General features: G+C 39.6%; 4 protein-coding genes across 10 annotated transcripts; 1 reads left to right on the forward strand and 3 right to left on the reverse strand.

The window, feature by feature from the left end:
• The first annotated feature begins 11,269 nt into the window (after nucleotides 1-11,269).
• amph (amphiphysin) lies at nucleotides 11,270-125,716 on the forward strand. 4 transcript variants are annotated; one of them, XM_003222273.4, is made up of 22 exons: nucleotides 11,270-11,424; nucleotides 69,140-69,220; nucleotides 71,418-71,472; nucleotides 80,630-80,724; nucleotides 84,506-84,601; nucleotides 86,225-86,332; nucleotides 88,553-88,638; nucleotides 89,195-89,270; nucleotides 90,366-90,448; nucleotides 92,937-93,078; nucleotides 97,925-98,053; nucleotides 99,688-99,795; nucleotides 104,364-104,387; nucleotides 108,761-108,784; nucleotides 111,289-111,321; nucleotides 113,463-113,513; nucleotides 114,095-114,229; nucleotides 117,922-117,978; nucleotides 119,201-119,353; nucleotides 120,218-120,475; nucleotides 123,210-123,308; nucleotides 124,318-125,716. In XM_003222273.4, the coding sequence occupies exons 1-22, from the start codon at nucleotides 11,356-11,358 to the stop codon at nucleotides 124,423-124,425; spliced, it is 2,070 nt and encodes a 689-aa protein (XP_003222321.2). In that variant the 5' UTR covers nucleotides 11,270-11,355; the 3' UTR covers nucleotides 124,426-125,716. The 4 variants fall into 4 exon arrangements, with proteins under 4 accessions (XP_003222321.2, XP_062813700.1, XP_008111064.1 ...); XM_062957630.1 differs by having other exon boundaries at nucleotides 119,207-119,353; XM_008112857.3 differs by lacking the exon at nucleotides 114,095-114,229.
• Nucleotides 125,717-127,758: 2,042 nt separating this feature from the next.
• stard3nl (STARD3 N-terminal like) lies at nucleotides 127,759-151,771 on the reverse strand. Of its 4 annotated transcripts, XM_003222332.4 has the most exons (9): nucleotides 151,579-151,770; nucleotides 143,337-143,633; nucleotides 137,957-138,034; nucleotides 133,942-134,019; nucleotides 133,085-133,138; nucleotides 132,864-132,981; nucleotides 132,537-132,635; nucleotides 128,737-128,806; nucleotides 127,759-128,251 (listed from the first exon to the last, which is right to left on the reverse strand). In XM_003222332.4, exons 2-8 carry the CDS (start codon nucleotides 143,559-143,561, stop codon nucleotides 128,754-128,756), a joined length of 705 nt encoding a protein of 234 aa, XP_003222380.1. In that variant the 5' UTR covers nucleotides 143,562-143,633; nucleotides 151,579-151,770; the 3' UTR covers nucleotides 127,759-128,251; nucleotides 128,737-128,753. The 4 variants fall into 4 exon arrangements, with proteins under 4 accessions (XP_003222380.1, XP_062813704.1, XP_062813703.1 ...); XM_062957634.1 differs by lacking the exon at nucleotides 133,942-134,019 and having other exon boundaries at nucleotides 151,579-151,771; XM_062957633.1 differs by lacking the exon at nucleotides 133,085-133,138 and having other exon boundaries at nucleotides 151,579-151,771.
• A 10,210-nt stretch (nucleotides 151,772-161,981) lies between these two features.
• On the reverse strand, nucleotides 161,982-174,565 carry LOC134299860 (uncharacterized). Its single transcript, XM_062983798.1, has 3 exons — nucleotides 173,522-174,565; nucleotides 168,004-168,113; nucleotides 161,982-165,300 (listed from the first exon to the last, which is right to left on the reverse strand). Exon 3 carries the CDS (start codon nucleotides 164,329-164,331, stop codon nucleotides 163,363-163,365), a length of 969 nt encoding a protein of 322 aa, XP_062839868.1. The 5' UTR covers nucleotides 164,332-165,300; nucleotides 168,004-168,113; nucleotides 173,522-174,565; the 3' UTR covers nucleotides 161,982-163,362.
• A 26,365-nt stretch (nucleotides 174,566-200,930) lies between these two features.
• On the reverse strand, nucleotides 200,931-220,309 carry epdr1 (ependymin related 1). The gene is made up of 3 exons (XM_003222272.4): nucleotides 219,953-220,309; nucleotides 210,362-210,570; nucleotides 200,931-206,860 (listed from the first exon to the last, which is right to left on the reverse strand). Exons 1-3 carry the CDS (start codon nucleotides 220,186-220,188, stop codon nucleotides 206,670-206,672), a joined length of 636 nt encoding a protein of 211 aa, XP_003222320.2. The 5' UTR covers nucleotides 220,189-220,309; the 3' UTR covers nucleotides 200,931-206,669.
• Between the last annotated feature and the right edge of the window lie 12,981 nt (nucleotides 220,310-233,290).

A 233,290-nucleotide genomic window follows, 5' to 3' on the forward strand; every position in this document is an offset into this window, starting at 1 on the left:
CCTAGAAATTCCAAAACAGTTCTTCTCTCAGGTAAAAAGAAAAGTTATTTTTTATTTATATGATAACTCTCAGCCAGTATGACCAGGTGTTAGACAAGCTGGCTGAGGTTTTCCGAAAGTTATATAGTATGAAGTAATCACTTTTCAAAGGAAATGATGATGAGTATTTCTATCCCGCTTCTTCTCTCCTAAAGGAGACTCAAAGTGGCTTTGGTTTTCACCTTAGTATTGTGCCAGTAGTACTGGCTACTGGTGACAACCAAATGGATCTACCTTTTCTTTTGCTTGCTTTTTCCAACAGTAACCACACCAGTGCCTTTGAAAATCATATGAACAGCACTTCTGCATCATTAGCTGCCAGCATTAGTATTAAGAAGCATGTGCCTCAGACCTTTGGAGGTTTCACTTAAAACTCTCTTAAGGCTGGCTTCCTCAACCCGAATCCTTGTGCATATTGTGGACTGCAATTCCCATCATCCTTGAACACTGGTTGGGAGTTATGGGAGGACCAGCATTCCTAGTTCTTTGCCTTTCTTGTTTCCATGCCTTATTTAAGCCCTTTCCTAACTTGTAGTAACAAAAAACAACTTGCTTGCTGATTTAGCTCCAAAAATCCAAAATGTATATTTAGGTGCATTGAGTTATCGCTTAATTCTCAGGAATTATGTCCCAGTATATTAGTCAAAAGGCATGTGCTTAATTAACCCTTGGATGATTCAAAAGTTGACAGTATTACACGGTCCAAACAACAATGCTAATCATCTCCATACATTAACAAAGGGTAATTATTTGTGGATCTATTTGATAAGGAGATAGGTACCACTAGACATAGTTCAAAAGACGTGACAGCAAGAAAACAGGTGAACAGAGAAAGCTTTAAAGAGGCTGAAGATATTTGCTCTCTTTTGAAAATACATTGGATGGTTGTGTACCTGTGGGCATATAGCTGCTAGAGATACTGTAGTTCATTGGGGAGAACATGCAAGAAGATCCCAGATTGGATCCTTGGTGTCCTCAGTTTACAGTATTGTATGAAAGATGTAATACAGTGATCTCTGCCTGTGACCCTAGAGAGCGGCAGCATTTATAGAAGATGATATTGACACTTAGATGAATAAATTATCTGCTCAGGTATAAGAGCATCCTATGATAAAACATGTGTAAAAATGAGTTCTTAAGATGGCCTGTCAGCCGCAAACAATAGGTTGGATCACGTTTTAGTCATACAGTAGAGTCTCAGTTATCCAACATTTGCTTATCCAACATTCTGGATTATCCAATGCATTTTGTAGTCAATGTTTTCAATACATCGTGATATTTTGGTGCTAAATTCGTAAATACAGTAATTACTACATAGCTTTACTGTATATTGAACTACTTTTTCTGTCAAATTTGTTGTATAACATGTTTTGGTGTTTAATTTGTAAAATCATAACCTAATTTGATGTTTAATAGACTTTTCCTTGATCCCTCCTTATTATCCAACATATTCGCTTATCCAACATTCTGCTGGCCCGTTTATGTTGGATAAGTGAGACTCTACTCTATTAAAATCCATGTGAACTCCAGCTGTATCTGGATCTAATGCAGTATAAGTTGAGTGCATTAGCAAGCAAACCATAGGCAGATTATACAACACATTATATTCATGAGGGGCATAAACATCTCCCTCCAAAATCAGCATATGTATATTTCCTGCATTATCTGCTGCTTAGTTTTTCTATTCATATGAGCTGGATAGCTATCAAATAACATTTGTATTCAGGAAGACTCTGATGTTCTCTATTTCTTCATCATGCTACTGTATTTAAGCATTTTAGTTAAATGCCTACAGTCTTTTCTTCATGTTTTTTCAGTTTGTAATAGCTACATGGATGTGCTATAGTACAAAATACCCTAACCACCCTAGTATTAAACAGCTGTGTCATACAATATAATACCATCTTAGTGGAATAAAAGATAACCACAGAGATAAAAATGAATCTGGTGGGTTTTAATTATATCTAACCACATAGTATCCTAAGCCTTTCACTATTAAAGTATTTCTTTCTGGCACATATATTTGTACTCTCATCTGGATTACATAATCCCAGATGTTAATGTATTGTTTCATGAACCCATTTGTCCTGTCCGAACTCACAGACTGGTCTATACAGTAATATCCTCAAAACCTTGTAAAAACATCCTTTATCCTTGCTTCCAAATCTGTATGATTGCAGTAATATCTTTTTCCATAGCATCTGCATGTCCTCTGTCACAGAACTATATAGTGAAACATTTATTAAAATTTTCCATGCCTTGATGTTACCGAATTCTTGTAAATGTGATTTTTCTTTCTGTAAATGAATGTAAGGCATAAGTGAATACATGGCTCACCCTTCTACAAGTATGATACTATTTTGATGTGTAATATCCCAGTATTTATGTCTATCTGTATATCCCCTTACCCAGTGTTGAGAGTACTGTACAGATGAATGGATTCAAGGGCAGAGATTTGCAGAGCTTATTTAGGTTTCTTCAGTCAGGTGATCAAGAATGTTAGGCAAGCTTCCCCAACACTGAGCTCTATTTTCACATTAGGGCCCTTCCACACATCCATATAACCCAGAATATCAAGGGACCAAAGAAAACTTGGCCACCCCTGTTCTGTACTTATCTCAGTGTTACCATACATTGACCTTCTGTCAGAGACTGAGACCACATCCCTTTACATCTGTACCTGGGAATAAGTGTAATTCAGATCAACAGGATTTATCTTGGATTAATATGCACAGTGTCCATTCTGATTGCATCCACTCTTCCCTCTTATTAAACTCAAATTATAAATATTTTAACTTTAGGCAAATCCAGATTTATGTCAGATAAAGAGACTGACTCCCATCCTTCTCTACATACATATAATAGTTAACTTTAATGGGATTTTAAAGGAATCTCAGTTAAGGAGAATTTAATCTGTTTTCAATGTTTAATAGTATAGATATTTAATTTTCACTTGGCAGGAGATAAACTCTAAGATGTAGCTGTCTAATTTTCAAATCTGACAAATCTGGTTTTTATATACTTTTTTTCAAACATCTGCTTGACAGATGCAACAATAAAACCACAAATCCATTTGAACTTAGGGAGGAAAGGCTGAGATGCCCATCTCTCCATGCCACCAAGCAAAATAGTAGACAGGAAAGGCAGGACATATACTCAACTGATCGAAAATTCTTGCTATGTTCAATATTGCAACCTACTAACCGAATTGCATCGAATGCAATATTTATAGTCATAATTTTGGCATCTAAACATGGGCCATCAGTCTGAGTGGCTGAACCATCCGTTCTGTGTGGAAAGCTTTAATTACCCACAGATAGACTGAAACCAGTTTAGTTTATTCAGGTTTGTTGTAAAGCGCTAACTTTGAGATTAATGAATTTAGAGTTGACTAGTATAAAGAAACTGCACTTTATAAAATCAACCAGAAAAAACGGTTTAGCTTCAATATATACACCTCATTAGATCAAAAAGTAGATTTCGTTCAGCAAATGTTGATGATTTTGATATATTGACACCATTACATCTTATCAGAAGGAAATTGTCTCCAACTAAAAATGGCTAATGCTTCCTTGTGACCTATGATGTAGGCATTTTCAATAGTGACCCCTTTGTTGTTTTTGTTGTCCAATTGAGTTTGATTTATGGTGGCTCTCTGAATGAGATCTACAACAGGCTTCTCAACTCTTACAGAATCAAGGGTTGGTTTCCTTGATTGAGTCCATCCATCTGTAATGTACTCTTTTCTTATGCTTATATCTTATAAAACATTATTGCCATTTCTAGTGAATCATGTCTTTTCATGATATGGCCTAAATACAACAATCTCAGTTTATTCAATATGTTTTTTGGGAAGGTTTCAGGCTTGATTCGCTCTTAGTACTGTTTACGTATTTGTCTTTTTAGAAGTCCACAATATCTGTGCAACCAGAAAGCAATACCAAATGAGTTGGTTTTCTTCCTATCTATCAGCTTTCTTCACTGTCCGGCTTTCACAGCTATACATAGAAATGGGGGAAATGACTGCATGAACAACAATGCTAAGTAATACTCAGTTATATAACTTGACACTTCATAGCTGCTCTTCCAAGACCAAGACTTCTGATTTCTTGACTGCAGTTTCCATTCAGGCACCTCCTTCCTGGTTGCACAGGTGTTCTTTCTGGTATCACAATTGAGCTCTGCGGCTGTTTGGCAGTTAGGGTGACATAATAACATGGCGGTCCAGTAGGGCCAGTAGGGCCTTGGACTGGTTGGACTGGCTAGACTCCAACCTACCAAACAATTTGGATGTGCTAATATACTATGGTGGATTTTGGTTTATTTGACTACCTTGCAAACTCAAAACAAAATTTGAGTCACTTTTTCCAGATAAAAATTAACTGTTATCATTTGATCCATGCATTTAAATCTATGTTTTTGGTTCAGTTAATTGAATAATAATTCAATTTTGGGGCAGGGAGCCCTATCTCCTCAATGTTGGACACAACAAAACGAGAAGCCATGAGTTTAAATTTCAACCCAGGCAGGGGTTTTGCAACATAACTTTAACCAAACCATGCTATCCCAGGCTTAGTTCCTGCATATTTACATATAGATGCCTGTGTTTATGCGTATCTACCACCACCACAAGCATAGTTGGTAGCGACATAAGAGAAGGCCTTCTTTGTGGTTGCCCCTGGGCTCTGGAGCTCGCTTCTCAGGGAGGCCAGAATGGCCTCTTCCTGTTGCCCTTCCAATGGCAGGCTAAACCCTTTTTATTTAAACTTCTTTTAAAACAAAGTTTGAAAAGTCTGCCTTGGAGTAGTGAATTAGTTTTTAAAAACTTTGAATGTATTTGTTTTAATTGAATTGGTTTGTCTTAATACATAAGTTTAATTTAATTTTAATATTTATCTTTTGTACTTTTTAAAATGTTTTGTTTTTTAAATGTGAACTGCTTTTGGTCTCAATTATTAAAAAAGCAGAATCATCACCATCATCATTTACCTGTGTTGTACAGATGTTAAGTATTATTATTTGCAGAGATTGGAGATACATGACTGGACCTTATACTTGTTTTAAATGCTTGTTATACTGACCATTTCAGTTTTTCATTCACAACAAGCTAAATGGAAAACTAGCAGAGATGTATGTTTAAAGGGAGGATCTCAAAGAGGCAGAATTTTTAGAATTCGATAAAACGCAATATTTATTTATTTACAGTATTTATATTCCGCTCTTCTCACCCCGAAGGGGACTCAGGGCGGATCACATTATAACACACATAGGGCAAACATTCAATGCCCATAAACACATCAAACAGAGACTGAGAGACACACGCAGAGGCAAGTTAACCTTCTTCTGAGGGGATGTTCGATTCTGGCCACAGGGGGGAGCAGCTGCTTCATCATCCACACTGACGGCACTTCCTCATTCCAGGTCGTAAATTAGTTAATCTTGCCTCCCCACTTTATAAGTGGTACCTTATCTCCTACTTGATAGATGCAACTATCTTTCGGGTTGCTAGGTCAGCAACGAGCAGGGGCTATTTTTTATTTTTAATTGACGGGTGCTCACCCCGCCACGGGCTGGCCTCGAACTCGTGACCTCATGGTCAGAGTGATTTAAGGCAGCTGCTCAACAGCTGCGCCACAGCCCGGCCCCGGGCTGTGGATATAAAAGCTGATTTTATTCTAGCAATAGGATATAAAAGCTGATTTTATTCTAATCGCTCTTAGCTTTTGCTATGTTGTTTTGCTATGTTGTTTTGGTAATGATGCCAGTGATCAGTTGTTTTGCTCCATTTGCTCTACTCAGGGTGTCTCTCAGGACTAATAAATCATTTGTAGCATCACATTCCATCCATGATTAAAGTTTCAATACAGCTATAAAATTCTGTAAGCTATCAGCCTTACATATTATAATGAAATATCAGCTGTTCATAGCACTGAATCACCCCAAAAAGGATTCTTCTTTGGATATATGAGCTTATGGGATTAACAGGACTTGTCATACCTTTGGACTATGATAACTGTACATGTCCTGGTCAGCCAAAAAGGAAAAAAAAGAAGAAAAAAAGAAATCATAGTTGGCCAGATAAAGAATATTGCGTAAATTTATAATGCACCTGATTATAAAAATGAAGATAGCTGTTCTCAAATTATCCTCTTTTATGTCCCTTAAGGGATATAAAACATCAGGCTCATTCAGTACTGTTCTGACCACAGTTTGCTTGCATCAACTCTTTAAAAATTCATCCTAGCCATCTGTTCACATTGCATCACTTTGATTGGGTCATCTTACATCATTTGATACTCACTATAACCTCTTCATTCCCCTCTCCCAACTTTTCACTTCCCCTCCTGAGTTAACAAAACAAAGTGCAATACTATAATACCAACTTAGAAATGTCCTCACTGGAGATAAGTAAAAGTTCTTAGAAAGGTACCATGCAAAAGACTGTGATTGGCTGTAACAATGAAAGCCTCATTTGAAGTTTCTTAACTAACTACAGAAAGTAGAAAACAGCACAGAATAACAGAAAAAATATATTACCTGCTGCAAAAATCATGGTTTCTTCTTTGATCCACATGTAAGTTATCATGGCACTTTCCTTAATACCTTTGTCAAATGACACAGTTAAGAAGTAAATTGATATCAAGGAAGATTTACTAGAAAGAATCCACATGTGCCCCTACTTTGGTCTGCAACTGGACTCAAGCACAGACATAACAAACAAAGCAGCCTTATTGTTCTACATCAATTATGAGGACAAGATAAATATGTTCAAAGATTCCTGTTCATCTCACGGACATGCACTATGGCAGAAGACATATTTAACAGCTTAAATGAGGCATGAACAATGTTTGAAAGCTTATTGGACTTGTGGCATGGATTTTAAAAACTCATGCCATTAACAACGTGATACCATTGCTGCACTCATAAGGAAGATGCCGGAAAAACTAAAACAGACTTTAAATAAAACAATCAAAATTGCAAATTTTATAAAAAAACAAAACACAGAATTCAAGATACTTTGAGCAGTTTTGTAAATATAACTGTAACAAAATTCAAAAATGTTTCTGTTCCTGATTTGCAAGTGACATTTCCTGTGTAATTGTGCGGTACTTATTTTGAAAGTAGTTGTTATACTCCAGAAATTTCATTTTTGTGGCTGCCACAAACTATGTTGAAATGGCTGAGACTCTATGAGATATTCATTGAAAAACTATAACAAAATGTGTTGCAGGATGTCCCACAAAAACAAAGTTCTTGCAATTTAACAAACTTTTCCCATGTTTTTATGATTGAACCAATTAGGAAATGACATTTGTAACCCAGTAACAAACATTGTGTTACAGGGACAATGAACACCACAAACTTTTATTACACTGTGAAATGCATTGGTTATCACTAGGTAAATCTTTGTCTCATTTTTGGGAATTGAGAGTTGAAATTAGATTATTCCTCATGAAGCAGCGATTTTATTTCAGTAATCATGGGACAGATTTTTCTTGGTTAGCAAAATCAGCATACCTGTTAGACATGTTTATTCATTTAAACATGCTCAGCTGAAACCTTTAAGGAGAAGAGCTTTTCAAGTTGAAGACAGGGTTAAAACGGTGGCATCATTCCTTGTTAAACCAAAACTATGAGATATTTACAAACCTTACAAATTTTCTTGGTTCCACTAAGAGTTGTCTGTGGAGGACACAACATTAGAAAAAAGGTCAACATAGTTTCCATGAATATTTTCTTGCTCTTGGTGCAAGGAAAAACTGGATTAGAGATCAATTTTCAGTTAATCTTTATGAAGTAGATGGGTACCATTACAGCAGCAGAGCAAGACAGACACACAGAAATATCCATAGGTGGTGCTCTGAGATTGCAGTTCAAGAACAGTCCTTTCCAAATGTCTAGCCTCGCTCACAAGCGAATTTCCAGAATGATCAAAAAGAGCTATTAACGTATTGATGCCTTTCATAACATACATGTGTAAAAAAATTACCTCCTCTTTTTATCTTTAAAATTGTTGGGTAGAACTGATATAAAAGCCCTACAGTATCACCCAGGTAGAACCCAAAAATAGGATGAGTCCTGAAATTAAGCAGGAAGACAGGCAATAATTTTGGCCAAAGGATCAATTAAGCATTGCTTTCAGTCCAACTTACAACACTGGGCAAGATAGATAAAGTTTATTTCAAACCTCAATATTTTATACAACTTTGGAATTACATAAACAACAGCAAAGTCTGTGTGAGGGATATCTAATGCCTACATGGTAATCCTTATCTGAGGTCTATGTGACTAGTACAAAATGTACTAAGAATTTTCTTGTTGATCAGGTTGTTTCTCAGGGTACGGAACCATATATAACCATAGCATCTGGCTGTTAGCCCTGGGCACATAGTACTGTAGTTACAGCATTTCTAGCATTGCACATATTGCAGAGCTCAGCAAACAATGCAGGCCATGGGGAGATGAGAAGCTATTGTCAAGATGACCAGACGCAGATCAGCATACAGCTTAATCTTTGATTCTTATTTTATGACAACAAGATAAATATAGATGTGATTTGGAAAACATAGAGTCAGAACTCAGCATACAAGTTTCAGCTTTTAAGCGTTCTGCAGTGAAACTTGTAAGTGAAATGTAGCACCAGCATTCTCATTAATTAATTAGTTAATTAAGTACCAAACAATTTATGGTTCACTGTTCTGGCGTCATTATTATTGTTATTATTTTCAATGTGTATGGAAGCACTCCAATAAAAATATTATAATAGGAAGATGTGCATGTACCTATTTTTCCCTTCTCCCCAAACTTGAAGATTCTTGATGAGCAACTTTAAATGAATATTTGATGCACTTCAGAATTTTAAATGTTGAGTTAAGTCTTGGTCCGTGACAACAAAAACATTTTAAGGGTGGCCCTGGTAAAGAAACTGTTGTGAATCACTGGTCTTCGATGTCAATTAATTTGTCAGTGACATGCTGGATCAGCACCTTGGACAGCGACCATGCTTTTCCTGAAAAGCTCTCTCTGCTCATGTATTCACTATCCTTTATTTTCATTTTTAAAATAGATACAAACATGGCCATATACATCGGTTGTCAAACTCCTTCTCTTTTGACAACATAAAGGAAACAAAGTTTAGATATGTCTCCTCAAAATGAATAAAATAGATAAGAAATTGAACTTTTGGAGGAAACATGATTGCTATGCATAGTTGAATTCTTTCCATGTTTCATGCTATCATTCTGTATATCTGCTTTAACATGGGGTTTGTTGTGCTTCCTTGTAGAGCAGTGCTTCCCAACCTTTGGTCTCCCAAATGTTTTGGACTTCAGCCCCTACAATTCCTAATAGCTAGTATGCTGGTTGGGATTTCTGGGAGTTGAGGTCCAACACAATTGGAGGGCCAAAGGTTGAGAACCACTGTTTCAGAGCCTTGGCATTCCTCTGGCTACGCATTGGCTTCCCTTAGTTCGAAGATGAGTCAAAGGATAGCCAAGGGACAAACAGTTCTCAAAAATGTTTTATCCATCTGCTGTGCTGCAGTTACAATACAAAAGGTACCTTTCCCAAAATCTGTTTGGGAGAGAGAAATCAGTTCTGCTGAAAACAGGAAGTCTGAAATCTATGCCTAAGAAGGGAAATTCACTCTTGAAAGAATTATCATGGGGATAAGGTGTCTCCACTGAAGTCCTTGTTTTCACAAGAAGACATATTTTTCAAAACCCAGTTATCACAGGGACAGAAAGCTGAGATCTATTGAATAGGGACACAGATGGCAAAACAAACACCACAAGGATATTAACTTTTCCCTATGTCATCCAAAGTTTATACACACACACATACACATGGCTGGAGTTCCACTTACAAAATGTACCTGGTTTGACTTACATACAAATTCACCATTTCAAACCTACAGAACCTGTCTTGACAAAACCTGGGGGACTGCCTCTGTGTGTGTGTGTGTGTGTGCATGATGTGTGTGTAGACAGATAGATAGACAGACAGATATGACTTTCTCTATGTGTGTGTGTAGATAGATAGATGGAACGAACCAATGGTTAAGCTATTCGGCTAGAAATGGAAAAGAAAAGCAAAGGATCATATATTTTGGCACATGGTAGCTTTGCATGAAGCCCAAAGGAATGGATCAAAGTAGGATAGGATAGGATAGGATGGATAGATAGAGACAATCACAGACAGATTTTCAAGCTATGGAGAGTTGAATCCCTGGATGTGGAGAGCCAATTAGTTTTTGGGCAAAGTACAAGGTATTGGTTTTGACTTTTAAAGCCCTACATGGTTTGGGTCCAGGTTACCTAAAGGATTGCCTTCTCCTATACAATTTGCCCCACACACTTCAATCTTCTGGGGGGCGTCTGCTCCAACCAGCGAGAACCAGACCCAGAGGACCTTTTCATCAGCTGTCCCAAGACTTCCAGTAGAGCTCCAACAGCTAAATGAGCTAAATTTTAAAGCCGTGTAAAGACCTATCTCTTCCAGTAGGCCTACCCAGACAGTCTTTAAACACGAATTTCAAGTGTCCCTTGCTAGATCTCGGGTTTTGTGTATTTTGATATGTATTTGGTACTTCATTTTTGTCTACTTCATTTTTGTCTCTTGAGTGCATTATATGAAACAAGTAGTTTCATGAGAGAGTACCTTTTTGGGCACTGAAAAAACATTCTAAAGCTCTGCTGTTTTTATGCACTGGCAAATCTTTGTTTTCCTGACAGATAGGAGACTGCTGGTTATTTAGTCTAACAACTGAAACAGTTGCCTAGCATAATTATATTTGGTTGTATATTACAATAAGTGATTCTACTCTAAAGCATTTCTTGGCTCTTCTCTGAAAGGTTATGTTCTCTAATAGAGAGTCAGTTTATCCCAGATTATCTGACAGTGGAGACTAAGGGCCTTTCCACACAGCCATAGATCCCAAAATATCAAGGCAGAAAATCCCACATTATCTAAGTGTGGATTCATATAACCCAGTTCAAAGCATATACTGTGGGATTTTCTGCCTTGATATTCTGGGTTATATGACTGTGTGCAAGACCCCTAAATCCAGCCTGAAGATTGGGTTCCTCTGTACTGTAGGATGGATTTGCTGCTGAGTATGAGGATCCTCATCACTATGGGTTTGTTGCTCCATGCAGGGAGCGCGCGCGCTGCCCGCGTGCCCCTCTGAGGCCCCGCCCCTCCTCCTCTTGGCCCCGCCCTTCCCCCTCCTCCTTTTCGGCTTCTCTCGCCTGTCTTTCCCTCGCCGTCTCCTCCGCTCGCTTCGCTCCTTCGGCGGCCTCCCTGGAACCAGCCGCCATGGCCGACATGAAGACGGGCATCTTCGCCAAAAACGTCCAAAAGAGGCTGAACAGGGCACAGGAAAAGGTAAAGGCGGGCCGGGGCCTGCGAGCAACCCCCTTTCCCCTCAGTATGGAATAGTAATCCCTCCCCCCTCCCCGTGTCATTTTCCTCTCAGGCAGAGTGAGTGCGCGCGACTGCCTGTTTGCGGGTCCCGTGCGCGCGCGCATCCTCATACCTTGCAACGAGAGGAAGGGGGAGCTGTTTGAGGCTTCTGAAGCAGAGCCAGGCGCGAGGAAGCGGGGCTGACCTTGCACCGCGTCCACAAGAGCAAAGGGGGATGCAATGCCTTTCTTTTTAAAGGGGCCGTCTCCCCAGCCCAAAAGGAGGAGGGAGAACTGCGGAAGGCTCTTCCTCGTCGTGGTTTCCTTCCTTCCTTCCCCCTTCCCTCCATCCTTTCGCTTGGCACGTTGCCTTCCCCTGCCCGTGTTGTTATATAACCGTATCCCCTTGTCCCATTTAGTCCTGAGGCTCCTTTCCATGGAGTGGCGCAAGGGCAGCACCTCCTGCCTGCGCTTTCCGCCTCACAACAACATACTGCTTGCCAGGAGGCAAAGGGAATAAGGCTGTCACTTGATTTTTTATTCTAAGGCAGGCATGGACAAACTTGGGCCCTCCAGGTGTTTTGGACTTCAATTCCCACCATTCCCAATAGCCTCAGGCCCCTTCCTTTTTCCCCTCAGCCGCTGAGGCTGTTAGGAATGGTGGGAGTTGAAGTCCAAAACATCTGGAGGGCCCAAGTTTGCCCATGCCTGTTCTAAGGGCCCTTCCACACAGTCCTATATCCCAGAATATCAAGGCAGAAAATCCCACAATAGCTGCTTTGATCTGAGTCCACACTGCCATACATATGCATGATACTTCACTTCTGCAGAAAAAATGGAATGCAAAGATACAAAATGGGGGACACCTGGCTCGACAGCAGTACGCGTGAAAAAGACCTTGGAGTCCTCGTGGACAACAAGTTAAACATGAGCCTACAATGTGATGCGGGTGCTAAAAAAGCCAACGGGATTCTGGCCTGCATAAATAGGGGTATAGCATCTAGATCCAGGGAAGTCATGCTACCCCTCTATTTTGCCTTTGTCAGACCACACCTGGAATACTGTGTCCAATTCTGGGCCCTGCAATTGAAGGGAGATGTTGACAAGCTGGAAAGCGTCCAGAAGAGGGCAACTAAAATGATCAAGGGTCTGGAGAACAAGCCCTATGAGGAGCGGCTTAAAGAACTGGGCATGTTTCGCCTGCAGAAGAGAAGGCTGAGAGGAGACATGATAGCCATGTACAAATATGTGAAGAGAAGTCATAGGGAGGAGGGAACAAGCTTGTTTTCTGCTGCCCCGGAGACTAGGACGTGGAACAACGGCTTCAAAATACAGGAAAGGAGATTCCACCTGAACATCAGGAAGAACTTCCTCACTGTGGGGGCTGTTCGGCCGTGGAACTCTCTGCCCCGGACTGTGGTGGAGGCTCCTTCTTTGGAGGCTTTTAAGCAGAGGCTGGATGGCCACCTGTCAGGGGTGCTTTGAATGCGATTTCCTGCTTCTTAGCGGGGGGTTAGACTGGATGGCCCATGAGGTCTCTTCCAACTCTACTATTCTATGATTCTAAATATCCTAATTCAATGCAGATATTGTGGGATTTCCTGCCTTGATATTCTGGGTTATATGGCTGTGTGGGATGCCCAGGGTTGGTCTTTTGTAATGATCAGTGTTAGAAGGAGTCATTGTTTGGTTGTGGATGTTATGAGTGGTCTCATTAGAAATGGGTGGACTACAACTCCCGCCATCCTCAGCCAATCCCCCTCTGTCTGTACAGTTGGTCATGATGAGTGCATATACCACGTTTGCTCCCGATCCATCGTCAGTGGGGTTCACAGTGTTCTCTTGATTTGAGTGGACTACAACTCCCATTATCCTCAGTCAGCCGCCCTCTGTATGTGCACTTAGTCATGATGGGTATGCGTGCCAAGTTTGCTCCCGATCCATCGTCAGTGGGGGTCACAGTGTTCTCTGATTTTGGGTGGACTACAACTCCCATCATCCTCAGTCAGTCACCCTCTATATGTGCAGTTAGTCATGATGGGTATGTGTGCCAAGTTTGCTCCTGATCCATTGTGAGTGGGTTTCAAAACGTTTTCTGATTTTGGGTGGACTACAACTCTCATCACCCTCAGTCAATCCAGTACTGTATGTACAGTTGATCATGATGTGTATGTGTGCCAGGTTTGCTCCCAATCAATCATCACTGGGGTTCACAGTGTTCTCTTGATTTGGGTGGACTACAACTTCCATAATCTGCTATCAATTTCCCCCACAAACTCCGCCAGTATTTAAAATTGGCCATGATGGTTATGTGTGCCACGTTTGCTTCAGATCCATCCTCATTGGTCATGACACAACTGTCTGGATGTGAGAGGCATCCTGGAAAATACCTAAATGCATACATACCATATTTACTTGAGTCGAACGCTCACCTTTTTTGGCTAAATTGCATCGTTAAAATCGAGGCATGCATTAGAATTGCACACCTAAACCTGTCTGCATTGTTGGGCAAGAGATCCCAGATGTGGACAGAGGAAGGAGAGCCAGCGGTGGCCATGAAAAGGCTGATGGGAAGCTCATGGAGGCCATGGAAAGGCTGGTAAGGAGGCCAAATGGAAAGGCACAGCTTCCCACCAGCCTTTTCGCGGCGACCCACTGTCCCACATTACATTTAACATCAAATGTATTTATTTATTTTGTTATGCATACATCATTACATTTGATGGTACATTGTACTGAGTAAATCAACGGGATACACACACACACCCTTTAAATATATAGATAGATAGTTCAGAGCCTATATAATGTATGCACCAGCCTCACATAACTCAAATCAGAATGCTTTTGCAGAGTTATTTTTTCTTAAAGATAAGGTATAATTGAAAATTTGTTTTACTATTTTTTAATTAAAATAGTAGTACAACATACATTTTAGTTGCATATAGTAATAATATCAGAATTTCTATTATCTTTTCAAACTACTCAAAGGTCATTCATATTTTTAACATATTGACTAATGTTTACTAGGGCCCATGCCATTGGGCCAGTTGGTGCCCAGGCCAGTTCGCCATTGGCCAACACACATGCACACACGCTCTGGTAAGGGTTATATTCACATGCTTTGCTCACTGTTGGCCATGGATCTCATTTTTATAATTCAAGAATGCCTCTGACTTAGATTCACATGAAGTTAAGCATAGCTTGGGACATCAGATAGGCATTGAGTACATGCCCTGGCATGTGGATTTGGGAGGCTCAATGGACCCTAAAACTAGAATGAGTAAACATCTTCCCAGCTTCTTTGTGCTCTAGGGTGAAGGTCAGTGCTATCAGAAGTGGACTTTGCTACTCCCAGGGCCTCTGCAAACCTTTTCAGTGATCCCTTGGTATCCGCTAGTGTTCCAGGACACCTGAGGAGACCAAAAATCTGTGGATGCTCAAATTGTATGTGATGTCCCTTATATAAAATGGCAAAATCAAAGTTTGTGTCTTGGATTTTGGGGAGAATATTTTCAAGCTATGGATGGGGGAATCTATGGCTATAGAATCCATGGATATGGAGAACTGGCTACTTAGTTATTGTGCTATGATTCTCCTTTTGCTACCATAGCAACATCCTATGGGATCCTGGGATTGAACTTTAAGGGGGAGGGCATTTGAAGTTCTCAGATAGTGAGCTCTGATGTTTCCTCAAACTACAAACCCTAGAATTCCATAGGATGCATCCTTTGCTGTTAGAGGGATGGTAGTACCCTATTAGTGGACCTTGACCTCCTGCTATATCGAGCAGGCCTTGCCAAAATATGTCTACTCAGTGAATGCACACTTAAGTCATAGCTTTTGTAATGGCATCACTGGAGCAGGTTCTTGTGAGGGGTTTGCCCTAATTATTTTTCCTCCCCACCCCCTGCTCATCCTGTACCATCTGTCTGTAAACACATTCAAGACCAAGGATTTTCTCAGCCCCAGTTTTCAGTAACTTAGGAGGAGAAACAGCCTCTTTGGAGGCCTTGCTTATACACAGAAGCAGCCATGTTACCTCCTTGGTTGCCTATAATAGAAAAGGTAGATTGTGACTGTAATTCTTGATCTATTCAGAGAAAGAAAGATTTGCTCCTCCCTTGGCTCCCGGCTCTATGCATGCACACTTTCCACACTATAAGAGGATTGTGTTTCTTTTAATATCCACCCAAGCTCATCATGAACTAATGTGATCTTCCTCACTGTGTCCATTTAGAGAACTGAGCAGTGAATTGGTAAGAATGGCCTTCAGGAAATCACTTCTGTCAGCCATCTAGAATGGCTACCTTGTCCCCTGACAGCGGCCTTTGCCAGCTCACTCATGAGCAGTGGTTAAGTATTCAGAAATACATTTAAAAATATTCAGTAGAACATTGAAGGTCCTTGGTGGATGAAAGGTGAGTCTTCCAGCAATTCTATGTGTTGCTACTTCAAGGAACTTCTTCAAGGAAGTAACTCAGAAGCAAAAACAGCAGATGAAGGAAGAAATAGAGAGACTAGGATGAGAAAAGTCTTCAAATTGTATCTAGGAGGAGGCTATGAAACATCCTCTACATGTTACTAGATTATAGTTCCCATTAGTAGTAGCTAATACAGCCATTAGTGATGGATGATAGGAGTGGCAGTTCAACAGCATTTGCGGCTTCACACATTTTATGCAGCTGGTGTAGATTTTATTTATTTTGTATCAGAAAGCATTGCATGAATTAGTATAAAACTGATAAAAATAGAGGGAGCACAAGTGGCTAAATATCTTTTGACCAAATATGGGCAACAGCGATCGCATTGTCTGTAGCCTCAAACAACTCTTCCTCTGTACATGAGGCAGGACATTGTGGACAACCATACAGATGCAGAGTTGTCTGTTCCACAGGCACACAAAGTGGAGGATTCTTTTAGGTAGTGCCATTTTGCCAGGTCGTCTTTTGATCTGCCCACTTCACATCTGAGTCTGTTCAGGGACTTCCAGGTTGCTCATTCTTGGTTTGCCCCTAGAGGCAGACCCTTGTGGGAGACCATCCAATTGGGATTTCCTGGTTTAGCTGCCTAGAGGGATACTCGTGCTGTTGCTAGGGGAAGGTTAAGAGGATTGTTGGTTCTCATGAAGCTTTTCCTTGATTTGAGTCTACTGGGAGGAAGCTGATAGCCATGCAGTGTGTGGCTTTCACAGAGTTCAACCTTATTTCCCTCACAGTTGGCAGCAACTTCCTGTCACACATCAGTCTTCAAGGAAGCTCTTTCCATGTCCCCCAGCTGGTGTAGATTGATCACATTCTTAATGTTTGTAAAAACATAATATAATAACATTGTTTCTTTCCTGAAAGGACAGAACAGGACTAAAAAAACCGTTCTCAGGTTCCCAGAACTTACCAGCTGGATTCTGGGGACCCTTCCACACAGCTGAATAAAATTCCACATTATCTGCTTTGAACTGGAACTGGGTTATCTGGGTCCATTCTTGGTTTGCCCCTGCAGGAGGGTTTGCAAAGGAGACTAGGATCATAGGGCCCTTCCACACAGCCACATAACCCAGAATATCAAGGCAGAAAATCCCACAATATCTGCTTTGAACTGGGTTATCTGAGGCCCCTTGCACACAGCTGAATAAAATCCCACATTATCTGCTTTGAACTGGAATATATGGCAGTGTGGACTCAAATAACCCAGTTCAAATCAGATATTGTGGGATTTTCTGCCTTGATATTCTGGGTTATATGGCTATGTAGAAGGGCCCTGGAATCTAGGTTCTGCATTTGGCTCTGTGCTTAGCACATATCTTACTGTTTTAGTACCACAAAATAAAGGGCTCAGGAAACTGCAAATTCAGAAATCCTTTCCCAGCCCCATAGTCCTTTCAAAGATGTTGAGATTATTTCTGAGTTGAGTGCTCTGAATCTGTACTTGTGGGTTTCACAAGGTAATCCCCTTTAACTGTCAGTAAATCTCTTATGCCAATCCATTTCATATTTGATATTTGCAGCACTTTTGTCCCCAAAACATTTTAAGGCATTGATAACCCATTAAACAAAGAAAACTCAGGTGCTTGGTAGCTGCCTGTGTATTTATAAAATCTATAGGGTTGCTGACAATAAAATACAGATGTAAATTTATGGGCATAACATAAACCTAAATGAGTTTAAAATACATTTGCCTAAAATAGATCATTAAAAATAGTGGGGGTATTCGAAAGATTAAAACCAAATTCAGTAGCACATCTGCCTTGAAACCAGGAGCCAGTGTCCTAAATCTAGTTGCTAGATAGTTGCTGTCAGAGTACAGCTGACAGCCGGTGTATTTTGGATGTTGTACTAGGACTCTGGAGATTTGGGTTCAAATTCCAAGTCAGCCATGGAAACTGGGTAAGCCTGGGAAAATCACACCCTCTCAGTCTTGGGAAGGTAATAGCAAATCCTCTGATCAGACCTTGCCAAGGAAATTGTGTGACAGGATCACTATAAATCAAAAAGGATAACACCAATAAGAGTAGAGTCATGGAATCAATGTTAACCTGAGAAGTCAACACGTCTATAAATTATTTTTGATTCAGTGTTATCTAGCGGGGGCTAATAATTGCATTTAAGTCAATACTTTTTATTTGTCCATGGTAATTTTCCAACATTTGGAAGCTTTACAAACCTCTGGTCCTAGATTGAGTTCTCACCATTTCCATGTAGGGCTTAAAAAGCCCTTCAGTGACTGCTGCCAGTCTGTGTACATTGTGTTGAGATAAATGGTCCTGTGGCCTCTGACTTGACTTCCATTTCTCCTTCAAAGACATCTATGCATTCTTTGCAAACTGTTGTACCGCTTTTATGTGTTTGTGTCTTATTTGCCTGATAGTTCTGTCTGCCCCATGACAAATACCTGAAAAGTTGGTTATATTTAACCTAGACAAGATAAGATGAAGGAAAACATAGTAAGTGGGGTTTTTTTTTTGCAATAGTTGATAAATTGTCAAGAAAAGTCAGAGTTGCTCCCTTTTTTTTCCAGGTGACAGGGCTAGAATAAATAGATAGAAATAGTATGAAAACATAGTTCCTATGAACAATGCTATTGGCAGGAATTGTTCAACAATGGAATAGACTTACTCAAGAGTTTTTGTTTTTTTATTTAGGTTCTGTTTGCAGTTAATGCAGTTGGTTGTCTCAAATCACTTCCAAAGTAAATAATTCAAAAATGTTTATTTTTCAAACCTCCTAATAACCTTTATAGAATTTTAAAGCCATCTATCCATTGATTACTCAATGAAATACAGTAGTGAGCTTACATTCTCAATAATTTCAACTTTACATGTGGATGTACATGTGTATTTTCACAAATGTACATCTGATCAAACTGATTATTCTATCAATTTACTTGGAAGCTGGTATTACTGTGTTTACACAGTTAGATATGTTTATGCAGAAATACCAGTAAATCCTTTTCATTTTCACCAGGTTTACTCCCACTTTTATGTGGGCAAGATTACTTGTATGCTGTCTTTCATCCCACAAATGTGTACCCAGATTGGTTCACAGTACCCAGAAGATAAAAAAACAACAACCACAACAACTGCTACAGCAGAAAAGGTGCCTTTTGGAACATAATGAGTTGGGTCCAGGCTAAATGAGTTGCATTTAGCTCCCATTGAAATCAACAGAACCAAATGTGAGGATCTGTCAGTTGATTCTTCCCAAAGTTCCAGACATTGGCAGTATATTTGTGTCTGTTGTATACAATTGTATCTTTCTGTATTGGAAACTTGCCAGGGAACAACAGTCAATGGCTCAGAATCCAACACCAGTCCAGAGACTATCACTTTAAGTAGCACTTCCATAAGCCATTTTAAGTCCATATTTGGGCATAAAATTGGACACATTTAATACAAATGGCACAAACAGATAATCTGGGATCAGATCTTGGGATATAGGGGCAGTGTGGAAGGGGCTGGAGTCATTACTCCTGTCCAAAGGCTAAATGATGTTGTTCTTTGACTACAAGGGATGACCTTTCACAGCAGCCACCACGAAATAATTCTCACCTCTGAATACAGGTGCTGGTGGCTAGATATTTCTTAGGAATGGACCTTAGTCACTAAATGTTTCCAACTTTCACAAAATGCACCTTCTTGTGTCAAAGCAATGATACCAGGGAAAGGCAGGAAGTATTTTTCTTCTATTCATATGCATCAGAATTTTGCAACCCATGTGTCTTTTGGAGAGGTCCGGTGCGACCCTTGGGTTCAACCATGACCCCGGTACCTCCCAAAAACTGGCTATAAAATGTAATTTGAAAAAATGCTTACTTTGTTTGATGCTCTTCAACAGCAAAGTAAGATATGTTGAGTCATCTACAAGGGTGAGCCAAAGACCATGTTTAGCTCTGTTCTTCAGTGCACACATGTAGCATCTATTATATCTGGCTGTGCTAAGTTCTATTAATAGTGGCAAAGTGGTCTCTTCCCAAGTTGTGCTTATAAATAGTACTTTTAGGTCATAAGCAGTGCCAGCTCAAATCATACTTGATGCCCTTCAATTTAGCAGGAGTAAGATGTTTCTGGAAGAGGCTATGATGCTACCATCATCTCCCTCCTCTCTCCTACAGGACATAGTAGTTTTTTAAGTGTTTAAGTGTATAAACTGATCCCTGGAGAAACTATATCACACAGCAGAAAAAAATGTTGCATTGTGGATAGAAAATTGAACATAACCAATATTCAAAACTAAGTCAACCTATACCCTGCTGTCCCTGCTACTGACAGCAGGGTATGATTTGTACTAACCTAGTGGAGATTCAATTGAAATCAATAGGATTGTTGGCCTTCTGTTTGCTGGAGATCAGATATTTGGAAAAAACATTTCCTTACTCTTCATTTGGCTCTTATTCTTTCTTTCTTTCCTCTTTTTTGATCTCTTACGGGAAAGCTTAAGGGTATTCTTTTAATTATTGTGCATAATATTTTTTAAAAATAAAAATTAAGCAGTACAAATTTGCCAATGGAAATGGAATCAGAAAAGCCATTTTAAAAATGTAAACACATTGCAATTATTTTTGTATTTTATATAATTTAAATCTAAAACACTGCTTATTACTATCAGCTGATTTGTATATCATACCAAACCATAGTTTAGGATTAGAGAAAGGCTTACACATTTTCCCCATCCTCCCTGACAAAGACATGAGAAATATTTTGAAAGCTTTCCCGCTTTAACCTCAGCTTGCTGTATAATATTACACCAACAAGCTGTGATTAATTCTAAATATAGAATGTTAATATGAATGTTAATACAGGTCGAGCATCCCTTATCTAGAATTCCAAAAAATTCTATAATAATCCACATGAGATAGTGACACCTTTGCTTTCTGATAGTTCATTGTACACACAAACTTCGTTTAATGCACAGAATTATTAAAATAACATGTATAAAATCAAGGTATGTGTGTAAGTTGTATGTGGAATGTTTAAACTTAGGTCCCATCTCTAAGGTATATGCTGGTATTCCAAAATCTGAGGGGAAAGCCCAATATACAAAATACTTCTGGTCCCAAGCATTTTGGATAAGAGTTCAGCTTTTATTTTAAAGAATGGGTAGGGAAGGTACAAGCCATGGGCCACATGTAGTCTCTACTATTTTGCAGTTCCTTAGGAGACCTCCTCCAAAACAGGTAGACTGCCCCATTTTGAATGTGTGGCCCAAAGTACCTCCAAAATGTTAAAGCACTGTAGATACACAGCAGTTTGCCCACTAATCTCCTCCTAATTCTCTTACCCCCAAAATGATTAATTAGCTAAACAGAAACCCACAGGGACATGTTTCTGAGTCAGGTGAAATGTGATCCTGTGGTCTTTCCCAGAGGCATGGCTGCAAAATATTGGTCTCTATCCTTACTACTGTTGTCTATCCACATTTTAATGGGAAAATCCAAATTTTTAGTGTGAAAGAAAGTGATACGTTGTAAACACATTCTGTGCAACTTATATGTGAGCTGATAGCAGCTTTAAATATGTTTTATCAGAGAAGGCAGCAGCAGGCCTGTAGCGAGGGGGTGGTTTTAGGGGTTCAACCCCCCCCCCCCGAAATTTTTCAGGTTATAAAAAAAACCTGGTTTACTCATGAATTTTAACTGGTTAACCAAATCCCCATGCTAAGTCTATGAGATGCAAAACATTAAGAGTCCCTCCAGGCACTATTTCAAGCAGATATTGACAGGTTTGTAGCGGGGAGAGGTGTGTGCTAGGGGTTCAACCCCCCCCCCCGAAATTTTCAAAACCCCTCCCGAAATTTTTTTCTGGCTACGGCCCTGGGCAGCAGCATATGGTAAATCCAACAGCATCCTGATCTGACTGTGAGACATAAAGCTTATCCAGTGTACTTCGGTAAAAGGCTTCTACATTGGGGTCCTTCTCTAAGCTAATACTAAGAATTTTTATTTGTGTTATTATGTATGCTTGGTTGTGTGAATTTCCCCCTTATATGTGCAGGGATAGTATTTGCATGCATCTTGGGAGTGGCCCTCCAGGTGTGTAAGGGATGCCTCATCATTCCTTACTATTGACCATGATGGCAAAGTGTTCTGGGAGTCAAAAGTCTCAAAAGTTCTGGAGAGTCAAAGGTTCCACATCTCTGATACATCAGAATATTTCTGGGCAATGTCTCTGAATTGCTTTGAAGGGCTGATTTGTTTTCAGAAACTGTTCTAGTTATTAGATCAGGGTTAGAACTGAACTTCAGCAAGTCTCTTTTAATATAATTGATAGCAGGGATCAGATATATCTGTCAAATGTTACCCAGACGGTTCAGATCCAGGCTATTTGGCTGACTGCATCCTCTTGTATGAACCTGCCCGGGCCATTAGATCTTCAGGAGAGGCCCTTCTCTTGATCTCACCTCCATCTCAAGCTCAGTGGTGGGAACGAGAGAGCTGGCCTTCTCGGTGGATGCCTTTCGACTTTGGAACTTCCTGCCCAGGGAAGCCAGAACAGTCTCCTCCCTGCTGTCCTTCTGGTGGCAGGCTAAAACCTTTTTTATTCATACAGGCGTTATTCAATCTATGGATGTAATCTGAATTGTTTTTAATACTAATGATGTTTAATGCTGTTTTAATATTTGTTTATTATTTGTATATTTTAAATTGTATTGTGATTCTTTTAATTTTAGCCGCTTTGACCCTCCTTATGGGGAGAAAAAGCGGAATATAAATAAATACAATAATAATAGTAATAATGATTATGATGATGATGTTAACTGCACCTGTGTTTCACATGAATAAGACAACTACTCCTTAAAATGAATGGGTGAATGGTTCAGTTCTGGTTGTAATTATATTAGCTCATACTTTCTCCTAATTATCTTATTTGTGCCTCTTACCTTCCTTTGTCACCAAACTGAATTCTCTTCTTTTGCAAATTAAGAAATTAAATGTCTCATTTTCTAACAGCATCCCCTTTTGTTTTGCAGTTGTGGTGCTACAACAAAGCTACCTTTCTTGTATCATCTATCTGTGAGCTTCTGGCGTATAGTACTGTAGGGTCTAGTGATTCAGCCCTTGTGCTAAAAATAGCACTTCTTTTTACATAGGAATATATACAGTGAGAAAAGGCTTCAACGTTGTGTACAAACATGCTGCATAGCTCTGTAAACTGTATTTGGATGCAATCCATAGAATGAGGTGTGGAGGTAGGACAAAGTGCATGTTTGATATGCATAATGTGGACATTTACCGTTTGCTTGAAAACCTCAGGTTTGTGGACTCTTTTTTATTTTACTGAAATCTCATGATCCTTCTGATGCAAAACACCTAGAATACTCAACCCAATTATGAGTTTGATTATCAGAAGTGAACAAAGGTTATAGTCTCTGTATTTGTATTCCAATCTTCAAGCTTCTTCCTCAAACTTCTTCCATTTCAGCAGATTGGTTTTGGGTGGAGGAGGGTAACTTTGTTTTCTTTTTGTTGTACATTTAGAGTAAAACATGAAAGCTCCATTCCCTAGTGAGGACAACATACCAGCTGTGTGCACTGGCAAAGCCAAAGAGTGTTGGAGCTTGCAGAACTAGAGAACTTTTAAATCTCTTCCCACCACAGTAACTTTCTCTCTTTTTCATTCCCCCTCTCTGTCATCCCACTCCACCATCTTTTTGTGGGTCACGTGAGGACTAGATGCAAAATGGTTACAAAGTACATATGATGTAAAAGCAAGACAGAATAGGTAAAATGACATTCTTCTCAAATTAGGACATTTAATTTCAATTAGGAAATATTTATATAGCCTTCTTAAAGTGCTGTTAACATGAAAGGAGGGAAGGGGGTTACATAGCTAATAATCATAGGGAAGGCATTGAATTTGAAGTGCTTTATATCAAATTGAAATTAAAATGGATCAGAAAAACAAAACCTTCAATGAACTCCTTTAACACCTGCCTAGCTGCTGCTTTTCCTCCATGTCTTATCTAGCTGAAATATTTTAGCAGCATTGACATTAGGGGAGATGATGAAGGAAGGCTAGCGAAACACAGACTTAAGGCTTATTTTATTATTATCATTAATTATTATTGTTAATTTATAATCTCCCCAAAATGAGACTCAAGGCAGTTAACAACATATCTTAAACAATACAGATCATAAACTGTACAAAAATGATGAAACATACGGATATGAGTATAAAGCTACCTAAAAATAAATTAAACTATCAGGTTAAGACATTAAATATTAAAAACATTACAATTCATTAAAGCATTGTACAGATCATAAAGCATAACAAAACACAGCACATAATTAAAAGACTACCTAATTCCATTTCAAATAGTCTAAGAGCACGATAATGCTTATGGAAGGAGCGCAAGGACCTCCTTAGGGAAGGAGCTTCAAAGTCTGGGAGCCACCAAGAAGGTCCTCTTTCTTGTGCCCACCAAATGTCTTAAGATTTGGCCATCAAAATGAAAGTCTTAAGAAAACTGGAGGATAGTGAAAGAAAAAACCATTCCTGGATGCATTTTTGAAGAATACTTCAAGTAGTCTTTAAAAGATTTAAAATGTTTTTGCTCGCTTATCCACAGCTTAGAATTATAGAATCATAGAGTTGGAAAAGACCACAAGGACCATCTAGTCCCAGCCCATGTGCAGGAACACATGATCAAAGCACTCCCGACATCAACCTCTGCTTTAAAATCTCTAGGGAAGGAGACATCACCTCACTCTGAGGTAGCATATACCACTGTCTGAAAGCTCTTTCCATACAGAAATTCTTCCTAATATTTAAGTGGAATCTCTTTTCCTGCAATTTGAATCCATTGTTTCGTGTCCTGGTCTCCAGAGCAGCAGAAAACAAGCTTTCCCCTCCTTAATGTGACATCCTTTCAAATATTTAATCATAGCTATCATGTCCTCTCTCAACTTTCCTTTCTCCAAGCTAAACCCACCCAGCTCCCTGAGCTGCTCCTCATAGGGCTTGGCTTCTAAACCTTTGATCATAACACTGTTAACTCATGTTCAGCTTGTGGTCTACAAAGACGCCTAGATTTCTTTCACATGGACTGTTTTCAAGCCAGGTGTCACCCATCCTATATCTGAGCAGTACATTTTTATTGTCCAAGTGCAGTGCCATACTTTCTCTCTGTTGAAATTCATTTTGTAAATTTTGACACAGCTCTCTAATTTGTTATGGTCATTTTGAATTCTGATCCTGTCCTCTGGGGTATTGATTATTCCTTCCAATTTGGTGTCATCTGCACATTTGATAAGTGTGCCTTCTATTCTTTCTCAAAATTGAGAAAGATGTTGAATAGTACTGCCACCTCATTGGTCACTTCTCTCCAAAATGAAGAGTTGCTTCATTTCACATGTACCTGTGGTTGCTGTTTCTATACATATATACCATATGTACTCAAAGATAAGCCGAGTTGTTCAGCCCTTTTATGAGCTGAAAAAGCCTCCCTCAGCTTATAATGGGGTCAAGGCTGGGCAGCGGAGCCTGGAGGCCATTGCTTGCAATATATGATATATTTATCTTACCCTCCCTTATCAGTGTGTTTTCTTTTCCAAAGCCCCAAAAGCAAGGGAATGTTTTGAAAAGGGAAATGAGGGGGAAAGAAGCCCTTGCAAGTAAGGAAAAAGAAAAAATACATATCCATTAATCTTATGAAAGCCTTTTCCCCTGAAATATTTCTTAATCTCACCTACAGATATACCGTATAGGCATTTCCCCCTGCAAGCCTTTGCAATCCCTATACATCTGTATCTGTCTATATATATTAATTTTAGATATGAATTTTCCTCACATATGTTTGCAAGTCTTTGCAAATCCTATATACAGATAGATATCTAGAGATTTCCATGTCTCTGCAAATCCTATATAGATATACCAAATATACTCAAAGATAAGCTGAGTTTTTCAGCCCTTTTTTGACCCGAAAAAGCCTCCCTTTGCTTATAATGGGTTCAAGGTCGGGCAGAGGAGCCTGGAGGCCATTGCTTGCAATATACGATATATTTCTCTCTCCTCTTTTTTTCTTATCAGGAGTGTCTCTTGTCTCCCTTAACAGTGTGTTTACTTTTCCAGTCAAAAGGGAGGGAAGGAGGGAAAGGAGATATAGTTCATGTCCTCTTTGTTTGTATGGTTCTCTTTCAATCCCACCCAATTTCCTGGCTTTTTTGTGTGTATCTATGTACGTATTAATTTTATATGTGCATTTTTGTTCCCTTAGAAGTGTTCACTGGCCTTTGCAAGCCCTATAAATCTATAAATATGTTTCTATATATACATGTTTCTTCTGAAATCTTTGCAAACCATATATATCCATTAATTTTATAAAAGCATTTTCCTCTGAAATATCTATTAATCTCTGCTACAGATATATAGGCATTTCCCCCTGAAAGCCTTTGCAATCCCTATGTACCTATATATTTATATCTAACTACATTAATTTTATATGTGAATTTTCTCCTCATATGTTTGTAGGTCTTTGCAAATCCTATATACAGTAGAGTCTCACTTATCCAACACTCGCTTATCCAACGTTCTGGATTATCCAACGCATTTTTGTAGTCAATGTTTTCAATACATCGTGATATCTTGGTGCTAAATTTGTAAATAAAGTAATTACTACGTAGCATTACTGCATATTGAACTACTTTTTCTGTCAAATTTGTTGTATAACATGATGTTTTGGTGCTTAATTTGTAAAATCATAACCTAATTTGATGTTTAATAGGCTTTTCCTTAATGCCTCCTTATTATCCAACATATTCGCTTATCCAACATTCTGCCAGCCCGTTTATGTTGGATAAGTGAGACTCTACTGTACATATAGATACAGTAGAGTCCCGCTTATCCGATTTCCGCTTATCCGACGTACCGTATTATCCGACGCAAGTCAGCTCAGTGGTTGCTCTAGCACAGCAGGCCTCTCCCATCGGAGCATCCAGCCTGCACTGCCGCGTCTCGCCCTTCCTGGCAAAATGCAGCGGGCTTCTCCACTCGTCGGGAAGGGCGGGAGGACCTCTGCATGTTGCTGATACTCAATCAGCTGCTCTGCTCGCTGGGGGGAGCGGGGGGCCTTCTGCATGTTGCTGCTTAGAGAAACTTCTCTAAGCAGCAACACTTTCGGCTTCACCAGTCGCCAGGAGGAGTGGAAGGCTGTCTGCATGTTGCTGCCTAGCAACACGCAGTCAGCTGCTCCACTCCCCGGGAGGCGCAGGGGGGGGGGGATCTGCATGTTACTGCATAGAGAAACTTCTCTAAGCAGCAACACTTTCGGATTTTCCAGTCGCTGGGAGCGGAGGGCTCCCTGCATGTTACTGCATAGAGAAACTTCTCTAAACAGCAACACCAGTCGCTGGGAGGAGTGGAAGGCCATCTGCATGTTGTTGCCAAGCAACACGCAGCCAGCTACTCCACTCGCCAGGAGGAGGAGGAGGAGGGGGGCGGGGGGGAGCTCTGCATGTTACTGCATAGAGAAACTTCTCTAAGCAGCAACACTTAGTCGGCTGCTCCATTTGCCAGGCGCTGAATAGGAAATGATGAGAGCCCTGAATGAGCTACAAAACATTCTTGCATTCATCTTATAGGAAGGGATGGCTGTTTTCACTCTAGTGTTCACATAATATTGCTTCTTTCCCTTTTAGAGAAATAATACCTGTCCTTTATTTTGGTTTATGGTCAGGCATTCATATCCTAAGCACTCAAGTACTCCAGGGCAGTGGGAAAGCAGATGAGATTAAAACTACAGTATGCTCACAAAGTAGGACTGAACCTGAAGAAAAACTGTTGAGTTAATGCTGCTTTATTTCTCCATATCTGACTCCTTACACTTCCAGAGGCCCTATTTATTGAACTGCTTTTTCTGTGGATTTGTTATAAAACATGATGTTTTGGTGCTAAATTAATAAATACAGTAATTACTACATAACATTACCATGTATTGAACTGCTTTTTCTGAGGATTTGTTGTCTAACATGATGTTTTGGTGCTTAATTTGTAAAATCATAATGTAATTTGATGTTTAATAGGCTTTTATTTAACCCCTCCTTATTATCCAACATATTCGCTTATCCAACGTTCTGCCGGCCCGTTTACGTTGGATAAGTGAGACTCTACTGTATCAGAGATTTCCATCTGCCTGTATATCTGTATCTATATGTAAACATTATTTTTATATATGAATTTTCCCCTCACATGTTTGCAAGTCTTTGCAAATCCTATACAGATATAATTATCTATATATAGAGAGATGTCTAGGTAGATATATATGAATATAGATATATAGGTCTTACAAATATTACAGGGGGACATGCACACACGAATATATATATAGACATATCTAAATAGATATGAATATAGATATATAGGGCTTTCAAATATTGCAGGAGGGAAATGCACACATAGAGAGAGAGGATTTGCAAACGTTTCAGGGGGAAATGCATATGTGAAATTAGTATATATAATTATAGATCTATATCTAGCTCTGCATTGTTTATATAGGCATTTAATGTTTGCCTGTTACTATGTTGGAAGCTGGCCCGAGTTCCAATGGGGAGATAGGGCGAGATACAAATGAAAATTTATTGTTATTACTATTATAAAGTTATTGTTGATACCATATGGTTTTTGTTGATCCTGCCTTCGTGACTGTATTTCCTCCTATGAACCTGCACAATCTCTTAGTTTGTCGGGGGAGGCTGTCCTCTTGCTTCCACAAGCGCGGCTGGTGTGGAGAAGGGAGAGGGCCTTCTCTGTGGTGGCCCCCCGCTCTGGAACTTGCTCCCCAGGGAGATTAGGCAAGCCCGCACCCTGGTAGCATTCAGGAAGAGCCTAAAAACTTGGCTCTTCCAACAGACTTTCAGAGAATGAACTCCCCATCACCATGGTAGACCTTATATCTGTGATCATTTCCTCATCTATTGCACTTTATCTTGTCCTATCAGTTTGTTTACAGTCACAGGATCCTCCCCTCCCAAGTTCCTTTCTCATTGACGGTTGCATTCAATCAACTACCTTGTGTTATAATATTCACTCGTTGCACTTTGGCCAGTTTGTTTTTTATTCCTTTTACTTGGGTGCTAAATCCATGTTTTAAATATGCTTATTATTTTGTTCTTTTGTTATGTGTAGAGTGTTGAATTTAATAGCTGTGTCTGTATTGTTTAATGTTTTTATTTGGTTTCCTGTTTTTTTCCGGGCTTGGCCCCATGTAAGCGACCCCAAGTCCTTTCGGGGAGATGGAGGCGGGGTATAAAAGTAAATTATTATTATTATTATTATTATTATTATTATTATTATTATTATTACTTTTCCACTTACAGAACTAGTTTAATGTTTTTCTTTGAAATACTGTTCAAAAACATTTAACCTCCTGATGCCTCAGTTAATGTAATTTTATTGGTATCTATTTTTATTTTGAAATTTACCAGTAGCTACTGCATTTCCCACCCTTGGCTTATACTCGAGTCAATAAGTTTTCCCAGTTTTTTTGTGGTAAAATTAGGTGCCTCGGCTTATATTCGGGTTGGCTTATATTCGAGTATATATGGTAAGTCAACTTTATGTAAATGTTGAAGGCAGCCTTGGGAGCTAAAATTATGGATTTTGATATGACCCATGGATAAATTCAGGATCTCTCTGCAGAGATGAGAAAGCAACAATCACACCAGAGCGGAGCACCCACTCCTGGCTGTCAATGCTATTTCCCTGACCAGGCATTCAAAAAGTCCAGAAGTTGTACCAAGAGGAAGAGAGTAGAGGGCAGGGCTATAGCCAAAGGGGAGGGGGGGGGGGTTAGGGTTCAACCCCCTCCCCCCATTTTTTCAGATTTTAAAAAAATGAATTTTAACTGGTTAACCAAATACTCATGAATTTTAACTGGTTAACCAAATCCTCATGAGGCTCCATTGAAGTGTATCTGTCTTGAGTGTCCACTGAAGTTTATCAATAGAGCCTGATTTCTAAATTATTTTTGCGTTATGGAACTACTCTTCATGATTCACATGATTCACACACACACACACACCCCGAATCTTTTTTCTGGCTATGGCCCTGGTAGAGGCGGTTGGTACTTCTTTGGATTTCATCTTACTACTGGGGGAAAGCGAGGAAAATCATCTTTTTTGCATGGCATTTTGTTTCTCTCCATCTAAAAAGAAAATACTAAACCCATCACACGTGCTCACCTTCTCCCGTTTGTATTGTAATAATCCATTTGTTTTGCCATCACACAGAATAATGTAGACTCCTCCCACCTTTTCTCCCTCTTTTATTTCTTTCTTTTTTGAGGAAAACTTCACAATTCCAGAAGTCCTATATCTCTTATATCCATTCCTTCAAAAATAAAACTTTCTGAACAGCTAATTAGCTCAAATTTGACATTAAGTTGCTTCAGTATTAAAAGGAATGTTTTAAAGCAATTGCTGCTCCTTCTTTGAGTCCTAAGAGTAATGGCAAAAACTGGAGCATTGAGTGGCATGTAAATATCACCCACACAAAACCATCACTAAACAGAAAGAAGACGGAAAAATAAAATAATTCTCATCCCACTTTAAATTTATCACTTTAGCCTATTTTATGTGTAGGGAGCCAGCTGGAGTCGATTCCTACTGTCATTAAAATCTGTGAGTTTCCAAACACTTTAGAAATGGGCTCAAACGATAAACCTATGGAATGATCTTGCATTGTCTGATGGGCTCCAGGGGGCTCTGTGTTTTAGAAGAAGATTCCTCTTTAAAATGTGGTGATAATTTAAAAAACAATTTGTACCTTTAATTCCATCTTACTTATATACTTATCTTGACTGTATGAATATATTAAATTCCATTATTAAAGAACAAGACATTTTGATAACGATTGATGTCAAATTGTTACATATAAGTATATCAAGTCTTGGGAAAATTGCCTGGTCTTGGGGGAAAAAAATGGCAGACATCCACCCACATCTTTATTGAATTCATTGGCTGAGCTGGCACTATACAAAAGTATTTCAAGTCTCATAATATTGGCAAATTAAAGCAGTTGCCATGTGAAGCCCATGGTACTAAAAAGATCATATATGTGTGTGTGTGATAGATGTCTTTCTGATTAGGAGTCTCTTCAAAACTTTTTGAGTAGCTGACTTCAGTAAACAACATCCAGCTTGACATTTGTTGTCACTGTAACAAAATCCACTTTTTGGATGTAACAGTTGGAGTAGGAACTAGCTTATATACCTTGATCTATTGAATAAAACCCTTTTGACTGAAACATTTATTTAAGATTTGACAACTCACATCCTAAATCTTTAAGAAATGATCTATTCTACAATCAGATCCTAAGCATTAAAAGAAAGTGTACAAACAAGCAGAATTCCTTTCAGAAATCTAGGCTACAGAACTGCTAACTGCAGCAAAGGGACTGTCCAGAGAGAGCTATCAGTAGCAGCTTCAATAAGTCTGCAGATATGACACACTGATCTTTTTTTAAGAGAAAGGGTATTCAATAAAAGAATGCATAGTAACCTGACATTGAAACCTGAAGACTACAGAGAAGTATTACAAAATACTGATACAATTTGTAGGATACACACAAGTGTCAAGAAAACCCTCTCATTACTTACAAAGGAACTTGCAGGATTTGTAGTGGTAAGAAATTATTTCAGCGTAGATCAGCACATGCATCTCAATATCCTGTCAAAGCCACATCTTGGTGGGACTTTGCTTATAGTGAATAAATGTCCAGAATAGCAGGGCTTGGGAATTATAGTAATAAAAAGTCAGATACAGTTTTTGTAATGGCTACTAGTCTCATGCATTTGTATGGAATTTCTACCCATTTCTATTTGTTCCATTCGTATGGCCCCGTTTCCGTCCACTGCTTCCGGAAATGAGCTTTTCCACCCAAGGTCCAAAAAATCCAAAGTGCCAGGGCCTGTAGGTCCTGTCAGCCAGAAGCTACATCTGAGCATCGAGCTCTTAGTTGTAGGCCCTGCCTGCCGGGCCTACAAGCATCGAGCATTCATGGGTAGGCATTTGAGGCCCGTAGGCCCAGCTCGCAAGACCTACAGTCAAGTGCCAAGCGCTCGATTCTCATAGGCCCAGCAGGCAGGGCCTACAGCCGAGCGCTTGACTGTAGGCCCTGCCAGCCAGGGTTTAGAGCCAAGTGCCGAAAATCAGCCGTTCCTTCTTTTTCCGTTTTGCTGCTCCTTTTGTTCTAGAGGGGGTTGTACCTTTCCATGGCATCCAAATGAACAGAACAGTACAAAAAGAAGAAAGAATCAGATGAAACGGTATTCGGGCCCAACTCTAATGGCTATTATGTTGTTTGTGTTCCCTGCTGTCATTGTAACAAATTCTACATAAAAAACCTATTTAGAGCCTTGGAGATTTCTGTAACAGAATATTTTTGTAAAATGTGTCATTTGTGTGCGCCTTCAAGTTGTTTGTGACTTATAGTGACCGTATGGTGAATATCATATTAATTTCCTGGCAAGATTTCTTCAGAAGAGGTTTCCCTTCCTCTGAAGCTGGGGGAGTCTGAGTTGTCTAAGCTTACACAATTTGCTTCCATCTCTGAGCAAGGGTTTGAAACCTGGTTTCTCAAAGTCCAATCCTTCAACCGTTACATAAAGCTAGTTATTACATGAGTAATATTAGAATATTACTCATCGATTGAGCACTTCATAGAGCATAATCATTTTTCAAAAGATCTACATTTCTAGGTGCACATATATACAAACATCCCAAATTGCAAGACTGCTGCAATTGGAAATGGATAGGATAATGAGAGTTAATATTGTAGTCACCCATGGATTGAATGTAGGCCTGGATTTTAGCCATTTACTGTAGAGTTGCAGCTTCCCTAAGCTCCCTTCTTGCAGCAAATTCTTATGGTTGAGATAACCTTCAAAAACACAGTTGTTGACAAGTATAAGTTTTAGAGACAACTTTTAAAAGAGTATCTAAAGGTTTTCAATTGTTTTGTAATGTTTATTTATATCTTTATGATTTCATCTAGTTTAATACATGGTTTCTTTACTGACCTACGTTACATGCATAGTTTTGTAATTCTTTTGTCTGTTGCTTTCTTACAATGTTTGTTTCATATGTTATTTTTCCCTTTCACTTTTGTGGGGCTATTTTGAGAAATAAAATATTTTTTTTTGGAATCCTGAGACCCTGTTTCTCTTTTCCATTGGGTTCACTGCATGGTTCCAGTATCTTCTGTTTTTCCCCTGCAGCATGCATGTGGTATGTGGTGTTTTTGTTACTGATTTAGGCATATAAAGATCAACAGCAGCCTTTTAAATTGGGCTTTAGACAAACAATGATAATTTATGCAGTGTCCTGTGTTCAGTTTATTTGGTTTTCATAAGCAAATTAACTGTCTATTTTGTATCACTCAAGAGTGTCTGAACTGTCTTCAAAAGCTGCAGCACTTAGAATGCATGATAGCAACCGAGTCTTAACACAAAAGCTTGAATCACTGGGGAAAGGTCTGCATTTTCCGATTGTTATTTTTGTGCGCTTTCATGTTGTTGCTGACTTATCATAGCCATGGGGTATCCTATCACAGGGTTTACTTGCCAAGATTTGTTCAGATGGGTTTGCCATTGCCTTCCTGTTACACAGTGGGTCTTAGCAGGGATTTGAACCCTGGTCTTCTGAAGCCCAACATTCAAACGTTGACACTACATTAGTGCTCCAGACGACAACACCACAGCTTCCCCAGAGTCATAGTGACCAGAGTTGCCAAAGCAGACAGAAAACAGTCATTTCCATTTCTGTTGAGCATGCCAGTGCCAGAAGCACAACCAAACTCTACACATCATTCTTCAGAACTGTCCAATCCAGACTACACAACTCCATCTAAATCAGCAGTTTTCTTATTTACTATCTTGTCAGGACTTGGCTCCATCTTGATTGACTTCATCCATCCCAAAAATGCCTCCAGACGTCTAGGATATGGTGACAGAAAGAAGGGATGGAGCTGCAGTCACTTGCCTCTTGGTGGCATCTAGCCCAAACATCTGAATAATTTCATCCAGCATTTTATTTGTGGTATAGGGTACTATGTCATCTCAGCTGATCTTTGCACCTGTAGGGCTATAAGTTTAATATCAAAAGAAGGATTTACCCCCCCCCCCAATATTAGCAAGAAATGTAATTTTTAGAAAATGTTTCTGGGCTATATAAACTACCTGCAATTTTTTATTGGGTTCTTTGATTTGTAGTGGCTCTAGTTAAACAGTACGTATTCAAAATTTTCCCCCATGACCTTTGTTTTTCTTATTGATTTAATCAAACACAGTGAGTCACATTTCTACCTTTGGCTCATCAGCATTTCTATATTTTGCTGATGCTACCAGCTACTCAATATATTGTGTTTCGGAAAGCGAAGAGAACCTGTCTCTCCATTGTATATTATTGCAGTGACGTGGCCAAGCCAAGTATTCTGCTAAAATATTTACAGAGATGGCATGCAGATCCACTCGCTTCAGCCTTTGCCTTGCTGTTCCCCAACCAGACACCCACGCACACGTCCAAAGGGCTTAATACATCTGCTTCAAGCTGACTGTCGCCGTTTCATTTAATCATCCTAATTTTTCTTCCCTTACAGCCTGCAGTATTCATGTGGTTTGATGGCTTTATGATGGAAGGTTTTCTGCATTATTTAGTTCAATTATATCTGATTCACCATCACAATCAATCAGTGCAGAAACTAAGTCTAATCATTCAGCGAACTTTTGTTATCAATGTTTCCTTCTATAATGATCTTGTACAAAATTAATAAATGGCAAGAACCACAACCAAATGCAGCGCTCTAGATTTGCATGCAAAAGGTCATGTTAACTGGGAGAGTCTTCCAAGAAGCTTTCAGCTTCAGTCCTGAACATCTCAGGGTCAAAAGCATCCTGTAGCAATTGTCACATAATATCTTTGCCTTTTGAGAATCAAAAGAGCTGCTGCCGGTCAGAGTAGATAGTACAGGGCTAGATGGTCAAACAGTTTCTGCAAGCACAGACCACTTCTCTGCTTCTAACAAAGCAGTTACGTAAGTATTGCAGAGGCTGAGTCATCTGCTTCTCACTATTCCATCATGGGGAGCTCTGCAAGTGTTGTTAGACTGCTATTTTCCGATATCTAGAATTTCAAGAGCAAGCAAACAGTTTTAGCTTCTACTGTGTTAATGTGCCATATTACGTCTTGTCCATCAATATCTGGAGTGAAATATGATTTATGTATATCCCTTGGTGTTGACCAGTATACATACATGGAACTTGTGTCTCACTGAACCTCTGGCATTGGGAGTATCCTGCAGGAAGAGGCACCCCTTGATTTGCTTTCTTTGAGCACTATTTCACCTTAGAGCAGGGCTTTCCAAACTTTTCATCTTGGTGACATGTTTTTTAGACATACATCCTTCTGCTACACATTAATTCGATTTTACTAGCAAACTCTCTTATAAGAGTTTCAAAAATAGTTTAATACTATATATACATACATACATACACACACACACACACATATCCTGTTTCCCCAAAAATAAGACATCCCCGAAAAATAAGACCTAGTAGAAGTTTTGCTGAATTGCTAAATATAAGGCCTCCCCCGAAAGTAAAACCTAGCAAAGTTTTTGTTTGGAAGCATGTCCAGCGCCTGCCAAACAGAACACCAGAGCATTCAGGATTGGTAAATGTACATACCAGTTGTACATGGAAATAATGGTAGTAACAAGAAATTCTTGATAGGATTCACAGTTTGTCTGGTTATGCTGGTTTGTGATGACAACTACTGTACAGTATATAATAAATGTTCATTTTTTTGTTCAACAATAAATGTGAATTCTTCTTCATGGAAAAATAAGACATCCCCTGAAAATAAGACCTAGCACATCTTTGGGAGCAAAAATTAATATAAGACACTGTCTTATTTTTGGGAAAACACGGTAATGTCTGTGTGTGTTTCATATTATCTTTACTATATAAAGGAGATTTGGAAATGTTTCCTTTACTCTTCGTATGTGCTACACTTGATTCTTCTGTAGTTTCTTCTATAGCTGCTCTGTGTGGTTCATCACAAACATTATTGTCAGCAGATTTTTTTTCTGAATTAGAAACTTTTCCATTTTATTGGTAATAATTACTGCAACTCAATCAAAGAATTATGCAAATGATAAAAGTTATAATAGTACTACACTTGAACAACACCAGCATTCCACTTTTGTAGGGATTAAACAGGCTGGGTGGCATCTGTCAGGAGGGCTTTGATGGTTCCTGCCTGGTTGAAGAGGTTGGGCTGGATGACCTACGGGGTTATGCTGTCTTTTGGGAAGCTAGCTTCTTCCTCCTCCCCTCCCCCCACATACTTTGGGACCAACACAGGAGAATGACAAGGAGAAGAAGGAGGATGGCCAACATGGGGCTATCTGCTGCTCCCGCTGGTGCCCCCTTCTTTTCCCTCTTCCTGGGCTGGCCAGCACGGGACCTCAGGCCGTCCCTGCTGCCACTGTTGCTCCTGCTGGGGTGGCCAGCGCATGCCTTGTTTTGTGGGGGCAGGGGGGAACATTTTTATGTGACACACTGGCAGACAACATCCAACATACCATATTGGAATCATTCAATCCAACATTTCCTCCTACCTCTTTTGTAAGCTGGGAAAGAAAACAGCACTGATCTGGGGGAAAATCATTCTAATTAGTAGTTATTTATTGAATTTATTTGTTTATTGTTTCAATCATACCTTTTTCCTAATATAGAAGCTAATAATAAATATAAAACAATGCAAAAACCACTAAACAATACATGTTACAGGGCCAGTTTAGCACAGTGATGTATAGGCTAGCTACAGAGCTTCAAAACATTGAGTTTGGGATGACAGCTTCTATATTCTCCCAAACAGAATGGCCTGCTGGCTTAGGGATTCTGAGAGTTCTAGTTCCACAACATTACGTTCTGGATAGAGATCCCCCAGTGTATTTATTTATTTACAACATTTCTACCCTGTCTTTCTCAACCCCAGAGGGGACTCAAGACAGTTCAACTCTTAGCTCCCATTTGGATTCACTGGGTGATATTAGGCAAGTCTTACATTATTTTTCAGCATGTACACACATGCATGTGTACCCACTGTCTGATACCAGGAAGCTATGGCCTCATCAGACAGACAAAATTTCCCATCCTATGACAGTTCGATCTCACTTCAGGCACAGAGCCCACCGAATCCCATAACGCAACATCAAACTACTTCCAGAAGGGCTCTGTGCCTGAAGTGAGGTCAAACTGTCATAAGAGGCAGCACCGGTAACACAGGAGGTTTCCTGTGTTGCATAGACAACAACGGGAGAAAGCCAGGTGGCAACGCTTCCCCCTGTGGGATAAGGTATGGGCAACGTGATGTGTAGGGTGCCACTTACAATCCATGGTGAATTCCCCTCTATCGCCCAGATTGGTGATCTCAATTTGATGAGGATCCTAGTGGGTTCTCTGACCTCAGTTCAGTCTCAGATATACTTTATATTGTTATGAGAATTACCAGAATCCTTTGGGTTCCCGAGGAAAATGCTGTGGAATGATAGTATTCCAGCATGTTCTTCGTTTATATTACTTCTGAAATTGGCCTTCTGCTGTTAGTGGTAATGACCTTGGAGGCATCTATAGACAATGCCAACTCTTTGGCTTAGAAATGGGGATGAGCATCAACCCCCAGAGTCAGACATGATTAGACTTAATGTCAGGGGAAAACCTTTACCTACCTTTACCTAACCATTTTCTCCCTTTTATGTGATTGTTCTGGTTAATTCATCTTTTAGAAGCACTTAAAAATCCTGAAAGGAGGCACTCTAAATACAGTTGAACCATTTCAAATTCATATATATTTCTTGAAATCCAATAAAAATAATCATAACTATCATCATTTTCCTTCTATATGATTTTAAACATCTTTTCCTAATAAAGAAGCCAGTGAAGCCTAGCATAATTTATTTTGTGCGTTGGAATCGGCCCAATAAAGGCAACACCATTTGTGGATTTTGGATTTTGTTATATTTTGCTGCATGGACAACTTGGTTGCCCTGAATACATTTCTCCTGGATTTCAAGATATCAGATTTAGCCACAACAGTGGAATCTTAAACATGACAGAACCAAAGGACTGGAACTTAAATCTTTGAGGCTTTATACCTCCTACAAAGATTGGACTACAGTTTGGGACTACAATTTATCAAGTTCTACTTATATAGCACCAATTTTTCCAGCTGTAACAGTACAGAGATTCCTTGAGAAATTCAGCGTCCTCTTAAAAAACATTGCTTACATTTGGTTTCACACAGGACAGGGACATCTGGGTCTCAACATAAAATACTTTTCTCTTTTTAATGGAATTGAGATTTTATTACATGTCTTTTATTGTGCTTTATCCCTAGTTCTCACATGGCTGATAAGGGAAGTGGCTTCTTCCTGTATTAAAATCCATTAAATCCATTTTAATTAACAATATCTCATGCCCCTTCTATGCTGGCACAAAATGCAGACCCAATCTGATGGCCTAGATGCTGGATTTGGCTCACATGGAGTCCTGTCAGGGACTATCCAGTCAAGCAGAACATGGTTTGGCATGGCTCAACATTCACTCTAGGGCTCCCCCTCCCCCTGTGTTTTGGCTGCCCCTCCATCGACATGGCATTGCTCTGACTGGCTGATATCCCTCAGAGTGTGGAGAACAAAGTAGGTTTCATGTCATGTTGTAGCTGGGGACCGTCATTTCGTGTTGCCTGTCTGCCTGAGCCCAAGGATTGTGGGGTGGCAATGAAGACACTTAGACACTCATCACATTGACTTGGGCATGGGGGAGATTCACCAACCCTCTTGGCGAATCCACAGGGCAGCAGGGTAATTGAATGTTTGCCTTTATGTGTGCAATGTGATCCGCCCTGAGTCCCCTTCGGGGTGAGAAGGACGGAATATAAATGCTGTAAATAAATAAATAAATCCCAGTGCCCCGTGCCCCAACTTGCCTGCAGTTACACTTTTTCATTATATATGGGGAAGCATTGCCATGTGACTTCCCCCTGCGCTGGTCCCGTTATTCCCTGTCTCTCATGTTCTGGGCATAGTGGAGCATGCTTGTTCCACAGTTTATTGATGGAGCATTGCTTGAAGTTAGTGTGTGTCGTGTTCTGGGATGTGTGAGGCTCTGTGGATCAACTGCAAGAGTTCTATGATGCTTGTGAAGACATGTATGATGAAGTCTTTAGTGAATACTGGTTCCTTGGTCAGGATTCAGTCTTTCTCCCAAGTTAGCTTAACCTAAAGCAAGGCTGCATTAAGGTGGCCTTTTCTTGGATTAACCTGGATGAGCCCTGTGTAGCATGCAACCTCTGCGGGGCTGATCCACTTTATACTAACCTAAGTGGTCAGTGTAGATGAGCCCTCAAACAGAATATAGGCTGCTGACTCCAGCATCATCTCCATTTTTGTCGTTTATCATTTTTTGACATCACTGCATGATGAAGAAGCAAGTGAAGTTTCAAAAGCCTGATTAATGCATTTTATACTTTGGAATTGTCTCAATCAAAGCATTTCTGCTTCTGAATCTGAAATTTTCTTATATGCATATATTTCTATGCTTGATGGTTTTCCTAATATTGAATTTAGAATATTTATTTAAATACTATTTTGCATATGCTCAGAGCATATTACACTTCCTATATTGGTTTTTAATATAGAAGTGGGAGTTAATTTAAGCTTTGCAGTATATTCTGAATGAATATTTAGGAAATTATGGCTATAATTCTTCTGGTAATATGCATGCAAATAACTCAGGGTTACCTGCATGAATATATTTTTCTGGTTGGAACTCAAGCCTCTTGTGCTCCTTCTGATCTAATCCCTAGTTTTTACATGTAATTTCTGCCTCTGGTCCTACATTTTCTGTCAAAGAAGTTATGCCTAAGAGCATATCTATGTCTCCTGTATATTTGTACTTTTGTCTTAAATAACTTGAAGGCACCAGATTCTCTCAAATTTGGAAGGTAAGCAGGGTCAGCCTTGGTTAGTAATTGAATAGGAGACAACCAATAAATACCAGGTGCTGAAGACCATATTTCAGAGGAAGAAATTGGCAAAACCACCTGAGTAGTTTTTGTCTAAGACAATCATAGACTCACCATAGCTAAATCAGCAACTTGAAGGCACATGTGCTTACATGCAACATTTTATTTGTAATTTAAAAAACAATGGTTAATAAATTAAATAAAAAGTTATGTTCTTTCAATTAAAAATTAACCTTCAGCAGAATGTGGGAAATAGTGTTGTCGAAGGCTTTCATGGCCTTCGTGGGATCACAGGGTTGTTGTATGTCTTTCGGGCTGTGTGGCCATGTTCCAGAAGTATTCTCTCCTGACATTTCGCCCACATCTATGGCAGGCATCCTCAGAGGTTGTGAGGTGTGGATACATCTATGGCAGGCATCCACACCTCACAACCTCTGAGGATGCCTGCCATAGATGTGGGCGAAACGTCAGGAGAGAATACTTCTGGAACATGGCCACACAGTCCGAAAGACATACAACAACCCTGTGGGAAATTACTTATTTGAACTACAACTCATTGAATCCACCAGCCCAACTCTGGTTTAAATGCATGCCATGAAGAGGTTTCTTACCTGATTATTGCAACTCATACTACTGTTCAAAGCACAATGCCATTCGGAGTATCCATCGTATAGTTGCAACTGTGCACCTTAGCACACGTGTTTCAGAAAGTTATAATGTTACATTATGAAATCCCCATTAAGTCATGGAAACCACTAGGTTATGGCAAATCACACTCCTCCTCAGAGATGAGCAAAAGCAACCTGCCTCTGAACAAATCTACCAAGAAAGCCCTATAATAGGATTGCCTTAGGGTCACCAAAAGTAAGAAATAACTTGAAGGCACACAACAATTCTGCACATTTTTTTCTATTTGCTTATAAACAACATATTCAATGTAAAACTCCAAAGCAGTTTTCTATACAACAGAAGAAACAGTAGAGATAATAAAATGGCTGAATCCTGCAGATACAATTCCAAAAATTGATCTTTATAATATAAATACATCTCAATTATCATGAGAGTGTGTGTGAAATAATCCTGTATTAGAAAAGAAATCCTAGCATTTTCATTTTATATTTTTATACAATTTCTACTGGAGGGCTGTTTATTCTTCTCAAGGGAGGAGGACATAGCAGAAATCACTCAACCAGAGTCAATCCAAATGATCAAACCATAGTACCAGAAGTAATGTCACTGCCCTGGAATGCCTGTGGGAGATTATCTTCTAGTTCTGTTTTAGTATGCTTAAAATGCTGTTGGAGATCTAGATAGGTGGCCTTCAAATGGAAGTGAGGATGAGGGATATGAATAATTCTTTTGGAGGGCTTGCTGATACAAGGAGATTCAAACATTTTGATTGCTACTTTTGAGTAGAGAGAGAAATGTCCTAGTTGGAGGCCAGGAACAAAGTGTGCTGAATCCCCTGAAGGCAGCAGCCATGGGAAGAAGGTTTCACTAGGGACAGCCCAAATCACCAAATGTTGTAATAGGAATTTGCCGCTGAAACCCAGCAATTGGACTGCAATATACTTACTTACTTCCTTATAAGGAGAGAAATTAGATTATCGTGAACATAGAATAGGGCATTCTTGTAAGGGGATTCATTTTGGGGTATCTTTCTCTGAGAAAGTTAAACTGGTCCCTTCCTTTATTCAGTTTAAACCAAGGGTTGGCAAAGTGTGTTCCACAGGCCATATATGGCCCCTGAACCTCATTTTGGTGACCCCTGAAATTCCCTTCCAATCTCCCAAAATACTTTAAATACTACATGTAAAACAGCCATGATTTAAGGATGTTTTTCACCACCAAATAATACAGAAGCCCCTTCACAACACTCCCAAATTCCTCTATTTTTGTCGGAGTGCTTTTCAAAATTGTGACATTGTTGGAATTCAACTCTACACTGCCCAAGTCTGCAGTCTTCAATGAGGAGTAGTTAGCTTTCGAATAGGTTGAGTGAAATCCCTCCCCCCCCCAACTCTTGAATGACAATTGGAATGAATCTATTTCTTCTCTCCTCACTGTTTCTGTTCTCATTCTGATTGGTTGTATAGAATTGATACTTTGCAGGTGCATGCCTTTGTCCTTGACTTCTACTATTACATCTTAGTATGTACTGTGAGTTTTGAGATCTCTCTCTGCTTGTGTGTCAGGAGAGATGTGTGCTTGGAGATGTTTCCCTCTCTTTTGAACCCTAGAGAGATGGAGTTAGAGTAGCTCAGACCCAGTTATTTGCCATTAAGAAATGTAGTTACTATTTTTGTAAATAAACCTTTTGTAATCATAAAGATTGAACTCTGCATGTTTGCTTCCTAGGCTCTAAATTCTTTACAGCCACATGGCACTTCACACTCTGCTTGCTGTGAGCTGAATGTTCGACTATAAGTATCCTGCTTATGTATTTTTGAATGCTGTGCTGTTTTTGGATAGTTTTCCCTAACACAAAATCCTAACAGACATGACATGTATTCCAGTTAATATTGTGTGAAGGACACAAAAATAGAGAGATTAAGTAGTGTCCTGGGGTGCAATCTATATGGTCTCTCTAGTTCTCATGCAGTTGACAATCCGTCATCTGTTCTGCAAAGCTTTTTACCATCTTTAATGTATTACCTGGGAATCAGATTCACAGCTCCTGCATCAAGAATAGATCAATATATATTAGTGTATGATGCTCCATCTACACTGCTATATAATCCAGTTTCTAGTCCCAGATTATCTGATCTGAACTGGATAATATGGCACTGTAGACTAATATAATTCCATTCAAAGCAGATAATCTGGGACAGGATACTGGATTATATGGCAGTGTAGATCCTTGAACCATTAAACTGCACCTTTAATGGTTAACACCTAATGGTTCTAAACTCACTTACCTGTGGTAAATAGGATCGTATAGAATGATGCTGTAAAGATCCATGAAGGTGTATCATTTTTTCTAGTAAGAATAAGAAGGGAGTAGCACACATGTGAAATGATCATAATCAGTTATAAAATAAAGGTCAGTCAAGCTTTTTCTCTCTTTTCTTCCTTTCTGACCTGCATAGAAGGATGTCTCTCCAACTGAGTTACTCATTGATACCCTGCTGTGGAATTGATATGAAAGAAAGAGTTAAAATGGCTGTAGAGTTGTTTAGATGGAATGGGCTCATGTGGACAAGGCAGCATCTTTTAGTGCAAATGGAGTAGCAACTTGCTGCGGTTGCCTTCATGAATATGACAGATTTGGAGAATCAGTTATTCCCCTCCATTCAGGCAATAAGATATCCAGGGGAAAATAAAATGAACTTCTTTGTTCCAGAGATGGGGAACTGATTACTTACACCCACATGGATTAGTTTGACAATAAAAATATTTCTCATGTCACTAATGTGAAGGAATACATTCTGTGGAAGGGACACAGAAAAAAGTTTATATCAACAATAGTTTATTATTTATCATTTTCACTGTATTTGAGTTTATAAATGTTCAGTGTTCTTTATAAGTATTATTATAATAAGTTAAGTTTACAGAAACCACTAACAATGTCATCTGCATGTTTATTTAGAAGCAAGCCCTGATGGCCTAAGTGAAATCTATCCCCAGGGAAATGTTTGCAGGATTTCAGCCTAACAGTGCAATCTAGTGTGTTTTTCTGCAGAAGCTTACCTTTGAGGCTGATGTTGTAGGTTTTATTCTGTGTTAGTTGTCACATTAATTCCCTGCTCTTTGAAGGTACTTGGTTTCCTGTCGGGTTGCCAGGTCCCTAAGCACTGTGGAAATCTCAAGGAATTGCTTTCCTCAAGGTTTTCAATCAGGAAGACTCTGCCTAGAGCCAGCAAAAGGGGGGGGGGGTTGCAGTTGCGGAGGGGGGGGTCACTTTATGAAGACAAAGGTTTAAAGCCATGGCACCATTTCTGCCCTTTTTCAATTCCAGCCAGGGCCGGCCCCACCATAAAGGCCATTGACGCCGCCGCCTCGGGCGCAGGTCCCGGGGGGCGCCGTCAGGCTGGGAGGGAGGCGGGGCACCGCTCTGACGGTGCCCCGCCGCCCGACCAGTGTGCCCTGGCCTTGCGGCTCCCTCTTTCGCCGCCCGGGGAGGGGAGGAGGGATCGCCTCCTCCCCTCCCCGGGCGGCGAAGCCTGCTTCTTTCGCCGCCCGGGGAGGGGAGGAGGCGATCCCCCCTTCCCTCCCCGGGCGGCGAAGCCTGCTTCTTTCGCCACCCGGGGAGGGGAGGAGGCGATCCCCCCTCCCCTCCCCGGGCGGCGAAGCCTGCTTCTTTCGCCGCCCGGGGAGGGGAGGAGGCGATCCCCCCTCCCCTCCCCGGGCGGCGAAGCCTGCTTCTTTCGCCGCCCGGGGAGGGGAGGAGGCGATCCCCCCTCCCCTCCCCGGGCGGCGAAGCCTGGTTCTTTCGCCGCCCGGGGAGGGGAGGAGGCGATCCCCCCTCCCCTCCCCGGGCGGCGAAGCCTGGTTCTTTCGCCGCCCGGGGAGGGGAGGAGGCGATCCCCCCTCCCCTCCCCGGGCGGTGAAGCCTCCCTCTTTCCAACCCTGGCCGCGCCTCCCACGCTGCGTGGGAGGCGGGGCCAGGGCGAATAGCATGGGAGGCGGGGCCAACCCTGGCCCCGCCTTCCACCCAGCGTGCCCTGGCCCCGCCTCCCACGCAGCGCGGGAGGCGGGGCCAGGGCACGCTGGTTGGGAGGCGGGGCCAGGGCGCAGGAGGCGGGGCCAGCGGGGGGCGCTTTTCAGCGCCCCCGCTTAATATTTAAATTTATCTCCGACCGGCCCTGATTCCAGCTGGCACCAGGCTCACTGACTCCATCTACCATGCCACTGTGACATCACAATAAGCCAGTCGTTTCTGACTCATGGACCAGTCCACGCCAGAGCTCCCTGTCGGCCGTCACTGCCCCCAGTTCCCTCAAGGTCAAGCCAGTCACTTCAAGGATACTATCCATCCATCTCGCCCTTGGTCGGCCTCTCTCCCTTTTTCCTTCTCTTTTCCCCAGCATCATGATTTTTTCCAAGCTTTCCTGTCTTCTCATGATGTGGCCAAATAAAGCCATTCCTATAATATCACAATGGTCTAAGAGTTTGGTTCTGAAACCTCAGGGAATGGGATGATCTGGACTTGGGAACCTACTGTTTTGGGAGTGGGAAGTGCATTGGGGCCTTTCCTTTCTGTGATCTTTTGTCTTTGAAGAGTGGAAATCTGGCATGACTACCGTGTTTCCCCGAAAATAAGACAGTGTCTTATATTAATTTTTGCTCCCAAAGATGCTCTAGGTCTTATTTTCAGGTGATGTCTTATTTTTCCATGAAGAAGAATTCACATTTATTGTTGAACAAAAAAATGAACATTTATTATGTACTGTACAGTACTTGTCATCATAAACCAGCATAACCAGACAAACTGTGAATCCTATAAAGAATTTCTTGTTACTACCAATATTTCCATGCACAACACTTTATGGTACGTACATTTACTGATCCTGTATGTTCTGGTGTTCTGTTCGGCGGGCATGCTTCCAAACAAAAACTTTCCTAGGTCTTACTTTCGGGGCAGGCCTTATATTTAGCAATTCAGCAAAACCTCTACTAGGTCTTATTTTCTGGGGATGTCTTATTTTAGGGGAAACAGGGTATAAACCCAAGAAATAGGCATATTGAAATAGTGAGTAAATATTGTTCTTTTTCCATATTAATGAGAACATAAGCAGGACTATAGTTGCCAAATTTGTATTTCACAATTCAGACATCATTTGATTTGCAGAAAATGTTCTCATATATTCCGACATATAGTTTAAAATTCTATTTAAATACTAAGTGATATCAGCACAACTCAAGTTGAGCACTTTCAGTTATTTTGTTTCATTGATTTTTAACCGGCCTTAAAGTATATCTGCCTTCAAGATCGTGGGCAACATAGTAAGTATTAAATGTAACAGTACCCAAATTCCAGATTATTGAAAGAATAAAATCCTAGGAACATTAAAACAACTTTGAAATTAACATGAAGAAAGGGGCAGAATCTGGTGATAGCCTTAAAATAGCATTTTAAAAATAAAATTAGCAGCAGTAGATAAATCAGTCATTGAAAGAATACCATTCAATTATACAAATGTAGGCAAGAAAATCTATAAATGGTGAAGTTCTGTATTTGAATTTACTAGTTGTTTCTATGAGTGTAAGAATCGTGCATGATACCTTTTATAAACATTTCATCTGTTGGAAGGAATTCTAGCAATAGTTGCTGCAGTGAGCAAGCCCAAATATTGTATTGTGCAGTCCTTCTTCTCAAGGCAATACCTTAGATGGTTAAAATCAGATATTCAGACCAACTAGATACCTGTAGCGGTGAAGGAATCAATTTGTTGCTCAGCGTCTCTAATAACGAAGACAGCTAGGTGATACTAGAAAAATAAATTTTTGAAAAATATGCAGAGGATACTATCTTCCTGAAAATGGATATCTGACAAAACACCGATCTTAAATAAATAGCATGAAATTGCATTTTGTAATTCACAGGCTCATTTGGCTAATCTATGCTTAACAGTTTCATATCTTTTGTAATCCTCATCCTTGTAAAACAATTTTAACCAACATAAATTTACCAGTATTTCAATGGGAAGTTTGGGCCTGCTTTTGGCTGATGAAATAGTCAAGTTAATTAGTATTGTTGTTGTTGTGTGTCTTCAAGTTGTTTTAGACTTAGGATGACCCTAAATCTAAGTTTAGGGTGGGTAAATGACCTTGGGGGGCCACATCCAGCCCATAAGCTCTAGCTTGGAAACTCTGCATTAGACAATGCCAGTTCTCATAGCCTGGGGCCATGCTGGCTGAGAATTCTGGAGATTATAAAATTGAACAGTAACCTTTCCATGCTCTTTCTGATAGGCATGAGATGGTATGAAAAAAAAGAGAAATTAGGAAATACAGTAGAGTCTCACTTATCCAAGACTCACTTATTCAAGGTTTTGGATTATCCAAGGCATTTTTGTAGTCAATGTTTTCAATATATCGTGATATTTTGGTGCTAAATTCGTAAATACAGTAATTACAACATAACATTACTGCGTATTGAACTACTTTTTCTGTCAAATTTGTTGTATAACTTGATGTTTGGGTGCTTAATTTGTAAAATCATAACCTAATTTGATGTTTAATAGGCTTTTCCTTAATCCCTCCTATTATCTAAGATATTCGCTTATCCAAGGTTCTGCTAGCCCGTTTAGCTTGGATAAGTGAGACTCTACTGTAGTTTTATTTTGCTGGCTAACATGGATTTTGAATCAAGTTGCATGTGTATATGGAAACATATATCACATTATCTACATTGTAAATAGTTGTATGCAAGGATTTATTCCATCCATGTGATACAAATGGTCCAGTACAGGGGTCCCCAAACTAAGGCCCGGGGGCCGGATGCGGCCCTCCGAGGTCATTTACCTGGCCCCCGCCCTCAGTTTTATAATATAATATATTGTATATACATATAATATTGATAATAATATTATAATGTAATACAATATAACACTAATAATAATAATACCATATAATAATATTAATTATATGTTCTATATTACATGTAATATTACTAATAATATTACTGTATAGCGGTATAGTTCAATATAGTAATATATAATGCAAATATTGTGCTATGCTAATAATATAATATATTGTATGTACATATAATTTGTAAGCCACTCTGAGTCCCCTTTGGGGTCAGAAGGGTGTGATACAAATATAGTAAATAAATGCAGTAAATAAATAAATAATAAATGAATAAATTTTAGACTTAGGCTCACTCAAAGTCTGAAATGACTTGAAGGCACACAACAACAACAACAACAACAACAACAACAACAACAACAACAACAATCCTAATTAACTTGACTATCTCATTGGCTAGAAGCAGGACCACACTTTCCATTGAAATCCTGATAAATGTATGTTGGTTAAAATTGTTTTTATTTTTAAATTTGCACTACAAATAAGACATGTGCAGTGTGCATCGGAATTTGTTTGTATTTTTTTTTTCAAATGATAATCCGGCCCCTCAACAGTCTGAAGGATTGTGGACCGGCCCTCAGCTTAAAAAGTTTGAGGACCCCTGGTCCAGTACATATTAAAATCAAATAGATTACAAAATTAAATATACAGGGCACCGAATAGATTTAACAAATTGTACATACAAAGCATGTCTAACATAGTGATTGTATAAAAAATACTGAATAACAAAAGTTTATATTAGAGTATAGTTTGTTTGCCCTTAAGCTTTGTAGTTTTTAAACAAAGGCTGTGAACTGTTAATGAGAGCTCATCCAAGTATTGTGTAGACCTTTGAAGAATGTGAATTGGTGCTGATTAATAATTAGTGATCATCAAGGTGAGCACATTTATCTTAGTGATTTATAGAAGTCCTTGAAAGCATAACCAACATATTCCTATACAAGGTAGTAGAAGCTTCAAAATAATTTCCAGACATGTGACTAAGATCAAAAGTGAAGAAATCCTCAACATGTTATGGATCAGCTAACATCTTTCAAAGCCTGACATCTAGCACATAACCAGCCATGCATGAAGCTAAAGGAATTTTTTCACCAGAAAAAAATCATTATTTTCCCCCATGGAGTAGATTCATATAGTGCTTTGCTTCGTATTCTGTCAAGACATACACTTGTACTGTTCAGCATTTCAGATAATGGTCTGGAATTGTCTTAGTTCTTGCAATGTTGGGGGCTTAAAGAGAAGATGGATGGCTATCTGCTAGGAGTGTGTATTCTTCGTGGGAGGGGTTTGGACCCAACTCTATTATTTTTATTTCAAGGAGAGTTAAACAACCACCCGAGGTGGTTGATACTCCATTCACCTGAGTCTGGCAATATTGAATAAAAGTTTAACTGTCAGTACATGGAAAGGGAGAGGATGTCTTCTTGTTCTTTATCACCAAAAGGTTATGGACTGAAGAAGCACTTTTTTTTTTGATAAATAGAAGAAAAAAATCAATGGAGCTAATTGTAAAACCCTTTTGACTCCTATTCATTATATTTGGAAACCTGCTTATTTTGTAGTTTTGACATAATATATTCACTGGTGGTATCATATTTCTCTGATACAGGTAGATAGATACTATCAATAGATATATCAAGATTTTTTTTAAACCCCCACAAAATCAAAAGTAAACTAAGGGTTCTTCTGAATGCTTGGATATTGCTGTGTATGAAGGAAATTCCTTCAATATAATTTAGAGCTGTTAACTCACAACAGTTTATCAGCCAGAGAGATAGTTAAAATGTCAGTCTACCGTTTATCATCTGCAATAAGTGGGAGTGACTGTTTGACACAAATAGAGTTTGACAATCACAGAATTTAATGCATATTTTAGTGTCTGTCTATGTGGTTCAATTATCAACCTTTGCTTGACCTAGATAGACTTTATAGAGGAAATCCATAGACGAATTTGCCTCATGGGTAACATTTTTTTTAAACATTTGTTAAAGAGTTAAAGGATACACCAGTGGTTTCTAATGCTGTGATCCTTTAATACTGTTCCCATGTTATGGTGACCCTCAAACATAACATTATTTTCATTGCTACTTCATAACTGTAATCTTGCTACTGTTATGAATTGTGATGTAAATATCTGATATGCAGGATGTATTTTCATTCACTGGACCAAAATTGGCACAAATACCCAATACACCAGCATTCACTGGTGGAGTTTGGAGAAAATGGACCATGACATTTGTAGTTGCTGGGATTTAGGGTTCACCTACAGTCAAAGAGCCCCTTGAACCCCACCAACTATAGAATTAGGCCAAACTTCCCATACAGAACCCCCATGACTAACAAAAAATATTGGAGGAACTTGGGAGGAATTAACAGTGATTTAGGAGAGATGTATTTCACTTAAATCCGGAGAGCACTGTGCATCCAAACAACAATGGATCTGGACCAAATTTTGCACAAATACCTGATACACCGAAACTTCAATACTAGTGGGGTTGGGGGACATTGATTTCATCATTTGGTAGTTGTAGTTGCAGGGATTTATAGTTAAATTACAAACAAAGAGCACTCTGAACCCAGCCCACAATGGATCTGCACCAAACTTGGCACACCACCTACATGACCAACATTGAATACTGGTGGGGTTGGTGGGGGTTGTTTTTGAATTCTGCAAGTTGTAGTTCACTAACACTTAGAGCACTTTGTAGCAAACTAGTGATGGAACTAGTAAACTTGCAACACTTCGGCGAACCACTGAAACCTGGTTGAGAAACACTGGGATACAGGGACAATGCCCTGCCACAGACCCAGATGCCAGCTCTGTTCCCACATCTACTCTGGGAGGAATATTACAAGGGCCAATGACATCGTCCACAACATCAGAGGTGCATTTACTTGCTCTTCCTCCGATGTGGCATGTGCAGGCCTAAACCAGCATAGAATATTTTAAGGTGCTCCCCCGCACCCCGCATTCATTATATGCTTCAAGAGACTGGCATGGATACTTCTTTGGAAACTATTAATGCAACCATCACCATGTATCATCATCATCATAATCTGTAATTAATTCCATGCTTAATAAATAGCACAGTACAATCCATATAGTAGTACAAAAATGGTTAGGAGCAGGCTTCAAAGTGAATTGTGATATTATACTAAATTTATATGATGGCTGATGTTTGCTTTCCTCTTGAAGCTAGAGAAAACAATGGGCCTGTTTTTAAATTCTGAAGTTTTCAAAGTTACTTGTTAATATATATAATCAAATTACTCTGTTTTAATTTAGTTTTCATTTAACTATTATTAAATGCATTAACATCTAAGCTAGGCATGATCCTAAATCCCTTTCCAAGTATATCAATAACACTATGTACTAAAATTTGGAAAAGAAATTCCTTGTTTGAAAGTGTCATTTTCTGTTTAATTGTGCAGTACTTACGTTGAAAATAGTTGTTATACTCCAGAAACTTTGTTTTGGTGGCTGTCACAAACTATGTTGAATTGGTTGAGATTTGATGAGATATTCATTGAGAAACTATAGCAAAATGTTCTGCAGAATGTAAAGGTTTTTGCAGTTTTAACTGTTTCAATGACATTTATAACCTAGGAACAAAAACTGTGTTACATAGTGTAATCTAGGGTTGAGTTAGGAGGAAAGTGTTTAAGCTCATATTTACAGATCTAATGCTTTATTCATGCATGCTGATTACAGTCAGCCCTCCAAATTTGCTAGCGCTAGTGCTTCAGAAATCTTGCAAAAGTAAAAAAAATCACATATAAAAATGCTATTTTCTCAAGCTGAGAAAACAACTCTAGGAACATCTACAGTAGGCTCTCCAGCATAACTCTGTGGTCAACTCTGGTCACTGGAAGTTGAGTATAGAATCACACTGTAGGACCTAGAGATTCTCAGAGAGGTGTTCTTTTTAGGAATCTCTAGGTCCTCCAGCATAGTCTGTGGTAACTCTCTGGTGAAGCTGATCATAAAACCACATTGGAGAACCTACGGATTCCTAGAAGGAACATTTTAATCAAATCCTTGATTAATCAAATCAGCAAAAGAAAAACCCAGTAATGGGGAGGGCTAGATATATCTTATTGGTGTGTGATTTAAGAGAGCAGAGAAAGAGAATAGATGAGCCAAGGGAGAACAAATGTCACAGGTAGGAATTTCATTGCCCCCCCCCCCCCCAAAGTATGAGCAGAGATGGTGTGCATATGTCAACCTTTTCCAAACCCACCATATTAAATAGGTATCATGGGACAAAAAACCCAAGAAGAGTTCAGGATAGCTGAGTGATTTTACTGTATTTCTGAAAATTGGCAAAATTTGCCACCCTTAGGATACAATCATTGTGTATAGTGTATTACGTACACTTTTTTTAACTAAATGAATTAGTTCGGTGTAACCTCTATCCTTGAATAAACCTGCGTGAGTAACCTATATTAAAAGCTCAAACTTGAGTTTAATGGGATTGCATATCCGTAGTGCATGAGTTTTCTTATCTCTGGCATCAGATTAATCTCTTCATTTTTATATAATTTTAAATTGTCCCCCTTTGAAGAAGCAGAAATTTTCTCCTGTGTTTAGCACTGATAGTTTGAATTTCATAAAGTAGTAATGCAGCAGAATCTTGGCAGACCTCCCAGCATTTGGTTTAGGTATGGCTGCAATAATAATTAGAAGCAGAGGCAGACCTTTGCACTCAGCAGGGAGGCAGGGAAGTGACAATGGACAGAGAGCAGGATCTTGACTTTGTGACAAGACGTTTATCCTGAGAAGCTATGATAACCATGATAAGAGCACTCCCGGCAAAGATAAAAATGTTATTCTTCTTTGTGGTCTCTGTGAATTGCACAAATGGGTTATCCTGTAGTTGTGCAGAGCACACTTGGAACCTTCTAGAGCTTTAATGGTATATTTTTGGCAGTATCCCCCTACTTTGCAAGTAATCTTCCATGTTTTCTTTCCAGTTGATTTCCAAGAATTAAAACACTTGATTTCATCATGATTTTAACCGTGACAGTTTTTTCCAACATCATATGTATTTGAGCTGTATATTTCTGGGAATTTGAAAGATCAACATTTGTCTCATATTTCCAACATTTGCTAGAGCTGCCTTTGTACATACAGTATTAGAAAGTCTCTCTGGCATGAAGTACCACCTATACCTCATCATTCACACACACATATGTCAGATCATATTTAATAACAACTTCTATATTTTTGCAATCAGGTGACCATCCCCTGAATATGATAGATTTTCAAATTCTGGTTTAACAGTTAGAAATCCAAATAAGCCTTTATTCATCTTAAACCACTCCGTGATTTGTCTATAGGCAAACCATTGTATTGCAAAACCCTCTGTTGGTAATTGCTCTCTTGTCTTTAACCTATATTGGTCATCTAGTATTAACAAGTCTTTGTACATCAACCATTTTCCAGAGGAAATTAGATCGACTCCACCCTCATGACATTTAGGAAAGGGGTGAAGACTTTCCTCTTCAAGCAGCTTTTAACTGAAGCCAGGCACTTTGTGGACATTGAAACATGGAAATTTTAGACTGTTTTATCTTTAATGTTTAAACTATGGGCAGTTTTAAGTATAATTGAAGATTATTCAAGGGTTTTAATTAATGGTTTTAATATTTCTATATACATTTTTAAAAATGTTGTGAGCTGCATTGGATCTATTCTGGAGAAAAGTGGCATAGAATCTCCGAAATAAATAAACAAACACATTTTTCTTCCCCAAAAAATTATCTTCTTAACAAAGCTTCATGTGGAGAACACCATAGTGATATTGTTTAATGAACTTTTCATATATTTATTTAATACTTGCAATAGTGATCTCCTTATGAAATGATTGTTAAAGTTTAAATCAACTTTTTTTGGAATACCAAAATAAGAATATATCCCAAATGTTAGGGTGATTGCCCTAGGTATAATTGTGTTAGTTGTTGTACTTTAGTTTTATACTAGCGTCTTTATACCTGTGTTGCCTGGGTGTCAAAAAGAGTCACTGGCTGCCTGTTTTCTCCTTTCTCCAGGTCTGAGAAGGCCTATCAATATCGCCATGGCAGTGCTCTGGCAAGATAGGCAGGTTCTCTTTGTTGCTCTTTCATTCCTTCCTCTGTTTTCTTAATACACCTCCCCTCCCCTCCCTTCTCCCTTCTCCCCTTGCTTTCCCTCATGTACCTCCCCCCCCTTTCTGTTGAGAGATGCAGACTGGTAAGTAGGATGAGCCTTTGGTTAGGAGAGGAACGCCTCCGATTGTGGTTGTGACTCATGTGCTCTCCTTTTGTGACTGGATTTCAGCTCCCATCATTTTCTATAATTTCTCCTCCTTAATCTCTCCAGTATTTAGAGTTTAATAATGAAGGATATGGCTACCAAGTTTGATCCACTTCTATCGTTGGTGGCCAGCTTTCTGGATGCAGGTGGACCAAAATTGCCCTCATCCTCTGCCAGTTTCTCCATAGGGGGCTATTCTGGCCTCCCTTGGAAGGGAGTTTCAGAGTCTAGAAGTAGCCACTGGGAAAGCCTCTCTTGCATCCCCAACTGTCATGGCTCTGACATTGATGGGACTGAGAAAAGGGCTTCCCCATATAATTTCAGGGTCCTAGCATGCTCACACAGGCAGCTGCAGTCTGCCAGATAGCTTGGACATGAGCCATATAGGGCTTTATAGGTCATAGCCAGCATTTTGAATTGTGCCCAGAAACAAATTAGCAGGCAGTAAAGCTGTTGCAGCAGGGGACATGTATGGTTGCTGTAGCTTGCCTTGTTCACTTTCTGGTCGCCTCTCTTTGTCCTAGCAGAAGATTTCCAACACACTTCAAAGACAGATTCGTATATAGTATATCACAGTAGTCCAAATAGGTAACTCAGACATGACCAGTGTGGCCAGATCTTGTATTTCAAGGGATGGGTGTAGTTAGATATGCAAAAGCACTCCTGAGCCTCCAAGTTCAAACGTGAGTCAAGGAATAATGTTGATGATGGTGATGATGATAATAATAATAATAATAATTTTATTTCTTATCTACCTCTCCTCATGGCTCAAGGCGGGTTACAAAACAATTAATGTACATAAGCAAAGCAAAAACACTACAAATACATACACTAAAACATACCTCCATTAAAGTTACACACCAAAACGTACCTCTACAAAATAAATACTAAACACACACAAGACTGAGATCAAACAAAGGACACTTAAAATTCATGTTTAAAGACTATTTGGATAGGCCTGCCAGAAAAGATAGGTTCTTTACATGGTTTTTAAATTCCAACATCTCATTTAGCTGTCAGAGCTCTTCTGGCAGGTCATTCCACAGTCTTGGGGTGGCCAATGAAAAGATAATCTGGGTGATGGTGGCAAGCTGAGTTCTGGGTGATTGGAGTAGCCGTCCCCAAAAAGACCGAAGTGTATGGGGTGGGTTGTAGGGGAGAAGGCAGTCTTTGAGGTAACCTGGACCCAAACCATGTAGGGGTTTATATAGGTCAAAACCAACACCTTGTTCTTTGCCCAGAAACTAATTGGCAGCCAGTGGAGTGACTTTAAGTTAGGGGTGATATGCTCACTCCTAGATGTTGCTGTAACCAATCTGGCTGCTATATTTTGAACCAGCTGGAGTTTCTGAACTTGGTACAAGGGTAACCCAATGTAAAGTACATTGCAGAAGTCCAGCCTTGAGATTACTACTGCATGCATTGCCATGTTCAGGTCTTCCAAATCTAGGAACGGGTGCAGCTGGCATACCAGCCAAAGCTGATAGTAAGCAGTCCTGACCATCGCATCTACCTGAGCTGACATTTGGAGAGACAGATCCAGGAGTACTTCCAAGCTGCAAGCACAGTCTTTCACATCCAGAACTGGTTGACACACTTCTATCACCAGGTGAGAACCTTTAATGGCAAGCACCTCTGCTTTGTCTGGATTCAGTTTCAATTTTCCTCATCCAACCCATTACCTGATCCAGACATTCATTCAGAGGAGACACACTATCCTTGAGTACATCTAAACCATGAACCTATTTCTTCAGAGGAAGTATAATGCCATCTGGCACAGGCTGAATCCTTGTTTCCTTATTCAAATGTCTTTTGCCACTTGTTCCAGGGAGATATTAAAAACATTGAATCATAGAGTTGAAAGAGACCACATGAGCCATTCAGTCCAACCCCCTGCCATGCAAGAAAAGCACAATCAAAGTACCACCAACAGGTGGCCATCCAGTCTCTTTTTAAAAGCCTCCAGAGAAGAAGCTTCAACCATATGAGTTCTTAATGTTCAGGTGGAATCTCCTTTGATGTAATTTGAACCTATTGCGTGGAGTCCTATTTTCCAGGACTTATGAAGCAGATTTCAGTACACCATAATTTAATGGTCAGGGAGCATTGGTTAAAACCTGTCCTAAGACTAATTTCAGCAGAATTAAATGTTTGCATATTGCAGTACTTGCTTTAAAACTGTTCTGAATTTCAGTTGCAACATATCAGTTAATTTAGAAGTTTGTTTGTAAATAAATCTATGTTTGGACTGTGTCCTGTCAGATTGCAGCTGATTGAATATTACGTAGAAGCCTAAGTATCAGATAGCAGAGTTAGCCTTCTGCCTGAAATCTAGCTTTCTTGTAAAGATTGGTGACATCTGAGCTGAAACCATCTGAAGTGGTACAGCACAGAGTCAGATAAATTGTCTACAGTTAAGAAGAGTACAAACCTTTATATGATTTTAAGTTTAAATAGTGCAAGTTAAGCTACCAGTATTAATCTCAGATTGAGCAATATCAGTATTATCAGTATCCTGTCTTCTATATTCTTTCCAGAAGAGCTTTATCTTGTATCTTCCCAAGTAATCCATGTTGTTGAGCTTTTCCTATTAGTTAGATGCTATCTGCCTCTTTCTCTGAGCAGATGCACAGAATTCAACAGAAAGCTGGAAGCAGTTAATACCTTTGATATCCTCTGGGGTTTAGTTTGAGGATGTCCCATTGATACTGAAATCTGTGGATGTTCAAGTTCCATTATCTATAATGGAGGAATAAGATAGTGTCCCCTACAGAAAATGGAAAAATCAAGATTTGCTTTTGGGACTGAGGGGTTTATTTTCAAACGTTTGATGGTTGAATCTGTGCAATTGGAGAACCAGCTGTATGTATATGACACAGTAACAAGGATCAAAATGGTCCAGGTTTACCACCCTGAAGAGATGTGTATTTGTTTGTGGGAGAGGGTAGCCTTCTGATTTAACATTGTGCCATATTGTGCTTCAGGGTGGGCAGTGATGGTAACACTGTTTTTGTAATTAGCACATATTGTTCAGTTGGTTAGTTATGGAATAAAAAAAGTAAGTCTTCCAAATCCTTCACTGGCATCTGTGCATTTTGACATTTTACTGTTGAATGCAGATTTCTCCTTTTCCTGATAATGAATGTGAACTGAATGTTTGTTAGCAATCATTAGATGGATTCACTAGCAATTAGTTTGTTAATGAAATGCTGACAGTATTCACAGTTGTTTGGATGACCTGATCGACCAGATGGCTTAATTAAAGCAGTGTTCTGCATATTACCATCTTTAAGGATCTCTAAAGAGGTTACATTTGCTGCTGACCCTATTCCTCCCACACCCAACTGAGCACATGTAATGGGGACAGGAGTGGCCTGCACTTGATTATCTGATATTACAAAATTAAAGTCTCTGAGTTGAATTAATTTCTGGCATTAGCATGGACTTTTGTTATAAGCTAATGTAAGTTAATAGACAGTCAAAGGAAAATAAGTGCACAGCAAAGCTGAGTTCAGGAGCCCTGTGGTTTTGTATAATTTAACATACTGAAGTTGCTTATTAATAAAGATTAATGGATGTGAGTAAATTATTTGGAAAGTGCCCAGGCACTGTGTGGACAACCTTAGACAACAATATTACTTTGCTTTCTGAAGGCTTTAGTCCAATCCTATCATCCCCAGGTATTGCCTGGAAGCATTCCTCTGTGAAACCTACAGGCACTATGGCCCCTTGGTAGAGATAATAGCGAATGAGATGCAGCAAGTTCTCATTTTCCTCACCAAAATAGCAAAAACAAAACCTGATATTTTATATGACTCATTAAGATACTACATAAAATTATTCTCATCAACTTGGGCACACAGTGTTTTCTTCTCATGGAAAGTTGTTTCATCCAGTTTTTTCTCCATTCATATGATTTGTTTCAAGAGCACCATTGATCATTTCAGAATAGTATAAGAACTGCCCATAACTCCAGCTAGGTATGCCTATAAGGTAAAGGTAAAGGATTTCCCCTGGTATTAAGTCAAGTAGTTGTGTATAACTCTGGGGGGTGGTGCTCATCACCATTTCTAAGCAGAAGAGCTGGCGTTGTCCGTAGACGCCTCCTAGGTCATGTGGCCAGCATGACTGCATGGAGCACCATTACCTTTCCGCTGGAGCGGTACCTATTGATCTACTCACATGTGCATGTTTTTGAACTTCTAGGTTGGCAGAAGCTGGGGCTAAAAGAAGAAGCTCACCCCATTTCCCAGATGTAAACTGCTGACCTTTTGGTCAGCAAGTTCAGCAGTCAGTGGTTTAATCTTCTGTGCCACCAGGGGCTCCAAAGTGTGCCTATATGCTTTGAAAATTTTACTTCGCTGCATTTTTTTCACTAATACCACGGTGGTAGGCAATTTGTTTTTGATTTTGATTTGTTTTAGTCATAGCTGGACAAAATTTAGTCCAGATGTCATGCCCTTCATACACATCAGATTTTTTAAAGTGGCATCACAGTTCACCACTGGAATTCAGTTGTGTGATAGTGCAATGGGATAATCAATAACATAGTCCATTTAGTCTTTTTGCCAGTGCCAATAGTCAATATCATAGTGATTATATTAAAGTCAGTATATATAGTTTAAAAGTGCATTAATTGTAAATGCAACAAAGTGAATAATGTGTGAGCAGAGTTTATTTGCTAATAATGAGTGGGAATATTTCATTGACTTCAGTAATATTTAATCAAAGGTTAATTTTGATTATTTTCAGGTAATGTTAATCTCTTTTATGATATTTAGTTAATTTTTGAGAGCCAGTGTAGTGTAATGGTTTGAGCATTGGACTATGACTCTGGAGACCAGAGTTTGGAACCCCCACTTGGCCATGGAAACCCACCGGATAACTTTAGGCAAGTCACACTCTCTCAACCTCAGAGGTAGCAAAGGTAAACCCCCTCTGAATAAAATTTTACCAAGAAACCCCTGTGACAGGGTTGTCTTAGACCCCTTCAACACTGCCCTATATTCCAGGATCTGATCCTAGATTATCTATTATTTTTTTTATCTGTTTATCCCAGGTTATCTGGCAGTGGAGACTCATATAATCCATTTTAAAGCAGATAATCTGGGATCAGATCCTGGGATATAAGGCAGCGAAGAAGGGGCCCTAGAGTCATCATAAGTTGGAAGCAATTTGAAGGTTCACAACAACAACAACCCAACATTTTTATATATTCTTAATTTTAAAACAGCTTAAAAGTACTTGGCCAGTCTAAAATAAGGCTCTGGCTACATGGTAGTTGTCTACACCTGATTTAAGTGAAAGTTTCTTCTTTCCCTTTGTACAAAGAAAAATAACATGTCACCAAGGAGTTTTGGTCTGTCAAATTTGTATTCCAGGCAGACATGAGTGGGAGGACTGCTATACAAAAAATGTGTAGCTGAGTTCAGTACATCTCACAATCTCCTTATAAAACTGTCAGTGAGTTTGACTTGAGGGTAGCAGAACTGCAAATATGAAAAGAAAACCTGGAGAGCAAATAAATAAATGAATGTAGCAGGAATGTGATTCCATCCCCTGTGGGCAACATCGAAAGGCCCTCACATCTCTGGAAGATATTAGTAATATTCCACATTGCTCAGCAATGCATTCCTGCTGAACAGTGCAGAATACATTCAAAGCTTGGAAAAGTAGTTTTTTGGGCCAATTTTGCAAGTAACACATGGATTTGAAGTTTCAAAACAGAACTTTTCCATGCTCAGACTGCTTCTCCCAGTTCAGGCAGCAGAGAAGACTTCCACAACAGAATAGTGACAACATGGAAGGACAAACATTACTGGTATTAAAGAATAAGTTTTAGGATGAGTTGTTCACCACCCACTGCCAAAGATTTTTTTTTTTTTGAGATGAAGAAGTGAGATGCAAAACAATTTATTTCCTAATGGTAAAATGTGGATTTTCAGACAATAGAGAGTATATGTGTCCCCCTGGGGGAGAAGAGCGGTATATAAATTAAATAAATAAATAAATAATATAGTAGAGTCTCACTTATCCAACACTCGCTTATCCAACGTTCTGGATTATCCAATGCATTTTTGTAATCAATGATTTCAAAACATCGTGATATTTTGGTGCTAAATTCGTAAATACAGTAATTACTACATAGCATTACTGTGTATTGAACTACCTTTTCCATCAAATTTGTTGTATAACATGATGTTTTGGTGCTTAATTTGTAAAATCATAACCTAATTTGATGCTTAATAGGCTTTTCCTTAATCCCTCCTTATTATCCAACATATTCGCTTATCCAACATTCTGCCGGCCCGTTTATGTTGGATAAGTGAGACTCTACTGTATAACGATTTCTCTGTTCATAGCCTAAGCCACCATGCATTGAAGCTTTTCTGCTGCATGATACTCTCCCAGTCATCTATATATATATAAATGATCTGACCGTTTTTCCCTTAACATAAACAACAAAACTACTGGAGCAAATAACACCAAATTTGGCAACAAAAGACATAGTCATCCGGTCTGTGTTTTTACAACAAAAACACCATAAAAATACTATGTGGAAATGACAGAAAAAACCCAAAAATGCAATAATGCATTCTGTGCATGCACGGAGCAGCCGCCCCAATGGCGCTTTCAACATAATTAGGATAATAAATATCATATATATATATATATACACACACACACACACACACACACACACACACACACACACACATATACTACGGTATAATAATATAGGACAATATAAACTCTAATATCAGCACAGTAAATAAACAGCAACACTCTGGAAACAGGGAAATTCCAGAAAGAAAACAAACACAGCCAGCTAACACCTCCCAATAAAGGAATCACTCAGGGAGGAATCAGCCAGGCTTTGAAACTACAAGGCCACTAAAGGCTAAACAAAGTGACTAATTACAGCATTCATTCTTCCCTCCAACAGACAAGAGATCATCCTCCCATGCTAGATATTATTCCACAGGTATATAAACCACACTTACCGGCCTGTTTCTTACCTAGGTAAATCCATTGACAGTGAAAAAAACCTGGCTCCCACCATAAAACATATCTAAAACCAGAACAGTAAATACAGAACTACAATCTGAAAATAGGAGAATTCTAGACAAGAAACAAGCAGCCAAGCTAACACCATGCAACAAAGGAATCCCCAGGGAAGAATCCGCCAGGCCTTTAGGCTACAAGGCCATTAAATCCTACTCAACCTGACCAATTTACTATGCCACAACACACTGACACTTCCAAGGTATGACCTCCAATCCAAAAAAAAAAAAACCTAAACAAATACACAGCAATGAATAGCCTTGCAGCTTCAAAGCCTGCCTACTTCTAATTACTTTATTTTCCATGCCACAGCAAAGCGTGGCCGGGCAAAGCTAGTTCTTATTATAAATGGTAATGATTGGCAAAAGACTAGCAGGGCATAACCTTAAAAACTGTGGTATAAGCACCAAGAACTGGGAATCTCTGGCACCCAAGCATTCTAACTGGGCATCAGTGTTTACCAATGGTGGTATAGATTTTGAAGAGGCACAAATAAGGGGTGAAAGTCCTAAGTAGTTTACAATAATCTGTATTGTTCCATTATCCAGGTGGAGGTCACCAGGGGACACTAGAGACTCAGGGGACTCAGAGCGGCTTACAAATAATATTTACATACAGTGTATTATATCAATTTCACCTCACAACACTAGCACTATATACCAGCATATTGCACCACACCACTATACTGTAATATTACCAGTAATATTACATGTAATAAATAATATATTATTAATATTATTATATTGTATTATTATTAGTATTATATTACATTACATTATAATATTATTATCAATATTACATGTATATACAATCAGGCATGTAGCGAGGGGGGGGGGTTAGGGGTTCAACCCCACCCCCCCGAAATTTTCAAAACCCCTCCCGAAATTTTTTTCTGGCTACGGCCCTGTATACAATATATTATTTATTATTGTAAATCATATTGTATATCATATACAATATTATATATATTTATACATACACACACACCACACACACATCTACAATACTATATTATTAGCATAGCATGTTACTGGGGGAAGGACCTCCAGCTGACAGCACAGAAGACAAGATGGAAATGTCTTCCCAGCTTCCCCTCTTCGCCCTAGAGTGTCAGTTGGTGATGAGGGAAGGGGCAATAGATATGTTTTTAATTGGCAACTAAAAGACATGGGGTGGGGAAAGACCAGATCCCCAAGAAGGGAATTCTAGCAATTGGGATGCTGCCATTTAAAAAGTCCTGTCACTTTTGTGAACTTATCTGTGAATTGAGCCCTGTGGCTCCCTGAAGACTGATGTTGTTATAGTAAGAATCTGACTTTGGTGCCTTCCTAGGGATGAAGTTATTGTTTTGCTGCATTTATTACTCTGAATTTTGTTTCATTTTGGGGAAGAAAATTCAAAGCCCACTTTATATACTGAACCTTTTGAAGAACTGAACTGGACTGATACACATTTGGAAACACCCAGTTTGGAGGGAAGCAGGGACAACTGTGAATTAGATTTCATGGTGAGGATTAGGTTGCCATGGGGTTCTTCACCCACTTTCAGAATCTCTCTTAGGGTATACATCCTTGTGTAGTGTCAAATGAACAATATGGAAAGCAATCCAACCCCCTTTGTGGAGTTGCTGGTTGACCAGGAATTTGCAGCTTAATGGGCAGTGTAAGCAAAATGATCTTACTGCATCAGCTTATTTTCTCCCATATATCTGTGTGACTCTGTACATATATAAAGCCAAAGAAAGAAAAACAAGGTTGCCCAAATAGTATAAAAATAAAGAACCGGTATGTAAAAGTACATAGAGGTTGCATAATATTAATAAAGAAATGCATTGAATTAACTTCCATCTCATTCCTGCCAAGGTCCTATCATTAGGTAAAGTGAAGAGGTTGCAATGTGTTGTCGAAGTCTTTCATGGCCGGGATCACAGGGTTGTTGTATGTCTTTCGGGCTGTGTGGCCATGTTCCAGAAGTATTTTCTCCTGAAGTTTCGCCCACATCTATGGCAGGCATCCTCAGAGGTTGTGAGGTATGGAACATGGCCAAACAGCCCGAAAGACATACAACAACCCTGAAGAGGTTGCCTCCGATAGCTGGTTCAAGGTGCTGTGAAAGGGCAACAAATAGTTATTTCTGTACTGTATCAAAATAAGCTGTTATACAAGAGGAATACAAATTGGTTAAAATTGGTAATGAATGAGAGTTTTATGGATTTCACAAAGGGCCCTTCCCACTTTCCCTTTTATAATTTTGATTACTGGCCTTGTACTTCTTTTGTCTGCTGCCACTGCTTCCCCTCTCTGCAAGGGCTGGAAAGGAAAATTTTCTGCTCTTGGGATCTTGTAATGATGCATAGGTTGCCAAAAATGTTCTACAACAATCAAACCAAGGCTGGAGGTGGGCTTGAAATATTTTATGTTAAGCAATGTGTATAACCCTTTTAAAAGTAGAATTGCATCTCCTGGAAACTTCTGGGAGAGCCAATTTCACCTCCTTTAAATGTGTCAGAAAAAGAACAACTCAGGGAATCTGAAACCCTCAGATTTCTGGAAGCTTCTCACCTTAGTTCTTTGTATAAGAAACTTTTATTGAGACTCAGAATATAAAAAGTCAAAAACTAGATAAAACCAAAAGCCCTATAATCATTTGAGTTGATCTGATGTGGACGTGTTTGCATTGGCAATCTGTAGTGTCACTCTTTCCTATGCTGCCAAACAGAGCCGTCCTGAGGTAATTTTCCTTAGTAGGCAAAGGTACTTTTTGGTGTGCCCCCTCACCCCTGTGCAGGGGTGAGGCCACGCGGCACAGGAGGTGGGGCCACGCGGTGCGGGAGGCGGGGCCATGTGGCGTGGGAGGTGGGGCCGCCACCCACGGGAAGGCCTGGAAAGGAGGAGGAGGCGGGGGGTGGCGCCATCTTCCCGGGGCCTTGACGGCACCCACCGGATAATGGCGTCACAGGCAAATATTTCCCTCGCCTAGCGGTTGGACTGGGCCTGCTGCCAAACTAATGTGAGAACCCTGAAACCTTCCTTATGTATTGTAGGCTCATGTTGGAATTTGTTGCTAATTGAGCTGAAATTTTGTTGCCTGTCATTTATTGCCTCTGACCTTGGTTCCCACATTGACAAGAAAGGGAATGACATCAATCTGTATGGATATCCCTCCGATGGTTCCCAAACTTTGGTCCTGCAGATGTTTTGAACTTTACTCCCAGAAGCCCTATCTGACATGACTGTCAGGAATTCTGGGAGCTGAAGTCCCAAACATCTGGAAGATCAAAGTTGGGTAAACAACTAGAGCATCTCAAGTGACAAAAGAAATAACATTTAAGACAAAATGTAAGCCTATGTCTCTAACATTATCAATTTTCTTATGTATGATTTTTAACATCTTTTAACAAGACAGTGAAACTTCAAAATGTTGCACAATGTATTTTTTTACATATTAGTTGGCTAATAAAGTTACTCCTTGTTTTGTAGATTTTATTGTGTATTTCAAATTTTTGCTTCCTAATTACTGTTGAAAATTTCTGAGATTTGAAGCACCTAGTCTGTTCAAGATTTCTTTTGTTACCCAGGTGATAACTCTGTTTTCACCAAGGTGATATAAACAAGGCTGAAACCTAATGGACCCATGATTTATTTTTATATGTTGTGTAAACTGTATAGATAATACCATCTGAACAATTTCAGCTTGTTCCAAAGATCTATTGTAGCAGTCACACTGTGCTCTTGTGTCTGCAGCTCTTGTTCAGCCAAGGGAGGAGATCTCAATAACATTTGGCATAATGGAGTAGACTGTGAACCAATATGGCTTATTGTATTGATTGTGACACGTTTGGCTATTACTTTCTAGTCTATTGGGAGCTGTTTTGATACAAACATTCTCTGAAGATGAATTATGTCAGTCCTGTTTGTGCTTTCTCTTCATGATTTATGCCTTTTCTCAACCAACCAGTACTTTTCTTTGTTATAATGTTTCATTATCTTCTTGATCCTTCTGTGTCAGTAAGCATATCTTCTGCCTATTTTAAGTATTTAAGCATTCTCCTTTTATCTTTTAGTGTCTCTTAAAACCATTAGAAGGGAGAGAGCCAAAGCTTTGAACAAAATTTCAAGAAAGTGCTGAATGAGAAAACACAAGTGAATTTTGCTGAGTAAGAATGTAATTCCCCTTGGTTTGTTAGCAAGTGTAACTGTTGGTTGTTTCTGGATTCAATGTAGTCACATAGAATATGTATGTATGTATGTTCAATTATTTATTTCTTTATTTATTTCAATTATTTATACCCCGCCCTTCTCACCCGAGGGGACTCAGGGCAGCTTACAAGTGGCAATTGATGCTGTTACACTGTTATACAATGAACTAAAATGTTAAAACAGTTAAAACAGTCATAAAATACAATATACAAAGTTTAAAACAATGCAAAGTGCTTATGCCATTCATCCACCAGACCTTATACAAGAGCCGTAATTCAGACTGCGTCGAAGCCAACACATGCTTATTCTTCAAATGCCTGCGTACATAGCCAGGTCTTCAGTTTTTTTCTGAACCCCAGAAGGGATGGGGCCTGCCGAATGTCACTGGGGAGGGAGTTTCACAGCCAGAGAGCCACCACCGAGAAGGCCCTGTCTCTCGTCCCCACCGGCCGTGCCTGTGAGCGGGTGGGACCGAGAGCAGGGCCTCTCCAGATGATCTTAAGGTTCTCATGGGCTCATAGGGGAAGATACGTTCGGACAGGTAAATTGGACCAGAACCGTTTAGGGCTTTGTAGGCCAAGACCAGGACTTTGAATTGGGCTTGGTAGCATATCGGCAACCAGTGGAGCTGGCTTAACAAGGGAGTAGTACCATGAATGCGGATGGAATAGTACGCTCCCTGTATGCTGCCCCAGTTGACAATCTGGCTGCCGCCGGTTGTACTAATTGGAGCTTCCGGGCCATCTTCAAAGGCAGCCACACGAAGAGCACGTTGCAGTAATCCAACCGGGATGTGACCAGAGTGTGGACCACCTGGCCCAGCTAGGATGGGCAGGGGTCTAGGATGCATGTGGTAGCCCTCACCTCTCCAAGCACCTTGTCCACATCCCCGAGTTCAACCAATTGAAAATAACCCATCAAAATGGGACAAGCAGATGCTCATGTTACATCCCCGGAGACTGCCGTTAATATGGTGTCAAAGCCAGAGCGGATCAGAGCAACTTTGTCTGCAAAAAACCGAGCAAATGCTTCACAGTGGGCTGCCGAGCTGTCAGGGATCCCATCTTGAGAGATGGGATTTAACAAACCTCTGACAACTCGAAACAGCTCCGCCGGACGGTTTTTTGCAGATGCAATATTAGCTGCGAAGAAAGCATTCTTTGCAGCATCTGTTGCCGCGGCATATGTCCTTAGGTAGGAACACAGCCGTGTTTGGTCCGATTCGTTCTGCTTCGAATACCACACACATTATCATTTTTTGTGTAAAAGTGTAAACGTTCTGATACCTGTTTACTGGTATTTGAATCCTTGATGGAGTATATTGATTTGGATTTGTAATTTTATGTCTGTTTTTAATAGAACTGTTTTGGTTCTATCTTATGATGTTGTTTATTATGTTTGTAGAGGTGGCCCTAGGTAATTTCGCCTTGTAGGCGAACCTAGTGGCCGCGCCCCCCCCAAATTGCGCCCCCCCCAAGGACCCGCAAATACCTTTGTCGGCGGCGGCAGTGGCGGCGGGGACCATCGGCTTCCTCCTCACCGAATGCAGAAGGCCTCAACTAAGGCCTAGCTCTTCTCGCGAGGTCTCGTGAGGACTTGCGAGACCTCACGAGAAGAGCTAGGCCTCAGTCGAGGCCTTCTGCATTCAGCGAGGAGGGAGCTGATGGTCCCCACCACCGCCGTGCGGTGCCCCCAGGGACAATGCGCCACAAGCGGGCGCTTACATTGGCCTCTATGTTGGGCCGGCTCTGTATGTTTGCTATGTTCAGCTTGTATGGTGGTTTTTTGTTTTTTGTTTTTGTTTTATTTTTACAATTTAATGTTTTTTATGTTCATGTTGGAAACCGCCCTGAGGCCTCTCGAGATGGAGTGGTATATAAATAAAGATGATGATGGTGATGATGATGATTATTATTATTATGCTTTCTCATACTGAAAAATTACAATAAAAAGAACCAACCTTTGCTTTAAAATTATTGGAAAGTTATTCATAACATAACTATGGCTCTTCCTAGTAATGTCTAATAGACAAACCAATTATAAAAGGGTATATTTATTTACAGGCATGGGGAAGTGGGAAAGAGTATAAACAATAAGCCAAATGGTCTTGAGAGCCCTTCAGTAATAGATACCATAAGAGATCAAAATCACTAGAATTTCATATGTACCAAAAGCACTGACATCACAGCAGGTCTCAGAATAAAGTACCAGAAAAATCAAAGGAATAAAGAAATAAAAAGCCTAGCTGTACCTCAGTTGAACCCAATTAACCAGTGAGGCACAAAGTAGTCTGAATATTCAGGCATCTTGTCACCTAAGCGGTTCATGTCTGATCTAAGATGAAATGGTTCTCTAACTAAGAATCAGGCCCTTTGAAGATTATTGAAAACCTCACAACATAGGACAATGCAGGTGTTTAAAGTATTATAATTTGGGGGCAGCCATGAGAAGAGCATACGGATTTGGGTTATTAAAATCCTATAATGCCTATTGACAAAGAAAGGGCAAGGAGAGGGGATTGTATGATTGTTCTTACTCTACTTGTTCTTGTAGACTATGACTCCCTGTGTATTGGAAAATGTGCTGCAGCCAGAACCTGTGGGAAAATATCACCTTTTGTGTCCTGCCCTATTCTCTTTCATTCTTACCCGTTTCAAAAAAAGCGAGTTCTCCCAGACTGCTTGCAATCACATTAGCCGGTTGCCGCCACCTTCCCCTTAATCTCATTAGACTTTAGAAGGGCATCTGTGTTACCCATGTAGCTGAGTCAGTAATCATCCCTGAGCCTGTTGGGGGTGTGACAGGCATGTTTATCTCAAAACTGTGTATACATTTTTAAGCAAACAGATGACAGTCTTAACAAAAATACATATTTTACATTTATATGATGTGGAAAGAAATGTCCTTTAAATGGCACCTGCTGTTATTCTCATTAAATGTTGAACAGCCGTCTGTGATATTTTAAGGCCAGAAATGTTTAAATGTCTTGTCTTCTACCTTTTCATGCTGATAGTTCTCCCAGGAGTCCGTTTTTAAAAGTTTCACTGTGTATATTTGGTTGTTTTGTTATCCTCTCCTCTCTTCTGTTTTCCTTCTCTTAAAAATCTAAACGAAGAGGAAACAGAAATGGTACTACTGGTGAGACCTGTTGTAGGCCAGGGTAAGACAAGACTTGTGAGTCATGACTTACTTGCCAGAGATCCGTGATATAAGATCCTCTTATAATGGAAAAGTAGGGCAGAATCAACTAGAAGGCTTTGATGTTGTACTATACATATGAAATGCATTTCATCACCAAAAAGCTAGGGAAATTTCATCACCAAAAACCTTTTGGAATTATAACTTCCAGAATTCTAATTTCCATGCTCCACTCTCAGTGAGTTCTTATGGCTCCTGAAGAATAACGGTATCCCTATGCTTGTACAAAGGTTGTCATAGGGTGCATCTACATTGCAGAATTAATGCAGTTTGAAACCACTGTAACTGCCATGGCTCAATGCTATGAAAGTGTAGGAGTTGTAGTTTTATGAAATCTTTAGCTTTCTCAGCAAAATAGGGCTGGTGCCTCACCAAACCTACAAATCTTATGATTCCACATAATTGAGCCATGGTAGTCAAACTGCATTAATTATGCAGTGCAGATGCATCCATAGTCATTTGATCTTTTCTGGGAAAAGATGTGTATATGCATTCTTGCTGTTTTATTTTTTAATATATTTATACCCTACCTTTTACTATAGGAATTCTAGAAATGTATAGATAAAACAATATACATTTTTGTCAATTTTATATTTGATTTCTACTGATAAATCATTTTCATGCTATTTTGTGTATCTTGAAACGACTATTACATTCTATTGAATCTGTAGCCCTTTGTAGAGAATCTGTAAGGTTTGAATTTCAAACATTAATCCCATGGGTATGTATCTAAGGGCAGTTTTACATTCTAGCACACACTGCCGCTAAAGGGTAAGAAAAGTAGTGTTATAAGAAAAAAAATGAACAGAGGTAGTGGATGAATGGCATGTGTTTCAGTTAGATTTAGGATGGTTTGCCCAAGTAACACTGTCCTCTTTCCTACCTTTTTTCTTTTATAGGTACTTCAGAAATTAGGTAAAGCTGATGAAACAAAGGATGAACAATTTGAAGAGTATGTTCAAAATTTCAAACGGCAAGAGGTACATTCTTTTGACTTTGCAGATATCTGACTTTAAGCATTTTAGATGTGTCTACAGGTAGTCTTGTAGAACAGTAGATAAAACTGCTCTTGGGGTAAATTACATGCTTAGAAGATGTGGAATAAATGTGTGGAGATTTCAATTTCTTTAGCTCTTCAGCTTCAGAGGACGAGGATCATTCCATGGGAAGGGAAAAGCACTGTGACTGTGTTTCCTGCCAAGCATTCAGAAAGCCCTTTCACCATTCTACTCAGAGAATATAATGGTTCTTTATTTATAAAAATTAAGGTACAGTATTAACTCTCATCAAAGGAAGGAAACATCATCTTGCAAACAGTGAGATCTTAGTCCAGGGTCCTCAAACATTTGAAGCAGATAGCTATTCATGATCCCCCAGACTATAGTTTGAAAAAAAACTTGAACTAATTATTTGCACACTGCACATATCTTCTTTGTAGTGAAAAACTGAAAGAACAACACAATATTTAAAATGAGGAACAATTTGAACCAACATAAACTTATCGGTATTTCAGTGGGAAGTGTAGGCCTGCTTTTGGCTGATGAGATAGCCAAGTTAATTGTTGTTGTATGCCTTCAAGTCATTTCAGATGTAGGAGAACTGTAAATCTAATGTTTAGGGTGGGGATGGGTAAGTGACCTTGGAGGACTACATCTGGCCCACGGGTCTTAGTTTGGGGACCCCTGTCTTAGTCCATCCCAGGAGTACCTAAAAGAAGCACTGACCTCCTCTACTTTCTCAACACTTCTCAAAGAGTCACTACTGCTGTCATTTTCTTTCCCAAGCATTCAAAAAGAGGTGTCTTGATAGAGAGAGAGAACAGAGTTGGTGATTTCAGATTCTCCGGGGATGGAATGAGTTTTCATCTTTCGTCATTCTACTCAGAGAACAGGCTGGTTCCTGACCTGTGGGTAAATTGACTCAGAATTTTTTTTGGTGGGGAGGAGTCTAGGTTTTGACTAAAATTTCTAGACATAGAATGTGAATGTTTTTAAATATACTTTCTGTTTGTGTCTTTGTTCTAAATCGAATGAGACCCTCTTTTGTGTCTGACTTCAGCTCACATTTCAGAGATATGCTTCATGTGTATATATGTATGCTTCCTATTATCTAAGCTTTTCCAATAAGCACCCAATGAATCATCTACTGTAGTCCCCTTTCTAGCAAACAGAAATGCAAAACCACAATGCTATCAATAAGACACTTGAGATTTGTCTAAATCTTAACATGTGGAACTTGTGATCCAATAATCTCCTCTTGCTCCGCACAAAAAATACAGCAAGTGCAGTCCGGGCAAGATCCATGCAACACCTTCCTTAGCATTTAGTTCCGGGACTTAACACACCTTCTTGTCTCTGACTGGTGATGAGAGGAAACTGCAAAAAAAAAAAATCCTTACCCCTGTTGTAAGAGGAAGAACTAAGTACCATAAAGCCACATGGTTGCATTACCAACATTTTTTTACTATGCATAGGTAAGGTTTAGAAGCCATGTTGCCAGTGCTACTTGATGAATTCAAATGCTGATTCATCACAGATATTCATTCATACAGAAAGTATGCTGGCTCATCTTGAATAAAACTATTATATCACTTAAAATATATTTCTGGAGTAGAGATTCCCAATCTGTGCTCCAGAAGTTTTGGGGTTCAGCTCCCACAATTCCTAACAGCTAGTAAACTGGTTGAGATTTTTGGGAGCTGAAATTCAAAACACCTGGAGTTTGAGAAACACTGTTCTAGAGTAACAGGCTTGTCAGCAAGGAAATGCAATAACTGTCCTTTCTTTCACTGCTTCAGTCCTTTCCTGAAACAGCTTGTGATAGTCATGGGAGGCTATTTCGGGAGAAAGGGGGCTTGCAATGTGTGTAAAACCTGCTTGTCAAGCTGGCTGTTTTACTTGTAGTTTAAGAGTTACAAGGTCTTGCCTTGCTGGCTAAGGACCATATCTCATGCTTTATATGCATGGCATCCAAAATCAATTCCCTATGACCCACTGGATGTATAAGAACCTAACCTTAGACCAGGTTAGAGCCTGACTTAGTGCAATATATGTCTATATCTATATGATTGAATTATGGTGTACAAATATGGAAACTGAATACTTCTCTCTGGCAGATCCATGTTTGTTCTGCTGTGTTGCATGTATTATATAATTTCCCTTCTGTTTTGTATTTCAGGCAGAAGGTTCCAGGCTCCAAAAAGAACTCAGAGGATATTTAGCTGCAATCAAAGGTAACTCCAAGCAAATTACAAATCTCATTTTCTTTCTTGCCCCTCATTTTCTTTGTAGATATTGCTGAAGATTATTAAGGTCTGCTTAATTTGTTTTCAGATAGTTTTGTTTCCCCCTAGATGAGTAAACATAGAGAATGTATTGGCTATGAGGACTGACAAGTGGAGAACCAGTGTTCTTATTAAAAAGGAGCTGTTCAGTAAGAACACCCAAATATGAAGTGGTGGGATCTAGTCTCTCCCTTCTGAGCTATAGAGGCTTTGTAGCTCAGAGAGGAGAGGCATGCGGGTGGGGGAACTTGTCCACCTGCTTCTCCCCTCCCCAACTATGGTTTGAGCATTCAACTACACCCTCAGAGATAGAAAGCCCTTTGAAAAAAGCCCCCTTTGAGGGGAGTTTTTTTCACTGCATAATAGTCATCACTGCATAATAGTCACACCCTCTTTCATCCTCCCAAAAAAAGTGAGGGGGGGAGTATGACTATTATATGGTGAAATAGGATAATTGTCGTAGTGGCTTTAAGGTACCCTCCCTCAAGTCAGAGAAAAAAATACTTTTCAATGCCAGTTGTTAGAAAATACGATCTATAGAGACATTGTACTTGTGATTAATCCCTGTGAGAAGCCAATTGTGAATGATAAAGATTTTAAATCTGATTCAGTGGGCTTTTCATGTTCACAGGAGGATAATTACCTATCAGACCCAGACCAGGGAAGTTGCTAGAGTGTTAATCAGGAAATCCAGATTCTAGTCTTAAGGTGCATCTATATCATATAATTAATTCTGTTTGACACCACTTTAATTGCCATGGTTCAATGCTGTGGAATTCTCGCAGTTGTACTTCGACAAAGCCTTAGCCTTCTTTGGTGAAGAGCTCAGTTGCTTCACCAAACAGGAAATCCCATGATTCCATTGCACTGAGCTATAGAAATAAAAGGTACTGTCAAACTGCATTAATTCTACAGTGTAGATGCAGCCCTAATGACACAAGGGAGAGAGAGAGAGAGAGAGTGCGCAAGGAAACAGGTACTAAATGGTGATTTTAGGGTATCTGAGCAGTTTTGCTGAACTACAGATCTTACATAATATCTGATCATTTACTCTTGTTTGCAGTCTGATCTACTTAAAAGAGTTGTTGTACAAGGAAGAATAGTATGTGTTTCCCCTCATAAGCTCATATGAGAAAGAACCACATAGAAATGTAACACATCAATAAATAGAGATATCATGGTATTAGTAATGGACACAACTCAGAATTTCAATTTTTATACTTTCTAGTGAAGATTAATGAGGTATATTGTTCAGTGAGAAGAGATTGGAACATTTAGATTTTTGAATTACCACTCTCTGAATCACTTACCAGGATCCTTGCTGGCCGTGGTGGTTGCTACATTCTTGGGACTGCAATCACAGAAGCCAAATTTCTAACTTCTGGCTATATGACAAATCCATTTTTAAAACCATGCTTTAACAGATATCCTAATCTGGTTCCATGAATATGTGTGACAGAGATGTACAAATTATTTTCAGACTTCAATTATCAAGGAATAAAATAGGATTTAAATAGACTATAAAGATTAAAATATTGCTTGCAACCCAGCTCGTTATTCCTTGTCCGAGTTCTGAGACATGCTGGATTCTCATCGTTGTTAGCCCTCATTTTTGTTGAGAGAGAGCTGTGGTTGTACATGTAGTTTGTCTTGCCTACAGCACAGGTTGGTTTTAAAACAAATGTTAATAGTAATGTCTGACAATCCACAATCTCAAGAGAAGTAAAACTTCTAGACATATTGAACTCATACGGAAAAGAAGACTGTTTTTTACTTCTTCTTCTTGAGAAAAATGGAAATTAGTGATAAATAGAAATATATCAATCTAAACCCCTCTCCGCCTACAGATGCAGGAAGTTACAACTACTCTGTCTCTAGTTTAACTTTGTTCCAGCATAATGTCTGTGTCTGTGGGTTGGAGGTAGTTGGCATTTGGCCAAATTCAGCTCCTCCCTCCTTTCTCCTCCCGGTGGCTCTTTTGGTACAGCAATTGTGTTGGCAGATCCCAATGCTGGCAGATGGTGGAAGGAGGCTCAGAAGGGAGTTATACCAGCATAAGGGCAGTTCATTAAATCAAAGCCTCTATCTTACACACAGCCCCATATTATGTTGTTCCTGAACTGATGAGGGAGTAAATCATTGTCTGAAAATGAGAGAATGTCTTGAGAATGCTTTGTTGGATTTTTGTCTTTGTTCTATAAAGCTTCTTATTTTTCCACTGCAGGGTAAACAGTCCCCTCGGGTAAGAAAGGCAGGATAGAAGTGATGTAAATAAAATAAACAGTCAATGAGAAAAAATAGGGAAAATATTTTCCCCATTCTTCCCCCAGATCATTATGTCTATAGTTTTGGTTTCCCAAATATGTCTGTGCTTGTACCAGAGAACAGTGTTCCCTCACTTATTGAGGGGGTTAAGTTCCAGGACCATCCGCAATAAGCGAAAATCCGCAAAGTAGGGACGCTATATTTATTTTAATATTTATACATTATTTTAGTAGTTATACACTATTTTAAGTCTTTATCAACCAATCGTTTGTTGATAAATCACCTCCTTCTCCTCCCGTTGCTGCTTGGGCTCCTTTTCTCTCCCTTTGGCTTCTCCTTCCTCCCTTCCTTAGGCTGTAAATTGTAATTTTTTAATTATTTATAATAGTCTTTTAGAGTTTATTGAAAAACCGCGAAACAGCGAATCCGCAAAAAGTGAACTGCGAAGTAGTGAGGGAACACTGTAATATCTGTGGCAACTGGTTTGTTGTAAAACTGCAATTCATGAAAAAGGGTATAGCAGCAGCTCAAAGGCTAAAGAGAGGATTGGATAAACAGAAGAAGTACCAAGCAGCGAGAAGACAATAATCTCAAATGAACAACTAGGAGGGATGTCCGATGGGCTTAGGTGTTTGCATGGGAAAATAAAATGAACTGGAACTCTTAGCAAAACGAAACAGTTATGATGTAATAGGCATTACTGAAATCTGATGGGATGGATCCTGTAATAGGAATGTAGTAATAGAGGGGCTGTGGTGCAGGCTGGTTAGTAGCCAGCTGCAATAAATCACTATGACTAAAAGGTCATGAGTTCAAAGCCAGTCTGTGTTGGAGTGAGCACCCGACCATTGAAATAAAAAATAGCCCTGCTCATTGTTGACCTAAGCAACCTGAAAGATAGTTGCATCTATCAAATAGGAAATTTAGGTACCACTTATGTGGGGAGGCTAATTTAATTAATTTACGACACCATAAAAATCGTCCAGCAGCATTTGGACTTGTGTCACAGTGAATGATGAAACAGCTGCTCCCCCTGTGGCCGGAATCGAGCATACCCTCAGGAAGTTGGAAGCTGGAGAAGGTTAAATTGCCTATGTGTCTCTGTCTCTATGTTCATATGGCATTGAATGTTTGTCTTGTATGTGTACACTGTGATCCACCCTGAGTCCCCTTTGAGGTGAGAAGGGCAGAATATAAATACTGTAAATAAATAAATTCAAAAAATTCAGGAATATAGTCAAAACAGAGATGGGGTGGAGTAGCATTATATGTCAAAGATATTTACACCTGTAAAGAAATGCAGGACTTCAATCTTGGCAACCAGGTTAAGAACACAGCATAGATAAGCATTAAGGGAATGAGAACTGAGTTGTGTAGTTGTGCAGGTCTACTACAGACCTCCAAGCCAGGCTAAAGATCTGGATGAAGCCTTCCTTGAACAGATGACCAACCATAAAGAAAAAAGAAATATAACAGTAATGGGAGATTTCAACTATTATAATATTTGTTGGAAAACAAACTTTCAAGAGTACAAAGTCCAACAAATTCCTTATTTGCATTGCAGACAATTTTATTGTCCAGAAGGTGGAAGAGACAACAAGGAGATCAGGTACTCTGGATATGATCCTATCCAACACTGAGGACCTGGTCAATGGAGTGGAAGTGATGGGATCCTTAGGTGGGAGTGATCATGTTATCCTGGAGTTTGTGATACAGAAGAAAGGGGAAACTAAGAGAAGTCAGATATGCATTCAAAACTTTAGGAGAGTTCACTTCAGGAATGTAGGAAAATACAGAGTGTGATCCCATGGATAGGAATACTAAAAGAGAAGGGAGTTAATGATGGATGGGAGTTTTTAAAAGTGAGATACTGAAGTCACAATTGCAAACAGTGTCAACATGGAGAAAAAATATCAGAGAAGTCTAAAGAAACCAGAGTGGCTGTCCAGAGAACTTTCAGCTAAGCTAAAATTGTAAAAAGACATGTACAAGAAATGGAAGGGGGGGGGGGGAATCAACAAAGAGGAATTCAAATGAGTAGGGAACATATGTAGGTAAAAAGTCAAAAAGGCTATAGCAGAAAATGAGCTCAGACTTACCAGACATTATTAAAAACAATAAAAGGGGTTTTGTTGGTTATGTCAGTTGAAAGGACAAGAAAACGACAGGGCCTCTGCATGGAGAAGGTGTTGAAATGCTAACGGGATATGGAAAAGGCAAAACAGATGAGGCAGTAGGGGAAATGCAACCTAAAACAGGCAAAGAAGTGGTCAAGGAATACCTAACTACTATAAACAAATTTAGGTTTCCAGAGTCAGGAGAAGTCTCAGCAGACTGGAGGAGGGCGAATGTTGCCCCCATCTTCAAGAAGGGGGGAGAAAAAGAACCCAAACTATTACCGTCCAGTCAGCCTGACATCAGTACCAAGAAAAATTCTGGACCAGATCACTAAGGAGATAGTCTGTAATCACTTAGAAAAGAATGCTGTGATCACTTAAAGTCAACATGGATTTCTCAAAAATAAGCAATGCCAGACTACTCTCTTTTTTGATAGAGTTACAAGTTTAGTAGATGCAAGAAATGTGGATGTAGCATATCTTGATTGCAGTAAGGCATTTGACAAGGTCCCTCATGATATTCTTGCAAACAAACTAGGAAAATGTAAGCTAGGCAATGCTACTGTTCGGTGGATTTGTAATTGGTTAAGTGACTGAACCCAAAAGGTGCTCACCAATGGTTCCTCTTCATCCTGGAAAGAAGTGACTAGTGGAGGACTGCAGGGTTTGGTCCTGAGTCCAATATGGTTCGTCATCTTTATTCATGACTTGGATGAAGGTTTAGAGGTCATGCTTACAAAGTTTGCAAAAAACACCAAATTGGAAGAGATAGCTAATACTCCAGTAGACAGGATCAGAATTCAAAATGACTTTAACAGATTAGAGAACTAGGCCAAAGCTAACAAAATGAATTTCAACAAGGACAAATGTAAGATACTACACTACAGAAAGAAAATGAAATGCACAAATACAGGATGGGTGACACCTGGCTTAAAAACAGTACATGTGAAAAAGATCTTGGAGTCTTAGTAGACAACAAGTTGAACATGAGCCAGCAATATGATGCAGCAGCTAAAAAAAATCAATTGAATTTTGGGCTGCATCAGAAGGAGCATAGTGTCAGGATCAAGGGAAGTAATGGTACCTCTCTATTCTACTTTGGTCAGACCTCACCTGGACCTCACATGTGTCCAATTCTGGGCACCACAATTCAAGACAGATATTGACAAGTGGGAACGTGTTTGGAGAAGGGTGACTAAAATGATCAAATGTCTGGAAGCCATGCCAAATGAGGAGCGACTTGAAAAGCTGGGCCTGCAGAAGAGATGGTTGAGAGGTATATTTAAATAGACATGATAGCTATATTTAAATATGTGAAAGGGTGTCATAAGGAAGAGGAAGCAGGCTTGTTTTCTGCTGCTCTGGAGACTAGAACTCAGAGCGATGGGTTCAAATTACAGGAAAGTTGATTCCACTTGACTGTGATAGTGGGACTCTCTGCCTCGGAGTGTGGTAGAAGCTCCTCCTTTGGAGGATTTTAAAAAGTGGCTGGATAGCTATCTGTCAGGGGTACTGTCAAGAGTCAGACGCCAGTTAACATACAAAACAAAGTTTATTCCGAAGATAAGCCAAAAAATAACATAAACACAGGAAATATCCTTGAAACACTTCACTTTTCAGTGTTTCGAGAGTAGATTGGACAATAATAACTCAAAAACGAGCCACGCTAATTTCCCATGCTGGCATTCAATAAAAAACTAAATAACGCTTCAATTCAGCTTTGGAAAACAAATAGAGTTAATTGCTGGAAAATAAACAAACTAGGAAAGCAGTAAAGCTGCTTCCACGGTGCAGATAAGCTGAGAGCCTCAAAGGGATGATGAATAGCCGTCGTCAAAAGAATCCAAGGTCACGTCAGGAGGCAGCAGAAATTCGAAAGACAAACCAATAGTCAGAAGCCGGGAGTAGCCATCAGTCAGAGGGCGTAGACAGAAGCCAGGTCAAATTCAATCCAAAGTCCGAAGAGGGTGCAGTCATCCAAAACAGGTCCACGATAAGACACAGCGGGAGCCAAGCTAGATGATATCAGCAGATTCAAATCACAGTCCAAGTCCAGTCTTCATGGAAACACAGAGATCCCAATGGCGCCTCAGCAACACCTTGCCACACGCAAAGTGCAGTGGCCAAACATTCCCATTTTATTCCCCTTCCTCCTGGGTGACCAAACACTCACACCCAAACACCAGGTGTCCCAAATCTACTCAGAGTCTGAACTCCACACAGCTAGAGCTCGTGGATCTGGAGTACCTAGCAATTCGTCGGAGTCCCAATCATCCTGCCCACACTTAGCCTCATGAACACTTAAAGAACCATCCTCCCTTCTCCAAGCATCCCAATTGGGATCAGCTCCTGCAGAAACCCCAGGTTCAGAAGTATCCATAAGCCCCAAATCCCCAGACATCTCCGGTGGCTGTGCCCATTCAGTGCCCGCTTCCCCAGCCACCACCTGTTCCTCAGCATCCATCTCCCCATCTGAATCTTCCTCAGAAGATCCCCCATATAGCTCTCTAAGTCGCTTCCTGCGCAACTCCTCCAGTGAACCCTCATCATGAGGGTTTTTTCTTCCTCTTCGAATTCCATCACCATCAACCATAATCCCCGAAGGCGCAGTCACAACAGGTACTTTGTGCTTTTCCCGCATGGTTGGAGGTTGGACTGAATGTGATCCATATGATCTCTTTCAACTGTTTGATTATATGGTTCTATGACTGGATGGTCAGCCCAAGAGAAACACCACCAGTTTCCAGAAGCATGCTGTTTGAACTGTGTGTTTGTACCAATAAATGCCAATCCATTTGTTCATTATAGGGAAATGTAAAGCCGCTTGGTTGTGAACAGAGACAAGTTTTTAAATATATAAATCAAACAATACTTTGGTGAATTCTTGTATTTTTAAATATTTAAAAACGTAACTACTGTGGAACCTTGGAATAAAGGAGTTGGTTAGTACAATTTATAGTTATTTTTCTTCATGACTGAGCTGACTTTTTCTTCTGGTGCAAAATCTATCGAAATGCACTCAGTGTTGTTGATTTAATAGTCAGTGTGCTCTAGGGCTGAATTGTTCTTGCTCAGAATACATCAGGTGTGAATAGCAGAGCTTTTATATCTAGGATTTTGAGCAGCTGAGTAGACCCACTTTAATATAGTTATGCTCAGACATGTTTTCTCATACTTTTTGTTACCATTTTGCCCTAATGATTTGCAGTAAAGTGAAAAATTGGTCCTCTTCATGGAAGAAGGTATAATAAAAGCCATTGATGTGTAGTGTGCTCTGTTTCTACTACAACAATTCCATACTATGTTTTCTTTAGCTAACTATAGTAGTGGCAAAGATATAGAGCCAGTATGGTAGACTTTTCATTGTGTATACTGCATTGCTCTCTTTTTACACAGGTATTATCCTTATTTCTAAATGTGCATTTGTGCACATGCAGATGTTATCCAAGTCTCTTTTGTTCCGATGATATATTTCTTCTTTTTAACAACACATTATTTCTTTTAAAAACAAAAAGACATGTGAAATTTCTGTTAAACATTTATGTTTGAAATTATTTATTAATGTTAGACTTATAATGGCTATGAGTTCTCTTTGTCATATAATGTCTAATGTGTTTCCTTATTTACTTACATTATATATTAATTTTTGAAAGTGTTTATATTCTATTTGTTGGGGTATCTGAGCTGTTAGGCCCCAAAATAACCCTTGGTTAGGGTTATTCCACCAAAATATAGCAGAACATCAGTTCATAACCAGCAGTAACTTACATGTGGTGAGCAGAAATAGCCTTTATCCTTTTAGGATGGCTAAGGATTGTAGAGTCAATTTCAGGTTTCAAAGTTTTCCTCTGTTAAAATGAAATACAATCTGGTCTCTAACTACCTCTTTGATTACTAGAAACTTGACACAAGCAAAGGCTTGAGCACTGCAGGGGTGAACCCAACACTATTTTCATCTTTAAAGGGGCTCCCAGATCTCCTTATAGTCTAAATGCCAGCTTGTGGGGGATGAGGAGGAAAGCAAGTGTTCCTCATCCCACCTCTGTTTCCTTCAGGTGCATCTTTCCTGTAGAATGAATGAAGCTTGACATCACTTTAATTACCCTAGTTCAATGCTATTAAATCATGGGGGCTGTAGTTTTACAAGGTGTTTAGCCTTCTCTGCCAAAGAATGCTGCTGCTTCGCCAAACTACAAATTTGCCTAGCATTGAATCATGGCAATTAAAGCTGTGGCAGATCTGAAGGAAAAGAAATGGGGAAAAGATCCAGGCACAGAGCAGTGAAAAGTAGTGAGGGAAAATTGAAACAGGGAGCAATGGAAATTAATGGGAAGAGATCAAAGCAGGGAGCAAAGGAAAGGGATGGAGAGAGATTGAAGCAGGGACCAATGGAAGGGATGGGGAGAGATATAACCACACAGCATTAAGATTTCGTGGCAGGGTGGGAGAGGAGAGGCCCATTTGTAATTATAAGTGGTACATAAGTCAAGTGTTCTTAACTCAGGGACTGCCTGTAGTGATTATTCTGATGGAATGGCTGAGGGAGGGCCAAAGGCATCTAATCCCATCAGAGATGGTAGGACAACCCTGCTCTTAACCTTCTGCTGTCCAGCCTTCTGAAATGATGACTTCACAAATTATGGTTGTAAAATTCACTGTAATGGTAATTCATTTGTGACAGAATCAATTGTCAACAATGGCCTCTTTGTATTCCAACATTCTAGGCATGCAGGATGCGTCAAAGAAGCTTACAGAGTCTCTACATGAGGTATATGAGCCTGAGTGGTATGGCCGAGAAGATGTAAAAATGGTTGGAGAGGTAAGATTTTTAAAAAATTTAAGTCACTATACTACTAATCTCACTCTCTTGTGACTAACAAATATATAAAGAACTAGGACAAATGCATAACGGTAACTGAAATAAAAAAGGTTGTTCTGTATCTTCAGAATTAACTGTTCAAAGCAAACTTCCTCTTCCAGCTCATGAAAAGCCCATGAATTTCCACATAAGGAAATTCAGGAGCCAAGAAACTACAACTTGAAAAAAGTTACTTTTTTGCATTATAATTATCAGAAACTCATGCCTATTCCAAGAATTTTTTTTTAAAAAAAAATGCAATTATAAGAACCAATTAAAATCAATTAAGTTAACAATTGATTTGACCTTTCCTTAAAGCAAAATGGAATAACTTAGTTAAATTGATTTTTTAAACTTGATATTATTAAATTGGGTTTTCAGTATTAACCTAATTGCTAAATTATGAGACGAATTAAGTTATCGAATAATCCATTAAATTAAAGACTATGCTAAACAAATTATACATTTCACAGCTTGTTCTCTAATTAGTTCAGATGAATATAGGGATCCTTGCTTATTCTTGTTCCTGATTATACTATGATAGTTTAATTAATTCCAAGATTTAATCGATTTAAACAAGCACATATTCGAGGCAGTTTTGAAGGATCTTCATTGTACCCAAGTGGTCTTCTGGCATTCCTCACCAGGCATTACATAGGAACTCCACATCTATCCCAGAAAACTGAAGTTTGAAACTCTTATTTAGAAGAATTTTGGTGGGATCCATATGGAAATCAGTAAAATGAAGAAAAGGGGAGGATAAGAAAATGAGATTATAAAGAACAGAGAAAGGAAAAGGAAAAGAAGTGGGTTTGCTAGGGTTTATTTGAAATCCATGCTGATGTTTTCTCTTCTCCTAAACTCAGGGCAGGGATAAAGGCAGGTGAGAACTTATTGAAATCACAAGTGTCATTTTTCATCTTCAATCTTGATTTCACTGCAGTTGTTTAACTTAAATGGCACTTAAAACATAAGCTTTATAGAGAAAAAGTTTGTACTTCATTATCCAATGTATAATAATTGAGGGGTTTGAACATTTTCAAAATCCCCACCCTTTTGGGCCCAGGGAAAGAAAAGGAACAAAGCTCACAACTTCTGAGGATGCCTGCCATAGATGTGGGCGAAACGTCAGGAGAGAATACTTCTGGAACATGGCTATACAGCTCGGAAAACACACAACAACCCTGTGATTCTGGCCATGAAAGCCTTCGACAACACATTGAACAAAGCTTATTGGCTGCTTGTAGATAAAGTGGTCCTCTGTCATGTGACTGGAATATAAAGGGAGTGAAGTGAAATGGCTGTTACTAGATGACATGTGTATACGTATGTCACCTTTCCCAATGACATCACAAAGGGCAGCAGCCAATCAATTGATATCGCAGATGGACAACAGCCTTTGTGGTACAGACAGAAAGAAGGGCAGATGGACAGACAGACATACGTTTATAGATATAGATAGATATATAGATATACTTGGGGTCACGCAAAAAGTTCTCAAGCAGAAAGAGGTCATGAGCAGAAAAATTTAAACAGCTGTGCTGTAGGCTATATTTCAGAGGAAGGAAATATAAGCTCCCTCTGAATATTCCTTGCCTGCGAAAACCTTGTGAAATCCATAAGGTCACCATAAGTCAACAGACAAATTGAAGGCACATACACACAAACACATATCGTGCCTTACTCCAAGATGCAGAATGGCAATGCACAGTTCTTACCCACCTGTTTCATATTTACAAAAATATGTTGAGGTAGATTAAGTTGTTAGGGAGTGAATGTGCCTAAAATCACTGCATGAATGTCATGGCTGAGTGGGGATTTAGACTTGGCTTTTTCCTGTGCTTATTTCTAGTTTACAGGCAAACTGAGGGCACTAATACTGCCTTTAGGGATCCACCACACTCCATATTACCAGTTTTACTTTCCATAATCCCTGAGCGGAGAAGGCACATGTATTTATAATTTCTGAAGTGACTTAAAGAATGGCCTTGCATTGGAGCATCATCTGTGAATTTCAATTTAATTGGAAATGTAGTTTTAATCTGGTGTGACACAGTCCAATTGTGTCTTCTGCATCATTGCAGCAGCCCCTGCTATGAAGGTTTGAAGGCAAAAGAGTGTCAGTGAGCATTTCCAAAGGAGTTCACAAAGGACTGTGCAACAGCTTATGTTGACAATAGCCTTGTTTATCTAGTGAAGTAGTAGGAGCTCAAATCCAAATTCACAGTGACAAATGGAAAATTCAACTTCCTTGGTAAAATAAAATACTGTTCCAAATTAGAGTGTTTGATCTTAGATCTCTTATACTGATGATAAAATTCCCTATAATAGCATATACCATTTACTTTAATATATATATATATGCCTTTCCAGAAAGTGGGAAGGAGAGAAGTGTGTGCACAAATATGTGCATATGCAAAATTTGCTTTTGCATGGAGCCTTTGGAAAAAGAAGAGATCTGCTTCATGTTATGAAAAAATAATTTCTGTAGATCAGAAATATCTAATACCTCTTCACCAAGGGCTGCATCAGCCTTTTGGTTGCCGGTCCGGTTATAATTATAAGACTGTATAAATGTAACTATGTTGCCCTGGCATTGAAAGCCTTGTGGGCCACATAAAATGACATGGAGGGCTGGATTTAGCCAGTGGGCCTTGTGTTTGAAATGTGTGTTCTAGATGAAGTCTGGATTGGATTGTGGAATCTAGAATGCAGAGCAGTTTGGAAAGGGACCTGGCAAGGAAACTCCTTACTTTGAAGCTCATGTGTTGAGAGTGTGGGGAATGGTTTGGGAGACTGCACTAGTTTTGCACAAAGTCCCCAAGCTCAATTCCTTGCCATTCTAGAGGCTTTGGGCATATAGGCAATACCTACTCTTAATCCAGAAATGATTCCACACCACATTACTGGCCATTATCTTGCTTATTATTGGTGCAGAAAATCTAGAATTTGCTGGAATTTTGTTGATCCTGGGCCCACTCAATCATCTTAAACTGGAACAATTGGAGTATAATTTCCAGTTCAAATTATAATTCATCTGAACAGCAAGTATGCCCAAGCATTCAACCCTTTTCGTGAGTTGAAAAATTTTAGGGTGGTGGTGGTGGTGGAGGGGGGGGGGGTAGATGGATAGATGAGGATTATTCCAATTATGGTTAAATGCAGTGAATATTAAGGTCTGTGCTTAGCTAGAGAGATGACAAACCCTGGGGGATTCTTACTGCTGCTGTCATTATGTTAATTTTAAGTAGCAATAACCAGATTATTACCTATAAAGCCCTATACGCTTTGGGTCCAACCTATCTTTGAGACCGCATCTCTTTCTGTGAGCCTGGGCTTTGAGATCAACAGGTGAAGCCCTTCTCTTGGATCAGCCTTCAATTGGATTTTAAATTCTGGATCTCTTCCGGCAGGTCATTCCACAGTTGTGGGGAGGCTGGTGAAAAGGTCCTCTGGATGATGATCAAATTACACTAAATTCTTTCAAATCAAAGGGCTAAATCCAATTTCGCAATACTAGAGTGGACCTATTTAGTCAACAGGACTTGTTAAGTCACTGCTTATATAAGTCCTGTTAATTCAATATGTTTACACGGGTCCCATATGATCAAAAATTGTTTTGCATATTTTTGTCAAAAAAAATCCTTACTTCCAAGTAAATATGGCTGTTTTGAGTAATGGTTTTAATTGTATTGTTTTTAATCTACATTGTCAGTTTACTTTCTCTTATTTTTCTTCTTAGAAATGTGATGTGCTTTGGGAAGATTTCCATCAAAAGTTGGTAGATGGATCATTATTGACCTTGGATACATATCTGGGACAGTTTCCTGATATAAAGGTACCACAGTGTCTCAGTATATATTAGCATATATTGTTGACAATAGAAACAGAAATACTGTACATGAGAGAGCAGAGTATCATGCACATACACCCTGATGTGTATCACATGTATGCATATCCATAAGTATGCTTTTGTTCAATTGCTGTCCTTCTTCCATGTTGGAAAATGTAGAAGGAAAGCTCTAAATTTCTCTCTCTGTGGACTCCCGCTAAATAGCGCACAATTATCTTTTGGTCCATAAATGCCATGCCATTTATCACCTGATCTATAAAATCATTTCAAAAACATGATCCAGATCAAACATGGAGCCATCTGGCATTTTTGTATTGTTATTGTCATTGTTTTGAATTTTAGTCTCACTGCTTCTGGCACATCAAAATCTGCATTACATCTAGATTCATTGGTACAGAATGATTCTTCTTTAATGTAGAATATTATAAGTAGGAGTTATCTTGAGTAGCACTATTTTAAGTTTCTCATGTTTTAAAAGTTTTCTGGAAGGGCTTTCTTGGAGCGAAAATGGGTACTAGAAGACAGATGTTTCAGATATTTGACCTACTGGGATTGTTTTCAAACATTGGTCAGCCAAGCCAAATCAGGATTGCCCTGAATAGCTATGTCAGCTCTGGCCAATGTGTTCCCCTGGCGTACAGACTGGTGTACATGGATTTTTAGTTTAGTTTGGTTGGGTTACTGACCTTTCTTGTAAACTCTTCTATTTGAACCCCGATCTTGTTCAGATGTAGAAAACATTCCTAGTTAAATTTATTTATTTATTTATTTATTTATTTGCGACATTTATATACCGCCCTTCTCACCCCGAATGTCTTTTCCTGTCTGCTGAAATTTTGCAGCTGCTGTCTTTCAGTTCACGTTCTGACTTTTTTGTTTTGTTTTCTTTTATGCTCTTTATATTTTTATGTAACTTGTTATAATTATTTTTTTCTATCAAAAGAAATGATGTCAGTTATATTACTGCTAAAACTACTAATAATATTGTAAGAGAAGCCAACTTGAAAGCACACAAGAACAAAAAAATCATCTTCATAAAAAATTACAAAGCAAAATCTTGAAATGCTCTGCTGAAATTAAATCTTGATACATGCAAGACAGGTCATGGGTCATTTTAATAAGAGGCCCATTGGGAACTGTGGCAGCCTACTTTATTAATTAACCAAACTACAAACACATGTGAACATTAGAATTTAATTATTCTTGCTCCAGTGCTGAAGATACTGTTAGGATTTTCCCAATTATACATAGCATAGAATTATCTGATTTTTGTCTCTTAAGAATAGTTTCAAAGTTGTTATTTAAAAAAAATATTATCATGTATTCAGTGAATCTGTTATGAAATGTAGAAACCTAGCCTTTCAAATATTAATGAAAGAAAGGAATGTGGGGTTTGAAACTCTTATTTAATAATGAGTCTCTATTTAAAAAAAAAAGAATTAAAGCTAATGAGGTTTTATTAGACAATTCCTAATAGTTCAGTGGTAGGAGAAAAGGAATATAGGTAGAAATATTTTAAAGAAAAATAATTCCAGAACCTTAAAAGCTATACTAAATTTGAATGCACAAGAAGAACTGTGCGTTTGATTTTGGTCTCACTATTTTCAGAATCGTATTGCAAAGCGGAGCAGGAAACTGGTGGACTATGACAGTGCAAGGCATCACTTGGAAGCTTTGCAGAGTTCAAAAAGAAAAGACGAAGGCAGAATTACCAAGGTAAGGTGTTTTTTGAGATTATGATCATCTTTGGAATTGCTGGGTATGGGTGAAATTATACTCTATCCAGTGCTTGTTGTAGCTACTTTTTTATTATTGTCTTCCTGCAATAAAAACATCACTCTGTGAAGGGTGTAGTACATATAATATATATTATATGGCAAGTATGATCTGAGATTTGCATAGAGTTTATCTGAAGACAGGTCTTTAATGGACTTCCTTAGAAGATGGGAATGTTAGTGTTCCTATCTGACCTTCGTGATTTTCTTTTCTTTTACAGGAATCTAGTTCTGACCTTGATCCAGTTTAAACAGGGGTGGGCAAAGTGTGGCCTCTGGGACCCAGATCAGTTCCTTCAACCCGCCCCCCCTTCCAATTTTTTTAAATTGATGCATAATTTTTCAGATTGTGTGTAGCAAGCCTTTATTTATATCAAAACATACAGGCATTCCCCCAGTTACGAACAAGATAGGTTCTGTAGATTTGTTCTTAAGTTGAATTTGTCTGTAAGTCAGAACAGGTACATTTTGTAAGTGTAACTCCAGCAAATCACACACACACACACACACATATATATATATGGTGTGCAGTTCGGTTAGACCCCGTGCCATTTTCGATGTTCGGATCCCCCCCCCCCCCCCGATCTATTTTTCAGTTTGGCAGCTGAAAGATCTGAGAAGATCGACCCATTGGCAGCAATGGGGAACTTATGGGGCTCCCCTTTCCATCATTTTAAGGCATCAGTCTTAAGAAACCATTGCTTCTGGGATCAATAAGACCTGAGTTGAGGCATCAGGCTTAAGAAACTACTGTTTCTGGCATTCTTTCATTTAATCTCCTTCAGCTAGATCTGAGTTAAGGCATCAGGTTTAAGAAACCACTGTTTCTGGTGTTCTTTTCTTTAGTCTCCTTCAGTTAAGGCATCAGGATTAAGAAACCATTGTTCATGGCGTCCTTTCCTTTAATCTCCTTCAGCTAGATTTGAGTTAAGGCATCAGACTTAAGAAACTACTTTTTCTGGGATCCTTTCCTCTAATATTCTTCACCTAGACTTGGGGAGGAATTGAATTCTCCCTGTGGGGACTCAAGGGTGTCAGGCTATCCTCTCCCTTTAACAAACCACCCCAATATTTAAACAAACACCCCCCCCCCCAAATGTCCTTTCACAGCCCATAAATAAAATTGCAAAGGAAAATATTGGAATTGATTCCAAAAAGCAAGATCCTAAGAGCAACAAAGGCACTGAGATAGAACATGGAGCACTTGAGCAGCTTTCTTTTGGTTGGCTCAGGCAGGCAGCAGGGCTCACAACCCCACAGGAAAACCCGTGCATGTGTAGCACCAGCTGCCTCCCTCTCTGCACTCCACCTGCACTCCAATGTAGCTGAAAGAAATTAAAGGCAACAATTTTTGGCTGGTCAAAAGAGCTGAAAGAACCGGAGCCCATTTTGAAAAATATATAACATAGGGAAGGATTAACAGTCCTGCAGTTTTTGTTTTGCTATCTTTGCCCCTGTTCAGAAGATTTCATCTCACTTTCTGTCTCAGTGATAATTGAATTTTGAAAAATTTGGCTTGTTGTGGAAACAAGGAATGGTGATAAAGCTTTAGTAGAGACACCTTTTCCCCATGATTCCTTTTCCAGGAGTGAATTTCCCTTCTAAGGGGTAGATTTCTTTCACTTCATATTGTCTCATCCTTGTTCCTAACTATGAGTCGTTTGTAAGTCAGATGTTTGTAATTCAGGGACTGCGTGAACCCCACAACCCACGAACACCTAGAACTATACAGTACTATACAATACCTCAAATGCCCCTGATTTGTGTAAATGTGTAAAATATCCACTAAGTGGCATGCAACACCATTTTTATGACCCCAACATTGAGCTAAGTGGCTGGGACTACAATCGCCCCTCAGTTCTTCACTGCTGCCACTCTGTATGACAGCTCACAGGTGTACTCACAACTAAAAGGCTTAGTAAAAAGATTTCCATTAGCAACCTTTTTGTGTTTGTGAGATCATTTTTGTGATAAACATTATCTATGTGTACACTGCAATCCCAACAACAGTTGGAACCTGAGTGACAGTAATTAATGAAAGAACCAGCTCTGTCTTCATACTTCCTAGCTAGACTTGAGAAAATTTATCTGAAAAGACCCACCTGAAATCATATGTTCCTGCAGTTTCTAAAGAAGTGTTTGTCTGTCTGTTGTGTTCTAGGCCGAAGAAGAGTTTCAGAAAGCACAGAAAGTATTTGAAGATTTTAATACTGATTTGCAGGAAGAGCTGCCATCTTTATGGTCAAGGTAAATGCAGTGATGTACTTCACATTTTCACAGTGCCTTGAAATGTTAGTATGTCTTAACAATGAGAGTTATGTTACTGAGATATACCACATATAATCCCAAAATAAAATGGCTCAAGATTTTGGGAACCAAAAGGTGCCCCTCTAAAATCCAGTACCACATTCATGTAGGACTTAAGATTCTTAGACGCCGACTTGCAGAATATGGATTATGAAGTCACAGGAGCAAATCTTGAATTTGCGTGGTCAAGTTATTGCCATGTATTTTGTCATACAATCATTTGTCGTGTACATGGAGTAGTTGTGATGGGTGTGTTTAAAGAGGAGAGACCTCTCTTTGCAGAGGGTGGGTCTATTGTTAGTTGTATTTTATGTCTGCAACATTCCTTTTTACATTTCTAGAATTAACACAGTGCATGTACTTAAATGCAGAATAATTTCCCATGAACAACATATGGGAAAATAATAGCTTGTTTAATTTTTTAAAGGAAAATCATGTTTCATTTTTGCCTTTCTTTTCACAACATTTTCATTTCTGCCTTGTTATTCCTACTTAGGCGAGTTGGCTTTTATGTGACCACATTCAAAAATATTTCTAGCCTTGAAGCCAAATTTCACAAAGAAATCACTTTGGTGAGTAAAAGTAAAGTTGGGGTGGGTGGGGGATAGCTGGAAGTTTTGAACTAAGTTTTTTTAAAAATCCAGATACAAAAATGTAAACATTGTAGTTTTGTCTGATATATTCCCTTTCCCTTATCAAAATGCTAATTTCTCGCTATACAGTACTTAACTCTACTGAATGAAACTACAGGCAATCACCATCCCTGAGCAAATTGGATTCTGAGGTTTTAGCAAGACTTTCTGTTGAGGAATCATTTCAATTCAGTAAAATTATTGTGAGTTTTTTTTTATGCCTAAGATTGAATCAACACCTTGGTTGCAATAGTAAGCATTAGGGGTGTGCAATTCCAGTGAACCCCATGCCATTTTTTACTGTCCAGATTTTGCTGCTCTCCTTTCCATTTTTTGGGAGCTTCCCGAATTTGGGAGGGCAAAATACCGTTTTCGATCCGGCAGCCCAAAAATCCATTTTCGCTCAGGGAAGATTCGGCCCATTGGCAGCAATAGGGAAACTCCTGATGTTCCCCTTTTTGTCATTTTTAAGACTATCGGGATAAAAAACTGCCCCCCCCCCCCACAAACGTTTCCGATTTTTTTCCCAAGCCTTCCTGTCTCTAGGTAGGATACAGATGGACAATCTGGGTTTATGCACGTCTTTGTGCACAGGCTGTACATACGGAGCAGACTTGGGGTACATCTACACTAATCATTTGTCAGTGTAGATGTGGATCATCTATATGCTGGAGGGGGCTAATCTGGAATAACCTGGCAACCTTGCCCCAAGTTAACTAAAGTGGGGGAAATCCTAAATCCTGGGGCAGGAACAGGATAAAACTGTTCTGACAACTATTCTAAATGCCACATCCCACCTGTGATTCTAAAACACAATCCATTTTGAGCGATGTTTATATTGGGGAGGGGAGTGAAGAATTGAAGAAATACAGTATTACATATGGAACTTTACAGATTTTGTGTGATATGTTTGATTGTGATAATATGCCATTTTAAAAAGAGTGGTTCTTCTGGGTCCCATTATGGTGGGAAATTGTGATTTAAATATGTGTTTCCTCTCCAATGACATTATTAAGATATCTTTTTGATCCCCAGCTATGCCACAAACTTTATGAGGTGATGACAAAACTTGGAGAGCAGCACGCTGACAAGGCCTTCACCATTCTTGGAGCCCCTAGGTAAACCATTGCTTATTATACTGCATATTACTACAAATCCTACGCCACCAATGATAGGGTCTACAGTTTTGATCTTGGATTAAATGGCATTTTATGAGCATGTATCTGAAATAATTTTATCCCCTTATCCTTAACCAGAGCAGCAATGAAAAGTCTAAGAGAAGTGTATGCTGAAAGGTAGATAAGAAGGCATGTTTGAGAAAGTTCTTTAAATGTGTCTTTTAAAAACATTTAAAAATAATTATTGATATAAGAACTTATACAGTTAATACCGATATGCAATGTATCACATATAAATAACCCCACAAGATACATAGAATTAGCACAAGAAGAAGTGCAGAGAACATAACATCCTTCAACATCACCCAGACTACAGTATTTAACTGTTAGGAAGTCAATCTTGCCATACGTTACTGTGTGAAACCTATGGACATATGTAATTATTTTATATATAATAAATTTTTCATGCAAGTACATAGCTTTTGCATAAGGGCTAGAGACAAGTGTCTGTTTTACCATATTTTATGCAGACTCTCAGATTTTGTGTCTTCTCTCAAATATAGTATCTGTAGTGAAATAGAACAGAAGGGAAAGAATGTGTTAATGTCTCCTTCTTTATTTCTTTAAAAAATATATTTCTACAGAAAGAGGTGGTGAGTGAACATTAAGATGTCTCCTAATTTTAAAATAGTTGTTTTGTTTTAGTGTTGAACATGATTGAGGTCTACTCAATCATGTCTTTCTTTTAGTTCTCCATATGATGCTGAAGCCCAAGTCTCATATTTTGGTGTAGAATGCTTAATAGACACAAATCTTTTCAAAATACACTGCTGTTTTTTATTTGAATCATAGACCTCAGCTGTTCTTAGACAGCAAAGTGATTCCTAGATGCTGAATTTCCCACAATATTTGTTTAGAAAATAAATCAAGTCTGTGGATTTTGTCCAATGTTTTTAGTAGGTTCTATTGTTGAAGAAATTATTCTTTTACTATGTATATGATAGCAGTGAGATACATATTGTAAGTATACATGATGACTAAGGCAAACATAACAGAAAAAGATGTGAATGGACACACAAACACTAATAATAATTAACTAGCTTATGTACCCGGCGATGTCCGGGTTTGGTGTTTGTAATGATAAATATTAGAAATAATAATTGTTGGGTTTTGGGATTTATAAATGGTCTGATCAGAAACACATATGGCTCTCTGGATGTAGGACACACACGAGACTTTTGATGTGAGTAGACTACAGCTCTCATCGTCCTCCCTTGAATCCCTCCTAAAACCTTGCCAGTATTTTAAATTGGATCATGATGGTTATGTGTGCCGTCATCAGTGTGGTTCATAGTACTCTCTGGATGTGGGTGAACTACAACTTCTATAATTCTGGGTCAATTCCCCCAAACCCTGTCAGTATTTAAAGTTGGTCTTGATGGGTATGTGTGCCAACTTTGATCCAGATACATCGTCAGTGGAGTCCATAGATGTGGCTGGACTACAACTCCCAGTATCCTGTATAAATACCCCCAAACCCAACCAGTATTTTAAGATGGTCATGATGATGTATGTGCACCAAGTTTGGTCCAAATCTATCATCGGTGGGGTTCACAATGCTTTCTAGATCTCAGAACCATCTTGGAAAATACATATAAACATAGATACATAGATAGATACAAACATATATACACATTTTCACTTAGATAGATAGATAGATAGATAGATAGATAGATAGATAGATAGATAATTTAAAATCACGATGCTGGGGAAAATGGAAGGAAAAAGAAAGAGAGGCCGACCAAGGGCATGATGGGTGGACGGTATCCTTGCAGTGACTGGCTTGGCCTTGAAGGAACTGGGGGTGGCGACGGCAGACAGGGAGCTCTGACATGGGCTGGTCCATGAGGTCACGAAGAGTCGGAGACGACTAAACGACTGAGCAGCAGCAAAATCATGTTAATTAAGGAAATGAATAAAACTCAGAAATGCATGGAGTTAAATACTGTCAGTCACTTCAGTGTGATTGTATCTCATGAAAAGTGGGGGAAAGTTATCTTATTGGGTAATTCATAAAATTCACCTGGGGATGCTGATGCTCTACATTTTAAATGTAAACCAAGCAAGCATTTTATAAATCTCTTTGCTTAACTAACAAGGATACAGCCATGTGAAACAAGGTATGATTTGTATTAGGATTACTTTATATACAGCACTGTGTCTTTAAGGGAAAAAATATGATTGAAAAGATTATAAGATGGTCCAGAAAATTGAATCTTTATCATTTAAAGAACAAAATTGCTATCAAATAAATATTTGGTCACCAGGATTTAATCTGTCCTGCATAAAACATAAATGCATCATCCATCGTTGGAAATCTAGAAACATTGAAATGTTGTGGATGACCCATGTGGATGCTGAAAAGCAATTTGATATAGGAAAGCCACTGTTTTATGTATTATAAAATGATGTTTTCCCATTTCACTAGTGACTCCGGTCCACTCCGCATTGCAAAAACTCCATCTCCACCTGACGAGGAATCACCTCCACTGAGTCCAGAAGCGAGTCCGAATCATACACTGGCAGCACCAGCCTCTCCAGCACCAGCACGGCCTAAATCCCCCTCACAGGTAAGACAAGCAGAATTAGGGGAAAATTATGGGATATCCGTGTTACAATTTGAGTTTTGGTTTAGGTTATTTTTGATATAAAGTAGAGATACAGTTCCTGAAGTATGTCTTATGTGAAGGGCTTCCATAAGACGTATCTTGATTTTTATAAAATATATCTAGGAAATAAAAGACTGCAGGAGGACTAGAACACCTTAAGATAAAACCTCACCTGGATGCTGGTAACCCACCCTGGCCCTGCAGACTGCTATAAATTATTTTATAATTTTTATGCATTTTAGTTGTTTAGATTTTATTATGGTGTAAATGTGTCTGATTAGAATTATTATGTTTTATTTAATTACTTATTTATTTTTGGCTAATTGTTATAAGTTTTTACTGAACTTGTTTTATGTATTGTCTCGATTTGGTTTGTTTCATTATTATGACACTGAATGTTTGCTACTTCTGTTCAGAAACGGCAGAGTCCCTTAGGGGAGATAGGGTGGGTTATAAATAAAGATGATGATGATGATGATGATGATTTATTACCACCTTTCTTATAGGAAACATTAATTTTGTATTAGAAAAAGCTTCTGTTTGTAAATGCAAATACTTTTAAATTACAATTTTAGATAATAAATTATAGTTTCATGTGCTCTTCCAGTATCTAAATCATTCATATTTCAGGATTAGAATGACAAATATTCACTATCCATCATCATTCAGTAGGCTTGTGCATGGATCTGTTTTAGCCGTTTTCCTTCGACCAATCTGGCTTCTTCAGCTTGGTTGGATGGCCGCAACAGCACAGGCCCAGCCATCATGGTTTCCCGTCCATAATGGGATCATGTGGCAGTCAATCATGGGTCCTCCTCCCCTTTTCAAGAGCATGTGACATGCAAAGGTGCTGCCATGTGCTCCTCCTCGCATGAGGTTTCCCTGTGAGCCCTGCCTATTGAAGTAGAAGAACGCAGTGACATGTCTTACGCAAGCTGTGTCTGCTTCCTTAACCCCGTTGCTGAAACCCAGGCTCCCTTGAAGAGAAAAAAGGAAAAGGCCCCAGCATGGATGCTTCATTGACATCTTTGCTGAAACCCAGGCTTCCTTGAAGGGAAGAAAGGAAAGGGTCCCAGGAATGGAAAGGGGAGTCTCATAAGTTCCCCGTTGCCACCAATGTGCCAGATCTAGTTGTATTTTTCGGCTGCGGAACTAAAATGGCTATCCGGCTACCTGCCCTTTTTTGGGAGGCGTGCAGAAATGGATATGGGAGTCTACTGGTATCCAGCCAGCTGAAATGGATTGAGGTTCAGCCAAAATGCACAAGCCTATCATTCAGCAATCATATTTATTCATGTGTATTTCAGCTCCAAGTTAAACATATGATTGAATTTATGCTTAGCTTATGTTACTGGATATGTCTGTGCATTTCTACCTCCTCTTTTCTCTCTTTTTCTTTTCTCTCTTTTAGTTATATTTTAAAAAGACAATTAAATAATCTTCATTCTAAAAAAACCCTTAGACTTGAAATCTCAAATTGTGTAATGTTACATCGAAAACCTTGGTGTTCACTAGAGAATGCCCTCTTCAAATTGTAAAGATTAAATATGGTTCCATTTCAAACAAAGCTATTCACAGGCAAATCAAAATGCAAATGCAAAAGGAGGAAACCATTTAGAAGCTGCTGTGATTAACAAGGCTGCAGCTGCTTGAAACAACCTATCTCTTCATTTGGAGGAATTCACATGTAATTAGTGTCATTTAAGCAGTCATCTGTCTATCCAAAGTTTGCACCATACTTTTTTCTCTTCATAAAATATATACGATCGAGGTTGTTTGGTCAAGACTGGTAGAACAGAAATGAATCTGAAACAGGCTTTGCAGTACAGTACAAGGACTTGCACATGGATGACTTTTTCAACTAGAAACAGGATTTAGTTGCTAATAAATGTATAAGTCATCATGTTTCCCAAGGATCAAAATTGTGCAATACATCATTTTGGTGTAAAACTAATTATTCTTCATCCAAGGCTGGATTGAACTGGATTATATAGCACTTCAGTGCAGTTCAAACTGCATTATATGCCAGTGTAGAAGGGGCCTATGACTCTGTTTTTTCTGACATCCAAATTAGCTTAAAATGTATATACTATGTCAAATGGTCTCTTGCTCCACCACTTCCTTCTCTGGCCTCCTCTCTCTTTCTTCTCTGCCCCCAAAACTGCCAACCACAGTCAAATGGACAGGCATACAACTCAGGATTAAAAGGCAGAATACAAACTGAACACATTTTGAATATGTTTTCAGTTCCAGAAGTGAACTGAATTTGCAGTCCTTTTGCACAAAAGTACAATCTTGCTTGACCCAAGCTTTCTTCATTTCAGCACCTTAATTTACGTGGAAAAGGACATTTGGCTACTAGTGAACAGATAAGGATCAGAAACTCTTGCTAATCTATTGTAAATCACCCAGTGATCTGCCAGTAAACCCCCTGCCCACAATAATAATATAGTAGTAGTAGTAGTAGTAGTAGTAGTATTAATAATAATACTGATAATAGTAATTTATTTCCCGCCACTCCTTGCTGATCAATGTGGGATACAACATGATTAAAACAGTGAGATAAAACAAAACACTATTAAAATACATGTAACAAATATACACAGGTAAAATACAGATTAAAATTGCTAGGTACAATTTTCCAGAGTCAGCACCACCGAAAAAAGAAGGAAGAATCAAGGATGCAGGGCAGTTGTGCTGCTGGAAGCTAGAAGATGTGAAGAGGAAAAGAAGGGTGGAGCTTATCAGTGCGGTTCTGGAATTATAAATACTAGTTTTAAAGCAACACTTTTTCACCATCAAGCACCATTCAACAACTTTATTCCTTTTCAAAATAAAGGACTCTTTTAGCCCTCTTACGATTACTATGGTAAAATCTCTGACAACCGAATTAAAGGCTGCCAGCTGCATCTGGCATCATTCCAAGCCCTGGATTTACCATGGCTATTTTTATCCCTTTGATATAAAAAGAATATAATTTCTTTTCCTGCAGGGTAAATGTGATTTGATTTCTTTTGTCATGGGCTCTCTGTTAGCCTGTATGAAATGTGTTGGCACAGCATGCCCCTTGCAGCTGGAGAGATAGTGGCTTGAGTGATGGCAGGCGGACAACGTGTATAATTATTTTTGATCCTGCAACAAATCTGGAGTGTGCAAAATATTCTATTAGTATATTTGTATCAAATGTTGCCATTCTTAGTCTTTAATTAGTTATTCTTCTACAGTCAAGAGGGTTGCCATCCTTCAATGCTGATGTTTTTATAGAATTTTATCTCATAGACATTATCTTGTTCAGAAATACCTTAGTTTGCTAATAAGATAACTAAGCTGGAAAAATCTTCAGAGGGGCAGATTTGAAAATGCCCTGTTGTGTATGGAAGGTCTCCTTCCATGAACAGAGGATGATTTAATTCAGCAGGAGATTTCTCAAACAAAAAGGCAAAGGCAATATTCCCCAATTCCCTATAAAGTGCATTTTACCACTGTTTGAAGGCATATCAGAGTTCCCACAATGCGCTGCCTCATGCACAGAGGAAGAACTTTTAAAGCTGCAGACAATGTGGTCGCTGTTGCCTGTTTTTGGTCTAAAACTATTTAGCAGCTTGTGATCCCCTTATTTTATAATTTAAAACTTATCTATTTAATCAATGCGTTTGACACGAAATCAATAAAAAGAGTTTGAGGATAAATTTTCTGGGAGTTTCCAGGGGGAGAATTGAGAGGAAATGGCTTATTTTCATTTGTGGGAAGTTGGGAACTGAAGATCTAGTTCTCTAAGCAGAATTATGATCACATCTCTCTGATCCACTGGAACATGTTTTATTGCCATAGTGATAAGAATGTGAATAGATTTTTTTTATTTTTAAAAGCTACATATATTAATTCACATGTATATTAAAATTAATGATATAAAATATTCATATTTTCTTTTGGCATTGAAAAGAAAGGTTATCTTGACATATCAAGAAACCCTGTTGAGAAAAAGGTCAACTGGAACTTTTGAACAAATAATGTTCAAAAATTATACACACACACAGATACATAAATACTATTTTTTTCTCCAAAACATTATTATAAAAACCTGTTTTTATAATAAAGCATAAAATGTAAAAAGCATTGAAGAACTCAAAATTCCACATAGAAGGAAGAAAAAAAATGGAAATTCTTTATTCTTGCATGTAAGAACAAAATAAGATAAAAATTTAAATTTCTATTAAAAAGAGACCTTGTTCCTCTACAGCAGTGGTTCTCAACCTGTGGGTCCTCAGGTTTTTGGTCTACAACTCCCAGAAATCCCAGCCAGTTTACCAGCTGCTAGGATTTCTGGGAGTTGAAGGCCGAAATATCTGGGGACCCACAGGTTGAGAACCACTGCTCTACAGAGTAGTGGCCTGGTTTATGGCATTTCCCCCTTGCATTCAATTCACAAGAACAGAACTTTCCTAGCTCCTCTTTTTTCTGCAGTAGATACAGTAGCCTTGGGACTGAGGTGGGAAATGGGAAAATCCTTTCATCTGAAATGAAATAGATTTCATATCTGCTCCCTCCCTCCTTACTTCCTTCCATCCATTCATCCACATCTTCATTGTTTTTCAGTGCACTAGGACAATATTTGGCCTTAATTAGGGTATACCTATAAACATAATTGAGGATAACTAATTTCAATCCCATTGATGTCATGTTGCCTCATTTAGAATGCTGAAATTCCTAGGTGTCCCAGCCATCGGGGGGGGGGGGGGGGGAGGGGTAGCACTTTCCCAAATCAATTCTTCTCATAATATACTTGCATGCACTTTTCTTTGTTTAGCTGAGGAAAGGGCCTCCTGTCCCACCGCTTCCAAAACTCACACCAACGAAAGACCTGCAGCAGGAGAATATTATTAGCTTGTTTGATGACAACTTTGTTCCAGAAATAAATGTGACAACTCCTTCACAGGTAAGTCAAGGGCTGACTCAGCCTTCTATTATTTGGTTCCCTTTGGGTGCCCTCTATCATCCCCACTAACACAGCCAAGGTTGGGGAGATGATGGACATTGTCTAAGAAGAGGGCCAGGTAAGGAAAGGCTGGAAGGCGTTATAGACTTCAGTTTCTAATGCAATCAGTTGGTTTAACTACAGGTCCTTCCATTTGTTTCCAGTGGTGTTATAGGGAAATTCTCGTATATGCTATTAGTGTATGCTAGATGGTGAATCTGTACTATGACACTTCCTTAACTTTTTGTCTGAGCAAGAATTTGAGCCTATGGCAAGATTGTCAGAAACCGACATGACTCCTGTAGCCTCATCATTAGTCATATGGTGAAATTGCCAATGGATATGGGGAAAGGGCCACATGGTGAAACTGCTAATTAATATTAAACATTTACCATTGAGCAGTTGCCAAATTTGTATTGAGAAAAATAAAATATAGAGATTTATAGAAAATATATTCAGCATAGTGTAATATGCTAATATACTTCTGTTCTCTGAGTAAAATCAAAGGCTGCTATTCTTACAGAGGGACTTTTGATCCACCGAAAACTGAAAACCGAAAAGAGATTCTACCTAAACATTAGGAAGAACTTCCTGACTGTCAGAGCAATTCAACATGCTACCATGAAGTGTGTTGGAGTCTCCTGTGGAGGTTTTAAAGCAGAGACTAGATGGCCATCTGTCAGGAGTGTTTGATTGGATGTTCCTGCATGGCAGGGGGTTGGATGGCCCATTCATCATTGGCTATGCATCTTAGGTAGCTTGATTTCCCAGCTCTGCAACATCTGGAAGGCTACAATATTCCCAACCCTAGTCTAAATAGGGAGAATTGGGGGAAATCATCTGCCTCTGCCTTAAATTAGGAGCGAGTGGTAGTGGATTAAAGACTTATGTGAAGTGAATGGCAGCATTGGATACTACTTTAGATTGGTATCTCGTTATTTTTATCTGTGATGCAGGAGCGGCCCTAGGTTTTTTCAGTATGTACGCAAACCTAGGGCCGCAGTGCCCCTCCCCCCCCCCCCCCCCCCGAAATTACGCCGCACGCAAACTTACCACCGGCGGCGGCAACCATTGGGTCGCTCGCAGCGGAACAAGGAAGTACTTGCTATTCTTGCGAGATTTCGTGAAATCTCATGAGAATAGCAAGTACTTCCTTGTTCTGCGGCAAGCGACCCAATGGTTGCCGCCGCCGCTTCGAGAGCGCCCAGCAAGGCCTGTGCCCGAAGCGGTGGCTTCATGGGCCTCCATTAAGAACCGGCCCTGCTGTGATGTACATTGTGCGTAAGCCTTAGTTCCCTGAAGGCACAGGATCCCATTTGAACTTGAAACCTAAACAGCATCAGTGCTGTCTAGTATTTGGAATATGAGGTGCTGTAGGAACTGGCACTATTTAATGTTTGTTACTTAAGAAAAATTCTAGGAAATTAATGGGATGCTATAAGTCAGCAGGCAACATGAAGGCATTTTGCTTTGATATTGTACAATGAAAGGTTAACTTGAATGCAGCAAACTGAGAAATTTGAAAAAAAGATATTTATGATTTTTCAAAGTGATCGTAAAATATTGTGTTTTTTTTTGTTTTGTTTTTTTGACAGAATGAAATTCTCGAAACTAAAAAAGAAGAGTCTTTGTTAGATTTGGACTTTGATCCTTTTCGACCTGATGCTGCACCGACTGTGGCAGCCCCTTCACCAATGTCTCAGGTACTTTTCGGGATTTTCAAAAATATGTAGTACACTAGATATGCCATAATCAATGCTGTGTTATGACACCATTTGACTGAAGCACAAAAAAGTATGAAAATTTAAAAACTCGGGTTTAATACATTTTGTAAGAAAAGCATGTTTTGGCATTGATTACAGTAACTTGCATATATGTGGTCAGTGTCTTCTGAAGTACTTAGATTCAAGTAAGAGTGAAGTCCAAGATGGGACTTCTGGAAGTTGACCATAGTGTTATGTTGGAGGCATAGAGAGAACTTTTCACATTGTCCATCTGAACCTTTTTGTGGCATGCCTTGGCCAAAACCCCAGGATATTGTTCATTTCAGATAAGAAAAATAGGGTTCCAAAATGTATTATACAAAGTATCCTGGAATGGATACCGATATGTGGATCTACTCTATTGCCCTTGAATATCCTTCATGTTATGAAGAACATAGTAGGTGTTTCATGCACGGAATAGGCCAAAAGTCACAGAGGTGTCTCATGTTTTAATAACGTTTGGAAAAATTTTTAAAGGATTTTTCATGTAATGTAATTTTATTTCCTATAATAATACACACTCAGTCCCCAAGTTACAAACATCTGACTTATATAGTTACAAATGAGGATGAGACAACAGGAAGTGGGAGGAAATTGCCCCTTGGAAGGGAAATTCACTCCTGAAAGAGTTATCATGAGAAAAGGTGTCTCAAGTCAACTGAAGCTTTATGACCAATCTTTGTTTCCACGACAACCCAACATTTTAAAATTCAGTTGTCACAGGAACAGAAAGTGAGGTGAAAACTTCTGAATGGGCACAGACACCAAACCAACGTTACCCTGTACTGTATATGACTATGTTGTTGTAAATTAAAAACAAAAAATAAAAGAGTTATTAAATATTGAAACCCTTTTGTGACTTTTGGTCCACGTTGTAGTTCTAGGTATGAATAACACTCAAGCAGGAGTTATAGCTCAGTCTCTTCAACAATGTGTTCTGAGTCATTTCCTGGTAGTTGTTGTTTTGCTCTCTTTCATTCCTGTATGTCACTAATAGTACATCTACACTGAAAAAATAAACTAGTTTGACATGATTTTAACTGCCATGGTTCAATGCCATGGAACCCTGAGATTTGGAGCTTGGAAATGCACCCGCAGTCTTCAGCAGAGAAAGCTAAAGACCTTGTTAAACTACAGCTCTCATGACTCCTTAGCCAGTTAAAGAGATGTCCAGCTGTATTAATTTTTAAAGTGTCAAACTCAAGGCCCGCAGGCCAAACCCAACCTGCCAGTTCATTTTATGTGGCCCACAAAGCCTAAACATTAGGGTTGTCCAAAATTTTGGAATGATTCGTAATTCGGAATGATTTCGGATTGTTCTCGCTTTTTGAACCGAGTATTGAGACGTTTTCCCTGGGGGCAACTGGCAATGTAATTTGAACCATCGTTGGCCCATTCTTTAATGGTGTCTTAATGTTTTGTTAAATTCCCCCCCCATTTTTTTATATTTTTTAAAAATATATATTTTTAATTTTTTTGTTTCTGCAACCTAACTTGAATGGGCGCCTAGCGCAGCCTAAAATGGCTGCCGCTCCCTGGCCAATCAGAGACTTCCACGATGGCTGGAAAAGGTGGGGGCTAGCGTCCTCCGCGTCCACGTGGAAGATCTCTATAAAAAACCCCTCCCTAACCCAGGCAAGCCATTCTGGGCTGGGTTACAAGCGGAGAGGGTGGTTCGGGCTGCGCTAGATCAAGCCGCCTGCATTGAGGGGAGAGAGGACGAAGTGTTCTGGCTGTTGGGTCTGGGTTAGGGCTGGCTCAATATTGTGTGTATTTTTTGGGAAATTGGCTTGGAGCTTGTGGGATCTTGCAGAGTCCTTGCTGAGGCTTTAGGCAATTTTTATTTTTAAAAGGACGTGGGCGCCAAGGCATTGCTTTCCTGACGCTCCGTTTCTAAAGACCTCTGCCTTTTATTTTATTTCAGCAATCAGCCGTTCTTTTTAAACCTTAAAGGGTACACTCACTGGAAGTAGTAGTTTCCAAAGGACGTGTGCATTCCTGCCAAGGCATTGCTTCCCTCACCCTCCGTTTCTAATCCCAAGCCTTGGGCTGAGTTTTATTTTTGCAATCACAAAGTCAGACATTGATTTGATTCAATAGAGGGTCCACAGCAATTTATAGTTTCCAAAGGACGTGGCACTCCTGCCAAGGCATTGCTTCCCTCACCCTCCGTTTCTAATCCCAAGCCTTGGGCTGAGTTTTATTTTTGCAATCACAAAGTCAGACATTGATTTGATTCAATAGAGGGTCCACAGCAATTTATAGTTTCCAAAGGACGTGGCACTCCTGCCAAGGCATTGCTTCCCTCACCCTCCGTTTCTAATCCCAAGCCTTGGGCTGAGTTTTATTTTTGCAATCACAAAGTCAGACATTGATTTGATTCAATAGAGGGTCCACAGCAATTTATAGTTTCCAAAGGACGTGGCACTCCTGCCAAGGCATTGCTTCCCTCACCCTCCATTTCTAATCCCAAGCCTTGGGCTGAGTTTTATTTTTGCAATCACAAAGTCAGACATTGATTTGATTCAATAGAGGGTCCACAGCAATTTATAGTTTCCAAAGGACGTGGCACTCCTGCCAAGGCATTGCTTCCCTCACCCTCCGTTTCTAATCCCAAGCCTTGGGCTGAGTTTTATTTTTGCAATCACAAAGTCAGACATTGATTTGATTCAATAGAGGGTCCACAGCAATTTATAGTTTCCAAAGGACGTGGCACTCCTGCCAAGGCATTGCTTCCCTCACCCTCCATTTCTAATCCCAAGCCTTGGGCTGAGTTTTATTTTTGCAATCACAAAGTCAGACATTGATTTGATTCAATAGAGGATCCACAGCAATTTATAGTTTCCAAAGGACATTGCCAATCCTGTCAAGGCATTGCATGGCGTGTGCTGCGTTTCTAATCCAAAGTCCTCAGCCAGAGTTTCATTTTTGCCATCACAAGGTCAGCCAGTGGCACCATTGATCAAAAGATTCAAAGGTAATTTATAGTTTCCAAAGGACAGTGGCACTCCTGCCAAGGCATTGCTTGGCGTGTGCTGCGTTTCTAATCCAAAGTCTACACAAGTAGAAGAGGGACTTTTACAGTGATAAGAACCCAATTGAACAGGAAATAAGACTCAAACCAGGAACAGGTTTCTTCAAATATTGAAAAATAGTGTATTATAAAAAGTTATGAAAATTCGCCAAAAATCATAGGAGAAAGGAAACGTTCTGCAATTTGTTGAGCAAAGAGTGTTGAATGTGATCTCCCACTGTACCAAATTTGATGAGGATAGCTCAAGAAATGAGGGCGGGAGAGCCCTGTAAAAGTCCCCCCCCCCCGGTTTCCTTTTTTTTTTTTGGCGATTGCGGATGCGCGTCCGCCATTTTAGAAACATTAAGAATCATTACGAATTTTCGGAAATATCCGAAATTTTTGGGTGAAAAATTCAGAAATACTTTCTATATCGAAGCGCTGGCACCCCCTACTTTAGAAACGAGAATTGAAACATTTTTTCCATCGATCGGACAAGCCTACTAAACATACTGACCACAGGGAAATGTAAACATTTTTAAAGCTGAATTTGAATAGTTGTGCTTGCGTTTTGTTTTGTCTTTGTTATTTTCAGAACACGATCAATGGATGAAGATGGTGTGTGATATGGTGTCTCTGGTTATTTAACAATATGTTAAGGAGTAGTTACATTATACAGTCTCACAATTACAAACGGCTTTTTGAAGGCAGCCATAAGGCTGATGTGGTCTGTGGGGAAAATGAGTTTGACACCGTTGGTTTCTCTTCCTGCTTGCTCTCTTGACCTTCCTCCTTAGTTCCAGATATGTTAATTCAGTAGGCTTCCTAATGACCTCAACAGTGTCATCTGAACAATGCAGAGAAGAATATTGAAGGCTACTGTATTTTTCCATCGTACAAAGTGATGAACAGTAGTTTGGGGCTGCCTCTTTCAAATCTTAGATCGTACCAGTTGGGTGCTGATCATTTCATTGAATTCTGTGTTGTTTGTAAAGTGGCTATAAGTTTAATATAGTCTCAATTGTGTGGCATTGAAGTCCTTGAATGGGAAAAAGGTGCATTACCCTTGACACTCTAGCTTAGCAAGAAAAGATAGACCAGGTGATAACCCCAGAAAAAGTATTCCTGTGCGAACACTTTAATATATTGGTCCATACTTCCAAAATATAGTAGGTGAAAGAGCGCTGAGTACTGCTGTTATAATCAGTTTTCCTGAACTGTTCCTGGTCATTTCCATCAGGCATATGAAGGTGAACATCACAGAGGATTTTTCCTTAAGAATAGAGTGTCTGTTTTTATAGTGTTTTGAGCATCACAGATCAAGCAAATAGAGATTTATGAAATAGTCTATACACTGTCTCAGCCTATAAAATAATGTTAAACCATGCTTTGCTGAGCACACATGAATAATCACACTGTTTGATTATGCTTTACAGCACATAAAAGAGTGTACAAATGAGGTTTTCAACCCTATCCTTCTTTCCTCTCTGCTCAGACGCTACCATGGGATTTATGGACGGTAAGGTGTCTTGACCTTTGCATGCTGCCTTGTTTTATTTTCTATAGTATCATTAATATCATAGATGCTCTACAAAATAGCTTAAGGGGAAAAGTTCAGTTCCTTCAGACTAGGCTGAAAGCCCCCAAAAGCTTTCAGTCTAGATTTTACCAATGGAGGGAGGAAGAAGCAAGAGAAACACAAAGACTGGGGGCAAATATAATTCTGGGTTTTGTACAGAATAAAGACTGGGATGTTTTCTGTGTGTATATTTTTGCAATAAGCTTTGAAATCCCATCACATAAGCATTGCTCTATTATATTTTGAGTTTGACAAGTCATAACAGGTATTTACTGGCAAATGTGAGACATCAGTATGCATTCCACACTATTCCATTAATTTCAGTATTCCATTTCATTAATATTTTTGAATGCTTTTAATTAGCTTTGTTTTCATAGAGACTTGCATTGGTAAAATGATAACTGGGAATCCTGTTTTCAAATTTTAATTTGCAGATTTTACAGTATAAACATTGACATTGGTTATTGTCAAATTGCTTATTTATAAGGATATTAAAACACTATTTAAAAAAGGTAAAGGAACAATGCAAATGCATTGAATTAGGTATAATTGGGTTAATGTGTTTCATTAGCCTTGGTATCCCAATTTTCCAGAATGGACTTTCAGAATAACTCAATCCATTTTTAGCCATATATCCAGCATGCCCTCTGTAACACCTGTTGGAGCTAGCTTTATAATAGGCACCCCGCAAAGTCTTTGAGGGTGTCTCAAGGTCTGATCAAACTGGCAGAGAAGATAAATAGGCATTGAATGACTCAAGGACAAAAATAGACTAGGAATGAGTATCAGTTGTCTCTGGAGAATGAAGATAACACCTGTGAACAGCAGGAGTAATAAAAAAAATGATGGCCAAGAGAAGGAAAAATGCAGGATTGTGGCCAAATTCAGACAGGAGGCAAGTCTTCTGGTAGGTGTCATTAGAGATATCAAGACAGTCAGTTGATTACCTAAGAGCAAAATTCTTAATGTTTTTTTGGGGAAAGACATAGTGGAGCTGGCTGCAAATAAACATGGCTGGATCCAAACTTAGACATATCTACAGTAAACACATTGACGTGAATGAAACACATTAGTGATGTTTAAAGTTAGTGATGCCTAATTTATTTCCTGATTTTTGTCATTTTGTTTCAGAACTGGGAATCATGTGGGCCATTCTGATGTTCTTAGATTGTAACTCTCAGCAGGCCTTCCTGCTGGCTGACTAGGGCTGCTGGATGTTATTGTCCAGCAACATTTAGAGATGGGCGTCTTAGACTTTTTCCACTCACAGCCCCTTTTGCTTGAGAAATTTTTACAAGACCCCAGGTATACAGATGCCATATTTCCTAAAATCTAATGGCTAAATTACCTTGCCAAAATTAGGGTGCGCATTCGATTCGCATCATATGGTAATCACAGTGCTGAGCCCAAAGCAAAAGGGGAAGCTGCTTCAGGAGCGCCACAGTTCAATGTTATACAATCCTAGGATTTGTAGTTTGGTGGGCCACCAGCATTTTTTGGCAGAGAAAGCTCAAAACCTTGAAAAGCTATACGATTTCATAACATTTAGCCAGGGCAATTAAACTGGAAATATTCTACAAGATAGATGCACCCCAAGGTTTTCTTTTTAATTCCTGGAAGCTTTGGTGTTCTAATACTTTTGTTTTTGAAGAAGAGATTCTAAGCAGGCAGCAACTGTAATGTGCACCTGTTTTGGCCAAATTACAAAGAATACACTTTTAGCCACTGCACATTACATTCGCCAGTAATTGGTTTCAGAGCTTTGAAAATTGTGGTGTGCAGTAGATTTAATGGCTCATTAGCCCCGAATTAATACGGTATATAAAACAGGTATACAAATCAAACTGTTACTGGTAATAAATCCTAAGAAATTAAAACAATTATTTGATATACATGTAATTTTATCATTTATTAAAGAAGAAAGCCAATTTGCATCATAATGAGGTACACGTACTTGTTTATTTTGACATAAAGAATTAAATCTTGGCTGACTATTTGATACTATGGGATGTAGAGCATCTTCAATCTTCTTTCATCACCATACTGACTTGCTTGGTTTGCAACATCAAGTGGAAGAATATATTCAATTTCTCTTAAATTGGGGGACCAAAACCATTGGCAACATCAAAGTTTCTAGTGGCTATCTCAGATATTTACACAAGTCTGTTCTGCACTGCTTGCAGTGGACTCTGCAGAATATGCTTCAGTTGTGCTTTATAAAAAGGAAAATCAGCCTGTTTTACTAATTTGTTATCAGTAAATGTTTGGAGTTTCTACTTACTTTACATTACCTATAACGTGTGTTCATTTAAAAATGTATCGGGCCAAAAAGGGATTGTGAGTGGAAAAAGTTTGAGAAGCCCTGATCTACAGGGCTGCATAGTTTTCACCCCAGTTTATTCTATAGGTTTGGGTTATTATGTCTGGATCTCACACATTGTCTCAAAAGACTACCAAGGATTCCAAATTCTATCAAAGTCATTACTGTAAGGCAGTGGTTCTCAACCTGTGGGTCCCCAGTCTTTTGGTCTACAACTCCCATAAATTCCAAACAGTTCACCAGCTGTTAGGATTTCTGAGAGTTGAAGACCAAAGCATCTGGGGACCCACAGATTGAGAACTAGTGCTGTAAAGCTTTTGGTATATGTATCTCTCATAATGACTCCAGTGTTTTTAATTAATGTACTCTTTATGTCCCATTACTATGACATTTCTATAAATACAAAGCCAGAGCTGAAGGCATATTTACTTACATAGGTTCTGCTGAGATCAGTCCTACTTATATGCAGAGATGTCTGTGATTACATGTTTACCTCTTTTTCCTTTACAAGATGCTCTAGAAAGAGACAAATAATTGTTGCTACTTCTTTAAAGGAATGGTTGTGATTTTCAGAACTCTGACATCACAACACATTAGTGGGACTTATTTCAAGGAATCCTATAGGCTTACAAAATTGATTGGTATGGTTTCTCATCCCATATTCATCTTTAGAAAACAGATTTCATAGGGTTTAGTGTTGTTTCAAAACTAAATCTATTTGACCAGATGTGATCCTGGAATGAAAGTTGTGTCTATATCTGTGTATATACATGCTTTTATAACTCTCTTAAAATATTGTCTGTCTCAATACATAGGTGAGACTTGTTTAGGTGAAAAAAATGCTGAGTTTCTTGGTACTTTAAAAGTATGCTCTGCTATTGATTCATTGACCCATGTCAAGATATTGTTTTGAATCTGCTGTCAACTTTGAACACTACCTCCTAGACTGCTGCTTTTATTTATCATCTTTGCATCATGCATTTCTTCCAAGTTGTTCACAAAAACATGGAATTCTTCCATCTTATATTCACAAAAGCATTGTGTAGCTGAGAAATAATGATTGGTTTTAATAGTCAGTGAGCTTCAGGACTGCACTGGGAACTTGAAGCTGAGCAATCTAAGTGTATCCAATATGTTATAGAGGGCCTCCATACAATTGATGTGCAAATTATTGGCATTCCAATAATTCTACTGGAGAAATTGAGGTGCAATGCCAGTTTTAAGCATTGCTATCCCATATGAACTAGCAGGATTGCACACAATAGCTCTAAATCCTTTCGAAACAGCTATCTGGAATGATACCTATGTTAAGGAGATGATCCAGCATAATATAATTAGATGGTGCTTAATTTGCCAGCAGTGTGAAAACATTACCAAAGGAGACATTGTCTGGCATCCTGTTAGTGACTTGTGCAAGTAGAATTCCACCTTGAGCTGTGTATGTTTATTCTTGGTCTCTGTGAAGATTGATACTCCCTTACTTCCTTTTTGTAATGACCAAAGCACACCAAGGACTCTCCATCTTGCTGGGGACAACCCTACCTGTGCCATGCTGTTTCTAATGGAAATATGGGCAATTAGAGAAACATCTGACTATGCTCCCATAACCAGATGCTTCTTCGATCCCCTCCATCATTCATAGCCAAAAGTAGAGGGATGACATATTCTGTGACCTCCAGAGAGCTCTGATGGATTTTGACAGAAGATGTCCTTGGACCACATGTGACTGTGAGAACATGGCCCGCTATCCATCCCCTTACCTTCCATCAGCCACAGAATGATTGTTGAGAGGGGGGTATTGAAGTGACACATTGAGTCCTGGGGCTGGTGACAGGGGAGTCATAGCAGAGTTCAGAAGGATGTGGAACTTTTACACTGCTCGAAAATATAAAATGATTTCAGCTACTATTTGCTTTTATAGCAGTATGATACGATGTCCCAATCCCCCAATGCAATCTTTTTAAAGTTATTAATATGATTTATCTCCATACAGACAAGCAATGAACTGGTGCAGCCGGTAAGCAAACCGTTTCTATTTCACTGGCAAAACCCTTTAGATAGATAGCTACTGTCTCTTAAATGTACATGATTCCCATAAGTGTTACAGTTGTGGTTAATTCTTTAATTTAGTCATAGTTCATTTCTAAGCTAAGACTACCATAGTAAGATATTGAATTGTGTGTGTTTATCATCCAGACCATCTTTATCTTTTTCATCTTGTTTTTTTCTTTACTTTCCTGTCTGCTAAAGCCCGATTCTTCAAAAAGTCTTTCCTTGTGTAACCTGGTCATGGAGGAAAACCCCAACAGTGGGTCATCAGAAGATTTTAATAAACCCCAAACCGATCTAGGTTCACTCAACTTGGACCTAGATAGTAGTACAGCAAGTGAGAACCAGGAAAAGGATGCAGGTGGTGGTCCTTTCCCTGAGGCAGAGCAAACCTCAACAGAATCGTCTGTTGCACTGGCAACTACTACTTGGCCTGCAGTAGGCCAGCAAGAGGATGGTGTCACTTGGACAGCCTCTCTAGATGAAAGTGAAACCAATTTCCCGGAACCATACCTGGACTCAGGCCACATTATGGACAGTGACACAGATTTGGTGGAGACAAATGAGCCTTTAGTGGGTGAAACCTGGGCCGAAGGGCCTGCAATGAGAACTGATAGCTTTTTCGATGGAGACCCTTTTAGTATGGAAAAGACAGAAGAAGAGAAACAGGAAACAGAAGAGTCTTTCTGGGCAAATGTGGAACCATATGAAAAGGTAGAAACCAGAGATGTTAAGTTCAGGGAGGTAGACTGCACAGAGAAGTTTCAAGAGAGAGATTGTGACAGTGAAAGCTACAGTAAGGTAGATCATTATGAGGCCTTAGCAAAGACAGACCATGAAACCCTAAAAAGCACTGAGGCAGCAGTTGTAAGGGATTCAGAACATGATGATAAGCAACCAGAGACAACTGTTGTCAGTTACTTTCCTGATTTTGGCCCAGAATTTAATGAGGTTGCTGTGATGCAAGAGGAAAATAAAAGAGATGCTGAGAATGTAGTAAATATAGGATCGGGGTGTGGGGTGAGTGACTGTGCAACTATAGAATGTAGATTTGAAACAGACGAAGGTTTAGGTCTCTGGAGTCAGGATAATGGAACAGTATGTGTGAATGACTTCCCTGCCACTGAAAATGTGGCCGTAAATTGTGCCCAGGAAAATGAAATGGCAAATCTTATGGGATTGGCTAATGTAGATGTCAGAAAGAAACCAACTGGAGAGTTTGAAAACCCTGTGTGTGGTGAGGAGTTATGTTGTGCAGAAGAGCCTGGTAAAGAAACTGAAGACCATAGCCACACCCTCTCTGAAAGCAACATTTTTGCTGGTGAATGCCAAGCAACCTTTATACCCTTTGAAAAGGATATTGTCCTGCAGCCTAGCTCTCACACAGATAATGCAAATCTCAATAATTCTTGGCTAGGCACTGAGGAAGATAAATTTGTAGATGGGGAAGCATTTTTCACGGCTGATAAATTCGATACTAGCTTTAGTTTTTCAGAAGTATTGCAAACAGATCCCTGGCAAACTAACTGGGATCCAACAGTTAATGATTCCTGCGGGTTTTCTAACCAAGTAAATGGAAATGACAACTGGCCCTTTCCTCCCACAGAAGACTCTGTGGATGGAAACATGGAGAACCCCTGGCCTAGTTTTAATGAAAAATGGTGTACAGAAGACATGGGAGGTTTAGATAACAGCTGGGAAGCTATGGGTATAACACCAAGCCATCAGAATCAGGAGGCACCTTTAAGGCAGGAATCATCTGGGGAGCAGTCAAATATTAGCAGCTTTGGACCAAACAAGGAGATAGGCAGACCGCTGGTGCTCTTCAAAATGGGAAATTCCAGAAATGCTAGCACCGAGAGCTCTGCTAGCCCCAAAGACAATGAGACCAACAGCTCAGATTTATCTGAAGATGAAATTGCTAACCGGAGATATGGATTGTTGTACCAGGAAATAGAGGCTGATAAAGAAGAGGTACCTACCCCAGTGTGTAGCATAGTCTAGAAATAAGAATTCCTTAGGTCATATATACCTATATATATATAACCTTGTGTTTTATGAAGTGTCCTTTTCTATGTACTCCTCCCTGTCCCTCTTTGCTAACCTTAGTGATCATACCAAAATGCCAGACTGGGTACAGTTCAACCGTATATACATTGGCCACAAAGAGGTTGGCTGTTTAATTCACCATTTGATTCTTACCACTGCGTTTTTTCCTGTTTTCTAACACAATGTATGTGCCTCCTGTCTTTTTCTGACTGTAATGTGTATCATTATTACTTTTTCTCTTTTTAAAAAGCCATCTAAAAAGATAATCAGTCATGTCACAATGCTTGACAGAAATATCACCTATCCTTTTCTTTTTAAAAATCATTTTGGGTTTTTAAAGTGCATTTTTGTAATGTTCAAGCAATATTATGATATTAAGGTGATGCTTAAAAAGTTTATGTTCTGATTTCTCATTTTAATTAGGCACCCGGCAGTGCTTTCAATGGATTCACACAGGTAAGAGCTCATTTTAAATCCACAAGAGATCGAGCACACCCAGACTGATTGAAACATCCCGGCTTTCCTTCATGTTCTTTTTTAAATTTTAAATGGGGTTAAAATAAACTGACTGGGGGATCTGGTACAAAAAGTCTCTGATTGTATGAGGAGCTGAACAGAAAATATTCAGGGACAAAGAAAATGTGTATGGATCTCCCACATAAAATCAGAAAGAATTAGATCAAAAGCTGGGGTTTTCTGGTGTTTTAAATTGGTCTGAATGTACCCACAATACTCAGAGTGCAGGTCATCTACGCCCCGGACGGTTAATATCTGTGAGGCAAACGGGATAAAGGATTTTTTTCTTATCATGTCCTAAATGTCATGTCATATTTAGCAGAGTTAATGCAAATACAAATTTAAATAGGTAGTTTCTTTGCCTGCTTGAATTACCATTTGATTTACAGCACATTTTAATCTTATTTTCAATTAGAACATTTGAAACACAGGAATTTCACATCTTCAGCTCTTTTAACACTTTCCTTGAGTTTAGCAGGAGTTTGGTCATCTAGTTTGATAAAGTTTGAGAATCTAAATCCCTAGACGTCACCCTGGCCACTATATGACACCTGTCCTGCACTTTACCTGTTCCTTTGATTTTGTGATGGTATTTACTTTTATTAGTTCTACCTGATAGCCATACAGGAGGTTGAAGTGGTGTAATCCTGGCCTAGGTTCCTTGCTATTAGTCACACTTCACCTCTGGCTTATGCTTATTTTTACCACATGAGTCCTACACTGGTCCATATTGCCATCTTGTTCAATTTATATTTTATACCCATTGGCTGTAGAATCACCCAAGGGAGCGGTTGCATTTGCTTTTATTAAGGTATTATATTGTTTTAAAATGTTGGAATTTTAAATATGTTTTGTTAATTGCTGTTATATTGGTTTCTTGTATTTTGTATGATGTATATGTATTGAATATTTTTATTATGTGTAAACCACTCGGAGTCTGATAGAGACAGGAGATAGAGCGGTATATAAAAAAGTTTGTTGTTGTTGTTGTAAAGAAGAAATTCATTTTGAAACTTGAGCTTTCTTGTTGAGCAAGAGTTTTCCCCTCTGATTAAATGAAGTCTCATTTTTTTGTTATTTTAAAAGTATTCTCTCCACCTTTGAGAGCAATCTATTTTAGCACAGCTTTTTAACAGCATTTAGCATCTTTACAATTCTGTGTTAATCAAAGCCAACACCAGATCTCAAGTAAAGCCAAGAACAATACTTTGATCAGCAAAGGATGATAATTTAAACATTTACCATCAATAGTATGTGTGTGTGTGTATATATATAAAAGGGTAATGAAATTTTGGCCTAGGACAAAACAACAAAACTACACATCGCGGAAACACTAAACTTGGCAGCCCAACCCCTCATCCATGTCTCTACGTTCATACAACAAAAAGAAAAGAAAAATAAAGTCCTAATTAGAGGGAGAGGAATAATTGTTTTTATCCAATTGCTGCCAGTTAGAAGGCTAAGCTCCGCCCACTTGGTCTCCTAGCAACCCACTCAGCCCAGGGGACAGGCAGAGTTAGGCCTCACTTAGGCCTCTTCCACACTGCCTATAAAATACAAATTATCTGATTTTAACTGGATTATATGGCAGTGCATATTCAAGGCCCTTCCACACAGCTATATAACCCATTTATAATCTTATATTATCTGCTTTGAATTGGATTATCTGGACTCCACACTGCCAGTGTGCATTTTATACAGCTGTGTAGAAGGGGCCTCATATAATCCAGTCTAAGCAGATAATATAATATACTTTATTTCCCATACCACCATACTTGCCACAGAGTAAATCTTCGAAATCCACTCAATCCAGTGAGGACTAACAAATTGCTGCTCAGTACCATAGGGAAACTGACATCATAGCAGTCTGATGAAATGCTAAGATTTAGTTTGATAACAATTGATGTAAGATACTAAATTATATAAATAGATGAAAGAAAACAATTGTATGCTTCTTTGGAGATATAAATGAAAGCATTAATGAATGTATGGTGCTATATGAAAATACCACTTTTTTACAAGCTTCACCCTAATTTCTTTCTATATTTGTCTGAATCCTTTTTCATTTTGTCCTTCCCTAGGATACTTCCTTATTCTCAATGCAATCAAGTCAGAATGTGGGGGATAATATGGTAAGTTACTGGTTTTTTCCCCTGTTGTTTTTGAAGACTTCTGTTTCAATGACTTGCACTCTTTGTATCATCCCATTTTGGAATATTAAAGATCCCACACCAAGTATTCTTTCTCTTGGGCTGCGGAAGGAGGCTTGGTAGGTTCTTTGTTGAAGGAAGAAAATGCACAATTCATTCAGCCACACTAATTTATATGTGGTAGTTAAAATATCCAAGTATACAAGATCCCATTCAGTGATGTTTTACAACACTGCAAGTGAGTAACAGTATTTTCAGCCATTTATGCAGGGATAGCTAGTGGGATTCCATTTTGATGTGTTTGAGGTGTTGAACTAAAGGTGTGAAAATTCTGCATTCAGTTGTGCAGTACTTGCTGTCTACACTCTGTACCTGTTGAATTTTCTGCTTTGTGTGCCATTTGCAATTATGAGACCTGTCCTAAATGTTCCAAGAGTAGCATGTACTTCTCCTTCCTATGCTTCTGAACTTTGCCCAAATTTCAGCCCCTCAATTTCTAGCATTCTTCAGTTGGTTTTATTTGTCTACCTTTCCAAAACCAATAACAAACACAATGGTTAAAGGTTGATACAGAAGAGGCGCCATCTTTAGAGGTCCAAGCAGAGGACGCCCCGAGGGCAGCTGAAACGGCTGACACTACTGTTGAGCCAGAAGTGCAGCCTGAGGAGGCTGCTGGTGAGCCAGCAGCTGACACTGTGGTGAGTGACTGGTACTTTGCGTGCCCACACACTCATCCAGTTGGCTTTATCATTGACAAGCATATCACATTTCATTTGCTTTTTCCATCTTCATCATTGTGGTTTCTTAGAACTGATGAATGCAAAAGCTGTGTCTTGGCAAATGCTGCATTCACTACAGGGGTTGCAAATCTGAGAACAGACTGTGAAAGCATTACAGTAGAGTCTCGCTTATCCAACCTCCACTTATCCAGCGTTCTTTATTATCCAATGCAGTCGGTCTGTTAGTAGTCAATGTTTTTGTAGTCAATGTTTTCAATATATTGCGCTATTTTGGTGCTAAATTTGTAAATACAGTAATTACTACATTACGTTACCATGTATTGAACTACTTTTTCTGTCGATTTGTTGTAAAACATGATGTTTTGGTGCTTAATTTGTAAAATCATAATGTGATTTAATGTTTAAGAGGCTTTTCCTTAATCCCTCCTTATTATCCAACATTTTTGCTTATCCAACATTCTGCCGGCCCGTTTATGTTAGATAAGTGAGACTCTACTGTATTTTATTTATTTATTTATTTATTTGCGACATTTATATACCGCCCTTCTCACCCCGAAGGGGACTCAGGGTGGTTTACAAGTATATATACATACAATATATTATATTATACAACTAAATCGCAATATTATTAGTAATATTGCATGTAATATAAATATACAATTATAATAGTGAATTATAATAATTATTACATTGTATTACATCATAATATTATTATTAATATTACATGTATATACAATGTATTATAATATTAGTATAGTATAATATTATTATATTAGTATTTTGATGACAGTTCCCAGAATCCGTTCCCTAACATGACCACTGTTTATACTCCCTGGATGATTCTGGGAGCTGTCATACCAGCTTTTAGGTTTAAAGTATTTGTGGATGATTCAGTAAGACTAAAGTATAAGCCCCATCCTATCTTTAAATTCTCTCACTGTTGGATTTATGGGAATATGACTCTGTCTTTTAATATGGAAGCAAGCCATTTGTTCCTTAGGGGTCTACACAGAAGTAGTTCCTACAGTACCTTTAAAACTGGAAGTAACTGGAGAATTGTCTCCAGTTCTGAAAAAAAATTCCCCTCCATATATCTAAAATAGATTGGAGAGAAATGTAACCAATTGGCTATCCAGTTCCCGTAAGGCCACAATTTGCTCTTTTGGAGAAAAAACATGTAAGGGTGAAAACAAGGAACCTCATGTAAGACCAAAATGGTATATGAAGTCACTAATCTGAATTGAAATTTACTGATTGTACGAGATGAGTCTTGAAACAGTTTCATTTCTCCCCATGTAATACATAAGAGATTGAACCAATATTTTCTGTGGGGAGTTAAAGTCTAGGTAATGATGCTTATGCACAAACAGTTGGGTTAGAAGAGCCATTTAATTCCCTGCTGATTTCACAACTTCTGTGGTATTTGCTTTAAACAAGACTACTGGCTTCCAGCAGTCTCCACTGTATTGCTCTCCTGTCACTGTGAATTAAATCAAATTTTCTTCCTCAGTGTTCCATAATTAGCATCAGAAACCTAGTAACAAATAACCTATTTCATGCAGAATCTTCTTGTAGATTTATCATAAAAAGAAAGCCAATTTCACTAAATGTATGCCTTCTGTGGTAGAGTGAATGCTTTCTGAAGTGATTTGACACCCCCTGGACATTTTGTTCGTTTAAATTTACAATAACAAGTGTATATACAAAAAAGAGAAGCTAAATCTTTTAATGACTGATATCCAAAGCAATTGCCGGATATCTCCCCATCCTTTCTTTGTTAGTAATATCTAGTACTACCAAAATTGTGATGTGATACTGCTGTGGTATGAGTTTCCCCATTTGCACAAACCGCAACCAATGAAGTGGAGCTAGGAAGGCATGATTCAAAGCATGGTCCTGTATGATCGTGTGGTCTGTACGTGCTTTTTGTGTTAGTCACATGAGGTCATAGGGGTCAGCATCTGGTTGACTTTCTGTTCTTTAAAAAACACCTTGTCTGGATTCAAAATGACTTGAGGGTAAGGGAAGCAACCTCTGTCTATTACAAAGATATGGGGAGAGGTATTTGAGCAAAAACATAGCTATATCAATTGGGAGCATATCTCCACAGCTTTAGACAAGAATATTCCAAATCTGTCAGGAAATGCCAAAAGTTGAAATCTTCTTCATTAAGCAAAAGTAGGTTCAGCAACTCTTGCTCTGAATTACAAGACATGTACTTTTTGGTCCTTTATTGGGAATAAAGCCCAAGGTCATTTTGGAACTGGTGTAGTAAAGATACATCAGTATACTTCGATGGAGGTCAGTGCACTGGAGAAGGAAAACCAAAACAACTAGGCAGGGATGGCCAGTCAATGGCTATTTAATTCTGAGTTATAGCTGTGCCCAGATGCTCTCCAGTAGCTGTTGTGCTTCCTAAAAAAATGGTTGCATCAGGTTGGTACTAACACACGTCACAAAACACTGGGAAAGGAAGTTCCACTACTAACTAGCCATTACACTATTGTGGGGATTCTCAAACCTTTTCAGCCATGGAGCACCTTTAAAATGTGAAATTCAAGGCAGAGCACTAAATTTCATCTCGCAGATATATATTGTGTTTGATATTTGCCTTGGAGACAATGAGTCTGGTTTCTGTCTCTGTCTGGCAGCGGGATGCATTGTCTGAATGCATTGTGTATCTTTCAGATATGTTGGTTCCCAGGAGCCGACTGGCGAACTATAATCTATAGTTTGTGCTAAATATATTCTCAACTCGATACTTTTCTACATGCCACTCAAGGGCGCAAAAAATCACTATATTGAGATCCCCCCTCATTTATTTCTAATAATAATAATAATTTTAATTTTAAAAAATCCTTACCTTTTGTGGAGCACTTGGAAGTGTTTGAGAAGCTCTGCCCCAATGTAATGCTAAATAAGGGCAAGGCTTTTGTTTTTGTTTTTTACATTGGAGGTAGGGATGACTTCTCACTGAAGCAGTTGTGCAACTAAATCAAAAGGCAATTGATTAGAAAAGGTGTTATATAACACTAATTCTAACAGGATAAGGCTGTGAGATGTTTCCATAGCAACGAATATGCTGTCAGCAGTTATCTGATTTTGAAGCAAATAAGAGTAGACTATATGTTTTGAAGGAAAAAATATTGATAATAAAAATTGGATAAAATAAAGATGGAACATTAGAAAAAATGACTAGGGCCCTATCTTCAAATTATGTTAAGTTTTTAACTGTTAGTCTCCCAGCGCTGAATGAGTATTTCAAATTTGTACACATTGCTGTCTGTTTATAACAAACAACTGCTTTTTATGTTGAGTTGAAGATTAAAGGCAAGCCTTCTCATTTTTGCATATTGGTATGCAAATAGCCAACCTGAGCGGAGATTTTAAGTTTCTTTGCTTCATCATTTACCATCATCATTATTAAAAGAAAGAAGTTGTTGGTTTTTGCATGTTCTCTTTCCATCTTTTGTCTCTGGCCTGATAGGTTTCCAAGAGTATCATGTCAGCCAACATCATGTGACCATTCTATATGCTTTTTATGCTTCTCTTCATTTTCATGTAGCTAACAATACATAATAACAATGCTGATATTTCTGTAATACAACTCTTGATATCAGTGCTATAACCATATCTCTGCTTTTATAAAGGATGCTGTAGAATCAGGAGATAAGGAGACACCAGGACATGATGAGAAAGAATGTGAGGTATGTACAAACATCTCTGTATGCACAGTAAGAAGCATAGTCTGATGTTTTTGAGAAAGTCTACGATAGCAGTATTGTCCATTTGCAGTACTATCTCATGCAAGGTGAGAGACACATTCAGAGTCTCATTGATTTCAACAGAAGAAAATTTTAACAATATGTGTTTACCTGTCTGGAAAGAGTGTTTCACTTTGACTGGCTAAGCTTCTGGTTTCTGTCTGTTAATTTGTTATGCGACACTTTTCAAATCGGTATCTAAATATTAAACACTGTTGCAAGGGTCTATCTGCTGTAAAACAGAAGAACTGGTAAAATATACACTGTGCACTCAAGTCAGCTTCAAACTGGTATTGAAGAAAGTGGTTTCACTGTAGATGATTGCAGTGTTTCCTCACTACTTCGCGGTTCACTTTTCGCAGATTCGCTGTTTTGGGGTTTTTCAATAAACTCTAAAAGACTATTATAAATCATAAAAAAATTACAGTTTACAGCCTAAGGAAGGGAGGAAGGAGAAGCCAAAGGGAGAGAAAAGTAGCCCAAGCAGCAACGGGAGGAGGAGGAGATTTATCAACACACGATTGGTTGATAAAGACTTAAAACAGTGTATAACTACTAAAATAATGTATAAATATTAAAATAAATATAGCGTCCCTACTTCACAGATTTTCATTTATTGCGGGTGGTCCTGGAACCTAACCCCAGCAATAAGTGAGGGAACACTGTACATCAGAAATCCTGGATCCACTTTGAGGTCTAAATAGTGAGAAATGACACAAACCACAGAGCACTGATGTGTGTTAAGGGCTACCTTTTGTTCACTTTCCTGAGTATTTGTTGTCTAGGACAAGTAGAGATCCATATAGTAGGACATTTTAATCAGAGATTGACATTGAGGTTCAGGGCCAACTAATAAGGTAGCCATATAGACATAAATCTTCAATACTCACAACAGAACAATGTCCACCACTATACTTGATGGTGGAGCTATCTTAGGAAATTGAGAGAAACTCTTGGCAAACACAGCTCAGTCCACCAACCCTTTGCCACCTTTCTTTGCTATCCAGCACTTGCCACTTATCTGCCTGCCTCACTTTGCTACATAAATCATATTTACTCTGCCACTGGAAGCGTGAATACCAGACCTGCTCCTTTTAAAAGGTCCTTTGTATGTTGACACATCTAAGATATATATGAATAGGGTGTGTTTTTTTATTTGTGTTAGTTACAGATGGATTCTGTGATTGAAGATGTTGGTGAAACAGAGGTCGTTGATATCACTCCTGCAAAAGAAGGTGACGAAGTTGTTGGTATTGCTGCAACTGGTGTTCAGGATAGTGACATACCTCCCATTGAAGAAAAAGCAGGCGAATCTCAGGTAAAACATTTTTTAGAGATCATAGTTTTATTTATGTTAGAAAGCTCTATCAGTTTTCTATTATTTTGTCTATTTGCTTGTCCCAAATAACTGTTTCTGTGTATGGTACTGAAAATTCTCTCCGAGAACACCATGTAAAGGAATTCTTGTTGAATCTGTAGTATATTTGATAAAGAGCGTGTTCCATAACCTTAGCTATTTCACCAATTTGGTAAAATTCACTAATATTTAGGTTTTAAAATTAGTTATTTCAGAGCCAGGATCTCAATTAACAGAAGGCTGTTTAAGATTTCCTGTGATCAGAAGCTTAAATATTTTAGTTTTTTCAATATGGCTTTTCTAGCTTTTTAAAACTTTAGTATGCTGAAGACATTACAGACCCAGGCATATTTGAAACAGATACAAGTGTTGAAAATTATGGACACCGTCCAACCATGTTCATGTGCTTAGCCTTTACTTTTGGGCTAGTTGATCTGGGAAGTGATAGACAACTGCTAGAAATAAATATGAAACTAGGAATGGCAAATAGAGGAAGACGGGGGGTCAAACATTATCATTGTCTATAGATTTTTGTTACGTTGTTACGTGTTGCATTTTTAAAAGTCAGCATGGCTCTTTTCAATTGCATGCCATCACTTTCCTCTAAAATGGAAACATTTGGTTTGTTATTTCCATCTTTAATATGTTGGATCTTCCATTTCTCTGAAAGCACAGAAAAAAACAAACTTTTGTGGTTCGGTCTGATATAGACACTTTGAAATCAAACTTGCTAAAGTATCTGGCTGCTCTAAAAGACAGAATAGTAACATCTATATGAGAATAAACTATGATCTTTCTCTTTCTACATCTTTTTTTTCTCTCAAGGAAAATCTCAGCAACATTCCTTCAGTAGTCATAGAGCCTGCATCCAACAATGAAGGAGATGGAGAAGATCATGAGGTTTTAGTGAATGAATCTAAAGATACTGTGGAAGACCCTGGCACTCAGGGCACTGAAGGCATAGCTAGCGAAACATCAGAAGCTGTGAAGGAGCCAAAAAGCAACAAAGATGTCCAGCCTGCATCTTCTGAGGAACAGCCTGCATCAACAGATGATGGCATGCCACCTGGCTTCCTGTATAAGGTTATTTTAGTATTTATTTGTTTCAGTTTGATGTTTCATTCCCAGATATAGACTAAGAAGAATTTGTATCCACCTTTCTTTACATCCCTTCCACATGAAGGGCATAGAAAATGCAGGCTTGGATATAAACATGCATCTTGGTATCTCTCCAAATGTTCCAATGCTCAAACACTTTCTGTTTCATTCAAAAAAAAAATGCTGTACTCGCAGAGCTCAGGCAGTGTTGTATTTCAGTGTCGATGTTGACTTTTGTGGAGAGGTGGCTGCCAAGGTAGCAGAAATGGTCAATGTTTTCTAATGTTACACCTTTATGCTGTTATTTCTGGCATTGCAGTGGGATTGGCTGGTGTCTGCTGATAGAACACTTTGATTTTCTCGATGTTCAGTGAGAGGTCAAGCTTTTCATATGCTTTTGCAAAGGTGTTTAAAGTGGCTTATAGGTCGTCTTCTAAATAAGCAAATACTACATTATCATCAGTATATTGGAGTTCTATAACATGTGGTTGTGACCTTGGTTTTGGCTTTCAGTCTGCTAAAGTTAAATAGCTTGCCATCTGTCCAATAGGCAATTTCTACACTGGTGGGAAGCTTCCCATCAACAAGGTGCAGTATCATAGCTATGAAAATGGAAAATAAGGTTGGGGCAATAACACATCCCTGTTTGATACCTGATTCCACCTTAAATTGGTCACTTTGGGAGCCATTACTGCCCAAGACTGTTGCAGATGAGGGTGAAAATCAAAAATAAACTGGCATTGGTTGCACCCTTCAGCATTCTCAAAAATTCATTTATCACTAAAGGTAGGTTTCTGTCCCCAATGATTTCAAAATATGTTGAAATGATATATTCAGCAATGTCTACAATCTAAAAACCAAAGAAGGGACAATTTGCCAAGTACTTGGTCTGCAGATTCGGGGCATCAACGAAATTCCTTGCCTTTTTCAAAAGGGGGCTCTTGTTGTGGCAGAGTCCGACGATGGCTAACGTAGACTCTCCCTGATAATTCTTGCTGCTGGGTAAGATAAAGGTCTAAAGTTGAGGCAGATGTTAAAACAGAGTCTTTGCCTTAGCAGATGCTGGCTCGTTGCAAATGGTAGTCAGTGTCACCCTCTAATCTTCAGGTCCCTAGTAAATTCTGCAAGATTAGCACTTCTCTGATACTTCCCAAAAAAGTGTGACGTGCCCTCATGGTGAAGGGAAAACAGGAATTGGTATTTACTGGGATTTAGTTCCAGGTTACTCCATGCTCAAGTGCTATAATATAGAATGGCATAGTAAAATTGTGCCTTGTATATAAATTGGAAAAGGGGAGGTTTGGTTTGGGGATTTTTCTTTTAAACTATTTTCAAGATGTGGATAGTGGAATCCATGGAAGCAAATTCCTTATCTCTTTGACAAGTGGAGGCTATTCTGCCAATGTCTGTCTTGGGCTGGGACATTTGCAGCATTTGTGCTTCTGACTTCACTGTACATGGGAGGCATGGCAGGCATGGATTCTTTACTCTGCGGCCATTTTCTTATTCTGTCTGGGTGTCTTTTGAAAATGAGCATTAGAGTTAGGCTTATCCATAAGTCTATAAACTTTATTTAAAAAAACCCTCAGTCTATATGCCATGGGTCAGTGTAAGCGCTGCACCTTAACTCTTATCAAAAAAAGGAACGCCCCCATCTATAACCTGAGTGGTGAAAGGTTAGGGCTTTGTCCATCCTGGGGGAACCTAAAAGAAGCATGGACTCCCTCTTCTCCCGCTGCCAAGGTGCTGCTTCTGACCTTTTTGAAAGCCTAGGCAGAGAAATGGCGGTGGTAGTCAGGGGCAGATTTGGTACTTCCCTTCTCCACAGAATGATCCTTGACTTATCCATGGGTCATAACAAAATCCGTAATTTTGGCCCCTGACTTTCCCTCAATTTATATATGAATTCAACTTATACCTGAATATATACAGTAACTTAGTTGCAAATACAATGCTCCCCACCTAACAATTGCAGTTGCAGAACATTGCCTCTCCCCAGGGAGCATAGAATGCCTTCCACAGGTGAAGGAATAAAAGGAATATGCAGCATATAGTTTCCATTTTTCTGGGGTGGCTTTGGATTAACTGAATAGTAGTTAAAAAAAATCTCACAGGGTGAAAGCCTCATATCATGCTTATACATCTAGGGTAATAATTAAAGAACAAAACAGTTTTGCAATATCTTATCAGGAAAAGGAAGGCATCTGCACTGTAGAATTAATGTGGTTTGACATCACTTAAACTGCCATGGCTCAGTGCTATTGAATCATGGGTACTGTAGTCTTCTCTGCCAAAAAATGTTGGTGCCTCACCAAACTAGGATTGAACCACGGCAATTAAAAGTGGCGTCAAACTGCATTACTTCCAACAGTGTAGGTGCACCCTCCGTTACCTACAGAGGTCCTCCATGTTATATCAAGATCTAGCATAAGTAAAACTTCTATGCTTCTACCCCAATGGTGCAGAACCTGTGGCTTCACAGAAAGTGTTGGAATACCTGGCCATCGTTGCCTGAAAATAGGGGAGCAAATGGCACTTGCTTTGATGATTTTGTACAACGCAGAGGTCGTATTTTGTGGTGTAATGTTTCATATTGAGCAGGGAGTGGGTACCAAAGAAAGGAAAATCTGAGCATGTTTTGAGTGCGTGCAAGTGACTGGAAGTCTATCAATTAAAAGAATGTCACATAGTTTCAAGCTATTCTTTTTCTGCTTTATAGGTTGAAGTTCTTCATGATTTTGAGGCAGCCAATAGCGATGAGCTGAATTTGCAGAGGGGAGAAAGTGTATTAGTAATCCCATCTGCAGCTGCTGATCAAGTAAGAACAAGAGGAGTTTGCTTCATCACGTATTAAAACAGTAAAACAGATAATTGAATGAAAATTAACTAAAATTATTGAAGGAAAATCAAATATTTGCACATTGTTTCAGTTCAGAATAAATGTGAATGGTTGTATAATGCTATTTAAATGGAGGGATCACATCTATACAGATATAGGCTGCAATTTTATATCACTTAGTTTAGCTTGGTAGTTTTGAACATGGACCTACAGCCTTATGCCACTGTACAGCTTCTGAAGCAATTCTGTGCCTTATGGCAACCAGACAGGGTTGGAGAAGTGCCCCACACTCATTCGCAACAAGATTACCATATTTCATAGCATAATAATTGCACTTTTAATCCCCTCATTTTGTTGGGGAAAAGAGGAGTGTGACTGTTATGCAATGAAATACAATTTGTATCTATCTTACTCCTGAGACAGAGGAGAGAAGTAAAACTTGGTGTTTACTAAACTTTGAGGGCAAAAGGGATGAGGGAAAGTTCACTGTTTAAGGTGTCTTTGAGGAGGAAAGGAATGATTATGTGAGGAAAAGAAAAAATCAATTTTCAAACCCCCAAAATAGGATGCAACTATTATGCAGTGGTGACTATTATTCAATGAAACACAGTACTATATTCATGCTAAGATCCACTGAGGTTGTCTAGAAGCCTGAGCAGTTTTATAATCATTTTACATGTGGCTGTGGTGGCTTCTATGATTCCACCCATTTTTCTACAAGGCATAGAATAGCTTTGTTCGGGGGTGTGGGGATCTGATGCTGTACAGAAAGCCATAAGTGGGGGCTGCAAAGTGAAACTGCAGTGTCAATAGAGGGACATATGAAAGTGTAAGGGAATTTTACACATGCATATGTCCTTCATGGGATGTCTGTCATAATATGATATTGTAAAACATGCATTCACACATATACACACACCAGTCACATGGCTCGTACACAAAGGAGACATGTAAACACTGAGAAATTCTTTTTCTTTTCCCCATGCAGGAAGCCGGCTGGATAACAGGCATTAGGGAATCTGACTGGCTTCAATACAGAGATCTAACTTCGTATAAAGGACTGTTCCCCGAGAACTTCATCCGACGCTTGGAGTAGTTCTCAGTTCAAGAGGTATAAAATGTGTTGTAGGAAGCTCGGTCCTGACATTCTGCACCTCTTTAATGTGCAGGAGTCCACCTTTAGAGTCAAGCCATCATGGTTTAGACTGATGCCAGACAAAAACATGGGTGACACATATCAAATGAGCATGATTGCAAGAAATTAAAAGCTAGCATATTCTGAAGCAGTATGCGGGGGGAAATGTCCTTTTTTGTTCACATGTATGTGACAACAGATTTGTTTGTATTTGGTCAAAGCTATGGTGATCCTGTAACCTGATCCTTTCCTGTGCAAATCTGAGTAGCCTCCGCAATACCAGAACCTTAACTTGTCTGCACTAAATGTCTTGTATTGAGTTGTTGCACTGCAGAATACTTGATTTAATAATCCTGTAGAACTAAGGTCAAACTATTCTAATTTCAATGTCTTATAAAAAACTTTCTGCAATGTTTTTCAGTGTTCTTTTCAAGCATACATATCTATATATATATACACACATATACATACACAGAAACAAATGCACATGTACTGTGTGTATATATGTGGCAAAAGGGTCATATGTGGGCCAACTAGCTGCATATGTGCTGCAGACAGCAGGCATAGCAAGAGTTCTGGTAAAGCTGGAAAAAAAATTGGATGGTTCACAAGCCTGATCACAGCACAGTCAGGCCTGTAGTTCATTACTCAGCTTAATACACTGGAGAGCGGATCACATCTAGGGATGAGATTTTGGCCTTGGTTTGTGGCACATTTGCCAAAAGGTTACTCACCCCTGATTATCTGCATTAGTATACATATCTTACCCATTCATTGTAGCTCCTTGATGTAGTATTGTTCATATTGGCATTTGCTCTTATTGTCTGACATTAAAGAATTCTGTTCCAAGTGGAAATTTGCTGCTCCATTGCCAAACCATTAGTAACATCTGCGTTTGTAATGCAAAAATATCATTTCAAGACAAAGAAGTTATCAAAATTACACTCAAAGCTGCTACACCAGGGAAGGCATGGCTCAGTCGCCTCTATATTACCAACTGCTACAGCTAGGGATGAGATAATTCTGATAAAGGGTGTTACAGTACTAATTTTATCTTATTTATGAACTTAAATGGAGGGATACGCAAAATTCTATTCTAAAGATAAATGAACACTATATTTTCACTATATGTACTTATGCAGCACACCTTCAACAATCCCTTGAAAGTGAATACAATATATCCTATATCAAGAAATCATCTGTAACTATTGTTTTTCAGTGTTGTGTCATTGCAAATAAATCTTTGATCGGCTCCAGAATTTTTTTTCCTCAGCACATACCAAACCTGGTGATCGTTAATCCTGTCAAACAAGAAAAGGCTTCCACAAAAATATATTTCATCAATTGGAAGATGCCATCGATTAAGATGTACCCTAATTTCAGTACCACCAACACCAACAAAAATATGTAAAATGCAATTCTAAGATGAACTCATTTTTAGAGATGTTTATATAGGGGGAAAAGTGTGCCTCAGAATTGAAAAGACACCTGCTATTCAGCAGACATAATTGTTTATAATCAAAGCCCATTAGGATCAGAAAGCAGTAGGAATGCTTTCAATTAGATATTTTAAAATATATATATAATGAATTAGTCCCCCAGATGAATATGACTATGGCTCTTCTCACGTCGTAATTTCACTTTGCTCATTTTTCATGCTGTAACTTCTTAAAGACAGAGATGAGAAATTTGTGGGCCCCCAGATTCATATAATCTTACTGTGGAATACATATATTGTATGTATATAGCTGGTTTAACCTTTGGTTTGCTAGTAAAAATTACTGTGTCACAAAAGGATACGTGGCTATAAAGCATGTCACCAACATGAACATTTTGGAAAGCTCTGCTTTACATTTTGAATGGCATTTTCCATAATCATTAGCTAGTAGTGCAAGTTGGTGAGGGATTTCTAATTTGCACGACAGACTGAATTAACTGTGGATATTAATTCTGGAATGGCAGGAGGATTGGATTCACCCTCACTTTCAGCCCAACTAGGCAAGACCATAGCTATGCAGGATCCAATCATGGTGGAGTGCTTCTCTGTTCCATCCCCAAAATTAATTTTTTAGAAATAATTTTTGTTGTATCTTTTAAGTAGGAATAGATAAAAAGAGGATGAGAGGATAGAAGTGAAAGAAAAAAGAAAGAAAAAATAATAAAAAGCCAGAAAAGAAGAAAAGAAGAGAACAAATAACATTTAAAAGCATGCTGAGATATAGCAGTTTTGCGTGAGGTTAAGAATTCGAAGTCCTTGTTCTTTCCTTTGTTTATCTCCTCCTCCTTCATATCCTTCCTTCGTCATAGTCCGCTTGGACTATCACAAAATTACATTGTTAATGGCATTAGCTAGCAGTAGAGAAGAGGTTGGTTTAGGCTCAAAAGGCGCCTCTTTGGCCACTCCTATACCCTCTACTCCAATGGTTCCCAACATTTGGTCCTCCAATTGTTTTGGACTTCAACTCCTAGAAATCCTAGCCAGCTTACAAGATGTTAGGAATTGTGAGAGCTGACGTCCAAAACACTTAAGACGACCAAACCACTGCTCTAGAGGAAGAGATCATCAGGCATGGCTCCATTGTGCTTTAGCTCCAGCAGCAGACGAAATCCCTCTCCGTTCCAGTTGCAGTTTCTCAGAGTTAGGGAAGAAGAATGGGTTCTCACTTGCCAGTCAATGCCCTTCCCCACTGCCATTTCCTTATTATAAGCCTGAGGGCATAGGACTGTCAAGTCAATGCTTTGTAAGCTGCTCCTGGAGGCTTTTTGGCTGAAGAGTGGAATATAAAAACTTTAAACAAGTGAATTAGTATACACTGAAAACATATAGACTCCCGGAATCTGCCCAATGTTTCAGTTTCTCAACAGAATCACAGTGTCAAATCAGGATCAGGATCCAGCATTGGGAGACTTATTGTAATGCTCAGCCCAGGAGGAACAATTATACAGCTCTGCTCCCCTCCAACATGGCTATTCAGTGGCCAAATGAATGCTTGCAACCCAATCCACAATTTTCAACCAAAATCTCAGGAGAACCCCACAAAATACCAGAGAACGCATTTCATTTTTCGATGCCTTACTACAGAAACCTATCCTGACCGTTTCCCATCACTTCACACTCTACCTGCCATGCAGCCCCTCTGTGAGAGGTTTGGTCATTATGTGAGGTAGGTAGTGAATTTCTCCTTTTGCAATGTCGCTTTGCTAAGAGGATAGCAGCCCTAGCATAGAAGCTAGTAAAGTGTTATATAAGAGGAGGCAAGGCCCTGTGGCGTGTTATGAATTCACACACAAAGCTGCAATGTCACATTTTATTAATGTGTTCCTTTAATTTGCAAAGAGTGCTTAAATTCATCTTTAAAAAAAGATACATTAGAAAACAATATGTAAAATTAATGACATCAAACAATATATAGTGAATTCAAATCATAAAACAGAGGTTTATGATATAGCATTACTTCATGTATTATTCAATTTATAGGTTTGCTTCACAAGCACACCACTCTCCAGTGGCTTCCTCATCATTAAAAGTCAGTTTCAAGCATCACTGAATACATTACAGATGAGCATAATTTCGTATTAGGCATGATTCAGTCCGATATATATACATATATATGCAGATGTGATACAGATTTGGCGAGGTATTACAGAGAACAGGGAAACCCCCCTTCATCAATAAATAAATAAATAAAAATTCCCACTCTGAGTTCCAATACTGTGAGCCAATAGCATCACCATCAAAGTCCCAGAAACAGCATGTCCTGAGCAGCTCTGCTTTCAGGTTTTCTCTCTGAAAACACACAGGCACAAGCACGTATTTAATAGGCAGAAGACCTCAACAATTGTTTCCATACACATACATTTGAACTGAAGGATAAAAAGCTCTAAAACACTATTTTCTCTGACTATGGAATTACCTTATGAGGAAGACCATTCAACAATAGGACACAACTAAGAAACCCCTGCCATATACACTGCAAAGAGACTCATTAATCACTACGTAAACAATATTTCTTTTCCATACAAGAAAAAAATCCTTAAAATTCAAAAGAGAACATTGAGGCTCACATAATTCAAAATGGGACAGAGACAATGCTCAGTGTTCCAATAGTTTGGCTCTTCTCTAGCAACTAAGAGATGCAAAACATTTTAATGCCCTACATTCTAATTTGCAACTCGCCTTCAGGCCAACTGCGTAACAGAACACTTGACAGGAGACCATAAATTAATGGAGAGTTTTATTCACATAAATGTTCATTTCACTATACAACTTACCTGTTATTGCAGCACTGCTATAAAACTGCTTTCTCACTATCCTGTTTTTCTTCAGATTCTTCATCAGATCCTGAAAAATAAATTAAAAGATTAATGCCAAAATTAAGTTTGATGTGTCAAGGCAACTTTTTGCACAGTACTGAACAAATGAGAAATTAAAGATATGTGATTTCCTGAACTAAGTTTGGATGATATTTGATTATATTAAATGCATTACTATTATACAATACCTATATCATAGCAGGGTATCAAAAGGATACAGACTGAGAAGAGAAGGTATAATTAGAATACTATGCAAGCCCAGTGTAACACAGTACTTCTAAGTTGCAGATTTTTCTTTAATTCAGACAACTAAAGCACTGGCCGTTATGAGTGGCCTATCAAGAGTTCTCTGAAAGACTGTGAACAGCACTTCTAAGAATCTCATCAGGATTGTGAAAAATATCTCTGAGAACCACAGTGGCATCCAGACAAAGCTCATGGCACAATGGTTGCCACAAACATAATTCTTGTGAAATATACTGTATAAAAAACCTAGGCAGCAAATGAAGTTAGGTGTATTTTATATTTATATTTTTTGTCTCAAGTCATCTCCCATTTATAACAACACGAAGGCCTATCACATTATTTTCATGACAAAATTGGTTCAGAGGGATTTTTGCCTTCCTTGGAGGCTGAGGAAGCATGATTTTCCTTTCTTCTCCTCTTGACATCTGCCTGTGCATACGCTGAAGGCAGCACCTGATTTGAACATGGCTCAACAGTTTCCTACAACACCTCAAATCAAATCCCGGCTTCCTAGTAACATATATCCATGCATACTTTATTACTTTCCTAAACATGCTGCATCTTCTACTGAATATATTTGTTGAGAAGTATTTTTTCTTAAAATGTTGTAAAGACATAACTTTCTGGATAATAATAATACAGCAAAGGCTGGGTTGTTATATGTTTTCCGGGCTGTATGGCCATGTTCTAGAAGTATTTTCTCCTGATATTTTGCCCACATCTATGGCAGGCATCCTCAGAGGTTGTGAGCCTCTGACAACACAGCGAAGGCTGTTTCTATTTTTCTGTTAATAATCGAGGGGAACACAACTCAGCAAGATGGTTACATAACATCCATGCATAACATCTTAGTTTTTGTCTCTGGCATCTACAACTGATGAGTTTTAGGTAGCAGTGCTAGGGAAAAAAATCTGCTATCCCATATGCTCGCTTGTTAAAAATGCCTGGCGAAAAGGAATATACAAGCACAGAACGTGGCTTCCTGATCTTGCTACATGTGGGAAGCGTAGGCAGGGAAGTCACTAGAACCTGATCCAGTTCCAGTTTCTTATCTGCACCCTACAGGGTCATGGAGCACCGATTGTCTATAGCAGGGATTTCGAGACAGCCAGGAAAGGACATATTCAGACACCTGATCCAGTTTCAACTAAACTATACCTGTCCCTTTTTCATGTCATCTATTTCCAGGTGCCCGGTAGAAAGAAAAGATTCAATGATTAGTTAATGTCAGTTAACCAACAGCCATGAGGATTGATAGATGCCAGATTAATGTAGTTTCTGGTTGCTTGAGAGTTACTCTTAAAATAGGCCTAATACTAAACCCCATCCTATACACCATAAGCTCTGCACTGACTTGATATTATCATTGAAATACAGTTTTACTTTAATATAAAAATTCCTTTTTTATTTAAAATATTATTTTGTTGATTTTTTTTGCCGGTTGCTTAAGAGTTTCAGCTGCGGAAGTTCCAGTTAACTGAGAGTGTAATAGATGGCTCACTCTTTGATCACCACTAGATGGGGCTAAAAAGAAAATAATTCCACTTCTATTAAATATAGCTTCCCATATCATCCCCAAAACTTGTAGTGATGAAAGCAATTAAAAGTTCACTGCTAATCATTCATATAGTTTAATTCTAGACAAAAAGATCTTGTAGCATCTTTGAGACATAACAATACTAATAGATTCCCTTTAGTTTCAAAAATCCTCTTTTCATCTTAAAGTCCCTGGTGGCGCAGTGGATTAAACCCTTGTGCCGGCAGGACTTGAAGGTTGGGTTGCTGACCTGAAGGTTGCCGGTTCGAATCCAACCCAGGGGGAGCATGGATAAGTTCCCTCTATCAGCTCCAGCTCCATGTGGGGACATGAGAGATGTCTCCCACAAGGATGGTAAAAACATCAAAACATCCGGGCATCCCTTAGGCAACATCCTTGCAGACGGCCAATTCTCTCACACCAGAAGTGACTTGCGGTTTCTCAAGTCGCTCCTGACACGAAAAAATAAATCTCAAAGGGACTACCTAACTCATTTGCATCCTGCTATTCCAGACATAAAGAATTTGCAAATGGGGCAGAAATCAAAAGAGGAAGAAAATGACAAGAGTGTCAGGGTGGGGAGGGGAGGCTTGGGTGTTACTGCCTCACCAAACTGCAAATCCCATTAAAGTTAAAGTAGTGCTAAACTGCATTAATTCTCCAGTGTAGGTCGGGCCTCAGAAATCTTGAGATTCAATAGTTACATGTTTCAACTACATGACTTTCTCCCAAGGATGGTAAACAACAGCAATGTCCATCAGTTTAGGGTTTTTTATTTCCTCCACACTGAACCTAATCCTTCAAAATAATTTTGAGACCATGAACAAATGTGTTCAATGCCACGGTTTAGAAGGCTATACAAAGACATAAGAGAAAAAAAATTTCAGAGAGTGTTAATTTAAAAAACAAATAAACATATGGTCACTGCAAATCTTCAGTTATTTACACAGTAGGATTCAGAAATCTATTAGTAGAGCTCCTCTGAAGTATACTGTTTTCCCCACTATACTTGTCTTACCCATACTAGAATTTCATCCCAGAATCTATTTTGGGGCGTATTTTGGGGCGTGTTAGCCACATATGGCTCCCATCCCCTATTTCTCCACTTTCTCCAACATAATTTGGAAAATCCATTATTAATTTAAGTAGACAACAGCATCTATGCATAAGTATTTTCTCTCAGTTGTGCTGAAATTGATTTGTATGCTTGAGTTTTCCAGATTGAACTCCACTGTTTCTCTTCCAATTTGAACCACAGTTCTAATTTCCATACCAGTCTCAGTCCATTTAATGTTCCAGTTTTTACTTTTTGAAATATATGATATAGTTTTGAAACTTGCCTGTTGGTTTGATTGAATTTGTCATTGCAAATTGATTCAAGTAATGTTAGCTCTCTTGGTGGTGGTGGTGGTGGGGGGGGTGTTTTCTAATTATATCTGAAATGTATTTATTAATGTATTAATTAATTGGCTGTAATTTATTTTTTAATTCTTCCATTTGAATAGATTTTCCTCATAAAAATAAACATTTCATTGTATAGATTTCATTCTATTCCCACACTTTGAACTGACTATATGTGTTGTCATGTTTAAATAATACTATGTAACACTATTTTTGTTCCTGGGTTATAAATGTCATTTCCTAGTTGGATCTGTCATAAAAACATGGAAAAAGTTTACTGAACTGCAAAAACTTTGTTTTTGCAGGACATCCTGCACATTTTGCTATAGTTTTTCAATGAATATCTCAGAGTTTCAACCAATTCAACAAAGTTTGTGGCCACTACAAAAATGAAGTTTCTGGAGTATACTCCAAAGTACTTACTTTCAAAGTAAGTACAGCACAAATAAACAGGAAATAGTGCTTTCAAACAAGGAAAACATTTTTTCAAATTTTGTTACATAGTCAGAAACGACTAAACGACTGAACAGCAGCAGCAGTGTTATTTAAGTCTCTGAAGAAAATGTTTCCTTACCTGCTTCGGATTCAGGAGGGGAATAAAACTGTCCATCAGAAAGGAGTCCAGGCTGAAGAAGAGCAGCTCGCTCAGAGGCATCTTGTACCAGTAGCAGTCCTACCAACAAAAAAGAAGTCATCATTACAAAATCTTTTAAAATAAGGTTATGAACAGTCATAATAATGTACCACAGCATTATCACACTTTAAAAAAATATTATCTTACAGTTTTACTTTGTGGATACCAAAGCAGCATTCTCTCTCCAGCATTAATATACTCTACAAAATTCCTTCAGCATGCAAGGCAAACAATTTTTCAGGCTACTATAACAGCAAAGGAACATACTGTTTTCTTCTTCTGCTTCCTGTGGCAAAACTTTGAAATCCAGGAACCAGGTTTCTATCCAGGCAAGAATGAAAGATATGATGGGCAACACATAGCCAAAAGGACCTTGAGACAACAGCTGAAAGGGGGTGAGCAGAGAGAAAACACATTATACAAAAATCTATCTCAACAGATGAATTACAGTATATCATTTAAATGAACATTTACAATGATAAACCTACCTTTGAAATGATTACTTTTGTTAACAAGAAGGCACTGGTTACTGCAGTTGTAAACTGAAAGAAACATTAATGGTTACGAATGCAGGTGTATCTTCGAGTTTAGTTTCACAAGTCACAGGAAAGTATCACAAATACCCAACCATACAAAAACTATGATCCATTCTGGGTAATCATGGATTATTAAAATTCTGGACTTAGCAAGTTTAAACTAAATGTCCATGAATTGTCAAAATCATCTCCCATTGATCTATAGTTCCAAATATGGGAATACAAATCTGCAGTTCACTCACAGACTTGTGAGCTGTAGTTAATTGTGTTTTCTATCAGTTTCCAAATGTATTTAAAAATATTATTTTCAGTATTCCTACCTCATTGAAGACAACAATTGAAACTAAATTGCAACCAGAGCAACTGGGGGGGAAATCATCCCTGGAAGTTTTACAGAAATAAAGTAGTAACATAGGAAACTGTTCCACAGTTAGCCCTTAATATGAAGTACACCTTCTAGATAGAACCAAAGGAATGCAAGGAACATTCCCAAAAATTCAATCAGTAAGCAAACAACATTCCTGAACAATTAAAAACCCTATTTTTCCAATTAAAACTAAATGGAAACAGAACACAGGCAGGTTCTTCATGTGGCCTATGTTGTCCATAACTTACTTTCCGAGCTATGTCACACCATCCACAGGAACGTGAACATATGGACTGCAAAAAGCTATTCAACAGAAAAACCTATCACTCTAATATATTCTACAATGACAGAAGCAATGCAGTTCTGGAAAGCATATTACATTATGAATGTGCTGCCAAATCAACACCCCTTGTCCATATCTGTTAAAAAATCTGCTACTTACTGCTATTGCCCACCAATGTCGCAATCTGCACAGCGCATAGGCAAGTATCAAAATCTTAAACCGAAAGACAGCCAGGAGCTACAGAAAAGTTTGGAGAATGGGGAACAAAAGAGATTTTTAAAATATTCATTTAAAAAAGTAAAATTACAAATGTCGCATCATCAGTCTTTTTCTGTCGCCATTCCATCCGACATTTCTCCTAGGCATCTCATGGACATCATTCTACACTTGCCGCCTTTTTTTCAGCCACAGCCAGCCTTTTCCTTATACGTAGAAGTTTCCTCCTCATAAAGATTGCTTTCATAAAACAGGCTGTAACAAATATTTTCTGTATAATATGCCGATCTCAGATTTATTCAACCTCTGATCACATGCAGTCACTGTAACTCTATCTGAATAATGCTGTTGAGAGCACAACCTCTCCAGCCAAAGTGATTAGAGGATTACATTTTTAAGGGAGAGAATTCTGGAAATACTCTACTCTCTCATTTAAATTGTTCTCCTTGCTATTTACAGCTTTCTTCTCTCTCCCTTTCTTATTGCAAAAAATGGAGCATTTGTTAACAACAACAACAACAACAACAACAACTTTATTCTTATATCCCTCCAACATTTCCCCAAAAGGACAAGGGGTGGCTTACATGGGGACCAAGCCCAGTATAAACAAGATTACAAAGTGACACAGTAAAATCATAAACAATAAAACATATTAAAAACAATAAAAACCAGCAGAATATAAAACATAAAAGACACCAACCAAACAGCAGACAACCCAGTTGCCGAGAGCAGTGGGCATGTTCAGATTTGAGGGGATGGGACAATGTCTTGTGCAAACACGAACTGTAGGGCTGGGGCTGGGGATAAAGTGGGTAAGTTCAGATTTGAGGGAGCAGGACAAAGGCTAGTGCAAAAACAAATTGTAGGGCTGAAACAGGAGATAAAGTGCTGGAGATCCAAAACAGAAAATTAGGGCTAGGCAGACTTATCAGTAGCTAAACTATTATTCAAAGACATATAGGAACATCAAAATTTTCTGGGGACTAATCTAATCTCCCTGGGAAGAGAGTTCCAGAGCTGGGGGACCACCACCGAGAAGTGTGGGGAACCACAAACTGTGCTTGTGATGGAGGAGGGAGATACGGTCACGAAGATAAGCAGGACCCAAACCATTTAGGGCTTTGTAGGTGTTAGCCTGCACTTTGAATTGGGACCGGAAACTTATCAGCAGCCAGTGGCGCTGCTTCAGCAGGGGCGTTGTCCACTCCCTGTAACCTGCTCCAGTTAGCAACCTGGCTGCCCACCTTTGTACAAGTTGCAGTTTCCAGGCTGTCTCCAAAGGCAACCCCATGTAGAGTGCATTGCAGTAATCCAAACTAAATGTAACCAAGGCGTGACCACTGTGGCCAAGTCAGGCTTCATGAGGTACGGTTGCAGCTGGCACACGTTTTAACTGTACAAAGGTCCTCCCAGTCACCGCCTGAGAATCAAGTGTCAATGCTGAGTCCAGGAAGACCCCCAAACTGTGGACCTGTGTCCTTAAGGGGAGTGCAACCCCATCGAGCACAGGTTGCCACCCTATATCCCAATCGACCTCTCGACTAACAAGGAGGACCTCTGTCTTATATGGATTAAGCTTCACCTTGTTAGCCCTCATCCAATCCATCACAGAGACCAGGCACTGGTCCAGGATCTGGGGGGCTTCCTTGGAATTGGGTGGAAAGTAGTAGTAAAGTTGAGTGTCATCTGCACAGAGATGGCACTGAACTCCAAAACTCCGAATGACCTTTCCCAGTGGTTTCATGTAGATGTTGGGAGATAGAATGGAACCTTGGGAGACCCCACAGGCAACGGCCAGGGATCCAAACAGGTGTCTCCCAGCTTCAGCAATTGGGAACAATCCTCCAGGAAGGAGCAGAACCACTGCAAAACAGTGCCCCCAAGACTCATTTCGGAGAGCCGACCCATTCACTGCTGTTTGGACAGACAGGACAGAACAGAACAGAAAGGAGGTATGTTATCTTGAGGTCCAATTTTTGGTGCCTTGGAGGTTGAGCTCAGATTCAGTCACGGGGGGGGGGGGGTGCTGTTGCTCCATTCTCTATGACCAAGAGCCATCAGGACTTCCTCCTTCCACCTTCCTTTTTGTCACCACATTTCTGGTCTTGTTATTTATGGTGTTGTAAAATACCCCCAGGAGCCCCGGTGGCGAAGTGTGTTAAAGCACTGAGCTGCTGAACTTGCAGACTGAAAGGTCCCAGGTTCAAATCCCAGGAGCAGAGTGAGCGCCCGCTGTTAGCTCCAGCTCCTGCCAACCTAGCAGTTCGAAAACATGCAAATGTGAGTAGATCAATAGGTACCGCTCCGGCGGGAAGGTAACGCCGCTCCATGCAGTCATGCTAGCCACATGACCTTGGAGGTGTCTACGGACAATGCCAGCTCTTCAGCTTAGAAATGGAGATGAGCACCAACCCCCAGAGTCAGACATGACTGGACTTAACGTCAGGGGAAACCTTTACCTTTACTAAAATACCCCCCACCCCCCGCAATTTGCAGTACGTAATTTCTTGACTTACAGCTCTAAGCTGTTTTCGAACTGCTTAGGTAAACAGTAAACTGGGCTTGACGGTCGGGTGCTCATCCCTACCGGGCTTTGAACTCACCACCTTTCAGTTGGTAGATCTTATTACTGCTGGTGAATTACCAGCTATGATACAGCCCAACCCTGATGATGATATCTCTTGGTTTCTTCTTTTTTTAATTGTAGGGATCTATTACTAAAATCTATTTGGAATTTTCCTTCGTTATTTCTAAAGTATGATTTCTTAGTGATTACAAACACAAAAAATGGGGGAAGTTTCTTATCACTGCTTTCTCTTTTTTATCACCAAGAAACTGAGCTTCAGAATAGATTTAGCTTTGTTGTATTACCTAATCTATTTTCAATTCACTTCCCCATGTGCTTAGCAACTATGAGGTCTTCTACAATCCTTGGATTAGCAGACCCAATATTTGTCAGTTCCCCCTTCCCTTTCTCTCAAACCCATCTGTCTTCTCTCAATCATCAGATCTCTCAGGGATTTTTGGTCACCGGATTTCCTTTTTTCTGGGACCTTTCCCCATTTGACATTCAAACCATAACTTTTATTATTTTATCTTTTGCTATCTCAAGTGTTTTTTTCTTTAACCAAACTTACTTGTCAGTTCCAGTTGCAGAAACTGCAAATTATTTCTCAGCTTCATTACTTATATAGCCAGGATGCCCATGGACATTTTAGATCATTAAACTTATGGGAGTTAAGATTTTGGGTCCTATTTTATTTCCCTTAAACCCCAAGATCTACCAGCATAGAACAATCAGAACTCCTCCGAGTACTAGAACTGAAGACATTTGCTGTGTTCCTCCAACACAGAAACCCCGATTATTTTAGCTTTTCTGCAATTTTGCTGAGTTAAATTAGGTCATGAGTAATTTTGCTGAAAATACTGTTATCCTGAAGTGGTCACTTCTGTTTTGAAAAGTTTATTTGAGGTCTAAAGGAGGCTTGTGATGTGCATTAAATAATCTAATGCCAATTACACTTTCTTAAGACATTGGTGGCTTCACTGCCACTGGTCTTTTTAATTTGATTTTTGCTTTTCAAGTTTTGGCCGTAGAGTGGGAGGGATTGGGATAAGTGCTGCCTGCTGATGGCCAAGGAAAGTGAACATGTCAACTTAAACCATTGAAGTAACTCACACGCATTAGATTTATGAAGGTTAAGAAACAAATTTGGGTCCCATTCCATCACCATGCCTAGGTCATTCCCCCCACATTTTTCAGCACAAAAACTGGGAGAAGAAATACTGAGCTTATTAATGTGGAATGTTTATTAATGCAACTGTCAGCACTAACATGCATTTCTCAAAGAAGCTTGTATAAATATACTTTTTGCTGAGCGGTTTTCTATTATTTTACTGGTTCTTGGAACAAGCCTTTTAATACAAAAGAATTCAAGTACAAAAAGTAAATACTTACAAATATATCAAAATATGAAGAGTGGTAGTCATAATGAAGGACTTCTTTTTTTAATGTATTCTCAATGCCTCCATTTACCTAAGCAGAAATAAAATATCCCCTCATATTAATATATATACACAGTTACAAGTGGCTTATTCTATGTACAGGCAGTTCCCAAGTTACGAACAAGATTGATTCCGTAGGTTTGTTCTTAAGCTGAATGTATATATAAGTCAGAACAGGTACATTTTTAAATGCAATTCCAGCCAAATGTGTGTGTGTGTGTGTGTGTGTGTATACAGCAGAGTCTCACTTATCCAACACTCGCTTATCCAACATTCTGGATTATCCAACGCATTTTTGTAGTCAATGTTTTCAATATATCGTGATATTTTGGTGCTAAATTCATAAATACAGTAATTACTACATAGCATTACTGTGTATTGAACTACTTTTTCTGCCAAATTTGTTGTCTAACATGATGTTTTGGTGCTTCATTTGTAAAAACATAACCTAATTTGATGTTTAATAGGCTTTTCCTTAATGCCTCCTTATTATCCAACATATTTGCTTATCCAACATTCTGCCGGCCCGTTTATGTTGGATAAGTGAGACTCTACTGTATGTATATAAGTGTGTGTGTGTGTATATATATGCAGTTTTTGATAGCATACGTAAGGGTTAACATCCCTATGGTGTTTCTTTTATTGTCTGTGCTCCTGTTCAGATGATTTCACCTCACAGTGATAATTGGATTTTGAAAAATTGAGCTTGTTGTGGAAACAAGGATCGGCACTAAAGCTTCAGTGGAAACACCTTTTCCCCCATGACAACTCTTTCAAGAGTGGATTTCCCTTCCTAGGGGTAGGTTCCTGTTGTCTCACCTGTGTTCTTAACTATGAATCATTTGTAAGTCTGATGTTTGTAACTCAGGGACTGTCTGTTATTAAAACAATAAAACAAGATGGACAGAGTATGTCTCATATATCACATGCATTACTCAAAGTTGTTTTATGTTGCTGCCAGCCACCACTCAGCATCTTATCCTGTTTTATAATAGCCTTTTATAATATCTTGTATCACTCCTGAACGTTATGAATAATAACTTGTCTTTGTTAATTTTAGGCTGCCATCCTGTAAGCCTGGCAGTAATATCCACTCAATTCAAGCAGATATGCCACTGAATGGTGATATATTTATAAATTTATACATAATTAAAGAGGGAGGGAGGGAGGGAGGGAGTATTATGCTGTTCATGATGTCATGGGTAATATTTCATTACATATTTTTAAGAAACGGGCTAAGCAGTAAACTTCTCCGGCTGGATCTACACTGCCATATAATACACACAGGAACTGCGTTATATAGTCAGTGTAGACCATACAATGCAGTTCAATATATTTCCAAAGTGCCTCTTATGGCATTGTAGATCCGTCCTCTGTAATACCCACATTTGCCGGCAGGTACTAAAAGTGCAAAGCAAGAAAGGTCCCTCTCAATCTTCTCAACCATAAATTTAAAAGGCTGTAGTAGAGTTACTTTCCCAGCCTTAGCCAGAGGTTTCTTGCCAGGCTGCATATATTTTATTATTACATTAGACTTCTGGTCTGGTTTTGTACTTTTCAAATTGACTAGTAGCTATGCATAGTCACTGTGCCACTGTATGGTTTTGCTTTGAGTTCAGATTTTAATAGTAGTTTACATTTACAGTTACTCTGTTTCAAAGAGGAGGCATGAAAACCGTTTCCATGAATGTAGTCAGTTAGTTGAAACCAAGCTACTGTAATTTTCTTAGGCATTTTCACAATATGAAAATCTGTAATTGGAAGGCTAGGGAGGATATACAGTATGCCTTTTAAACACTAGCAGATTTCACTTTGTAATTATTCACTGTTCTCTTTTTGCTACATAATTCTTTGTTAAGATACTGATTGTGGGACATTTAAAAATATAGACAGTGACAACTTTCAGATCAGAATTTTTAAGTATGTCAAGCAACAGTTCTCAAGCTAGAAATTATTTGTACAATATAAGTTATCAGACTCAGATACCATGAAATCTGGATCTTATTATCCATGTACAATTCCAGATGAATGCTTAATTGCCCTATTAGCCTTCAGTTTAATAAAAGGTGAATACTTACTGTATATACTTGAGTAAAAGCCTAGTTTTTCAGCCCTTTTTTTAAGACTGAAAAAGCCCCCTCAGCTTATACTCGGGTGAGGGTCCTGGTTGGCTTATATATGGGTCAGCTTATACTCGAGAATATATGGTACATTTATTATTTTTCTCTATTATTATTGGTATTATTACATGTATTATTTTTCTCTATTATTGTTGCTACTATTACATTTATTTTACTCTATTTTAATTATTATTAATACATTTATTATTTCACTCTGATCTTATTATATTTATTATTTTACTCTATTTATTACTACATGTATTATTTTCCTTTATTATTATTATTATTATTACATGTATTATTTTACTCTATTATTATTAAAAGTATACATAAGCACATTTACATTGAAGAAGATGAGAATAATGATTTAATCAGAGTTAGACAATCTTATCTTAAATTAGAGCTTTATGTAAATATTCAAAAATATTTAACCTACTGATGCCTCAATTAATGTAATTTTATTGGTATCTATTTTTATTTCTGAAATTTACCACCCTCGGCTTATACTGGAGTCAATGTTTTCCCAGTTTTTTGTGGTAAAATCAGGTGCCTCGGCTTATATTCGGGTTGGCTTATACTCGAGTATATACGGTAAATCATTTGAAGACTGAGACTGACAGATATATAGAAGTGGTCCAACAACTCTTAGAATCCTCTTAACATAGTAGTGCTATCCTCAAATAAATGGTGCTTTTTGTTGTTGTAGCAATTCACAAATCAAAGTCAATGTACAAACACAACCATCTTAGACTCTCGGGAAAAGAAGGCATAACAAAACTTCAGTTTTCAGAGACAAAATCTATTCCAAGTCTAACCAAAATATGTTAAAAATAAATTTTAAAAAACCATGGGCCACAAACTGGAAATATATCCCAATCATCAAGAAAGGGATTCTTGGGATTGCAGTAATCACAGGAATATTTCATTAATTTCCCACGCAAACAAAGGATGCTTAAAATCTTGCAAAAATGCAAGCTGTCCAAACTGGGTTCAGGAAAAGAAGAAACACAAGGAATCATATCACAAACATATCCTGGATAATGAAACACATAAAATAATTTCAAAAGAAAATGAGCTTTGGTTTATAGACTTTTAAGCCTTTTAAGCAACCTGTACTCTAGACAAGAAGCTATTGTTAGGACAGAATGCAGAGAAACAGAACAGTTTGCAATTGGCAAGATGGTTAGGCACGGCTGCATTTTATCACTGTATCTGCTTAACTTGTACGTTGAAAATATCATATACCAGTGCATACACGGCGGGGGGGGGGGGGGGCTGCTGTCTACCTGCTTTCTCTCTTCTCCAGCTCTGAGAAAGTCTATCTCACAATGTCTCCATGGTAACACACTGGCAACTCTCTTTGGGCAGGCACTCTTTGTGGCTTTCTTTCCTTTCTCAATTTCCCTTGGACCTTCTCCTCTTTCCTTTTTCCTTCTACCCTGGCTTTCCTTCATATACCTTCTCCCCTCTCTTTCCTTTCTCCTCCTTCCTTGACACTTCTTTATCTGCCTTCCCCCTTTTCTTTATTTTTTTCTTTCCATCCTCCCTCACTTCTCCTCATACACATCTCCACTAGAAACAGCCAAGTTGCTTCACTTTCTTTCCCAGTGACATCACAAAAGGCCATTTCACTTAACCACAGTCAATCTTTCACCTAGCCACAGCCAATCCATATCCCTTTTCTTTCCTTCAGCTCTGGGCCAATCCACCTTGCTCCCTTTCTTTCTCTTTATTTTTTTAAAGTTCAAACCCCTCAATTATTTTAAGTTGGCTAGTTAAGAGTAAGTGTGCCAAAGTAGGTCCAAATTTATCAAGCCATGTAGGAGCCTTTGTCGCACTAACGTACAAACCAACATATATACAGTAGAGTCTCACTTATCCAACCTTCGCTTATCCAACATTCTGGATTATCCAATGCAGTCTGCTTCCCACCCGGATCCACAGCTCTTTCTCTAGGCAGCAAGGACTGAACTTTTTACGGATTTAACTTCCAACAATGTTGTTACTGTAAGTTCATTTTATGCAATATCTTTATTTGTAGCCAATGTTTTTGTAGTCAATGTTTTCAATACATTGCAATGTTCTGGTGCTAAATTCATAAATACAGTAATTACTACATAACGTTATCGTGTATTGAACTGCTTTTGCTGTAGATTTCTTGTAAAACATGTTTTGGTGCTGTATTTGTAAAATCATAGGCTTTTCCTTAATCCCTCTTTATCATCCAACATTTTTGCTTATCCAATGTTCTGCCAGCCCGTTTATGTTGGATAAGTGAGACTTTACTGTACATACAAACAAATATATGTTGACTTTTAAATATATAAAGCAGGTTTCAACTTGGAAATAGGTGTGAAAATTGGAGAAAGGAACACCAACAATCTAAGATATGCAGTTAACACCATACTACTAGGAGAAAATAGCGCTTTGAATGATTATTGGGAAAGTTGAAAGGGCGAAGAATTAACAAAAATAATGACTACTGATGATTGAATGAACTTTAGAATAGATGATGAAGACATGAAAATAATTCAAGATTTTCCATACTTTGGGACTATCATTCATCAGAGTGGAGACTAGTTACTCTGATCCAAAAATCAGAAGAGTAGGACTTGGAAAGATACCTATGAAGGAACTAAGTTAAGATTGTCTGTGACATCATATTTTCCATTTCTATGTATGGTTGTGAAAGCTGGACAGTGAAGAAATTGGATAAGAAGAAAATAAATACATTTGAGATATGGTACTGGAGACAAGTTCTATGTTTGTGGTAGTGTGCTAAAAGACGAATATGGGTCTTAGAGCAATCAGGCCTGAACTCTACCTAGAAGACAAGATGACTGAACAAAGTCTGTTGTATTTTAGTCATATCATAAGAAGAGATGACAATGGTTGGTAAGGTGGAGGATGAGAAAAAAAGAGGAAGACCCCATTCCAGAGAAAAACACTCTCAGTTCTGAGTTTGTTGATGACAGGGTAACTTGTAGGTTTTTTAATTCAAGGAATCATTGTATATCAAAATCAATTTGAAGACAATCAACAAGAAAAACAATCTCAGGCATGTCTACTCAGAAATAACTATCATTAAGTTCAATGGGGCTTTCTCCCAGGTAAATTGACATGAGACTGTAACCTAACTTAATGAAATCTTGGAATTCTCCATTCCTGATCTTACCAATTCTCAGAGGAAAATCTATTATTAGAAATACTCACATTCAACTCTATAATCCACAGTAAAGTTACAAACAGGAGGTCAAAGGTAACAAAAAGACAGAAAGTCCTTCGGACATCAGATATGCCTTTTTTCTCCCTGGTGTCATAAGATTCAATTCTTGCCATTAGCTGTGCAGGGTTTATGGAATGAACATCTCGTAAAGAAGGCTGGGATCCCAAACTGCTGCCCAGGGCATTTCCTCGATGTTCTGGCAGTTGATTCATCCTGGTTTTGGTTACATCAGCTTTTTTCCAGTTTCAGCATCACTGCCACATTTATCCATATAGAAGATCTCTCTATGAAAAAAAACAATTAATTTGATCATGTAGATTGATTAGCAAAAGCAAACTCAATATTCTTTCAAAAATGATCAAGTATCACTCAGTATCCCTAAATAACCAAATAATACATACATACATTGGGAGCTCCCAAAGTAGTTATGACTATGTGTTTATAATGTAAGAATGAAATTAGAAATTAAGTATCGACAATATGGTCCTATGAGCTTCTAGTACCTACAGGTGTTGAAGGCAAATAAGTAACACAATTGTAGTATGTCTTGAGGAAGAACTTAACTAAGTCCAAACTTTGTCTCTCAGCCACACAGAGAGATAAAAGTAGAGTTGCCTATAGAAAACAGAATACATAACATATCTTCGTTATATAGGAATAAAGGTCTGAAATTCAAAACAAGCCTAAATATACAATGTAAATGGAAAGCAGAACAACAGTACTTTCTAAACTCTGTACAGCCATGTAAGGCTGGAATCCTGCTGTTAGTTCCAATTAGAATAGGTTCACAAAGTTAACTGAACTAAATGCCGACTTAATAAAGTTATCACTGATACAAGAGGTCATCTGTAATTTGGAAAAAAACCAATAGATTTAGATCTCAGGATTCCAACTGGGTGAACCTAAGCCATGAACAAAAGCTATTTGTTGAGTTGAAGGTCAATAGCTAACTCACCCAACCATCCAAAATATTTTGTATGCCAAAATACAATTTCCTTCCCCCCTTCCCATACTAAATGAAGACTTAAAAATACGTTGTAGAGGTATTGAGACCAAAATCAAAGTACTAGAGGTAGGGGAATATCTTTAAGAAATGTATATGTTTTAAATATGACTGGGTGGGATTTTTTGGAAACTGGTTAAGGTTTTGAAGACCACAGATATGGAATCTGGGAGAGTACATATGGGTCCACTTCAGATGTGACTCACTACAAAATTTTGCAGAGGGTTTCCATTTATTCCTGTATTAGTGAACTTGGGAGGATCGTTCTGGGCTGTCTTGCTGGGGCTTGAAGGCACTGTTTTACTGTGGCCCCTTCCTTTTTGGAGGGGCGTACACAGAAGGTGGTGCTAAGGAACTCCTGTTTGAACCTCTGGCCAACTTCCTGTGGGATTCCTCTGGGTTCTGTTTGGTCCCCCATGCTGCTTAACATACACATGAAACTGCTGGGAGGTCATCCAGAGTTTTGGAGTGTGGTGCCACCTATATGCAGATGACACCCAACTCTACTATTCCTTCCCACCTAAAGCCAAAGAAGCTGCCCTGACCCTAAGTCAATGTCTGTCATAAGGAATGGATTGAATGAGGACAAACAAACTGAAATATAATTCAGATGAGACAGAGATCCTCCTAGTCAGCTGGAAGGCAGATCAGGTAATAGGGATCCAGCCTGTACTGGATGGGGTTACACTCACCCCAAAGACACAGGGCCGCAGCTTGTGGTTCCTCCTGGATTCAGTGTTGAACCTGAAGGCCCAGGTATCTGCAGTGGCCATGAGGGCCTTTGCCAATTACAGATTTTCTTGAGAAGCCACATCTAGTCACAGTGGTACATGCCTTAGTTACATCCCGTCTTGGGTTACTGTAACACGCTGTACATGAGACTGCTTTTGAAAAGTGGGGCTGCCTTTGAAATGTGTTCAGAAACTTCAGCTTGTCCAAAAAGCTGTAGCTAGCTTGCTAACTGGGGCTGGCTACAGTGACTAGACAACCCCCCTGTTCCAGCAGCTCCAGTGACTGCCAGTTTGTTTCCGGGCGCAATTCAAAGCGCTGGTTATGACCTTTAAAGCCCTATATGGCTCAGGTCCAAACTATTGGCTGACCACATCTCCTCGTACAAACGTATCCAGGCCCTGAGATCTTCAGGAGAGGCCCTTCTCTTGATCTCACCTCCATCTCAAGTTTGGTTGGTGGGGACAAGAGAGCAGGCCTTCTCTCTCAGTGGCTGCCCCTCAACTATGCAACTCCCTGCCCAGGGAAGCCAGAATGGCTCTCTTCCTTGTGTCCTGCCAATAAAAGGCTAAAATCTTTTTATTTGGGCATGCTTTTAAAGAAGAAGGCTTTTAAGACCAAGTCAGGGAATTCTGTTGTTTTTGCTTTGTATGGTTTAAATTTGTATGGATTATAATTAATTTTTTTACATCACTAATGTTCAGTTCTGTTTGAATGTTTGTATATTTGTGAATTCTAAATTGTATTGAAATTGTTTTAATGTAAGCAACTTTGAGTCTCCTTTGTAGAGAGAAAAAGTGAGGTATAAACAAACACAATAATAAACATAATAATAACAGCAGAATTGACGAGAAGCAACTGGAAAAGCTTACATGATACGAGGATTTAAAGATCGAACTGCGCAAACTCTGGCACAAGCCAGTAAAGGTGGTCCCAGTGGTGATCGACACACTGGTGCAGTGCCTAAAGATCTTGGCCAGCACTTAAAAACCATTGGCGCTGACAAAATCACCATCTGTCAGCTGCAAAAGATCACCCTACTCAGATCTGCATGCATTATTCACCAATGCATCACATAGTCCTAGACACTTGGGAAGTGTCCGATGTGTGATCCAATACAAAAGCCAGCATAGTGATCTTGTTTGCTGTGTACTAATCTTGTTGTGTATCAAATAATAATAATAAACATAATAAAAAATTGAAAGCAAAATGCAGACTCTCAAATATAAAACACTGATTGCCACTTACTCAAAGGTTATGTTAAGTAAAACAGCATGTGCTAATCATCATCATCTCTCTCTCTCTCTCTCTCTCTCTCTCTCTCTCTCTCTCTCTCTCTCTCTCTATATATATATATATATATATATATATATATATATATAAAAGAGTGATGAAATCATGGCACCAGACAAAACAACAAAACTAAACACCCCACAACCTCGAAAATTGACAGCACAACCCTTCATCCACACCTCAAGGACAAGACAACAACAAAAAACAAAAATAAAGTCCTAATTAGAAGGAGAGGAATAATTGTTTTTATACAATTACTGCCAGTTAGAAGGCTAAGCTCCGCCCACTTGTTCTCCTAGCAACCCACTCAGCCCAGGGGACAGGCAGAGTTAGGCCTCACTTAGGCCTCTTCCACACTGCCTATAAAATACAGATTATCTGATTTTAACTGGATTATATGGCAGTATAGACTCAAGGCCCTTCCACACAACTATATAACCTATTTATAATCTTATATTATCTGCTTTGAACTGGATTATCTTGACTCCACACTGCCATATAATCCACTTCAGTGTGCATTTTATACAACTGTATAGAAGGGGGCCTAATAATAATAATAATAATAATAATAATAATAATAATAATAATAATAATAATAATAATAACAACAACTTTATTTTTATACCCCGCCCCATCTCCCCGAAGGGACTCGGGGCGGCTTACATGGGGCCTTGCCCGATAAAACAATCAAATATCAAAACACAGCAATAAAACAGTAATCCAATAAAAACATCAATTACAGTAAAAACAATCGTTAAAATCAACATAAAACATACAATATTAACACTGGAAACTAATTAATAGAACCCAGGCAAAGTGCAACATGTTCCGAAATGTGCCGAAATGGGGAAGGTAATTTCACAGTTGAAATGGACAAAGTCATAGAATCCAGTTCTAAGCAGATAATATAAGATTATAAATATACAGTAGTCTCACTTATCCAACATAAACAGGCCAGCAGAACGTTGGATAAGTGAATATGTTGGATAATAAGGGATTCAGGAAAAGCCAATTAAACATCAAATTAGATAATCATTATACATATTAAGCACCAAAACATCATGTTATACAACAAATTTGATAGAAAAAGTAGTTCCATGCACAGTAATGCTATGTAGTAATTACTGTATTTACAAATTTACCACCAAAGTATCACAATAAATTTAAAACACTAACTACAAAAACACTGACTACTAAAAGGCAGACTGCGTTGGATAATCCAGAACACTGGATAAGCAAATGTGGGATAAATGAGATTCTACTGTAATATGAAATAATTACTGTGGTAGAATAATTCAGAACAATATAATCTCTAAAACCAGGATCAAGAGCAACACTCTGAAAACAAGGAAATTGGGAATTCCACAAAAGAAACAATCGGGGCCAGCTAACAACTCCCCAGAAAGGATTCTTCCAGAAAGGAAGCTGAGAAGGGAGTGAAGCAGTGTGTATTACCAAAATCATTATTATTATTATTATTATTATTATTATTATTATTATTATTATTACTATTATTGTTGTGTTGCTGTGAACCGTGAAAATGAATACAATCTGGCTCCAAGTATTCAAAAACACTAAAATCGGAATATATAAAAATTACTGTGGTATAATAAAACAAAACAATACAATCTCTAAAATCAGAACACTAAATAAAAAACAACACTCTGAAAATGGGAATTCCACACAGGAAACAATCAGGGCCAGCTAACACCTCCCAACAAAGTATTCCCATCACCAAAGTCTGGCAAATCCTCAGTTTTCTGAGGGCCACAGACAGTAGAAGCACATAAAATATCGCAAAGAACACCACTCTGAAAACAAGGGAATTCCAGACAGGAAACAATCAGGGCCAGCTAACACCTCCCAACAAAAAAATTCACTCAGGGAGGAAGCAGGCAGGCTTTAAAGCTGCAAGGTCAGTACATGCTAATAATTTTGCCTAATTGCAGCATTCATATTTGCCTCCAACAGTAAAAAAAAATCAGAAATATTATATATTCACAAGTTTTAGGAAATAATATCACCTGATGGCGCAGCGTGTTAAAGCTCTGAGCTGCTGAACTTCTGAACCGAATGGTCGCAGGTTTGAATTGGGGGAGCGGAGAGAGCCCCCACTGTTAGCCCCAGCTTCTACCAACCCTGAAGTTCAAAAACTTGCAAATGAGAGTAGATGAATAGCTACTGCTCTGGCAGGAAGGTAATGGCGCTCCATGCAGTCATGCCACATGACCTTGGAGGAGTCTACAGACAACGCCAGCTCTTTGGCTTAGAAACTGAGATGAGCACCAAACCCCAGAGTCAGACACGACTGGATTTAATGTCAGGGGAAAACCTTTACCCTTTACTTTAACTACCACCAATTCCTCAATACTTTATTTCCCATACCACCATACTTCGCCACAGCAACGCGTGGCTGTGCACAGCTAGTTTCTTTAAAAAAGGAATTGAATCACAAGCACACAAAATAAACCAAGTACATGTGACTTAACAGGAACTACGAACAACAGATATTTTTGTTGCAGTGGGGGGAGGGTAGGCAGCAAACAGTATCAGAAATGTGTCCTAATCTTAAATATGATGTGCCATTTTCATTGTGAGAAATGTATAGGTCAACAGACACACGTGAATAGGAGTTGACTGAAAATTCTACAAATTTATTCTGCTGGAATAAACAAGAAAATTGGTCTATTTCCACCAACTGCAGCATACATATTTCTGCTTTAATTTAATATACTTCCTGATTTCCTCCTACAATTTCCTGGAAAGTAACAAAAGTTTCATAGAACTGTTTGCCCATCTTGTTACACTGGATACACAGTGTGTTTCCTTGATTCCTGAACTGCCCAATGCCTGTTTGGTTGATATTTCAGGCAGTTATGCCAATATGTATCCAAATTATTTCCCAGCACAAATAGCCTCCTTTGTCACCCTTTTACAGCAGCCCCTTTTACAGCAGCTTTAACACACTGAGCCCCCCGGTGGCTCAGCATGTTAAAGCGCTGATCTGCTGAACTTGCAGACCAAAAGGTCCCAAGTTCAAACCCGGGAAGCGGAGTGAGCGCCCGCTGTAAGCTCCAGCTTCTGCCAACCTAGCAGTTCAAAAACATGCAAATGTGAGTAGATCAATAGGTACCGCTCAGGTGGGAAGGTAATGGTGTTCCATGCAGTCATGCCGGCCACATGACCTTGGAGATGTCTACAGACAACGCCAGCTCTTTGGCTTAGAAATGGAGATGAGCACCAACCCCTAGAGTTGGTATTTAAAGAGGATTCTGAAACCAAACCCCAAAGATATCAAAGGTTCATAGTACATTTACGATAATTATGTAATTTATTCCAAAAGAACACATTATCTGTGTCTAAAGTAACAAAATTACTCTAAATCAATCAGAATAAAGGATGAGGGCGAGGGGTTATAAATGTACCAATGGGTTAGGTCCAGGTTACCTACAGGATCATCTTCTCCCCTATAATCCGCCCTTTAGGACACTGCAGAAGAGAAGGTTGAGAAGAGACACGATAGCCACGTATAAGCATGTGAAAGGATGCCTAAGGAAGAGGAGACAAGCTTGTTTTCAGCTGCCCTTGAAACTAAGACTCGGAGCAATGAGGTCAAATTACAGCAAAGAATATTCTAATTTAACATTAGGAAGAACTTCCTGAATGTAAGAGCTGTTCAGCAGTGGAACTCTCTGCCTCCGTACAAACCATCTGTCAGGGGTGCTTTGATTGTGCTTTTCCTGCATGGCAAGGGGGTTGGACTAGGTGGCCCATGTGGTCTCTATTTATTTAGAAACTCTATGATTCTAAATAAATAATAAATGTTTAATAAAATTATTTGGAAAAAAAATAATTACTACAGTATACTACGTACCTAAAAAGCCCTAAACAGTTCAGACCCAGGCTATTTGACTAACTGCATCTCTGCATATAAACCACCATGGAGACTGCAGTCTGTGTAGGAGGCCCTGCTCTGGGTCCCATCCCATCTCAAGACCAACTGGTGGGAACGAGAGAGGGGGCCTTCTCAGTGATCGCTCCCCACCTTTGGAACTCCTTCCCCAAAGAAATAAAAATGACCCCTCTCCTCTCCTTCAAGAAGCCTCTAAAACCCCATCTCTGTACTTTGGCTTATGGAGAGGAGAACTAAAACATCCTAATGCAACCTGGTTAGATGCTGGAAACCACCCAGGTTCTGTTGGTGGTTGTAAACCAACCCATGATTTTAATGCATTTTAGCAGTCATATTTTTATTGATGTAAATGTACTAGGTGATATTTTATTATACTTTTATTAATTATGTTATATTGTTTTAAGGAGCCCCAGTGGTGAAGTGCGTTAAAGCACTGAGCTGGAGACCGAAAGGTCCCAGGTTCAAACCCCGGGAGCAGCGTGAGCAGCCGCTGTTAGCTCCAGCTCCTGCCAACCTAGCAGTTCGAAAACATGCCAACGTGAGTAGATCAATAGGTACCACTCTGGCAGGAAGGTAACGGTGCTCCATGCAGTCATGCCAGCCACATGACCTTGGAGGTGTCTACGGACAACGCCGGCTCTTCGGCTTAGAAATGGAGATGAGCACCAACCCCCAGAGTCAGACATTATTGGACTTAACGTCAGGGGAAACCTTTACCTTTTTACCTATATTGTTTTAGCATATTTGATTTGATTAGTGATTATAAGTTATACTCATGTTGTTGTATTACTGGTTTGATTTGGTTTGTGTGTTTCTTTAATGGGATTGAGTGTTTGCCAATTTTTGTGTGGAAACCGGCCTGAGTTCCCTTGGGGAGATAGGATGAGTTATAAATTATTATTATTATTATTATACAGCTGAATGACTGTGTTGCGAACTGATGCATGGAGAAAAAGGCGTGGCGCCAACCTGAAACGTTTGGCTGCAAAGGAGGTAAACAAACAGCCCTGCTTCCTTGACTCTTGTCGGACTCTAGGCACAGCTGGGAAAGGAGGGGGCGGGACAAACCATGAACCCGGATGGGAGTCGAGGAAAGCCCCGCAGACTGGCAGGAGAGAGGAAGTAGAACTCCAAGGCCGGGGGGGGGGGGGGGCACGGAGGAGGAAGAGCCCCTCTGTCCCGCAAGTTGGGCGCGAGGAGAGCGCGCGAGGACCTAGGCCTTGGCCCACGCGCCCTCTTTCCCTCACAGAGTACACAGCCGCGCGTGAGGGAGCAGGCAAGGCCCACTTACCCGGGAAGAAGCTCCCCGAAAAAAGGAGAAAAGCGTCCGGTGGCGACTCAAAGGCCTTTCTCACCAGCCACTCGAGGCCCGGAGCGGCTTCCAGGGCGGGGCCCGGCGAGGAACTGAAAGCCAGGGGACGGAGGCGGCGCCGAGGAAACAGAAAGAGCAGGCAGGGAGTGGGCGGGGCCTGATGCGGCGGCGCGAGGAGGGGGCGGGGCCGGCCGAGGGGAGGGGAAAGGGGCGGGGCCTAAGATGGGCGGGGCTTCTCGGAGTTTCACACCTGATTGGCTGGTTCCCTGTCAGGAGAGCGGCCCCCTCCCACTCTTTTACAGGAACTCTCCAAGGTACTCAGCCTCTTCTTTCCTATTAACGAACCCCTTGGAAAGCTTTCAAGTCCAGGCTACAATCCCTTCCACATAACCCAGAAAATCAAGGCAGAAAATCCCACAATATCTGCTTTGAACTGGGTTGTCTGAGTCCACACTGCTGTATTTCCTAGTTCAAAGCAGATAACGTGGGATTTTATTCAGTCATGTGACTTAGGGCCAGACTTAGCACAGCAGGCTAACAGAAAATTCCTGCTCATCAAAAGGTTGGCAGTTCGAGCCCGGGTTGGGGTTGAGTACCGGCCATTAAACCCAGCTCATCTACTTACCGAGCAGGTCAAAAGCAGAAATGCGAGTAGATAAATAGGTACCGCTTTTAGCAAGGAGGTAATAAATGCGCCCTTAAGGACACTGATTGAAGGAAAGCCCCTCAGCATGGAAGGTGGAGTGACAGCACCCATCATGGCCAGGTCAAAAGCAGAAATGCGAGTAGATAAATAGGTACCGCTTTTAGCAAGGAGGTAATAAATGCACCCTTAAGGACACTGATTGGAGGAAAGCCCCTCAGCATGGAAGATGGAGCGACAGCACCCACCATGGCTAGAGTCAAGCACAGCCTTCAAGATGCCAGAAATAACATGGGAAAAACTGCCTTTACCTCTGTTGTGTTGTCTGTTCTTGTCTGTCCTTGTTAATTGTATAATTGGCATTGAATGTGTTGCTGTATGTGTGTTCTGTGAGCCGCTCTGAGTTTCCTTCGGGATGAGAAGGGTGGGGTATAAATACTGTAAATAAATAATAATAAATTTATAATAATTATTATAATAATATTTTTTTCATGTCAGGAGCAACCTGAGTTGCTTCTGGAGTGAGAGAATTGGCCGTCTGCAAGGACGTTGCCCAGGGGACGCCCGGATGTTTTGATGTTTTACCATCCTTGTGGGAGGCTTCTCTCATGTCCCCACATGGAGCTGGAGCTGATAGAGGGAGCTCATCCGCGCTCTCCCTGGGTGGGATTCGAACCTGGCAGCCTTCAGGTCAGCAACCCAACCTTCAAGTCACAAGGCTTTTATCCCCTAGGCCATCGGAGGCTCCATAATAATAATAATAATAATAATAATAATAATAATAATAATAATAATAATAATTTTATTTTGTATCCCACCATCATCACGCCAAAAGGACTTGTCGCAGTTTACACACGGCACAAAAGTACCTAAAAACATTGCATTAAAAATTAATAAAACAAAAAGGCATATAAAACACAACTTAAAACTCATTTAAAATAGTGCCCATCTGGCAGTATGCTACTGTAAATATGGCCCAGCTGTAAACAATGGCCAAGGGAAGGAGATAAGTGTAAAGGTGCAGCCATGGGACGAGGGCATGGGATGTAGTGCAAGACTGCATAACAATTGCACCAAACAACTAGGGACTAGGCTTGTTTGAACATCCAAGTCTCCAAGTCCTTACAAAAGGTGGACAGTATGAGGGCTTGCCTAATCTCCCTGGGGAGGCTGTCCCAAAGGTGGGGGGCCACCACCAAGAAGGTTCTCTTCCTCGTCCCCACCAACCACACTTGTGATGGTGGCGGGACCAAGAGGAGATAGGCAGGACCTGAACCGTTTAGGGCTTTGTAGGTAACCAATGGAACTGCTTTAATAGGGGTATCACGTGCTCTCTATAATTAGCTCCAGTTAGTAGCCTGCCTGCTGATTCCAGCACCAACTGCAGTTTCTAAGCCATCTAAGGGAGATGTTGACAAGCTGGAAAGTGTCCAGAGGAAGGTGACTAAAATGATCAAGGGTCTGGAAAACAAACCCTATGATGAGCAACTTAAAGAGCTGGGCATGTTTAGCCTACAGAAGAGAATGCTGAGGAGACGTGATGACCATCTATAAATATGTGAGGGGAAATCATAGGGAGGAGGAAGCAAGCTTGTTTTCTGCTGCCCTGGAGACTAGGACACAGAACAAGGCTTCAAATTACAGGAAAGGAGATTCCACCTGAACATTAGGAAGAGCTTCCTCACTGTGAGAGCTGTTCAGCAGTGGAACTCTTTGGCTCAGAGTGTGGTGGAGGCTCTTTCTTTGGATGCTTTTAAGCAGAGGCTGGATGGGCATCAGTTGGGGGTGCTTTGAATGTGATTTTCCTGCTTCTTGGCAGGGGTTGGACTGGATGGCCCACGATGTCTCTTCCAACTCTATGATTCTATGTAACTAAGGCATGGATCACCATGGCCAAGTCAGCCTTTACGAGGTACGATCACAACTGGCGCACAAGCTTTAACTGTGCAAAGGCCCTCCTGGCCACCACCGATACCTGAACTCCAACATATTCGCTTATCGAACATTCTGCCGGCCCGTTTATGTTGGATAAGTGAGACTCTACTGTAAATAAAAAAGGAGCCCCGGTGGCAAAGTGTGTTAAAGCGCTGAGCTGCTGAACTTGCAGACTGAAAGGTCCCAGGTTCAAACCCTGGCAGCGGCAGGAGCGGCCGCTGTTAGCTCCAGCTCCTGCCAACCTAGCTGTTCGAAAACACGCCAATGTGAGTAGATCAATAGGTACCGTTCCAGCGGGAAGGTAACGGTGCTCCATGCAGTCATGCCGGCCACATGACCTTGGAGGTGTCTACGGACAACGCCGGCTCTTCGGCTTAGAAATGGAGATGAGCACCAACCCCCAGAGTCAGATATGACTGGACTTAATGTCAGGGGAAAACCTGTACCTTAATATTGATAATATTATAATATAATACAATATAATACTAATAAGACTGCAATATAGTATAATAATATTGTAATACAGTAATACTAATATATTAAATATAATTCCTACTGATAATATACAATAATATATAATGATATATTATTTTGTTATTGTATATTTTAAGTTGAAATGTTTTTTTTTTATTGTGAGCCACTTTGAGTCTCTGTATGGAGAGATAAAGCGGGATATAAATAAATACATAAAATTAAAAAGGCTCTTTAAGTGTATTTATTATATTTTAATCTGGTTTTTCCCCCACTGTACTATTGAATTGGTTCTTTTAAACTTTTGTAATGCGCCTTTTAGACATGACTGTGGGATTACTTGCCACCTTGAGTCTCCATGGGAAGAAAGGTGGTGTATACATAAAGTTAATAATATTGATAATCCTTGTTTCAACAACAAGCCACATTTTTCAAAATCCAGTTATTGCAGGGACAGAAAGTGAGGTGAAATCTTCTGAACAGGGGCACAGGCAGCAAAACAAACACCACAGGGGTGTTAACCTTTCCTAACTCTAACCCTATGCCACCCAAAGCTAAATTTTATATCTATATCTATATCTATAGGTTGGAGCTGCACTTTCAAATGTACCTGTTCCGGCTTATATACAAACTCAACTTAAGAACAAGCCTGCAGAACCTATCTTGTTCATAACCTGGATCCCCAAAGTGAGACAGGGTAACCCAGTTTCCACAAGATGCCCTTCTGAGCTTTTTTTTCTCCCCTCTAGAGATGTGAAATGTACAAGTACAGCAATAAATGCCACTCCTGTTGCACCACTTACCCATTACATATGGGCAGGTCATGAAGAGCATTTTTTTGGCTGTTGTTGTTCTACATATAGACATGGCCCCTGGCTGACAGTACCCGGTCACAGCTTTGTACTTTGAGGTGATGTCACAAAGCTACCTTTATGACACCAGTAGCAGCAAGATCAGCACAGTGTTGTGCTGGAGATGAAAGTACTTGTGAAGTGATTCAAATGGGAAGCTGAAGGCCTGGTTAGGGACACACTCTTATGACTATAAAGGAAACTGGAGGAAAGAGGAAGAGATTATTTTTCATGTCAGGAGCAAAACTGCAAGTTACTTCTCGTGTGAGAGAATTGGCCATCTGCCAGGACATTGCCCAGGAGACGTTGCCCAGATGTTTTGATGTTTTACCATTCTTGTGGGAGGCTTCTCTCATCTGCTCTCTCCCCAGATTCGAACCAGCAACCCTCAGGTCAGCAACCCAGCCTTCAAGTCAGCAGGTCTGCCGGCCCAAGGGTTTAACCCATTGCACCAACGGCGGGCTCCCAGAGGAAGAGATGACAGGACTCAGTCAAAACAGATATTTAAGGCTTTGAGCATCACTGAAGGAGGTGACTGGGTTCATGTGTGCACCTTCAAGTCACCTGCCTACTTATGCTGGCCGCATGAATATCATAATCAAAGAATGCTCAGAAGTGGTTTGGTTGGTTCCTTCCTTTGAAATACAGTAAGATCCCCATATCTGCAGGATCACTTTCTGCAGTTTTAGGTTAAAAGTAAAGGTTTTCCCCTGACGTTAAGTACAGTCGTGACCGACTCTGGGGGTTGGTGCTTATCTCCATTTCCAAGCCAAAGAGCCGGCGTTGTCCGTAGACACCTCCAAGGTCATGTGGCCGGCATGACTGCATGGGGCACCGTTACCTTCCCGCCGGAGCGGTACCTATTGATCTACTCACATTGGCATGTTTTCGAACTGCTAGGTTGGCAGGAGCTGGGGCTAACAGCGGGCGCTCATTCCGCTCCCGGGATTTGAACCTAGGACCTTTTGGTCCGCAAGCTCAGCAGCTCAGCGCTTTAACGCACTGTGCCACCAGGCGCCCAGTTTTAGTTACCTGCTATTGTCACTGCTAGAAGTGTTTGTAGGCATTTATGTAATACGCAGTGAGCCCCCTGTGGTGCCATGGGTTAAACCACTGAGCTGCTGAACTTGCTGACTGAAAGGTTAGTGACTCGAATCCGGGGAGCGAGGTGAGCTCCCGCTATTAGCCTTAGCTTCTGCCAACCTAACAGTTCGGAAACATGCAATAGGTATGCTCTGGCAGGAAGGTAACAGCACTCCATGCAGTCATGCCGGCCACATGACCTTGGAGGTGTCTACAGACAACGCTGGCTCTTCCGCTTAGAAATGGAGATGAGCACCAACCCCCAGAGTCGGGCACAACTAGACTTAATGTCAGGGGGAAACCTTTACCTTTACCCTATACATGGGTTGGAAGATGTTGCACAAGCTTCGGCTAAGGAAGCAATGAGATGAAAGGGAAAACCTCGGTTCCCCTGCCCTCTATGGGGCTGCAACTGAGCGGGGGTGGGAGAGTACTCCTCCAGACCATGGGAAGCCAATATATAGGATCAGGAATCTTAGGGTATAGCCTTCAGCATCTGGTATTCGTTGGCAGTCCCCCATCCAAATAATAACCCTATTTCCAAGATCAGATAGGATCCAGGATATTTAGGGTATTTAGACCTCCTACATCCCATTACATAAAAAGAAAAGTTACTGCAAGATGTACTGCAACACCTAGGGTAATGCTAGGTATACATGCTAGTGTTATTCAGATAATTTAAGAGTCTAGGAAGTCGTAAACAGATACAATTTTGAGAGTATTCATTCTGCAAACGGAGTCACTGTTTTGTAATTCAGTCCAAGAGGATAAAATCACAACCAAAATATTGTATAAAGTTTTTCAGTACAGTGGAACTCTCTCCCCCGGACTGTGGTGGAGGCTCCTTCTTTGCAGTCTTTTAAGCAGAGGCTGGATGGCCATCTGTCAGGGGTGCTTTGATTGCGATTTCCTGCTTCTTGGCAGGGGGTTGGACTGGATGGCCCACGAGGTCTCTTCCAGCTCTACTATTTTATGATTCTATGAGTGTTCCCTCATTTATTGCTGGGGTTAGGTTCCGGGACCACCTGCAATAAGTGAAAATCCGTTAAGTAGGGACACTATATTTATTTTAAAATTTATACACTATTATAAATTAGTTATACACTATTTTAAGTCTTTATCAACCAATCTGTTGATAAATCGCCTCCTTCTCCTCCTGTTGCCACTTGGTCTCCTTTTCTCTCCCTTTGGCTTCTCCTTCCTCCCTTCTTTAGGCTATAAATTGTAATTTTTAAAGATTTATAATAGTCTTAGAGTTTATTGAAAAACCATGAAACACCGAATCCGCGAAAAGTGAACCGCGAAGTAGTGAGGGAACACTGTACTTTAGATTTCTTCATCAGGCTGGCTTATGTCAAACAGGGAAGTTGCAGTTGAAGCCATTGGATATGGATTTAGTCCCAGATTTAAAAGAGAAGGATTGTTATGTGGGATTTATGTATGTATGTATTTATTTATTAGCAATATTTATACCCCATCCTTCTCACCCCAAAGGGGACTCAGAGCAGCTTTACAGAACACATATACAGCAAACATTCAATGTTGAGTATACAATTAGCAAGGACAAACAACACAGAAGAGGTAAAGGTAGTTTTCCCCATCTTATTTCTGGCATCTTAGAGGCTGTATTCGACTCCGAGCATGGCAGGTTGCTGTTGATCTTCCATGCCGAGGGGCTTCCTCCTGATAGATGTCCTTAAGAGCGCCCCTCTAAAAGCAATACCTATCTACTCACATTTCTGCTTTCTGCCTGCTAGGTGGGCAGGTGAGCTGGGGCTAATGGCAGGTGCTCACCCCCAGCCCAGGCTCGAACTGCTGACCTTTCGATCAGCAGGATCTTTCTGCAACACAGCGGTAGTTCTATTCCTAGGGAGAATTGCTGCAATAATCAATGCAATGGTTGATATGCCATTCTAGCTATTATCAAAATAGTCCCCATCTTTAGTTGAAACAGGTGTCTTAAACTAGAACTTAATTTTCAATAGTCTATTAAGTTTTTTAAAATGATGATAGAAATTCAGTTGAATTCCTTTATTTAATTATTTTGACTGTATAACTGATGATGCTCAGTAACATTAAACTTCAGTTCACAGCATCACGGAGGGATCCATGTCAGTGAAATGTACATAAATCACTAGTTTGCAGCAATGATGTATACAGTCTTGAAATTCCAAGATAAGTGTTCCACAAAAATGGAACAGTCTTTACTATGTTTTCTGATAAAGTTTTCATCAGTGCTGCAAAGAACTGTGCATTCTCTTTGTCTTTAGACTACTCATATGAGGGAAAGGGAGGAAGAAGGGAAAGAGCCACAAAGAGAGCCTGTTCACTGTTGCCAGAGTCTTGCCATGGAGGCATTGCGAGGTAGGTCTTCTCAGGGCTGGAAAAGGGGAAAAGTAGGTAGGCAGGGATACCAACAACCAAACAATGCTGACTGGCAATTAAGAAGAAAAAAATATTGAATAATGATTGAGTGGGAAATGGAATGGAATATCCCTGAAGAGGGCTTTGCTGGCTGCCTGCAGAAACACCCCACTGCAACATTTGGGTGCAAGCCATACATATTTTGCTAGTTGAGAACATTGATATGGTTATTGTAAAGTAGTAAAGGTGAAGGTTGTATCCAACTCTGCGGTTTGGTGTTCATTTCCATTTCTAAGCCGAAGAGCCGGCATTGTCCATAGACACCTCCTGCATGGAGAGCCGTTATCTTCCCGCCGAAGCAGTACCTATTGATCTACTCACATTTGCACGTTTTCAAACTGCTAGGTTGGCAGAAGCTGGGGCTAATAGCAGGAGCTCACCCCGCTCCCCAGATTCGAACCGCCAACCCTTCAGTCAGCTAATTCAGCAGCTCAGCAGTTTAACTCGCTACACCACTGGGGGCTCCATGGTTATTGTATTGGCTGCTAATTCTTAGTGCAATCTCACTTTTACTTAATCTGCTTATAAAATGCCAGTTGAAGAAACTGCTTTATTTCTGAATAAATAAGTCAACAAAAACAAACAAAAACAAAACTTCTGCCATGATTGCAAAAGAATATGGACTCCAGAGCTATGTCTATATCCACATACATATTAAAACTTCAAATCAAAATATTCCAAATACAATAGAGTCTTGCTTATCCAATGTAAACGGGCCGGCAGAATGTTGGATAAGTGAATATGTTGGATAATAAGGAGAGATTAAGGAAAAGCCTATTAAACATCAAATTAGGTTATGATTTTACAAATTAAGCACCAAAACATCATGTTATACAACAAATTTGACAGAAAAAGTAGTTCAATACACAGTAATGCTATGTAGTAATACTGTATTTACGAATTTAGCACCAAAATATCACGATGTACTGAAAACATTGACTACAAAAATTGGTTGGATAATCCAGAATGTTGGATAAGCGAGTGTTGGATAAGTGAGACTCTACTGTAATAATAATTGGAAATCATCCCAGTATGATCAGAAGTTAAATATTGTGGTAAGAAGTTCAAGAATATGGACACTGTCTTTATCTGTGTCTATGTAAATATTACAACTTTAGATCAAAGTTTTCCAGATAATAATTTGAAACCACCAGAGTATAATATAGAGTTGAACTAATACAGTGACATTACAGTTCTTATTTTGAAATAGATTTGTTTGCGCTTCGCTTGTGGATACATTTAGAGAGATTAGATCAATTCAGTTAGATAAAGCTAAGTACATGCAGCTTGTGTGGTCTTTGTCCTACAGAAGATAAGGAACAGGTCTGTGTTTTTTACAACTCTCCCAGTCCGCATAAACTGTTAGAAGGTTCAGAAAGGCGTCAGTCTGAAATTTCAAAATCGTTACTCAACATTTTGTGCAAAAAGTGAGAATCCTAGTGTTCTGGGTGTATTTTCTCCCCTCTATAACACAAAGAATGTCTAGCAACTTCCTTGCAAATGAAAGAGAGCAAGTTATTGAGTAGTAATCAATATGCCTATTGAATGATATAGAACGTTCTCATATTGGTTTCTCAGACATTTGTGTTCGTACCAAAAGGTTTTTTTGAATCCAGCTCAATTATCAGTCTCTTTTTATACTCACATCAGGACCATAGCCAGAAAAATGGGGGGGGGGGGGGGTATTGAAACTTTTTTTTAGCGAATCATGAAGAGTAGTTCCATAACACAAAATAATTTAGAAATCAGGCTCCATCAATAAACTTTAGTGGACACTCATGGAGCCCCCGGTGGCATAGTGGGTTAAAGCCTTGAGACTTGAAGTTTGGGTTGCTGACCTGAAGGCTGCCAGATTCGAATCCAACCTGCATAGAGCGTGGATGAGCTCCCTCTATCAGCTCCAGCTCTATGCAGGGACATGAAAGAAACCTCCCACAAGGATGGTAAAAACATCAAAACATCCGGGCGTCCCCTGGGCAACGTCCTTGCAGATGGCCAATTCGCTCACACCAGAAGCGACTTGCAGTTTCTCAAGTCGCTCCTGACACAAAAAAAGTGGACACTCATGGAGATTTGGTTAATCAGTTAAAATTCATGAGTCTTTGTACAACAGACAGACATGCAAACATACTTTGACTTTTATATGCAGGCAATCCCCAAATTACGAACCATACAAGTTATGTAGGTTTGTTCTTACATTGAAGTTGTATGTAAGTCAGAACAGGTACATTTTTAAAGTGTAACTCCATGTGCGTGTGTGTCTGTGTGATGAGCTTTGAACAGTATAGAGAAGGGTTTACACCCCAGTGGTGGTAGTTTTGCTGTCTGTGCCCCTGTTCAGAAGATTTCACCTCACTTTCTGTCCCTGTGATAACTACATTTTGAAAAAAAATGGCTTGTTGTGGAAACAAGGATTGGTGATAAAGCTTCAGTGGAGACACCTTTTCCACATCATAACTCTTTCAGGAGTGAATTTCCTTTTTCTATGGGTAGATTTCTCTCACTTCCTGTTGTCTCACTCCCGTTCTTAACTATGGCTTCAAAATACTGGTTTGAAAGGTATGCCCTAACAAATGAGATCTGACTTCCAGAATGATTTAAATGCTGCTCTATCCAATTCAATAATATACCTGGACAACAAATTTTCTTCTTTGGTGGAGCAAATAACAAACCTCGGATCGCCAACATCTGAAGCAGTAGATCAAAGCTTAGTTCATGAAAACAAGATTGACGATCTTCAAAAGCTCATTATTTCCTTGCAAGAGAGAATTATTGACCTGAGGATTCATAGTTGCCATTTAGATGTATGTTTCAGCTGGACCGCTGAAAATGTGGAGTGAAATGGCCTCATCTGCTTCCTTACAGACAGAGTCCTGGATCTTCACTTTTACAACTCACGCTTATATTACAGGTTTATATGTTTCTTGGGAATTAGATACCTATGTATTTTTTTTACTGAAGATTTAAAACACCAGTCACATTTATTTATTTTATTTATTACAGTATTCGTATCTTGCCCTTCTAACCCAATAGTGGACTCAGGGCTGCTTACAATAAAAACACATATATAAGAATAATACAGAACATTCAATCAATTAAAATTAAGTACAATAAACATTCATAAAAATATACATATAAATATACAATTGGCACATCTCTAGTCTAAAAAACTGGGTCTATCATTGAGTTCTAAAGCTTGTAGTAATAATTAATGCTGCTATTTTTGTTCAAAGGCCTGGTCCCACAACCAGGTCTTAACTTTTCTATGGAAAGATAGAAGGGAGGGAGCCTGCCTGACATCATTACTACTGAAAAGGCCCTGTCTCTCATCCCCGCCAGCCACATCTGTGAGGCTGGCGGGAGCGCCAGTAGGGCCTTGCCCGAAGATTTTGAGGTGGGTCATAGCAGGAGACACATTCGGATAAGTAAGCTGAGCCGGAACCGTTTAGCGCTTTATAGGCTAAAGCCAGCACCTTGAATTGTGCTCGGTAGCTAATCAGCAGCCAGTGGAGCTGGCATAACAGAGGAGTAGTATGCTCCCTGTATGCTGGTCTGGTTATTAACCTGCCTGCCACCCGTTGGACTAATTGAAGCTTCCGAACAGTCGTCAAAGGCAGCCCCACGTAGAGCACATTGCAGTAGTCTAATTGGGATGTAACAAGAGCATGGACCACTGTGGACAAGTCCGGCTTCCCAAGGTATGGGCGCAGCTGGCACACAAGTTTTAACTATGCGAAGGCTCCCCTAGCCACTGCCGAGACCTGGGACTCCAGTCTCAACGATGAGTCTAGAATCACCCCCAGACTGCGAACCTGCGCCTTCGGGGGACTGTGACCCCATCCAGCACAGGCTGTAACCCTATACCCTGTTTGGCTTTCTGACTGACCAGGAGGACCTCTGTCTTGTCTGGATTCAATTTCAATTTGTTGGCCCTCATCCAGACCGACACAGCGGCCAAGCGCCGGTTCAGGACCTGGATAGCCTCCTTAGTGACAGGTGGAAAGGAGTGATAGAGTTGAACATCATCTGCATAGAGATGACACCGCACCCCGAAACTCCTGATGATCTCTCCTAGCGGCTTCATGTAAGTATTAAACAACATGGGGGACAGTACAGAACCCTGCGGGACCCCAAAAGTCAATGGTTGTGGGGCCGAGCAGGTGTCCTCCAATGACACCATCTGGGACCGACCCTCCAGAAATGACTGGAGCCACAGCAAAACAGTACCTCCAAGACTCAACCCCGCGAGGCGTCCCAGAAGGATACCGTGCTCAATGGTATTGAAGGCCGCTGTGAGGTCCAGCAGAACCAGCAGGGACACACTCCCCCTGTCCAGCTCCCAGTGAAGATCATCGACTAAGGCGACCAAGGCTGTCTCGGTACCATGCCCCGGCCTAAAGCCAGACTGTGCTGGATCCAGAAAATCATGTCAACCAAGAATCCCTGGAGCTGCGAGGCAACCACATGTTCCAAGACCTTGCCCAAATAGGGAAGATTGGAAATAGGCCAAAAGTTTCTGAATAGAGTGGGATCCAGTGATGCCTTTTTCAACAGCAGCTTGATCACAGCCATTTTTAGGCTCACTGGAAACTTGCCATCCCAGAGGGAGGCATTCGCCATCACCTTCACCCACTCGGCCAAACCCCCTCTGGCTTCTCTCATAAGCCAGGATGGGCAGGGGTCTAGGATGCATGTGGTAGCCCTCACCTCTCCAAGCACCTTGTCCACATCCTTGAGCTCAACCAATTGAAATGAACCCATTAAAACTGGACAAGCAGGTGCTCTCGTTACATCCTCAGAGACTGCCGTTAATATGGCGTCAAAGTCGGAGCAGATCAGAGCGACTTTGTCCGCTAAGAACTGAGCAAATGCTTCACAGCGGGATGCCGAGTTATCAGGGAACCCACCATGAGTGGTGGGAGTTAACAACCCTTTGATAACTTGGAACAGTGCCGCTGGATTGTTCTTTGCAGACGCAATGTTGGCCACAAGGTAAACTCTCCTTGCGGCTTTGATTGCAGCAGTATATGTCCTAAGATAGGAACATAGTCGTGTTCGGTCTGACTCGTACTCTGATCGCCACATGCACTCTAGTTCCCTCTTCTTTCGCTTCATCGCTGCCAGCTCCTCAGTGAACCAAGGAGCTGTTTTAGCTCGGTTACTCGAGAGGGGACGCTCCGGAGTGATCGTGTCTATTGCCCTAGTCATCTCTCCATTCCAGAGAGAGACCAGAGCATCAACAGGATCACCTGCCGAGGAGGCGGGAAACTCCCCAAGAGCTGTCAGGAATCCTTCTGGATCCATAAGTCTCTTGGGATGGACCATTTTAGTAGATCCACCACCCCTGCAGAGGTTGGGGGGGCGCAGTAAGTCTAAACCTGATCAGGTGATGGTCGGTCCATGGCAACGGAGTGATGGTAAGCTCCTCCACATCCCTGACAGAAGACCAAGTCCAGTGTGTGTCCTGCACATTGACATTACAGCCCAGTAATTAAATAGATGTATTCTAAGTTGAAAGTCTCTCTGTGATCTAAATTGCTGCAGTTAAACCACACATCTTACCAGGTTTGCAGATCTCAACCAAATTATTCCTATTGTCCTCTTCTCAAAATGAAAGCTTGACAGAAGACTTTAGAAAAACTTTTATTGGGAGGTCTCAGTTGTCTTAGATTTCCTAAAATCCAGCAAAAGAGCTATTCCAAAACTTTTGTTTGAACCACACTACCTTTTAATTGCATATTTTCCATAATTACATGAACATCCAGTGGGCAAAAATGTAAAAAACTGGCAAGATCAGTGCTTTCCAAATTCAAAGAGAAATGGTAAAGTATTTGGAAACAGTGGCTCAAAGATTTTTATCTTTGTCTACTAGACACATTACTGTCCTCTTACAGTTCCTGTAGGATAATGTACTTTTTTTTTTTGCATTAAAATGTGGAAAGAACATGAATTAAATAGAAATAAAGACCTGATCTTCTTCAAAGCAAAACCATTTAAATAGAACCTTTGGTTTGAAAATGAGTGGGAACTTTGATATTCTGATTGCCTAAGAGGCAAATGAAAACACTCCCAGAACATTGACACTAAGGACTTATTGCAGCAAAGGTACAATGTCCAAAATATATAGTTGGATCATAGAACATCTATACAAATTAGGAAATGGAGCCAAGTGGCAATGGAAATCAGATTTCTCCTTTATTAGGTGCCACAAGACTGAGGTAGTGCAGCATCGGAAGCTTTTGAAAGGACTGTCTTTCAGGTACTGGATGGACATAATATGGAACATTGCTCTTTCTGAAAAGTTAATGAAACAAAAGTTTATAATGAGATTATGACCATGATTTTGAAGAACTATGATATCCATTTACTGTCTATTCATATCTAAGTAATTTTCCTTAAGATCTGCCCACATCAAATGACAAATGTCTGGAAATACGTATTATTTGTTGCATTTTTCTAAACGAAATTAAAATTGCAGTAAAGACAATTTTTAAAAATGGTTAGCATGCATCCCCGATGTTGCCTGGGTGTTTGTAGGTCTTTCTGTATGCGTATTTTAGAGACGGCTAGCATTGTGTTTATTTACTTCAATGCCAAACTGTGAGAACTAGTTATCTAAGTGATGGACTATGACTCTGGAGACCAGGGTTCAAATAATTTCTTTGCGGTGGGAGCCCAAGCAGATCACACACTCTCCGTTTCAGAAAACCCCAAGGCATGTTCACTTTAGGGGTGCCATATGTTGGAAATGACTTGAAGACACTCAATAACAATAATGCAAAACTTTGCCTTCCCCCTCTCTTGAGATCTTCTCTCTCTCCTTTCCCCTCTTGAGATCCTCTTTTTGACATGTATCTATGACAAAATGTGAAAATTCCATTTTGGTTTATAATAATGTGGTACAGAGTAATATTTTAAATAAAAATAGACACAACATGTCGAGAAGGAAGTGTGATTTCCAAAGGAATATAGGACAAATCTTCAAGCTTCAGTAAAGCTGAGAACAAGAAAAAACTTGTACTTTGCTTGCACCACCTAGTGGCAATTTCTTTATAGGAAAGTCATGAACAAAATATATGTCAAGATACTGCACCTGTAAATCCAAATCACAAAATATATTTACACATTTCATAATAAACTGTGGCATGTTCTTGGTGGTATGGGGATACCAAGTCACCTTGTCTGTCTCCTGAGAAATCTATATAAAGATCAAGTTGCCACAGTAAGAACAGACCACGGAACAACAGACTGGTTCAAGATTGGAGAAGGAGTACAGCAGGGCATTATATTTTCACCCTACCTATTCAACTTGTACGCAGAACACATCATGCGACGTGCGGGACTTGACGATTCCAAGGCCGGAGTTAAAATTGCTGGAAGAAACATTAATAACCTTAGGTATGCAGATGATACCACTCTGATGGCTGAAAGTGAGGAGGAGCTGAGGAGCATTATCACCAAGGTGAAAGAAGAAAGTGCAAATGCTGGGCTGCAGTTAAACATCAAGAAAACCAAGATTATGGCAACCAGACTGATTAATAACTGGCAAACAGAAGGAGAAAGTGTGGAAGCAGTGACAGACATTCTAGGTGCGAAGATCACTGCAGACGCAGACTGCAGCCAGGAAATCAGAAGACATTTACTTCTTGGCAGGAGAGCAATGGCCAACCTCAACAAAATAGTGAAAAGCAGAGACATCACACTGGCAACAAAGGTCCGCATAGTCAACGCAATGGTATTCCCCATAATAACCTATGGATGTGAGAGCTGGACCATAAGGAAGGCTGGGCGAAGGAAGATAGATGCCCTCGAACTTTGGTGCTGGAGGAAAATCCTGAGAGTGCCTTGGACCGCAAGAAGATCCAACCAGTCCATCCTCCAGGAAATAATGCCCGGCTGCTCACTGGAGGGAAGGATATTGGAGGCAAAGTTGAAGTATTTTGGCCACATCATGAGAAGACAGGAAAGCTTGGAGAAGATCATGTTGCTGGGGGAAATGGAAGGAAAAAGGAAGAGAGGCCGACCAAGGGCAAGATGGATGGACGGTATCCTTGAAGGAACTGGCTTGAACTTGAAGGAACTGGGGGAGGCGATGGCCGACAGGGAGCTCTGGCGTGGACTGGTCCATGAGGTCACGAAAAGTTGAAAACGACTAAACGAATGAAGAAGAAGTTTTTATTATAATGGCTCCTAGAGTATATACCCAGCATTGCCAGGGTTTGCATTTCCTTTGTGGCTTTTTCTTTTCTTCCTCCCTTTACCTTGATACACCATGTCCTTCTTTGTTTCTTTCCTTATATCCCTTGCTTGTCCTCAAATACCATCCCTTCCTTCCTTCCTTCCTTCCTTCCTTCCTTCCTTCCTTCCTTCCTTCCTTCCTTCCTTCCTTCCTTCCTTCCTTCCTTCCTTTCCTCAGTTATTTTAAGTCAGATAATGTACAGTATATGTGCCAATTTAGGTCCAGATCCATCAACCATTTAGGGCCACTGTGCGATGGCCTATCTTGGCCTATCCGCACTGATATCATTGGGTGGTCCTGAAACTCTCCCTCTGAAGCAGGATTCCCTCCTGGTTGCGGAGGGTGCAAATGGCCAATATTAACCCTAAGATAAAGGTAAAGGTTTCCCCTGACGTTAAGTCCAGTCATGTCTGACTCTGGGGGTTGGTGCTCATCTCCATTTCTAAGCCGAAGAGCTGGCGTTGTCCGTAGACACCTCCAAGGTCATGTGGCTGGCATGACTGCATGGAGCACTGTTGCCTTCCCGCCGGAGCGGTACCTATTGATCTACTCACATCGGCATGTTTTCGAACTGCTAGGTTGGCAGAAGCTGGAGCTAACAGCGGCCGCTCACGCTGCTCCCGGGGTTTGAACCTGGCACCTTTCGGTCTCCAGCTCAGTGCTTTAACACACTTTGCCACCGGGGCTCCTATATTAACCCTAGTGATGCCAATAAGTCTACAGCTTTCAAGCCTAGTTTCCCCCATCCCATACTGTACCATTGATTGCCCTTCCACTCTCCGCAAATGGCCCACTTTACATTGATCTCTTCTCAATTTCATCTAGCTTTGGTTCATCCCATCTTTTGGTACTGGTCCAGTGTTCCAGTCTGGAAAAGAAGGTAAGGAAGGGGGAAAAGAGAAAAGAGCATCTGCTATCAAATACAAGTTTCTGAAGACATTTCAGATCCTTTCATTATTATCATTTTTTTCTCCCAGGGTTATTATCTGGGAAAATCTGTATGTGTGCATGTGGAGGAGGTGTCCACTTACACAGACAGCCTCCCACTTCCACAAACAGCTATAATTCCCACTGAGCAGGAGTCACCCATGGCCCTCCCTCCACTGACATTGCAGGTTATGGTGGGCACCATGAACATGTAACCCAAACTTTGCCAGTGTTCTCCACAAACTCCATACTGCCCCCCACCCAAGTGAAGGCTTTCATTTGGGGACAATTTCCTCCTAGATTTTCTGTTTTTCCTCCAGAATGGACATCCCAGGGTTCCTTTCTCTCTCCATTGGTGTGGAATTTGCATGACCCTGCCTACTGCCTCTCCCTTAACCCTTTCCTATCCTTTCCTATGGCACACAGCAAACAGAGGAATCAATCAGCAACTGAACAAGAGGTTTGGGGAGAATTCACCATGATTTATAAGAGTTGCACTTGACCTACATCAAGAGAACACTGTGAACCCAACAAATGATGGCTATAGACCAAACTTGCTATGGATGATGGAACTTGCAGTACCTTCACTCACTTCCAGCGACCACTGCCACCCCCACGAATGACGGACCTGGACCAAACTTGGCACACAGATTCCCCATGATGAACAGAACATACTAGAGAAGTTTGAGGGAAATTGACCTTGATGGGAGTTATAGTTCACCTTCATCCAGAGAAACTTTGACCCTCACCAACAATGGACTGGGACCAAACCTGGCACATAGAAGCTCCATGACCAACTGAACATACTGTAGGGGTTTGGGAGAATGGACTTTAATTTTGGGAGCTGTAGTTCACCTGCCTCCAGTGATACTGTGACCCTCACTGACAATGGGCTGGGACCAAACTTGGCACAGAGAATCACCATGGCCAGCTGAACATACCGCAGTAGTTAGTGAGGATGGATCTTGATTTTGGGAATTATAGTTCACCTACATCCAGAGAAACTTTGGCCCGCACTGACAATGGTCTGGGACCAAACCTGGCACAGAGAAGCCCCATGACCAACTGAACATACTGCAGGGTTTTTTGGGAATGGACCTTGATTTTGGGAGTTGTAGTTCATCTGCATCCAGAAAGCATGACATTCCAGCTGACGTTAGATTTGGACCAAACGTAGCACACAGACCCAACACGGCCAACTGTACATACAGGCCTGGTTTGGGGATGATTGACCTCGGATCTGGGAGTTGTAGTTCACCCTTATCCAGAGAGCCCTGAATGCAGCCAATCACTGATCTGGACCAAACGTGGCACACAGAGGCAACATGGCTAACTGTGAATACTGACAGGGTTTGGGGGTGATTGCCCTGGAAATCTGGGAGTTGTAGTTCACTCCTATCCTATTGACTGAACCCAGCCAATGATGGATCTGGACCAAACTTAAATAATATTACCTAACATCCCAAAATAAACAATGTCTTCTTTCAATAACCCGAGCACCGCCAGGTTCACAAGCTAGTCTAAAATATAAACGACTGCCCTCTTTCCATCAACTTTCTTCATAGAAGCAGGCAGCTGTCATTACATAGTCAGATTTTCTCAATGATGCAAGATTTAAAGTATAGACCAGAGCACTAAGATCTTAGATGTTTATGCTGGCATGTTTAAGACTGACCATGTGCAGCATTTATAATAAAACTTTGTCCAAGGACCATTCAAGTTATATTATTATTGCCAGGTAAGGTTGGGATTGGGTTCTTGTGGTCATCCAGATGGTACAGAACCAATTCCAGCAAACTCAGCTAGTGTCGCCAATGGCAAGGAATGCCATTGGCATTCAACATCTAGAGAGACATACAGTTCCCCATTCTTGCAAACCGAACTAGGAATTCTAGTCCCAAACCAGAAATAATCTGTAGTTCTCCTTGCTAGCTGCATTGGTTTGTCTGATGTGCATTTGCTAAACCTCAGCCTCTTTTCACACATTCAAAGCCAAGGAGAATCATGTCCTTAAATGGATAGGCACAGTACTGGAGAATTGGGGTGCATTTACACCGTAAAATTAATGCTTTAACTTCTGTGGCTCAATGCAATTGAATGTTGAGATTAGTAGTTTGGTAATACGCCAGCATTTTTTTTTTTTGGCTAAACACCTTATAAAACTACTGCTCCTACGATTCTCTAGCTCTGAGCATGGCAGTTAAATTGGTGTCATACTGCATTACTTCTACAGTGTAGATGCAAGTTTTGATAGTGGTTGAGTCACTTAGATACTTGATCCAGTTCTGGAAGTTGCATAAAATAAGGTGGAGCAGAATAGCAGAAGAAATACTTTAATCCAACAGTTTAAAGAAAGGCTATTTTGTTAAGCATAAAGAAGGGGGAGAAAATCCCTAAACCACATCATATAAATATCCTGCCAGCAACACTTGGAGAGTTTCACCACATTGGAAGAAACCCAAGGACAATTTTTGAAATGAAAACAGCAGGACAAGTTCACCCAGAGTACTTTGGCAGCGAAACAGTGTTAAACATCTTCACCTATGCAAAATGTTTAGAACAGATGGAATCCCACAAGGCACCAAAAATAAGATGCATTCTGCTCTATCTTCCTGACTAAAGGAATTTTACAGAGTTTAGTGTTGGGCAGTCTTGGATAAATATGGTTGAGAAGAAGACTCAGTCTCGATGCCAAACTGAAAGAGACACCAAGCTTGGTGACTCAGGGTTTCTGGAGTGGCCTGTCTGCAATAATATAAGATTAAGAAAAGCAGTGTCTTGAATCTTTAAAATAGTCAAGAGATGTGTGCATTTTATGTGCATTTAATTGCAAATTTTAAAAAATACAAAATATTTACAGAAATTAAAAAAGAAAAGAACGAACAAGTGAAAGAAAAAAAGAAGTTGACTTCTAATCTTTCTTATGCATTTATTAACATACTAGCTTGGGGACCTGGCAATACCCGGGTTATTTGAAAAAGGCATTGTTTGTTTTTGGATGTTAGGTATTCTCAGTTTGGTTTGGGTGAACTACAATTCCCAGAATCATGGGTCAATCCTCCAGTATTCAAATTTGGGCATATTGGATATGCATTCCAAGTTTGGTCCAGATCCATCATTGTTTGGGTTCATAGTGCTCTCTGAGTGTAGGTGAACAACAACTCCTACAAATCCCTCCAAAGACCTCCAGTATTTTTTGTTGGTCCTGAGGGTTCTGTGTGCCAAGTTAGTTCCAGGTCTATTGTTGTTGGGGTCCAGAGTGCTCTTTTCAGACAACAGTTCTAAATTTAGGTGAATCCCCCCCTCAATATGTTCTGTTGGTCATGGGAGTTCTGTGTGCCAAATGTGGTCCAGGTCCATTGTCAGTGGGGGTCACAGTGCTCTGACTTAATGCAGGGTGAACTATAACTTCCATCATGTTGAGTCAATCCCCCAAACTCCTTCAGTATGTTTAATTGCTGCTCTGTTATGCAGACAATTGAAAAGAATAGGAAAGGGTTAAGGGAGAGGTAGTGGGTGCGGTCATGCAAATTTCACACCAATAGAGAGAAAAAGGAACACTGGGATGCCTGCCTATGGTGGAAGAAACACGTAAAATTGAGGATTAAATGGTCCCCAAATGAAAGCATTCCTTGGATGGTGAGCCGTAGTGTTTGGGGAGGACATTGGGAGGGTTTGGGATACATGTTCATGGCGCTCGCTATAACCTGCAATGACAGTGGAAGGAGTGCCTTTGGAGGCTTTTCAGCACTTGGAACTATAGCTGTTTGTGGAGGTGGGAGGCTGTCTGTGTAAGTAGACACCTCCACTACATACACACAGATTTTCAATTTTATTATTTGTATAGATAGATATATTGGGCATAGCCCAGGTGTTTGTCGGACCACTCCCCCCCCCCCGCTGTAAGGAGGGTTTGTTTTTTTTAGTTAGATGCCATGTTTAATTGTGTTTTAAAAGGGTTAATATTTCAGTTACTATGCACTCATGGGTTGGTTGCCATGGAGAAGGGGGCAGAGCCAACTGCCTGTTTTGCTGAAGAAGTGCAGAATTTGAACAAGCAGCCATTAGTCTGTGTTCTTATGAGACACAGAGAAGACTGATCCTAAGTTAGGGGATCAGGGAGACTCAATTGATCATTTTGAGTTAATTTAAAATAAGTTTTGGTGACTTATTTTAAGGTAGTCTGTAATCGGAGGAATTATAGTGAAGACTGATTCTCAGATGGAGAATCAGGAAGACTCAAATGTTTATTTTTGAGTCAGTTTAAAATAAGTTTGGTGGCTTATTTTAAGGTAGTCTGTTTCCAGATAAGGAACAGATAGTCTGTGATTGAAATTCACAGGGTGGCTGCAGTAGAGAAGTAGAAGTGATATTTTAAGTAATTTGCAACACCTCAATATAGCTTTGCAACAGTTATCTAAGTGCCTCTAAAGAAGTTATTGTAACCATTAAGCTTGTGCTTCAATAAACGTATTATTGTTCCTTCTGCCATCTAAGCTTCTGTCATCTATTTTACCATCAGAAGCAAACCAGAAAGAAGAGAAATAAAATTTAAAAAGTCTCCTATCTAAGTAGCTAGTGGCTACATCTTCTAATAGTGGTGGCAAGAGTGGATAATCCCCTTAATATCTGGTGGCCGCATTATAAACATCTTTACCTCTGGTGGCAGCATTTAAAATAAAAACATCTTTAATAAGTGGTGGCAGCGATAATATAAAATATAATTAATTAATAGAAACTCCTCCACATCTCCACAATTGGCGTCAGAGGTGGGATTTTTAAAAAAAGATTTCTCCCCCTTCCTGACATCTTTGCACCCGCTTTCTCCCTTCTCCAGCTTTGAGAAGGCCTACTTCACAATGTTTCTGTGGCAATTGTTGCACCCCAGACCTGGAAACCCCTATGATCACAGCACCACGCAAGAGTCCAGAAAATAAGAAAACAGTTTCTTGTAAAATATATCCAAAGTATAGGAAAAAAATCAGGAATAGAGAAAGGAATAGAAAAAGGGTTTAGCAATAAGCAATAATCCAACAGAAGTCCAAATGTCTCAAACAGATCCAAAGGTAATACAGTCCAGGAATAGCCAAAAATCACAAGAACAGCTTAAGTCCACAAACAAAAGATATTACTAGAGAAACTTGTTGGTTTTTTTTTTTTTCATGTCAGGAGCAACCGGAGTCGCTTCTGGTGTGAGGGAATTGGCCGTCTGCAAGGACGTTGCCCAGGGGACGCCCGGATGTTTTTGATGTTTTTAACATCCTTGTGGGAAGCTTCTCTCATTTCCCCGCATGGAGCTGGAGCTGATAGAGGGAGCTCATCCGCGCTCTCCCCGGGTGGGATTCGAACCTGGCAGCCTTCAGGTCAGCAAGCCAATCTTCAGGTTATAAGGCTTTAACCCATTATGTCACCAGAGGCTCCTAGAGAGAAATTTGATCATGAATATACATACAGGAACATAGAAACTTCCAATATACTTGAATTCCAAAAACAAAGGATTGACTTGAAATATGGACCAGGAACTCAGGCCTAGCTTCTTACTCCACATGTTATGTTGCCTGAACTGACTTGAAAGTAAAGAACTTGCCAATTAAAAACCACCCATGAAAGCATTTCTTCTCCCTTGAAATCTTTCTCCAACTTTCCCACACAAATGCTCTGCCTTTCGATGCCTATTGTCTGCTCTGATCTGTAAACAAAGGCCTGCATTGATTTCTGTATCTCCAGGTGATTTTTCCTGGGAGCCTTCTGTATCACTTAATTCTCCACTCTTAATTCTACACATATATACATACACACACAAAGAGGGGGTCACTTTTTTATCGACAAATACAAGAATCCACCTCTTCCACTGAACCTATTTTCATTAATTATCAACCATAAATCAACAGTGTATTACATAAGGGTTCCAGAGGCTCCCTTTATGCGGGATACGCACAGTGTTAACATCATTTAGAATGGCACATCTGAAAAAGTGTCACATTTGTTTAACACTTGTTTAAAAAATTACTTTCGAGCTCATACACCTCTCTTTCACTGGTTCCCATAAGCTATACTGAAGAAACTGAAAATAGCAGATTGTTGCTGACTCTGCTGAGTACAGATATATGGGAATCTTTCACTCATCTGCTAAAAAAATCTGCTATATGAATTGGTATAACTACAGACTCGGGAAGTGAAAATGCATTTATTTGTGACACTGGCCACATCACTGCAATGTGGTGGTGTAGGACTGAACTCCGAGAAAAGTAAATATTTTGTTTTTGGTTAGATCTTTCTGCCAAGCATTTTGTTTTGGTTGGTATTGTTTAAAAAGGGAAGGCATTGAAAAAATGGCACATGATTCCCCTGTCAGATCAAAACCTCTAAAAACAGAACTTTGGTCTCAGAAATATAAATATCACATCATTTGCATCAAAAACAAGGGCAATCAGTGGATCAACCACCATGGGAGCGTGTATGTGAACCCACTCTTAATATTAATGCCTTCCTTTTATGTCTTCTCCAAGTTGAATAGGTGCACTATTTGCATTTGGTCAGTATTCCTTCAGAGATTCGCCACTTCGAGAGCTCTCGTTTAGCTGAGAGCAACTATGGAAGGGGAAGTGATAAGATCAAGATTGGATTTCCTATCCCCATGGTGATAAATTCACTGACTCATCTTGACAAATGGACCATTTTAGTTGTATACAGATAGAGAGATAATGTGGCATATTGTTTTCAGCACTGGAGTATGGCTTTGGAGACTGGGATTCAAGTTCCCTCTTGGTAATGGAAACCCACTGGTTGACATCAGTCTTACTCTTATCCTCAGAAGACAGCAAGGGCAAACCTCTTCTAAAGAAATCTTGCCAAGAAGATCCAACAATGGGTTTATTTTAGGATTTTGGCCCAGTCCACCTCTCCCTCATCTGGGGAGGTCCTGCTCTTGATCCCACCTCCTTCGCAAGAGCAATTGGTGGGGATGAGAGACAGAGTCTTCTCAGTGGTGGCCTCTCGGCTGTGGAACTCTCTCCCTAGTGGTATTAGATCAGCCCCCTCCCTCCTAGTCTTTAAGGAGAGTAAAAACCTGGCTTTGGGAGCAGGCCTTTGATAAATAGCACAGTGAAATAATTTTACCTTGAAATCGTGCAATTGATTATGGAACAGCTTTAAACCTTGTCTTTGGATGATGTGTCACAACATGTCCGAACGTATCTCCTCCTATGAACCCACAAGAACGTTAAGATCATCTGGTGAGGCCCTGCTCTCGATCCTGCCCGCCTCTCAAGCGCGGCTGGCGGGGACGAGAGACAGGGCCTTCTCAGTGGTGGCTCCTCGACTGTGGAACTCCCTCCCCAGCAACATTTGGCAGGCTCCTTCCCTTCTGGGGTTCAGAAAGAAACTGAAGACCTGGCTATGCGAGCAAGTGTTTAAAGAATAACTTTTCGTTGCTTCGACGCGGTCTGGATTAAGGTTTTGGTAGAAGATCTGGCGGATGAATGGCACAAGCATTTTGCACTGTTTAAATTTTGTTTATTGTATATTATGATACTATTTAAATGTTTTAACTTTTTAAATGTTATTTTATTGTATATTGGTGTATTGGCATTAATTGCCATTTTTGTAAGCCGCCCTGAGTCCCCTCAGGTGAGAACGGCAGGGTAGAAATGATATAAATAAATAAATAAATAAACAATGGAATGTATTTTAATTATGCTTTTATGTCTGTATCGATTTTAATATAATTTTACTTCATGTCTGTGTTTTTATGCCCAAGGCTCTTCATAAGTGCCGTTTGTAAGCCGCCTTGAGTCCCCCGTGGGGTAGAGAAAGGTGGGATATAAATTGTCGGAACACAGGTGCCTTAAAGAGCCACACACACAATACTCAGTCTTAACAAATGATTTATTGCAACTCAAAAACAGGCTCAGAGACACTTAACTGCAGTGTCTCTGACCAAAACTCAAAGTTTTAGCCCAAACTGGGCTCAAAAAGAAGAACGGAAAATAATCCGGATTAAATGGATGGATAATCTGGATTAAAACGCAGTCAAAGGAATTGGCAGCAAACAGCGCTGCACACTGAAAGTAAACAAAACCAGTCAAAGTTCAACAAACAGCAGAAGAGAAAGTCCAAACGAACGTCGTCTTCAAGGTGTTTACATAAGCTGCAGTCGAGTCAAACCAGGAGCCAGGAACAGGGGAAAGCCGTACTCACGATAGCCAATCCAAAGGTAGTTTTCTGAAGTGGGTAACCGGAGCCGAAATCAAGTCAAAAGCCAGAAAGGGAATAAGCTGCATCCATGAAAAGCCAATCCGAAAGTCGTTACCGAAGGTCATCAAACAGAGCCAAAGTCGCCATTCCAAAAGTCCAGGAAGGGAGAAAAGCACACTCACGATAGTCGAGTTCAAGAATCACAGGAACCAGGAACTCCAAGCTGTAGAGCCAGGACCCAAAGCCCAACAGGAAAAACAGGCAGGGACAAACCTACGCCAAAACGACATTTTGCCTTCTGCAAAGGATTCCCATTTCAGACCCTACTTTTAACTTACACAGCATTATCTGAAGATGAGCTGACCTTCACCCCATCGTCATCTCCCACAGCTGTTCCTGTCATTACACGTGATTCCCGGTTATCATCCCTCCAGTTCCTCCATCTCCTATCAAGACTTAGGTTTCCCCATGTCCCTGGTATATCAGCTGTTTGCCAATCCTCCTGTCCCGAAAACCCCACAAACGTATCACTAGAAGTTGGCTCTGCACACATGTCCCTTATTTCTTGCACCCTAGTCCAGTCCGATGTGCCCTCCACATTTTCATCACTCTCAGACCCATCATCCCCATGAGAAACCCAAAAACGACTCCTCCTCTGTGGGAGCAGTAAGTATATCCTGGAGCTTCTTCCTCTCCCGTTCCTTATCTGATTCCTGCTCCCGAGTAACCCTCTTAGTTCCTCTATTCACATCCATCCCGTCTCCTTCTTCAATCAGTGTCTTCCTCAGAAGGTGCCATAAGTATCTCACGGATCAGTTTCCTTTGCTGTTCTTCATCTGGCACCTGCTCAAGATCACCCCTTTTCCTCCTACTAGTAGTTCTACTACCCTTTGTAATATTGCCAGCAGACTCAACTACAACATAAATATGATAAACAAACAAATAAATAAATAAAATAATTGCCATAAGCTAGAAATGACTTGAATAGCAGTAAATATAGATATGTTGCCCCCAGTCTGAGATTTCCCCAGATTTATGTTTACTTTGAGAACTACCATGATCCATCACTGCAAACTATTTCAGTAAACTGTTTTAAACAAGAACAACCAACTGTAGAATGCTAGGTGTATGCACGAGACCCTAAAAGACCGTGTAAGGCTGCATTTGCACCTGAAAAAAGATTTCCTAAATATTTCTAAGGGGTATGGGGGCAGCTTCACCACGATTTCGATTTCAAAAAACCTTTCCCTGGACTTAAATTGGCGTATTACCAAACTACTAATCTCAAGATTCCATTGCATTGAACCACAGAAGTTGAATCATTAATTTTACAGTGTAAATGCACCCCAATTCTCCAGCACTGTGCCTGTCCATTTAAGGACACGATTCTCCTTGGCTTTGAATGTGAATATAGGCAATTTTTGGAAACTTTATGGTAAACATTCTGCTTGATTGGTGAGGTGGGGTCCTCCACACTCCATAGCATACATTTGGGGAATTATGGAGCAAAACATTCAGGGAGGGGAACATTTCAAAATATATATTTTTGATCACTTCTGGACTGGGGCACCACAGAATGGGCCTAGGGGAGTTTTTTTGGCATGACAGAAATCGTAAACCTGCTAGTATTCATATTTAGTATGGTAGTGATGGCCAGGGTCAGGTAAAGCAACAGGAAGGAATTGATTGAACAATGGCAGTATATATAGTCTAATCACTGTGTTCAGAAACTAACTTAACACTGCGTTAAATAGTCAGTGTAGATGCGCCCCTAGTCCAACATTCAAAACACTATAGCATGCTAGCTCTCATGCATCATGTTCTAGTGCAAATCCAGTACAGGCAATCTCTAAGATACAAACAGGATATGTTCTGTAGGTTTGTTCTTTGAGAAAATTGGCTTGTTGTGGAACCAAGGATATGGGGTAAAGCTTCAGTGGAGACACCTTTTCCTATGATAACCTTTTCAGGAGTGAATTTCCCTTCCGAGGGGTAATTTCTCTCACTTCCTGTTGTCTCATCCCCAACTATAAGTCATTTGTAAGTTGGATGTTTGTAACTCGGGGACTGCCTAAATTCTGTTGACTGCAATGCAGTCATTCATTGTATGTCAGATCACTTAGTGCTGGTCACCCCCTCCCACTGCTCTTGTATCATGCTCAAAATGCATATGGAACCCCATCTCAATGAAAGAGGGCAAAAGATCAATTGAGATCTCTGTGTCTTTTGCTACATTTGGCCAACTTGTTGAATTGATGGGAAACAAAATACTCCCCCATCTTTAAGTACTGAGTTCTCTTTCTGACCTACAAAAATCATCCTTCTACTATTCTTTCCCATATCATATCTGCCATATAATTGTGGTGGACTTTGAAATATGTTTTAAAGATGTGGCATTCTCAAAACCACGAAGGCATTTTCCCTGTGGATAGAATCAGGAGGATGTCCAGTACGGTTTCTGAGTTCGACATAACATCCTGAAAACTTGGTTGCAATGAGGAAGGATGCCAAAGAAAACTCGGGAGCAAGTGGCAGGTCACAGTTTGGTCACAATTCACTCCCTATAGCTGACAGTGCCAAAGGCTTCAGCATTTGCATAAACACTCAAAAGTCTTAGAATACCTTACTACTGAATTTGATGTTATCGTTTTATAAAATTAATGGACCCTGTCAACATGAAAGCAAAGAAAGGGACTTGTGGTTGTGCAAAGTTAGCCTCTCCCACAGGTTGTTGTACAGTTGTATATCGTGGCTCTTGTATTTGCTCCTCTTTCACAATGGTCACTATGGTGCAGCTATAATAATGTTTCTCTCTTAGAAATACAACTGTTCTACAACATCATAGAAGATGTGCATGGAATAAGTCGAAGATGGTGAAGATTGATGCCTCTCTAGGGTTTTCTTTTCCAGAGTTTTCCAACTCTGGGTTGTTGTATGTTTTCCAGGCTGTATGGCCATGTTCTAGAAGTATTCTCTCTTGACGTTTTGCCCACATCTATGCCTACTTCTAGAACATGGCCATACAGCCCAGAAAACATACAACAACCCTGTGATCCCAGCCATGAAAGCCTTCGACAACACATTTTCCAACTCTTTTCCAATTTTCTTTCCATACATGCCCTGGGACTACTAATTCCATTGTTGAAGCACCAGCCCTGGTGGCACTTCTTGTCCACATCTTTCCATGGGGAAATATCTTTGACCTTGAAAGCTTCCTAGATCCACCTAGTTTCATTCTCTTATTGGACAATGGGAGAGCAAAGTTAGGCCTCTAGCTGTAGCAGAAGATGGAAGCTCTAACTGATGCTTTAGCTGGATATGAGTGGCATCAAGAGGGGATGATCTCATCTGGCCTCTGAAGGTGGACATTCAGTCTACACACACTCCCAAACTGGTTCCCCGTGACTGCATTAAATTAACGTTGAGAAGTAAAAACAAAGGTATTTGTGATGGTTGAAGTGAAAAGAAGATACAGATGAGGTGTTGTGACTCAGCCTTTGTGTGTCTCTGATGAGGATTCTGGGATGCAGTTTCAGGATGATGGGATTCAGGTTCAGGATGAGTTTCAAGATGACTCTGATGGGAATTATGGGATTCAGGTGCAGAGTGTTTCTGCTGTGGGAGATGAGGAGCAGGGAGGTGGCTTTCCCATGGGAAGAAATGATGTTGTTAATGATGATGGTTTTCAGGTGCAAGAAGCAGAAAGGGAGAGCAGTTCCCAGCCTCAGTTTGATAACACCAACGAGCCCTGTGGCCTTGAAAGTGAAAGCGATGAGGCGGTATCTCTAGATTGGGCTAGCCGTCTGGAATTTCGGGGGTTGCGCAGAAGTCTCAGAATAGCCAATAAGAGGGAGGTCAAAGGGCAAAGAAACACTTTCATGTTATGCTATTAAAACAGTCTGCTGAGAGAGAAATCTTCATCAAAGCAATCTCTTCACTTGAATCAAGAACCAAGTCTGCTCTCCTGTATTATCTTGTATCCTGGATATATTCTTGTTTCTGGGACTTTGGTTTCGTTTTAAGGACTTTGTTTCTTGCTTAATGTTTCCATGGATTTATTCTGCAGCCTTGTTTTTATAACTATCTTTTAGAACTGAACTTTTACATTTTATGAACTATCTTTTCCTTATTTCCTAATAAATCACAAAAGACTACGATCTGTGTGCAGCCTGGTGTCTTTAGCAAGGTGAAACTAACCTGAGGTGCAACATGAGGGGGGAGTGTGGAAGAGAATATTGGGATTTGCTGGAGATGGCCATAGAAGATGCGATGAGAGCAAAAATGATAACCAAAATGATGGTACTAGAGAAGAACATGGATGTGTTGATGTCAGGATGGAAGGTAAGGAATCAATGAGAAAGATGAGCATAGAAGAAAAGGAAGAAATGATGGAAAGGAAAAAAGAATGAATCATTTGTCGATCAATACAAAGGGAAGAGTGGACTGAGGAGGACAACACCATTGGAAAGAAGTTGCCTAAAATGATATTATGACAACAAGTTCCTGTTGTGTAGTAATACAATCTCTCTTCAAAAGACTGGTATCCTATTGAGGACTTGTGGGTATGGAGACTCTCTATGTAACATTAAGACTTCCCATAGTAAGTAAGTATTTCTCAGCCTGACAACTGGGACTTGAAGAATTTCTCATCAGTGTGTCATTTTCAACTGTACCACTATGGAAGGTCATTCCTGTTTTCCAGCTGTTGTTATGAACACTGAGCTAAAACTACTCAGAATTCCATGCTGAGTTAAAATATAATCTCTGTGACAAATTCTTTAAAAAACCTTCCTCACTACAATTTAACATTATTAAAATTATTCATGGGACAGAAAAATCATAAATCCTGCTTATTGAACTTGACACTGACTTTTTAAAACGTCTCAGTGAGCAATTTTCTGTAATGCCGAGTTCTTAGCTTAGCTCACACTATAAAGGAAGCATTCCTGTCACTACTCTGAAAACTGGTTTGTGGTTGAGGGAAAAGGTTGCTCCAGACACCCTAATGGCTACTTGGATTTTGTGGGCAATGCATCCGTCTATTTAGAGAACTGCTTTATTGTTTAAAACACAAAAGTAATCAGCCCTGGGAGCTGTTGGTTGAATTCAAAATGTTATATCTATGGACAGCTAAAAATAGCTGAATGGTGATAAAGTGCAAGATTACTGTTCTCACAGAAGCAACATGTGATAATGTCTGCATAAGCCATGACATCATATGCCATATTTGCAATTAAATGCAAGTTTAAAATCTCAGTTGACATCCAGGGACAATAGGAGAAAATCCTTTTGGATCTGGAATTGGTAGAACTTTAACAAGTTACTTTTTGAGACTGCAACTGTCACAATTCCCAAAGGCAGCACAGGTACAGACTGTGCTGGCTTAAGGATTTGGGGAGTTGTACCCCCTCCAAAATAACTTTCCCCAGGTCTGAGGTGTGGCTGAACTGTGATAATCTCTCCCAATGGTTTTTAACTTTCCTTTGGAGAGCTGCAGGGAGAAGTTTAGTACAGATCAGAATCATGATGCTGCGGGAGAATTGTCTACCTCAGTTGCCCTTCCCCGAGGATCATTCTTGTATATCAGAAGTTGCCTTTAGCATTCAAAGACAAAGCAGGCTGTTAATGAAAAATTGTACAGTGATACCTTGACTTACGAACTTAATTCATTCTGTGACCAAAAATCTTTACGCAAATTATCTCAGAGCAAATGGTCTCACTGAAATGAACTGAAATGCTATTAACCCATTATAATAATGGGGTTGAAAACCAGCAGAGACCAAAAAGGAATGGCATAGAAAGGGCAAAGGATGGTATATGGAAACTGGAGGGATTTGAGGTGATCAAAGTAACTTTGGGAATTTCATACAAAAATGGGGGTTCCTCTGCTCAGTATTAAATAACATCCTCAAAGTAGTATAGGTCCTCAACTGACCAAAATAACATTTTTTAAAGAAGCAAACTGATGAATCAAGCACACAAGCACACTTTGGAATTGATTTTATATCAATTCAAAGAGTATGTTCATACACAAAATGTATCCATCACAAATATTTCTGCCATGGGTGTGCATTGAGGAGCACATCGTCATAAGAATTGTACATAAATTGTTTTTGTTATGTGCATTCAAGCAGATTTTGAATTACAGCGACCCTATCTTGGTTTTTTGTTGTTGCAAGATTTATTCAGAGGAGATTTGCTACTTCTCTTAATCTAAGCTGAGCGAGTATGGCTTGCCCTAGATTCTCCAGTGGGTTCCCATGGCTGAGCAGGGATTTGAATTCTGGTCTCTCATGAACCTAGTCCAACATTCAAGTTACTACACCAGCCTTTTAAACCTTTTTTTCCTGGGACCCTTGAAAATATCTTTAGTTCTAAGGAAATCTCTGCATAAAAATGTTGTATCCACAGCTTACACTGTGTTAGCATGATCAGAACGTCGTAAATACAGTAATATTATAATAACTCTCAATGTTGTTTGGGGCAAATTATTTACTTGATTCTAATGTGCCATCGAATCTAATGTGCACCCCCAATTTCAAAACCTGGAAACTAAAAAAAAGGGTTGCTGGTGAATACAATGCACCGCAGCAAAAACTGCACTTTGTAATTTGGCCAAAAAAGGTGCAAATTCCAGTTGCTGCCTGTTTAAATTCCTTCTTTAAAACACAAAAGTATTAGAACATCAAAGCTTCCATCAATGGAAAAGAAAACTTTGGGGTCCATCTATGCTGTAGAATGAATTCACTTTAACTGCCTTGATTCAATGCTATGGAATTATGGGGTCTGTAGCTTTATAAGGTCTTGGGCCTTCTCTGCCAAAGAATGCCAATGCCTCGTGTAACTACAAATCCCAGGATCCCATAGGATCACAACAATTAAATTAGAGGTGATGTCCCTCCAGGTTTAGCTCCTGAAGCAACTTTGGGTCAGCACCAGGATTACTATATTACGCATATCTAATGTGCACCCTAATTTTGGCAAGGTAATTTAGCCAAAAAAGGTGAGCATTACATTTGAGGAAATAAGAGAACTTTCTATGGATCTGTTTATCATCGAGTTTATAGTTACTGCAAGTGTTGGGAAATGATATTTTTGTTTGTGTCTTTTCCAATATTCCTTCCCATAACATGCCTAGGCTCCACATCCATGTATATGCATGACATTCAAGTGGAAAACAAGACTCTCATCTCAGTTAAAACAGATTTATGGGTAGAAGGGTCCACAACTCCCAAGCTGAGTTATTGCTCTTTGCAAAATAACAAGACCAGGAAATCAAGGAAACATTGCAGGCTTACCACCTGTTATAAATCTTTTAAATTATTCTTCCAACAGTGGGAATGATATACTTGATCCTACAGGCCTTCTGAATCCCCAAGCTACATGCTCAGATAAATATACACACATGCACTAACATTTAATTTGGAAAGTGAAGTCTCCAATGAATCTTCCCTGAAAGTGGTGAGCAGAATAACTGGTCTATTTCTTGATTTGTATAGAAGATGGCCCATCCACAGGCTCTGTTGGCTCACAAAACTTGGTTTGATATTCTGGCTATCTTACCTTGATATGTGATAGCACTGCAGTTCAGGGATCATCCAGACAAAAATGAAGAAATACATTCTGGTATGGATTAAAGGTAAAGGTTTCCCCTGATGTTAAGTCCAGTCATGTCTGACTCTGAGGGCTGGTGCTTATCTCTATTTCTAAGCCAAAGAGCCGGCGTTGTCCATAGACACTTCCAAGGTCATGTGGCCGGCATGACTACATGGAGCGCCGTTACCTTCCCGCAGGAGCAGTACCTATTGATCTACTCACATTGGCATGTTTTCGAACTGCTAGATATGGATAACTGGAATAATATTTAGCAGTATAAAAATACCATCTTAAACCATATGTATGATGTAAGTCTTGCCTTATGACCTCATTACATGGAGGAAAATTAGCATCCTAGCACACTGCCAAAACGTTCCCTCCTCGGAGCCTGACAAACACTATCATACAACAACTTCTGGTGGGACTCCGTAGAGGAAGCATCCTAAAATCATGGTAGGACGCTTCCCTTGGAAACAATGGGGCAAGTGGAGGGGAAAGCCACATGTGACACATGTTTGATGGGGAAGCGTTGCCGCAGGCAAGGCAGTGAAATAGTGCCCGCTCTCCCACAAATTCACCACAGAGACTGGCAAATCACTCCACTGCCCCTCATCAATGTTTTTTTTTTCCTATTTTTTAATTTTTTATTATTAATTTCTTCATACAGATAACAAAACAATACACTGCATACAACATACACTCCAACAACTATCATGTCAGACTACAAAGAGAAGCCACTGAATTCCACAAGCATGTGGACAACTTCAACAGAAAAGAGGAAACCATGAAAATAAACAAAATCTGGCTACCAGTATTAAAAAAAACTCTAAAATCAGAACAGTAGTTGGGAACCAACACTCTGAGGGCAGAGGAGCTCCAAGGATGGCTAATGACTGAACAAAGGATGCCCTCCAGGCATGAGACAAAACCTTTCCAATGCTAATTAGGGTGAATAACTGAAACATTAATGCTGGCTTCCCAGTGACAAAGGACTCTTGCCACACCCTGGACTCTCCACAGATATATATATATATTTTCCTTTCCTTGCCTAGTTTATCCATGCCACACAGGCTCTGAGGATGCCTGCCATAGATGTGGGTGAAACGTCAGAAGAGAATACTTCTGGAACATGGCCACACAGCCCGAAAGACATACAACAACACTTTTCACACATTACTTCAAAATACAGTAGAGTCTCACTTATCCAACATAAATGGGCCGGCAGAACGTTGGATAAGTGAATATGTTGGATAATAAGGAGAGATTAAGAAAAAGCCTATTAAACATCAAAATAGGTTATGATTTTACAAATTAAGCACCAAAACATTATGTTATACAACAAATTTGACAGAAAAAGTAGTTCATTACACATTAATGCTATGTAGTAATTACTGTATTTGCGAATTTAGCACCAAAATATCACAATGCATTGAAAACATTGACTACAAAAATGCGTTGGATAATCCAGAATGTTGGATAAGTGAGACTTTACTGTATACAAAATGGCAAAATATAGTAAATACTTTGTAGCAGCGCTGGATAAGTTTTTGAAGTCTTTGATCAGTTTACCTCTCATTTTGTGATGGCTTTATGTGTGTGATCACTTTCACAAAGGAGAAGAGAATGGTTTTACACAAAAATGATTTATATATCTCTGGACAAATAGAAATTAGAGATCGCTAAAGCAAGCTGGACAATTCTCAAGACATTGCCTTGCCATATTGATATAAGCATTCTCACCTACAATCTTGAGAACGGTGATATTTTTTCATAAACTTCAAAAACTTCCAGATAATGAATACACAGCAGAACATCATGTGCAACTTTTTTCTGAACTGGACTGTGTTACCTATCTTGAAGTACAGCTATGGGATAGTCAAAAATAAGATGATTCACATTGATTCATTGCTGGTTTATATTTTTAAATATTTCAGTGGTTAGCAAAGTTGTTTGAGTGTACATGAGCTTTTAGAAAGGTATATAACTTTTTAAAAATGTTGCTGCAATTTCAGGAAAATGTGGTTTCTCTAATTGAGGGCTATACAAAAGAGAGTCCTTTCAGACATCAATTGATTAGTCATGGTAGGGTGGGTCACTCTTTTCTATCATTCGATGTCCGGTAATGTGGTACAACTTACAAGACATCCAGCCCACATTGCATGTCATCTTCAGACTAGACAGCTGGAAAATTATTAAATCAGCCCACAATCTTCTTCTGTTTGTAGGGGAAGAAAACAATACTGCTCTTGGTAGCTCGGGCCATCCTAGAATAGTTTAAAGTGCTATGAAGGTATCTCCATAGGGCTGTTAGCATTACTTTTATCAGAACTAGTGTCACCAGAAGACTTGGATGTGTTTCCATCCCACAAACTATGAAAGGATACATCACAGACTCATAACATTAGAAGGGACCACAAGGACTTGTTTTCCTAGTATTTAGGTGGAATCTCTCTTCTTGCAATTTAAACAAACATTTTTCTCCTGGAGTTTGGACATCCTGCCCAGGAAAGCCCAGGGTTTGGGCAGCTTGTGGAGACAAAAATCCACACCAAAGTGGGGTTTTTAAACCTGCTTCAGCATGGATTTTAGCCCTTTCTGGAAGCACCCTTAGTCTCAGGCGAATCTCTTTTTCACAGCTTGATATCAAAAGGATATACCCCCACTAGGTTCAGGTTTTAACCATGAATGTGATACTACTGAGCTGATATCTCTGCTTCCTATAAAAACCAAGCAGCAAGGAGTATCCACCCAAGGTTCCTTGAAATTATCTTGACCCCATGTTCAGGGGCTACCAATAGCTTAAAAGGTTTGACTAAAACTTTTAATGCATTTCATTCATTGTCAAGATGCGTAGATAAGAACCATGTTAACTGCAAATTATTCTGACCCAATCAAAAAGTGAATATAACTATATTAAAAGATAATAACCTGTCATGAAGATCCGGCTTGATTGTGTTGAGTCTTGGTCTATTGACTGTCTTTCACCTCAACAAAACTTGAAACCTCTGCTGTGTTTGTGATATCATTCATGACTCCACAATGTCATTCAGACTGTGCTATCTCCATGCCAACAGCAGTAGCCAGTAACCTAAACTAGGTAGCTGCCAGCCTGACTCTTCAACAGTTTTATGTTTGATCGCATCATCCAAAATTGAAGAGGACTTGGCTTGCATCAATTCAGAAATTAAGAAATCACAAACAGCAGAATGCAGTGAAAGTGTGGACTCATTTGTTCTTCTTAGTTTGTTATTAGTTAATAATTTCTTTTTGTACTAGTTAATAAAATAAATTGACAAATGATGGTAATAATGTCCAACATTTTTATTTTGTTTTTGAAAAAAGAACTTGGCAGAAAGGGGAAAATGCTATAAGCATATGGAGGTTTTGCCTAGAATAAATTAGTGGGATGATTCACATTGTCTGCAACTTTTTTAAAAAAACCTTGTTTCCTCTAACATTTCTGAGTCAGCAAAGAATCCTTGAAATAGTATTGGCTTTTCTTCCCTTGATTTCAGTTAGATTCATTATCAGCTTTACCTGACATTGGAAAATGCCATCTAAAGATCATATTCCCAGGAGAAAATGCTGTCAGCCAGCCAGTGTTTTAATGCCCTCAGCCTGGAAATTAGTTTTGTTATGTAACCAATATTGTTGCTTCTCTGTGACTACAAATTCTCAGTCTCCACCTGTAATTCCCCCAGGTTCTATTGTAACTCTAACTTTAGAATGTTAGGTTATATCTTAATAGTACTACTGCTTCACTATTTTTTGCTAATCGCAATCTAGATCAGTGGTTCTCAACCTGGGGTCCCCAGATGTTTTTGGCCTTCAACTCCCAGAAATCCTAACCGCTGGTAAACTGGCTGGGATTTCTGAGAGTTGTAGGCCAAAAATAACTGGGGGCCACAGGCTGAGAACCACTGATCTAGATTCTCCCCTGGCTTTGTCTACACTTCAGCAGCTGCATCTTGATTCTGAATATTTCCTTTAAAAAAAAAAGAACAATTCTTGTTCTGCCCCCACACTAGCTATTTATTTGGAAAATGTCTGTGATGTAGGGAACAGATTGAATGCTACACATTTGAAGTAAAAACAATTATTAAATAACAGATCTCAAACTTCCTCTCCTCCAGAGTTTTACTGCCAGTCTTTGTGAAGGCAGTTAAAGTCATAGAAGCACAACCCCAGTTCTGACTGGATGTTACTTTAATATAGCTTCAATTGGAGCTCAATTTGTTATATCTCCAATGTGTTGTCGAAGGCTTTCATGGTCGGGATCACAGGGTTGTTGTATGTCTTTCGGGCTGTGTGGCCAAGTATTCCAGAATATTTCTGGAACATGGCCACACAGCCCGAAAGACATACAACAACCCTGTTATATCTCCGCTGTGTCTTTACTTTGTGTCTTTACTTTTATATAGCTTTAATGCAACTTGAATTACACGTGTGGCTTCTACGTGACTTGTGTCACTTCAACGTGACTTGTGTAACTTCAATGTGACATTCTATTTTGTGGTTCTTCCACCTTCCTTAATCTTCACCTTCCAATAGAACACTATCTGACTATTCCAGTTCCGTTACCCTTAAGAAGAATATATACCAGGGCCAGGTTTGAACAACTCAGTATTATGATGCAAACTGGTCGCTACTGTAACATCCCAAGAAATGAGAGATTCTGTGTCTGGGGAGATCAAATAGTGGAAGATATCGAACATTTTTTGATTGACTGTCCAGCATATGCCGAACTTAGACACACTTACTTACATCCATTACTATCTAATTTTAGGTCTCCCAACAGAAATGATCTTCTGACAGTCCTCTTGCAAGGACAAGAAAGATCCACCATAATTAAAGTAAGCCTTTTTATCCTGAAAGCTATCAAGAAAAGAGCACATTTCCTGAAAGAAGAATCAGGAAAATAAGATTTTGTCAGCAAACAGATGGTCAGCTGCCTGTCCTCCCATCCTTTTTGCCTTGTTTTTATTTATGTTGCACTTTGAAATGGTCATATGACTGGTCAAACAATAAATTATTATTATTATTTTTACCTTCCAATACCAAACTGCCTGACTCCCCAAGGAACTAGAAGGGCTTGGCTAAAGTTCTGCCCTTGAGTGGAGTCTTAAAGGGACAGGGTGAGAGAGGTTTCAAGTACAGTAGAGTCTCACTTATCCAACACTCACTTATCCAATGTTATGGATTATCCAACGCATTTTTGTAGTCAATGTTTTCAATACATCGTGATATTTTGGTGCTAAATTTGTAAATACAGTAATTACTACATAGCATTACTGCGTATTGAACAACTTTTTCTGTCAAATTTGTTGTATAACATGATGTTTTGGTGCTTAATTTGTAAAATCATAACCTAATTTGATGTTTAATAGGCTTTTCCTTAATCCCTCCTTATTATCCAACATATTCGCTTATCCAACGTTCTGCCGGCCCGTTTATGTTGGATAAGTGAGACTCTACTGTACAAGGAAAAAGAGGCTATCTAGACTTACCCCACAAACTCTACATAAAAATACTAATCTCCTCCAACTAAATGAGGGTTTAACAGGAGTAATCAGTGAGAAATCTTGTGGAGGCACAACAATACTCTTCCTTGATGTTTTTTGGACTGTGGTTCACTTTTTGACTTTGTTTCACTATATGTTCAGTCTTATCATTCTACCCATCACTCACAAACATTCTCTGACAATATGTCTGAGAGATCTACCCAATCAAACATACTAAGTAAACATCCTCTTGTTTAAATAACATTGATTAGCACTTACAGCAATGGCCTTTCCAGCCATCTTAGATCAGTCAATAACACCACGAGCAGACAACATTATGGCCAATGTTACATTTGAGAAGGCCATTATCTTCATGACTTACAATCCCTCTTGACACCACCCCTGATACAGAGTACATTGGAGGCAGGGCCCAGAAGTTTGGGAATAATGAAAATGGAAAAGCTATTTTTGCAGCAGCGCATTCAGGGAAGGACTTTGAGAAGATATCCAGGGTTCCATTCAGCAGAAGGAAGAAAGGAATTTTGAAATGGTTTGCTATGCTTTGAAACAGAACTAATATATAGCATAGTACTAGCAGGCAGAGGGTTATATAAGAACAACTGAAATAATATACATTACAGTCAAGAAGCTCCTATCCCAAAGGGCCACTGAGATGCTAAAATTACTTAATGTTAACATAGATAAAGGATTGCCAGTTTGGATCTGGGAGGGAGCTCTTATAACCATAAAGTTTAACAGATCTTGAAAGCAGGATGGGACCTTTTTATTGATGCTAATGAACCGCAGCATCAGCAATTAACAGAACAAGGCAAATGCCAAGGCTCCCAGACACTATGAAACCCACCTGTCTTCTTTTTAATGTAAATAAAGTTTCAAAGTCTAGAACTATCATGAGAAACTCTGTTTCCTTGTGTTCCTACAGATTTGATGGAGTTATTGCAAAATGCTTTAACTTCTCCTAAAATAAAAGGCAGAGAGAAAGAGAAAGGGGGAAATGATTTTGTGGTACCAAATAAAGAAAACATATTTATTTTAGCGTACATTTTTGTACATTACAATCCACTTCCTAAAATGTATTCAAGTTCCTTGGATGCATGTGCTCCTCAAGGTGGCCACAAGATGCTGCTGTGAAGCTGAGTTCCAGTTGCAACTTTAGCAGGCCCCTTCTACACTGCTCTATATCCCAGGATCCGATTCCAAATTATCATTTTTAAACTGGATTATATGAGTCTCCACTTCCAGATAATCTGGGGTAAACAGATAATCTGGGATCAGATCCTGGTATATAGGGCAGTGTGGAAAGGGCCACAATTCGCCTGCATATCTTCTTGCACATGATTTACTCTAGCTGGCTCCTCATTTCCCCAGAGCATTTAGCCCTTTGATTTCTTTCCCCACCCCTAACCAGAATCTCAGATTATATAGACATTTCTTAAGATTCAAGATAAGTCTTATTATGACCTACAGGCAATAGTCATAAAGTTCCAAGAGGAACTATAATGAGTGACAGCAAATAATATCTTCTTACTGTTGTTTCTATTCAGCAAATAGTTTCTTTAATACATGAAGTTTTCTCACCAAGCTGTTATTAAAAATTAACCACCCCCGCTAATAATACAAGCTATAAATTTATAACATATGTTAGAGCTTGACAGGGTCTCAGGCAAGCTCAGCCCCAGCCTAACCCCAAACATTCCTGGGAGGATTAATCTAATCATTCAGCAAGCCTAAAACTGGTTTGGCAGAAAGCCCACCAGGCTATAGACAAGGCCCCCACACCTTTTATAGAGGTTTACATCGACAAAACATTTTTAGAGCTTCTCCTATGTCTTGATTCAGGTTTATGTTTTATTATTAAACAGATGGGGAAGAATACTCACATATATACACAAAAACTGGGGTACAACTATAGACATATTCCAGGGCACCCAAATAAACTTAATATAATATATGAGTTTGGGAAACAACACAGATTCTTCCAGTGGACTCCCTGCTAAGAGACTGATTACCCCGGGGACCCAGAACTCAACAAGGACTTCGTTTATCTACTTGATTGACTTTCCAGTTTCCCAAACCTCCCTTTTTGTGTAGAGATTATTCCAAGCTTCCAAATTCCATTAGTACTAAATACCCATTCTTTTACAGTCTGGACAATGGGACCTGCACCCTCAGAGGCGGGCACAGCAACCAACCTTTAATTTTGAACACCACCAATCGCAGCTGGTTTCTCCAGGAAGTTCTAAAGAGAGAAGAAAGCTCAGAGTAAACAAGTGAGATCACAGGTATCATTTATGCCAAGTAGGTGTGGAAGGTGAGGAAGACCCTCAGTCATTGGTCAATTTTAGATAAGCCAAAGGTATATATTCTTTGTTTGCTACGCACATGTTGCGATGGCCATTTGCATGGTATGGACCCACTAAAATGGGTGCCTACGGCTGTTTGCCTTATCATCAGCTGTGATACCAGAAAAGGCTTGTTTTATTGCTCTCTTGGAATTTTCTCCTTTACTTCCCCTCCGGGCCAGTCTCCAATATTATAAAGGTAAACTGGTTATAAGTAATAAACTGGTATAGAGAAACTGGTTAAGGTACTGGTTAAAGGTAACTGGTTAAGGTATCGACTTGAGATGGTTTGTCAAAGCCTGGAACTCTGTGACCAACTGAAGACACACCTTGCCTCTAGAATTCCCTGCTGGTCTATGATCTATAACGGCTCTTTTTACCTCAGTCAGCAGAAGCCGTGGCCAACTAACTGACACAAAATGGTTCCCTTTTTCTCAGACAAAAGGACAAATAAAATAGCTAATACAAAACAATAAGGGTTTCCCTAAACTCCACCCTTATAAACTAACATAAAAGTAACTGCTCTAAAACTATGGGCAAGGAAGCCAAACAAAAGGAAACTGGAACTCATGCCATTCCAGCACAGACTGAGTAAAAATAAACTGAAGCTGAATGTCAAAAGGCAATGGTACTGCTGCTACTTAATGCAGCCTACATGAAATATGGTGTCCATTTTGTTACCGACAGCATTGTCCTTCACTCAAAGGAACAAGCATACAACTGTGGGATGCTGCCCACTGGCCTTTTGTGTCCAAAGGATACAAGTCTTTCTGAATACTGGAAACAGCATTTTTGTTCAGGTGCGTCATCTTTGTTCAGGTGTCACATTTTTGTGGAATAATACAAAGAAAGGATTCCCTGAAATGCACAGGCAAGAGGCCACTATAACCAGAAATGTAATCCAATAATATAAACTATAAAACAGTAATTAAACCAAAATATAATCCATGTGTTACCAACACACATACATTCATAGAAAGTAAAACTCTATATTCAGAGTTTGTGAGTCCAATGCCCACCAGTTCATGTTCCACATGGAGGACTGTATAAGTCACTGAGTCCAAATTTAAACGTCCAAGTAAGTGAATCCTTTTATGAAATCCAATGTTTTAAACAAGTCCAAGGTTAGTCACCATCCACGACCGGTTTCGACTGTGTAGTCTTCCTCAGGTGGTGGTTATGCAGGTATGGAGAACCTAGAGTCAATTTCGTTCTTCAAGTATATAATTTCAATGTGTCATTATCAATGACGGAGTGGACATAAACTCTCCTACATCAACTCTCCTACAGAGGTGCTCTGCTACTGGTTTGATTCCTTAGGCAAGCCATATTTTTTTTCTGTAATATTTTTATATTGTGTTTTATTGTAAGCCGCCCTGAGTCCCCTATGGGTGAGAAGGGCAGGATATAAATACTGTAATAAATAAATAAATAAATGCAAACGTGAGTTGATCACTAGGTACCGCTCTGACAGGAAAGTAACGGCACTCCATGCAGTCATACCGTGTTTCCCCGAAAATAAGACAGTGTCTTATATTAATTTTTGCTCCCAAAGATGCACTACATCTTATTTTCAGGGAATGTCTTATTTTTCCATGAAGAAGAATTCACATTTATAGTTGAACAATAACATTTATTATATATATACAGTAGTTGTCATCACAAACCAATATAACCAAACAAACTGAATCTTATCAAGAATTTCTTGTTGCTACCATTATTTCCATATACAACAATCTATAGTACGTACATTTACCGATCCTGCAAGTTTAGGTGTTCTGTTCGGCAGGCATGCTTCCAAACAAAAGCTTTGCTAGGTCTTACTTTCGGGGGAGGCCTTATATTTAGCAATTCAGCAAAACCTCTACTAGGTCTTATTTTCTGGGGATGTCTTATTTTTGGGGAAACAGGGTACCAGCCACATGACCTCTTTAGCTTTGAAATGGAGATGAGCACCAACCCCCCAGAGTTGGACATGACTAAACTTAATGTCAGGGGAAAACCTTTACCTTAATAAACCCAAGAATGGCCATGGGGGATTATAATAGTGAAAAAGTGATTATAGGAAGAAATAAACTTATTTATTCTTTAGTTCATTCTTTAATCAAGATTCCTCTTTCACAGGCAAAGTGCTTCATTGTGATTATAATTCTTTCACTATATGGACATCACAAACCGCCCAACTTTACTTTCATCTTGTGAGTGCATTTGCTGCAGTTTGAACCTATAATACCCCCAGACCATGTTGTGTCTTTGTGTTCCTTTCTGGTCCTGTGTGTCCCAACCGCACAGGCAAATGCTGCTTCTGTCACCTGTCAGCAGGGATCAGACAGTTTCAACTTGCCAGCCCTCTGCCCTGAGGTTACTCAGACGCAAAGCCATTGATTACTGTAACACCACAAATTAAAATTCTTCCACCACATGGTTACAAATTCTCCAGGGACAAAAGAGTACTCAGAAAATGTAGCTAACACAGCTCCACCATGGAGATATGTGTCAAAGCTAAAGCTGTTGGGTTAGCTAAGAATAATTGGGCAATTGATTGTGCCAATGAAGGGCATGATGCAAGGAAGAAATCGCAGAACAGACCGGTTAAAAGGCATGACAGAGGAGTGTTACTTCTAAAAATGCAAGAGGATAGTTCTTTAAGAGATTCATTAATGGTGCTCTGTGTCATCACAGAATGTGATCTAGCACTAATCATAGAATCACAGAGTTGGAAGAGACCACAAAGGCCATCCAGCCCAACCCCTTGCCAGAAAGAAACACAATCAAAGCAGCCCCAACAAATGGCCATCCAGCTTCTGCTTATAAACCTCCACCATGCTCCTAGACCACATATCTCACTGCCAAATAGTCTTACCATCAGGACTTTCTTCCCAATGTTTAGGTGGAATATTTTCCCCCATAATTTAAATCCTTTACTCCATGTTCTAGTCTCCAGAGCAGCAGAAAATAAGCTTGCCCCTCCCCAGTGTGACATCCTTTCAAATATTTAAAGACAGCTATCATATTCCCACTCAGCGTTCTCTTCTCCAAGATAAAGATATCTGGCTCTCTAAGCTAGTCCTCACAGGGCATGGCTTTCAAACCTTTGATCATTTTGGTGGCTTTTTCTCTGGACGCATTCAAAATTCCCTATACCTTGAACCAGGGCCGGTTCTAGGTAATTTTCAACTGTAAGTGAACAGAATTTTGCCCCCCCCCCCCGCCCGAAACCAATCACTGGAAAAAAAAGTGTTGGATAAGTGAAAATGTTGGATAATAAGGAGGGATTAAGGAAAAGCCTAAACATCAAATTACATTATGATTTTACAAATTAAGCACCAAAACATCATGTTTTACAACAAATCGACAGAAAAACCAGTTCAAAACATTGTAACGTTATGTAGGAATGATTATATTTACAAATTTAGTACCAAACTTTGCAATGTATTGAAAACATTGACCACAAAAACATGACTATTATTATTAACAAATTGATTGCAAACTCAGTCATTACTGAAAATGGAGAATACAGTCAATAAATCAGAAGAAGGACTTGGAAAGGCAGGTATGAAGGAACTAGACAAGATCCTGAGGTGTAAAGATATATAACTGAATATTAAAATTAGGATTGTCCATGCCCTCATATTTCCCATTTCTATGTATGGTTGCAAAAGCTGAAGAAAGCTCATTTGAAATATAGTGTTGGAGAAGAGTTTTGCAGATACCATGGACTGTTAAAAAACAAATGGGTAATACAAGAAATCAAACCTGTACTCTCCATAGAAACCAAAATGACTAAATTGAGATTGTTACACTTTGATCATGCCATGAGAAGTCATGAGTCACAAATGAAGCAATATATATCACAATCAATAATGCTTGATAAGGTAGAAGGCACATGAAAAATGGAAAGCTGCATTCCAGACGGATAGAATTGTTAGGATTTTTTGTTAGGGTAATTCCCAAAAATACAGCAGAGCATCCAAAAATACAAAAATAGGATACTTACGGTTTGCATTCAGCTCACAGCAAGCAGAGTGTGAAGAGCTGTTGGATGTGGTTGTAATGAATTTAGAGCTTAGGAAGCAAAGATTCCAATCTTAAAAATAAAAAAAAGGTTTAATGTGTTGTCGAAGGCTTTCATGGCCGGGATCACAGGGTTGTTGTATGTTTTCCATGCTGTATGGCCATGTTCTAGAAGTATTCTCTCCTGACGTTTCGCCCATATCTATGGCAGGCATCCTCAGAGATTGTGAAGTATGGAGAAACTAAGCAAGGAAGGTTTATATATATCTGTGGAAAGTCCAGGGTGAGAGAAGAACTCTTTGTCAGTTGGAGGCCAGTGTGAATGTTGTAGTTAATCACCTTAGTTAGCATTGAATAGCTTCATCTCCCGGCTTCTTCCTGCCTGGGGGCATCCTTTGTTCAGAGTCATTAGCTGCCCTTGGTTCTCATGTCTGAAAACAGAGGAGCTCCAGACATGGGAACCAAGGGCAGCTAACAACTCTGTACAAAGGATGCCCATAAGCATTTACTTTATGATGAAGAATCACATTTTACTAACTTCTTAAGTGCTGAGCTGCTGAACTTGCAGACCGAAAGGTCCCAGGTTCAAACCCCGGGAGCGGAGTGAACACCCGCTGTTAGCCCTAGCTCCTGCCAACCTAGCAGTTCGATAACATGCAAATGGGAATAGATCAATATGTACCGCTCCGGCGGGAAGGTAACAGTGCTCCATGCAGTCATGCCGGCCACATGACCTTGGAGGTGTCTATGGACAACGCTGGCTCTTCGGCTTAGAAATGGAGGTGAGCACCAACCCCCAGAGTCGATAATGACTGGACTTAACATCAGGGGAAAACCTTTACCTAACCTTCTCTAGAATTGGGAAATGTTACTTTTTTATCACAACTCCTAGAATCACCAATGTGCACGGCCAATAGCTATGTTGGCATGAAGATTCTGAGAAGTGTAGTGCAAAAAGTAACTTTTTCGAGCCCTACTTCTACTGGTGTAAATATGGTTCTATAATAATGGAGAGGCATGAACAACATTATATATGACAATGCTTGTTCCTGGGTTATAAATGTAATTTCCTAATTGGTTTTATCATAAAAACATGGGAAAGAGTTTATTGCAAAAACTTTGTTTTTGCTGGACATCCTGCAGCACATTTTGCTATAGTTTTTTAATGAATATCTCATAGAATCTCAACCAATTCAACCTAGTTTGTGGCAGTCACAAAAACAAAGTTCCTGGAGTATAACAACTACTTTCACAGTAAGTATTACAAATTAAACAGGAAAAAATGCTGTCAAAACAGGAAAAGATTTTTTTCAAATGTTGTTACATGGTGTAATTTTTGAATGATCGTAGCCATAAATTCAGGCTGCCAAGATTCGAAATAGTAGACTGTGCTTCAAGAAATTATAATGATGATGATGATGATGATGATAAATACTACAATCTCCTTACTGTGGCTGTATTGTAGTAATGCTGGCATGTCAAGCAATGCTACCTCTAATTGGTACGGCATGCCGACTTTATACGATACTTAATTCTTGATGGCCTCATGCTAAGCCTTCATTAATTACAAGAATAGAAGTGCGGCCCCCGTCGCACACCAGTGTGTTGCCCCTAACACTTCAATGGCGTATGTTTATACAGGCTTGGAGAACTCTGTCACCTACTGTGCCTTTGCAGAATGAAACGGAAATGACAGCTTCTTCCATGGGATCCTCGTCCATCCGTTATGCTAAATTGTTCTGCTTTCTTAATAGCGGAGAATAACCAATAGCTGTGACAGAAATTGTGAGGTAGAAAAGCACCCATTTTGCTTATTCCACAGTCATTGCTCCTTCTGGGGGTGAGTGGATTTGTGACTTCATAGTCCTAGAACAATTGAAAGGTTGCCTCAAAAGGGAATTGACGAAGACTAGTTGTTTTACTCAATTAGCACTAGATGAGTATAGAACACTATTCATTGACTGAGTAGACCTTTGATGTCTGCATCTCTCAAGAACAGTGTTGGTGGATATTGTAAAAGAAAAATGAAAGGCCACCACCACCATCATCATTTAAAATTATCCTCATGACTACGTCTTCTTGGCTATGGGGAACAGTTCAGCTGTTTTTTTTTTTCGTGTCAGGAGCAACCAGAGTTGCTTCTGGAGTGAGAGAATTGGCCGTCTGCAAGGACGTTGCCCAGGGGATGCCCGGATGTTTTTGATGTTTTTTCCATCCTTGTGGGAGGCTTCTCTCATGTCCCCGCATGGAGCTGGAGCTGATAGAGGGAGCTCATCCACACTCTCCGCAGTTGGGATTCGAACCTGGCAGCTTTCAGATCAGCAACCCAACCTTCAAGTCACTTAGTCCACTACGCCATCTGGGGGCAGCTGGTGATTAACTGGATTCACAGGAAATTTTGGTATAATGTCAGTGACATATATAAGCACTCAATAATACCTATAAATGTAATGTTTTGGTCATGGCAAATGGGGAAATTCAGCACACACTAATCTCTTCCAATTGAGCATTATCCCCTGACTTTCAGGGGCTGGGGGAGGATGCGGGTGAGAGGATGGAGTACCCAGTCAACCAACTCAAACCAGTACAATATAAGATCTCACCCCAATTTAAATGAGAGGCATACATATATGATTAATAGCCATGTTACCAAGGGCAATTTCACTCCCAAAGAAATGTAGCCTTGGAGTTTAGGTGGAGCACATGACATCATATTAGAAGATGCTTTCAACATCCACGAGGCTTGTGGTGATATTCAGAGCATATAGACTGAAGGGCTATGCATGAGCAAAGTAACTTCTACCATGACCAGGCCTTGATGTGAGTGAACAAAAACCAGACCCAGAGCTCCTGCTGAGAAGCTTGGTATTAAAGTCATGCTAGAATGAAAAATAATATTAGGTATTGATGCAAAACATTTAAATCTGTGAACAAGGTTTCTTCTTCTTAACTCACTTATTCAATAATGTATCATGTTTGAACGCAAGAAGAATCCAAGCAATTGGATGACGCACCACTGGTTTCAGGAGGTCTGCTCTAGATATGACTAAGTCTGGATTCAACTGAATACTAATAACTAGCAATAATGGTGTGCACATTTGAGAGGCCATTATATGTATCATATTCAAATTACAGTAGTAGTTGTTGCTAATTTTCCTCCCCATTCAACAAATCAAGTCCAATTGAATGAAAAATAAGAATTAGTTGGCCAGTTTCCTCTTGATTATTAATCATTGCCAACACAATATAATTCAGCTGGGGTACAAACTAGGCTAGATTTAATTTGACTTGAATGGAGTCCACTTGCAAAACTATACTTAGTTGCCTTCCATTACTTGCTGGTTGTTGATGCTCATCATAGGTGTTCCTTCTACCCAACTTGCTCTGTCGGTGAAGGTGCCAACAGCTCCAAGTAGATAGTTTGTTTTTTATTCATTCAGTTGCTTCCAACTCTTCATGACCTCATGGACCAGCCCATGCCAGAGCTCCATCAGCCATGGCCACCCCCAGCTCATTCAAGGTCAAGCCAGTCACTTCAAGGATAGCATCCACCCGTCTTGTCCTTGGTCGGTCCCTCTTCCTTTTTCCTTCCATTTCACCCCAACAATCATTATCTTCTCCAAGCTTTCCTATCTTCTCATTAATGTACCCAAAGTACTTCATCTTTGCCTCTAACATCCTTCCCTCCAGTGAGCAGCCGGGCATTATTTCCTGGAGTATGGACCAGTTAGATCTTCTTGTAGTCCAAGGCACTCTCAGAATTTTCCTTCAACACCATAGTTCAAAAGTGTCTATCTTCCTCCACTCAGCCTTCCTTATGGTCCAGCTCTCACATCCATAGGTTACTACAGGGAATACTATTGCTTTAACTATACGGATCTTCATTGCCAGTGTGATGTCTTTACTCTTCACTATTTTATCGAGGTTGGTCATTGCTCTCCTCCCAAGAAGTAAATGTCTTCTGATTTCCTGGCTGCAGTCTGCATCTGCAGTAATCTTTGCCAATAGAAATACAAAGTCTGTCACTGCCTCCATTTTTTTCTCTACATTTGTCAGTGATAAGTCAGTCTGGTTGCCATAATCTTAGGTTTTTTTTAATGTTTAACTGCAACCCAGCTTTTGTACTTTCTTCTTTCACCTTGGTTATAAGGCTCCTCAGCTCCTCCTCACTTTCAGCCATCAAAGTGGTATCATCTGCATATCTAAGGTTGTTAATGTTTCTTCCAGCAATTTTAACTCCAGCGTTGGATTCATCGAGCCCCACATATTGCATGATGTGTTCTGTATACAAGTTGAATAGATAGGGTGAGAGTATCCAGCACTGTAATACTCCTTTCCCAATCTTGAACCAGTCTGTTGTTCTGCTCTCTATACTTACTGGCCCTATTTAAAAACATGATGGCAGGGAGCATCTGGTGTCTTTGCAAACAGAGTGACAGGCCAGTGATGAGGTCGGTGTCAATATGGAAACTTATGGTGTCATCCTCCTGAGCCTGCTCCAATACCAGACCAGACCACAGTGTTGTTAGAAAAATATGAGAAAATTTGACAAAATCAGTGATGATATAAAAAGGTTGCAATAAAAACAACAGCATATGTTTGTAGCTAGTGCAGACAAAACAATGTAAATTGAAGTGTCATTGTAATCTGGGAATAATGACAGCTCTAATGGGTAGTAGAAAGATCAAAAAGTAAATTGACACAGGTTTTTAGCTTTGTAGGTATGTGGTTACAGTACATATAAAATGGAGTTAAGAAACATGTTTTTGTGGTTCTATCTAACTACTGGGATGCTTTAATTAAAAATAATAAATTTTGTTGAAACACTTGTACATTTTTATAGACAAGACATTTTGGTGTCACCCCCTCGGATGATGTCACTCACTGCAGTTCCCATCTCCTGCACCCTCTTTCTTATTGACACTACTGGCTTGTGGCAATGAAAATCCTCCTTGCACAGAAGTATGGAACGCCAGCCTCATGCACATTCTGAAAAGCAACATTTTGTATCCCAAGTATGCATCCTAAAATTCCTGGCTAATTTCCACCACAAATGTATGTTTAAGGTAAGGAGGAAAGAAGCAAGACTCATTACAATGTGATGTTTTATTTGGGCAATGAGATATCACGTTGAGCATTGACATGTATGTTCATGAGGCAATTCTGTGTATCAGGTTCAAAACTAATCATAACACATCTGTTTTCAAGGCAGCTAGAAACAAGTAAGGATTATTAAACATAGAGGTTTACTTTTTTACTTCCCCAATACTGGATGCACACTGTGAGTTGGTTCTTGCCTGATCAATGGGAAATTATGATAAACATTCTTCCAACTAGAGAAGCGACTGTGCAGTCTTAAAAGACTAGATCCCATTGTATTTAGTAGTTTATTGTGAGCAAGGATACATGTACACTGGCACTGAGGAAACAGTGCTAAATTAGTTGGATTTCTGGATTAGGAAATTTGATCTTAGATTAAATGCAATGAGAAAATCTATAGATTAGGTCCAGACTGAGGAAACTGATATTAGGTTTCCATCAGGAGACAAATGAAGCAAACATTGATTGCCACCGTTTTGGATTGAACTGTATAGTGTGAAATGTTTAAAATATTAAATGAAAACTAGGAATATTTTTAAATGTTCACCAGCATATTTAGCAATGGCTCAATAATGATGTTTTAGTTCATAAAGGATATCACTTTTAAAAAATATCACCCCTCAAACATACAAAGATTTTTTTCCACATCTGAGTTTTCATGAGCTAAGAAAGATGTCTGTCCAGTTTCCAATACTGCGAGTATTTATACTAGGACCCTCCAGATGATGTTGTACCACAACTCCCACCACCAGCCTTAGTTACGCATTTAACTGAAATAGACCTCTATCATAGTAATGTTTATATGGCAGCAAAACTCACTGCATTCAGTGGGGCTTACTCCCAGGAATGCAAACTCAAGAATATTACTAGCTGTTTGTGAGACTTGGTGGGCTGACGGCTTGCTTTTGCATTTTGGCAGAGCTTCAAGACTGTCCAAGAAATGAACTCATCTCAGATTTGAAATGGGGTGGGCAAACCTGGCAGAGTTCAGGCAAATGCCCCAGTCTCCCACCAAGGGCTTTGGCCAGTTCTGATAAACAAACAGCCTTGACGCTTTGGAAGCCTCCCTGGCTCATTTGACATGTTGCGCTACAACCAGCGTCACTTTAAAAAAAGAGGTTTGATATTTGATGCTCCGCACTAAAATTATCCAACCTTCTGATAAAAGCCCTCAGGATCATTTGCTAAGAAGGCAGTGTTCCAACAAAATTCTGATTTAATTCATCACCTCATTTTGCGTAGAGCTAGATTGTGTTTTCTGTGTCCTGAACTCACACAAAGGGCAGAGACTGAGATCATACAAATCACTATATCCCGGGGGTCACTTTCTTTCAACTTGTGTTGCTATCTAATTTTGACAAATGGTAGCATAGTGTTTGCCCATTAGAAGCAGATGTGTCATAAAATGATTCATCATCCTGGTGGATTGCTGAGCAATATAACGAACAGAAAATTATAAAAACCAATACAGTAGACTCTCAGTTAAACAGCTCCACGGGGATCAATGTACTTTCTGGTTGCTTGAGTATTGCTATTAAAAATAGGCCTAATACTATACCCCATGTTGTACCAAAATATAAACTTTGTATTGACTTCACACTAATTTTGACATATAGTAATTAAAAGCAAATTAAGACAAATAAGGATGGACATAATTATAATGAAACAGTTTATCTGTATTACACATAGATTTTAATTTTTGTTTAAAGTATTACTTCTTCGATTCTTTGTCAGTTGCTTGAGAGTTCTGGTTGCTTGAGTTCCGGTTAACTAAGAATCTATTGTATTTCTGTCTCAGAATGTATTTTTCGATGTGTATCTCATAGTCATGCAATTCCCTTAATCTTTTTTCTTTCTGAGTGTATTCACACTGTTCAATTATAAGTTTGATACCACTTTAATTTTTAAAGGAGAGGGCAAACAAGTGGCATACTCAAGTGGAAGGGAAATCTGGAGTTGTTGGACCAGGTGGACTAGATTGAGGATTATGGTTTCCTATATAAAGAAAGAGGCATTATAAGGATATTTTAATCTTCAAATATAGAAGGGTACTGGATCTGGAACCAGGAAAACACCAGTTTGCAAACACACACAGTAATTGGCAACAAAAAAAGTAGTGAAAACAGAAGATCAGAAGACACAAAATATAGGCCCCATCCACACAGGCACTATACTCTGGTTTGGATGGCTCAAGGTCAGGGTGTCTTGAGAATGCTCACCCTGCAAGGTGAGTTCCAACTCGCATCTATCCTGAAACCGTATGATTAAAAAAACTCACTAGAAATCTAGATTCAAGCCAAATGATCCATGGAATCCCTCCTGTGTCTGAAGAAGGCACAGGAAGGAGTGAATGCAAAAGACAGAACGCAAATGTAAACAGCAGTGGGGAAGCACTGGAATAAGCCAGCGGCACAGCCTAGCAGAGGAGGGTAAAGAAAGCCTCTCATTTAAGCCCTGTGTTGCCACAGAAGTGTTTGAAGCTCTTGCCTTGCTTTTTACAGCTCTAAAGCAACTGCTTCTATGCCAGGAGGGAGGAAAAAAAAAACTCCTGGGTTTTAATGAAGGCACTTAATTTGGACCAGAATGTGTTTTCAGAGATCCTGTGGGTATGTGGACTGTCTTTCACCTTTCATATGATGCTTGTGTAGGCACTCCATAGCGAACCCCATCTCTTAAATCCACATTCTGCTCCAGACTAGATGGCTGTATGGAAGGGCCAACAGAAATACAAAGATGGGTATGACAAGGATTTATATTCCCACAATTTTTGAAATTTGTATTCCAATAATATTTATTTTCAAATAAGGACTTGATGATTCAACTGATGGTGACCATTATTAATGTAAATATTTTTAAAACCATAGTTTTGCTAGCTGATAAATTAAGATGGTTTCTATTTACTAATGAAGTGGGCAATGGCCAGTCACAAAATGGAAGTTAAGAAATGTTCGTGAGAACAATTAAAAGGCAAGAGGCCTAAGAAATAGTTAAAGATGCAAAATGAAAGTGTGGGGGATGTTGATAAATAAAAATATCCTATAATCATGTTGAGTGAACAATGCGAGAATATTCACAAAGTGAAAACAGAGATGGACTAGAGAGGCTTTTAAAGATGATAAATGTACATCCTTTAAAACATGCAGTGTACAGTGTTATATTGTCTTGGTTTTACTATATGGCATGGATTCATAGACTAATATAAAGCATCTAAACAGATATATTACAGGATATTTAAGGTTTTCTGCATTGAGGGAGTGCCAGACAAATGACACAGTTGTGGACAGAATTAACAGGATCCATCTACTTCTTTTTAAAAGATCCACACAAATGATAAACAGTAGCTTAGGGACCAGGAATACACTGAACATTAAGGAGCAGGATACTTCTGGAAACACATTCAGATTAGGATTTTGTTTTAGTATCAGAAATGAATTAGGAGATCCAAGAGACCAATATCATTTCAGCCTAGCAGTCCAATGAATGCCATGAGAATGTGGCCCCATCCACACAAGTATTATAATCCTGCTGGACACTGGCTTGAAATCATGGTATTTACAAAGTGTTCACTCCCCCAATGCAATTTCCAACCCACATCCAGCCGGAAACTGTGTTAATAAAACTAACCAGAAATTACAGATGAAGCCATAAAATATGCTTAAGATGATCACTGTATAAACAGCACAGTGTTGTAAAGTGGAAACAGCATTCAGAGAGCTTGTCAGGACAGGGCTTGTTGAAAAACAACCACATCTTGTACAAGTTTATAGTCATTATCAAGGAAATAGACAGATGAGTTAGCTGGCAGGTAAAGTCCTTTTCCCATTGCCCTCTCTCTTACTCTCCTGTTAGACCGATACTTCTCTGGGACATGCCACATTTTATTCAAAGTTTCCAGACTGCATGGCAAGCCTTTTTATTTTCTTCTTCTTCTGTGAGCATGGAGAGAGACAAGATATCTCCAGAGAAATCTATTGTTAGATAGCTAGGACCTAACTTTCCTATGTAAAAATGTAGTTCTTTTAATCAATTAATAAATATATAAATAATGCTGCTTTAATTTTTAAAGTTTGATTCTGCTTCTGAATTGCTGAAGCTCATTTGCTCTACTGCCAGCTCAGGAAGCTTCTGATCTGCTAAACTACTGCTATTGCTGTTGCTGCTGATTTACATGTTTAAATGCTTTTTCCTTTCTGAAATTACTCAACAGGGTTAAACTCCAGGAGTTGCATATGAAAGCCAAATTAGGGTAAACAAACACCTCCCCTTCAGCAAGGACACACTGGATTTCAAAGCCTTGGTGTGCTCTGCTTTAAGTCAAGCACTGATCAGCTGTTTTCAATCAGTGCTTTTGGCTGGAAAAGTTTTAAAAAGTCCTGGATTCAGTTTGATCTGGAATCAGTGGAGCATTGTAGATGCTGTGGCAACTTTTAACAGGTACAAGGGGTGCCTGTGTAGGCACTCCAAGGCAAACTGGCTTTGTAAAATCCAAATCCTGACCAAGATTAAATGGTTGCATGGGACGGCCCTGTGTGTAGATTCCTGCTATCTACTGCAAGCAGCTTTGAAGATTATTTGAACAAATAAGGGATATGGATCTTATAAACAAGTGTATTTAATGCAAATGACAGTTGTAGTATGTTTGTGTTTGAATCATGCTGTAACCCGCCTTGAGCCACGAGGAGAGGCAGGTAAGAAAGATTATTATTATTATTATTATTATTATTATTATTATTATTATTATTATTATTATTATTTAGAAGAACACTTAAATATAATTCCTTATTCCTGATATTACACCATTCAAATAGCATTAAGCAAATATGTTAATTTTTTATAAGAAAGGAAAATTAAATAATCAAAAAGTTCCATATAGTTATTATACCATTAATGACAAGTGCCACACTATGGTAACAGCCTCAGATCCTAGGTGATGCTGGCAGAACAACAAGCTCTGTCAGTGTACTTCCATGAAATGTACCTTTCCATCTCAGGCTTTCTCAATGCAGCCTGTGGGGAATTAAGAGGTCAGGTGGGAGCAGGACACCTGGGCAGCATCTGGATGAAGTTCTTTACTTGAAAGAAAAGAACAGACATTAATTCACCAGATCTCCAGTAAGTCACTGGGTTTTCCTGCTGGAGCCTTCAGTGACTCACAGGAGACCCAGGAAGCCAATTTCTTTTCTTCCAGATATAGGTCTGCAGCCAGATGCCGCAGAGTACCCCTGACCTTTCTTGGCCACTTATTGGCAGTAGTGGTGTTCTAGTGCAGAAATGTTCCATGGAGGGCATTGCACAAGGAAGTATTGACCTTTCAATGTTACTGAAAACAGGACCTATGAAAAAGGAGGCAATACTACCATATGCCACTCACAGGATTCCAGCCTCTATTTCTCATATGTAATATAATTTATCCTTCTCTTGAGAATACATACATACCATATTTTTATAGGATTTCAGGAGTACTTATGTTTTCTTAGGAAACAAAAATAAGATTATTCCAAAGAACATAATGGCAAAAACAAGCTTCTACAGTAACTTCAGCATACGGGAACAATGTTAGAATGAGATCCTTCTTTGCTTCAATGAGATGTCTCACTCTGTAAAACCACAATTTTGAAAGGTGCAACCACAATTTTGCAAGGTTAGACATCAACAGCTGATTATTAATGGTAATCTACACAATGTACTGTATTAGTGTTGTTTTCGCACAGAATCCAAGGTTCACTATCAGCATGCATCTCTCATCTTTTCTGGCTGAGCTGTCTGGCAGGTGCTTGGCGGGATAAACACAGATGGGTCGCTTATCCCAAGCTTTAGATCAAAGAAGCGAGTGGAGGTTGTCACACTGTAGTTCTTTGTGTAGGTCTCCTGAACAGGATAACAATCCTTGACCGTGTAAACACCAACCCAGGTCTCAACTGCAATAAAACACAGAGTATTACTACTCTTATAAGAAAAGTATGGATAATTTTCAAGTTTTTCTTAAAACACAAATTAAGGATTGGGAATACTTTATTTTGATTGATTTTGAGGCCCAGGCTGTGGCGCAGGCGGGAGAGCAAGCCAGCTGCAATTAACTGCAATAAATCACTCTGACCAGGAGGTCATGAGTTCGAAGCCCGCTCGGAGCCTATGTTTGTTTGTCTTTGTTCTATGTTAAAAGGCATTGAATGTTTGCCTATATGTGTAATGTGATCCGCCCTGAGTCCCCTTCGGGGTGAGAAGGAATATAAATGCTGTAAATAAATAAATAATATAATGAACAGTGTGAGAGACATTTAAACTTTCATTAGTTTAAATTCAGTATTACTATATTTCTTCATTAAGATATCTGACAGTGTGTTATAGCAAAGATCAAGAAACTGGTGGCCCTCCACATGTTGTTAGGCTCACATTCCTTTAAGCTTTAGCTAACAAAGCCAATGGTGAGCAATGATGGGAGCACAAGCTCAACATCTTCTGAAGTACAAAAATCCCCCAACCTTTTGATGCAGCAACAGAAAAGTGGCCATCATGTGGCTGTGTTCATCTAAGAACATACCTCACGAGACTGCTTTCTTACAAGTGTGGGTACTAGAAGCCTTGATCACTAATACATATCATTGGTATTGCACCTTTCATTGAACCAGTTGCTATTTGGGATTTGCTAGCTTTTGAATGCTAGAAAATAGCTTTCAGGTTATACAAACTCTTCAGAAAAAAATATGAAATTATCAGGCAACTTGTTGGAGTTTCAGGCTGATGGCTACCCAGCTGAAGGTATTGGCATGGAGACATGGTTATGTCAGTGATATTCTGATGGCATGAATGATGTCACAAACAAGGTAAACTCCAACTCTTGGTAAAGTGAGAGAGAATTCATTGTCAGATCGACACTTGACACTATTAAGACAGATCTTCATGATAGGTTGTGTTATTTACTACATCAGTTATATTTACACTTTTCTCATAGGGCAGAAATACTAGAGTATTTGCTGAGAAAGTTCACATGAATTTTACCTTTTCATCTTGTAAAAGAGATTTTAAAAGAGTCAAACATTTCAGTCAAACATTTTTTAACCATTGGTGGTGTGAATGAAGTGAATAAGCCCTGTGTCCCTTTGGGGAGATGGAGGAGGGGTACAAAAATAAAGTTATTATTCTAAGATGAGACCAGAACTTCAAAGAATACTTGAGGGAATGAGACTGAGGTTGGATCTGCACTGCCCTATATCCCAGGATCCGATCCCAGATTATCTGTTTTGAACTGGATTATATGAGTCTACATTGCCAGATAATCTGGGATAAGAAAATAATCTGGGTTCAGATCCTGAAATATAAAACAGTATAGATCCAGTTTGAGAAGGATGGATTTTGCTTCTTTATCTGAACCCATGGGGAAGCCGCAATGTTTGTTAACATTATGTGATGATGTAAGAATGGATACTGCAGCAATTGATGTCAATCCTGGAGGTTATAAATTAGCAATGCAAAATTTTCTAAACATATTTTTTTTTAATTTCTGAAAATGTCAAAGCCACCTGGTAAATGTAGATAATTACCAGACAGAACATCCCTTATGCCCCAAAATGTTTTCTATAGTTCTCTTCCACCAGACACAGTGCCATATTCCTTTCAGAATGGGTAACTAGAAATGAAAAGAAGGGGCAATTTTGTGCTTCCTCTCGTCTTACAGAGGAGAAAGCAAAGAAAGGCCTCTAAACTTCAAGATTGGAAATTCCTGAGGTATTATACCCTGTTTCCCCGAAAATAAGACATCCCCAAAAAATAAGACCTAGTAGTGGTTTTGCTGAATTGCTAAATATAAGGCCTCCCCCAAAAGTAAGACCTAGCAAAGTTTTTGTTTGGAAGCATGCCCAGCGCCTGCCAAACAGAACACCAGAGCATGCAGAATTGGTAAATGTACATACCAGTTGTACATGGAAATAATGACAGTAACAAGAAATTCTTGATAGGATTCACAGTTTGTCTGGTTATGCTGATTTGTGATGACAACTACTGTACAGTATATAATAAATGTTCATTTTTTGTTCAATAATAAATGTGAATTCTTCTTCATGGAAAAATAAGACATCCCCTGAAAATAAGACCTAGCACATCTTTGGGAGCAAAAATTAATATAAGACACTGTCTTATTTTCGGGGAAACATGGTAGTCTGAGGTCATTTTGAGAGAGATTAAAATATAATCCAGCAGCCTAAACTGGAAAAAAGTGAAACAAACAGAAGTGGTGTGCTTGCATTTCTTCCGAATCTAGATACAGATACTATCAGCATCTGTCAGCCTGGCCAATGATAGGAATGCGGAAATTATAATTTCACCAACATCTGTAGGGATACAGTGATAGGAATATGGAAATTCTGTGCCTCTAGCACCATAAGAACCCAACCATACATTGTTGTCTTATCAAGTGGTATCTGGGATGTAAGCCCAAAATTCTCATGTTATAGCTATAAGCCCAGTTGGGCATCTTGGGGGTCTTATCTTTATTAACAAATGCAAGATAAGGCCATTTATATAATGAGCTCTGCTGGATCAGACCAAGAATCAATTTATTCAATTGTCCTGTTTCCACAATCAAATCTTTGAAATAGCCCAAACTGAGCTGTGATAGCAAGACTTGTTCTCTGCTCCTGTACCCCAACCAAATGGAGATCAGTGGCATGCCGCCTTTGCAAATTATGGTACTGACACCATCATTAATTTTAGCTATTGATTGTCTTATCATGTATGACAAAACCGGGAACCTGTGGCTTGCCAGATCATGTTAAATTTGAGTTCCCTCAGCCTTCACTGAGCTTGACAATAGTGAATGGTAACTAGAGTTTCTCACTAATCTACAAACTTGTCTATTTGACTGAAGTCTTCTAAGCAAAAGGACTACAATGCTTTTTGTGGTATTAAAATATACAAATTATGGTCTGTATGGCAAACTGATCTTTGTTTGTCTCTCACAAATCTGACAATTGAATTTAAAACATGACCCCAAAGTATTAATAGAAACACCATATTCATTCAATTTCATTCACTTTTATAAGTGTCTACTGAATTTCCACTTAAGTTGAAATCATCAATGAATAAGCCCCCCAGAATTCCACAGAACTTCCTTTTGTATAGCCTACATAATTATCCTACTGGCCATATTTGTTCTAAACTAAATAAATCCGAAACATTTTGACAGTCTGAAAGAGAAAACAATATTCAACTCCTTTAAGTGCCCAGACACTATGGTTTCAAAAAGGTGTGGAATCCAAACAGAAAGCCCAAGGCTTGTTATCAATCCATACCACTTATTTCTTGTAGGAAAGTAGACCAAAAATTGTGTTTCTTGCACGTTATAGGACTGATGATGGTAATGTAGGATCAGAATGTCTGGTCTGAGATAAAAAAAAAGTTTAATTAATACAATTAGTGCTTACGTTTTCTAGCTCGCTTTCTGTCAGACCACTCCTGTACCATAATTTGGTCACCAGGACCTCCAATGTAGTACTGATCTTCATAGGTTGAATTGTCAGGAATATCAAAAGGATCCCACGGGTCACTCAAAGGTACCTTGGTACACAGCTTTGTCACTTGCTCTATCTGAAACATCACTGCATCTTTATAGAAGTAGATATATTCAAAGAACCTGAAAGATTGGGATAAGATTAGAATTAATATTCATTTATTCATTATACAAAATCAGAGGAGATATATGATTTATTTACCCAATACACTTCATCTAAAACACAGAAGCTGCCTTATACTGAGAACATTAATCTTCCTTATGCATCAGGCAGATTTCATTTTAGGCTTCAGAGTAGAAGTGGCCTGAAAGACCTTTCAGGAGAATAACCATAATGGAAAGGAAAAACTCTTCAAGACCTGTTATTGGACTACTGAACTGGGCAAAACCAGCATATTTTGAGATTTCTGTTTTGACTTATAATGAATCCAATCTATTTCTTTTTTCTTTATGAGAAACAGCCTACAGAGCTGTTGGAGGTTCCAACATTTAGAGCGCGGTGCTAAGAACTCAAAAAAATAGCCTCAAAATGTGTCATCCTTGCTGAGAAAGAGGATGTTGGCACATGTAGAGACCAATTTTATGCAGTGATGTGGTTTCAGCAAGAGGAACACTTTAACAGAAAATGGAATAATAACTGGAGACTGCAACAATGTGAAAAATGCTTTGAGCAACTTTCTTTTTGTGACTTTAATTGCTTTTACCCAAATACATTTAATAATAGCTTTACCAACTGAAAATTTTTTCAGACTTATAAACCAGAAAAGAACTTTCTATCAGTTTCATAGTTCTGAACTATAAACAATGTTTTATGCTAATAATTAGTACTATTAGTACTATTCTTTTTAGAAAGTATAGTTTTATTTCTTTTTTCTCTTTCGCGTCCAAAAGTAAACATTTATTTTCTCAATAGAAATCACAGGAATCTATTTTTATATATTTCCATTTCAGTAAATTGTTCCAAAAATCGAGCACGTCCTACTTTCACATACCAGCAATCCCCGAGTTACTAACACAATAGGTCCTGTTCAGAAGATTTCAACTCACTTTCTGTCCCTGTGATAATTTGATTTTCCAAATTTAGCTTGTTGTGGAAACAAGGATTGGTGAGAAAGCTTCAGTTTTCCCCATTATAACTCTTTCAGGAATGAATTTCTCTTCCTAGGTAGATTTCTAGTACTTCCTGTTGTCTCACTCCCGTTCATTTTTTTTTTCTCACTCCCGTTCTTAAATGAGTGATCTATAAGTTGAATGTTTGTAACCTGGGGGCTGCCTGCACTAAATTCAGTTCCAGGCACGTTCATTCTATCACCCATATGCCCTGCTTCAATCAAAAGACTGCATACAATCTTTCAGCATCTAACCTTAGGTCTCCAAATACCTGTTACTACTTCCTTTCTATAATCCTTTCAAGGAGAAAGTTCACAATTTTATATTTATTGTATTCTCTCTTCTGTGCCAAGCGTCTACTCTGTGTTGAATCCACATTTAGTAGACTTAGATTAGATCCACTAAAATGAATAGGACTTAAAAGTTAACAACCAATTCAAGAACAACGGATTTCAGTGGAGTCTGTTTTGGATTTGGATACAGTCCTGTAAGTCTGGATCCAATTCAGAGCTCATAATTAACTAGTTTAATGGATTTTAGGTTAGGCTGCTATTAATTTAGAAGTCTAAGTGAGAACTACCCAGAGAAAACAAATAATGCATGGTGCAAATCCCAATACATATTTTGCTTAAAGGTTAAATACCAATTTCCATCTGGAAGCCCTTTCTTTTCGAATAAAGAGTGCTTTTACTTCCCATCACTGAACCACAAATATTTCTCAGAAAGTTGTAATAAAATCAATAATCTACTGTCGACCAAGGTGCTTTGAATCTAATTTGTTCTTTTCTCAAACACACTGGATTCAGACATCAGTCCTTCAGTTGCAAGCATAGGCATAAAACATGTCATTTTCTAACTACAGTAGAGTCTCGCTTATCCAACGTAAACGGGCCGGCAGAACGTTGGATAAGCGAATATGTTGGATAATAAGGCGAGATTAAGGAAAAGCCTATTAAACATCAAATTAGGTTATGATTTTACAAATTAAGCACCAAAACATCATGTTATACAACAAATTTGACAGAAAAAGTAGTTCAATACGCAGTAATGCTATGTAGTAATTACTGTATTTACGAATTTAGCACCAAAATATCACAATATATTGAAAACATTGACTACAAAAATGCGTTGGATAATCCAGAACGTTGGATAAGCGAGTGTTGGATAAGTGAGACTCTACTGTACTGAATAGGCAAATCATTCTCTTCTTTATACAGGTTATACAGTAGAATGTTAATGTCTCCTTATTATCCAACATATTCGCTCATCCAACATTCTGCTGGCCCGTTTATGTTGGATAAGTGAGACTCTACTGTAATATTTTCTCCTTGCTCTTTTCAGGACTATTGAGTATTGTGAACAATTATGTCAGTAATGGATTCTGCTAATCACAATCTGACTTTATCAGATTGACAACAATACTGATCCAAGAATTCTGCTGGATGACAATCTAAAGATTAATTTCAGATTTCTTGAGTGTGTATGAAGGGCTGTTTTGTTAATTCTATAGCTATGTAAACATCTAAATGCACATAGTTCTCACGGAAACACCATTCCTACCTACCTACCTATCTATGATGGACTGCTACAGTGAGTGCTGTTTGCTGTGGCACTAATTTCCAAGACACTCTAGTGTTCCTTGTTAATGAAGCTACATTTGCCAAAGGTCCTTCTGTGCGTGATGCTTATTTGATGTTATTGGATGCTTATGTTCTTACTGATGATGCAGAAATAGATATTTGAGAGTTCTCTGTCACCCTTTCATCCATCATATCCCAATTTCTTCCTTCCCTTCTAAAATGACATATCAAATCATTTCTATAGATTTACAGAGATTGGTTTGTCTTAAAATTGTCCTTTACTTATACGCATAACTATTTTGCATTAAACATTTGACTAGCTAAATTAGAGATTTGTCGTTCTCCACAATTTTAAATGTAAAGACGTATATTTAGAAGTTTACCTAAATTTCTAGCCATTGTTTTCAGTTTGATCAGTCAAATGCATTTTTTTAAATTCTTAAAGTGGCATTTCCCAACAAAGGTGTTTAATGTTGGTTCTGGGAGGCAGACTTTAATTCCACTGTTAACAACAAAGGAAGGTTTTGCTGCTTATCAAATTTTAATTGATTTTAATGTTAAATACACATTTATACAATGGCTATGACAAATAATATATATTATGTGTCTGTTTCTGGACACATAACAATATTTTCTCCACCTCCCATCCCATCCAAGACAGTCAAATGTTTAGTCCATATATCACTGCAAAGGAAGAATAGCAAATCTTTTAGTGATTTCCCTTTTGGATAGAGTATTGACTTACATTGGATGGAAAAGTATAATTTGTCATAGCCAAAGTTCAATAATTTGATTCTATACTAGGGCAGATCAGACAAATGCATTCTAGCATTAAAATTATGACACCCCGCCTTCTGTAAATAGCAGCTTTTTCAAAGATACTGCTGTTCCTACAGGCTGAAGAAGTGAGGTTTACTATAGAGATGTGTGCGAAAAAATTTCCTTTGTTTCCTTTGTGCTATTCGACCATTTGTCTACACAAAATGAATGACAACATTTTCGTAGGAAACGAGAGGCAACATGAAAATAAAAGCCTCACAATCATTGTGCTTGCTTTTGTTTTCCTTTCGTTTCGGCCTCGTAACAATAAGCAGGTACTGACAGAGGGCTGCTTTCTCATTACAGTTGGGTGTTAATAATAATATTAATATAAATAATGATAGTTACTCTGGTACCCTAAGCTGAGTCTGGGAGAGCAGTGCCTCCCAATTACATCCAATGTGTATTGGTGTGTCTTGGTAATAATATTTATATTACGAACAGCAGTTACTCTGGTACCCTAAGCTGAGTCTGGGAGAGCAGTGCCTCCCAATTACATCCAATGTGTATCAATGGGCCTGGATAACAATATATTCTGGGGAAGACCCAAATGGTTTAAAAGTTGGTGGGCTAAAAGAGCTCGAAATGCCCTCCATGTGTGACAATTTTCACCCCTCTAGCCCAAAAACCGAGCCGGGAGGTTGGGGTTTGAGCCTCGGAAGCCCTCCTATTGCAGCCAATAATAATAATAAAAAAACATTTTTTGTAACCCAGATGAAAATTCGTGTCGTATAGGCGGCCCATTTTCATTAGTGGGACACGAATATGAAAATGGGACGACACGAATGAAACTACACAAAATGAACAGCAATTCTATACGAATGCACACTACTGGTTTACTACTAGTAAACTGTCACTCAGAACTCAAAAATGTTTTTTACAGTCACCAAACACTTTTAGATAATGTTCAGTTCCCAAAATTCTATACCAGCGGGATGTTAGTTTTCTGTACCCTGCTCTTTTGGACTCTCTGCCACAAACCAATTCCTGCCCCAACCCTCTTTTCTTTAATGTTTTCCCCAAATTATGTTCCAAACCACATTTACTAAAGTTTGAAAATGTAGTGCCAGGGAACTGGCTGGTTCTCTCTTCCATTAAACTGTATGGAGTTAGAAATACGCTTGAGTGCTTAAATGGAGAATGGCCAGAATGACTCAACAGCATGTAAGATCAAAGTTTCCCAAAAGTTACTTGTGTAATGTTAAAAAACAGTTTATGCACATCTGATCTTTCTCATTTTTTCCAAATCTGAAGCTATTTTTTATTTTAAAAATCTATATGCAGAGGTCAAGAAGATGAGGCATAACTACTAGCTACATAATTTGTTATTCTGATATCTTTGGATTGGTCACAACTTTGGTTATTTAGTCTGACATTTTGATTCCATTTATTTTATTTCCTTTTGGCAGCCAAGGAGCCCCAAATGAGTGCACATAAAACACTGACAAAATAAAAATAATATTAATCGTACATCTTAAGCAATGAGCATTGAAAGCTGAAAGAATCAAATGATCAAAGCAGGTTTCTGTTGGCAATGCTGACCACATCATCTCTGGCAAGCAGTACTGGGTGGCGTTCACACTTCCATAGGCAAAGGCAGAACGAGGTGTCCTGCAAGGTGTGAGATGTAAGGGCACATAATGCCGATCTGCTTCTACTGCACCTCCCATTATATCTTCTGCTTCTTCTCTTCTCGACTATTGTTCTTCCACTTCTCTTTAATACTCAAACCAATATATCTGGGGCTTGGTAGGCACTCTGGAGAGTTTCTGGTCTTTAGAGTCACAGTCCAAAATTCAAACCACTACAGCACTCTGGATCTTTAGAATAGTGCTCTGTTAGAAATCTGTTTTCTTCTGCTATCGATTTTTCGACAAATAGCTTCATGGCATTTATCCCTGGTTGCTGAATAAAACTTTCTGAATCTTTTTAAAGAACACACTTAAAGAACATTTTAAAGAATGTGGCAGATTATGCTGATTGGTGTTTATGTATTTTAATAGATTTTATATAGTTTCAATGGTTTTAAGTATATTCAATACTCCTTTGTATAATTCTAATTTCATGACTATATGTTTTTGTTTTTAAATTGTATATTTTTTATTTTATTTTTTAACATTGTTAGCTGCCTTGTGACTCTTTTAAGAGAGAAAAAACAGGATATAAATAATAATACATAATGTGTGTGTATGTATGTATGTTAGTTCCTGCAAAGATTCCTATATGGTTGGATGGATCTAGAACGCAATGGGCACACATATTTCATTATCCAATTTAAAATAATGCTTGTTGTATGACATGTGTATGAGGGGGAACAAAGAAAGAAGGGGTAAGAAAGAAAAAGGAGGGAAAGGAAGGGAAAGTAAAGCAAAAAGGTATGAGGGGAGGAAAGAAAGAGAAAGAAAAGAAGAAAAGGAGAAGAGAAAGGAGGGAGGGAGGGAGGGAGGGAAGAAAAAAGGAGGGAAGAAGGGGAAAACTATAGGGGAAGGGAAATAAAGGCAAAGAAGAAAGAGAAAGGAAAAGAGATGGGAGAGAGAGGGGAAGGAAAATGAGGAAGGAAGGGAAAGAAAAGGGGAGACTAAAGTGGGAAGGGAAGTAAGGGACAGAAGAAAGAAGAAAAACATCTTTATTAATGACTAAGGGCTAGAAAGAAGTTTGCAGATGACACCAGATTGGGAGTGATAGCTAATACTCCAGAAGACAGGAACAGAATTCAAAACAATCTTAACAGATTAGAGAGATGGGCCGAAACTAACAAAATGAACTTCAACAGGGACAAATGCAAGATACTCCACTTAAGCAGAAAAAAATGAAACAAAAAGATACAGAATGGGGGATGCCTGGCTTGATAGCAGTACGTGTGAAAAAGACCTTGGAGACCTTGTGGATAACAAGTTAAACATGAGCCAACAATGTGATGCGGCAGCTAAAAAAGCCAATGGGATTCTGGCCTGCATCAATAGGGGTATAGCGTCTATATCCAGGGAAGTCATGCTACCCCTCTATTCTGCCTTGGTCAGACCACACCTGGAATACTGTGTCCAATTCTAGGCACCACAATTGAAGGGAGATGTTGAGAAGCTGGAATGTGTCCAGAGGAGGGCAACTAAAATGATCAAGGATCTGGGGAACAAACCTTAAAGAGCTGGGCATGTTTAGCCAGCAGAAGAGAAGGCTGAGAGGAGACATCATGGCCATGTATAGGCATAGGGAGGAGAAAGAAAGCTTGTTTGCTGCTGCCCTGGAGAGCGGGGTACAGAACAATGGCTTCAAACTACAGGAAAGGAGATTCCACCTGAACATGAGGAAGAACTTCCTAACTGGGAGAGTTGTTCAGCAGTGGAACTTTCTGCCCTGGAGTATTGTGGCGGCTCCTTATCTGGAGGCTTCTAAACAGAGGCTGGATGGCCATCTGTCGGGGTTGCTTTGAATGCGATTTTCATGATTCTTGGCAAGGGGTTGGACTGGATGGACCACGATTCTAGGGGAAGAGAAAGGAAAGGAGAAGGGAGAGAGAAGGAGGAAAGGAAAGGAAAGGGGGTTGACTTTGAAGACTATTTGGAAGCTTCAGTTGGTCCAATGGAGCAGCATACAGGGAGCATACCACCCCCTTGTTGCCTCAGTTCGACTGGCTGCCAGTCTGCTACTGAGCACAATTCAAAGTCCTAACCCTAACCCTAACCCTAAACGGTTCCAGCCCAGTCAACCTGTCTGAACGTATCTCCCTCTAGGAACCGCTTCAGAGCTTAAGATCATCTGGGGAGGCCCTGCTCTCGGTCCCACCAATTGGTGAGGATGAGAGATAGGGCCTTCTCAGTGTTGGCCCCCCAGTTGTGGCTTTTGGGGCAGGCCTTTGAGAAGTAGTGCTGTGCAATAAGCTTACTTGAAATCATACAACTGACTTTGGATCGGCCTTAGACCTTGCTTTTTGGAAGATGTGTTTTAACATTGAACTGTATTTTAATTATGTTTTTATGTATGCTTAATTTTAATTTAATTTATTTCATATTTAATACTACTACTACTAATAATAACAACTTTAATTTTGTATCCTGCCTCCAGCTCTCCGAAGGGACTTGGGGAAGCTCATATGGGAACAAGCCCAACAGCACAAGTTAAAACATAAAACAATGAATTGAAAACATTATAACTACATAAAACAATAAAACACATCAACAGAATTCAAACCAGAATAATAATAACTAAACATTCAGAGGGTAAAATTGTGTAGAACTCTGAATAGGGCTCCTAGGAGGTGTAAGGGTGATAAAAAATAAGGGCGGAGGAGCAATCTCAGTAAACACTAAAACCATAAAGGGTAAGGAACAGAGATAAAGTTCAATAACTGATAATGGGTTGTAAGCGGGCTGAGTATCTGGTGGGACAGCTTTCTTAAAAGCGCACCAGAACATCCATGTCTTTAGGTATTTGTGAAAGATGGACAGGGTAGGTGCCAGTCTGATCTCCCTGGGGAGAGAGTTCCAGAGCTGAGGGCCCACCACCAAGAAGGCCATCTGTCAGGGGTGCTTTGAATGTCATTTTCCTCCTTCTTGGCAGGGGGTTGAACTGGATGGCCCGTGAGGTATCTTCCAATTCTATGGTTCTCTCCCCCACCAGTCTCACTTGTGATGGAGGCAGAAGCGAGAGAAGGGTTTCCATGACAGATCTTAAGGCCTGCGTGGGCTGGTAGGGGAAGAGTCGATTGCGAAGATAAGAAGGTCCAAATCCGTTTTTATGCTTTAGGCACTGTGTAGTGCCGTTTGTAAGCCGCCGTGCGTCCCCCCAGGGGTAGAGAAAGGCAGGATATAAATATAGTAAATACAGTAGAGTCTCACTTATCTAAGACTCGCTTATCCAAAGTTCTGGATTATCCAAGGCATTTTTGTAGTCAATGTTTTCAATATAGCGTGATATTTTGGTGCTAAATTTGTAAATGCCATAATTACAACATAACATTACTGTGTATTGAACTACTTTTTCTGTCAAATTTGTTGTATAGCATGATGTTTTGGTGCTTAATTTGTAAAATCATAACCTAATTTGATGTTTAATAGGCTTTTCCTTAATGCCTCCTTATTATCCAAGATATTCACTTATCCAACATTCTGCCGGCCCATTTATGTTGGATAAGTGAGACTACTGTAAATAAAAAAGGATCCCCGGTGGCGAAGTGTGTTAAAGCGCTGAGCTGCTGAACTTGCAGACCGAAAAGTCCCAGGTTCAAACCCTGGGAGTGGCGTGAGCAGCCGCTGTTAGCTCCAGCTCCTGCCAACCTAGCTGTTCGAAAACATGCCAATGTGAGTAGATCAATAAGTACCGCTCCAGCGGGAAGGTAACGGCGCTCCATGCAGTCATGCCGGTCACATGACCTTGGAGGTGTCTACGGACAACGCCAGCTCTTCGGCTTAGAAATGGAGATGAGCACCAACCCCCAGAGTCAAACATGACTGGACTTAACGTCGAGGGAAACCTTTACCTTTACTACTGTAAATAAATATAACGGGGGAAATCTATGAGGGAAGGGAGAATGGGAAAGGAAAGGTAAAAGGAAGGGAGAGAAGAAAGACAAAGAGGGGATGAGAAAGGAAAAAAAGACGAGGGTGCAGGTGCATGAGGGAAATGGAGAAAGGAAAGCAAGAGCCACCAAGAGAATCTGCCCAGTGTTGCCAGTGCATGGTCTACCCCTGTGAGGTAGGCCTCCGCAGAGCTGCAGAAGAGAAAGCAGGCAGCAAGGGGCCCTCTCCAACACCTGGGCAACACTGAGTATGTATACACCAATAATAATGATGATAGTGATAATAATCTTTCTGGAAGCACGCATTCTTTTGCACAACCTTGACCAAGCTAACGCTCCTGAGGGAATCTGAACTCGCCCTAAGCGCTCAGAGGCGGGAGGGATGCCCTGAAGGGATGACTGACAGGAGCAGGCCCCAGGCGCACGAGGCGGAGGGGGTGGGGCCGGGGCGGCTCGCGACCGCAGTGAAAGAGGCACCTACTTCTTGCAGGGGATGAGGCCCTTCTTCTCTTCCAGGACCCGGAGCCGCTGGTTGGGGCTGTCGTAAGTGACGGAGGCCCGCGTGTTCCTGCCCGTGACGTGGTCGTAGGCCACGGTGCGGCCCTCCCACTGCAGCGGGGCCTGGCAGGGGGTCCCCGCTCGCGCCTCCGCCCTCCCGCAGAGGCAGGGGACGACGACGACGACGACGACGACGAGGAGGAGGCGCAGCCCGGCCATTCCCTCAGCGCTGACCCGGTGCTTCTCTCCAGGCGGGAGGCCGAAGACGTTTTCTAATTGAGGGTCGGACAGGAACTGCAGGGGGAGCCAGCTGCGCTTACCCAACTAGCCCTCGCTTCCTCCCAGGAAGGAGGGACATTCGATCTTCAAAGGAATGGGTCTACATTTGGAACAAGTTGTTGTCACATTCTCCATACATGGGAAGCTCCATGAAGCTCCAGATGTGCGGGAAAGTGAAATCGATGGATCTATCTTCAAATGGAAGATTTGGAATTATTATACAGTAGAGTCTCACTTATCCAACACTCGCTTATCCAACGTTCTGGATTATCCAACACATTTTTGTAGTCAATGTTTTCAATACATCGTGATATTTTGGTGCTAAATTCGTAAATATAGTAATTACTATATAGCATTACTGTGTATTGAACTACTTTTTCTGTCAAATTCATTGTATAACATGATGTTTTGGTGCTTAATTTGTAAAATCATAACCTAATTTGATGTTTAATAGGCTTTTCCTTAATCCCTCCTTATTATCCAACAAATTCGCTTATCCAGCATTCTGCCGGCCCGTTTATGTTGGATAAGTGAGACTCTACTGTAATTATATTTATTTATAAAATAAATAATAAATAAATACTTTTTTTGTATTCCACCCTGTCTCCCCGAGGGGGCTCAGGGCGATATTAAACCACCCAAAATAAACCAACATATTAATAATACAGTAGAGTCTCACTTATCCAACGTAAACGGGCCGGCTGAACGTTGGATAAGCGAATATGTTGGATAATAAGGAGAGATTAAGGATAAGCCTATGAAACATCAAATTAGGTTATGATTTTTACAAATTAAGCACCAAAACATGTTATACAACGAATTTGACAGAAAATGTAATTCAATACGCAGTAATGCTATGTTGTAATTATTGTATTTACAAATTTAGCACCAAAATATTATATATTGAAAACTGACTAGAAAAATACATTGGATAAGTGAGTGTTGGATAAGTGAGACTCTACTGTAATAATAATGATAATGATAATAATAATAATAATATATAATATAATATTAAGTAAAGGTTTCCTGTGTTGTCGAAGGCTTTCATGGCCGGGATCATAGGGTTGTTGTATGTTTTTCGGGCTGTATAGCCATGTTCCAGAAGTATTCTCTCCTGATGTTTCGCCCATATCTATGGCAGGCATCCTTAGAGGTTGTGAAGTATGGAGAAACTGAATTCGCCCTAAGCGCTCCGAGGATAAGAAAGTTTCTCCATACCTCACAACCTTTGAGTATTGGCAGTGCCTAAAGACCTTGGCCCACACTTAAACACAATGGGTGCTGACAAAATTACCACCTGTCAGTTGCAAAAGGCCACCCTACTCGGATCTTGGCACATTATTGGCCGATACATCACACAGTCCTAGACGCTTGGGAAGTGTCCGAGGTGTGATCCAACGATCAGCATAGTGATCTTGTTTGCTGTGTACTAATCTTGTTGTGTATCTAATAATAATAATAATAATAATAATAATAATAATAAATCTTTATTTATATCCCGGTTTTCTCCCTAAACAGGACCCAAAGCGGCTTACAACATTTTAAAAACAATACAGATCAACCATACATTTAACAGTAAACCCAACTATACAATAAAACATAAACATTTTAAAATCATTTAAACAGATACAATTGTTGTGGGAACTCATCAGTCCAAATAATACGCTTCACTCGACTCACTGTACCAAATTAAATCCACATGTAAAATAAAATTATATAACCTAAAATTACATTTATGTTCAGCGTAAAAACATGAACCTTAATTTATAAAAGCCCCCCACAGATGAGTTTTTAATTGTTTTTTGAGTAGAGAAGTGAGGGCCATTTTTATCTCTTTAGGGAGGGCCCTCTCATTCCTACCAGTTGTACTTGGGACAGGGGTGGGACTGAGAGTAGGGCCTCTGTCTCTGACTGCAATGTCCGAATTGGTTTATAAGGTGATATGCGATTTGTCAGATAGCCTGAGCCTGAACCATTTAGGGCTTTAATGGTAATGACCAGCACTTTGTATCTAGCCTGGAAGCAGACTGGCAGCCCGTGGAGCTGCCGTAACATAGGAGTGGTTCTTTCCCACTATGGCACTCCAGTTAGTAATATGTTCCAGTTGAAGCTTCCGAACTGTTTTCAAAGGCAGCCCCACACAGAGAGCATGGAAGTATCTCTACCAAATAGTACTCAAAACAGTTTGACATAAAAAACCAAAAATTAAAACAGGTTTCAACACAAACAGCACTAAAAAATCAGTTAAAATCCATCAAAACATATTTTATTATTAATTTAATACATTTCTATTCCATTATAAAATACAATCTCTTTAATTAATGTTTATTTCTTCTTAATTCCCCCCATTGTGCTCCCCATCTCCAGAGTTTTTCTTTTCTTCATGGTCTCACCAGAACTTAATTTCTTCTGGTGAGGGTTGCTTCCCATCTTCTTTTCTCCATGTTTCTTCAATAATTTTTTTTCTACATGCTTTCAAAATCGTTATTTTTCCTTAGGCCTTTTTTAACCTTTAAATTACGTATTAATGTATCATTTATTTTAATTTCCATATTTCTGTATATCATTCTTCTGTCTTAACTTCTACCCCTCTCCAATTTTTTTGCTATTAATAGCCATGCTGCCATTAACAACAACATTATTAAATTATTTTTGTTTTCTTTCCAATAATCTGTATTGTATAAAGATAACAATATAGTCATCGGATTTTATTAATTTTTGTCTTCATAATGCTTTCTATCTCTATTATAACTTTTTCTCAGAACCTCTGTACATATTTACATTGCCAACACATGTGAATATACGTTCCCATTTCTTGGCAACCCCACCAACATTTTTTATTATTATTATTATTATTATTTATTATTATTATTAAAATATATTATGTATCTTTAGCAGGATCAAGTACCATTTCGATATCATATTGTAGTAATTTGCTTTTTTCTGATTGATAAATTCTTGAGGTGTCATCTCCATAATCTTTCCCAATTTCTTTCTCTTAGTTTTGCTCCCAATTCCTTCTCAAATAGTTTCCTTGCTGGTGTCCTTTTTTTCCTCCTGTTTAATCTCTATTAATATTTTATACTAGCTTGGATACCTAGTGGTGCCCAGGTTATTTCAAAAGGGCCTTGTTTGTTTTTGGATGTTAGGTAATATCAGTTTGGTCACATGTTACGCTATTTCTTAGAAAAGAACTGTCTTTCCTGTTGTTTTTTTAATGAATGCTCCTATTAGAAAATGCATAAGGATGTGGGAGAACTACAGTTCCCAAAAATCTTTGGTAAACCCTCCCCAAACTCCACCAGTATTCACAGTTGGGCATGTTGGGTCTGTGTGCCAAATTTGGTCTAGATCTGTCATCTGTTGGGTTCAGTGTTCTCTGGATAAGGGTGAACTATAACTCTCTGATGCCAAGGTCAATCACACCAAAGTTCACCAGACTGCAAAATTGGCAGCGTTCAGTTTGTGCTAGGTTTGGTCTAGATCTGTCATTGGTGGGATTCAGAGGGCTCACAGAACACAGGTGAACTATAAATCCCAGAGTTAATGATCAATCACCCCCAAAGTCCACCAGTATTTCCAATTGGCCATGCTGAATTTGTGTGCCAAATTTCATCCTGATCTATCATCAGATGAGTTCAGTGTTCTCTGAATATGGTTGAACCTGGATATCAAGGTCCATCACCCCAAACCTCACCAGTATGCAAAGTTGGCCGTGTTGGGTCTATGTGCCAAGTGAGTTCCAGGTCCATTGTTGGTGGAGTTCAGAGTGCTTTTAGATTGCAGGTGAGCTATACAGTCCAGTACCTATAACTCCTATAAATCATGGTGATTTCTCCCCAAACCTCTCCAGTCTGTTCAGTTGCTGATCAATTCCTCAGTTTCCTGTGTGCCATAGGAAAAAGGGTATGAAAAGGTTAAGGGAGAAGCAGTGGGTGGGGTCATGCAAAAGGAGAGAGAGAAAGGAACACAGGGATGTGCTCAATGTAACCTGCAATGTCCTGGGAGGGAGTGACTTTGTGGCTCCTCAGCACTGGGAACTATAGTCTGTTTGTGGAGGCCGGAGAGCGGACACCTGTGCCACATACACACATACATATTTTCACTTTTATTATGTGTGTAGATACATACTCGTTATCCCTTTCTGATACTTATTTTCTTCTTTCAATTGCTCTTTTAATATTGTGTTTTCAAATTTTGTTAGCTCTTTTCCCCCCAAGCTCCTTCCCCTCCAACAACAACTTTTTGTTACATAGTGTCATTTACGCCTGACCCATCATCAATGAAATAATAATAATAATAATAATAATAATAATAATAATTTATTACCTGCCTCTTTTATGGATACATAAACACATCATAGCAATGGAACTAATTGCCTTTTTCCAAACACTCTTTAAAACATTACAGAAATTTGGAAAAATAGTTGGGACTGTTGGTGTACTAAAAGCATCATTATATGTATGCAACATAAATGAGACAGTCCTAATTGGAAGGCCACCACAGTTATTTCCACACCTCTTTTGTCAATGCACAGATCCTATTGAAGTTTTGAAAAAGAGAATAACTGTAAAGCAAAGACAATGTGAATGTCACAGACTTTCCAGAGCTCAGAAACAAGTGAGTCAAAAATGCAACTACTAATCAGATGAATCTGATACACACAAGTTAACAATAATACAGTTTCAAAGCATTGAGACAAAATTTACTGTTTGTTTATTTATTTTATTGATATCCCACTTTTTCTCTGACATTGGACCAGAAGCAGCTCACATCAAGTTAAAAACAACATGTAGTATTGGATAGCAAAGTTTTTAAATCCACAAAGAATGTATTTCAACAGTTAAAAACGCATAAAAACAACAAATAAATCAATAAAATACAAGTATATAACACTCTGGAAACCAGCATGGTATAGTGGTTTGAATGTTGGCCTAGAACTCCAGGAGATCTGGGTTCAAATGTCCACTTGGCCAAAGAAACCAACTGGGTGGCCATGAGCAAGTCACATTCTCTTTGCCTCAGAGAAGGCAGCGGCAAACCTCTTCTGAACAAATCCTGCCAAGAAAACCTCATGATCGGGTCATCTTAGGGTCTCCATAAGTCAGAAACAAGTTGAAGGCAGATAAAAACAACACTATTGCACCCAATCAAAAGATCATTTTGCCACAGTAACTTTAATGCCAAAGGCATGTCTATGTACTCGTAAAAAGACTCTGCCTGTCTGCGGAAAGAAAGAAAACAAGGGGACCAGTGCACCTTTTCCTGCAGGAGGGAATTCCACAACTTGGGAGCAGTTATTAAGAAGGTTTCCTCCTTTATCCTCAGGAAATGCACCTGTGATGGTGGTGAGAAAGAGGAAAAGTTGACTTTTGCCCTATGCCGCTACTAGTACATCATTTCTCACACAGAGTTGCTATAATTCAACAAAGTAGGAAGAAGTATAACTTTTGCACGCAAAACATCTCAAGTTCATCCCCAGCAGTCCTAGTTTAATGGCAGCAGGGTGATTTCTGGCCAAGGACGATAACAACTTTATTTATTTATTTATTTCCAATATTTCTACCCCGCCCTTCTCCCCGAGGGGACTCAGGGCGGCTTACACAACTGGTAGGATCACAACTTTGTACAGGAGATGACATTTGCTGCACCCTTATATTGTTAACACTATGTAAAACAAACATATTTTTATTCCTGGATTGTAAATGTAATTTCCTAAATGTTTCTATTATAAAAACATGGACAAAGTTTATTAAACTGCAAAAACTTTGTTTTTGTGGGACATCCTGCAGCACATTTTGCTCTAGTTTTTCAATGATTATCTCAGTGAGTCTCAACCAATTCAGCATAGCTTGTGGCAGCCCCATAAAAGACATTTCAGGGGTCAGTTCCATCCTGCTTTAAGCAGGCGGTGGTAAAACCGCTATTAAAAAAGACCTCCTTAGACCCATCTGTATGTAGCAGCTACAGACCAATTTCCAACCTTTTTGGGCAAGGTTCTGGAGCGGGTGGTTGCCACGCAGCTCCAGGAGTTCCTCGATGACACTGATTTTCTGGACCGCTCACAGTCTGGTTTCAGGCCTGGGCACAGTACTGAGACGGCTTTGGTCGCCTTGGTGGATGACCTCCGCAGGGAGCTGGACAGGGGGAGTGTGACCCTGCTGGTTCTCCTGGACATCTCTGCCTGGCCGCTGTGGCAGACTGGATGAGGAGGAACAAGCTGAGGATCAATCCTGACAAGACAGAGGCTCTCCTGGTCAGTCGCTCGTCTGATCGGGGTATTGGGTGGCAACCTGTGCTGGATGGGGTTGCACTCCCCCTGAAATCACAGGTCCGCAGTTTGGGGGTCCTCCTGGATTCAGCGTTGACGCTTGAGGCTCAGGTGTCGGCGGTGGCCGGGAGGGCTTTCGCACAACTCAAACTTGTGCGCCAACTGTGACCATACCTCGTGAAGTCTGATTTGACCACGGTGGTCCATGCCCTAGTTACCTCTAGACTGGACTACTGTAATGCTCTCTACGTGGGGCTTCCCTTGAAGACGGCTCGGAAATTACAACTGGTCCAACGCTCGGCTGCCAGATTAATAACGGGGGCGAGTTACAGGGAGAGATCTACTCCCCTGTTTAAGGAGCTCCACTGGCTGCCGTTCACTTTCCGATCCCAATTCAAGGTGCAGACCATCATTTATAAAGCCCTAAACGGTTTGGGACCCACCTACCTTCGTGACCGTATCTCCTACCATAAACCTGCCCGATCTCTTCGATCATCAGGGGAGGCCCTCCTGTCGCCACTGCCTGTATCCCAGACCCGCCTGGTGGGAACAAGGGAGAGGGCCTTTTCTGCTGTGGTCCCTTCCACATAGCTGTATAAAATCCACATTGAACTGAATCATGTGGCAGTGTGGACTCGGATAACCCAGTTCAAAGCAGATATTGTGGATTATTTGTCTTGGTATCTGGGTTATATAGCTGTGTGGAAGGGCCCTGAGATTCCTCTAGAGCAGAGCTTTCCAAGCATTTCATGTTGGTGACGCACCTTTGTAGACATGCATCATTTTGCAATGCAGTAATTCAGTTTTACTAGCAAACCAGAGATCAAACCAGACCCTTATAAAAGGTACAGATTCATACCTATAATAATGGAATACATGGGAAAAACTTGGAATATATATATATATGTGTGTGTGTGTGTGTGTATGTGTGTATACACACACACACACACACATGTATTACTCATTTCACATAGGAATGTTAGGTTTGTACAACCCACACACTGCAACCAACACACTAATGTGTTACAACACACAGTTTGGAAAGCTCTGCTCTAGAGGCTTTTTAGGTTTACCTTGGGTTTTTTGTTCGATTGTTTATTTTTGGTGGATCTGACAGACTGGAAAACTTAGCTTCTATCCATAAAGTTTGGGAAACATTTTGCCTGAGCAGAGATTGTTGTAACTGAATGGGTTTCCTTTTCAAGAAATAACCCCACATTTCCCAACTTTCACATGGGTTGATATCTTAAGGGCACTTCTTTTTAAAACTGCATTGAATCCTTCTGGCTTTACCACAGCAAAACTACATTGAGTAGAAACTGGATAGCTGGGCTCAGTCTCTGAGTGACAAAGATTCAAATCCACACTCAGCCATGGAAAGCCAGTGGGTCACACTCTCATACTCAGAGGAAAGCAAACGTCTTCTGAACCAGTCTTTCCAAGAAATCCCTATTACAAGCTAAGGGGTTTAGTCTTACTTCCATGTAAACAAAGGGTTAATGCTGTGCTGAGTTTTAAATTGGATTTATTGGTAATCAGTGTCATAGTGTCCCATACTCCAGTCAGCAAATGACCCAGGAACAAGGTGATTGGATTGTAAGAGCAGTCATGGAGTTAATTCAGTTTAGGTTAATTGCAAGGTATCAAGAAGTCTTAAGGAAGAAGCATTAGCCGATCCAGAAAAGCCAGCAAGAAGTAGAAAACAGGCTTTATCATAGCCACTTCAAGGTCAGGAAAACACACATTTCAAAAGATATTATAAGGGTGCATCTACACTGTATAGTTAATGCAGTTTGCCACCACTTTTAATTGCTGTTGCTCAATACTATAGAATTATGGGAGTTGTAGCTTTACAAGGCCTTTAGCCTTCTTTGCCAAAGAGTGCTGTTGCTTCATCAAACTACAAATTCCAAGATTCCACAACACCAAGTTATGTTAGTTAAAGTTGTATCAAACGTCATTAATTCCACAGCGTCACCATGCCAGGCTTGAAGGCACATGATAACAAAAAGTACTAATCGGGGAATCCTTGCTACTCTATGGACATGTTTTGCGATGGTTCCTATATGATGTGGGCCTCTTGTGGCAAAAGGAAACAATTGTAGAACTTCAATGGGAAATGGTTCTCAAAAGACCAAGGTGTCACCTTGCCCAATGGCAAGTGAGTCCCCTTAAACATTAGACAATACTTTTAAAATGTTAATGGCCACTTAATAGCTTGAAAATATAATACAAGTCCTAATGGTATTACTGAATGGGACTAAAATTTATGTTGTGTTACTATTGTAATTATAATTTTAATTGTACCTTTATTCCACTTACCTTTTAAAAATCATGTATTTCTTATAAAAATTAAATGAAAGCCTTATAGTTATGGGTAAGCCCCCCTTTTTAGCCAGGCAATCAATATTTTAGATCCCATCTTTGACTCACTTTGAGTCAAAGGTGAGGCATTTGTGGTTTAATATTTTTAATACATTTGCACATTGAACATCAATAAAAATATCTACACACATGTATACACAAACATAACCACTCCTTTGAGCAATGCCTCCTACTATCCATACAGTGATTGTTCCCCATTATAGGATTCCCTCTTCCCTCCTGTGTCATTAAAGTCCCTTGGGGCGAAGACATTCCTATACAACCATGTCCCTCCTTTGCTGTGAAATATCCTCCTATTCTTCCTTCCAGCACAACCATCATCCAAACATTCAATGCAAAGCTTCTAAGGAGTCAAGACCAAAGTACAAAGCCTTATATAAGAACATTTCCCTCCTTCTTCCTCCACAATTCGAAAGTGATTCCCAGTCCTTGACAAATTCTGTATTTAATCCCTGTTCATCACAACCAATTTATCCACTTCTATCAATTCAAAAACTTTCCCTGTTCATTCCCCGCTACTCTCCTATTTCATCGTAAGTCTTCATCCTTTCACCGTCCTTTTTTCTCTTCTCTTCTTACATCTGGTGGTTTATCTAATTCAAGCCTGTTTCATTTTTATAATTCTTTGCCCTTTGTCACTGAGTGCCATCTACACTGCCATGTAAAACAGTTTCAGAATGCAGTTGAACTGCATTATATAAGTCTACACTGCAGAATAACACATCGAACTGCATTCTATGAGTGTACTGTCGTATAATGCCTCAAACTGCATTATATGAGTCTACACTGCCATATAACACACTGAACTGCATTATATGAGTCTATGCTGTGAAATAACATCGAACTGCATTGTATGAGTGTGCTGTCATATAAAGCAACGAACTGTATCTTTGAGTCTAAATTGCCATATGATACATTAAACTGCATTATATGAGTCTACATTGACATATAACGCACTGAACTTCATTATGAGTCTACACTGCAAAATAACACATCAAACTGTATTGTATGAGTGTGCTGTCATATAAACATCAAACTGCATTATATGAGTCTACAATGCCATATAATAAATTAAAATTAAAACAAAGAGCCAGGCAATGGGTTAAACCCTAGTGCCGGCTGGTCTGCTGAACTGAAGGTTGGGTTGCTGACCTGAAAGTTGCCAGTTGAACTGCCATATGAAGCATTGAATTGCATTATGTGAGTCTACGCTGCCATATAATAAATTGAACTGCATTATATGAGTCTACATTGCCATGTAACGCTGAACTGCATAATGAGTCTACATTGAGAAATAACACATCGAACTGCATTGTATAAGTGTGCTGTCATATCAAACATTGAACTGCATTATATGAGTCTACACTGCTATATAAAGCATTGAACTGCATTATGAGGCTACGCTGCCATATAATGCATTGAACTGCATTATTAGGCGAGTCTACACTGCCATATTACACACTAAACTACATTATATAAGTCTATACTGCGAAATAACACATTGAACTGCATTGTATGAGTGAGCTGTCATATAAAACATCGAATTGCATTATGAGTCGACACTGCCATATGAAGCATTGAACTGCATTATGTGAGTCTAAGCTGCCATATAATACAGAAGAACCTAATTTGATGTTTAATAGGCTTTTCCTTAATGCCTCCTTATTATCCAACATATTTGCTTATCCAACATTCTGCCGGCCCGTTTATGTTGGATAAATGAGACTCTACTGTACATTGAACTGCATTATATGAGTCTACACTAGCATATAACGAATTAGATATGAGGCTTCAATCCCATATAATAAAATGCTTTATATGAGCTAACACGGACATATAATGAATGCATTGAACTGCATTATATGAGTCTACGTTGTGAAAGCTCCCATTGTTAGCCCCAGCTTCTACCAACCTAGCAGTTTGAAAACATGCAAATGTGAGTAGATCAATAGGTACTGCTCCGGTGGGAAGATAACAGTGCTGAGCTGCTGAACTTGCGGACCAAAAGGTGCTAGGTTCAAATCCTGGAAGCGGAATGAGCGCCCGCTGTTAGCCCCAGCTCCTGCCAACCTAGCAGTTCAAAAACATGCCAATGTGAGTAGATCAATAGGTACCGCTCCAACGGGAAGGCAACAGCGCTCAATGCAGTCATGCTGGCCACATGACCTTGGAGGTGTTTACGGACAACGCCGGCTCTTCGGCTTAGAAATGGAGATGAGCACCAACCCCCAGAGTCAGACACAACTGGACTTAACATCAGGGGAAACCTTTACCTTTTTACACTGCCATATAATACACTGAATTGTGAAAAGTTCCCTCTATCCCCCTCCAGAGCCTCTTAGTGTATTGATATTTACTATTAGCTGACCCTGCTAATAGTCTGCTTTTAATTTGTTTTTATTATAACATGTTTTAACTTGTTCCTTTATTTGACTTTTATGGGAACTGCAATTCCCCTTTTCGGGCACCTGTGCCCATTTCCATATATTCTGGTCATCGGTAAAGGTTTTCCCCTGACGTTAAGTCCAGTCATGTCTGACTCTGGGGTGTTGGTGCTCATCTCAATTTCTAAGCCGAAGAGCCGGTGCTGTCCATAGACACCTCAAAGGTCGTGTGGCCGGCATGACTGCATGGAGCGCCCTTACCTTCCCGCTAGAGCGGTACCTATTGATCTACTCACATTGGAATGTTTTCGAACTGCTAGGTTGGCAGGAGCTGGAGCTAACAGCGGCCGCTCACACCGCTCCCAGGGCTTGAACCTGGGACCTTTCGGTCTGCAGCTCAGTGCTTTAACGCACTTTGCCACCGGGGCTCTTAGACCGCAATAAATTGCTGAACTGAACACTGAACTGTGTTATATGAGTCTACGCTACGGGATAATAAATTAAAATGCATTATATGAATCCACGCTGCCCTATAATGCAGTTTCAGAATGCACTTTTTTTAATATATAATGTTTATTTTCATTCATTCATTCAAATATACATACATTGCAGGTGTTTGTTGCATACAGTGCAATACTTTCATCTATTAGTCTTTCATAATCATTTCTCAGACAATATATTTTCAATAAGGGGTCACAGTCTTCTATTTGAATAGTACTAGCTGTGCCCGGCCACGCGTTGCTGTGGCGAAGTCTGGTGGTCTTGGAAATAAAGTATTGAGGAATTGGTGGTAGTTAAGGTCAAGGGTAAAGGTTTTCCCCAGACATTAAGTCCAGTCGTGTCTTACTCTGGAGGTTGGTGCTCATCTCCATTTCTAAGCCGAAGAGCCGGCGTTGTCCATAGACTCCTCCAAGGTCATGTGGGATGACTACATGGAGCGGTGTTACCTTCCCGCTGGAGCAGTACCTATTGATGCACTCACATTTGCATGTTTTCGAACTTCTGGGTTGGCAGAAGCTGGAGCTAACAGTGGGGGCTCTCTCCGCTCCCCCAATTCAAACCTGTGGCCTTTCGGTCCAGAAGTTCAGCAGCTCAGCGCTTTAACACGATGCACCATCAGGGGATATTATTTCCTAAAGGTTGTGAATATACAATATTTCTGATTGGTTTTTTTTTGTTTGTTGGAGGCAAGTATGAATGCTGCAATTAGGAAAAATGTAATGTAATGGCCTTGCAGCTTTACAGCCTGGCTGTTTCCTCCCTGAGTGAATTTTTTGTTGGGATGTGTTAGCTGGCCCTGATTGTTTCCTGTCTGGAATTCCCTTGTTTTCAGAGTGGTGTTGTTTGCGATATTTTATGTGCTTCTACTGTCTGTGGCCCTGAGAAAACAGAGGATTTTCCAGACTTTGATGATGGGAATACTTTGTTGAGAGGTGTTAGCTGGCCCCGATTGTTTCCTGTGTGGAATTCCCCTGTTTATTTACTGTCCTGGTTTTAGAGATTATATTGTTCTGCATTATTCTATCCCAGTAATTATTTCATATTAAAGAAGAATCTCACTTATCCAACATTCGCTTATACAATGTTCTGGATTATCCAACGCAGTCTGCCTTTTCATAAACAATGTTTTTGTAGTCAGTGTTTTAAATTCATTGTGATATTTTAGTGATAAATTTGTAAATACAGTACAGTAGAGTCTCACTTATCCAACATAAACGGGCCGGCAGAACGTTGGATAAGCGAATATGTTGGATAATGAGGAATTAAGGATAACCCTATTAAACATCAAATTAAGTTATGATTTTACAAATTAAGCACCAAAACATCATGTTAGACAACAAATTTGTCAGAAAAAGTAGTTCAGTACACAGTAATGCTATATAGTAATTACTGTATTTATGAATTTAGCACCAAAATATCATGATATATTGAAAGCATTGACTACAAAAATGTGTTGGATAATCCAGAACGTTGGATAAGCGAGTGTTGGATAAGTGAGACT

The sequence above is a fragment of the Anolis carolinensis genome, chromosome 6, assembly GCF_035594765.1.
Source record: "Anolis carolinensis isolate JA03-04 chromosome 6, rAnoCar3.1.pri, whole genome shotgun sequence".
Classification (NCBI taxonomy): Eukaryota; Metazoa; Chordata; class Lepidosauria; order Squamata; family Dactyloidae; genus Anolis; species Anolis carolinensis.

Coding starts and splice junctions, on each gene's coding strand:
- amph (XM_003222273.4), top strand. CDS start 11,356: ATGGCCGACATGAAGACGGGCATCTTCGCCAAAAACGTCCAAAAGAGG. Junction 90,449..92,936: donor ACCATTCTTGGAGCCCCTAG/GTAAACCATTGC, acceptor CCATTTCACTAG/TGACTCCGGTCCACTCCGCA. Junction 98,054..99,687: donor ATGTGACAACTCCTTCACAG/GTAAGTCAAGGG, acceptor TTTTTTTGACAG/AATGAAATTCTCGAAACTAA.
- stard3nl (XM_003222332.4), bottom strand. CDS start 143,561: ATGAATCAACTGCCAGAACATCGAGGAAATGCCCTGGGCAGCAGTTTG. Junction 132,636..132,863: donor GGAAGCAGAAGAAGAAAACA/GTATGTTCCTTT, acceptor TTTTGTTGGTAG/GACTGCTACTGGTACAAGAT. Junction 128,807..132,536: donor CCCTCCTGAATCCGAAGCAG/GTAAGGAAACAT, acceptor TTTATTTTTCAG/GATCTGATGAAGAATCTGAA.
- LOC134299860 (XM_062983798.1), bottom strand. CDS start 164,331: ATGGTCCATCCCAAGAGACTTATGGATCCAGAAGGATTCCTGACAGCT.
- epdr1 (XM_003222272.4), bottom strand. CDS start 220,188: ATGGCCGGGCTGCGCCTCCTCCTCGTCGTCGTCGTCGTCGTCGTCGTC. Junction 210,571..219,952: donor GGCCTCATCCCCTGCAAGAA/GTAGGTGCCTCT, acceptor CCAATCTTTCAG/GTTCTTTGAATATATCTACT. Junction 206,861..210,361: donor CAGAAAGCGAGCTAGAAAAC/GTAAGCACTAAT, acceptor GTTTTATTGCAG/TTGAGACCTGGGTTGGTGTT.